At 43.9% G+C, this 218507-nt stretch overlaps 3 protein-coding genes across 3 annotated transcripts; 1 reads left to right on the forward strand and 2 right to left on the reverse strand.

Annotated features, from left to right (window-relative positions):
- Nucleotides 1-38505: 38505 nt before the first annotated feature.
- Nucleotides 38506-125850, forward strand: SLC22A3 (solute carrier family 22 member 3; the record flags this gene model as incomplete). The annotated part of the gene is made up of 11 exons (XM_082668813.1): nt 38506-38940; nt 78848-78951; nt 81327-81481; nt 83140-83308; nt 84153-84270; nt 109766-109863; nt 109983-110197; nt 117412-117520; nt 118267-118379; nt 121621-121720; nt 125715-125850. 11 exons carry the CDS (start codon nt 38506-38508, stop codon nt 125773-125775), a joined length of 1677 nt encoding a protein of 558 aa, XP_082524939.1. The 3' UTR covers nt 125776-125850.
- On the reverse strand, nt 48943-53476 carry LOC309831824 (cytochrome c oxidase subunit NDUFA4-like; the record flags this gene model as incomplete). The annotated part of the gene is made up of 2 exons (XM_082669159.1): nt 48943-49206; nt 53426-53476. 2 exons carry the CDS (start codon nt 53474-53476, stop codon nt 48943-48945), a joined length of 315 nt encoding a protein of 104 aa, XP_082525285.1.
- A 1258-nt stretch (nt 125851-127108) lies between the features above and the next one.
- PLG (plasminogen) lies at nt 127109-172788 on the reverse strand. The gene is made up of 19 exons (XM_082668810.1): nt 172669-172788; nt 168052-168187; nt 166670-166776; nt 162745-162859; nt 160830-160969; nt 159442-159562; nt 157548-157666; nt 155986-156148; nt 155158-155303; nt 151545-151704; nt 144530-144711; nt 142768-142916; nt 141664-141757; nt 137253-137373; nt 135133-135213; nt 134501-134641; nt 132521-132627; nt 128955-129100; nt 127109-128303 (listed from the first exon to the last, which is right to left on the reverse strand). Exons 1-19 carry the CDS (start codon nt 172715-172717, stop codon nt 128142-128144), a joined length of 2439 nt encoding a protein of 812 aa, XP_082524936.1. The 5' UTR covers nt 172718-172788; the 3' UTR covers nt 127109-128141.
- Between the last annotated feature and the right edge of the window lie 45719 nt (nt 172789-218507).

Consider the following 218507-nt stretch of genomic DNA (forward strand, 5'->3'; position numbering starts at 1 on the left):
GGCTCCGAAAGCTGGACTCCGAACCTCCCAGGCACGGTGGGCTCTGCTCCCGTCATCCCACCCCAGACAGCAGCAACCCTAGGCAGATGGCCTTATTACTCCCTGAAACAGGATAATAAAGTGTTCTGGGAAAATGCTGTCTGAATGCCCCTGGATGGTCCAACTGTGGAGCAGACAGCTGTGAGGTTGGCTCGTGAACCCTCATTTTCCCAGTGAGTAATCTGAGGTTCAGAGGGAGCTTCCGAGGGAGACATGTCACCCAGATCTCCCACCTCCCAGCCAACCCCTCATCTCTGCTACACACACGCTGCCTCTTGCCTTCCATGTACACGGGGCTCTGCCATTACGGAGCCCAGTCATATGTGACCTAGAACCTAACAGGCTGTCCAGTGAATACAGAAGAGGAGTGCCCTTGTCCATGACACAGGTGAGAAGGCAAACAGGTGAGGTCAGTAGCGAGTGAACAGCGGAGTGGCACTAGCCCAAGGTCAGCACGCTCTGCACCCTCCACAGGGGCTGAACTCCCAGAATCCAGCGGTGCCTGCTGTTCTATGTCCCTGCAACCCCAGTGTCTGATTTGAGGAAAGACACCACGTATGACTGGTACAGCTCGCTCCATCTAGCAGACCATGAAGGGGAGCTTATTTCTGTCCACTTCGTGGTTTGACAGCCCATCCAGATTGATTGGAAAAAAGAAAAAGAAGAGACCTGAAGGTTTATTTGAGGTATTTCTAGAGCAAGCAAAACACTTCCCACATCTCTGTAGGCCTGACAACACGGGAATTGAGAAGCCACAGCATCAAATGCGCAATGGATGTTCCAAAGAAAATGCAGGTTGTTCTTTTTCGAAACCAGGCTTTGGAGATGGTGTGTCTTTTCTTTCTTGAGGTGGTGTTGGACTGTTCATTCAATATGGGTATGTGGGACTTCGTTATGAGAGAAGACAATTCCAATTGCATAGACTGAATTAGCTGAAACCAAAAAGTGTAAGGGAAAGAAAAGGAAGTGGGGAACTTCCCCACTGCGGGTGGGGAGATGAAATGTCTTGATGAAGCCACAGAACAGCATATGAGACAAAGAAATGATAGGGACAAACGTATATACTCCATGAGAAGTGGAACTGTCGTGAAAAGACAGTTTGATCTCTAATCATTTGACCCCAAAGGGAAGAGGACTCTGTGTAGCATTTCATAAACATCCTGTTATCAGAGAGGATTACCCGAACCCATGGCATTTCCCAAGACTGGGTTAACCTAAAATGAAGCAACAGAATTGCTTTTGACTGGAATTAAGAAAACTCAGGAAACACACAACCCTATAAAAATATTTTTTTAAAGAGCAAGGGTCACCAAATGTCCTCAACAAGAAATTCAGAACAAGTCACAGTGGATGTTTGCTGCGACTGGGAACACACAGGATGATCAGTCTAGGCTTTTACATATACGTCCACAAACGTATACACACATACACATACATATACACATGTGTGCACACGTATATGTTCACACTGACATGGGCTGGATCGAGTCCCTCCCAAATTGCTAACCCTTAGTACCTCAGGATGTGACAGTACTTGGAGATGGAGCCTTTAAAAAAGCAATGAAGTTAAAATGAGGCTGTTAGCGTGGTCCCTAATCCAGTGTGACTGGTGTTCTCAGAAGAGGAAATTTGGACACTTAAAGAGAGTCCAGGGACGCGCATGCGTGCACATCTAGGGAAGACCATGCGAGGGAGGACCCAGCGAGAAGGCGGCCGTCTGCAAGTCCAGGAGAGGCCTCAGAGGGAAACCCACCCTGCCCACACCTTGACCTTGGACTTCTGACCCCCAGAATTGTGAGAAAATAAGTCTGTGGTTTAAGCCACACAGTCTGTGGAATTTTGCTTTGGCCGCCCAGCAGATCAATATACATGTTATTTTATATTAAGTGAATGACTGAAAGTTTTTTATAATTTTTAAGTTAGTCTTTTCCTTATTCTCCTTATGCTTGACTCCCTCTCTCTGCTCCTGGCTCCACCCAAGGTCACTGTGTACAACGTACTTCGTGGGAGTTCTTATTTCTCTCTGTACTCGTGTAGTCAAAGAGAGACACACGCACGTACAGAGGTGAGGGGCTGTCATGGCTCTACACAATTAGGATCATATTTCACGGGTTTTCAACGTCTTGCTTTGCATTGCTCCTTAAAACTTATGGAAAAGTTGCAAGTACGATACAAAATACCTGTTCATTTTTTTTTTTTTTCTGAAGCTTTGATCCATTTGAGACAAAGTTGCCAACATGATGGGCCATCGGCTCTGAACACTTCGGAGTGTGCTTCCTTGTCGTCTTTGGCAGGAATGGTACAGAAATGATGGGCTTTTCCCGCGGGAGCCTATCGGTGGTGCTCAGGCTCTACTCATCATTGCTGATGGCACACAGTTTGATGGCTGGTTAAGTGGTGCTGCCAGTATCTGTTTTAGCACAGTCACTCTTTTTCTCCTTGTAGTTAATAAATAGTTGACACTATGCAAGCATCTTGTTCTTCAACTTTCAGTTCACTCATTTATTTATATTAGACGGACTCATAGATTCCTTTTGTATGTAATGGGTTATCATTTTTTAACTCTCATGATTGACTCTGATGTCCACGTCTGTGTCCTTTGGACATGTCCCCCTCCTTATTTGAACACTTTCTTGCTTTCTGTTACCCGATGTTACAGGCTCACCTGTGCTTTCCCTGCCCCGGCACTGGAATGGGCCATTTCTCTAAGGAGCTTCTCTTCCTTTTGCAGAGAATGATATTTAAAAGCCAAGATTCGGGCATTAGATGCACTCATTGCTATGGGGGGATGGCAAGGGCAGGAGGTGGCTGCTTCCAGTCAACAGAGTTACAGATTATACAGACATATGCACACACTCATATCTATACCCACATACGCACACACATATATAACTACACCTATGTATATATATTCACACACATATGTATATATGTGTACACATGCATCTATACATACACACATCTGAATCTTTACTTATTATGTGTATTGACAACCATGAATTCACACTGGTACCTCCCCTTCCCATTTAACCCCAAAGAGTTTATCCAAGTTCCGAGTTGTCCTTATCTGTACCTCCCACCTCTGACAATGAGGCATCTGGGCTGTTCCCCCAGGCAGAATCCCCCTCAGCCCTCCTGGAATTCTTGCCTCACCCTGCCAGGGCTCTGAGCCCCAGCCCAGGCCCCCATAGGACCCTCCTCTCTGCTGGGCCTCTGATACCCCTCGCCGGGCATCCCCTCTAAGCAGATGCTCTCCTCGCTCACCCAGGCCCTGACCCTCCCCCTGGGCCAGCGTCCCTCTAGGCTTCCCCCTCCATGCCCTGCTCAGAATCTGACTTGTCCTGCAAGCTGCCCTCTCACCCTGACTGGCCCCAGCAGCCCGGGTGTGGCTGCCTGCCCTGCACACACGAAGTGGATGAGTTCTTCTGGAAAGGAAGAGAAGGGCAAGGGAAGGGAGGGCCATGCCTGCAACCCTCAGTGGGCAGGATCCCGGGCAATCACTTCATGTCACTTCGTGGAGGTGGGCGTTCCCCCTTGCATGGCACGGGTGCGTCATAACAGCCCACGTGCCCCTCGTTGGCGTCCCTTTGTTTCGGTGTTTTACCGCCACAAACAAAGCTGCAATAAGCGTCCTTGTGTGTGCCTGTGGACTGGGTTTTATGCTTATTGCTATGAGACAGGGTCCCAGGGGTGGGATTGCTGGGTCAAAGGTAAAGATTTTAACAATGTCCAGGAACCCTGTGACAATCTCTGAGAAACTGTTTCTTGACACGAGGAACCCGAGGTGCTGAGAGGCATCTGACATCCTTGGTAGCCCTGGAGCCCTGGCGGGTTTCAGATGAACACAGGGAATGCAGGCGTATTCTTCTCGAGTAACCATACCAGTCAAGAAACTCCCTTTCAATCCTTGTAGGTCCCCATAAGGGGGCGGAACGAACCCCGTCCCCTCAGCTTTCATAATTCAGCCCCTCCTCCCTCCTCATCGGGCTCCACGTTCAGCGGACTTGAATGCTGACTCTCTGCTGCCCCCGGGGTGCCGCCGGACAGCGCTCACGACCTAGTAGGGAGGTCGACCAGCAAGCCAGTCCTTGTCATTGCGTATGCCGAGAGCCCTGGGGACATAGGCAGGGGCAGCTCAGACGTGGGGGTGCGCAGGGAGGGAGGCAAGGGCTTCCCAGAGGGGTGACCTATGACCCTGGTCTCGCAGATCAGGTAGATCCCAGCCGGGCAAAGGAAAGGCAGGGCGTGTCCCACAAAGGAAACAGGTGACAGGGAGCGTGACTCGTATGGGCAGTCAGAGTGCACACTCTCCACCGGGGATGCAGGGACCCCACCTGCTCCAGTAGCTCCCTCCGCCGGCCCGGCTCCTTCCAGCCTCGTGCTTTCCCTCCGGCACCACCCTCGCCCTTCTCCTGAGCAAAAGCCACCTTTCAAACGCCTGGTGTGTGCAGCGGTCCCTGGCTGCTGCAGCCACACTTATCTCTTGCCCTGGGAACAGCCAGGTGCCTAGCGCCTGACGCCTCGTGTGTGTCAAATCCCTGCAGCACTGAGCGCTGGAAACTTACCGCGTGCCTCAGCAATTGATCTTAGCCTGGGAAGTGGGTTTGGGGTTCCCTGCTCCCCCTGCTAGAGAGCAGCTCCCTAGGGCTCAGGTGTGCTGTACACAGATGGGGCTTAGCCGGGTGGGCACAGAGAGAAGGAGTAGCTTTGTTCCATTGTCTTTACACATCACAGAGGCCTCATTCCCTGAAAATTCTTCCCACCATCCTGGGGCTCCGCTGGGAATCTAGATGCACAAGCAAAATCCTCCTATTTTCAGTTATTTGCAAAGTCATCCAGTGTCCAGCTTTCCCGTCAAGGGGGTGGGGTGAGCAATATGGCAGCCATGGGAAGAGGGGAGGAGATCTTCTTCATGCTTTCTCTTCCCATCAAGGCGGAGGGTGACTACATGTTGGCCAGCTGAGTAACCCCCATGTCTCATGGGCTCCTAAGGGTTTAGCTTAAGCAGTTGGCTCAGGGAGCTCTCAGGTGCAGCTGCAACATGTGATAAACGCCGCTGGTGGAATTGCACAGTGTGCGGACTAGTCACTGGAGGAAGGAGGGGTCATGAGCAACCTCACTGCCGGGGTCCTGTGGGTTCTAGCCCCTTCCCTGTGCTGTGAGGGCAGTGGCCGGGTATCCAGCATCTGACCAGCTGCTGACCACCACCCCCACCACCCCACCCCCAGCCAGCGATGGATGAGGACAGCTGAGACCCACTCACCCTGCAGAGACAGAGTCACACTGGCACTTTTGAGGTCTTTTCTTTGAAAGAGTTACTAAATTCATCATTAAAGCTAATCTCTATTGGATCAGCTCGGTGCTTTGTGACCACCTAGAGGGGTGGGATAGGGAGGGTGGGAGAGAAACGCAAGAGGGAGGAGGTATGGGGATATATGTATATGTATATGTATAGCTGATTCAGTTTGTTATAAAGCAGAAACTGACACACTACTGTAAAACAATTATACTCGAATAAAGATGTTTAAAAAAAGTTAATCTCTAAAGACCAATTTTGATGTATTTTACAGTCTAAACAGAGTTGCACTTTATCTCAAATTGAAGTAACTAAAATAAAATCCATGTTTGGTGGTGGAAGTCAGAGCATATAAAGGGATAAGATGTTTACGGTGAGAAGTGTGTGCACCTGAGGCACTGTGGTTCAAAATAAGCGTGCTGACATGGATTAATGTGCTTCTGAAATTACTAGACATCAAAGTCCTATCTATAAGGCAGACCATTAACAGCTATGGAGTCAGGAGGGTGGTGATTTCAAGGTCCTAGCCAAGACCATGCCTTGGAAATGGCTAGTTCAGAGAGATATGATTAATTCTGGGCACAGCGATTTCTAGGAAACTGCTGTAGCCAGTCTCTAAGAGAGCTCTTTATCTGAGTGCCAAGTGTCTCCTGGTTAGATTCTGAAATCAGCCGGTAAGCGTTAAGTTGATATTAAAGCCAGTGGAGGTTCTCCCAGGAATTCCTGATGGGATGGGGGTGTGGTCAATGTCACCGACCCTGACAGGAAGAGGCAGGAGGCTGTTCTTCCTGGAACCAGCTTTGTGACCTTGGGCAAGTCACTTAGCTGCCAAGACTTCTTCCAGTCCTAAATGCTCTGATTTATTAACTTTGGGGAGGTAGTTACAGGGTATTAGGTGGACAGAGGCTTTGCTGATGAGAAAAAGAGAAACACATGTTCAACAGTCTATGCTGTGTAATATGCATTGGAATCATTTCTCTGTGTTCATGCTATCAGGCTGTAATCACTTAGATTACAGTGACTGGAACAGGGTGGAACAATTCAGGAAATGTTTGTAAAGTAGGCAGGTCCTGAATTTAGAGGGAAAGGAGGAGCCTGACCCGGAACAGGAGGGAATGTTCCAGGCAGGGATTAGCTTATATGGTGCCTTGGAGGAGTGGTGGGTGGGATGAAGAGTGGGTGCTGGGGTTTGGGTGACAAGAGAAAGACTAAGAAGCGAAGGTCATGGTAAAAATGCTTTACTTGCTAAAATAGATACATGCAGACTTTTTGGAAACAAGAACTGTGGACTTAAACAAGAAATCTGCTTGTCTATCAGTTCCAGTTGGTTGTACTTCATGGACCAAGAAAATAAATTTCAGAACTATGATGATTGACATAGTGTAGCTAGCAAGATACTCAAAAGCAAAAAACAAACCAAACAAACAAGAACAAAATTATCTCCTATTAGTCTGATTTAAAAAAGGAAGATATGGCTACCAGAAATTGTTGGAATCATCTCAGAATTTAGACATAGAAAAAAGGTAGCTTTAAAAGAATTGAATAGGGCTTCCCTGGTGGTGCAGTGGTTGAGAGTCCGCCTGCCCATGCAGGGGACACGGGTTCATGCCCTGGTCCAGGAAGATCTCACATGCCGCGGAGCGGCTGGGCCCGTGAGCCATGGCCGCTGAGCCTGCGCGTCCAGAGCCTGTGCTCCGCAACGGGAGAGGCCACAACAGTGAGAGGCCCGCGTACTGCCAAAAAAAAAGAAAAAAGAAAAAAAAAAAGAATCGAATAGCATTGTTCTCATATCCCTTCCCCATTTTGACGCAAATCAGCAAAAGTTGTCATGTACCTGCACCGTGATTTAACTGACCCATTTTACAGACAGAGAGACTGAGCCCTGGGAGATAGAATCTAGAATCACAACATATGTTAACTTCCACGGGTTCTTCAGTAAACAGATCACTTTAGCAAGATCTATGAAAATAAAATGATTTGTGTGTAAGCAGATAGGGTACGGAGTCTCTGGAGAAAGAGAACCAAGCATGGCTTTCTTGACATAAGAGAAGACATTTTTGGTCTAAGCATGGCCACAATGCTTGTCCTTGAACAGGTCTCAGTTATCATTGATCTTGAGGGAACAAAAGAATGAAGAAATGTACGACTGTCATCGGGCAAGAGAAGTAACAATAGCAAAGATAACGTTATCAGTTGTAAAGGCTCCCAGTTCTGTTTCAATGATACAGATTAGCCGGAAGCACTCAACCACCAGATCCATTGGAACCCAGTGGATGACGATGTTGACCTTTTCTGACACTCATGACTTCAATCAACTGAAGCCTGGACTTGGTCAGCCACCCAAGCTCCTTCAGGGATATGCGTATACCCTTAGCTTAAAGCTCCCCCAGTTTTGCTGTTCAGAGAAGCACTGCTTTGGGAAAGATCCGGTGTTTCCCTTAGTTGTTGCAAGTAACAAACCCTTCCTTCTCCTGCTCTGTAGCTTGGTTGTGTCTTGGCTCTGATGCCGAAAGCTCAGCCTCTGTGCACCGGTGCCGAATCAAGTCTCAGAGACAGAGTTTTGGGTGAAGTAGAAAAGAATAGCTTTATTGCTTTGCCAGGCAAAGGGGGACACAGCTGGCTCCTGCCCTCGAAAAACTATGTGTCCCAACTGGGGAGGATTTGATGAGGAGTTTTACAGCAACGGTTCAAGGGTGGGATGGCTGATAGGATTAGGGTGTGTGCAGGGCTTGCACTCCTCTAATCTGGTCTCAGGTAATCTTTTTTATAGAGTTTTTAAAAATTGTATTTTATTTATTTACTTTTGGCTGTGTTGGGTCTTCATTGCTGTGCACGGGCTTTCTCTAGTTGCGGTGAGCAGGGACAGCTCTTCGGTGCGGTGCGTGGGCTTCTCATTGTGGGGGCTTCTCTTGTTGCGGAGCATGGGCTCTAGGTGCGTGGGCTTTAGTAGTTGTGGCGTGTGGGCTCAGTAGTTGTGGCTCACAAGCTCTAGAGCATGGGCTCAGTAGTTGTGGCACACGGGCTTAGTTGCTCCACGGCATGTGAGATCTTCCTGGAACAGGGCTCGAACCCGTGTCCTCTGCATTGGCAGGTAGATTCTTAACCACTGCACTGCACCACCAGGGAAGTCCCTCAGGTAATCTTTTTTTTTTTACGGTACGCGGGCCTCTCACTGTTGTGGCCTCTCCCATTGCAGAGCACAGGCTCCTGACGCGCAGGCTCAGTAGCTGTGGCCCACGGGCGCAGCCACTCCGCGGCATGTGGGATCTTCCCAGACGGGGGCACGAAGCCGTGTCCCCTGCATGGGCAGGCGGCCTCTCAACCGCTGCGCCACCAGGGAAGTCCCAGGTAATCTTCTTGATGAGCTTCTCTGGTTACTTTAATGTAGCCTCAGGTGGTCTTTCTCTGGTATGAAGAATGCTGACATTTTAAAGAGCTTAAAGACATTGTTATGTGTATCCCTTGAGGCGAAACCAGGACTCTGCCCCAAGGCTGCACTATTGTTTCTTAGCTGCCCCTCCCTTGTCTTTGCATCCTTTCCCTTCCCAGGTTAGGGACTGTTTGAATCTGCCCTTTGGAACACAGGGAAGGTCATGGAGGCTGGAGTCAAGAAACAGGGGACAGAAAGGCTTCTGGCTTCTGTGCCCAGGAGCCCCACAGGGTCCTGCTGGGTTTCAGCTCGACACCCACCAAGAGGCAAACCAGTTTTTCGGGTAACATGTCTTGCTCTTATTTGCAGGGGGAGCTTTGGGGTTGGGGGTGGTGGTAGCAGGAGACCTTTGTGTTATACTTTCTTGCTAGATTTAAATTCTGAAATATACTCTAAGGTCTAGAACATTTAGGATTAGAATTGTAGAATTACAGAAACATGAAGTCTTCATGGATTTAGTCTTGTTCCCCAAAAACTGGGCTCACCTCTTGGTGGGTGTCGAGCCAAAAGGTTGGGAGACGGAAGGGTTTATTATTGATACTTGCAGCAAGTAAGGAGAACCCCAGGGATCTTCCCCAAAGCAGGGTCTCCCCGAACAGCAAAATTGGGGAATTTTTAAGCTAAGGGTACAAGCATATTCATGAAGGGGCTTGAGCAGAGCAGAATTCAGCATAGAATTGGGGCCAAGGTCGATGGAGTCCTAGCTTTAGTTGATTGAAGTCACAAGGGTCAACACTGTCATTCTATCCTCCTGGGTGCAGAGCTCAAAAACTGTATCCGATTGTCATGTATTTCCCTTGAGAAGGAACTAGGACTCTTTTATCACTGAACAATTGTTTCTTGACTGCTTTCCTTTGTTTCTGCACTTCCTTAACTTCCCTTAAGATCACTGATTAGTGAGACCTGTTCAAGGGCAGGCACCGTGGCCAAGCTGAGATCCCCAAATGGCTTAGGCCAAAAATGGCTTCTCTTATGTCAAGAAAGCCACGACTGGTTCTCTTTTTTTTTTTTTTTTTTTTGACATCTTTATTGGAGTATAATTGCTTTACAATGGTGTGTTAGTTTCTGCTTTATAACAACGCCTGGTTCTCTTTCTCTGGGGACCCCCTACCCTACAGTCTGTCTCCTCAGTTAACAGGTGAGTCAACTGAAGCCACAGAGACCCACATATGACTGATTCAGCTTGGTGACTAATAGGCAGCTGGACAGGTATGCCCACAATGAAACTCTGAAGCCATGTGCTGACCACCAAGGTTGAAGGATGGCATTAACGTGGTCAGGCTGAATAATTGTGGGACTATCATTAATAACTGTGGGGAAGGGATACATATCTGATTGGAACTTTTCTATATAAATGTTTGTTGTAGAAATATAAGCAGATAAGGTAGGGGATCCCCAGAGGAAAAGAATCAGATAAAGCTTTTTGACATAAGAGAAGCCATTCTACATCTAGGCCACTTTGTGGTCTAAGGCAGGCCACAATCCTTGCCCTTGAACAGGTCTCAGTCATAATGATCTTAAGCGAACAAAGGAACAAATGACTCTTATCAGGCAAGAGAAGTAACAACAGCAAAGATAATAAATCAGTTGTAACTTCCAGTTCTGTATTAATGGTAAAGATTAGCCTGCAGCACTGTCTTGAGCTATTTTGCAGAATTCAACACACACACCCCCCCCACCCTGTCAAGCACTCACCTACCAGATCAACTGGAATCTAAAGGATGAGGGTGTGGACCTTCGTGACTTCAATCAACTAGAGCTTGGACTCTGTCGACCTAGGTCCCAATTCTATGCTGAATTCTCCTCCTCAAGTCCCCTCATGAATATGCATTTGCCCTTCCCTTAAAATTTCCCCCGTCTTGCTGTCTTTCCCACTACTTTGGGGAGGCTCCCCCGTGTTCTCCTTACTTGCTGCAAGTAATAAATCCTTCCTTCTCTTGATAGTTGGCTTGTTTGTGTCTTCTGGCTGAACACCCAGCAAGAGGCACACCCAGTGTTCGAGTTTTAGGGGAAAAGGAAGATGTTAAATTGGGGATAATTTAAAATTTTTTTTTCCCAAACAAACAACTCTTTATTGAAGTTTAGTTGATTTACAGTGTTGTGTTAGTTTCAGGCATACAGCAAAATGATTCATTTATGTACACACATACATATATATCTTCTTTTTCAGATTATTTTCCATTATAGGTTATTACAAGATATTGAGTATAGTTCCCTCTGCTATACAGCAGTCCTTGTTGTTTATCTAGTTTTTTAATTTAAATTTTTATTTTTTTATTAGGGTATAGTTGTTTTACAATGCTGTGTTAGTTTCTACAGTACAGCGAAGTGGAGTTCCCTGTGCTATACAGCAGGTTCTTATTAGTTATCTATTTTATACATGTTAGTGTATATATGTCAATCCCAATCTCCCAGTTCATCCCCCCTGACCTCCCCCCACCCCTGGAATTTAAAATTGTTGACAAAGCATATTGATATCTGTGGAAGAACTCTAAAACTTCCTGAAATAGCAACATGCTCTGTTCACTTTCTAACGGGGTTGGCCGAGGGTTAAGGAGAGAGGTGTGGGGAAGGCTGGACTCTCCTCGGCGGGGCTTGCCTGCTCTGTGTGTTCCTGTGGAGCGGAGAGGGGCAAAGGCAGGGGTGTCAGGCAGATCTCCACCAGGCCCCCAGGCTGGGTCTGTTCAGCTTCTACAAGACAGGACACAGGAGCATCTTTCCAGGGCTCCGCAGACAGGCGATCCTTCCGCACATCACATGCTGCTAAAGGAAGCGCTTAAAAAGAGCAGTCATTCCTCATGCCTGGAAAGTACCTCCGCTATACCAAACACCATCACATCTGCCTTCTTATTTGACCTTCACAGTGAGCCAAAACAGATTACGTAGGACAAAATAAAAGATCAGTGAACTTGCCGATTGACTAATAAAAATGATAAATTCTGAAAAACAAAGAGAAACAGAATGAAAAGATATCGACTGGTAAGACAAGATCAAGCAATCTAAAAAGGTGTAACTGGAGTCCCAGAAGAAATAAAAAGAGGAAAATATGGCCAAAAATATTACTTAAAAAAATAATGATATAAGACTTCCCAAATTTGATGAAAAACCATAACCTTATAGATCCAAATAGTTCAGAAAACATATGTAAGACAAATACAAAGAAACACACACCTTGGCATGTCATAATCCAACTGCTGAAAATCAAAGATAAAGAGAAAATTTGGGAACAGGAAAACAAAAACAAAAAAGCCACAATGACTATAGAGAAGCAACAAGAAGAATAATAACTGACTTCATATCAGAAAATAAATAAATAAATAGGTGAGAATGCAGTGGAGTAACATCTTTAACGTACAGAAAGAGAATGCCTGCCAGCCCAGGTCTTGTTTATTTATTTTAAAAAAATTTAAATTGAGGAAACCCAGAATTCTATGCCCAGCAAAAATATCCTTCAAAAATGAAGGGAAAGACCTTTTCAGATGTCTGAAAATTGGGAGAATCAATTACCAGCAGATCCACATTATAAGAAACAAAAATGTTCCTCAAGTGGAAGAGAATTGACTCCAAATGGAAAATTAGACCTACAAGGAAAAAAAAAAAAAAAAAGAGGACCAAGAGTAGTAAATATGTGGGCAAATATAAAAGATTACATATTTTTTATTCTCTTAATTTCTTTAAACGACACAGTTCTGTGTAACACCGTATTGGGGGTTTATAAAGTATGCAGATGTAATATGTATGGCAACAGCAAAACTAAGTATGGTGAGGAGTAGAACTCTATTGTTACAAGGTCCTTACATTTTCTGAGAAGTGATACCACATTAACTCTGCATAGATTGTGATAAATTAAGGATTCGTATTGTAATCCCTATAGGAACAATTAGAAGAATAGTGAAAAGAGATGAGCTGAAAAGCCAGTCTTTCAGACTGATGGACATTGAGTTGTGCCTCTTAGATCCCCCTTCAGAAAAAGACTGGTTGCCCCAGCTGCTGGAGTGCCCTTGGCAGACAGCCTTCCACTGGCAGACCCTTCATGGGTTATGCTAGGTGCAGAGAACCGTCTTGCCCACCCCTCCTTGGGCAACTCAGGACAACCCTGAAGGACCATTGTAGGGGGCCTGTGGGGTCTCTGTGGGGTTTTCTGGGGCTATTGTTGCACCTACAGCACAGGTCAACTTCTCCCCCTGCCCCATTCTCCTTTCTCCTCCCTTCCCAAAGCTTTGCTCTCAAGGCCACGTCCTGACCAAGCACTGTGCATGCTTGAGTCCACCTCAGAGACTTCTCTGGGGAACCCAATCCACAGCACTTGGTAGCAAGACTGGGCTGAGAAAGCAGGTGAAAATATGGAGTTTGGGAGCCATCACACACACGTGACTGACTGGTGACGAGGACCCCATCACTGGTGACAGGTGGAGGTAGCCCCTGGTGCAAGGCAGTAGCCTAATGGCTTAAACTTTCTCTGGTGGTGAACCGGGATGGCCTAACAGGGCCAAGAGATGCGATGTGATAAAGCTGATGTGATATATCAGGTGCTTAAGAGAAAAATAGAGCCTGAGATTGATGATCAAGCAAGTGAAGGCCTCCTTGGTAGCATACAAAGATGCTCTCCTTTCCGGCAGAAGGAAGGAAAATAAAGCTGAGGATGACCCCAACTTATCGGTCAGAGTAGTCAAGCTCCAAAGGTTAAATGCCAACCAAGGTAGGTTGTAATGCCAGAGTTGGGGCCCTTATGGGAAAGAATATGACCAGGACTCATGCAGTGGGGTCAACTGGGTCAGTGGTCCTCCAAATATATATATAGTTAATATGTTCAAGATAAATTTCACCATCACAATGATTTTAAAGTCTGAAATTCAGTGGGTTTTAGTATATTCAAAATATCGTGCAACCATTACCACTGTCTAATTCCAGAATTAGACAGTGGTACCATGTACCTCCCAATTTCCTCTTCCTCCAGGTCCTGGAAATCACTAATTTACTTTCTGCCTCTACCAATGTGCCTATTCCGGACATTTCATATAAATGGAATCTTACAAAGTGTGGTGTTTTGTATCTGGTTTCTGTCACGTAACATAAAGTTTTACAGGTTCATCCATGCCGGGTCATCCACGTGTCAGGTCACTAAGACTTACACCTTTGTTTCTTCTGAGAGTTTTATAGCCTAGCTCTCATGTTTAGGTCTTTGCTTCATCGTGAGTTAAATTTTGTATATGGTGTGAAATAAGGAGCCAAAGTTAGTTTTTGCACGTGGCTATTCAGTTGTTCCCACACCATTTGCTGAAAGACTTCTTTTCTTCACTGAATCATGTTGGCACTCTTGACAAAAATCAATTGAACATAGATGGTCACTCCATTGTCCCAGCTGCTGCCACCATGTCTGCACTCCAGACAGCAAGAAGAAGAAAAATAAGGAAGAAAGGCACATCAACATCAACTCTCTTTCAAGGAGACTTCCCAAGGTTCTACCCAATCTACTAGCATCTCCGTGGATGGAACTGGGTCCATGGCTGCACATCTCTGCAGAGGAGGCTGGGGGATGCAGTCATTACTCCAGTTGTTAGAACTCACTGTGAATTTTAATTTTTCATTCATTTACCTCATTTATTGGGAGCTATTGATAGATTAATATAAAAGTGTAATTCTTCAATAAACTTAAAAGATATTAATATTAATTAAATATAAAACATGCATATAATATAGAGATGATCAACCAAGCTAAAACAAATTCTTTGAAGAATCTAATACAAATGGACAAAACTTGGGTTAGATTAATGAAGAAGAATAAAAGAAAGCACAAATCACTGATGTAGTCGATGAAAAGAGGGACAGAAGGACGGATGCTGCAGTGGAATTTCCTCCTGCCTTAGAGATGCAGGCAGCTCTGCATTCTGCCGTATTAACCTCCTAACATCACTCAAACCTGAGCCCTCTCCCATGCCCGGAGCCCCCTTTGCTCGGCCCTTCGTTACTTTCATCTGTGCCCTTGCCCTGGCCCCTAACTGGACTCCCCACCCCTGCCCTCCTCCGTTCTACCTGAACCGTGCTCATCAGATGCTGGTGGCCTGCAGGAGAAATCTTCCACCAAGAACCTGGCATTCAAGCCCTTCTTGCTCTGGAGCTGATCTCTTTTCACCTCTGATTTCTCTACTTCAGTTAAAATACGCTCCGTTTTCTAAATTCACCCCTGTAACTTCCAACCTCCACAATCTCACTGATGCTTCTCCCTGCACTTTTCCTCTCCTCAGAGAGCCCAAATGTCACCCAGTAAAACTGCACTATTCCTATCAAGTCCCCAACTTGAAAACTGGACTTCTTCCACTCAACACTTTAATAATTTTGTGGATTTTTAAACTTTGATGTGGTTTCAGACATATAGAAAAGTTGCGAGAGTAATAAACAAGTCTGTGTACCATTTCTCACAGTTACTAACTACTAATATTTTGCACTATTTTCTCTCCCCCTCCATACACACACACACACACACACACACACACACACACACACACACAGAAAGGAAGTTGGTGACGTGGTGCTTCCTATCCCTTAAATACTTCTGCATGTATTTCCTAATAACAAGGATATTTTCTTACACAACCACAGTGCAATTATCAAAATCTGAAAGTTCAACATTGATGCAATACTATTATCTAACCCAAAGTCAGTATTCCAGTGTCTCATCAATTGTCCCGATAATGTCCTTCATAGCTATTTTTTCCAGTCCAGGATCGGTCCAGGACCATGCCCTTCCCTTAGTTGTCACGTCTCTGGTCTCCTTTACGGTGGATCAGTTCCTCAGCATTTGTTCGTCTTCCTTCTAGGGCTGTGACCGAATGTGTCATACAGGGCTTAACAAATCGGCAACCCAGGAGCCATCTTTATGCCTTCCTCTCTTTCCCCCACTTACCTACCATCACCAGCTACTGTTGATTGTAACCTCCTAAATATCTCTGGGGTCATCCATTTTTTCCGTATCCATCTCTCAGTCTATCCAGCTAGAACACCTGTCTCACCAGGACTCCTGGAATACCCTCCTAATTAATTGTTTTTCCTCCTCTCGTGATTGGCCCTCTCCAATCCATGCAGTACCTGGCAGCCGCTGTCATCTTTTCCAAATGAAAATTGGATCCTCTTACTCCCCCAGTTAAAAGCATTTGATGGTTTCCCACTGTCCTCGAGGCAAAGGCTACAAAGCCCTAGGTGGTCCCTGCACCCCACTGCCTCTTCAGTCTCGTGCTGAACCGAGAAATCTCCCCTCGTGCTCCAGAGTCCAGCCTCACCAGCTCCTTTCAGCTCCTTCAAGCCTGTGTGCCTCCCAGTGGGAGAGACATTGCTCAGATTCCCCCCGCAACCCCGGGGAGCACCCTCATCTCCTTGCCCACTGCTCATCTCTGTCTCTGAGCTCTCAGCTCACAGAGCATTTCCTTCCAAGTTCTTTCCTGCCCGTCTGCTTGGGTGGGGTTTCATCATTATACCCGTGAAAAGACGAGTTTACCTTCCTCTCTCTCTTCTTCCTGAAGCCTGGCACCTTGTAGATCTAAAATAAGAGAAGGGCCCTTTTGCAACTCCAAGCCAGAAAGGAGATGGACAATCTTTTCACCTGGTGAAAGTACAGGAGATGTGCTGGCGGCAGGCTGACCTCCACAGCACTGGGAATCTGACTGGTTTGTAGATGTCCCTCCTGGAGGTGGAGCCACTGTGGGGGAGGGCTTTCTCCTGTGTCTCAGCCTCGGGGGTCTGCACCTCAGACCCCTTTCCGGCAGCAGAGCGTGATGGAGAAGTAACAAGTGCCCACCCACGCTGGAGGCCATACAAAAGGAGGGGAGGCTTTGGGGACCAGGAAAGAATGAAGTGACTTAAAGATACAAGGGCTTTGACATATATACACTAATATGTATAAAATGGATAACTAATAAGAACCTGCTGTATAAAAAAATAAATTAAATAAAATTCAAAAATTCCAAAAAAAAAAAAAAAAGATCCGAGGGGCTGAGGGAAGATGGTATAAGAGGGAGGGTCCCCCCAAATCCAGAATTAAGGCATCTCTCTCTCCATGAGTGGTCTGTGCAGTCAGGGCAAGTGCAGAGGATGGTGCACGGTGTAGAGAATCCAATCCCGAATTTCTATAATTGTCTCTGGGCCAAAGTATGGAATGACTGAACACTCTTGGCAACCCACACGCGTGCTGGACTGGGCTTGTCCCGCCCCACTCCTGCGCTTTGGCTAGGCAGAAGCACACACCTTGACCTTCCTCCAGAGGATGACAGGGGTCAAAGAGCACATCCAGGCAGGAGAATGCTTTTGTTACTGACCTTGCCATCTTCCCTCTCCAATTGGAGGTTACATACATCCTCACGGTGCCCTGCCCGCTTGGCCACAGCTAACTGGACCAGGCGTGGATACCTGACTCATGACTCACAGATTCTCTTTTCTGCAAATCTGAAATTAGAGCCATCCAGCTTTCTTTGATTTCTGGGTTTAGTAGCCGTTAGAGTTTAGGCAGACACATTTGCTGTGCGGATAAGGAAGGAACAAGCCAGGTCTATAGAAAGTGAGAGAAGAATGGTCAGACACGCAAGAAACTCTGCATCTTCCAGGAAGGGAGACAGAATGAATAGATGCCTTGGTTGCTGCCACCTTTCCAGCTCCAGGCTTTACAGTGTTCAGTTCTAGTTTTGCATTTGGTCCCAGCGTTTCACCTGCCCTTGATCTCCATGAGCTACTCCTCTTTCTTCTGATAAAGTCTCCTTTCAACTCCAGCTAATTTAAGTGAACTTCTGTTTTTATAAATGAAATAATCTATTACTTAGAACCAATAATCTCTGAGTTGGTTTCCATTACTTATCACCAATAATAATCTGAGATTTGTAGCCGACAATTTTATGATGTGTACTTAATTTTAATTGCTTGTAACCCATCAAAAACAACAAATTAAACAAACCAACAGACCCGGCTGGTGTGGTTAAGACAGAGCTGGAAGGTCGCTGTGCCAGGAATCTAAAAAGTCTTCAGGTTCAGTGTTGCTTTGGTGAGCAGAATCCTAAAGATACCCCAGGCTTCCCATCCCCTGGCTGTTCAATCAGACAGTAATCTAGATAAGAACTTTGCCGGTGCAGTTACGGTTAGGCATCACTTGACTTGTAGATAAGATTATCCTGCATTACCAGGTGGGCCCAGTGTAATCACATGAGTCCTTTAGAAGAAGAAGAGGCAGAAGGGGAAGGAAAGAGATATTCCAAGCAGAAGAAGGACTCAATGCTCTATTTCTGGCTTCGAAGATGGAGGGGGCCACAAGCCCACGAATGTGGGCAGCCTCCAGCAGGTGAGAAGGACTCTCAGCTGACAGCCAGCAAGGAAAGGACCTTAGTCCTACAACCTCATTGGACTGAATTTGTCCAACAACACAAATGAGCCTAGAAGTGGATTCTTCAGATAAGAGGCCAAGCCAGCCGACTCCAGTGAGACCCTAAGCAGAGAACCCAGTTGAGCTGCACTGTGCCCAGATTTCTGACCCACGGACCCTGTGACCTAATAGATGGGTCTTGTTTTAAGTTACTCTGTTTGTGGTACATATTACTACAGAAATAGAAAACTAATATGACTGTCGTCTGGGGTACATCAGCACCACCTCGGGAATCCAACACACTCCAAGGCCAGAGGCCATCCTCTCTACCATCTGGTTCAGGTCTCTTGCTTGTAAATCAAACAAAGGGAAAAAGAAAAGGAAAAACAGAACTTTAGGTCAAGGCTTGCAGTCTATCCTTGGGACCTCTTCATGTAGGTGTGGGCTGTATGTGCACATTAAGGAGGTTTTTTAAATCACAATAAATGATAAAGTAACTGATATCCTTAACTGAAGGTCAAAGTCGTCCTAATTTACGGGGCTAGGAATCTCCAATCGTGGAATTTATAATTAACCCTCCTCCCATGCAGGTTGGCAATACTATAAAAACAACCTCTCTCAGGATATTTTGGGAGTTATATTCCCAGTGAGAAATGAGAAATGCAGACCCACATGGAACTGGAAAGGCTATCAAGAGAAAATAATTTGCTAATCTTCATGGGGCTGGAAAGGGAGAGAGAGGATATGATCTCAGGCTTAACATTTTTAAAAAGAGAGAGAAAGGCTCAGGGGAGTCATTTGGGTATTAGACCCAGGCTCCCAGCTGTGGCCAGGAATCAGGGTGCGGACGTTCCGATCCCCACTCCTGGAGCTGGATGGGTCAGCAGAGCCCGGACTGGATGTGTGTTGGTGGAGTTTATGGGGGTGCGAGAGGGGGAGTGTGAGAAAGTGAGTATTTTAGTGGCTTCAAAAGGAGGAGACCAATGCCGGGGTAGGGATGGTGCTTCTGCTATGAACGTGAGATTTGGAGCCCTGGGAAGGAAGGGGCAGCCCAAAGGCTGAAGGACCTCTGCTTGGAAGGCCTCTGAGTCTCTGAGCAGAAGCTTCACGGCCCAAGAAAACCCTCAGCGACACGGAGGCCGGCCTCACCCTCCCTCCAGCCCAGAGCCCCAGGGCCAGCTGCGCAGAGTGGGCAGCAAGAGGGTGAGCGTAGACACCTACTCACGGGGCTGCCGGCAGAAGGGTGATGGGGAAACGCCCGGTGAGCCAGAGCAGGGCCAGTCCGCAGGCTCATTTCCGAGGGGGGGGGAAGCCTCTGGGGTGGGGGGCAGGCAGCACCAGGGGCCTGACTTAGCAGATAAGGTGCATGGCCTCAAAGCCCTCACCATTGAGGCAGAAATGCCAAGTGATGTCATTTGCTCCCAAAGGCTGGTGAGGCCAAGAATATTCAGTCTGCACCCTCATGCCAAAAACACGAGTGTGGGCTCCTTTAAGAGTCTGTGCCAAGATGGAAGACAGCTTTTTTCATTGAACAACAAAAGCAAAAAACCCGAACGTCCCTCAGAAGAAACCTGTGTCAAGGTGGAGCGGAGGGGCTTCTTTTAAACAGCTCTCCCTCCGATCCCTGAACATCCCCAGGCATCTCCCCCAGGTCATACAAAGCACAGTTCCACGAGGGCTAATTCCCCATGCCCGCAGCCTCCCTCCAAACCCCAACCTCAAAAAATTCTAAACACAAAAAATCAAGAACAACAACTCAGTTGAGCCCTGGTTTGGGCAAGAGATCCTGAGTTTGCCAGGGGAAGGCTACCTTCCCTGGCCTACTTTTAGAGCACAAAGTGGGGGTGGCGGGAAGGACTCGTCCTTCATTTTTATATCAACATGTATTTTTCCAGGTACAGGGTAGTGGGTTGAACAGTGGCCCCCCACAAAAGACATGTCCTAAGCCCTGGACGTTGTGATTGTGACCTTATTTGCAAAAAAGGTCTTTGCAGATGTAATTAAGGAAAGTGTCTCAAGATGAGATCGTCCTGGGTTGTCATCCCTAAATCCGACGACAAGTGTCCTGATAAGGGACGCACAGAGGCGAACCACAGGGCGCAGAGGACACGGCCACGAGAAGACAGAGACAGAGATTGGAGAGATGCTGCCACCAGCCAAGGGCTGCCTGCAGCCCCCGAAGATGGAAGAGGTGAGGAACGGATCCTCCCCTGTAGCCTCAGGAGAGAGCCCAGCCCTGCCCACATCTTGGTTTTGGACTTCTGGTCTCCAGAACCACCAGAGAATAAATTTCTGCTGCTTTGAGCCCTTCAATTTGTGGTCATGTGTCACAGTAGCTATAGGAAATGGAGACACGCAGGAATTAAGTCTACGTTTAGCCTATACTACGTTTTAGCCTATAGTCTCCACTCCTTCCTTTTCTGTCACTCTCAGTTCTGGTCAGGAGGCAGCAAAAAGCTTTCTGATGTCTTTATTTGTGACTGCCTCAAAGCAGGCCAATGCAACAATGGAACATTGAAATAACAGTAACTGAAGGTACGGAGTATGATGTCAGAATTCTCACTATTTTGAATGCTGGCAGTCAATGCTAGGAAGACTTGATTGACAATGGACTTGCGAGGGGGACACCGAGGGTCCGCAAGATTTATCAGGTGACTTAGGAATGATCTGTTTCATCGTCTACATCGGAGGTCTTATCACCTGTGACGGGGGAGGTGAAAAGGGTGGAAGATGAGGGATGAGGGATGCCAGTATTCTGCTATGGTTGAGTCAGGAGACACTTTCCAAGGTTGCTAGAATAAGAAATAAAGATTAAGGGCTTCCCTGGTGGTGCAGTGGTTGAGAGTCCGCCTGCCGATGCAGGGGACACGGGTTCGTGCCCCGGTCCGGGAAGATCCCACATGCCATGGAGCAGCTGGGCCCGTGAGCCGTGGCCGCTGAGCCTGCGTGTCCGGAGCCTGTGCTCCGCAACGGGAGAGGCCACAACAGTGAGAGGCCCACATACCGCAAAAAAAAAAAAAAAAAGAAAGAAAGAAAGATTAATAACTTCATTTTTAAAAAGAAGAACTAAAAATTGTTCTGTAGTCATAAAATATGTAGAGGATTATGGGAAAGGAATGCTTACGTTTTGTAGAAGAGTCACTAGACCCTATCAGGAGCTGCTTAAAGATGGAGAACAGTCAGCTCTGGGAAGTCCTGAGAATGAAATCATTACTAAACGGTTAGCTCCGGGAAGTGGCCCCAGGGACGTGGGCAGTTCATAGGGAGATTGTTGATTTTCCACATTCCCGTCTGTATCTTTTTTTTTTTTCATGTGTATGTATTATTTTAAATTGATTTCTTAAATAAAATAATCCAATAATCCACCTTCTCTCTCCTTTGCAGTGTATTTCAAGGTAGAAGTTGGGGGCAGTGAAAAAGGAGGACAGAGGAGGCAGGGTAACCACGAAGCCGGGTCCCCTGTGGCCCTTTCTCCTACCCTGGGTATCAGGTGCCCCAGAAAGGACAACTTGTAATGAGCTCCAGAGTTCTTGGAAGGTCGCAGTGTCACGGAGGCCCTGGTTGGACTTAGGTCCCAGCGCCCACATTTCATGAAGTCAACTCTGAGCACCAGGGTGCCTCTGTGCCACGCCTGGGCTGGGGTCACAGATCTGTGAAGACAGGGAATAGCAGGGGAATTCAAAGATTGACAAAAGCAGCACTGAACACATCTGGGATGCTTCTTCTCCGGGAATAGCTATGCTGGTGTTGTACCGCTGCTCCTGATTCCACGTGGAAGGTACCGTGAGCACTAATATCTGTGGCAAGTAACAGAGCGTGTTATCAGCACTCATGGGCTTGCAGGTCACCCAGAAGATCCTGGATAATTTTGGACTTGGGAGGGCTTTAAAATTTATTTAGAAAAGAGTCAGGATAAAGGAGTCAATTCCATCCAGTTTTCTCTCCCTCTCTCCCACCTCCATTTAGAATTCATTTCAAAGGTGGATTTGGGAGGCAATTTTAATTCTTTGGGGGCTATGTAGCTCTGCTTATCACAGACAGAAATTAGCGAGCCTTTTCACTAGGTACTGGAGAAGCCTGTGCTCAGAAATGCAAGGGGCGATCCGTCATCCAACACTTTTTTGGGGGGGAATCCTATTTTCTATGATCTAGACCATGTCGATTTCAGGCAGTCACCATTTACCATCTAGAGCAATAAGGAAGGCCTTTTCCATGACAGACATGGGAGCCAAAAGGAGTGTGGATGGTGCCCACAGTGACCCACGGACATTCCTCGGGGTTCTGCCCAAGCCTCTTGGGCCACTGTTAACTGATTTGCAAATACAGAGTCAGGGACCTGGGAAAGTCATCACTAAGGCTGATAAAGACACGGAACAGGCAAATACAGAAAGGACTTAGAATCCTGGTATTAGGCTCAGAAACCGGAGTCTGAATCCCAGCTCGTTCTCTTGCTGATGGTCTATTTTTTCATGTCTGAACTTCATCTCCCTGAAAGAGAAAAAAGCAGCATGACCAAGTGAGAACCCCATCACCTTTAGAATCTGACAGATTTCGAGCTGGATTCCATCCTTGCTGTACTTTGTATGAGTCAACTCTCTCCCAGCCTTGGTTTTCTCTATTAAAAATGGGCATGAAGATTAAATGAGATGACGTGTGTTAAAGTGTCTGGGACATTCTAGTTTCTATTCCACTGAAAAAGGTAAGAGATGAGGAAGTTAAAAAGAAATTCTGCCTTCCACAATGAGGCAGGAAAAAGAGGCAGGGAAGTGGGGAGGACTGAGAATGGAGGCAATGGCAAGTTTGGGACCATGAGGTGAGAAGGCTCTGGTTGCTCCTTGAACGACAGAAGGAAGCCTCCATTAGCTTGGAGGCATATATAGACTTGGGATCTATTTGCTATTAACTTTGAGGCATATATTGTATATACTTGGGGTACATTTGCTATTAACTTTGAGGCATATATTGTATATTCTTGGGGTACATTTGCTATTAACTTTGAGGCATATATTGTATATATTTGGGGTACATTTGCTATTAACTTTGAGGCATATATTGTATATTCTTGGGGTACATTTGCTATTATATATTGTGTATACTGGGGGTACATTTGGCTATTAACTTTGAGGTCTGCATACACTTGGGGTACATTTGCTTCCACAGCCACAACTACTCTCGTAGTTGCCCAAGAAGAGTCTGTAGAATGAAAAGAAGAGAGTGATTTGGGCAGAACCTTGTTGAATGCCCACTTTGAGGCAGTGGTCAGAAGGAGAGAACCCACCAAGAGGTCTGAAGAGTGAGCTGGGGCCTCACAGAAGCCAAGGGAAGAAAGTGCTTCAATAAGGAGGGAAAGTCAAAGAAGAACTGCCTTACCAGTTGGATTTAGCCCAGAGGAGGTCTGTAGTGATCTTGTCCGGATAGTCTTAGAGGAGTGGTGGGTACCAGCTCCCCTGCAAAGGTTGAGGAGGGAGAGGGAGGGGGGCGGACACGGGCTCTCTGAGCAGGGTGGGTAGCGCCCGGAGGAGAAGTGCGGTTGCAGGAAGGTGTCTTTCTTTCTTCTTCCTCCTTTCCTTTCTTTCCTTTTATTCTATTCCTTTCATTCCTTCCTATCTCCCTCCCTTCTTTTCCTTCGATGAGTAGAAAGACATAAGCATGCTTAAATTCTAATGAAAGAGGAAATGGAAGCTACAGGCAAACAACTTCCAAAACTCTTATCTACTGCCCAGATGGCTTTCTCATAGAACCAGTAAATTGCCCATCAAACGCCTCCATCTGGATGTCCCTTGGGTGCCTGAAGTTCAATATTGTCTAAAACAGCTTCTTCTGTCCTTCCTCCCATTGTTTGCTTCTTTTATCCTCTTGACAGGCACCACCATCCAGCCTCCCAGTCGCCCCAGTCAGGGACCTGTGGGTCACCATGGATTCTACCTTCGCCTTGTCACCCACCCAGTACGGTCCTGCTGTATCCTCAACATCCCTCACGTCCGTCAGGCTCTTCCATCCCCACTGTCCCTTCTTAGTGGAGCTGCCCACCTTCTCTCCCCTGGACCACTGAGAGTCTCCCGAAAGGCTACTTTGCCTCTAGTCTCATATCTTTGAAGCATCTTTCCTCATTAAGCAACCTCATCTTCAAAGGAATACTTTTCCTTCTGTAGGAGAAGTCTTGCAGTCTTCCAACTGTGATATGTGGCTTCTTTGTCTTTACCTTTGCAGTTCATGCTCCTCCGTCTGGAATGCCACTTATTCCTTTGTCTCAGACCCAACTCAAGGGCTTGTCTGACTCTCAGACAGATCCGATGTCTCCAGTGTTCCAGCCTGGCACCTCTGATGTGTTCTCATAGTCTCTCCCTAGACAGTAAGCTCTTTAAAGGCAAGGATAGTATTTTATTAATCTCTGTACTTCTAGTCCCCGGCACCATTGCAGGAACTGATTGAATGAATGAATGGCAATGAAAAAGACAGGGCTAAATGCAATTTCATGGAACCGATTCCTCATTACCCTTTTTGGATTCAGTCCTCTAACGAGTCATAAGCCGTCAAATCATATTATCCTTGTTCAGGCCACCCCACTCCTCTCATTTACCCACAGGATATTGTCACAAACCTCATACAACAATTTGCCGTGTTCCCTGTTTCCCAGAGTACGGCACCAGGAAATGTCAGTCCTTCAAGATGTTCTGGGAGAGAAGGATTCCAAGGTCACAGTAAGTTTTGGACACAGTGCAAACCACATTCTCCTTTTGGGGGTGCACCATGTAGCTTAAGGGCTTTGAGAAGTTGAACAGAAAAAAAGTTCAATTTGGCTGTCAAGCCTTCCCAAACTTATCTGAACCTTTTCTTTCTTCAAGTCACACTTTGAAGCTTTAATATTTCTGAAAGTTGGCCTGTGGCAGTCCTTCGATTTATTCACAGTGGGGTTCTTCTAGTAACACGTGACGCTGGAATCCTACCTGATTCCTATGCGGTGACTTTTGATGCCATCTTTTGCCGACAAAATGGCATACGGCAGTTTTAATGATGTCTGTTTCCCAAATAAGCAATGTATCTTGAGTTTATGACATGTTTTAGAGGGTAATGATTTTTCCTCAGTTAAGAAATTCTATGCCTATCTGAAAGATTCCATGTATCTTATGAGGTTTACTTTTTTTGTTTTGTTTTTGCTTTTTTGTAGAAAACTTTCTGTTCCACCTAACTGGGGATTAAAAATAAGATATACCCAAGTTACCCTTTTGATTCCTTAATTGAAACGTAAGTGAGGTACAGTGAGGTCTTGCTTCCTTTTAGGCTTCACTCCAGGGTCCTTAAGGGAAAGCAACACTGTTTTCCAACATGACCTGGATGGTGAGGTTCAAACCTGAAGATTTCATTGTTTTAAATTTGAGATTTCAGAGACAGAAACTTAGGGTGTATCTCTACATAGATCCTAGACTACAATCCAAACTTCTTGTTTAAAAGTGAACAGATACTTCATGAAAAAAAATCCATCTGTCTAGTTGACTTCTATAGCTCAGCTTGTACAGAGTGAAATGATATTTCTTTCTATAGCAGCACTTTGGATAGTTTAAGGGATGGTAGTGTGAGCAGGGAACACCGCCCAGCAGTTCATTCATGCGGCATCTGCAACAATTTCTGCCACTCACGTCCATTAGAGTTGCTTTTCCCGAAAGGATAATGTATACTAATCTCAAATCCTGTTGCAGAGCTGGTATTTAAAAGCTCAACGTCACATTTTTTCCAAGCCAAATTTCCTAAATATTTGGATTAATTAACACTCTGGAGAAGGGACTTGCCATTGGAAAAATCGTGCTTAGAATTATGACTCTGGGGTATTTGCATCATTTCATGTCTGGACGAGGATGATGCTAATCGTTTCAGACATCACATCTGCAAAACATTGTTTGATGTCCTCTAATGGAGATTTCTCCGTCATAAGACAGCCGAGTGGAAAGACTTAAAAAAATCGGTTTGTCTCCCCTGTATCTGGTGCATAAAACAGAATAAATGTCTGCCAACATCACGACCTGAGGATTTTTAGATCGTGTCTATATAATACCCGCGAGGGCAGGAAGGCATAAGTCACCCATTGCCCTGCCAAGTTTCCTTTGTAAACTTGTTGTGTTGGCATCACCAGCTCATGACAAGCACATCAGAGCACATCAGAAAACGTCAGTGGAGCAATAATTAGCAACTGCATCAGGCGCCTGGGCCCATTTTGATAATGTGAGATCATAGCTTTCTTGCTCTTGGATGAACAGGAAAGAATGGGTTCTGGAAGCCACAGAGCATCTAAATCAGTTTTCCCACTTGTATTTGGGGTAAGGTATCAGACCAAAGCATTAAGAAAAAAGAGGTTCAGAATATATGAATATTTGAAACTGAGAACCAGGTGAGTCACTGAGTTTCCCTAAAAGGACTCCGAGAGTTGATAGATATTGTAGACGATCTAGAAAAATGCCCAGTGTTACGCTGGGAAGTACATAAAAGAGAAATACACAATGTAGTCCTGGTCGTCAATGACAAGGTTAAGAAGACAGAAATAACTTGTATGACACAAGTGGAAAGGAGTACCTCCTGCTACGTGCTGTGTTACCGATCACAGAGTGATTTGATATGGGCATAAGTACTCAGGAGTGAAGAGAAACAAGTCAAGTTTAGGAAAGAGGCATAGGGGAGGCATGATTGAGTGCAACTGGAAATGGAAAGAATTTTGCAAATAGTCAACGTTGATTGAGTCCTGTGAGTTTAATGCTCTTATTTATCCCCATTTTACCAATGAGGACACTGAGACTCAAAGGGGTAAGTGATGTGTCTAAGATGCACAGCAAATCAGTGGCAGAGGGGCAATTCCAGGGCAGCTTGCAGACCACTTAGCCACCTTGCTACAATAGCTAGCTCTGTTGTCATCAGAGACATGGGTATACATATGAATATGGATATAAATGCACACGTATGTATTAGATGTGGTGGAAGCAGAAGATGGTCACAGGGACCGCATTTCAGAGATGAGAGAAAGATTAAGTATAAAAGTAGGAACTGGCATGGATGTGAGGGGGTTGATGAAGATATATGACTATCTGGAAAGAAGGGCGTACCTCGGGAGGGTCATGGAAGACCTCCGTGGGCAGGCTGGGGTTAGCAGGTAACAGGGAGGCTGGCTGGTCTGGAGCTGAGATTCAGGTGTGGACTGAATGGCCAATACTGACCACCATACTTTGTCTCTGTGCTTTGGGGGCAGAGAAAAAATATTTAAGGACAAATGCCCAGGCACGTCTTCTGATGTGACTGTAGCCCAAGAAACCCATGGTAAAGAGCTTGAACCCTGACTACATTTGGGGGTCAGACACATGCAGACCCAAAGGTGTGGAGCAACGGAAACCTGAGGGCTGAGGATGAAGGGAAGCCACATCCAGCCCCTTTGACCCCCACGCAACAGACACAGGTTCCCAGTGAGGGTGACTCTACTCTTCCCCGGCATTAGCAAGCCCCCCACGTGTACACATCACCATTCTCATCATACAGTTTCAAACAAGACGATGCTCCAGTTCATGCCCATCACTTCATCCGGTCCCTGCCCAGAGAAACCGTGATCTGTAATAGCTCCGGACCACTGAGAAGACTTTCAAGTAAGATTTTGGACCAAATACTCTTTTCTTTGTGTGCTCTGACTTGAAAACTTAACCCTTGAATGAGATATGATTCCACAGTGCACATGAGAGCCCCACCCACTATCATCTTAGATGTTCCTGGAAGGTACAAGGAGGAGAGGTGCAGGAAACTGTCCAAATGGATGTGGGGCACCCATAAAAGACAGTCCTGGGCATTCCCAGAGAAGCTTGGGTGTGAGAAGCCTGCAAGGGTTACAAGGCTTCCTGCAGGAGCAGAGCTGGGGCAGAGCTGCGGAGATGAACAAAGGGATCTTGAAGTGGCTGCATCTGTGAGCTTAAACTGGTGGCGTCCAGGAGAGCCACTTATCACATACAAACTGTTCCAGCGTGTCCTTAGGTGTGTTATGGAGTGTGCACACAAAGGGGCCATGTGTATTTATTAAGCAAAGAAAGCACGTATTTTGCGGGAAGATCACGAACACCAATGATAAAAGCAGTAACAGAGCAGAAGAAACACAGATCCTTTCTTTTCGATCACAGCCTTCTGATCAGACTTTAGCGAAAAATGATTGATCACCGTTCAGCAAATCTTCTTTTTTGCCCATCTAAAGATAAACGTTTATTTCGAGGCAGAAGAATTCCATAGCTTATGGCTTCAGTTAACTTGTCCTCTGTGCTAAACCCAAGGTCACACTCAAGACGGCACGGACACAGACGATCTCCAATTTACAGGTGGATGGGGCTCTGAGAGGACACTTACAAATTGGTTCTCTGGAGCACAGGAGCACCTCCCCATCGACTCTCAGGCCAACCCGTAAAACTCTCTGAACCCCCTGAGTTGCGAAGCTGGTTCCAAGAGCCGCCTCAGAGCAACTGTGAGACTGAGGGTGGAGCAGGGCCAGGGGGATGGGGCTGGACTTGGAGGGCGGGAACTGTCATACCCTTGAAAGGAAGAGCTCAAAGTCACGGTGGTTTTGGGGACAAGTTTTCCAGGACTGGTTGTCATAGCAATATAGCATTACTTTTATTTCTTAAATAACTGTTTTGCGAAACAGTTTAAGGCTCACAAGAAGTTGCAAAAATAGTACAGATTCTGTGTATCCTTCACTCAGTTGCTTTAATAATCATCTCTTACCTAATCATGGTATATTGTCAAAACCAGAAAACCGACATTGGCAAGATACTCTTAACTCAGAGAGCTTAATCAGATTTGACCAGTTATCTTTTTTTCTCCCTAAACAAATATAGTGCTTTGGAATTATTAGATCATATTATTTTTCCAATGTTACAATGCTAAAAAAGTCTCAATTTTTGCAACAAAATCTTCCATTCTTTACTATAAAATATTTAACTGATGGTGTTATTTGAGTGAAAACTGAGTAGGTTTTATATTTATACAAATCACTTTAATTTTGATATTAAAAGGCAAAGATTTTATTTTAAATTTCTAGGCTATACAATATTTGTAGCCAAGAGAATAATTTATGAAATGAGAACTTTAAAAATTAATCTGAGTCACTGTTTGATAAGTGTTTGGGCCTGGCTCCTGGACCTACTGGTGCTATAAACTGAGTGACCTCATTTTAGATGAGTTACTTGATCTCTTTGGTTCTTAATTACTTGATTGCAAAATAAGGAAATTAGACTACATGACTTCTGAAATTTTTTTCAGCTAAAAAAACCCCTATGGGACCCCCATGTCAAAAGTATCATACAGAGATTGTTATAGAAAGCATAAGATAGTTTTATGAAGAACAGACAAAACAAAAACAAAAACCAAACCCTAGAGCTAAAGCGAAAAGGGGAAAATACCTTGTATTCACCTAAAAGTTATGGAAAGAGTACAAAAGAACATTTGAGGGCAGCATCACTGTGGAGGGTGAGGACCACTGGCCTGCAGGTGGTCCTGAGGAGCAGACATGGTCTGAATTCCCCATAAACAACTTAAACTTGTGTGACATTTGGACCATCCCAAGTCTCAGTTTCCCCATCTGTAAAAGGATGATGGACACTGTTAGTGGGGCTCTGAGGAGGAAAAGGGATATGACAGGTAAGGCGCATGACAGTCTTGTCCCATCAATGTTAACAGAGCCCCTGAGTGTCACGTGTGAGTGGGAATAGAGCACATGTTGCGTTAGATGGTATGAATGCAGTGCGGGTCCGCCTGCCTCTGACAGTGTGGTTAGCTTAAGCGGGGAGCCTCCACTTCCGGAGAACAAGTTATGGGGCTTAGATATGGTTGTCACCCTGGGCACTTGTGAACTGAGAAGGCGGACAGGGTTTCCCCTGTGATGCGGAAGAGAGACCCCCGGTCTCAGTGGGGGGATCTGAACCGGCAGAAACGAGGAACACTAATTAGAGAGCATTCTATTTTGTTTTTAGGAAAAATAGATATGTCCCACATACTTTTTATCTCACTGTAAATTTGGGATTAGAATTTAGACTCTGGATTTCAGTCTAAGACATCTTACTATGAAAATGAAAGAAAGATGTATTATTCTCTCCCCATCTTGCTACTCATACTAGTTTCTTATCTACAAATGCCTTCTCTTCCGCCTGGCCTTTTCTCCTACTTATAGCCATGTCTCAAACATAGCCTTCTAACTGCGATACTCAAGATAAATGGGAAAATCATCTAGACCACAATCAATTCAATAAAAAGATAGAAAAAAATTAATTCATTCAATAAAAAGACAGAAATATTTGTATGGACTCCTGTCCAGCAGCCATTTAACACTGCTATGTACATCAAAATTTCCTAGTGGGTATTCTTGTTCTCCTTATACTATTTCTTTGGGCCATATTTTTTAAAGTTTTCATTTTGAGTTTTTCAAAGAGCTTTCACCTTTTCATGTTTAAGACATAGCTTTAAAATCTTACAACGTCGAATATTCTGTCTGTCAGCATTCTACAACCTGCATTAGAAAACCAGTGTTAATATATACATATATATACAAACTGCACGAAAACTGACCCGGATTACTGTAATTTATACCTTTTATTTTTGTATTTAAAGGAAAAGAGAGCTTGAACTCATTGCATTTTACAGCCAGGAAATGGTCTAAATTATCTTAATTTCATTGTACTTTTAGAAATTATCGGCTCAACCAGAACTAGAAACTACTCTTTGACTCCAGTATAGACTGGGAAAGTAGACATTTGTAATTTGAAAACTACAAACAAAAATTAATTCCGAAAGGAAAGTAATCTACAAGCAGAACGCCTTGAAGCCATGAAATCAGCTAAGGACTCAAAGCCCCTTGGTGTTACCCTGCTAACCCGGGGCTCATCTCTCCAGACCACGTTTCATGCATAGACAGACTCTGGAAATCATTCATTGCCTACAGTGTCACAGCATCTGTTTGTGCCTGGGGTACAATAAAGAATTCTTACGGAGACATACGTTGTTTTACAAAAAACAGGATTGCACAGAATGCACTATTAGAGCTGGTCTGTGAATCCTTGTCCCCCGTCTGCAATTAGATAAGTGCAGAAATTGGCAGTAAGCACTTAGAAACTTTTATACCGATCTGGCATCGCCAAGACATCCAAGCGTGTGACTGGTGTACAGGTCTCCCTGAATAGGATGGAGGCCAGTTCCGATGCTGCTGAATTCACCTTGGGGTTGTACGTGTCGTGAGCTGCAGTCTATTCGTGCCCAGTAAGACCCTATATTGATCTGCAATAGATCAAAACAGACAAAGAAACATGCCTCCTTTACCACTAATGGGTTGAGAGGCATTGATATCACACATAGTGTTCGAAACCTGTTTCTTTTACACATGTTGTATCACTCATTTCAGTAACTATGTCCATAAACCTTATTTTTAGTGAATGTGTTATCCTTCAGTGTTTAAGTTGGATTCATTGAGAGGTCACTCAAGTTTTCATCGGTGCCTGCAAATCTCCTAAGTCTGCCTTTTCCCATTTGAAGATGGCATTACTATGATATATGTACAATGGTACTAAGAGTCAGAAACAGTGGATCGCTCTAGAATGCTTTGCCCAGGGGGACCACTATCACACTACAGAAGGTACCTCACTAAAAGACAGTGTCATCCAGAACGAGGTCCAGCCCCAGAAACTTCTGGGCAATATTTTAGCAATTAATAGCCTAGTGGCCTCTTCACCGAGACTTTCACAAATCCCCAAAGTAATAGATGTTTTAAGAGTTTTGGAGACCCACGGGGAATACTGTGTCTATTTGGGACTTCCCAGGCTACACTGACAGTAGCAGGATGACCACTGTTTTGCCCTCATACTCCTGTCCCCTTTCCTCTACCTGACATTCCTAATCAGCCGTGGCCTAATTTCCACTCCACCTCAGAGTTACCCTCAACATGCTCTAGATGGCTCCTGACAGGTGACAGGAGTGGGACGTAAGAAGAAACCCATTTACCATTCCTGCCCTAAACCATTTGTGATGAAAAGGTTTTCCAGGGAGGTAATGTGCTTCCCCTTGCACTTGTTGTAATGGCACAAGCATTGAAAGGAAAGTGGCAAAGGACTTGCTGTTGTATACGTTCACAGAGTAGAATACAAACTCTCAAACCTCTTAGGCTTGACTAGGTTTTTTCTACTTTGTCAGAATTCAACTCTGGAATATTTTAGTGCTGTTTAGCATCTTCCTTCATGGCTACCATCTTCTCCAAAGATGTCTTTAAGTCTCAGATCCTACACGCTTCAAGTATAGGGAGCATCTATTTCCAAAGGATAATAGTATCTGTAATATTTGTCCCCCAAACCAGACACTTTCCTCTAAGGAAGTCCAAATTGTAATCAAGTAACGAGAGAATGGATCAGAGAAACAAACGAACATTGGTCCGTCTAAATCAATGTTAGGGTCCAGCGTTCTGCCATATAATAATGGAAGTGCTCTGTGGTTTTTTTTACTACGTTCACATACTAAGGTAAAAAATAGCTACTCCGTGCCTAATAAGGTAAGAATGAGAGCGTTTCAAATACTCTTACCCATTTGTTAAAAAACAAAAAAGAAAATAAGATTCCTAGTTTTTCCCCTTAGACCTGAGCACAGGCCACGATTCACTTGCCAAATTTTCTCAGTGGATTGTTTTCAAAAGCTTTATCTCTAGACGCATTACAGTATTCCCAAGGGAACTAATCTTTTTTTGTGCTTTACAAACAGCACAAATGTCATTATGACGTATTTTGGTAACTCAGTGTGTGGTGAATAAACCCTGATACCTGGTATATCCGTTCCTAAATGCGAGAAAAAAAATACCAACTATAAAATTTTAGATGAATAAACCCAAGCAATTACCTTTTCAAAAAGAGTTAAAGTCAGCATGCTTTACAAAAGCTAAACGTTGTGGGCCAGTAGACTTTTATTGTTCTTATTCAACAATCATTTATTGGTCACTATGTCTGGACCAGCTCTGTCCAACAGAAATTCCTGTGGTGACGGAAATGTTCTGAATGGACATAGTCCAATATGGTAGCCACCAGCCACATGTGGTTATTGAGCACTTGAAACGTGGCTCAGGAGAAACACAATCTTTCATTTCACTTAATGTTAATTAAGTTAAGTTTAAATAGCCACATGTGGCTAATGGTACCTTACTGGATAGTGCAGATATAGAATGGATGTCAATGTTTTAAGATAGAAAGATGAGCATGATTTGGCTTTTCTCCCCAAAATCTACAGAGTAACGGGAAAAATAAAATGCATACATAATTTTACATAAAAATCCGGATCAAATTTACATGGAACTTAATAATAAGATAAAAGTTATATGGAAGAAAAAAGTCCCCAAATTGCCAGGGTAACTCTGAACAGGAGGAGGGTGAGGGGAGAGAAGAGGTGAGACTTGTCCTACCAGATACTAAGAATCATCATAGAACTATCATGATTAATGGTAAAGTATTGTCACAGAGAGAGACAAATGAACAGCAGTAGAACAGCCCAGAAGCCTGTTTGTGCAGGATTTTTTTTTTCTTTTTTGGCAAGATGCAGAAAGCAGAAACTATAAAGAAAAATGATACATTTTACTATCAGAATTCAAACTTCTTGTAGTCACCAAGACAACATAAATACAGTTAAAAGACAAGCCACAGACTAAGGAGATAGAACATACACAGCTGACAAAGGACAGAATAAACACATATACAAATAACTTCCCAAAACTTCAGTAAGAAAAAACAAGTAACAAAGAGAACACAGGCAGAGGATATGAGAGGGTGATTCGCAAGAGATGAATCTGAAAGATGAATACATGTCAAATGTGCTCGGTTACAGGAAATGAGCTAGATCCATATTTATCAAGGCTAATAGGTCTCAAAAATATAATGTGGGGACTTCCCTGGTGGCGCAGTGGTTAAGAATCCAACTGCCAATGCAGGGGACATGGGTTTGAGCCCTGGTCTGGGAAGATTCCACATGTTGCAGAGCAACTAAGCCTGTGAGCCACAACTACTGAGCCCACGCTCTAGAGCCTGCGAGCCACAACTACTGAGCCCACATGCTACAGCTACTGAAGCCCGCGTGCCTAGAGCCCGTGCTCTGCAACAAGAGAAGCCACCGCAATGAGAAGCCCACGCACTGCAACGAAGACCCAACGTAGCCAAAAATAAATAAATTCATTAAAAAAAATATATATATATATAAAATGTGGAGTAAAAAAGAAAAGTGACAGAAAAATAGAGTATCGTACCACTTGTGCAAACTTCAAAGCACCCCAAGTACTGCAGAGGTTTCCCTCGCTGTCTGAAAGTAGAGCTTTTCTTACGAAAACTTTCCTAAGCCAAAATGGCAAAGAGCGAAGAAGCAGTTACCTTAGGACACACCTTGCTAACAGATGCAGAAAAATAAATTGCAATGAAGCACAGATGCTCAGAGATAGTTCAAAGCTATGCCGGCTTGAAGCTGAGGTGCTGCATATAGTTTCTGGGGAAGGAGCTTGGCAGGGGCGAGCACTGCTTCTATAAGGACTTGCCGCAAAACAAGAGGTGAACGCTGTTTTCGATTTTCATCTTTTATCATAAAAGTGAAAATCCTCTTTGATTTCTTACGGTTAGGAAAAACAGGTGCTAATGTAGGTCTTTCATAAAAGTAAAGCGGCATAAGGCAAACTTTTGTTTTTTGTTTGTTTGTTTTGTTTTTGTTTTTTTGGTGTACGCGGGCCTCTCACTGCTGTGGCCTTTCCCATTACGGAGCACAGGCTCCGGATGCGCAGGCTCAGTGACCACGGCTCACGGGCCCAGCCGCTCCGCGGCATGTGGGATCTTCCCGGACCGGGGCACGAACCCGTGTCCCCCGCATCGGCAGGCGGACTCTCAACCACTGCGCCACCAGAGAAGCCCATAAGGCAAACTTTTGAAGAGCAAGGGACACTTGTCTAGTGTTTGTGTGTAGTACCTAGGTATAAAAAGGATTAAAACATGGAGGAGATGAATAACGGCTTCATGATAACTATACCTGGGCAAGAGACGGCCTGAATCTTCATCAGAGGGGGCCACACTTTCGCCTTCCTCTCCCCTAGAGCCAAGGGCTTGTACCCACCTGAAGCCCATCCCCCTTCCCATCCTCCTGTCTCACACCAACACGCTGGGATCTGAGATCCCAGGTTTCCCTGCTCAATGGTCCTGAGCCCTCTTCCTGAGCCTGTGTGGCCTTTTCCCCAGGCCCACCTCCTGAAGAAAGGGTCTGGTAGCTGCCCTGGGAGGAAGGGAGGGGACAGGGGACAGGACCTGAAGGCATACGAAGGAGACTTCAGCTGTGTCTAGGAGTGTTAGTTCTTTATAACAATGTACCTAAAGCACGATAAATGACACTTGCTAATTCTGGGGAAGGGTGGTATTTTTGTACAACTCTCTTTATTAATAGTCAACTTACATATAGCACTTATCATGTTTCAAGTACTGTTTTAAGCGATTTGCATAAAAAATGAAAAGGTGTCATTGCTACTCAGTTTTACAGAAAAGGCTAAATAACTTGCCCAAGTCACTCACCATAAAGAGTAGAAGGGGATTTGAACATAGCAGGTCTGGCTCCAAATTCCATGATCTTAGCAACTGCTCTAGGTCTACTTGTCCAAATGCTCAGATTACTTCATTTAAAAAAAAAAAAAAAAGGAATTAAAGTTAAAATAGCCTGACAACTGCAATACAAAGAAAAATGTAGTAAAATTCCTTAAGAAGGTTCTTAAATGTGTTAGGAGCACAGACAAGGACGGCAGACATGACTTGGGGAAGAAGGCCGTTTCGGCGGTCGGGGAGGGCTCGGCGGAGGGGATGCGGACTTTCGGCCCAGGCCTTGCTGGGCAGTGGCTGCGAGGGCAGGAGAGTGAAATGCCAGGAAGAGGAAACTTCTTTGTGTGGACAGGCACAGATTTAGGAAAGTTAAAGAAGGATTTGAGAATTAGCAAGTCGTGGTGTTTGGCTGTCACATGGGGGGACAACTTGGTGAGGGACATAGGTTGGGATCTTGAAAGGGAGCGTGAGAAATGAGTATTTTATTTGGAAACCAAGGCAAGCCCTTGAAGGCAGCACCTCCGAGCTGCTCCGTGGGAAGACAACAGTGCAGCCTGGCTGCAAGGACAGTGGCCGCAGGTGAGGAGCCCCTAGGGTCACTGCGAACAAAGTTGGTTAACAAAGTTGGTGGACGAGGAGAGGAGGCCGTGCCTGTGGGGGGCAGGGGAGGGGGGAGGTGTCAGGAAGCATCCAGTTGTCCCACCAATATTTATGGAGCACGTACTAGGTGGTGGCAATATAGAAATGAACAGAACAAAACTTTCTGTCCTCGTGAAACCTGCCTTCTTAGTGGAGGCGGGGGCAAAAGTAAGAAAAATAAGTAAATTTAGTAAACAAAGGGATAAAAATACGCATATGTTAGAGGGCGATAAGCACTTTGCAGACAGATAAAACAGGGAAGGGAGCTGGGGGCTTGCCTGTGTGTGTGTAGGTGTGTACTGGGGCAGGGGTGGTGGGGAGATGGCCAGGAGGGGTGAGCTGAGGGCACCTTTGAGTAAAGGCCTGAGGAGTGCTGGGTGTTGAGATGATATTGAGAATCTGAGTCTTGGGGTGGGACCATGGTTACCCCAAAAGAGAGGGCAGAGGAGGAGCTGGGTGGGAGGAGGACAGATTGAGTCTGGGGTCCCAGGGGGCAGTCAATAATATGGACTACACCCTGGAGCTTCTGTACACACAGAAGTCGCTGCTAACCAGGTGACAGATGAGCTTCAGTAGCTGGGGACAAGGACGATAGAACAGTGAGAACTCTCATTCAGTGAGCCCCTCATGTGTGCCCACCTGCCACCAGGTGTTTTATCCTTCCTAGTACCCAGGATCCTTACGACATCCCTGCACGGAAGGCAGTATTAACTCAGCAGCAAATAAGAACGACAGTAATAAGAGCTAACATGTGAAAGGGCAGACTGTGCGTCGGCAGGCACTTTATGTGTAATAATTCATTCAATCCTCACAGCGACCCCAGGAAGGTATCAGTCTCATTTGACAGATGAGAAGACTGGGCTGGCCCGGTAAGGTACCCAAGGTCACAGCTGGTGAACGGAGGCAGCCTGGCTCCGGTCCTTGCTCTGGAAGGAGGAAAAGTCAGCCTGCGCTCTACGGGCCTCTCTACTCTCTGAGAAAAGTGAGCTGAGGGTAGAACGCTTTTCAGACGGCTGGGGTGGGGTTCTGGGCAGAAGAGCTGGAGAAATTCTCAGAAGATACGTCTTGAGGGGGGAGGCTGGGCCAGGGCAGGGAGGGCGCTGTTAGGAGTGCAGGGTGAACAGCATAGCTGAAGGCTGCAGCCGCGAAGGGGCTTTTAACCCGGCCCGGGGAGGGCATCCGAGTGTGGACATGGACACAGCAGCCTGGACGCGGAGCAGAGGCCAGGACGCCAGATCGCACACAGCTCTGCGGATCTCTGGGAGCGAATAAGGGAGCTAAAAACAACGATTGAAACCAACCAACAAACATCCTTTCTGGGCGATTTCAGGGCCAAGAGCGAAAGCCTTGGCTAAAGAAACCTGTAAGGGGCTGAGGTCCGTTCTCACTCAGAACTCCAGGACTCTGAACAAGACGCCTCACACCCCTGTGGGTTGCCCAGCTGCTCTTTTGAAAAAGTTGGACGCTCTCTGAGATGTCGCCAAAATCTAATCCCGCGTGGTCCTAGCTCTGCAGTCGGTCCACTGCTCTGGGATCCGGCTGCCCGGCCCCAGGGGTGCGCCGGGCGGCTCTGCTCACCCAAGGGACGATAACTGGCGGGGTGTGGGGGGAAGGGGGCTCCCCCGGCACGGGCGCGGGACCCGGGGCGCGCGCGTCGTCGGTCCCCTAGGCGGCACCCCGGACCACCTAGAGACCGAGTCCCAGGAGCCTGGGAGTCGCTGGGTGGCCCTGGAACTTTCTTCTCTGGAGCCCGATCCGGGACCGCCCGCAGAACAGGCTGCTGGCAAGGACCAAATGGAGCTCCGCGCCAGGCCGGAGGCTATGCGCGTCACTCGCAGTCCCGGGCCGGGTCCGCGGCGCGCGGTGGCGCTCCGCCAGGCCGCGCCGCCCGCGCCCCGCCGCGCGCCCACCCCGACCCCGCGGCGGCGCCCCGGGGGAGCGCGGCCCGGGCTTCCGCGGGCGCCCCCGGACCGGAAGCGGGTGCGGCGGGCGGGGGCCCCGGGGCCGGAGGAGCGGCGGCCGCTGGCGCGGCGCCCAGGGGCGTGAGGCGGGTGCACGGGGGAGGCGGCGGGGCGGAGGAGGCGGCCGGCAGGCCCGCGGGTCACTCGGAGGCCCGGGCGGCGGGCGACAGGACGCGCTCGGGGAGTCGGGCGGGCGGGCGGCGCGCACCATGCCCTCTTTCGACGAGGCGCTGCAGCGGGCCGGCGAGTTCGGGCGCTTCCAGCGGCGCGTGTTCCTGCTGCTGTGCCTGACGGGCGTCACCTTCGCCTTCCTCTTCGTCGGCGTGGTCTTCCTGGGCAGCCGGCCCGACCACTACTGGTGCCGCGGGCCGAGCGCCGCCGCGCTGGCCGAGCGCTGCGGCTGGAGCCCCGAGGAGGAGTGGAACCGCACGGCGCCCCCCCACCTCGGCCCCGCGCCCTCCGAGCGCCGCGGCGACGGCCGCTGCCAGCGCTACCTCCTGGAGGCGGCCAACGCCAGCGCCGCCGCCCCGGGCGCGCTCAGCTGCGCCGACCCGCTCGCCGCCTTCCCCAACCGCTCGGCGCCGCTCGTGCCGTGCCGGGGAGGCTGGCGGTACGCCCAGGCCCACTCGACCATCGTCAGCGAGGTAAGGGCCCGGGTCCGCGCCGGGCGCTCCCGCCCCGCCGGCGAAAGCCGGCCGGGAGCGGACGGCGCGCGGAGCCCCCGCGGACGCCGGGAGTCGGTGAAGCCGGCCGCCGGGAAGGTCCGCGGAGGCAGGGAGCTGTCGGTTACCTCGGGGGACCGACCGGCTTCATCCCGCGCTTGGAAGCGTGGTGCTGCGTCGTAACTGCCCTGGCAGTGCTTTTGCTTTATCTCCCTCTGCTAGTGAGGCAACGGAGTGGTGCTTCGGTTTAGGTGTGAACGAAAACCGCCCTGGAAGCCAAGTGCTAAGATGCTTCGCACACATCTCCTCAGGGATCGAAGCATCCTGTACGATGCTCGTTGACTGTGAGATGTGTGTGCGCAATAGTTGGAAATGACGGATGGACGCGGGTAGAGAACCTCAGTGTCTGGGGCGAGCGACGCTGAGCACGTCCGCGCCAGCTCGTGGTCCCCAGGGGGCGAAGGAAAGGAGAAACCAGCGTTTGAAGGCAGCGCCAACTGTCTGTAGTTGCCCAAATGATTATCTGAAATGCAAAAGTACAAAGGTCGAGGCTTTCCCGGGAGCATGATTTTGGCAAAACTACTTTGGGGCAAAGAGCAACATTTGAGAGAAGTTGGGAAAGATGAGGTTTTGAATTAAAAAAAAAATTTTTTTTTTCCTGCTAATAAGTGACAGGAACGCAGCAGAAGAGGCTGTAAGGCATACATAGTGGACACTCCACTTATTGGGGGGGGGTAGCTGCAGGGGTCGGGTGGGGACAGTCCCTACGGTTTTTTGGCTACGTTTGAGCTCTCAGTGCCTTGGGGGTTAGGTGCCCTCACCTTTGGCGGCAGAAGTGTTTCTGCGCTGCGCTGGGCTGGCGGTTTACATCTTCATCTTGGTGAGTTCTGACTTTAGGGACTGCCTCCACTGAGCTTGCAGGGAAGGGATGAGCAGTTTTATTGAACTTTGCTGCAAGCATGGATCAATTTAATTTCTAACAAGTGATTGAATGTGCTCAGGCAAATTGGGAAAGAAAAATGTTTGTCTTTCATTTATTGTCATAAAGAATTTTTAAGCACCTACTTGAATAATGGGGGAAACACTGGCTTCTGAGTTCGCAGTGCCTCTTCTGCCTGTTGATGGTGTTCTTTGGTCTGGTGGTGACCTAGTCTCTCTGAAGCTGGGATTGTAGGTCTTTGAGGTTATGCATGTTCTGTGTGTTAGCACACTGGGTGTGGTCCTCTGCTAAGTGCTTTAGAGATCAAACCCCATGGCAGCCCAGAAAGGCCATGTGTATGTGTGTTTGGGGTACTTTAACTTCTACCTAATTTGTGGGTCATGATCGGGACTGCTTTATAAACTGTGGTGGTCTTGTTGTTAGGGGTGTCACTCTTGAAATGGATAAGGTGTGGGCTTGGGTGGGAGAGGGTGTTATCACTGGTACTTCCTTTGAGTTGGATCCATTAGGTGGCCGCTTAGTGCTACTTTCCAGGCAAACCAGAAGACGCTGCTCGGAGAGTAGACGCCTGATTTTTGAAGACATACAGATCTCAAATGAAGAATCCAATGAACACACACTCCAGTGGGGTTTCCATGAGCAAGCATGATCCATAGACATCAGAGAAGGGAGACATAAAAATCTCTAAGTTAGTGTCCAGACAGGTACTTTAAAAGCATTCTGGGGTTCCAGGGTTGTTTCAAGCATTCCAGGGTTATTTCAAAGGAGGGACAGTGGGTCTTATGAAGGTCTAACAGGCACTGTGGAAGGTGGGAGTCCCGGAGACCTGGTCCTGGCACGGTCTCCATCCAGCTGTGTGGCTTGGGTGGATAGCTTAACCCTTCTGGGCTTAGCTTTCTCATCTGTAGTATCAGGGCTTGGATTAAACCCTTTACAGTCCGACCAATGCCATCAGTGTCATCACTGGATGGCTGTTCTCAGTGTGCTCAGAACAATGATAAAAATCTTCAAGGAAAAGTAAAATGCTGTTCCGAATGCTCTCTTAAGGCCTCTGACAAGTTTTGGAAGTATATTGGAGAGAGATTTTTTTGTTGTTGTTCTAAATTGCTTGCTTCTTCTGGTTTGTTGTTTTAATGTTTTAATTCTTGAGAGGAAACCCTCCATCTGTTCAGGAAGCTCAGCATCTAGAACAACTCCTTCCCTCGCAGAGTTCTGCACAGCTAATATGTTACTGTCTTTGGTTTTGCATATGATCCAATTAGTGTTTGTTCTTTCATATGCTGTCAGCGTGACCCATCTCAGTGTGTTTTCAGAGACTTGAGACCTAACATATGAGTCACGGAAAGGGGGTGACTTGGGAGACTTCAGAACGCGGAAGGGGAGACCAGATTCCAGAATGGCAACATATGGCTGTTATATTTAATCCTTGCGCCATTGCTGGGGAGACAGCATTGTCCCGGCTTTTAGAATAGGAACCTGAGGCAGGAGATGCGAAGGGACCCACTAGCGCCCCAGACCTTTTATGTAGCCAAGGTGGGTTCAGATCCGGGGGTCTTGTTTGTGAATCCGTCTCCTTTCCTCCAGGCAGTGCTCTAAGTCCTTGAAACAGGTCCACACAGCATGATACCAGATCACTCACACTTTAGAACCTGCAAGAAATCTAGCTGAACCTTCCTGTTTACTTAGTTACTATCCTGGTCCTCTGGCCAGCGTGTCATTTTATTTCATTTCACGGTCCGGAACACGATCCGCTGCAGATGAGAGGCAGTCTGTACTCTTGGTGTGAGTGTTGCAGAATGGGCACTTAAACCTCATCCACCCTTTTTTCGTCTTACAAAGAGAAACAGCGCCAAGGAGTTAAGTCAGAAGTCAATGCGAAGTCAGGGCCCTTTCAGTCCAGCTCCCCCTCTGGTTTCTCCTGCTAAAGGTGATGCCGTGGATTTTTCACCTACATTTAATGACCTCAGCACAGACTTTTCTAACGTCTGAATCTCAGCCCTATGTGGTTGTCAGACATTGGGCAGAAGAAAGCATGATGTGCTGCAGAGAAGTCCAAGCCCTTACCACCCAGATATTTCAATTCATTGCCCAGGGAGTGAGACTCTGAAATTAATGTTAAGACTTTGAAATACTTGCTTGTGTACCATGGATGGGGAGATAAAAAAGCTCCTCTCTCACTAGGAACCAGGCCTCAGAGCACCATTAAAAATAGACCGAATTGCCCTTTCTAGGTAATTTTTCTCCCACACACAAAAAATGAAAGTCCATTTGAGGGAAGTGGCTGACCCATTGAAGAATGCGGAGGCTGCTTCGATCTCTGGGGCTGTCCCACTGCTTCTCATGTCTCTGCTTTGCTTCCTGCATGTCCAACCCACAACAGGAGGCCAACCCCAGACATTAGTGTCATCAGCATCTGGTCCCTACTATTTGCTAAGCATGGAAACACACTGCCATGAATACTGGAGAAAGGAGTTTAGCCAGGCCCAAGTTTTGTTCTGGGCTGAGTCTCTGATTTGCTCTGAGCACTTGAGAAAGATCTTACTTTTATATTATTTTTATTTTTAATATTATTTGTGCTTTCCCTGGTTTTTGCTGAGTCAACCTCACCAAGAGAACATCTGTTTTATTATTACTTCAAAGGACCAACTATGGTATTGTTCATTTTCTATTTCATTAGTTTGTCCTCTTTTTTTTTTTAGTTTGCATTAATTTTTTGAAGTATAGCTCAAAAAAAATTAGTTCATTTTATTGAAGTATAGTTGATTTACAATGTTGTGTTAATTTCTGTTGTACAGCAAAGTGATTCAGTTATACATATATACATTCTTTTTCATATTCTTTTCCATTATGGTTTATCACAGGTTATTGAATATAGTTCCCTGTGCTATACAGTAGGACCTTGTTGTTTATCTTCCTGTTTATTATTTGTTCTGTTTTTTTTTGATTTATTATGGGTGTGCTTTTTTTCCAATTTAAGTTAGCTGCTTAGCCTAATTCTTTCCTGCCTTTCTTCTTTTGTAGTATAAATGTTTAAAGCTATAGATTTCCTTCTGTGTACTTTTTTTTTGACTACACCCAGCAAGTTTTGAAATGCAGGTTTTAGTTATTATTCCATTCTCGGTATTTTTTTTTTTTTTTTTGCGGTATGCAGGCTTCTCACTGTTGTGGCCTCTGCCATTGCGGAGCACAGGCTCTGGACGCGCAGGCTCAGCGGCCATGGCTCACGGGCCCAGCCGCTCCGCGGCATGTGGGATCTTCCCGGACCGGGGCACGATCCCGTGTCCCCTGCATCGGCAGGCGGACTCTCAACCACTGCGCCACCAGGGAAGCCCCATTCTCAGTATTTTTAATCTCCATTATTTCCTCTTTGACCCGTGATTTATTTAGATATTTGTTTAAAATTTTTAAACATACATTGATTTTTTACCTTTTAATTGTTGACTTCTAATTTAACCTTGGAGTGGTAAGAGAATGTGGTCTGAATGATACTGATTCTTTTTTTTTTAATAATTATTTGTCTTTATTTTCTAAGTATTCTATTGACCTTTTTATTTTTACCATTTACTTTTTAAGTCTCTCTCTTTTTTTTAATTTTATTTTTGGCTGCTTTGGGTCTTCATTGCTGCTTGCAGGCTTTCTCTAGTTGAGGAGAGCAGGGGCTACTCTTCATTGTGGTGTGCAGGCCTCTCATTGCAGTGGCTTCTCGTTGCGGAGCATAGACTGTAGGTACGCGGGCTTCAGTAGTTGTGGTGTGCAGGCTTCAGTAGTTGCAGCACACGGGCTCAGTAGTTGTGGCACGCGGGCTCTAGAGCGCAGGCTCAATAGTTGTTGTGCATAGGCTTAGTTGATCTGCAGCACGTGGGATCTTCCCGGACCAGGGATCGAACACGTGTCGCCTACATTGGCAGGTGGATTCTTATCCACTGTACCACCAGGGAAGTCCCTGATACTGATTCTTTGAATTTTATTGGAACTTTCTTTTTGGCCTTCTAGGAGGTCCGTTTTTATAAACATTCCGTACATGCTTGAGAAGAGTGTGCAGTCTTTAGCTATTGGGTGTAGGGTTTTATAGATAGATGTCCAATATTTGAAGCTTGTCAGTTGTGTTGTTACAATATTCTATATTTTAATTAACTTTCCATCTGCTTGGTCTAGCAAGCATAGAGAGTATTGAAATTTACCCTTATGTTGGGGGGTTTGTCATCTTCTCCCTATATTTCTAGCAGATTTTAAAAGTTGTACACATGAGATTGGATGCATGTACATACAAATTTAGAATTTTTAAAAATCTACATAGTGAATTGAACCTTTTATTATAGTTTTGGTACTCTGTCTAAAATCCATGATGTATATTGTCCCGAGGTCTACTTTGTATAATATTATTTAGCTACTCCAACTTTCTTTTGGTTAATATTTGCCTGCTATACCTTTTGTTATCCTTTACTTTCAAACTTCCTATGTTCTAATAATTTAGATGGGTTTCTTATAAAGTGCATATAACTTGATTTTGCATTTAACTACTATGCTTAGCCTATTCACCATTTCTTGTGGTAATTGGTATATTGGGGCTTATTATACCATTTTTTTCTTTGTCTTGCTCTTTTTATGTTTTTTCCCTTCCTTTAAAAAATGATTTTAAATTTGTTTCTCTTATTCTATTTACTCCTTCCTTTATTTGTTTGGAATTTACATTTTTTTCCCCAGCTTTTCTACCTTTTTTTTTTGGAAGTATAGTTGATTTACAATGTTGTGCTAGTTTCAGGGGTACAGCAAAGTGATTCATTATATATATATTTTTTCAGATTCTTTTCCATTATACATTATTACAAGACATTGAATATAGTTCCCTGTCCTTGTTGTGGAATTTAGATTCTTTATTTCAATTCTTTTAGTGGTTACTCCTGAAATTTTGCTAAGTTTACTTAAAAAAACCTAAATTTAATACTCCAACCTCCTCCTAAACAATTTAAGATCTAAAACACTTTCATTCAGTTACTTCTCCTGTATTAGAGGCATTAATAGCCAATATTCTAGGTCTGTTCCTTTACTGTTAATTTATGGGTTTTGTGTAAATCGTGTATGCTTGGGTTTATACTTACACTTTATCTACTCATTATTCCATACCCTTTCTCTTTTCCCCCCTTCTTTTCATATAGATGTTTAACATTTTTTCTTTAGTGTGTATCTCTAGGTGGTAAATGTTCTCAGTTTTTGTTTATATGGGAATGCCTTTATTTCACCATTATTCTTTAAGATTTTCTTTTGATGTGGACCATTTTTTAAGTCTTTATTGAATTTGTTACAATAGTGCTTCTGTTCTATGTTTTGGTTTTTTGGCCGCGAGGCATGTGGGATCCTAGCTCCCTGACCAGGGATTGAACCTGCCTCCCCTTCATTGGAAGGTGAAGTCTTAACCACTGGACTGCCAGGGAAGTCCCCGCTATTATTCTTGAAAGATAGTTGTGCTAGGTAAATAGTTCTATGTTGCCAATTATTTTTCCTTAACCCTTTGAAGATGTTAGTTCTGCCTTGTAGCTCTCATTTTACTTTTGAAAAATCTGTTGTCAGTTTAACTGTCTTTTTCTCTTGGGTTGTGTCTAGATGGGTATTTCTTCTTTTTTTTTTTTTCGTGGGTATTTCTTTTATTTATCCAGCTTGGTTTGCATTGCCTCTAAAGGGTGTCTGACATATAGTAGGCACTCAATAAATAGCTGTTGAATGAACCAGTTGCATTTCCTTTCCACTGTGAATTTTAGTTCTTTGGTAGGTTCTGGAAAATTCTCAGCCATTATCTTTTCATTTTCTGCTCTCTCTTCTTTCCTTCTGAGATTCTACTTGGACATAAGTTGGACCTTCTTTTTCTGTTCTTCATGAGTCTTAACCTCTCTCTCGTATTTCTCATTTCAATATCTATATGATAGTTAAGATATTTTCTCAGACCTGTCTTCCAGATCACAATGTTTCTATTCAGCAGTATCAAGTCTGCTGTTTAATCCATTCATTGAAGTTTTAATTTCAGCAATTATCTTTTTCATTTATCAAAGTTATATTTGTTATCTTTCAGATATCTCTGGTCATTTATTGGTAGTCTCTTATTTTTTGCTCATTCTTGTGTTTCCATTTTTCAGTTTCTTTAAGGGTTTTACGTATGATTACTCTATATTTTATATCTGGTAATTACACTGCCTGAAGCCCTTGGTGTTTTGAATCTCTTATTTGTTGTTTGTTATGTGTTTGGCACTTGTTTGTTACATGTTGGTTGTGAGTTCCCAGCTGGTTGAGTGTCTCTGTGGGAAACCTGGCTGCCTGCAGAGAGGATTTGCACTTGCTTCTCTCTGAGCTTGGACACCCACGATCTGGAATCATTTTCTTCCTTCCAGACTTCCTGGTGCATCTACAACTGCTGAATCTGTCATTGTTGTTTGTTTTTATTAGAGGTGTATGATTTCCCCTTACTTTCTGAAACACCAACAATTCAACAAAAATTATGTTTTATGCTAAATCTCATTTTTTCAACAAGAGTCCCTTAAAATAACTAGTCCTTTCTGCTGATGACAAAAGTGTATTAATAGTTTAACAGATTTTTTTTAATGGAGTGAAAGCAAGACCTTAATGAGTGAGCAGTCACCCCACTAGGTGTCTGCTACTTGGTGTTGGCAGCAGGATGACCAGGCAGATCCATGCAGTGATGTGTGTATGAACCCCAGAGCCAAAAGGAAGAGACTATGAAAAAGCATCCCCTGCTTCTTTCTGGCAACTGATTTATTAGATTATCAGCTACAGATCAATTAAAATTTCTTTAGCATTTGTTATATGCTAGGCACTGGGCTAGGCTGGTAATACAAAGGTAGATAAAATTGTCTGATGAGTTCTGGCAGAGAGACTTGCCCCGAGACAGTAATGTACTGAGAGTGGTAACAGGTGTGGTGAAGGGATGCCTTCTTATGATTGACTGGGGGTGAATCAAAGCAGAGTGTGCACTGACCTTGACCTCAGCCCCAGAGGAGAAGGAGGATTCCAAGAGGAATATATGAGGAAAAGGATGTTCTATTCCCACATTCTCTCATCTTCAGCATCATTTATTCGTAGCCATTTATCGACTGCCCTCTGGAGCAGTGGTTGATGTGTATTCCTTTGACCCACCCACACAGACATGGAATCAAAAGATCAGGGTGAGGTTCAGGAATCTTTGTTGTTCACAAGCGTGTAAAGCCCCTGCAGGCGGTCCCTAGACTACACCTGAGGAGTGTGGCAAGATCATCTCAAGTGGAACAGCCCATGTGTGGGTGAAGCAAGTACCACCTCCCCCAAACACACCCTGCAGACCTTGGGACGGAAGCCTCGTCCCTTTACCCAAGACAGGAGTCCCACATTTTTCTTTAAGATGAAAAGACAGCCCTCAGAATGGGAGAAAATATTTGCAAACGAATCAACAGACAAAGGATTAATCTCCAAAATATATAAACAGTTCATGCAGCTCAATATTAAAAAAACAACCCAGTCCAAAAATGGGCAGAAGATCTAAACAGACATTTCTCCAAAGAAGACATACAGATGGCCAAGAGGCACATGAAAAGCTGCTCAACATCACTAATCATTAGAGAAATGCAAATCAAAACTACAATGAGGTACACCTCACACCAGTCAGAAGGGGCATCATCAGGAAATCTACAAACAACAAATGCTGGAGAGGGTGTGGAGAAAAGGGAACTTTCTTGCCCTGTTGGTGGGAATGTAAATTGATACAGCCACTATGGAGAACAGTATGGAGGTTCCTTAAAAAACTAAAAATAGAATTACCATATGATCCAGCAATCCCACTACTGGGCATATACCCAGAGAAAACCATAATTCAAAAAGACACGTGCACCTGTACTTGTCCTCTGGGACACACAGCTAGGTTGTATTTCCCAATGTCCCTTGCAGCTGGTGGGGGGCGGTCCTGTGATGTGTTCTGGTCAGTGATGTTGGGAGAAGCAACACACCTGGAGCCAGAATAACGTTTCTCCTCGCAATCTCCCTGCTTGCTTCCTTCCCTCATCTGCGGCAGAGAGTCCTGAAGACCCCAAAGACAGCAAAGCTCTTAGCTGGAAGATCGGGGCATCTTCCCGATCTTGCCCTGCAGGGAGGGCACCCCCATCTTCCTCCCCTCCACCTCCTCTGCATGGGAATGTGAAATTAATGAAGAATAAACTTTCTTGTGTTAAACCGTTGAGATTTGGGGGGGGGGTTGTTACAGCTCTTACTGTGAGCCTACCCTGACAAATACACATTTTGGTGTGTTTCCTGGAGGCTGCAGGCACCTGATGAAATGGTAGGGAAGCTGGTTCCTTCGAGATAGTCCTCCCCTTGGTCCATGCACAAGGTCACCATGACCTTGCCTGAGGCCCCTACGGGCCCCTCTCCTCTGCAGGCACCCCTGCTGCAGCCCTTCCAGGGCATGCCTGGCTGTCCTCCCTGGGCAGTGAGCGTGCTGTTTCCTCTTCTCCAAATACCTTTCCTCTTTCTTCTTGAGGATGTTCCATTTTTTTTTCCCTAAAGATGCAGCTAAGAGTTACCTATTCCAGAAATACCTTCCCTGTCCCGACTCTGGGGGTCTGCTTTCCTTCGTCTGCCCAGCCACCCTTTCTTTTCTTTTTTTTGTGGTACGTGGGCCTCTCACTGTTGTGGCCTCTCCCATTGCGGAGCCCAGGCTCTGGACGCGCAGGCTCAGCGGCCATGGCTCACGGGCCCAGCCGCTCCGCGGCATGTGGGATCTTCCCGGACCGGGGCACGAACCCGTGTCCCCTGCATTGGCAGGCGGACTCCCAACCACTGCGCCACCAGGGAAGCCCCCAGCCACCCTCTCTGTGTGCTGAGCCTATTACCTTCCTCATCAGACTGCAGCTTTCTTTCTCTTTTTTTTTCAGTGTAAACCCCAACACAAATACACCAACATGATTTCGTTCATTTAGAGGGGAAACGTTTCTTGGTTAAGTGGAAAATTGTGCAGATGCCTTCTGGAAGACCTTCATTCTAAGCAGCTTTATAGTGAAACATGGTATTTAGAAGTCTGGACCTTCTTTCTTCCATTTGCTGTAATCTACATTCACTGAGTAAAACTTGTACTGATCATTGGGACCCAGTGGGTTCCAGGGTTCTGGGTTATTCTTTCTGTCCCGGCTGACATCTGGATTGAACAAATGCCAGGTGCAGGTGTGCAGCGCTGCGCCAGTACCTCCTGCCCCAATAAATACAAAGAGGGGGATCAGACTAGAATGCTTCTTGGCCTGACCGATGATCAGGCAGAGCGTGGTTGCGACAGAGGCCTTGAGTCCAAATGGAGAGAAAAACAAACCTGCAAGGCCCGAGACTAAATAGCCTCCACGCCGCGGAGGAGTGGACGTCCAGGGTCACCCAGGACCTAGACTGCAGCTTTCTTGGGGGCAGAGACGGTTCAGTATATCTTTGTGATGAAATCACATGGCATTTAATAAATCCCATGATTAAATTAATGAGTGAACGGGAAAGGGATTGAGTGAAATATTTGACCCCTTTTATAACTGGCTCAGCCAACCCTGAAATTGACCTTCGGAGACTCTAACAAGCTCTTTCCCCCTCAACAGTGCTGCTTTATTTTTGCATTAATTCTGTATATTAATTTAGAGAAAATGGCCATTTTAACAATTCTGATTTTTTGAACATGGTGTATTTGATGTAATTTGAACGTGATGTGTTGCGGCATTTTCTTAGGCGTAATTCAGTCTCTCTCACAGGGTTTTGTAGTTTTCAGTATGAAGGTGTTACAGAAATTTCACAGGTTTTATTCTTAGGTGTCTGTTTTATTGATAACCTTGTACAGTGCTGCTTCTTCCTAACTTAGCCAGCAAGGGCTTTTCTTCCTCCCCTTCACACCAACGGGCTCTGACAGATCACCGGGGGGGGCGGGGGGCACGGCCCTGCAGAAAGTGGCTCCAGGCCTCTGGAGCAGGGGGACAGCCGCCACCGCCCGACCCCTGTCTACACGGGGACTCTGTCGTCCTCAGATCCTAATTGGGGGATGCGACCTGGAACGTGAAAGGGAAGGAGCCGGACGGCTGGCTCTTTGGGGCCATTATTTTTATGTGCTGACGTCCATTGTGCAGAAAAGGCCTTTCTCAGCTGTCCTGGCACTTTTGGCCGCGTCTGTGTCATCAGCCGAGCTGGGCTCCGGGAGCAGCAGGGCACAGGTGCAGGGCACAGGTCAGCGAGGGGCACATGGGCGCCTGGCTGGCAGCAGTTCAAGGGTGCAGTACTGAGCCCTCCAAGGCCATTGGGGGCGGGGTGGGGAGACACTGCCTACATTTCAAAACAAAATAAAACCTCTCCAATTTTTCCTCATTTTTTTTCTTAAACTATAACCAAGAAAGGAAGTTTATTTCTATTCTGTGAGGAAATAGCAAAGTTCCTTAAGGTTCTTGGTGTAGCTTTCTAGAATGGCAATGACACAAGCATGGCCAATGATAGTTAATGCCTTTTTATGTGGGTGAGAGATCAGTAACATGGCTTTTTAAGGATTGCTGTGCTCTGACTTTTCTGTGCTTGTAATAAAGCAAAGTAACTTCAGGGCTGGTGCTTGTGTAACACTAGAGGAAAACCAGGAGGGATGCAGTGTAGGGGCTCATACGAAGGTGAATAAATAAATGTGATTAAAAAGAAAAAAATCTTGCGTTTAAATTGTATGGCTAGTACGGGCCCAGCCAAGCACGTCCCTCAAAGTGTGTGACTGATTTAGAATTTAACTTTAAAAACTGTGTTCAGGGAAATTAAAAATGAAAGTCAGAAAATGAGTGTGGTGATTACCGTTGAATATTTTCCGAAAGCTTGGATCCTAGTCTCCGATTAGTCAGTGAAGCAGACGTTGTAGTGGAAAGGGTGCTGACCCGAGATGTGGGAACCCTGGCACGGGTCGCTGTGAGGGACTGGGGGTGACAGGTAACATCCCTGGACCACTGTTTCCTTATCTGAGTGGAGTAGTCAACTGTCAGTGGATTTCCAAGGTACCTCTACCTCTGTCATTCTGCAGCCAAGTTCATTTTCAGGTATTTAATTCCTGACCCTGAACTTGGGGTTACCATATCCATACAAGAGTGGGAAAGTGGCTTGGGATGAAGCTAACTTAAAAGCTGGAGGTGTCCAGTTCCGGAAATCAGGATGGATTCTTCCCCAGGACACCTTACTTCCTGGCGGGCGTGCTGTGAACCGTGTGGACAGAGGAGAGGGTGATGGCACGGGTGTGGCCACATTCTAGAGCAGGTGCCCGTCCCCGCCCTCTGTAACATCTGCTGTACACCCTAGAGTTTCATGGGGAATCTGAGGAGGGGACACGCCCTGGGCCACCTACACAGTGGAAACCACCCGAGGGAGGCAGGATGGGGACAAGCTTGGACTTCAGAAACGAAGGTGATTATTCTGCTGTGAAACCCGGTCTTCTGAGACAGGGGACCTCCCTGTTGGAGGGTTATAGGCCAGAGCAGGAGAGATGAGCAAGTGACAGGTGAGGCTCTGGATTTGCATTTTAATGGCCACCACTGGGACCAGAAAGTTGAGACACTCATGAGGAAATACAAACCGGGGCCTCACAAGCCTGTCCACACTCACCCGCTCTGGCCTCAGTTATCTGATTATTAACAATTTAACATTAAACTTAACACTTAACTTAAGTGTCAAGACATTTAAGTATTTGAAAGTAATTCTGACAAGACTGTGTCTGTTTAGGGAGTATATAACCTTTCTTTTATGGGTTTTCTTGTTAACTTGTGTTGTATTGATTGGTCATAAAATCTACAAATAAGTGTGGGAGACTGTGTTTTCTTGTTTCTTAGAAAACAGTTCAGGGAGGAAATTTGGAGGCTTCAAATAAGGTGAGAAGTGAGACACGTGCCTCCTGACCGGTGATTCTGGTTCCTGTGCAGGAAACCGCAAACCATCTGTCTTGCTCTCCTCCCCCAAATGATGGGAGACATTTTCCTCTTGGGTGGATGTCAGCTATTTTAGCAGTTGTTGGAATATAATTGTTTAATTTTTCTTGGCTTCATAATGCAGACATGAGAGTTTCACTTGTCAGACAAATTTGTATATCATTGCCTGGAATGCAATTTTATTTTTTATGCAGTGAAAAGTTAATTTTATTACTGCTTGTATAACACGGGGGCAGCTTTGGTAAAATGGTGATTTTCTATGAAATGCCTTCAGCACAGCGGTGTCCAGTGTGAGAGACCCAAGTGAGGCCATCCTAGTTGGACGGAGCTAGGGCCGCCGCAGGCCCTGCTGCCCAGAGGAAAGAACATTGTCTTGATTCTTAGGACAGGGGGACCTGTGAGACAGTTTGGTATTGGTGACTTCTGAGGGCTTTGAAAACTTTTGCCGTTGGTGTTGTGAAGTCTCTGGAGCCCACCTCCTCAGGGGGCTGGGGGTACTGCGCCCCTTCTGAGAGATGACAGAGCATCCGTTGTCTGGACGGCGCTCATGTGAAGCGGGTGAACCCACTCCCAGGTGTGTGATGAAGGCATCCCCCTGGAGAACAGCAAACACCCTCTCATCATCCTGTCTGCTCGATAGCGTCACGTCTCAGATGCCTTTCCCAGAGGTGGCTTATGCCCCTCGGACGCACAGGGTGGCTCTGATTTCACGGGCTTCTGCCAGCTGGAAGCGTCGTGCGGCCGCCGACAGCACAAGATGAAAGACGACATGTGTGTCTCTTGCCCCCAGGGAGGGATGCTGTAAGCTGATGCCTGTCAGACATAAACAGAGGGGCCTAGGCACCAGAACCTCTTATTCTGAAGATTGATGATAGCACATTTATGGGAATCCAAGGACCGTGGAGAAGACAGTGTGGGCTTTTAATATGGATAATTCTTTAAGAGCAATGCTTTGGAGACATTTATTGAGAGATGAGTGCCCTTTCATTGCCCTCAGATGAGGGTTTCAAAGCAAACCCTCATAGGGAAGTCACGTGGACAATTGACAGCCTTAAGTATCCAGGGCAGAGGAGAAAATTAAATGGAAAGTAATTAATATTAATTTGGCATCGACTTCAAAAAAATCAAATAAAGAGATCAATTTCAGAGTTTCTGTAGTGTAAAGGAAATCGTTCCAAGAACCTTTCCCACAGAGAATCTTGCTCTTTCTGTGTCTCAGCTACTTGGTAATAATGGTAATAACACCTTTACCTAAGGCCTCCATTTGTCCGCCAGCCAGCATCCCTGTCAGATGGCTACGCTCCCCTATCCAGTGTGTATGTCTATAGGGCACTTCCAGAAGAATTTTAAATCAAACCAAGTGCATTACAAAACAAAATAAAACTACCTATGTCTTTATCCACTATATAGATCATTAGATAATGACCTTGATTGTTGCAAAATACTGTGAAGAAATGATCAGCTTGTAGATACCTCGTTCATTGGGCCTGTCTGTGAGGCGAGTGAGTGGCTAAGAACACAGGCTTACTAGTCGTGTGAACACGGGCAGATTTCTTAGTTTGAGACTGTTCCGAGCTCAGGTTCTCACCAAAGGGGAATAATCGCTGCTGGGTGGAGCTGATGGGAAGCTTATGTACATAACGCCTGCAAAGTGCATATCCAGTTGTCTGCCCAACCTAAGTGCTACGTGACTGGTGATACTGCAGTTGTTGGTTACAGGTATTGTGGAAGTTCACTCAGAGAGGCAGCTTGGGTCTGGGAATTAGGGGCAAACCCCTAGAAGCTTTTGTTGGGCAGAACACTGAGATTCCAGCCCCAAGGGACATGGCAGGGATCACCTCCCTAGAGCTGGTACATCTGGAGACCAGTAATAAAGACTAAGAAAAGACCCAGAATAGATTCTCACAGCTACAAGCTTTGGCAAGAAGTCCCGAGCTTCCATTTCTTCACCCACCTCGGGCCCCTATGGATCTGGGCGGGGTTACGGTCCACGGTTGCTCAGAGGCAGACTGACAGTTCTGCCCACTGCCTCCTCTCCAGCCCCAGTTTGATTGAGAGATTGTGAAAAGAACTAAAACATCGTTCTAACGTGAAGCTCCCTCCATTGCATGTTTTATTCACAAGCACAAGAAATCCTTCAGTAAATCTGGACAGCAAAAGTTTCTCTAAAGATGCTGTGGTTAGAAAACCACCGATGTGGCTCACGTCTATGTTCTAGTTGGGTCAATTACACGAATTTGCTTCACATTTTGGGGCAGTTTGCAATGGCCATATCATGTCACAGTTTGCTTGGCCTGTCATGAGAATCTGGCCTTAGAGAAAAGACCGAAAGACTCCCCTCTGCCCCTGAAATCTATGAAATGACCACAGGGCAGTGATGGTGGGGCAGGAATTATGAATATTGAGATTCGGTTTGGGGTTGAGATAAATTTGGGCTTAGTTGTTCTATGCATTAAGCAACCCAGTTCTCTTGACACTGACTAGACACTACAGTGTAATCCATGAAAGTAGCTTAATACCCAGTAGGCACAGAAAGCCATACTATAATATACTACGTGTAACCTGATAGTTATTGACACACTTTCCTGCTTAGAAACCTGATTGTCTTTTTAATTACCGGATGACATTTAAACATAATGTTTTATGTTTTAACTATTTAAACTATTTAAAACATAATGAACTCATTTAATCGCCACACACGCTGTGAGGCGTGGGCTGTTATCCCCGTTTTGTAGAGAAGGAAAGGAAAGTGCAGAGAGATTAAGTGATTTGCCCCAAGTCAGGCGTTGCAGGATGGAAGAATTGGAAAAGATATTTTTGATGTCTGAACCAACAAGAGATTAATTGATAGCTCTAGAATATGAAAGGGACTTCCATAAATCACCAAGGGGAAGATAGCAAGCCTTGTAGCAAAATTGACAAAGGATGTAGACAGTTTTCATGAAAGGAGACCCAAAAGGCCATTCAGCATAGGAAGCCCATGCAGATTCACTCATCATCAGAGAAATGCAGATACAAACAAGATAGCACTTTACCCTTGTTAGGCTGGTTAGAAACCAAAAAGCCCCCGTGGTACCAACTGTTGGTAGATTTCAGATCTACTGCTGGAGGGCAGGTGGAGCTGTTCACAAGAACAATCTGAAACTACTGATACAAATTAGGTGTCTACAAACAGATACTGTGACACAGCAATTCCGCTCCCATGCATGAGTCCCAAAGTAACATCTCAAATCTATCAGGAGGCAGGTATGTGCACTGCAGCGTTATTTGGGCAGCAAGGAGTTGGAGACAAACCTACGCATACGTTGACTTTCAAAGGTGTTTTGTTGTATACTGAAATTGAACAAAAAGAGGCTGAACAAGCATCAGGAAAGTTGTGCCTTTTACATGAAATTAAAAATATGTAGATTCTGCAAGAATGCAAACAAAAGATATACCTTGACACATCAGGATGGTTCATTTGTGGGGATGGGATGGGAATAGGAATAGGGACAAAATAGAATAAATAAAATAAGATACGGGTCTTTTATAACCCATGATTATAATACATTATAATTAACCCAACCTTCTGCCCTTGAGGTTCAGAAGAGACAAAGGGGTAAAAAGAAGGAAATGGATTTTTCCACCCAAGACACTTAATGGGTCTTGTAAGATGCCTTAGAAATTACCCCAGGCCCTGGCCTATTGAATGAATTGACCTATAACCTAGAAATGTAGTTAGGATCTAGGTTAGTGGATTTCAGACTGTTTTGGTGACCCTAGACATTGCAACGCCTGCCCCCTTCAGGAAAGTAATCTTACTTTTATCAGTTTTATTTTGGTGTTAAGATTCTGTTTTTTTAAAAAATTCTTTTCTGTTTTGTTTTTAAGAGGGGAAATAGAGTTCTGCTTCTAAAATAATGTTTGAAAAGATACAGGATCAATATTCCCCAGGATCCCTTCCAGATCCAAAATTCTATATTTTAATCAAAACAACCAACTTAACAAAAATGTTTTCAAACTCAGAAGTTGGAGTGTCAGCATCCCTTATGATTGTATATAAGATATTTTCTTGGGAAGGTGTTGGGAGCGTCTTTTCCTGAGGCTTGTTCAGCTTCTTTGTGTTAAATTTCAGTACACAACCAAACATCTTTGAAAGTCAACGTATGCGTAGATTTGCGCTTTAGAGACTGAATGCATCTGATGTGTACTGAGCCTGCAGATTTCTTTATCCTCTTGTGACAGCTGACCTGAGACCTCCCCAGAGCTGTCCGCCTGTGGGAATCAGAGGCAGCACTGCTGAAGGTCGGTAGACATGACGATTTCACCTGGGGATGCTGTGTCCCCGGATGCAGACCACTGACTGAGGCGTGGATGGAGGCCTTTCCTGAGCATGTCACATGGAAGATGTCTCTCAGTTTCCATCTCAAAAGTCTCCTTTATAAAATGTCATCATTCAGTCATCAAGTCCAGTAGTGCATCCCCAATATTGCCTTCTAGTTAATCCATAGCTTTTATTATGCTTTTATGTGATCTCAGATAGAGAATTTCAGGCATCACTTTTGCCTTCAGTGATCATATAATCTTCCTAGTTAGGAAGACGAGGGGGCAGATACTGTTCAGAACCTTCTGGGGGACTAGGTTCTGGAAGTCATGACTAGATAACTCTGCAAGTCATCCTGAAACGAGATGCTTTGATCCGTCATCTCTTTCTTTTTTACTTTGCCCTTTTCCCACTGTCCTTTGGTTCTCCAGGGAGGAACTGTCTTCATCTGAGTTCCCCACACAGCAGAGCCTGAGACAGGGCGTATGTGCTAGTTTACGTCTCAGGGCAGCCAGGGCGCAGAAGCGGGGGCAGGGAGGTGAGGTCGGGGAGAAGGGAGTGGACCCCTCACCGCTGCATCCTCTAAGCCCCTGTGCAACTGACCCCCGAGAAGCTGAGTAGAGGGTGGAGGACAGAGCTGGGGAGGGAAAAGGGAGGAAGAACGTTCCCTGGGTTCTGCCTCCTCGGGGTCAGATGTTCCCTCCCAGGCATTAACTCCCTCACGCTTTCAGCTGGAGCCCAGAGGCGGAGCCCAGAGGCGCAGGAGGCCAGCAGCTGGGAGGGGCCTGCATCAGGTGATCAGAGCTCCCATGGGCCAGCTCAGGAGGCAGGTGGCGCCTAGAAGACCCGAGGGGGCAGGGAGAATGCGACATGGGATCAACAGATCATTAGCTCCTGCACAGACTCTGTCCCGAAACCTTAGCAGGGCCACGCCCAGTGGCTTTCTGCCTCCCTGTTTCCACACATCTGCATGCCCCCACTTTTGGTTCACCCTTATGTCAGACTCCCTATGCCCACCCCCTCCCTGTGCCCTTGCAAGGGGGCTGCCTTGCATCCCCCCTTATCTGCGGAGTTTCCACCTTATGGTACCGTGCTCTGCATGCCAGCCACCACTTTTCGTCTTCTGCTTGCTGGTCTCTTAGGGTGACCAGCTGTCCCAGCTTGCCTGGCATTGAGGGGGTTCCCTGTGACTGAGGACTTTCAACGCTAAACCTGGGAGAAACCCCGGCAGACCAGGACAGTGGGTCATCCCGAGCACTCCACAGGTAGAAGGAATGCTTCACAAGATGTATAATAATAAAGAGCTGTGAACAACGCAGATGTGTAATATGGTTAAATAAACAGAATGTACCCATTTGATACAATATGACAGGGATGATAAAACTGAATTGACAGATAATAATGTAGCAATGTTTATGATGCAATTATAAGCTAAAACAAGAGGCTGAGATAACAATGTGTGCATATTACATGATTTCAGTCATATACTTAAAAACCTCTGCATGGCAAATTGACGATTGAAAGTAGGGACTGCTACACAGAGATCTTGAAGGAGAGAGCTTGCCGTTACGGCCGCTTACACTTTTTTCTTAACTAATCGAGATATTCTTTTGCCAAAGACAGTGCTAAAGTAGCGATAAAGCTGAATTAACTTATGGTCGTGCTACATTAAAAACTGATGAGGAGAATGCATGCAGAGTGTTCAAAGGAGCTATAGTTATTTTGTTCAGCAAGTCAAACCTGGAAATGAAAGCATGCAAATGACAGTGGGTTTTCAGCAAAGGAAGAGGCACCAGATTCCTTCTCAGCAAGGCCCACAAGAGAGAAAGGCTGTGAAAGCTTCTAGTTAGTGAAAGAACTTTATTGATGATCTCTTACCCAAAGTTGCTTTACTAGTTGTTTACTAGTTGCTTATGTGAATGAAAAGACTCTCAGAAAAGAGGAGGCCTGTTCAGAGAAGATGGCTTGGGGGAGAATAAAAGCCTCTGGCATCAAACTCACTCAGCCTGGAAACTGTCATAAGATGACAGAAGGACTTTCCTTCGCTCGGCGCAGGATCAGAAAGCGAAGCGGGTGAAGTGGATTCGTGAAGCCTATAATTGCCTCCCTTGACCCGAATCGTCAAAAAGGCGATTGCTCCATGCAGAGGAACTAAGGTTTCATCGGACCTCCCTTTTAATAGCGAGCGTCTGTTTAAATGTCTTAGTGACCACGTTATATTTTGCCTTATCCAGTTCATATTGTTTTCTATTAGTGATTTTTTTTTTTTTACTAAGTGACAAGATACATGTACTTGATCCATGAACCATTAATTTATGTGTCTGTCTGAGATTATGTACTCTTGGGGGCCATTTGGATTACCGAATTTATTTTCGATCATAAAAACATAGTAGTTAGGTATGTTCCAGGCGCTTGGAATATATTATCATCAGCATCAAAAGAGCCTATGAGGGAAGTGTTATTTTCCCATTTTCCAAAGGACGGAATCTCTGAGGCTGGGAACACCTGTGTGATGTGCCCAAGACAGGACAGTGTGAGAGTTGGCTTTGTCCTGAGGCCAAGCTCACCCCACACCAGTGTCCCGTCCCTGCCATCTGCCTCCAGAGCAGTGGCTCTCAAAGTGTCGAGTCACCAGGAGGCCTTGTGAAAACAGCTTGCTGGACCCCACCCCAGTGCTTCTGAATCATCAGGTCTGGGGTCGGGCCTGAGAATGTGCATTTCCAGGTCCCCCCCCCGTTGCTGCTGATGCTGGGGGTGCCGGGGTCCCACTGCGAGGAGCCCCTGATCCAGAAGGAGGTTCGCTTTCGCTACTGACTTTTCCATTGTGATGATGATTGGCTTACCTCGCACAGGGCCGTCCTTAAGTCAAGTTCCCGTGAAGTCTGGTTCTTCGCAGAAACTCAGTTCCTTGCTCCTTGGCGACGTTTCTTTCACAGCCGTGTTTCCCCTTCCGGTCCAGCTTGCGCAGCTCTAAATGGGTCTTGGGAAAACATCATCTTGGTCACGTAACTTTCTATTCAGAGAGCAAGCAAGACTCTTGTCTATGAAACCGTTCAGGTGCCTCGATCCGGCGTCGATCTCACGTCCCTGCCTGATGTTCGGATGGCAGCGAACCTTCCACTGCCGCACGGAGGCTCCGGTGCCCCGGTCCTCCGCCCACCAGTCCCCCGGAAAGCCACGGCCATCACCGGGGATGCCCAGCCCTGCCTTCGAGAGGCGGTGGCTACGGAGTGGCTGGTGTGTGCCAGGTGGGTCATAGGCACTGGGTCGCCAGGTGAGCGAGGTGCACAGGCCCCGCCCCAAGCCTCCGCAGGCCCCTGCGTCCCCCCGCCCTGGACCCCAACTCCTCTCCAGCCCCGTCCCGCTTAGATTCCGGGTCCCGTTCTGCAGCCGGGGCTGCGGAGCGCCGTGCGGGACCCTCACCCCGCGGCTCGGGGCTCCGTCCTCCCGGCCGCGGGACCTCAGCGCCGCCTGGCCTTCCTGCCGGGTCCTCAGCCTCTCTTACTGTCGTTCTCCACGAACTGCCCCTTGCCCCTTGCCCCTCACTCTCAGCAAAGCCCCTCCCTTTACACTTCCCGACAACCGAAGACCCGGGATGAGAGGCTTCTTCCGTGCCCTGCTGCCAAAACAAGAAAGGCACCCGTACCCGTTCCCAGCCTTTCCTCCTGACGACACATCACGCTGGAAGTCACAGCATCCTTTCCCACAGACGGTGTGTCTCCCCCTGTGCTGGGTCCTGCCCGCTTCTCAGGCCAGTGCTACCTCCCCGCGCCCCGCCCTGTCCCCTCCACGAGCATCTTTGCCCGCCTTGCAACGCGCTCCAGTGTGTCTGGTCTACACAGCCCCTCCCCGATGTCTGTTGTCTGCCCACAGCTGAGGACCCGTATTTCGCCCTCAGAAGCACGTTTCTTCGAAGGGTTATCTTGTCTCACGGCCTCCCCGTTCTCACCTTTCACTCTCCCCTCGGCCGGTGCGGTCCTCTCCCACCCCGCCACGGTCTCTGGAGACCCCAGGCTGCTGCCCACTGGCCCTCGCTCCTGCTCCGGTGTGGAACCCCAGGGTGCCTGCCACCTGTGCTCCAGGGAGGAGCGTGATTCGTACTCCCTAGTGACCCTGCTGCCAGAGTCACCAGTTCACATTTCACTGTTCTGCTCATTTTGTGCGTCCCAATGCGTCTCCCGTTTCACTTGTGCAGCCCTGTCCAATGTGTGCTGAAGCCAAGCATATTTAAACAGATGGGCGCTGCTGGGCGTTCCCCCGTCTGCTGGTTCCTGCTCACTTCCAGGAACCCTGGATCCCAAATCTGGAGATGCTCTGCAGAAAATACTCTATTTAGTAAAATGTTGAAGTAACTTAGCTTAACTGTCACGTATTTCATTAGCTCCACTGTTGCCATGGTTACCCAGTGCCTACGTGGAAAGCGGGCGCTCTCAGGAGATTTTCATCGTGATGACTTCATTTTGCCTTTGTTCTTTACTTTTGCAGTGACACTCCATCTGTAAACAACACAATCTTCAAAGCATGACAGAGTGTATTGATAAACTACCCCTGAATGCCTGTGTTTACTTGTTAAACCTTCCCAGTCAGGTCAGAATCCATTAATGTTTCAAAAAATCATGTAAATAATGCTGCTGTAGCATGCTAACATTTTCCAGAGTATTATGAAAATTTTAAACTCATTTGTAAGTACACACCTACGACTACTGCGATAAAGCAAATATTGCAATAAAGCGAGTCACACAATTTCTTTGGTTCCCCAGTGCGTATAAAAGTTATGTTTACACTACACCGTAGTTTATTAAGTGTGTGATAGCATTATGTCTAAGAAAACCTAAAATGTACATACCTTACTTAAAAAATTATGCTGTTGGAAAAATGGCGCCAATAGATTTGCTTGATGCAGGGTGGCCACAAACCTTCAATCTGCAAAAAAACACAATATGATATTCTCATCTCCATCGTTGAATCCTTAAATGGACAAAGTAAAATACAATAGCTTTCCATGTAAGTCTCTTGGAATGCTTTCTATCTTTTTTCTTTTTTTTTTGGCCACGCCCGCATGACTTTCAGGATCTTAGTTCCCCGACCAGGTATTGAACCTGGGCCACGGCAGTGAAAGCCCGGAATCCTAACCACTAGGCCACCAGGGAACTCCCTCTGTCTCTTCTTTTTAACACAAGCACTTAGAGATTTACTGGAAATTTCAACAATGCTGTTTTATGTTAGAAACACAAATGTATCTCATGTAAATGTTTCAATTAAAAAATATAAAATTTTTCAAAGAAAAACATAACAGATATCCACACGCTCATCACCCAAGATGAACAAATGTTAGCATTTTGTCATAGTTACTTTTGATTTTTTTCTAAAAAGAAAGGAACCATTGCAGATGAAGTTGAAATTCCACTTCCTATTGCTGTAGAAGAAATTACACCAAAACTTAGTGACTTAAAACCACCACTCTTTTTTTTTTTTATTGAAGTACAGTTGATTTACAGTGTTGTTCCGATCTCTGCTGTACAGCAAAGTGACTCGGTTTTACACCGATTCCATGGGGCAGGGGTTCAGAGCACGCACAGCAGGAATGCTCGTCTCTGCTCCATGATGTGTGGCCTTGGGTAGGAAGGCTCAGGCTCTCTAGTCCTATATCTGGGCAACCATGTGAATGTCCCCTTGTAACCCTATCTTTCTAAAAACTAATCACAGAAAGCAGTGGAGATGCAGCGTCAGAACCAGGTGTTGTCAGTGCTCTTACATTATTATTATTTTATTTATTTTTTTATAATAGTGTTTTTATTTTATTTTTACTTGTTGACAGTTTGCTTTATTTATTTATGGCTGTGTTGGGTCTTCATTTCTGTGCGAGGGCTTTCTCTAGTTGTGGCAAGCAGGGGCCACTCTTCATCGCGGTGCGCGGGCCTCTCACTATTGCGGCCTCTCTTGTTGCGGAGCACAGGCTCCAGATGCGCAGACTCAGTAGTTGTGGCTCACGGGCCTAGTTGCTCCGCGGCATGGGGGATCCTCCCAGACCAGGGCTCGAACCCGTGTCCCCTGCATTGGCAGGCAGATACTCAACCACTGCGCCACCAGGGAAGCCCATCTTACATTATTATTTATCAAGCTAGGTTAGAAGGGAGCTGGTATTAATTAATCAAAGCATGTACATTTGACTTAGTTATACTATACTCTCTAATACGTTCTAATCATTAATAGTAAGTACTCACATCTTCATGTCACATTTTACAGTGTTTAAAATACATTCGCATTTATTCCCTCATTCGAAGCTTCATGAAAATAAAACCTGATAAGAATCTTAAGTTCATATTTTGTATGAATCAAATAGAATACTTAATAATAAAATGCTTTAGAAACCGTATAGAGCTATCAACATGCCCATTGCTATTAAGACTCATGGTCCAGGGCTTCCCTGGTGGCGCAGTGGTTGAGGGTCTGCCTGCCGATGCAGAGGACACGGGTTCGTGACCCGGTCCGGGAGGATCCCACATGCCGCGGAGCGGCTGGGTCCGTGAGCTATGGCCGCTGAGCCTGCGCATCCGGAGCCTGTGCTCCGCAACGGGAGAGGCCACAACAGTGAGAGGCCCGTGTACCGCAAAAAAAAAAAAAAAAAAGACTCATGGTCCAGTTTTTCTGTGATCTAGTTTCGTACTGCAATCCTGCCCCATGCGTAATCCTGTATCTCGTTGGTGACCCTGTTCCCTTGGCTTCCACCTCATCTCTGTGTGTCAAAACACAACCAGATCTTCACGGCCCGGCTCCAACACTGCCTCCTCCAAAAGCCTTTCCTGGCATGTACTTCCCAGCTGGACTGCATCTCTCTCTGCTTTGTGCTTGCGTAGCATTCTGTGTTTCTCTTGTGAGATTTCAACACATTCCACCTTGTATTCTGTTTCACATACTGCATCACCGGTGCTCAGCTGAGAGCTTCGAGCAAACCGGAGCCTAGCCCTGCTCCCTTCTCACGGCACGACAACATGCCTGGCACCGGGAGCCTCCTGGACAAGTGTTTTCACTGTGCTTAGCTGCTTTTGCTGCTCTCAGGCTGGGCAGAGTACAAGATCCAGACGTGCCTTCAGTGTGGCCATATCTGGCAGGACAGAGGACTCTCCCCTGGCTTACCCAAAGTCACCCAAAGCCCCCCAGTTTAGCGAGAGGACGCCGGCCTCTGACAGGGGCGTTTCCCGGGACTTACACCATCCCGGGACCGTGGGGCTCGTCGGTGAGGGCTGCAGTGTCCAGTTTGGAGCAGATGTGGATCGAGAAGAGACACAAGAAAGAGAAAAAGACTTGGCAGCGGCAAGGCCGTTCAGGCCTTTTCTAGGATGGGTGCCTACCTCTGGTTTAAGAATTAAGTAATTAAAATAAATGAATGTCTGTCTCGTGTCCAGCTTCACTTGTAAGCACTGCAGTGACAGTGGCTGGAGCATCTCTGCCTCCCAGGGACACCGGGAGGGACAGACCAAGTGGGTGCACGTTATTTTCTGAGTGGCTCGCTTTGGAAGTCCGGCACCTAACGCTTCTCCAGGTGGGTTGGTGGACAGCACTGTGAGAAAGACCACGTGGTCACCTTACACCTTGGTGGCAGCGTCTCTCTCCAGAAACTTATCAGACCAGACCTGGACCTTTGATGTGGCTTGAAGCGGGGTCTCACAAACAGCCAGGTCCACATGAGTGCAGCCAGTCGGCACCACCGCCCTTCGGAAATGCCCTGTCATTTCGACCTAAGCAGTGCAGTCTTAGCAATGATCTGTTTTCCTGCCGTTCAGCCTACTCTGGGCCAATAAAAAGACATAAACAGTCAAGGTGACACTCTACTCTAGAACCTTCCTTCCTTTGCAAAACAAACATAATTTTAGGACCAAGATGCATACATACCTCTTGTACCCAAGAGCTTGTACTCCCCCCACCCTGCCCCCCGCCAAGCAATTGGTTCTAAGAGCAATATAAAACTGCTAGAGCAATGCTTGAAGAGAAAGCAAAAGTATGGTGTGATACCAACATCTTTTTAACGTTAGACCGGTAGCAGAAAATTTTACTGCAAGCATGAGGCAATATTCAGTTGGCAAAAATATGATGGAAGTAGTAGCTCACCTACTGAAAAGAGAGCGCTTAATGAAGTCTAAGTAATTATTAAGCATTTGTTTAAAGAAAAATGCCAAGGGTTTAAAAAAAAACTCAGAACAAGAGAGTTTTGGATATTTGCTGCAGTATATACATCTATCCAAGTAAAAGTAGTTAAAGAATGATCTCTTGCACCTGCTTAAATGAAGAACGTATATTCCAGCAACTTTTTTTTTTTTTTTTTTTTTTTGCGGTACGCGGGCCTCTCACTGTTGTGGCCTCTCCCGTTGCGGAGCACAGGCTCCAGACACGCAGGCTCACGGGCCCAGCCGCTCCGTGGCACGTGGGATCTTCCCGGACTGGGGCACGAACCCGCATCCCCTGCATCGGCAGGCAGACTCTCAACCACTGTGCCACCAGGGAAGCCCCCAGCAACTTTTAAAAACTGCATTTCTTTGTATGAGGCTGCAAGGGTGGCAGGTCGGGGCATATGGGGTGTCACAGGGGGTGGACTCAGGAGTTAGACGTTTCAGGTCAGCCTCCTCCCCACCTGCTGATGAGCATGTAACCTCCAACTGCTTTCCTCATCTTCCTAATCTCAGTTTCCTCATCTGTAAAATGAGGGTAATAATCATGTCTACCTCACAGGGTTGCTGGGAGGATTAAATGAGATGGTGTATATGACTAATTGAAAGCTTGACTCTAGGGTACTCAATAAATATTAGGGGTCAGTAAAAATAAGTTTCAGCCACTAGATTCCAGATGTGAAGCCTGCCAGAGTACCTATGATGATACATCATCTCTATATTTATTCACCTGGACGCCTGGATGTGTGGACTCAAATGGCCAGGCTGCTGAGCTGCTGTATTGTTGTGTCTCTATATTTATTCACCTGAACACCTGGATGTGTGGACTCAAATGGTCAGGCTGCTGAGCTGCTGTATTGCTGTGTCCCTATATTTATTTACCTGAACACCTGGATGTGTGGACTCAAATGGCCAGGCTGCTGAGCTGCTGTATTGCTGTGTCCATCATCTCTATATTTATTCACCTGAACACCTGGATGTGTGGACTCAAATGGTCAGGCTGCTGAGCTGCTGTATTGCTGTGTCCCTATATTTATTTACCTGAACACCTGGATGTGTGGACTCAAATGGCCAGGCTGCTGAGCTGCTGTATTGCTGTGTCCGTCATCTCTATATTTATTCACCTGAACACCTGGATGTGTGGACTCAAATGGCCAGGCTGCTGAGCTGCTGTATTGCTGTGTCCTGCTTATTTGGTTAATGCGTGTTCAAGGCACTACCCGCCCTGACATCTGCTTTAAGGAGCCTTAAAACAGGGTCTTCATGAAGTCCATCTACATTTTTTTTGTTTGTTTCAATAGCTCCAAGTAATCATAGGGAAAAACAACTTGTTTTTAAAATGTAGTAAGAAGCAAAGATTTTCAGTGTGGGACCTTGAACAACTAATGGTAATGTGGTCTTGGGTCCCATGAGGAACTAGAGTGGCAATCCTGGATGATACGTTAATTGTGCCCTGGAACTAACAGAGTCAAAGTGCATCTCAGTCCTGGGAAAGGAGCTGAGATGCCTTTCAAGCCTTCCTTCTAACACCCCCAACACCTGGACAAGGGCAGTTCCGGGCATCTTAAGGACTTTGGGAAATACACTGCTGTGTGTGTGTGTGTGCTAGAAATAGTGTTCAGAGTAATATAGATTACAAAGTTTGTTCTGTGCTTTGGGTCAAATATTATAATTATAAACTCAGCAGTCACAATGGGGAAACACTTGCAAAGCAGTGTTCTCCAGGTGGGGTTTAGTCAATAATCCCATTGTCCCAGACTTCCTTGAAGTGCTCTAACCAAAAATCCTTGCCCAGACTCTGCTGAGATTGTTTTCTCAAGCCTCTTTTCCTGATTCTAAACAATTGGAAATGTTATGAATATAATTCTATTGTCAAATCCCACTTATTCCGGCTCTCAAATACAAACCACCGAGAGAACAAAAAATAAACGAAGTGAACACAAACGGAGGAAGAGGCCATCTGCAGAGGCTCCTGAGAAAGCTTAGTTTGGGCACAAAGACTTAAATTTTATTGAAGTATAATTGATTTACAAAGTGGTGTTAATTTCTACTGTACACAAAGTGATTCAGTTATACATATATATATTCTCCATCATGGTTTATCGCAGGATACTGAATATAGTTCCCTGTGCTCTACAGTAGGACCTTGTTGTTTATCTATCCTTTATATAATAGTTTACATCTGCTGACCCTGAACTCCCAGTCCTTCCCTCCACTACCCCCCACCCCCTTGGCAACCACAAGTCTGTTCTCTATATCTGTGAGCATGTTTTTGTTTCATAGATATGTTCGTTTGTGTCGTATTTTAGATTCCACATCTAAGAGATATCATGTGGTATTTGTCTTTCTCTGTCTGATTTACTTCACTTAGTATGATAATCTCTAGGTCCATCCATGTTGCTGCAAATGGTGTTATTTCATTCTTTTTTTATGGCTGAGTAATATCCCATTGTATATATACACCACATCCTCTTTACCCATTTGATGGACATTTAGGTTGTCTCCATGTCTTGGCTATGGTGAATAGTGCTGCTATGAACATTGGGGTGCATGTATCTTTTCAAATTATAGTTTTGTCTTGATATATGCCCAGGAGTGGAATTGCAGGATCATATGGAAACTGTATTTTTAGTTTTTTGAGGAAACTCCATACTGTTCTCCATAGTGGCTGCACCAATTTACATTCCCACCAACAGTGTAGGAGGGTTCCCTTTTCAGCACTCCCTCTCCAGCATTTGTTATTTGTAGACTCTTTAATGATGGCCATTCTGACCTGTGTGAGGTGGTACCTCATTGTAGTGTTGGTTTGCATTTCTCTAATAATTACTGATACTGAGCATCTTTTCATGTGCCTATTGGCCATCTGTATGTATTCTTTGGGGAAATGTCTATTTAGATCTTCTGCCCATTTTTCAATTGAGTTGTTTGCTTTTTTGTTATTGAATTGTAGGAACTGATTGCACATTTTGGAAATTAATCCCTTGTCAGTCACATCATTTGCAAATATTTTCTCCCAGTCCACAGGATGTCTTTCCATTTTGTTTATGGTTTCCTTTGCTGTGCAAAAGCTTTTAAGTTTGGTTAGGTCCCGTTTGTTTATTTTTGCTTTTATTTCTATTGCCTTGGGAGACTGACCTAAGAAAAACATTGGTGTGATTTATGTCAGAGAATGTTTTGCCTATGTTCTCTTCTAGGAGTTCTATGGTGTCTTGTCTTATATTCAAGTCTTTAAGCCATTTTGAGTTTATTTTTGTGTATGGTGTGAAGGGTGTGTTCTAGCTTCATTGATTTACATGCGGCTCTTCAACTTTCCCAACACCACTTGCTGAAGAGACTGTTTTTCTCCATTGAATATTCTCTGGCACAGAGATTTTTTTTTTCTTTTTTTTGCGGTACGTGGGCCTCTGACTGTTGTGGCCTCTCCCATTGCGGAGCACAGGCTCCGGACGCGCAGGCTCAGCGGCCATGGCTCACGGGCCCAGCTGCTCCGCGGCATGTGGGATCTTCCCGGACCGGGGCACGAACCCGTGTCCCCTGGATCGGCAGGCGGACTCTCAACCACTGCGCCACCAGGGAAGCCCCCTGATGGCTTTCAGAGAAGGGTCTTTAAAGGCAAGGTGAGGGAGAGGGTTGCAGGGTGCGTGATCAGCTCATGAACGTTCTTCCAATTGGTTGGTGGTGAGGTAACGGTGGTATTTCTGGAATCATCATCATCAACCTTCTGTTTCCAACTGGTCTGGGGTCTACGTGCTGGTTGTCAGTATATAGTTAACTTCTTCCACCTGGTGGAGGCTTTAGTATCTGCAAAACAACTCAAGGATATGGCTCAGGATATTATCTATAGCCCTTGAGGAGGAACTGTAGCCCTTGATTTTGTTTTATGGCCAAACTATTATTATTTTGTCTCGCTTGACTGCCTTCCTTTGTTTCCTCATTTTCTCACTTCCCTGATTAAATTTTTCTTTTTTTTTTTTTTTTGCGGTACGCGGGCCTCTCACTGTTGTGGTCTCTCCCGTTGCGGAGCACAGGCTCCGGACGCACAGGCTCAGCAGCCATGGCTCACGGGCGTAGCAGCTCCGTGGCATGTGGGATCTTCCTGGACCGGGGCATGAACCCGTGTCCCCTGCATCGGCAGGCGGACTCTCAACCACTGCGCCACCAGGGAAGCCCTGTAACCTGATTTTTAAATCTACTAAAGTGTAGGTCTCTTTCCATATCAATAAATATAGACCAATGCCTGACTTAACTACCCCAGAGAAAGCTGAATCCCAAGCTGGGGGCAGGAGGGTGTGCGATGGGACAAGGGCAGGGACAGAGGGAGGAAGCTCAGGTGCCTGTGGTGCTGAGTACAGAGGAAACACATCTTTCATCTCCAGGCCCCCTACACACACTCAGGGGTCTCTGAAGCGAGGGTGGGTATGGGGATTGAAGTGCAGGTATTTACAATGCAGTGGGACCTCTCCTGCCGGTCACTGGGCTCAAATCTTCCTTCCACTCACAGAATTTCTCTCTGCACCTTATCATAACTTCTCCTCCCCCCTTATGGGTTCCCATTTATGGAAAAACCAGCGTTAGCACCTTGGACTGCTCTGTGCTTCTCTTCTTTTCTCTCAGGTGTCTCCTCTGCCTTTTTTCTCAGGTTCCTGGAAAACTTCTTCAAACGGATGTTCGAAGTCACTAACTCGCTCGTCCCCAGCGTTGCTCAGTGCTACTCACTGCCTCCGTTTGTTTTTAATTTCAGCAGTTACGCTTTTAATCTCCAGCAATTCCTTTTTGCAGATTGCTCCTTTTCCCCCGACGAACCGCTCTTACTTTATCAATGTGATGGCCCCTGGCGTCTCACCGAAACTCTGAATTAGGGTTCTTAGTGATCCTGTTTCTTGCAGCCACTTATCACCGAGAACCATTTGCTCTGAACATTCAGATGGTTCTCGGTTGACTTTCAGAGCCTTGCCCCAGCCTGGGCGCTTTCCTCTGCTTGTGTCTGCAGATGGGCACGTGGCCAACTCGGAGCCTGGTAAGGGGTACGCGGTGTCTGTTCAGTTCTGCCGGTTCCCACTGACTGTGATTCTTCTCTGGTTTGCATGGGATCAAGAGGAGACCTCCATGGGCTCAGAGAGTTCTAGCAGCTTCTCCTCGTGGGGGGTTGACATGGCTGCACAAGACAGCTGGGCAAGGAAGGAACCGCCTCTGCTTCCAGCCATTCAGCAGCTGACCCTGGAGTATCTGTCCCGCAAACCCCCTCTGGACATGCGTGCAACTCAGGCCCAGCCCTCCCAGCCGGTTGCCGGCAGCCCACACCGCAGGCTCCTGCACCAGCTGGATGCCCAGAACCCTCCCACTTCCTCAAGGCTTGGCTCCAGCCCAGGAGCTGTGAGTGAGGGGCATAGAGAGGGGAGGGGACAAGGCTTGAGTGTCTTTGCTCAGCTCCCCGACAGGCTTGCTTCCCTTAGACAGGTTCTGTGGCAGCAGGTGGTGCCCACCTGGCTGGACTCAGACCCCCTTTGCTTTCTGATGAAACTCCCGAAGCTTTAGGTCTCTGGGCAGGACATGTCTCTAGTTTCTGTCTGTGGTTTGCAATTTTTAGGATTGTATTGGTTGGGCCCTTTTATCTGGAAATCGGGAGAGAGAGGAATTCATAAATATGTGGATCTCTGTGGCCCTTGGCAGTTGGAAGCCAATGTGGATTTCTTAAGTCTTATTGCCTGAGCAGGTCGTGGTTTCCTCAGCTTTGAACCCAACCCCTTTAGATAGACACGGCCCACCCATGACCAACTGTGCCGTTTGGTGGTACACACAGCCCCACCCGTGGCGTCGTGAGAGTCTCCAGCATACAAGGCAGCTGCTGCACCGTCTCGTGGGGAAGAGCAGCCCTGCAGGGCATCCGTCTCAGTTACCATGTTGGTTTCACCTCCCGGTGCCTTCCTCTTTGTCCAGCCCCTTTATCTCACTGTCTATTTTCTAATCCCTCTTTGCTTTGTTTCTGAAGCCTCTGCTTTCCCCTCCATCTGGGTGGGCTGGGCTGTGGAAAAAGGAAAAGAGAGAAGAGAATGCAGGCGGAAGAAGGCTCAGGCGCAATGGGGCGTTGTGGCTTTATTCTTAACTGCATTCTTCAAGTGAAATCCTTTATGTTTAGGGTATCTCTTTAAGTCGTTTTACTTATTCTAACAAAATCTTATGAAGTGGTCCTATATCTTTTTTTCCAGCTTATATTCCCTAGAAAACAGACCTAGAAACAAAACTTAGGTATTCAGTCTCTACCAGGAGGAGAACCTGCAGGTGGGGAGGGGGATAGGGGGAGTGAAGTGGGGTCCACAGCAGTGTCCAATTTGAAAAATTACTAATGTAAGTAACATGTTAGATTCTGTGGTTCTCAGACTCGAGCATGCAGCAGAATCCCCTGGAGGATTTGTTCAAACACGGGTTTCTGGGTCCCACCCCAGTTTCTGATTCAGTGGGTTGCAGGTGGATCCCAAGAACCTGCATTTCTCACAAGTTCCCGGATGATGCTGTGCTGCTGGCCCACGCGTTTGAGAACCACTGTGTTAAGTCATTTAATATTATGAACAGAATGATTTACCAAACTCCTATGTATTTCTAAATCTCTACTTTTTTCCTAGTAAAACATTTTCTGGTAAAATGCTCATAGAGATGCATTTCATTATGAGCTTAATCCCCCATTTAGTTGTTTCTCTACACTGTCCTTCTGAATTTAGCCATTTTTCCCTTTGAGGACTGGAAACCTCCTTATTCATTATTCTTATTTTCTTAGAAATCAGCTTTATCAGAAAATGTGGGTATGTTATTTTGAGATATAGCTTAAGAAACCAATAGCAATTATCTGCAACCAGAATAAATATCATTAAAATAAAGATGTTACCTGCTTGCAGTTATTTACAAAAGACCAAAGGTAAAAAGAGAGAATAACAGCAAAGCCCACTATGTCTTAATAGTAAAGATATGGGACCTGCATTAGAAAACACAAAAATCCAGCAAGGTGTCAGCAAGGCCTGCTCCCTCCGAAGGCTCTAGGGGAGAATCCGCTCCATACCTCTCTGGTAACTTCCAGGGTTGACTGCTGTTATGGGCTAAGATATAACCCCCCCAAATTCATATGCACCTCAGAACGTGATTGTCTTTGGAGATAGAGTCTTTTTTTTTTAATCCTTCAGTGGCTTCCCTAAGCCTTATTTTTTTTAATTTAATTTTTATTTTATTTATTTATTTATTTATTTTTGCGGTACGCGGGCCTCTCACTGTTGTGGCCTCTCCTGTTGTGGAGCACAGGCTCCAGACGCGCAGGCTCAGTGGCCATGGCTCGTGGGCCCAGCCGCTCTGCGGCATGTGGGATCTTCCCGGACCGGGGCATGAACCCATGTCCCCTGCATCGGCAGGCAGACTCTCAACCACTGCGCCACCAGGGAAGCCCCTAATTTTTATTTTATATTGGAGTATAGTTGACTTACAATGTTGTGTTATTTTCAGGTGTACAGCAAAGTGATTCAGTTATACATATACATATATCCACTCTTTTTCAGATTCTTTAAAGGGGAAATTAAGTTGGAATGAGGTTGTTCAGGTGGTCCCTAATCCAAGTGGCTAATGACCTTGTTAGAAGGAGATTAGGACATAGATACACACAGAGGAAGACCAGGTAAAGACAGAGGGAGAAAACAGTTGTCTTCAAGCTAAGGAGAGAGGCCTCAGAAGAAACCAACTCTGTTGACACCTTGATCTCAGACTTCGAGCCTCCAGAACTGTGAGGAAATAAATTTCTGTTGCTTAAGCCACACTGCATCATGGCAGCCCTAGCAAGCAAACACACAGGCCACCCTTGGTGGTCCTTAGCTTGTAGATGCATCATTCCAATCTCTGCCTATGTCTTCCCATGGTGTCCCCCCCAGGTGTGTGTCTGTGCCTCTGCTTCCTCTTCTTATAAGGACACCAGTCATTGGATTAGGGCCCACCCTGATCCAGTGTGACCTCATCTTAACTAATTATATCTGCAAAAACGCTATTTCCGAATAAGATCATCTTCTGAGGTTCCAGATAGACATAAATTGGGGGAGGGGTGGGGAGGACACTATTCAACCCAGTACAATGTGCAAAAATTAACTACCCGCCAGCAGGCATGTAAATCACTGATAAGCTCCATAGGAGTGGTTTTCAAACTCACCTTCTTGTTAGACTAGGTTCTGATTTAATTGGTCTGGAGCGGAGCTTAGGCTTGTTTTCACTTACTCCAAGTCATTTTAACGAGCAGTCAGTGTTGAAAACCACATTTTAAAACCACTCATTGGGACTTCCCTGGTGGTGCAGTGGTTGAGAATCCGCCTGCCAATGCAGGGGACATGGGTTGGATCCTTGGTCTGGGAAGATCCCACATGCGGTGGAGCAACTAAGCCTGTGTGCCACAACTGCTGAGCCTGCACCCTAGAGCCTGCGAGCCACAACTGCTGAGCCCGAGTGCCACAACTACTGAGCCCGCGTACCTAGAGCCCATGCTCCGCAACAAGAGAAGCCACCACAATGAGAAGCCCATGCACTGCAGCAAAGAGTAGTCCCCGCTTGCCACAACTAGAGAAAGCCCGTGCGCAGCAATGAAGACCCAATGCAGCCAAAAATAAATAAATAATACATTTATTAAAAAAATAATAAAACCATTCATTATGCTATTTATTATCATCAACATTAGATCAGTAATCATAATGCAATTGGGAACGTTTATTGGGTATTTAATATCTCGGGCATTGGGCTAAGTACTTTACATATATTACCTGAGTGACAGCATCAGTCCAGTTCTTACCCCCTTTTATAGATAGGGACACAGAGGGTTAAAGACACTAAGAAAATCACCAAGGGACACAAAGCTAGGAGTGTTAGATCGACACCTGGGCTGACTCCAGAGCCGCGGTTCCTCTCTGCCCTTAGATCTGTCCAGATTCAGAGCCTGTCATCTTCCTCTCATCTTCACATAGTCTCAGTTATTTAGAGAAATTGTAAACATTTTCAGATGAGTAATTGCTTGTCTTCACTACAAAGAAATAAAACAGCTTGAACGTTGATTTGAGGGTGAGTCACGAAGGTCTTTAGTTAATAAATGATGAGGCATTATTTTTATTATCCACCTTGGAGAGCAGCTGATATGACAGGTGATGCTCTATAAACCTTGCATCACACAGTGGTGCCTCTTTATGCCTGTGAAATCACCTGTTCTAGGTGATGGTTGCAGACTCTTGGGTTTCCTGTCTCGTCTCTGAGTCTTGCTATCATCTCCTTGGAATCTCGTTCTGTCCCGGCACCAGGGCTTCTGCTCTGGACCTCTCCATTTGCAACCTTCCAGACTCTTCCTCTAGCTTTTAGAACTTCCTCCTCCCTGTTGTGAGCTCTCTTGATGCCTCTGGTGTCCTGAATAAGAAACTCTGTCCCTGCGGGACCTGCGCCCCCTTCCCCGCTGGGGGCACAGACACAGGTGCTTCTTCAGCTTCAAACCTGAGCCTGGCACCTCCACTGCTGCAGGCAGATCTGAACCTCATTGGCCCGCACGCTTCTGTCCTTGAGCGTCGGCTGCCCATCGCCCTGCTCAGTACCCTTCTTTTCCCTTTTTTTCCCTTCTAAATGCAACTCATTGTTGAAGGATCTGTTTAGGTCCCACCTTCTTCACGAATCTGACGGCTCTGGGTCCCAGCAGTCCTTTCTTTCCCTGAGGCCCTCACGCATTTATAGTCAATCCCATTCCATTCAGATGTCAATTCCTCTGCATTTGCTGCCCATGAATTGATCCTGGCTTTCTAAGCCGTATAATAAGCTCCTCACAGAGGCAGAAGCAAAGCCTGCTCATCCCTGGTACTGCTCCCAGCCTCGTCTGCATGATGCCAGGCCCACCACTGGAAGCTGTAAATACCTGATGGTTAGTTTTCATACCTGCAGCTCATCATGATGCTTCATACAGATCAGAAAAGCATTAACTTTTTGGTATTAAGATACCCAGCTAATGCTATCGGATCATGTTAAAGAAATTTTCATTGAAACTAGAATTAATAATGACATCCTTCCCCCTCATGGAGACCCAACCCAAATGATTTTCTTTATGATTACACTATTTTTAACCATTATTAGGCTCTGTGGTGGCGGCTTGTTGATTAGAAATGGAATCCATCCATGGGGGTCAACGTGTGATTGTCTGGCCGGTGCTAAGTGTAGCCAGAGGCACCCTACACCCAGTGGTCAAACCAAAGGCACACTGGAGTCAAATACCGTGATGTTCCTCTAAACTTAGAATCTCTCACGTGAGAATTTGTTCAAGAAGGCTAAACGAGACATCTATGGAAAAGCCAGCTGCCGGTCATCAGGGGTCATTCCCTGTGGTTTCAGGAGCGGGCAAGCCCCCCTCCTGAGGTCCTAAGTCTCTTGCATCCCTGCATTATTTTTACCTTATTTCCTACCTTTGGCCTTTGTATTTGGAAGATATTCTGTTACTCTGGTTCTAAGGATAATTTAGAAATCAAAACTTGAGCATAGATCTGATGATGACCTGCTCCAGCATTTTATCACGACAACCCAAGTTAACATAGTGTCTGTTTGGATTTTAATGACTAGGAAAAGCTAAAAAAATCACTTGGTTGGAAGCTCTTCGAAAGTATCTAATGAGGCTAGAGTTGTGCTTTCTGCGAAATGAAGCAATGTGATCCCTTCCAGCATTCCATGAACAGTTGTTTGAATCTTTTATCAGATTGGCTTTCTGCTCATGCGAAGGGGAGTAACTCTCTTTGTGTAAAAATGACTTGAAATTTAAATAAAAGTGACTTTAAAAGAAAATTAACAGGATGGGTACACCTGGATTTATGAGCATTTAAAAATAACTTGTACACTTAGGGAAAAAAAAGGAGATGCTTCCCTTGTTCTTGGAAGATTGCCTTAGGACAGACGTAAATGCTTGTGTCTTTGATTCAAACTTAGTTAAATTTGACAAGAAATGGGTTTTAGGTCTCCCTGGTAACTACAAACAGCTTTTAGTACTTTATTTCAGGAAAAAGTCTTCAGCCTATGACGTTCATTGGCTTTGGTACATGCCAACCTCTCTCTAGACACAAAAACATATCTCAGACCCAGAGCTGTTTTGGCAGCAGGCAGCGAGCTCAGAGCCGATTAGGAAGCACCGGCCCCAGGAGGCAGGGGTCTGACTCCTGACTGTACGTGCAAGAGTCAGAACCAAGCCCTTCCATCCTTGTGACTGCAGTGTCTGTTCCCTACTGGGAACCTAAATGTGTGTGTGTGTGCATTTCTTTTAAAGTTATGTAATTTGTTTATATTAATTTCTTTTGTGCTTTTGAAAGATGGCAGCCTCCCAGTCATAAAAAGAGAAACTAGGCTAGGTATTTCAAGCGGGAAGGGATTGAATAAAAGGATTTGGGTTTGAGCTGTTTTGGAAAGGCTAGAAAAGCAAGGAAGGACAGCTCCTGCAGAACCCCTGCCCTGCTCCACAGCATTTGCCCCTGTGTAGCCGGGGAGTGGTTAAAAGCACTGACTGTTGTCACTGCTACAGTTGGAGCCAGTGCTGCTGCCACAGCCAGAAGCAGAATCCCCACAACCTGCCTTCTGATCTTGCACCAGCGCCCCCTACTGGCAGAACCTAAACAGAACCCCTGCTGGCAAGGATTCTGAGAATTGTAGTTTCCACTCCTCCAGCATCTGAGATGCAAAACAAAGTATAGCGGACTGACAATATGTGGTCTGGATGGTATCATAGTGCTTTAGAAACTAAGTTATGATAGCACTTTAACCACTTAAACATTTATTTTATTTTATTTTACTTTATTCTATTTATTTATTTATTTGCGGTACGCAGGCCTCTCACTGTTGTGGCCTCTCCCGTTGCGGAGCACAGGCTCTGGACGCACAGGCTCAGCGGCCATGGCTCACGGGCCCAGCTGCTCCGCAGCATGTGGGATCTTCCCGGACCAGGGCACGAACCCGTGTCCCCTGCATCGGCAGGTGGACTCTCAACCACTGCGCCACCAGGGAAGCCCTAAACATTTATTTTAAATTAATTTTGTTGTGATACAAAATACAAAAAAATCCTTTTTGACAATTTCTTTTATGGGAGAGTGAAAAAGATCACTTTTTTTAAAATAAATTTATTTCTTTTTTATTTATTTATTTTTGGCTGCATTGTGTCTTTGTTGCTGCGCACGGGCTTTCTCTAGTTGCGGAAAGCGGGGGCTACTCCTTGTTGCGGTGCGCGAGCTTCTCATTGCGGTGGCTTCTCTTGTGGCGGAGCACGGCCCCTAGGCGTGTGGGCTTCAGTAGTTGTGGCTCGCAGGCTCTAGAGCACAGGCTCAGTAGTTGTGGCGCACGGGCTTAGTTGCTCCACGGCATGTGGTATCTTCCCGGACCAGGGATCGAACCCGTGTTCCCTGCATTGGCAGGCGGATTCTTAACTGCTGTGCCACCAGGGAAATCCAAGATCACTGGTTTTATATTAGAGAATATCTTTGTGTTTAAAGAGTATTTCGGGGTATTTTAATTCACGCAATTCGAAAGCAGCTAAGTATGTTCATAAAAGGATAGCTCTTGCTGGGCCTTGCTGTGTCATCTATGAAAAGCATTCCTCTATCTTTAGTTAACCAAGTTATCTGAAGCTCAGCTGGAGGATTTGAGAGGTTATATTTGACACTGGCTGACATTTTTCTGTGTCAAAATACTTTCTCTGGCGGTTAAATCACCTGTTTGACCTCTGAGATTTTATATACTTTAATTGCATCCTTTATATGTTTAATTCTATTGGGAAATTATTTCAGATAAAATAATCATCTGCAAGCTTACTTAAAATGAAATTGTTCTGCTTTGGAAAACCAGTACCTACACTGACAATAAATCTCTTTTAAGTTACTCCTACTATGCATATATGTGTATATTCTTACTTCTTTAATCTCCATAAATCTTTTCGGTAAGTCTATGAAGTGAGCCAGCTACTACTGACCCCAGTTTTTTTTTCCAGCTGTGTTAGTCGACAGGTCATTAGCTGTAGAATCAAGACAAGTCAGGTTCTATAAATAAATATTATTACAGTTTGCTTCTGAATCGGTATCTATAAGACCACTCACAATTCCTATTCCAACAGCATTAATTTTCTCATCGTGCTACAGTCTAGAGCAGTGGTCTTCACACTGAGGCAAGCATACCATTTGGAGGTGTGCAGAGAAAATCACAAGGTAGAGGGCCTGGCTACACTGAAGGGAATCAGTTTTCAGAGCCTCAACGCACATATGTCCAAAATGGATCTGTCTGAGGATATGGACATGATGAGGATACAGGCCTTTTCCTAACATCCTTCTCCCCCTTTGCGGAAGGACTCCTACCTCTCTTCCATCTTCCTATGATGTATTGACCTGGGGTTTTAAAACCTGTGGGGCACCAAACAGTGGGACAGTTTGGAATATTGGTAAGAAAGTAAATGACCCTAATGATTTGATTAAACAACTTTTTGTAAGTCTGGTGGTTTCCATTTCTTTCCTGACAGCAAGACTGTAGGAGTCTTAGATGGCATGTTGGTTAATAGAAAAGTTAAAAATAATTTTGATGATAGATTACTCTGTAAATCTTGGCACTGAGAAGGAAGCAAAAGAATTGAGTAACAATACTGTAACAAAACTCTCTCCATTCCCATTAATTTATTTATACAGACAAGTTTTCTTGGCACATAAATTTATAAAAATGAAAAACAGGAATAGAATTGATGTTGAGCCCTAACTCATTCTAGTAATAAAAAAACTTCAACCACAGATTACATGAACTAAGTGGAAAACCCCGGGCTTTTTTAACATTCTTCTAGAAAAGGGGCAGTGCATTTCCAACAAAATTTTACTCCTGAGTAATAATTCTTTTTCAAGATTCATCATATGTTATGTTTTTGTCAATTGTGTTCTAAAAGTAACTGTTATAACCCAATCAGAAAGGATTCTAATAGTTAGAAACATGTTAATGTTTCAGAAAAACATGTTAATGTTTTTGTTTGTTAATGTTAATGTTTCAGAAAAACATGTTAATTAAATATCAATTTATGTACATAATTTATTACATGCAGAAGTATTTATTTACCTGTCCATTAACATAATACACATGAACACAAAACACATTTTCTACAAAAAATATTAGGATACATGTATGTGGGAATGAAAACAAGAATTCAAAGAGAAAACAGATTAGCGTCAAATTTTAGGCTGTTGAAGAACTTGTTTTCACCGGATGGTGGTAGGCGTCACGTGGCTATAGTACTCTATCAGGCACAGTTGAAAGAACGATTGAAAAATGTCAGCCTTTGTCGTGTACTGAAAATTACATCCATGGCAGATAGCGAAACTGATGAAGAAGACGTTTATATATCACTGTAAAAATATCTGCGATACACTTAAAATTTTTATTTAAGGAGCATATGAGCAAAAATGTTTAAGGATCACTGGTCTGGACAGATGATCGGGTGTCTTGAGGGTAAGCATTGCCACACGTCTCTGTCTCCCATGTGTTTTCTTTGTTTTCCCAGTTTGACCTCGTGTGTGGCAATGCATGGATGCTGGACCTCACACAAGCCATCCTAAACCTGGGCTTCCTGGCCGGGGCATTCACCTTGGGCTATGCAGCAGACAGGTAGGCATGGGTGTGGCAGCCAGTTTACATCTAGAAAATGATGTGTACCTATGGAGAGGAAGATGTTTCATGTTGACTATTAGAAAACTATTCTTGCTAATTTTGGAAAAAAATCTGAATTCCTCCACTTGGGACCTTCATACCTGTGGGGCTGCACTAATTCCTTCCTTTGTAAGCTTCGTCTCCTCACCCCTTGAACTGTACAAAAGGTTGGGGCTGCTCCCCTGGGGTATGAATGCATCTGAGAGGAAACACAGAGCCGCAAGGCCGTGACTTCATGGCGGGGCCCACGGCTGGCTGGCTGGATGCCGTGGAGGTGATTCCATGGGCTTCGGTAACTCGCTGATCGCAGCTTGACTCGCTGATCGCGGTTTGATGAATTTAGTCATAAGGTCGCCCCCTTACAAATCTGTTTCATTTAATTAAAACAAATTTTTGTATTTATTCTACAAATTAAAAACTCTGCAAAAAAAAAAGTTTTCCAAAAACCATGAAAAGAATTTGATCTATTCTTGAAGATCCATAAATACACAAATACACCAGTTAGTGGCAGACACAAAGTGAGTGTATATATTCAAGACAGTCGTGCTCGCTCTTCAGATATCCCCGTTTCAGACATTATTGATGTAGGTTGTTGTACTCCTGTTTAACTGTTCCTTTATGCCAGTTCTCGGTATGAACAGACTTGCAGTGATTTAACAGTTCTCCGTGTCCCCCATGTCTGGCTCACTGTTGCTCCCAGCACTCCAGCCCAGCATCAGTGGGTCAGCGTGACCCTGCTCGCAGTGGGCAGGGCTGGGAGTGTCTCTTGCAGAGCTGAGAACGGCAGTTAATTGGAGAATTCAAGACAAAATGCCCCCAATCCTGTAGGCAGTTGGTGGTCTGCACTTGACCAGACCAGGACTTCAAAATGGGTAGCACCTTTGGTTCCTGTCCCTTCCTCTGTCGTCTTTTTCGTGTGTTGTCCCCCAGCCCTCCTCGGCATGTGACGTCCTCCTTAATCCTCTGTGTCTGGTGCTCTCTCCCTGTCTTTTATCTGTGTCTTTCCTACTGTTTCTCCTTACAGCCTTTTCAATTCATTTTTCCTTCCTTAATCTTCCGCACACAACCCTCTCTTTCCTAACTGGCTGCCGTTTGGAATTGAGTTACAGATTTTCACTATGTATTTCTTTCATTTTGTTGTTACTCTTCCTAATTTAAGCATTAGGTTTTGCTTCTTCGGCATGTTTCTCTTTCACAGCCAATCAACGTATCTTCAAACTAAAGTAACTTGACTAAAGGAGGGGGCTTTTCCTACCTGTGTTCCAGGAGGGGCTGAGCATCTGTCCTCAGATGTGACCCGGTACTTTGGGGAGGAAGACAGAGCTGTGAATAATGCTGCCTCACCTCGGGGCTGACCATCTTTCAGCTCCTTCAATCTCTTATGTTCTTGAAGGAAAGGACAAGAAGCAATTTAGTAGGTCCTATATCTGTGAGAGGAGAGTGGGAAGGGCAGAGAGTGAATTTTAAAACCTAGGTAAACCGAGACGACTTGTGTCTCTGGAGACTCTGAAGCAAGATGCTGTGTGAATTTGATGGAAATTTCTATGGGAAAATGTCTTTGAATCAAATCTCTCAAAGGTCGTTGATGACAGGGCTTCACCAGCCAATAATCTGGCTCAGCTATACTGAACCACTTAGCATCAGACTCTCAGAATATTGCCCGCGGTGACCTGTGTCTTTTGCCTAAGCGCTTTAATAATGGCTACGTAAATGGTGAAAGTAAAACACAAAACTTAAGAACAAATCACATTTATTGTGAACTTGATAGTTTGTAAAGAGCTTTCACATTAGCATCTCAGTTTGGTCTCTACAACCTCACTGTAGAAAAGATAAAAGAAAAAAAAACCACAAGCAAACAAACAAAACCTGCATCTTGAATTGTTTAAGGAATTCACCCAAAGTTGCATGACTTGAGCCAGAAGGCCAGGCCTCCTGGCTGTCATGACCATTTTGACTTCTTTCTGTCCCTTTCTCCTCTGACCCCACCCACAGAAATGCTAGGAAGTGTCCAAGCTGTGCCACTGGAGTGACTGTATGGGAAAAAAAACGTTGTAATGGAGAGGGTCATCTCTTTGGAAACTGCAATCCCAAAGGAAGCATTCCATGCTTTAACTTTTGTAATGTCATTTCAGAGGCATATGTTTTCATTTGCCCTGGCTTTGCTTTAAAACAAAGAGTAACATTTTCAGCGATCCTTGACATGGTAATAATGAACCTATAAAGGACACAAATTCTGTACTTAAACCTACTTTAACAACACTTGCAGTGAGAGTCTTCTCATTGTGTTGAAGAAAACGTTTAAGGTAATCTCATCCTTTCTCTTCCTCCAAAAGGTACGGCCGAATAGTCATTTACTTAATATCCTGTTTCGGTGTTGGCATTGCTGGTGTTGTGGTGGCATTTGCACCCAATTTCCCTGTGTTTGTGGTCTTCCGCTTCCTACAAGGCGTGTTTGGAAAGGGAACGTGGATGACTTGCTACGTGATTGGTAAGAGTTGGCTACGCCTCCTTGTCTGTTTGAGAACCAGGGTTAGGTGGGTGAGAAGTCCCGCTGGTCAGCCTTCCTCCAGCAAGTATGGCGAGGCTTCACTGCTGCCACGTTATTTCTGCAAACGGGAGGATGCAGGGGCAAGATGCTGACTCTTTAGAAATTAAAGTTCCATCTTGTTTTGAGAACCAAGTATGGACTCTCACCAAATACTGGGGTGAACCACTTTCTGGCACGGCCATACGGTTATCACATGGTTTCTTGCTTTGTTTTCTTAGAGACTAATCTTTAGAAAAACTTCAGTAGTTCCTTGAAACTTTTTTTTGTTTTTGGCTATTGCCATGTGGATTGTGGGATCTTAGTTCCCTGACCAGGGATTGAATCCAGGCGTTCAGCAGTGAAAGCACAGAGTCCTAACCACTGGACCACCAGGGAATTCCCCCTTGAAACATTTTTAAAGCATTTTCCATGTATTTCTGTGATACAGTTTGAGATAACATTGCTGTGCTCTCAAATATTATTTCTTTAATTCTATTCCTTCCGCACAAGTGGAGAACTTTCTGCCGTGCAGGAGATATGGCCTGAAAAGGAGAAGTTCATTTGTAACCCTTTGCTATCTTCCATACCTAGAAAGTTGGACGTCTGAGTGTGAGGAAAGAAAAACTTCTCTTTGCTCCGGGAAGGTCCTGGCTGCTACCTTTCCAGTAGTGTCTTGGGTGGGCACCCACTCAAAGTCGTGGTGGATTTGTGACCAGGGAAATACAAAACCTCCTCTTTGATTATCACCCCAGATCTGTGGGCTTCCACTCACTTCTGTTACTGCTGGACAGCCCCTCTTTGGGGTGCCCGCTTTGGGGACCCTTTGAAGATCTTTTTGTGGGCGAGGAAGGAGAGAGAGAGCTGGGGGGACTGACGGTTGATGGGTGGGGCAGAAGGGATAACTTTGGACTATGAAGCGTTTTTAAGGAGACCCCAGTCTAGGTGAGTTTTCCTGGTTGTGATCTTAGGGCAGCAATAAGGTAACATACGCCAGGATGATCAGAATGGAATTAGGGACAGATAGAAACAGATCAGCAGGAGGGGAGGGGAGGAAAGGATGCCAACAGTAAAATTCCTCATGTGATTTTCAAAGAAATATCACACAAATGAAAGGTCCACCCCTGTGGAGAGAATTATCACTTGATAGAAACTCTCTTGTGATAGTGAAAAATTTATCTGTAGAATCTAATGTCCATGATGAATCACCTAAAGAGACTGTAATATGCAAATCTTTAAAGACTGATAAAATCTAGCCACTTTATTATATTTATGTTTTGATACTTATAATTACTTTTCAAAATAGTCATCATCTAAGCTTTCCTAAAACCAACACATATGTTCTTTGTATACCCGGAAGGGTGCTGGGCTGGGTGTGTAGGAGGATGGCATATGCTTGTTGATAACGCAGAGGAGAGGGGGAGAGGAAGGGACCTGAGCTGTCTGAGAAGCACATCCCCATCAGGGCAGTGCCTAAGGAAGCTTCGGGATCTTTGAGAGTCCTGTATAGTATTCTAGCGCCGCTGATGGATGGACGTCACAGGTGTAACGTCTGTTTGTTTGTTTGTTTGTTTTGGAGCTGGTCTTGTGCTTCCCTAACCTCTCTGTTTGTTTTCCTTCAGTGACAGAAATAGTAGGTTCAAAACAAAGGAGGATTGTGGGAATAGTGATTCAAATGTTCTTCACCCTTGGAATCATCATTCTCCCTGGAATTGCCTACTTTATCCCCAATTGGCAAGGAATCCAGCTGGCCATCACGCTGCCCAACTTTCTCTTCCTCCTTTATTACTGGTAATGTGGTTTTGGTCATTATCAAATTCATTCTTATTCCGCAGAAATGTAGAATCTGTGCTTCCAAACCAACATGAAAACGAAGGCGAGATTTTCTAACATCTCCAGAATGGCTGTGGGCTTTGCGAATTTCTAGAGATTATTTATTGGTTTTTGACTAATAGTTATTATTAAATTCATAAAATTGAAAAACACCTTTAAAATAGAGTATGAATTATGTTTTATTATTTTGTAATCTTTTTATGAAAACTACAAGGCAACAGACCGTATCTGCCAGTATTTCAACACGCAGTTTAAATGCAGTGAACAAGATTTGCTTGTCTGTGTGTTTTATTAAGCAAACTAATGTGACTCAGGAATTCTCAGGGGAATAAGAAAATGTTAAGAGCATCAGAAAATTAAGTTATCGGAAAGCTACCGGTGTATGCATTTGACTCCTGTTAGAATGAACATATTTTAATCATCCTCTAATCTAATTTTAATAGATGAGCAAACCAGTTTATGTAAATTAGGTTCTTAACCTTTTCCTAAATGTTCATTAAATCCCAGTGTTTTTCATCTTTGTAGTTGAGGACTGTATATTCTAAGACAGCCTTCTTGCAAGAGCAATGTAATATTGATTACTTTTATCATGAGCAATAATTCAATTATCAAGTGAGCATTTTTTCCCGTCCGTTATAAACTTACAAAGATAATCTATGTTTCAGAGAGCCAGTTCTAAGCTCTCAGAATCTCCGAAACATGTATCTGATCGCAAGATCCATTTCAATAGAGAAATTCAAGTCATAAACTTTTAAGTTTTGAGATACGCAGGCATAACTCAAAAAAGACTTCTTCTCACCAGGGTGGTTCCTGAATCTCCCCGTTGGCTGATTACTCGGAAGAAAGGAGATAAAGCATTAAAAATTCTGAGGAGCATTGCGAAATGCAACGGGAAGTATCTCTCGCCAAATTACTCGGAGGTAATCTTGCATATTACTAGTAACAAGTATTGTTCAAGTGGGTGAATTAATGTCACTTATGCACATATTATCAAATATATGACTAATCATTTTTAGTTTGACTTTAAAAAAACCTTGGGAAGAATCATATGGTGTATTAAAGAAGAAATAATTGCAAAGTTGTACTAGCATTATAATTGAGGTGAATTGGTCATTTAGTCCATATTTTAATAGTTGCACCAAGTTACTTGAATTACTATACTTGAATCACCTACTATAGGCCCCATAGTAATTAATCATTCATTCATCTTAATTGGACAAACTATAAATCTTTTCTTGACATTCAATTTAAGTCTAAAGATTTGTCTTTAAATTTAGTCTTGGAAGTATTATCTCTGCCGACCAGAGCTTGGGCAGTAATGTAATATTTCAACCTTTAGACTTAGACAGGCTGAATAATCTGCCCTCCCTCCCTCCCTTCCTCCCTTCTTTCCTTCCTTCCTCCAGCAAAGGCTTTTTGGGTGCCTCTGTGTCACTGCATTAAGAGAAAAGGGGGCTGTGTATTAAAAGCTCATTCTTGTCTTTTCAAAGATTTGATATGCAGCCGAAGACATATGCATGTATTTGAAGCAACGCCTGAATAATTAGAGAATAACATATAAAAAAGATATGATTTTTGCTTTAGCTGCAAAGACTAAGGGAATGCAGAATAACAGAGGATTATTATAAAAGGAATATTTAAGAATAATTTTTTTAAATTTATTAAATTTATTTATTTTTGGCTGAGTTGGGTCTTCGTTGCAGTGCCCGGGCTTCTCATTGCAGTGGCTTCTCTTGTTGTGGAGCACGGGCTCTAGGCACGCAGGCTTCAGTAGTTGTGGCATGTGGGCTCAGTAGTTGTGGCTCGCAGGCTCTAGAGCACAGGCTCAGTAGTTGTGGCGCATGGGCTTAGTTGCTCCGCAACATGTGGGATCTTCCCAGACCAGGGATCGAACCTGTGTCCCCTGCATTGGCAGGCCGATTCTTAACCACCGCAACACCAGGGAAGTCCATAAGAGGAATTTTTAAATGTTTAATATTAATATTGCTAACATTGTTTTCTTTTGTAGCATTCAGTTTGTCTTGCTAGAAACGTTCTGATAAAAATGGGTTTGTGGGTTGTATTGTCAACTCCCCAGCTTCCTAGCTCCCCAGAACCTGGTCGGTTATTTTCAGATTTCTACCTTCTTCTTTCACTCTTACATTAAGGGACAAGCAGTAGGCTCTGTGTATACAAAGGTTTCAACTGACCAATTGTCACTGTTGGAAGTAGATTAATGATTTACCTTGAGGTTTACAGGTCATAAAATATATGGTAAAGATAAAACGTGATCTGTTCCAACCATGAAGACTAGTTGATCCTTGTCATTCTTTGACTGAGAACATTTGAGCTGTGCTTCTAGGGAAAATAACATCCCACTGCCCTCTCAGCTTGCTCTGGTCACACGAGCCATTGGTCTGCACAGCTGGATCAAATGAATGATACTTTGTACTCAGTTTTAATGGCCAAATGAGTATTTTTGCTATTCGTTCATCAGTATCCTGAAGACGTTGCATGTAGTCCCAGAGCTAAGCATGTGTAAGATCTAAATCAGGGTTTTAAGAGTGTAGAAAACATAGTGTGTGCTGATGGCTTATGAAGGAAGATGTTGCATTAACCCTGCACATTGTGTGTTACCATGAGTGTTGCTGAGACGCCAGAGGATGATTCCCAAAATAGCTGCTATTCCACATCCTATGAGTGTCCAGTCCGACACCCACTGACCCGCTTCGAATTCACGAGCAGGATAGAGATCATTTCAGCAGGGAAGTACTTAAATGCTCTACATCGTTGTGACTGTAAATGATCGGGAACTATGGATCCGATGGCTTCCAAGACACTTGAACTCTAGTTTTTAGCAGTTAGATGATCTCCATTTGAAAGTCAGGTTTGATCAGACTTCAGTTTCTCCAGGACTTCAGTTACTCTAGGATCCTAGCTACCGCTGTGGGCGTACGATCCTAGTGATAGGTGTTGTGATAGGTTGATGAGCCTCTTCAGTCTTTTTTTAATCTATAGGTTTTCTTTTTCTAGCAACTTTTTCTAGCAACTTCGGTGGAGAATGCTACGGGGTTTTCTCTCTGTTGAGTTTTCTGAAGTCTAAATTTCACTGATTACATCTCTTCGGATCCTTTAACGTGACCCTCTGTCTTGTATTCCCTGTGATGGAATACAGCTAAATATAACTAAATTGGTAGTTAGATCTAGAGTTAAGCAAGTTCAGGTTTGTCATTTTGGGCAAGACTACTTCATAAGTGGCTTTGTACATTTCCATTAAGAGACACCTAGTATCTCTGTGCCTCTCTATTCTTTTGTGATGTTAGCTGCCACTGATAATCATTGCCTGGATTTATTCATTCATCAGAGATTGCAGATTGACAATATTTCCATTTTGTCATTATTTCTTCATGTGTTACTGGAATACTTACATAAAGACTAACTTATCCCATCAACTGAGATGACTCTCACATACAGTTCCTATAGGAAAGGCAGGATATAGGCATAATTCTTTCTTTTCAAATTAGCAAATTGGTTGCCTGAATTCTCGAAGTGATCAATGCATTGTGGGCTGTGGGTTTTTTAAGCCTCATTATGACCTCCTGGATTTATACATACTGTGTATGTTTCAGTCTTCTGCAGTTATTGTTATTATCCTATTGATGCTCAAATTGCCCCCGTCTTTGGACAGACGAGGCTCATCTTTGCTGGTTCCTGAGTCCCTCTGCCACACCTCTGGTAGTTTCTGAATGCTTCCTTGCTCATTAGCACGACAACATTTTCCAGGCTTGTCTTGTAAGTTGCAGTCTCATGCTTGTAATCACCTGCTTCTCAATGGGGGCTTCAAGTTTTGAAATAAATGTCTTCAAACTGACCCTGTCCATCTCCAGCCTTTAAAAATTGTACAACCTAAGTAGAAAGGCAAAGTATTGTCTTTAAAAAGAGAAAGAATTTTAAAACGTAACGACGTTTAAAACACCTTGCTAATAGCTGAATTCAGTCAAATTATAGGCCAAACCATAGTTTTCTATTTCAGAGATATTAATGTTTCCACGGAGCATGGTAATGTGTGAAATCCCTCTTTCAATGCTCAGAAATACTGGTGGGTAGTGCAGGCATTTGACTTGAACTCCAGCACCAGCACCAAGGCAGGATCCTATTATGGTTTTGGGGGTAATGCTATCAATTACTCCTCTTTTGGCAACTCAAGGAACTATTGCCCATGTCAACAGTGGGACCACCAGGAAACCTTACGGTTCCACAGTCACCTCACACCTTCAGAAACCCTCCATTGCCTTAGCTGGTATCCCTGCTCTCTGGATATAATAACAGCAAGGCACCCATGCCCAAGGCTGGTTGCCCAATGCTCTCCTTACACTTTTCACGGAACCTCTCTTTGGTAAATCCTGACTTTTGGAAGAAGTTATTACCATGTAAATGACCTCGTCCCCCAAGACCTCTCCAATTCCCACCTCATCCTAGGGGTGCACATCCTAGGCTGCAGTGAAGCTAGAATGAATTAGAAAGAATCTGCTTGGTAGCAAAGCGGCCCTAGGAGATCTGGCAGGTCTACCCTCCTCTCATCACAATAGCCTCAGCTACCTCCCCACACCAGCCTGTTCCATCGCTGACACCAGAGGTGCTGCTCTATTTTAGACCCAAGAAGCAGAAGTGGTGGTGGGGTACCAGTTCAGAGCAGAAGCTGTAGAGGCATCACGAGTTTCTGACAGCTCTTTTGCTCTTTCCTTCTGCTACAAGAACAGCACATCCCAAACTGGAGCTGTTCCTTCAGCGTGGGTCCAGAATGAGAAGAGCTACAACTCGGAACAGAGCTATAGCAGCTGACCTACAGCTGAGACGTGGAATGTGGCCAAGAAATCATTGTTTCCCCTGTAAACTACAGTCTGCTAAATGTGTCTCAGTAAGCTACAGAGATTTGAGGGTGTTTGTTTTTGCAGCCAAAGCTAACTAATGTAGCTGATAGTAATAGTACTGGTTCAGGTGCCAAAGTAGGGTTTGGTGATCCAACACATTTTTTGCTATCTAGATGACACTGGATTGTGGTAGATTAGATTATTGTTTGAAATAGTCACATCTTCCCCCTCGTTTCCAATGCATGAAGATACTTCCTGGCTCCGTTGATGTGGGGCAGAGCAGTGTAACCTGCTCTGGTCTCGTGATGACTGAAGTGTACGGCCTGCCCTTCGACTTCGGGCTTGGCCGTTCGGGTTGCTTTGGCCAATGGTAGGTGACCAGATGTGATGCAGTAGAGTCATGAAACGTGCTTGGGCTTGATCTCTGGGCTTCAGCCAGCACTGTGAGAAGAATACTTCCAGGTTCTCCTACTGGCCACATAGAAGGCTAAGAGACATTTGGAGGAAAGCTGCTCTAGCAAAGTCTCCCCAAACCTAGATCAGCAGTCTCCCAGCCAGCCCACAAGTGTGTGAGCTCAATGAATGCTTATTATTTTATGCCACTATGCTTGTTACAGAGCACTATTTATCAAAAGTCAACTGATATCCTGATTAAATAGCCATCGTCACTTACTGACCTGGATTCTACAACTACATAGGTAGTAACTCTGGCAGCCGTTTGGGTTTCATTCTTTTAAAAAAGGATTTTAAAGATGTCTCTCTCCCCCTCTTGTCTTCGTGTGGGATATGCTCGTGGAAAATAGTAGGCTACAACTCCAGTCAACAAAGAGGCTCTGATACTACCGAACTGAATATGTCCATATTTGTTGGCGATATTGTTATGCTCTGTTGACTCAAAAACCTATAAGGCTTGATTGTAATTTCCTTACTTGTATGATATGCTTATATAGTTCATTGTTCAGAGCTAATCACAGTTTATTGAAATGTCAGTAGTAGATGTTACACTGATAGTCATTCATGCATAAACACACTCATGGGCAGTTCCCATGGTGACGTGTTTGGGTGACATCAAGAACTGAGACTTGAGCTTTCTGATCGCAAAGGGAACATCATCACTATAAATGATCCCACTCTGATATAGTTCCAAGATTGAATATATTAAAACCTCATTAAAAAGTGTCAGGCTAATTTTTAGGTTACCTTAGTTACCAGCGAGACTTCCAACTCTTAATAGCTGCTGTGTTTCCTATATTTTAATGAACCGTCACAGAAGCATCAGTATTGCTCCAGAGAGGGACTTTCCAGCTTTGGGAATGTCTGTTTCTGACATTTGCTTTCCAAAGGGGATTTTTATAAACATAATTTTTGTTCTTCCGAAAGAGAAACCACACCATGATTCTGGCTGTCATGAAGCCCATGTGAGTTGTGTGGTATTTTCGTCCAGTTGTGCTGTCTTTGTTAATTTTCGTGTTTAATTATTATCTCAGACTTGAAACTTAAAAACTCTCCCATAGAATTCATTTCAAAAGATCCAGAGAAAGTAATTTAGGCCCAAGCAGTGACCGTGTCAAGAGTGGGAAAGGTGTGAGTCTAGAAAATAGTAAAAGACAGTGGGAAAAAAAGTCTCTGGAAACTTGTACATTACTTGCCCTTAACAGAAGGAAATCTTCATTCTTCGACTTCACACAGAATAAATGATTCCTGTTCTACCAGCAAAGCCGTCATCCTTCACATGACGTGTTAAAATGATTACTGTAATATGCCGCCACCTTAGCTTTAATTTAGAATATTCTTGAATGCATAAAAATGTCAGGGCGCTTCATATGCTAAACATAAAATGGACCTTTGGAGCTGAGAAATAATTTAATAGTACTCTAGTGAAATCCATTTTTGGAAATAGCCTGAGTTCTATAAATGGGCTATATTTCAATTCTAATTAGTTCCCATGTCTTTAACTTTGTGAAAATAAGACAATATTGCATGAATAGGGAAAAATGTTTATGCTACCATTTAAAAAGCCATAAAAACAGCAGTGAAGGACTGTTGAATCCAGAGCGAGTTCCTTTCCCAAGCTGGGTGATTAAATAGTAAGTTTCTTCCACTAAAGGAAATTTGGCCTAAAATCTTCCAGGTCAGTGGGCTCTCATTTCACCTGTACAGATCTTGAGGGAGAGTGGTCCAGAGCATCATATGGCTTTAACTGAGCTAGAAATCCAAGTGTCTTATCCCTTAAAGAAGGAGATTACAGCCGTGGAGAGGGCAAGGCAGATTTTCAGGGCAGCTCCTCAAAGAGCAGCATTTTGAGTGAGGAACCCTGGGAGACAGGCCTTCTCTCCCCTTTCCTGAAATTGACCTTCCAGAGTCCCTCCTGAAATAACTGGGCTATATGCTCTTGCCACGGTCTCAAGGCTTGGGAAGTATACATCAGAACTGTGAAAGAAAAGCACTCAGCATCATTGTTACGTAAATATAAATAAATATATATGTAGATACAGTGATACCAGTCAGTCCTGGTGTCTGATGACATCTTTCTAACAAGTAATTGGATCTACAGAACCCAGGACAACTAATGGACTCAGATGGTGACCAGTAGGGTGACCAGTTGTCCTTGTTTGCCCAGGACCGGGAGGATTTCTAGGATACTGAAGTCGCAAAGCTAAATCTAAAGAAAGTCTCAGGCACATGGGCGTGACTAGGTCAGTCCTCCCCTTCCCAGCTATGCTTAGAGAAGGATACCAAAGATGTACATTCTCTGGCTTCAAAAGCCCCTCCCAGCCCACTGGGACCCTGATCCCTATGAGGAGACAGTGGGCTGCCTGGCCTGACTAGAGGATGGGACCTGGGATTTCCCGATGTCAGATGCAAGCTGCCGGGGCCCCCAGGTGGCTGCCAGGCTTCCTCTTTCTTCCTCAATCCCTAATTCTTAAAAAAAAAACACAAAAAAAAAAAACACAAAAAACTTTACAGCCTTTATTTGAAGGTCTAACATGAAGTGATATTCCTTTGAAAAAACCACACACTTTATTGATGTATAATTGACATGCAGAAAGCGGTACATATTTCATGTATACAACTTGCTCAGTCCCCTGTTTCTACTATAGTTCTTAATCTGGACTTGAACCCTAGTTGTTGGACTGGGGCCCTGGCCCCCTGCTTACTTTCTGCCTGTTCTTTCTGTCAAAAGTGGGGTCCCACTGCTGATGTCTTTACTCATCCGTTGTCGTAGAGTTAGATGTTGCCCCTTCTGATAACTGCTGCCTGATCTTTCTGGAGACTGCGGCTACTGAGAACCCGTCCTCCAGGTGGGGCCCACACGGGACAGCAATGCTGGCCCACAGGAGGCCCAGGTGTCCCCTCCCCCCACTGGCCTCTCTTGGTGTACATTCTTGGTCCAGACACAGAGCCAAAGCACCTCCATTCACCTGGCCTGCTCTCCCTAAAGCTGAGATTCCAGCAAACACCTAGGCAAAATGATGTTGGATTATGACACAAGGGGAAGAGTTCCAAGCTCTATATAGTGACATTTAGAGCCATGTCAACTCCTCATTCATTAGTTACAGAATCTGGGAACAATGGACTCCTCCCTTTTTCCATCTCAAAGGCTGATCCTTGCCCTTCAGAACAACAGCCCTCCTGTTTGAGCCCCAGCACCCCTGTGGTGATGCAGAGAAGCATTTGCCTTTTTCTGGCCTAGCCCAGGCCCCGGTGGCATTACGAAGAAAACTAATTAAAATATAAAACAAAATGAATAAGCCACACAGGCTTATTTTATTCTGTTAATATTGATTGCTCTTTTTTGCGAGAATTGTGAAATTGCCTACTTCAGTTATTTTAATTCTGGGTCTCTCTAATAGAATAAAAAGTGAGTTTGCTTTTGCTCTTGCCTTTTGAACACTTGCCAAGAGAATGGCCCTCTAACACCATCTTTGAAATCTTCATATTCTATCGTGTGAGAGAGGAAGATAGCAGCCTTTTCCAGTGTTTTGTTCCTGTGCCACTTGGCCCACGCTTGTGTTTTTGGCAAAAGCAGTCTCTGCAAATCCAAATTGCTGTGCTTCCCTACTGTGAATAAATGAGAAAATACTAGCTCTTTGGGAAAGTGTTCCTTGCTGTGGAGGCCATGATGGGTGCAACTTCCAGAACCCTGCACATCCAACTCCCTGGCAGGATTTCCCGGGCATTATTCCTAATCCAGAGCTGCTGTTGCTATGACAGTGCTGCTTGCTAGATCTCCAGTCCATTAGGAAAACTGCCTTTTTTCAAGAAATAATCCTAAGAAAAGAGATGCAGCCTGGGTGAAATCATTTAAATTCTCCAGGGCTGGGCTTCCCTGGTGGCGCAGTGGCTGAGAGTCCGCCTGCCAATGCAGGGGACACGGTTTTGTGCCCCGGTCCGGGAAGATCCCACATGCCGCGGAGCGGCTGGGCCCGTGAGCCATGGCCGCTGAGCCTGCGCGTCCGGAGCCTGTGCTCTGCAACGGGAGAGGCCACAACAGTGAGAGGCCCGCGTACTGCAAAAAAAAAAAAAAAATTCTCCAGGGCTAGGTTGATTGTTGGAGTATGCAGACATGCTCCTTTGATGTAGATAAACATGAGAAAATTGTAAATAGTAACAGAGAAAACACACTGGGATCTATTCGCTTCCATCCCTAGAGATTCCCCCCAGGTAGATGGTATAAAGGTATCAGGTGCTAGATTTTCAAGGGCTAAATCTTCCCTTCCCTGGAAAAAATAAAAATTAAGATCCGTCTAACAGATGGCTGGATGAAGAACAGCCAGGTTGTGTTGCAATAGCAACACTTCTTCACGTGGGTGCAGATATGAACGGGACCAAGCCTATGCAATCCAAGGATGGCTAGATTTCTTGGTTTAGAACAAATAATGTGGGTCTGTGCTGTTTTCATTTTTCTTTGAATCTGGCACTATTGGAGGGAAGTATAATTTAATGTACAGAAAGGGGACCTGATGGAGAGGAAGCCTTCCTTCTTCAAATAGTGAATGTACCTTTCTTAAGGTGGCTGAATAAGGGAAGCTTTAGAGTGAAGAAGTCCTTATATCCTTCCCAGGAAAAGGACTTAGGGAACGCTGGGGGAAATGGCCTGAACCAAGGACACTGTTATGCTAGAAAAGTAGATCTTTGTTACCATCCCTAGGAATGGGCATGGAGGGGGACCAAAGAGGAACGTTCTGGCTAACACACTCCTGCCTCGCAGCACCTGTGACCTCAGCCCCAGAGTCGATGGAAGAATCATGTGGTAGTCTGTCCCGGGGGGGCCACTGATCCTTGGGGACCATCAGGTTACTGCCAAAGTCCACAAACCATTTGCAGCCAAGTCTTGTCTGTAGAATGAATGAATACATCTTGGATACATATACACTATTATTGCAGATGAAGGTAGATGCCGTTGTGATGAATAATGACTAAGGAACTGAAAGGCGTTAAGTTCATAGCAAATCTGTGTTATGTTGTCGTCTCAATGAACAGAATTAAAAGCACAATTCCTATCATGTGCCAGAAGTTCTCATACTCAATTAGGACAAGAGTCAATGATCAGTAAGCACAAACAGGGTTAGTTTCCATCAGCTGGACAGCTGTTCCCTGAGCTCTCAGAGTTCAAGTTAAATGACGTTCTCAGAAGAAGCTGAAGGACCCCACAGAGTCCTGATAAACAGAATTCTCGACAACTTCTGAGATTTGTTCAGTTTTTTTAAATTCAATAAAATAAACTCAAGTTCATTATATTCTGCTCTTTCACTGACCTTAAGGACAAGTTCTTCCTCTGAAGTAGCGAGAGTTGAGCAACTTGGTGTACAATTGTCTTACTGTGTCTCAAAGGTGGGTCCTTGTTTTCTTTCTTGTTTAGGTTTCAGAGCCAACACACCACTAACAGTTTAGATCTTGAGGAAGACTGAGGAAGGCTTACTGAATGAATACTCAGCACGATTATTTCTATGGCCCCAAGAACGATAGAGATTAAGTACTTGCCGCATGTGTTGATCACTAGTGGAGTCTCCAGGCTTAAATACTTCTCTTTGAAACCTGACACGGACAGATCTTACCGAAAACAATTCAAGTATTCACTCTGCAATTCATAACCGTTAACATGCTGTATTTATACAGGCTGATCTAAAATTAGCAGGGGACAGATTGGATGGCAAGTGAGTGAAACATGGGCTCCATGCCATGTAGTGTCCTTCCCACAGTTCTGTAAACTATGTGGTACACTTGGTTGTCTAAAAACAACCGGCCTGTAAAGTTCAAGTTGATTATTAGTTACTGCACTGAAAATATTTTTCACCTGGCACACTGAATCATGGAATATTTTATTTGGTCACCACATATTTAGAAAAACCATTTAAATGTAATTGACATGAGGTTGTCCCACAAACGGACACACACCGTAGCAGGAATTCATCTTCATTTGTTCACCCATTTATTCAGCAAATAGTTACAGAGCACTGGGTTCAAAACATCTAGTTTTAAACAACCTCTGTGCAATAGTCACTTTCAAAAATGCCTCCCAACAGGCATTCAAGGTGCCTTACATTTTCTCTAATTCTCTATGGTTGGTCTTCTTTCTTTTTTTTTGAGCTGTTTTCAGGTCCCCCCTCTGATAGTTCCTTACCTATTCAAATATACTCAGTTTCATCATATAGATAAGTTTAATACAACTAAATGTAAATTTTTCCTCTCATTTAAAGCTGAAGAACAGCTTAAATCTCAAGTGTAGAGTTTGGAAACCGTATCAGTGTGTTTTAATTTTGATGGCATTGTCTACAGAAGGATATTCTAATTGGGTCTCAGTTAGTACATCTGTTAAGGCTGGAAACTCACCTATGTGTTTCTTGGAATATAATAAAGCAAGTCACATTTCAAAGTTAGAGTAGAGAGTGAATGCAGTATAACATTAATACACGTCACTGTGGTCCAGAGTGAAGCCATGAGACTGAACAGGCTTCACTATCAAAAACCTCCAGAGTCAGAATTCCAGGCATGGTGTGTACCACCCACTCGTGGCTTGCACTTAAAAGCATCTCATCCCTCTCTGTAGTTCTACCTGAACAATAAAGTACATGCCAATGAACAATAAGTAACTGTATGCAGAAAAATATTTTGTAAATCAAGAAATAGAGAAGGGAGAAGCTTGCAAATTCTAGAACTCACCAAGGACTACGATATATATTGGGGTGCGTGTCAACTGCTCTTTTAGCTGTTCAGCTGGACTTGACTTTCTTTGGAAAATTTCTCAGCTTTCCCCAATGCACGTACATAAACATGAAACTAAGGGCTTTCTGAGGTGCAGAAGTAAGGCAAAATTTGAATAGTTGGCAAGCCTGGAAGCACTGAAAGCAGAGGAAGTTCCAAGCTGACCTCTAAGTAGCTCTGTAGCAGGTGGTTTGGGTGACCGTCATTTTTCTTTGAGCGCAGAGTTGAGTTAAGCCTGTCTCTCTGCGCGTGGTACAGCCATCGTTGGGCTGTGCAGGCCCCTCTCCTGTTTGGTCGATTTGATTTTCCTTTCCTCCACTCTCCCCACTCTGCCCTCAACAGGTCCCCAATTGAATGTGCTTGAGGTATGCCCTTTGATATTGATGTGCCCTTATAAACCAGAGCTTGTGGTATGTGTGGGTTTAGGTGACATAAATGGCGTTGTGCTGCTCTAGATCTTGTCTCATTTCTACCTTTTCATGGAGCAATGTTTTAAAGGTCTCCCTGTGTTGCCCACACGTGAGTGCTGCGTGGTTTTCGTCAGTACCTTCTGCTGTATTTGACATCTCCGTCCTCCAAACCTGGGCTGCCTCCAGTCATCCTGATAAATGTTTCCATACATGTCCCCTTTGTTTATCCATTCTCTATATAATAGTTTGCATCTGCTAGTTCCAAACTCCTAACCCATCCCTCCTAACCCCTGCCCCTTGGCAACCACAGTTCTGTTCTCTATGTCTGTGAGTCTGTTTCTGTTTCGTAGATAAGTTTGTTTGTGTCATATTTTAGATTCCACATATAATGATAGCATATGGTATTTGTCTTTCTCTGTCTGACTTACTTCACTTAGTATGATCATCTCTAGGTTCATCCATGTTGCTGCAAATGGCATTATTTCATTCTTTTTTTCAGCTGAGCAATATTCCATTGCATATATGTACCACATCTTCTTTATCCATTCGTCTGTCGATGGACATTTAGGTTGCTTCCGTGTCTTGGCTATTGTAAATAGTGCTGTTATGAACATTGGGGTGCATGTATCTTTTTGAATTAGAGTTTTCTTTGAACATATACCCAGGAGTGGGATTGCTGGATCTTATGGCAACTCTACTTTTAGTTTTTGAGGAACCTCCATACTGTTCTCCATGGTGGCTGTATCAATTTACATTCCCACCAACAGTGTAGGAGGGTTCCCTTTTCTCATACATGTCCCTTTGGACATTTGAGAGGTTTCCCGTGGAGTATAATGCCTAGAAGTGGAACAACCGGGTCCTGGGATGCATGCAAGTTTAGTGCCCTAAATAATGCCGCATTGCTTTCTGTGTACACCCATTGAGTGTCCTGTTTGCCCATGTACACGTTTGGTACTTTCCAATTTTCTAATTTGGCCAGCCTCCTGAGTGTTTTAGGTTGCACGTCTCTGGTTACCAGTGAGGCTCAGCACATCTTCGTGCGTATTGCTTTGTTATTTGTGTTTCTCCTCTGTGGATTGCCTTGCCATATCCTTGCCCACGTGTATGGAATTTTCTGGATTTGTTGGACTTATTGGATTGGATTTGTCCCCTTCTATTGATAGGATTGCCTTTTATATTCTAAACTTTACCCTGTTGTTGGTTTTAGACATTGCGAGTATGCTTCCCTCAATGTTTTAGCTACCCATTAACTTTGCCTATTTTTTGTTTCATTGACCAAAAATTCTAAATCCTTAATTGATTTGATACAGTCAGATCAGTGTGTTTTCACCTATTGATTGTTTTCTGGGTTTTGTTTAAGAAATCTTCTGTACCCAAAGGCCACAGACGTTCTCCTATTGGCTTATGGCTCCGTCACATTCAGGCCTGAATCCACCTGCCCTGCTCCCTCAATGCCTCTGTGAAGCAAGGATCCACCTTTATTGGTCTCAGTACTGAGCTGGTTTTCTGAGCACCAGCTAATAAGCGAAGCATCATTTATTAAGTTCCCATTTCTGAGTCTAAATTAGTTTACAGCCTAAAACCTGTCTACTATTTTTAAGGAACCCAACAACTCGTAACTTATCTATGTGCTCCTGGGCTTCAGATCGGGGCTAAGATGCAGGCGCCTTGCCAGCGTTATCAATGAATGTCCCACACCTGTGAAGCTCCATGTGGCTGGAGATACGTGAACCAGATAATGAACCAGATCACTTAGACCTCAGATTCATATACAACCAGCAGACAATCATGTTCACACTCTTGGCCTTAAAAGATAAACACACGTTTGTTAGCAAATGCCCAAATATCAATACTTATCCTCTAAAACACACTTTCTGATTCTGGACTTCGCTATCTAACTGCCCATCACTGAAATGAAGGAGAAATACTCTTCAAAGCCGGAACATCAGTCATGCAAAAGCAGAAGGGATATAATGTCCCCCCAAGATACTCAAGTATTTCTTTAAAAAGTGAGGATTGTCTCTGGGAGAATGATGCCTGCTCTGCATACCTCTCAAAAGGAGGTGACAGCGTATGAACATACTTCATCAGTGTAGAACGAGATCATGATTTTCAGACCCACCAACACCTTCATTAAGTGTACTTGGGGGCTCAAATGGGACTTGTTAACTGTTCCATTCCCTGGGCAGTGGCGTAAGCTCTTAGTCACAAGCTTTCAATGGGACAGCAGGTCTACCCAGGGCTCCCTCTGCTTCTGTGTTAGTTTTATGATTTATTTCAGTGATAAACTAATTAGTGCCTGTTGATTGAAAAAGCAGTAGAAATAATCCTCATTCCTTTTTAGGAGTTTTAAAGGTGGATTTTATCAAAAAGACTTATTATTTATAAGAAGCAAACAAAATTTCATGAAAATTGCAATTTCCCCCAATTTAAGTTGAAGTCTTAGTTTAATTACTTCAAAATAGAAATATAATACTTAGCATAATAAATTCCTATGAAGAAGAGGGTATAGACCAGAGGGCTTTTTTGTAAACTTGAGAAATCTATGGACTCTTTATCATTCAGGATAAGCCAGGTGTGCATGTAACAAACACTCCCCAGATCTCTGTAGATTAAAACCACAAAAGAGGGACTTCCCTGGAGGCGCAGTGGTTAAGAATCCGCCTGCCAATGCAGGGGACACAGGTTCAAGCCCTGGTCCGGGAAGATCCCACGTGCCACGGTGCAACTAACCCCGGGCACCACAACTACTGAGCCTGCGCTCTAGAGCCCATGAGCCAGGTCTACTGAGCCCATGTGCCACAACTACTGAGCCCACGTGCCTGGAGCCTGTGCCCTGCAACAAGAGAAGCCACCGCAATGAGAAGCTTGCGCACTGCAACGAAGAGTAGCCGCCCGCTGGCCACAACTAGAGAAAGCCGGGGTAGCAGTGAAGCCCGACGCAGCCAAAAAAATAAATAAGTAAATAAAATTTTAAAAATAAATAAAACCCACAGAAGATTAACTCCTGTCTGTGCCACGTGGATTCACTGGGGCCTCCTCTCCTTGTCACAGAGTCCTCACTCTTTAATCCAGGCTGTCCTAGCAGCCACTGCCTGGACCATCGCAGAAAAGGGGGAGTTCTAGAGGGTCTTGCTTCAGCAATTACATGCTCACAACTCTTCGGCAAATCTGGGGAGGGGGTCCCACTCAATCACGCAGGACCAAGCACTGCAATCCTATCACGTCCCTGTGATGGGCTGGGGAGGGAGGAGAGGAAACAAAAACATTTTTGGCAAACAGCGCTCGTGAGATGAGCACCACCATAGATCTCTTTTAAAAGAAAAACAAAATTAAGAATGCAGAATTCAGTTTGAGAAACACTGACTTAGGAAGATACATGCTTTTGAATGCAAATGATTACTACAAAGTAGCTTTCGCCTTCACAACTGGTTAAAAAAAATACTTTGGTCAAAGTGTAAACACAATTTCAAAAGTTCTTACTGAAAAACAGGAACTATGATGACCCATTTCTCAGAGAAACCACGACTTCGGGGCATTGTGAGAGCAGAAAGAAGATGGTACCCAAGGCACCACAACTCTAGGAGCACATGTTAAATAGAGGACAAGGAAGGGCAGCCAGGCCTCTCCTCGGTCACAGCCAGCAGGCAGGGCCAGCTCAGCACAGGGATTTAGAGAAAACACCCTGAAAAGATGCCCGTGAACCTAGCTGATGGCGAACACCAGAGAGGACGCCAGGACCACTGCCGGCTTGCTGAGAGGCTGGTAAGAGCTGGACGAAGGCAAACAGGAGAGGGAGCCAGTCCCGGAGAAGAAGACCCACAGGAACGCAGGAGGCAGCTGACCCAACCCGAGGGCGCTCTGAGAATACCATCCTGGACGCGCCCTGTCACCACGGCTGGGAGCGCTTGTGCGATGGAGCTGATGTCGCCCTGGGTTGGCCTGGCTGTCGTTGGCCTGCGTGGAAAGGGCTGGCAACCCAGAGACAGGGTGGTAGTGCCTCATGCTCCAGGCCCAGGCAGAAAGACACCTGCCAAGAATCGTACTGGGCGAAGTTGCACTTTGGCTGGAATCCTGCAAACACCTGAAGCCCTGCAAAAGCTAGGAAAAGAAATGATAAGAATGCGGATGGGTGGAGATGTGGTTTGGCTTTTATTTGTGACACAGCAGATGGTGTGTTTTATTTCACACTAGCTTTCTCCTCTCTAGAAAAATCCTTGGCTAACTAGTTACTTACAGATACTCAATTTACCTATTTAGAACTAAAAATTTGTGTATCTAGACATGTTCCTATGGTTTACGACACTGGACATTCTTCTTTTAAATTTATAATTCTTGGAGTTTTTTGTTGAGATAAAATGACATAATATTAGTTATAGGTGCACAACATAATAATTTGGTGTTTGGTGTATTGCAAAGTGATCACCGCAGTGAGTCTAGTTAAGACCATCACCATACATGCTTAATACATTTTTTTCTTGTGATGAGAACTTTGAAGATTTGGTCACGTAGCAACTTTCAAATATGCAGTACGGTATAATTAGCTATAGTCATCAGACTGTACATCATATCCCCTTGATTATTTTTTTGGACATCCTTTATCATTTGATATTTAGAACTTTTCTGTTTCAGCAGCAATCAGTGACATTTATTGGTGCCACTGGGGAGTTCAATGACATGTTTAATCCCATCCACTCACATCAAATTTTGGTGTCCGACCCCTGCCAAGTTCTGAGTCTTTAGGATTAGAGTCTTAGAACTGAGAATGCCATCTGTTTTTCCCTCTCTCTGTCATGTGCTTTAACACCTCTCCTCCCCCAAATCCTCGCAGATTTGTTTTTAAGAAATGAAGCAGTGTTCCACCATGTGACCCACAGCTGCAAGCCATCAACCTTTGCTGATGTTAAGGCTGCACTTTGGATCCCTGGGGAACTCTAGAAAGATGCACTTTTGCTGTTCCAGGGAGCGAGCCCAGTCGTGGGATGGGAGGGGGACTCCCTCCCGGGCCAGACGCAATCTCTCGGAATAAGTATCTCCTCAGCAGAGCATCCTCACGAAAGAGCTGGCTGAGCCCAAAGTCCAATACAGGGACCACCAGCCACATGTGGCAGTGGAGCCCTGAAACGTGGCTGGTCTACACGGAGGTGTGATGTGAGAGCTGCACCGTGGATTTCAAAGATTGAGTGTGATGTAAACACATCAACTATCTCATCAGTAATTGCACATTGATTACATGTTGAAATGATTGTACTGGGGATAGATCGGATCAAATGCAACATAGCCTTAAAATAAATTTTGCCTCTTTTTACCTTTTTAATGTTGCTACTAGAAAATTTTAACTGACGTAGGTGACCCTATAGTTTTATTGGACAGCGCTGGTCTAAGTGTCTGGAATTTGATTTTAACTATTTTAATAAGCGTCGAATACTGATGATCATTTTGATTATGAGCTTTGCTTTACCATATGAACTCTGTATGGTGAATACTTTATCTACTCTTGTTTTAAAGTATAATGAGTTTTTTAAGATTTTTCAAGCCACTGTGGGTAATTTCGCAGATTCTCTTTTATGGATGCCAGACAGCATTATTGCCACCTAGAAGCCGGCCAGTGTTCTATGACGTTAAACATTTACTCCTGGACCTTCTGGTTCTGGCCTTCATCTGACTGATGGGGGTGTCCGTGAGGCAGCGGCGGCGGCGGGGATTGGTGTACCACAGCAGTCACCGTGCACTTCCCCCTGGCCTCACCCAAGCTCTCCAGCTCCTGATGCTTCTAGAAACGACCTATATAGGTGGTTGAACTTTGAGCACAACTCCTGGTCCTCCAAATCAGTGAACGCCGAATCCTCAAGTAATATTTTGTTCACACAGACTTCTTAGAGGGTAAAAGGTTCCAGAGAACAAAGCATGTTGGGAATTTGTGACAACACTTACTAAGTCAGTGTTAGGTTCAAGAAGAGATGAATTCCCCTTCTCATCAGTGACTTCGCCTTTCCTTGTGAAATATGACAACTGTTGAAAAATCCACCCACTGAGATCAAGCAGGTGAAACTGCAAGCTGGAAATGCAGCCACCTGACGCTGTTCCCTCCCCTGCCGGCGCCAGACCCTACTGATCAGCTGGGTTCTTCCACCTAAACACGGGGGACTCGTGTTCTGTCTTGGCCAAGAAGAATAAATGCTAGGAGTCAGCAGGTGAGGCAGGACTTCGTGGACCATCTGGGCTTCTCACCCGAGTCTCCAGGAAGGTTGTTAATATGCAGATTCTGATCTGAGGTAGGGCATCTTTAACAAGCTCCCTGGTGACCACACTGTGGACTCACGGACCACACTTTGAGCAACAGGGTTCTCCAAGCATCATTTACTTGTGTTCACATTTGTGAGAAATTACCCTGTCTAAGGCCTGGGAGATCAACAGTGCCAGGTGAACATTAAATATACCTGGTAAACTTAAGAAAATCTAATAAAAAAGAAATCCATTCCTTTTTTTAAAAAAGGCACAATGACAGTTGTCTTTACAAGGGGATTCATGTAGGAGTACCTTGAAAAGAATCTCCCCACTTAGTGCATTGTAGTATAAGGTACAGTTTACTAACTGAAAAGATTCTTGAAAGTGCCAAGTGAATTATCGTCTGGAAGTAAAATATCTCTGAAATGTTGTAAAAATAATATTAGTGTCAACCGCCTCCATTTCTGAGCACTCACTGTGTGCCAGGCGTATGTATTGCTGACCTTAAACAAAATTAACGGTCATTGTTATTTAGCAAAAATGAATTTACTCAGGAATAGCAGAGGAATTACATTTTGGGACACGCAAACTATGGCAATCCTTAGCCCAGTCTGAGGAGACAAAGGGAAGGTTAGCTTTAATTAGGTTCTGGGAAGAAATTGGGGAGGGGCATTTTGAACAAAAGTTCATTGGAGGATGAGAGTTTGGGGTTGTGACAGTTTCACGTTGGTGGCATTGACAGGCAGTTTGCTGTTACTGAGGACTGTGGAACTCTTTCACCCTCTGCTATGTAAGTTGAGGTGAGGTGTATGTGCTATTCATATGCTACTGATGAGAGTTTAAATAATGCGTGGGTAAGAAAATGTTCCGACTAAAATACAACAGCTCTAGCTTGACCCTGGCTGGTCGTCTCTCTCTTTTTTAAAAAAATTATTTTGTATTGAAATATAGTTGCTGTACAATGTCGTGTTAGTTTCAGGTGTACAGCAAAGTGATTCAGTTTTACATACACATGTACCTTTTTTGTTTTCAGATTCTTTGCTCTTATAAGTTATTACAAAATAGTGAGTATAGTTCCCTGTGCTATACAGTAGGTCCTTGTTGGTTATCTATTTTATATACATAGTAGTGTATATATGTTAATCCCAATCTCCTAATTTATCCCTCCCTGCCTTTCCCCTTGGGTAACAAGAAGTTTGTTTGTTGACCAGAAACCAATCCCATGTCAGGAGAGCTCTGAACACCATATTTATAACATTGTTATTTACAATGTCTTTCTCTTTCTTGGCAATTTAAATTAAAATGTCAACTTCAAAAAGTGTTTCAGAAAGGCACCAGAAAGAATTGTAAATAGAGCTGAGCTAATCAAAAAAAGATGACTAAAGTATGCTTTTAACATCATTGTTGATGTAAAACAAAAGTCTTGGCAGAATTAAAAGACACTTAAGAGTCAAATAGAGCAAATAGCCATTAGTTCAGTAAATGAGTGTCGGGGCACCAGCATGTACAGTTTACCTGTGAGCCACCCCTTTTTCAACGAGTGTCATTACTAGGTAACAAGACTCCAAACAGACAGATGTTGCCAGGAGCATTTCCCATCTTCCTTTGCTCCTAATGAAAGCAGGCAGACACCACTTAGATGGATAAATGTGTGACAAAATACAATGCCAAGCTAGATACGAAAGATAACATTGTGCATGGTTCCATTTATATGAAATTCTAGAAAGGCAAACTGTAATGACAAAACGGAGATGAGGGTTTGCCAGGGGCCAAAGCTGGGGGCAGGGAATTGACTGCAAAGAGACAGGAGGAAACTTTTGGGGGCGATGGAGATATTCCACATCATGATGGCAGCGGTGGTTATATGACTCCACACATTTGCCAAAATTCATTGAAATGTAACTTAAAATTGCTGAATTCTACTGGACATAAATTATATTTCAGTAAAGCAAATTTAAAAATCTATCTATCTATAATAACCTGACATAGCATTTCTATTCTTTTGTATCTGACTCAGGCTATGCAAAATCTGGTAACGCTTTGGCAATAGAAAATAAGCATGATTTAATTTAAAAATATAGAGCTAGAAGTTGTTGTAAAAGAATAGAGCTGCAACAGTTACTACACAGGAGTTGCCAAGACTTTCCTGGATGAATTCCATCCAAGATACGGCTTGTAGTCTCTCAAGGTCTTTGGACACCCAGAAAGTGGGTCATCTTTCAGAATATCTGCGTCACTGTAGAGAGCGTGTTAGTAAATCAAAGACCAGCTGGATTTGTTCTTAAACTGGCAAAATACTTGCTTGGAAGCACTATTAATCCTTTCATTTACTGAATGGGGAAAATTGGTTTTATGGTCTCGATTACCTTCAGTTGCTATCAACACTTCATATTCTGTTGGTGTAGGATATATACTAGGCATTGAACTTGTGCTTAGGAAAAGCAGAGATCATGTGACTGCTTGATTCTAATAAATGTTAAAAGTTTGAAATGAAGACTAATACTAAATATTTTTATGGAGTAAATTTGAGTAGTGAAACAATGATTTTCATTCTTTAATGCAAAATTATTTTGCCTAAAGTATTCAGTTGTTATGCAAAAGCATTGTTCTGGACTGAATTCTCCAGATAATTCTGCTTTTGACAACAAGTAACAGAAAACCAACCTACATGGGCTTAGACAGTGAGCACAGCTCCAGGCTCCTGGATCTGGGATTCTTGAGATAGAACAGCGTCCAGGGTTGTTTAGACCTTGGTCTCCACACTGAGCCATGGTTTCCTCCCCTCCTCCACCCTCCACTCGGCTTCTCTCCTGGGGGTAGGATGGCTGCTAAGATCTATTTGAGCCCACTCTTTCCTCATTAATTCCCTGAGGGGAGAGAGAGAAGATTCCTCGGATGCCTCTGTCTTAAAGGCAATGAAGGACTTTCCCAGAAGCCCTTTTTCTCATTGGTTCAAATTCGATCACATGTCTATCCCTCATTGGTTCAGAATGGGTCATGTGCCCAGTCACTGACATAAAGGATAGAATTACCCTCAGATGATCAGACATCCGCCTACAATTGGACACAGAGTCAGCTTCCCTGACAACACGAATTGATGAAGTATGTGTGTGTGTGGGGGGGATGGTGTAGTGGGGGGGTTCTACTAAGAAAAAGAAAGGGAGAGTGATACTGAGTCAACGACAAAAAAAGGTGCATAATGTCTAATTTAAATCCATTGCTTTAAAAGTGAGTTATCTTTTCTTGCTGCAAAAGTAATGTAGGTTTAAATTTTAATTTTTTTTAATAATGAAATATTTTCTATACCCCTATTACCCAGATTCAATGGTTAACTTTTGCTGAGTGTACTTAGGATATCCTTTCTTTCTTTTTTTTTTTAAGATGTTGGGGGTAGGAGTTTATTAATTACTTAATTAATTTTTGCTGTGTTGGGTCTTCGTTTCTGTGCGAGGGCTTTCTCTAGTTGTGGCAAGCGGGGGCCACTCTTCATTGTGGTGCGCGGGCCTCTCACTATCGCGGCCTCTCTTGTTGCGGAGCACAGGCTCCAGACGCGCAGGCTCAGTAGTCATGGCTCAGGGGGCTAGTTGCTCCGCGGCATGTGGGATCCTCCCAGACCAAGGCTCGAATCCGTCTCCCCTGCATTAGCAGGCAGATTCTCAACCACTGCGCCACCAGGGAAGCCCCAAATCTTAATTTTAAGAGAATATTTATAGCCCAAAAGAAGAAAGTAAAAACCACCTTAATCCCACTATCTCTGAGAACCATTAATGATATGATACAAGCATACTTTTAAGGAATAAAATAAATATTATACTCTGCAGACACAGTACAGCATAATGGTGAGCAATACAGACTCAGGTAGCAACTTCCTGGTTCAACTACTCCTTGTCTGTCTTTGTTGGGTTAACTACTTAGCTTTCCTGTGCCTAAACTTCTTCTTCCCTGTAATGGAAATAACAGTACCTGTATAAGTTCGCCCAGCACTAACCCTCCAGTTCAGAGGTTGGCAGTCTGCCGCCTGCAGGCCAGACCTGGCTTGCTGCCTGTTCTGTAAATAAAATTTTATTGGAATCCAGCCACAGCCATCCATTTATATATCCACTTATGGCTGTTTTCACAGAGCAGTGGCACGGTTAAGTAGTTGCAGCAGAGACCTGATAGCTCACACAACCAAAAGTACTTACTATCTGGCCCTTTGCAGAAAAAGTTTGCTGGGTTAGACCATCAGAGCTCTATGGTCTTGTCAAAATTTAACATGTCATAATTCTGTGGTCATGTAGTAACTTAACTAGCCTGGAGACCTGCTCAGGAAAAAGTGACATCTACAGAGCAAGAGATATTTATTTTATGAGTTAGAAAGAGTTAAGAACCATGAAGAGCTGAAAAATCTACAAAGGTGTTTAAGTGTCAAATTATCTATCTGAATTGACTAGAGATCTTGAAATATGTGAAGTTTGAGTTCCCTTAAACTCTGGGATGTTGACGTTGGATGGACCAGAATGAAAGTAATTTGTTCAGTCTTATCTAAGACATACGAGTCATGGCTATAGGCAGAAAATAAGAAGATTGAAGAGGAAATAAAAGAGAGTCCATAATAAATTGTTTTGAATATTGCTTTTGAAAAGAAAGGATCGTCCCTATCTGTGTGCTCTGAGTGAACAGTGATGTACATGTGTGTACGTGAGCAGAGCTGTCGGCTCTCCCTGGAGAGAAGAGAACAGTCTGAGATGAACATGACCCAGGTCTAAGTTGTGGAAAAACCCTAAGTGAAAAGATGAGAATCACTGGAATAAGTGATACATTCATGGAGGAAAATGGCTCTCATATGATGAGTGGTTTTAATCTTGAATTTAAAGGTCCTCAAAATCTAAATTATTTTAATCAAGGCCAACTTTTCCATAAAACAGTGTTTTAACTAAAGATTAAATACTTGGTCAAGTGCATAATATCCTTCTTTAAAATTATACAGAAGTCACCGTCAACTACAAAGAGATTTTCTGGAATAAAAAGCTTTTTATACAGTCAGCAATGCAGTGAGAGGATTAAGAACAGAGGCTCTCCATCAACTTCCTCGATTTCAAATCCTAGCTTAGCTACCTTCCTTCTAATGAATCCTTAGTGTCTTAAGCCTTGTTTTTCTTGTCTATAAAATAAGATCAATAAAAGTACTAACTTTAGAGAGTCTTGATGAGAATTAAATGAAATAATTCATGTCAAGTACTTAGCCCAGAATCTAAGAAATATTGCACACTCCATAGAAGTTAGCCATTTTAATGTGGGCAATATATAGAAACTAATTGTGAAAAACATTTTGATGACCTACCATGTAATAATATACAGTCATCCCTTGGTATCTGTGGAATATTGGTTCCACAACCCTCTGCAGATACCAAAATCCTCGGATGCTCAAGGCCCTTGCATAGAATGGGTCTCAGTTGATGCTCTGTGTCCACATGTTCTGCATCCAGTCATTCAACCAGTCACAGGTCCCACGGTTGGTTGAATCCACAGATGCAAAACCTGTGGGTGTGAAGAGCCAACTGTATTGTGATAGACTAAGTTCTTTCACTTACGGTATTTCTGCTTTATTTTTGGAGCAGCAAAGGTGAAGGTAGGGGTCTTAGAATTTCGAGGATTAGCTCAGGGAACATTTTAATAAGGATTGTATTAGTGACAGTACAGGTCGACTTGCTGCTGAAACACCGCAAAAATACAGTGACAAAAGAGAGAAAAGTTTCTTTTTCTTTAACATGCCCACCCAGCGTTGAGTAGCTCGGCGCTTAAGGCAGCTCTGTTCCATGAGGTCCTCTAGGACCCAGGTTCCATTTATCTTGTTTCTCCATCTTCGCCTGCAATAGGTTGTATAATCAAAGCCATTTCACCAGCATTGTCTTCTTCCATCCTTCAGGAAGGGAAGACAGTGAATGAAGAGCAAGCCATTTCCTTTTTAAAGGATGGGGCACAGAGCTTGTACACGTGGCTTCTGCTCCCACCTCATTGCTGAGATCTTAGTCACTGGGCCACCCGTGGTTGAAAGAGAGGCTAGAAGATATGACTTTAGCTAGGCTGCCATGCCCCCAACTAAAATTCCATGGGTTCTGTTATCAAAAGGGAGATGAAAAGAATGGATGGTGGAATCAGTTAGCAGTTTTCTACTGGCGTTGCTATGGTAACTACTAATATTGCTTCATTGATCCCTAGATACTATTAATTTTGAGACACATCATCATTTTATGCAACACTCAGTAAGAAAAACCATGCTATTGAAACTGGGCACATTGCTTTCTTATCAGCCGAGTTGTAGGACACGTCCTAATTTTGAGATTTTTCAGCTGTGAAGAGTGTGTGTCTTGGTATAGAAGAAATACAGTACTGGAAAGACTTAGGAAAAGAAAGTGATCTAAAGACATCCATTTTTCAGTCTTTTTCTGTGTGTGTGCCTTTCCTTGGGGCAAGCATAGGCAGCAGATATGCAGCTTTGGTTGACCTGTTGAGCGTAATGTTTAGAACAGGTGATTGACAAGGTATTGTACTCTCCGCGTGAATTTAAGTCAAATTCCTATGACTGCTGGTAGAGGGACTTTTGACTCAAAGTCTTGGGGAAAAGTTGCCTAGATTTTCAGTCATTCTGGACCGGATCTGGAGTTGAGTAAACAGACAGTGAGGGTCCTGTTTTTGCTAGCCAGGGTTCTCACTTAACAGAAGGACAAAGACCGAGGGCTATAGTCTGAGGGAACAGACGTGGCCATGGCATTTGACTTCCTGTCGCAACATTCAGTCATCACCCAAACACTGGCTGAACACCAAGCACTTTGCTTGGTGCCCTCCAAGACCTCCAGAGCTCATGCAGGGAGAAAAATAAGTAGACCCGTAAAGGCATGCAGTTGCGTATGGGCTATGATAGAAGTCTGGTAAGTAGAGGCACACACTGGGGATCGTCAGTTCCCAAGACCTCCCAGTGGCAGGGACATCAGGACTGGGGAGGTATAAGGACTCTTCAAGCAGAAGTAACAGAATATGCAAGTGCATGGAAACGTGAAACAGTGGTCACTTCAAGGGGACTGAGTTATGATCCCTTTGGCACACAGGACTAGAAGCAGTGGGTATGTCCAGCTTTGTTTCCCTTACAGTGCCTTATACATAGGAGGCAAACAGCAATATTGGTTTAATCGAATTAAAGAAAAGACCAACTTCTTGGATGGCCAAATAGAGCCGAGCTGAATTTTCCTGGATCAAAAAGATGCCGGATTCCAGTAAATGGACAGAAGCAAAAAGATACCTTTGGTGCCACGCTTGTTCGGGAACTTACCGTTATTCTAGCTTATTTGGCAACTTAAGGTTTGAGGATTTAATGGATAAAGGAACTTGTTTGGAACTTCTCTCACCAGTCTTATGCTTATTTTCTCCAATTTAATAAATGCACAAGTGTATTGTACTTTAGAACACACCTTTCATCCTTGTTTACTCAGAGCACATAGTACTGCTGGTATTACCGTAAGAATAGATTCTCAATGCAGCAAGTACATCTTGGTGAATTTGACCTCTTACAAAGGCTACAGAATCAAACTTCTTATTCTCAGGTTTTAAGATGTAATAACGAAAGACCCTGGTCTGTTCAGTAAGATCATCTGGTAGCTTTGAATCTGGTCAATGACAAATCTATAATATGCAGATGTCTCTTGCTGTATATTGCTACTGAAATCTGCTTCTATCTTATATAGATCACTGTTACAGATGAGGAAGTTAGTAATCCATCCTTTTTAGATCTGGTGAGAACTCCCCAAATGAGGAAGTGCACACTTATACTTATGTTTGCTTGGTAAGTTTGACTTGTGATGGATTCAAAACCTTGTGTCAAATTTACAATGCATCCCGTCCTTCAGATCAGGTTGAAGTTATCTCTTACTTGTTCTCCCTTGTCTTTCAATGTTGCTCCAGGTTCACAAGTGCTGTGGTTTATCAAGGACTTGTCATGCGCCTGGGAATTACAGGAGGCAACCTCTATATCGACTTTTTCATCTCGGGAGTTGTGGAACTGCCAGGAGCCCTCTTGATCTTACTAACCATTGAGCGTTTTGGTCGGCGCCTACCCTTTGCGGCAAGCAATATAGTGGCAGGAGTGGCATGTCTTGTCACCGCATTCTTACCAGAAGGTAATTGTCCCCTAAGTCTGTTTGGCAGCCAGGAACTTGAAAAAAATCTTAAAATAATCAAGAATGGAGAACTTGTCTTTAGAAAATGGACCATAGCATCAAAATCGTAGTGCCAGTCGTGCTCTAGTGATGTCACTCTGTTTTCTGCCTAACCAGCCTAGCTACTTTGAGTATAAAAGATTGGTTCTATAGATTTTTCTGTTTTCTCCATTTCTCAGTTCATTTATGGATGAAATAGATGTGAGAAATCTAGCTTGGAGTGATGTAGTTTACTCTTTAAAAAATTTTAATTGAAGTATAGTTGATGTACAATACTATAAGTTTCAGGTGTACAATATAGTGATTCATAATTTTTAAAGGTTATACTCCATCTATAGTTATTATAAAATACTGGCTTATTCCCCATGTTGTACAATATATCCTTGTAGATTACTTTATACCTAATAGTTTGTACCTCTTAATCCCCTACCCCATGTTGCCCCTCCCCGCTTCCTCTCCCCAGTGGTAACCCACTAGTTTGTTCTCTATATCTGTGAGTCTGCCTCTTTTTTGTTACGTTCACTAGTTTTTTGTATTTTTTAGATTCCACAGATAAGTGATATCGTATTTCATTTAGTATAATGCCCTCCAAGTCCATGCATGTTGCTGCAAATGGCAAAATTTCATTCTTTTTTATGGCTAAGTAGTATTCCATGGTGTGTATATGTATATATATATATATATACCACATCTTTATCCATTTATCTGTTGATGCACAGTTAGGTTGCTTCTTGGCTATTGTAAAAACACTGCTGTGAACATAGGGGTACATGTATCCTTTCAAATTAGTGTTTTTGGTTTTTTCTTGGATATAGACCCAGGAGTGGAATTAATGTCGTTTATTTTTGATCACCTTTATCCAACTTAATTTTGTGATATCATTGACCCTGTTTCACATTTCTTCCACGTGGCCAATCCCATGTGAAACACTGAGGTTGCAAAGGGAAGGAAAACACATCTTGACTTCAAAAGGTTGACAACCTAGTGAGGAATATAGACACTTCAATGCTCTCACAGCAAACTGTGATAAATGAACTAATAGAATGATTTACAAGATTTAGAAATAGGAGAAAAAAGGTGCAAGAAGTGATGAATCCATGGGGCTAGTCAGGAGAAGCTTCCCAGAGGTGAAAACTAGGCACGTATGAAGAAGGAAGAGAAATGTGCCCGACAGAGGGGAAGGCTAGGAGTGATTTTGCAAAGGAAAGCATGGTTCTCAGAAGTACGCACCACCTTTGATGGTTCGGGAACCAAACGTTCTTTGTTATCACAGGAATATCCTGGCAAGGAGGCTGAGGGATCATCTGTCACCAGTGGAGACGGCCTCACAGCCAAGGCCGAGCCAAGAGCTTGGGCGTGGTCTTGTGAGCTTCAGGTGGAGGACAGGTGGCCTCCAAGTGGCTGTTGCAGTTTGGACAATGGCAATGAGGAGGAGAGAGGCTGAGAGCAGGAATCAAGGTCGTGGCAGTCGGGCCTGAATGGGAGACAGTGATTTCAGAGATGTTTCAGAGTTAAATGGGGAGGGGGGCGTTTGATGACCGGTGTATGGTACAGAGGTTGTCAGTGACTCCAAATACACTGTTAATGGAAAGCCGGTTATCTCTGCCTCAGAACACAGCGGGCACTGGACAGAGGAAGCCTTTCAAACTCCCAGGGAACGCGTGTTTTAGAGCAGATCTATTATTTCAGCATTTCAGGAGGTGTGGGGTGGGAGGTGGCTGGCAGAGCTGGAGTCCCTGTTAGTTCTTTGTGTCAGCACAAGAGAAGCTGCCTTTTCCTTTGCGGATCCTCTGCGGATCAGGGAAGAACTGATAATACTGTGGAAGTCGAAACAGACATTTACAGATGAGTTTATTAATTAAATAAGGATTTATGAAATCCCAAAACATCAGATAGACCCTACCTATTTAAATAAAATTACAGAAATGCCCATCTTCAGAAGAGAAGGGTGGAAAAAAGATGTGAAGTCCTGTCATACTGGAATGGTTGATGATAAACAACTGACTGTTTACATTTATCTCATTTTTCTTGAGCGTATTAGTTTCCTAGCGCCGCTGTAACAAAGTGCCACAAACTGGGTGGCTCGCAACACAGAAGTTTATTCTCTCACACACCTGGAGCCTGGGAGTCTGAAATCCAGGTGTGGGCCAGGCCATGCTCTCTCTGAAGGCTCTAGGTGAGGATCCTTCCCTGCCTCTTCCTAGCTTCTGGTGGTTGCCAGCCATCCTTGGCATTCCTTGACATCATTCCAATCTCCGCCTCCATCTTCACATGACCTTCTCTGCATCTCTGTGCCTTAACTTAACCATTATATCTGCAAAGACCCTATTTTGAAATAAGGTCACATTCTGAGGTTCTGGTTTTGGGGAACACTATTTAACCTACCACATTGAGTTAACACATTATAAGAGCTGGGGAAGCTATTGGCCAATGCGCATCTATTTAGTGTCTATTAATTTCTGCCAGTAAACTAAGAATAGAGGTAGTGCAGTGAACAAGACAGACATAATTTCTGTCCTCGGGAATTATGCACAATTTAGTAGAAGGTGACAGATCAGGAACATTGGAGACTTCACTGTTCTTTCTGTTTTACTTTGGCACTTTTTCGTTTTAGGTTTAATTTTTAAATGTAGTTCCCTAAGACAACGTCATCTGTTCTCATTGCATCTGGAACAGGAATCAAATATTAATTACGTATTCACTGCATATGAAGTTAGGAAAGTGGAGAGAAAGATTAATGACTGAAGTGTGGCCCATCTTTCCATTACGTAACTTTCCCCAGAAGATCTTCTCTGGCCTTAGACTGACTGGGATGACTTTAATGTGTGTTGCATTCAGCATGATCCCAGAAATCATTGAAGATCATATGTCCAAACCAATATTGAAGTAACTAAGGGGGTGAGAATCAAGCTATTTTATAGAGAACACTCTCATATATTAGAAAATATAAGGCAAAGAATAGATTTTTCTGTTTGGTCCGATCAGTTTTATTTTGTAGACAGAATTTCCCAATTTAAGCCTTAGAATTGTTCTTAGCAACATTGAAAATGAATTGCTCTTATTCTGGATACATTTTTATTTGTATATTCTGCAGATTCGGCCGCTTTTATAGTCACACGCTGGTCATAATTGACTGCTAAGAATAAGTTCAAATCCCTAATGCTGGGAGACGCAAGAGGGAAGAGATATGGGAACATATGTATATGTATAACTGATTCACTTTGTTATAAAGCAGAAACTAACACACCATTGTAAAGCAATTATACCCCAATAAAGATGTTAAAAAAAAAAAAAAGAACACTGAAAAAAAAAATCCCTAATGCTGTGTGTGAATACCAAATATTAGCAGAGGTTTCTTGCTTGAGTTGACATCCTTACTTCCACTTAAGGGAACTTTGGGACTTGGTTACTTGGGCTGTTGAATTAACATTAGAAAGACTTTTCCTCTCAGCCTTTCTTGACATCATCACCAGGATGACTGCCCCTGAAGAGAATACTGAGTAGCCTTCTAGGGGAATCAGCTCTAAACTTATCTCAGAGAAAACGGTTTAACCAACTTTCCATCCACTAAGCATGACTTTTCATGGTCTGAAGAATGAACTTCTGGAAAAGAAAGGCTTTCAGGCTGTATCCTCATCTAAGACTCACTGTTTCTGACCCCAGTTTTTTAACTCTAATTAAAGCCTGAAAAATAAAGAGCTTTCGAAATCCATACTCACCTGCCATCTTTAATTTGACTTTATTCAAGATGGCTGCACACTCGGCAGTTTGGGTCTTTTTGAAATGAAAAAGTTGTCTTGGACTTTTCTCTTTAAGTAAAAAGTAAGTCTGTTTATCTTACTTACTAGGAATTTTCACTACATTTTATTTCAGAACTCAGAGCAGATGGTGCATTCAGAGAGATGTAAAATTGTGTTGGTTTAAAATCCTGCATCCTTTCTTCAAAAATTGAGGTATTATTCTCAGTAATCTCTACCAGCTTGACCAAATCCCCATCAGAGGGACTTTCTTTCTCTGTGTTCTCAGGAGTTCATGGGAGGTAGTTTCAGTTTCAATCCTCATTCTTAACTTGTTGTTTTCTGCCATTGCTACCGGAAAGATGTCTGTTGCCGCTCCAGGGTGAACTTAGCATATTCCAGGGATAATCAGAAGTTTTTATGTGCATACGTAATAGTCATACATAACTTACACCTCCTATGAACTGTTTTCATTTTACCCTTTCGTTAAAATGAGCAGTGCAGTGCCTTTGGGACTTCTCTTTTGTTACACATTTCAACAAAATCTCTGTCCCCGTGCAGTTAGATACTGGCCTTTACTTCTTAGAAAGAGTTGAGGGCCTTGAGAAAACCTGACAGCATTTTCTTAACGTTTTACTGAATTCACTAGCTATTTATCTGTACTCATGGAGCTAACCACATACATTTCTCATGGGGGGGGGGAGGGTGTGTGTGTGTGTGTGTGTTTTAATTTGGTTTCTTGGTTTTTGTTTGTGTTTGTTTTTCCGCAGTCAGTTATAAACTTAAATTGTCACGGAAGTTGTCAGTGGGACTCACTTGTAGAGCTGTCGTGATTCAGTAGAAAAAACTATAGCTTAAGAACCTAACCTGGGTAATCAAATTCTTTCCACGGGAGCCAACAGCGTTCTTCTCAGCAGCCTGAGAGCAGCGAGAGGTTGCCTGGTCAGGCCGGGACCCAGGGAATCTGAGCGCCAGTTGCCACTTACGTTCCCCAGCATCTGGCACCGCACCACCTGCTCGCTGAAGGAGGGGGTGGAATGCATTTCCTAGTCCCCCTCCCTGGCCTTAATGAAAAAGTAAAGGCTAAATAAAACACTTGTTTACAACTGGGCCAGAGCAGATGGCGGGCCCAGTGCATCAGCACGACTCTGCTGTTGTTCAGTCCCTGGTGTGACGTTAATGGGAGTACTGCAGGTGTCCTCAGCTGGGAAAAACATCAAGGACACCAGGACGTCCCCGGCCAGTTTGCAATCAACATATAGCAAACTGGAGCCTCCCAGCAACGATCTGGATTCTGGAACCCTCTTTTTCTTTGCTTGCCCTCCTAGGCAACTGTTTTATTTAATGAGTTTTAGCTTTTTTATTGGTTGAATATTCTCTAAAGAGAACACACAGAAGGGGAATTCCCTGGCGGTCCAGTGGTTAGGGCTCCTCGTTTCCACTGCAAGGGGCACGGGTTCGATCCCTGGTTAGGGAACTAAGATCTTGCATGCTGTGTGGTGCAGCAAAAAAAAAAAAAAAAAACACGTAAATCTACTGAGCTTCATCCTTTCTCCCGTCCTCCTCATTCATGCCTACTTTTCTACTAAAAAATTATATATTCAGGAAAGCGTGATAATTCTAAAAGACAAGAGGACCATTTAGTGCTGAGCAAGCATAAATAAATATGAGTATAAAGGGAGAAGGTTTCCTTTTCAAAGATGGAAGTCAGGCATATGCTGAACGCCCTTGGCTTTGCTTTGGAGAGTAGATAAGCTGCTGTTCACGCGGTCATATGTCCTCACCCAAGTCTACTAAGAAAGGATGACATAAAATCAAAACTATTGATGCAATGAGATAACGCCTCACACCCGTCAGAAAGGCCATCATTAAAACGTCTACAAATAACAAATGCTGGAGGAGGTGTGGAGAAAAGGGAAGCCTCCTACACTATTGGTGGGAATGTAAGTTGATGCAGCCACTATGGAAAACAGTATGAGGTTCCTGTTACCGTATGATCCTGCAGTCCCACTCCTAGGTATATATTCAGACAAAACTTTTGTTCAAAAAGATACATGCACCCCTATGTTCATAGCAGCACTATTCACAGTAGTCAAGATGTGGAAACAATCTCCATGTCCATCAACAGATGAATAGATAAAGAAGATGTGGTATATGCATACAATGGAATATTACTCAGCCATAAAAAAGAATGAAGTAAGGCCATTTTCAGCAACATGGATGGACCTAGAGATTATCCTACTAAGTGAAGTAAGTTAGACAGAGAAAGACAAATACCATATGATATCACTTATATGTATAATCTAAAATACAACACAAACAAACTTATTTACGAGACAGAAACACACTCACAGACATAGAGAACAGACTTATGTTGGAGGGGGAGGGATGGAGTGGGATTTGGGGGTTAGCAGATGCAAACTATTATATAGACGATGGATAAACAACAAGGTCCTACTGTATAGCACAGGGAACTACATTCAACATCCTGTGATAAACCATAATGGAAAAGAATATGAAAAAGAATGTATATATATGTATAACTGAAGAAACTAACACAACATTGTAAACCAACTATACTTCAATTTAAAAAAAAAGGATGGCATCAACTGTACAACTTTTCAGAAATTTAGAGCCCTGACTTTTTAGAGCAAAAATGGTTTATGCCTTCTTCCCTTAAAGCACAAAAGAAAGAAAATATTTAGTAGAGAACATTTGGCATTTCCCACTAGTTACTATGGAGGAAAGGAGTGTTTCCTCATGTAACCAAAGCAGCCCTAAAACAGTTCATTTTTAAATGAATGAACAAATCAGTATTAAAGAATCTGGCTCCTTCTGGATGATTTCATAGGCAAAGTAGAAAGACCTGGGATGAGGGAAATGAGGAAAGACATACGCCCTGGTGATGACGCACAGCAGAGATGTCTCCTCCCGGAGATCTCAGTTCTCGAAGCCGTGCTGCGCTTTAGAAACCAAAGTCAGTTTCAGGTCCAGATTTTTCCTGGTCTGTTGGGAACAGTGATTCTGTGTGTCATCACTAAGGGGTATGAACAGAAAGAGGACAAATGGGCGTCAGACTGCTGTGATGGTTTTCAAGGGCACAGGCAGAGACTACCTTCCAGACAGAAGGCCAGTGTGCTCAGGCCCTCTAGGAAAGCACTGCTTGGAACGTTGTTCTCAAGGTAGTGGCTTCTCAACAAACGCCTTGACTTGTATTTCTGTAACCCAACCCTGCTCAGGAAGGCAGCTGGTGCACTAAATACTAGCTGTCCTCCCAGTTGCTGTTGTTGTTGAATTTGGGCTACAATATTAGGAGATATCTATCATTTGCACTTAAAATTAGCAGATTTACGGCCGGGAGAACACTAAGCAAATGCCCTTTGTTGTTTTGTAAAATTGTATTGAAAGCAGACCCTTCCAAATTTTCTGTTTTTGCAGGAATACCCTGGTTGAGGACCATTGTTGCTACCCTGGGAAGATTAGGCATAACCATGGCCTTTGAAATTGTTTATTTGGTAAATTCAGAATTGTACCCAACAACATTACGGTAATTCCAACATCTGTATCGTGGTTTCTCCTAAGTAATTCTGCAGCCGCATGTTTGAAGTTGACTTAAAAACTATGAAATAGTTTTCTTAGCTTGGCGACCTATTAGCCTGGGCTGGATTCAGCCCATGGAAAAGCTAAGCTTTGAGTTGTAGCTTCTTTTTGCATTATTATCATCAATATCTTCATACACAGTTGGGGGTTTGTGGAAAGGCACTAGACCTGAAATCAGAAAATCTGGGTAGCGTGCTTGCGTCATGGGTTACATCTTCCTTCATCAGCAGCGCTCTGTGTAAAGGCTACAGCCTCTGTTCTGACCACACTCCACAGCCGGTTGTTGAAGGACAAGATGAAACAATGTGCATAGCTAGTGCAGATGGGCCTCCTTTCTTGGGGGAATATTCCTGAGCACACCTTACTGCCAGTCTGGGGTGCCAGGGAGACACATAAGCGCCACAGAGCAGGCTGGGGAGTGAGCCGCTGATGGAAGATTGATTTCCACCAATACTGTAGACCCGCCCCCGCCCCCAGCTAGCCTCACTGTGACTCAGCTTTTAGCCAGATGTGAACTGGTGCAGGTTGGAAGTGATGCGCTTAGGGTATGAGAGAGGAGAAAGTTTCAAAGTTAAAAGCCAGAGAAGTGGGAAATATTGTTACAATTTCTCTGTTACTTAGATACCAGAAAATGTTACGTATCTTGAACTTATTTAAATACTTTTTGTTTAAAACAATTTTTTTGTTCTGCAGAAACTTTGGAGTTTCACTCTGTTCGGGTTTATGTGACTTTGGGGGGATCATAGCCCCGTTTCTGCTCTTCCGCTTAGCGGCCGTTTGGCTAGAACTACCTCTTATCATCTTTGGTAAGTTCTCCCTTTATATCCTATTCTTAAATGCTCTCATCCACATTTTCACGTTAATAGAACCTAAAATGATCATCAGGCTGGATATCAATTTTAACCATTTGTTCTTTTTATAACAGCTGTTTCCGTTTTGAGGAGCCACCATGAAATGTGGACCCTAAACCATTTAAATTTACTTTACATTAAGGGTTGCTATAAAAAAGTGTTCAGTTTAGCTTTCTTCGTTGAGGTTCTGAGTTAAAATCAAATATTATGAAACTTTTTTATAATATTGTGGAACATAACCGATAATTTTCCAAATAGGACCAAATAATAGGACCTTCTGTATGTTTAAAAACAAGCCTAAACGAATTGTATTGTTAAGTGCTCCACGCCTCTCAGTGTTGTATCTGCATGTGCTTTATGCTAAGCACGCCATGCCGAAAGATCAGAGACACAGAAGCCCTTGTAGACACGTACCATAACCTCTTCGATGCCCCTCAAGTTCATACCCTCCTTCCGACCTTCAATCTTCATGAAACTCATGAAGGGATAGAACCATAGCATAGGGGGGCCCTTAGGGTAATTCAGTCCAGTGCATCTCCAGTGCTGTTTCTGCCCAGATCTCATACCCTCCTCAGCAAGAGAGGATGCCGGCTGCCCCTTGCTCACCTACCTTTCCTCCACCTCCACTTCCTTACTCCCGGTAGAGGTTTTTTACCCATTGCTCTGCAGTTTAAGCTCCAATGAAAATATTGCATCCGTGAGGGCATACATCCGGAGGAATGCAGGAGTCCTTCAGCTGTGCTAGGGACCATAAAGTCGGCTTCTAATCGACTGACACCAGTGATTCCGTAAAAGATCATTTCAGACTCTTTCACGGGATCTGATAAACAAGCTCAGCATTGATTCTGGGCCAGCATGAAAAAGCAAAGAGAGGCCACTGTGCAACCAGGACAGAGCTGCCTGACAGCCCAGGCCGTCGAGGTTCGGGGCTTGCCTGTGAGCCCGGCTGGCGGAGCTGGGCGCTGGTGCCGCAGGGCAGGCCCTTGCTTCGCAGAGTCTGGCTGGGGAGGGAGCCGCCTTTCCAAACAGTCACAGGGGAGTGTGATAAATAAGGGCGCCATGAGAGCACATCACAGGGAGCACCAGCCCCGTGGAGTCAGGGAGCAAGGGGGCCTCGTGGAGGTTGAATAGGAATTATGCACGTGAGGGGTGTGGGCTGGTGCTCTAGGCAGCGGGAAGGCCTAGAGTAAGAGGAAGTTAAAGGACAGAGTGCAGTGTGTAAGTTGGGGCCTGAAGAGAGATGAAGCTGGGGAGGTGAGCTGGGCCGGACCATGGAGGGTCTTCTCTGACGTGCAAAGGGTCTGCTCTTTATCCAAAGAGCAGAGTTTCAAGCCGGGGTTAACAGTGTCAGGTTTGCATTTTAGAGACATGACTCTGATGGCAGGTATGCCTGTGAGTTAGAGGGGGACAATGCTATTGGTGAGATGATTCAAAGAACGTTGGTGTAATCAGGTAAGAGATTTCCTAAGGACTGGGTCTAGGGTGATGGCACTGAGAATGTTGAGGAGTGGAAGGATCCACAAAAACATATTGGAGGTTGAATTGGCAAAAGGGGGTGATTGAAGGGACGAGGGCCAGAGGGACCAGGGAGCTGGCAGCCGGCCTCCGGGCTGGCAGCACCGTAGGTGGCGGGGCCAGCCCTAGTTTAGTGAATGTCAGAGGTGCCCATCTGCAGGAGGACGCGGAGGGATACTGTTTGGGCTGTTTGTAGCATGAGGTGCGTCTGAGAAATCCAAGTTGAAATGGTGAGAGGCCAGTAGGTTTGATGAGCTGAGTCGGGAGCAAAGTGTGGCCCTGTGATGAAGGTTTGGAAGCCATCTGGATGTAGATAACCACTGAAACCATGGGAGTGACCGAAACCCCGTCTACAGGGAACAGGACAGAGTGAGAGGAAAGAAGGGGGCTCAGGACGGAGCCCTGAGGAACGACAGAGCATCCAGCATAAGCAGAGGGAGAGGAACCAGCCAGGGGATGAGAAGGGATGCAAGAGGGGCAGGAGGGAAACCGGGAGCGTGGGGCAGGGAAGCCAGGGGACAGCGGGTGAGGTCACCAGCCGCCAGAGCTGCCACGAGGCCAGGCAGCAAAGACGAGAAGCAGGGCCACTGCACCTGGTGGTGGCAGCAACTGGCGACCTGGCTGGAGCAAAGCCAGAGGGGACATGGAGCAGAGCCGGATTAGGGCAGGTGGAGGTGGGAGGTGACTCTGGTCTGCCAAGGTCAACTGTCAAGTTTTCAAGAATTTTTGAGCCAGTTTAAACACATCCATCATTAAAAATGGAATATATAAAATAGATTAAAAACAGAGGTAATAAATACGCACACCTCATCGGTTCCTGATTCATTGAGTTCTACTGCATCTGTCCCCGAGGCTGGTGCGCCCACCGTAGTCCATGGTGGAGATGCTGCCGCCCATCTCCCCAGAGCCTCACTCGCGACGTCACACTGCTGGTTCGAATCGCTCGCATCCACGATGGGCGTATTTACACCACGGAAACAGGGAAATGCTGCTGCACATCAGGACTCTATTTTCTGGAGAGCTGGCTGTTAGACATTTACCAGCACAGCGCTGGGATATGAAGATGTGTAGAAAATAGGAGAGGATGGTGTTTCAAGAACTGTGGTTCTAAAGAACGGAAGAAGGGAGGATGGTGAGGTTGATAGAAGGCTCTTTAAAGAGGAGAGATTTGAATATGTTTCAAGGCGACCACTGATGGGTTAAAGGTGCTGGAGGGAGATGAATCACTACAGCGCGGAGCCCACAAAGACGCCAGGAGATGCTCTCGGGCAGATGTGGGCACAAGTCTTGGGTGTCACATGATGGAAGCAGGAAGGGGAGGGGCAGGGTGCCGTGAAAGGAGGCTGAGGGACTCCTCACTGGTGGCTTCTATGTTCCCTGTGAAGTAGGAGGTGAGGGCTTCTCGGAGTGTTTGGCACTTGGTAGGTCCTCAGTAAATTGTGAAACGAGTGAATGAATGGATGGATGCCAAGAGCACAGGAGCGATGGAACTGTCTAGAGTTTGAGGAAGGCTGAGAACCTGTGAAATCATGACAGAGGAACGCTGGGCAGGGTGACCAGAGGGCTGCTGCGGGGCAGGGTGAGTCCAGGTAGCGAGCACAGCGGCTTCCAGACTGAGCAGGGGGCCATGAGGGGGCGCTGTGCGTTCCCGGTACCGTAACGCCTTTCTCCTGTTCCACAGGTATCCTGGCATCTGTCTGCGGTGCTCTTGTGATGCTTCTGCCTGAAACCAAGGGCATTGCCCTGCCAGAAACAGTGGATGATGTAGAAAAACTTGGCAGGTACGGTACAAAATGCAGCACATCCTAATTAAAAGCAGCATTTCAAACCCACTGGGAAAGGACGGTGCTAAGAAAATCGAACATCCAGGGGGGAAAATATAATATTAAATCCCTATCTTACATCTTAAGCAAAAAGTTCAAAGTAGATTTAAAAGGTTAATGTAAAGCAAATCTGTAAAAGAATATGTTTTATTTTTTAAATGTGGTTATGAAGAGGGAAACATTTCCAAATAAGGTGTTAAAACTCAGAAGGAATCTAAAGGAAAGAGACTGATGATTGGACAAAGTAGAAATAATTTAAATGTGCATCGATAGGCAACCGATGGTGAAAATGATAATATATCTATAAAATAATTGAGATATAGCTATATGGAAAGACATGGAGGATTTTCAAGATGGATTACAAAGTGAAAAGTCACAGAACAATGTGTTATAGTATTTATTAAAAAATAAAACCAAGAGTAATCCCTCTCTATAACTAGATGGGAAAATAAATGCTAGTCAGATGATGATAGAAGAATGATAGCTCAATCGATAGATAGATAGATGAATGATAAGTGATACATAGATAGAAAGAAGTTAGGAGAAGGACAGTGAGAAAGAGACTGAATTTGGGAAAAGGGTGTCTAAATGGTGTACAGGGAAAGTTAATATCCAACCAACATATGAATATGAAATATGTTTTTGTTATATCAAGAAAAATCCACAGTACACATATTCTAATCTCCTCTGAAATCTTCCATAATAAAAAGATAGGAAGAGAGAATATGAATATGAGAATGCATAGGAAAAGATCTAAAATGATAAAATATACCCTCTGGGGATAGAAATCGTTCGGGAAGTGGGGATGTGGAAGGGAGGACATTACTTTTATACCCCATAGAATTCTGAATTGTTCGATTTTTTATTTTTTTAATTACAACTCATGGTCTTGTATCATTTGTGAATTTTATTTTTTTAAATTTTTAAAATTTTCTGGCTGCACCACGTGGCATGTGGGATCTTAGCTCCCTGACCAGGGATCGAACCTGTGTCCCCTGCATTGGAAGTGTGGAGTCTTAACCACTGAACTGCCAGGGAAGTCCTCATTTGTGAATTAAAAAGAAATAATTTAACAGCTAATTTTATTTATTTATTTTAAATTTATTTTTGGTTGCATTGGGTCTTCATTGCTGGGCACGGGCTTTCTCTAGTTGTAGTGAGCGGGGCTGCTCTTCGTTGTGGTGCGCAGGGTTCTCATTGTGGTGGCTTCTCTTTTTGCGGAGCACAGGCTGTGGGCACGCAGGCTCAGTAGTTGTGGCTCGCGGGCTCTAGAGCGCAGGCTCGGTAGTTGTGGTGCACAGGTTTAGTTGCTCCACGGCATGTGGGATCTTAGTTCCTGGACCAGGGATCGAACCTGTGTCCCCTGCATTGGCAGGCGAATTCTTAACCACTGCACCACCAGAGAAGCTCCTAACAGCTAATTTTAAAAATAAAAATCCATCTTCTTCTAAACAGTGACCTAGAAATTAAGAGTATGGATCTCTAAATTTTTAAAAAGTGTATCAAAAGTATTTATGACAAGACTGAAATGTTAGTAACCTCATGGCAGTTTTATTCTTCACTTGACAGACTGGGAAGAGAATAGAAACCGACATTTTTTAGGTCCTTATATACGTGGTCAATGGTTTCATATATGTCATTTCCTTTAATACTCAAAGTGATTGTGTGCAATACAAGTTCTTATCGTTACTTTTTTGTATACTAGGAAATCTATGCTCAGAGAGACTTCACAACTTCTACATGCTAGTACTGGGATTGATATTGTCCAGTGTACAGGTGTGACTGTTGTTTTGGGTAGTTTTATTATCTTATGCTGTATCCTACTTGATTATGAGTATTTTAATAGCAAGAATCCCCTGGTAGTATTGGAAATTTCTCTCTTCATATCCTCTTTTAATGAGGTCCCATCCCCCTCCCCAGAGATAGGCAACCATCGCTCAGAAGTATTTCAACCAGACCTTTAAAACCTATACAGTGATTTCATAGTCCTATTTCTTGATGCTATTTTGAAAAATAAGATTGACGAATCATCTCAGAACTTTCCTAAGAAAGGCTTATCAGTGTACTCAAAACCAAACCACCAGCTGACTTCTAACAGGACTGGCCAATCAGAGCACAGGTGGACATTCGTCCCATGAAGTAACCCAATCAGATTCTGTGCTTGTTTGTAAGTAAACTGATAGGTAATGGCTTATTCCTCAACCAAAGCTCTACCTATGTTTTAGCGTAAAACAATGCTACGTGAAGTCTGAGGTGTGGTGGGAGATTCTCTTTAAGACATTGCCATTTTATAAACCAAAATTAAGTTAAGAAATTTATAAAAGGGGGGACTTCCCTGGTGGGTGGTCCAGTAGTTATGAATCTGCCTTCCAATGCAGGGGACTCGTGCTCGATCCCTGGTTGGGGAACTAAGATCTCACGTGCCGCGAGGAAACTAAGCCCACACGCCATAACTACTGAGCCCCCATGCCACAACTAGAGAGAAGCCCGCGTGCCACAATGAAAGATCCCGAGTGCTGCAACTAAGACCCAACGCAGCCATAAATAAATAAATAAATATTTTTTAAAAAAAGAAATTTATAAAAGGTATCAAAACTGTCCTCTTGAGTGTTACATCATGGAAAGACCTGCATCATCCAGAAAGGATAAACATGCTGCTAGCTGTGTCATCACAGACAATTATTTGGTTTGTATGAGCGTATGGGGGCCAGATCAGGGTGGGCGGTGTCCAACCCTGTCACTCCAATTGCAGTCATGCTAACAGACCAAAGGAAAGAAGACTATTTAAGGTTAGATAAAGCAGGGGAAATGGTGAGAAAGGAAATAGGATTATCTTCAAATAAGATATCCAAACTTTAAGGGCAACTTCTCATGGGCTGATGTGCCCTGCAGGATCTGTTCAGGGCTGGAGTACGCAGGAGAGCATCCCGGCCGGGATTATAGGGTCAAAAGTAAGAAGTTCAGTGCTGACTGTTGGTGGCACAAGCCTGGGAATGTGTCATTGGAGTTTTAAGACGTCTAACTCAGTGGTGCAGAGTTCTTTTCCTGCACATCTGCTGCCCTCTCTTGTGAATGCCCTCTGTGCCAACCCTCCAGCGACAGGCACTGCATTCTTCTTTTTGACTCGACTCCATTTGCTGCTGCTCATTTATAGTGAGCGTGATAGACTCATTCTTGATCCCCAAACCAGTCAGAAGTCAGATTTTCAAACTCATCAGGAAAAAGTGGAGGAAGAGGGAGTGATTTGAGATCAAGACTCTTTTGCCAATTCAATCATATTAAAAATAGAATTAAACAATTGGAAGAGATGGAGTTTTGGAGGTGAGAAGGCCATCTCAATGGTGTGCAGGGAAAATTAATATACAAGCAGTACATACACAGGAAGAATTCGACCAACAAAAATTCAACTTACATGAATTTTTTTCTGTTTGTAAATTTTCATAATTAAAAAATTGGGTAAATTAATTCATTATGCCTGGTCCCTACCCTTGAAAAAACGTCTAATAAAAGTCTGATCTATGGTTTTACAAGTTAAGCACATTGATTGCATTCTATAATCACTTACTCAGGAACAAAAACTACTTAGCCCCAAGTTACGGAAACCCGTTAGCATTTTCGCTTCTACAACAGCACTTAGTCATTTTCTCATTTCTGCTTTCTTTTGTTCACGTCAGCAGCTCATTTCCAAACCATCTGTTACAGAGTAGAAATTCATAAAGAATTTATATGTGCTGTAATGCTAATTAACCCCTGCCTAGGGATTGAGGGCAGGCCAAAAATGACTTGGAGACAGTTAATTTTGTTCCCTTTGAGTTGGGTTTTTATGAGCAGTTACGCATGAGTGTATTCGATCAAAACCAACTATGAAATTGAGTAATAACAAAAAGACTTCCTTCTCACTAGTTGTGTAATCTTTTATAAGGACTTTCTCTTTTCTCCTTTGTTTTGTTAGTCCACATTCCTATAAATGTGGCAGAAAAAAGAAAACTCAAGTTTTGAGCTCTCACCTTTGAGCCCCCTGCCAGAGATGCAAGGAAAGAGCTATTCAGGCTGGTCCCCCCAAGGAACCGACGTGCCTTGCAGAGACGTGTGTGTGTCCACTTCAGCTGTGCAGCTCCAAGTGTTTTTAATACTTTACATAGACATTCAGACTATCCAGAGTATTTTTATACAATGTCGGATGAATCAAGACTCATCGTGCTGTCAAAGTTTCTGGGAACATGTAATATGTGACCGGTTTAGCCAAGAGCCCGTTGTGTGCACAGCTCCTCCTGAGGTTTTTTCTCACGCTGGGGCAGTGTCTCTGACCCACTGGGTTACAGAGAGACAAGAGAAGCCCCACCCAGTTCTCAATGACGGTTCCATCAGGAATGCAAGATGTGCAAACCAAGGATCTGGGGCAAGTGTACAGAAATGGGCTCATCAAATCTGATCAAGACATGGAGGCTCTGAACTGAGGGTTCTGATGATTCCAGGGAAGATGAAGATGTGGGAATCTTGTTAATGCGGAGACTGAATCTAAGGACCTCGGGCCACCTGGCTCTGAGCCTTTGCTTTCTCTTCTCACCTTAAGCCCCTTAAGCTCCTGGAGCATCTAGGGTTGCAGGCACTTTTAGGCCTTGTTCCAGAAATAAGAACAAATCTGCTGGACAATTCAAGGATTTGGCTCTATTGTTTGTAAAATCAGATTGGTCCTGAGATGATTCAGGGTAACTGCGGTCCTCCTTTAGTGGACACCTAGAGCCACATATTCAGTGTTTTACTGGTGAAACCCATGGACTATGACTTCATGGGTCTTCAGATTTTAATCATACAGGGATATTTATCTTATATGTGTGAGTTCAGCTCTATGATGATGCCCGTGGTCAAGAGTGAAAACTATGGACAAATCTCATTCAATCTTGACACTTTTGCCTTGTCTTGGGAAGAAGCTTACATTTTAGTTTGAAAGAAAGGTCAGTTATATCCATGCTTAAAAGAATGAGCAGAAGTTTATATTGTACATGACTTTACAGGTACTAATAAGGGATTGGATCGTTCTTTTTTGTTACTGAGACTTTTTGAAATGTGGAGTTTAAATACAAATATGCTGTCTTTATGATGTCCTGCTTTCTATGTCACATTTGTTATATTTTCAGGTTCAGTATGTATCTTATGCAGAATTGTTTAATGAATTATTTTGGGTGGACAGGTAAAATGGGAGCCAAAGGGAAACCTTGCCAGTGAGGAAGAAAGTTTCTATGTGAACGTGTGACGATATGTACGGTGTACGTGCTAATTGTAAAATAAGTTTTTAATCCTTAAAGCACATCAGAATTGAATATGAATACTTTATTTTTCAATGAAATAAACACAGTTCTTTAAGGGTGTAATGCTGCACTTACCCTTTATTCATACACCCTTGCATTTTTGTTTCTTTTGCATTTTTCTCTTTGCTGTGAGATGACTGTTGCTTCTTGATACTATCACCTTGGAATTGTATTTTGAGTTGACATTTGGGTTCTGATAACAATAAAAAAAATGTAAATTGTCAAGAAAAATCAATTGGCATCCTTTCTCTTCTTTCTGAACGTGAGTCACTGTAAAACACTCTTCCCATGTGACAAAGTATACTACATATCCAGGCAGCCAATTACTGATGGAAATTAAATAGTCCACCTTCAGTATATGTTCGTTGCTCCTTTCCAGGCTCTTGGCATCATTCCTAGACTCATATGTGACCCAGAATACCATTCAGACTCTTAGCTGGTCTTGTGTTACGACACTTCCATTGCCCGGTTTACTTCTCAGAATACAGCTGTCTGCCCAGGGTCTCCTGTGCTGGGCTAGAGTCAAGTTGTCAGTAACAGATTTCATTCCCAAGAACAGAATTTGCGCTCATGATTCCCCATATATGCTGCAGCTTTGAAAACATTCATCCCAGTGCCAAAAATAAAGACGTTAAAGATGTGTGACAAGGTAAATATATAGGTGACTTACTAGGGCTTCTCTATTCATCTTACAGGCTTCTCGTTCCTCTCTTCCTTATGAGAGGGAACGAAATCACTCAGGTCTGTAAGAGTTACACCATTTACAATTGGTAGGATGAACGAAGAGCATGAAAACAGTGAAAATCAAAAAATTAAGTCAAAGGAAGTACAGAGTTTATTTTCAACAAATGTCATAGCTGTATTGCCTCATTATTACAGAATCCAGCAGTCCATGGACAGGAACAAGTTATCCACAGCAATACAAACAAATGTTGCGGTTGGCAGTAGCTGGCAGCTAAGTACAGTGTCAAACTTAGTTTGATTACCGTCAATTAGTTTTGAGGACGCTGAATTCCCTACCCAGGTTCCAGCTTCAGATCTGCTGATGCTTCACTCTGCCTCCCATCTAATTAATTCTTTCTCATTGTTTCTTCAATCCAAGTGACAAACTTTGAAACACGAACATACACACCAGGCTTATTGGGGCGTGCACAGCCAAGACCCCACGAAGTGACTCCTTGTAAAATGTATTTGTCCTTCTCAAAGCAAACCAGAGGCCCTCCACTGTCACCCTACACAGAGGAAGGGAAAAAACCATGAGAGGATTAAGCTTCCATCCTTTTAGTATGGGATGTCATCCTTCTATTACCCAAATGTAAGTTGTTCCCAGTATTTGAACATCCCTTTCCAACCAGAAAGGAACTTAGTAACATATTATTGGAACATCTGCTGTGCTTCAGTACTAGGCAATGTACGTTTAACGAAACCGTACCATTTAGTGTTTCCCGGGGGGAAAAGAAATCCCTTGTGAAAACTGTATTCATCCCTTCAAGCCTTGGGGTTTCTCTTAGGGAGGGTAACCCCAGGAACAATCTTAAAGGAGGTGTGGGAGGGTCTTTGTCTTATACCAACCTCCCTTTCCTACTAGAAAGGCCACGTCCCGAGTCCCACCCAAGATCCCCCTCCCAGAGGCGTAGGGGCTGTTGCCGTGATGGTGCCTAACTATTCCCTTACAACCAGTGTGGAACTCAAGGCCGAAGAAATCACCCTAGATGACCTGAATCAGCCTTCAGAGACACACTTAAAAGGTTTCTGGGCAACATTTAGACTGTGGCCTTTGACTGACAAATCCTTCTCGAATTTGCTGCTTTGGGACTGAAATGTCTAAGGGGCCAAAACAGGCCAACACAAGATGAACTTTGATGTCTTTAGTCTTTTGTTACCTGGCAGCTGTCAGCACCTCCAGTCAGATGCCCCGCGCACAGCTCGGTGGGTTTGACTCTCCCATTCAGATACTCATAGCGATTGCACACCTTGTTCTCAATCACAGGCAGCCGGGCTTCCTTGAGCAAGCCAGCGCCGTAAGTGCCTGTGTTTAAAAAGATGAAACGCGTGGTGACTGGATCGAAAACGTGTCCGCAAGGAAGCTTCCAGAACAACAGAGCAGCAATGATAGATCTCATGTTCATCGTGAGGTTGGATAAAACAAGAAGTCAGTTCCCGGTACTAGAACTCTTTCTTTTTTCTTTTTGACCCTTGAAAGTATAAACATTATATAAGATTTCATGTTCCCAAGACCTAGACTTAATTAACCTGGGCTTCTTTATGGGATTTTGAGGTTGGTTTGTGTTGTTATGTTTTGGTTTCTTTTTTTTTTAAACTATAAAGAAATTTACTTTTAATGTATAAAGGGAGATTGAGAAATAGTAGTGCTGCTATTTTCATATATTCCCTTCTAGGATTTTTATATGCTTCTTTTACTACTTATATCATAGTGCACATTTTTCCCACACAAAGTTATATCATAAAGACTTTCATAAACCTACAATCTGTATAATTCATATTTTAGTTGGGAGTGACTGATGAATGGGTTCGGGATTTCCTTTTGGGGTGAGGCAAGTGTTCCGTAAACAGTGGGGACGGTTGCACAACGTTGTGCAGGTGCTAAATGCCACAGACTTGTACTCTTCCAAATAGTTCAAAAAGTAAATTTTACGTTACGTATATTTTACCACAATATTTAAAAAAAAGAACAACTGTCATTTACTGACAATTAACTTTTTCAGGCACAAGCTCATTATGTGGTGTAGCTCACTTAATCCTTAAAGCAGTCCGATCACCGAGGCACTTTTGTCGTTCCTATTGTACAGTTAAGGAAACTGAGGCTTAGGAAGGGTGTGTAGTTGGCCCAGGATCACCCAGCAAGTACGGTGGAGCTGGGATTTGAACTTGGGTCTGCAACATCATGGCCCAAACTCTTCACCACCACGTTCATTGGCTACAACAGCTGCTCCCAACGTGTCACTTCTTTGTTCCTACAGGTTATTCATATTCCTTAGTATTTTCTTAAGTCTAAGTTCTGAGGGATTATATAGACATATTTATGGTTCCCAATATCTTTGCCAAATATTTTCTAAACAGGTGTGACAGTGTAAACTGTCACTAGAAAAAAAGCAGCGCACAACAACCTTCTGAGCGTGTGGGGTCTAATAATTTTCAAATGCTTGCTAATGTGATGGGTGGACATTGTCTTAATTTATTTCCTAATTTACATTTCTTTTCCGATTAGGGCCAGTAAAGATTCTTTGATGTGCTTGTTTTCCTCACTGTACTTCTTTCTTCGTGAGAAAAACTGCTTTTTCTTACTTTGGCAAATGGAAATAGAACCCGTGCACAATCACAAGAAGTGATGATGTTTTCCAGATGGACACACCCAGGTACGTCTCAGCATTTTCACAAATAATCCAGTTTTCCAATTTTGCAAGCCCAGCTTTCATGAGTTTTGCAAAATCTTTGCGTTGCCAGCGTGAAACAGCCAAGAAATAAGGTACTGCTTCTTCTCCAAAGACTTTTAATAAAATCGGAAAATTGTCTTGAGTTCAGAAAACTTACGCTGGAGTTGACGGGAGCACCTAAGAGAACCACCATCTGGAAAGAAGAGGCGAGTCCCAGCCCTGGGCAGGCAGAGCCACTGAGGACGAAAGTCCTGACCACAGAAGCATTGGGTAGCGGATGCATTTTCTGAATTGGGTGGATATGCAGAGGGTGCGGCCTTCTCAAAAATTTTTGCTGAAAATTAATTTAACTGAGTGTCCTGCTCTTACATCTGCTTTCTGAGCAAGACAGGCATCCCGAGGCTAGGGACAAATCCACTGCTAGTTGACCAGACGCCTTCGTGGTCTGTGCAGAGGTGCTGCCATCGTGTGGCCACAGGAGAGATGGCGTTTCTGAGGGCCTGAGGCTGAGGGTGACCTAGGGACCTGATGGGGTGGTGGGGACGTCGAAGCAGGTCCCCGAAAATACCCAGCGATTGCTGATGAGGGGCTGACATGAATGACCCCCTCGACATCAACCCTTACCTTGCTTTGGAATACGGAAGTCAGGGCAAGTCTGGAGACTAAAGGGGAGAATTCTGACCTCACACGGAGAGGCTGATTGATCTGATGTCATTACTGACACATAGAAAATCGGTAAACAGACCTGACTCATGTTTTGTGACTCCTGATCCAATGAATACATTGAGAATCATTTTCTCCAGTTAGACATTCAGACGAGGCCTGGAGAGACAGGGGAACCCAGTGCAGGGTGATAGTTAGAAAAGTGTGGGTGCTGGGTGAGACAGAAGAAACAGTGAATGGGCTTGCGGGGGTCTGGCAGGCCTGGGTTCCATCAGGGCTCAGCTACACACAGGTTATGTGGTACTTATTGACGACAGTGACAGTGGTGATGACGGGGAGGGTTGAGGGCCTACCATGACGGCGATGGTGATGATGATGATCCTGAGATGGTGAGGGTGATGGTGAGGACGGTGGTGGTGATGATGGTGGTGATGGCAGTGGTGGTCGTTTAATAGGCACAGGAGCTGCTGAAATACCATCTCCAAAGCACTGAGCTCTCCCTATGCACTATCTCAATCCTCACAGTGACCTCATAGGGTGGCACAGATGAGGAAACCAAGGCTAACATGTAGAACGTAATTTGAAAACACGGATTTTATGGATGAGGGCTTAGATGCCAAATGGTACAAAGAGGTAAGGTGACTTGTCCCGTTCGCCCAGCTGGTGGCAGAACCAGAACTACTTTCCAGGGTTCCTGACTCCCACGCTGGTGCTCCGACCAATGCTTCTGAGAAAGTGAGGCAGAGATCTAGGACATTCTTATAATGTTCCTAGGCCCGAGTCTGAAGAGTATAATAATAATTTTTATTATAATATAATGCAGGGCATACTGCAAAGAGAAAACGGGATTCCCAAAATATAGTACCAGCTGCTGAGCCAGGATCCTGCAGAAACGTTTCCTCTCTCATCCTCACCCCGTCAACCAATACCAAATACCATCCTAGAATTGGGACCTTTCTTTCTTTTCCCTGCTGTCAGTCTGCCCTACCCCCAACAACGTCTCCACACAGAGCCAGGCAAGTGGGTATTTGGGGAGACTAGTTTAACTATAATTTTTGTTGTTGATTTGCACCATGTTTGGGAACTCTGTGCGCTTAATTCACATGAACGACAATCTAACACCCTTAATTTGTAGCTTGTGTCAAAACCCTACTTACCTGGGGACACAATATTAACCTTGGATTTTTGGGGTCAGAGTCTCAAGGAAACACTACCCTTCCCCTCATCCATGTCCCTTGATGACTGATTATAGAGACGGAGGCAGATGTCCAGACAAAGTCAGGAAGGGAGTGGACCTCACTCACTGATAGAAATTGGTACACATGCTCATTTTCCAATGTAGGTTGCAGGTCAGAACAAGTTCATCATGTGAGTCACAGAATTTATCTTACCTTGGGTTTCTCCCCAGCCAGTGATGTAACATACTGTCCGGTCCGCGACCACATAATTCGGGGATGGCAGACAAGCTGGGATTACCTTTTCGGTGATGATGGCAGGGCTGAAAGGAAAACATCAAAAGTTACATTTGACTGCCCTGCTGGGAGACTTCTGCCATTCATCTGTTGGTCACAAGACCCCACCTGCCCCAGAGCCCCAGAACGCTCTGAGCTGGTATTTCTTCCTTGCTTCACTGACACAGCGCAATGTAGAAAACAACTTTTCATCCCCACATTTGCCTGTAGTATCTTATGAGTCAAAAAAAAAAAAAATAGAACATTTTGTTTTAAAGGCACCAGTTGTGGACAAGAAACTAGAGGTGGGAACAGAGATGACAATGACTTTTAAGGTCTATTCTCGCACTATGGGAATTTTATACCAGGTGCACACTTCTAGATGAAGTTAAGAGGGCTTCAGTCAGCAGGTGGACCATTCGGCTGAAATACAATCACAGGGCTTTAATAATAGCAAGGGCCTTGTGCCACTAGGAGCAGAAGCTGCTCTATCTTCGGGGTCCTCAGTTTCCTCACCCATGAATGTTACAACACCATGGCTGGAAGAATCCAATATAATGCAAGATACCAAGTCAAAGAGGATTAGAAGTAAGTACCTTGCATAAGCAAAGTAGTGTTGTTTTCCAAAAACTTTCACGTTAGAGTTCCAGAGAATCAAATATTAGAACTTTGATTTTTAGACTTGATTCTATTTTAGTAAGTTCAGGAGGAAAACCCACTGAAGATGAGAAATGCCTGATTCTGATTAAGAACCATCATGGCCTTCAACTTTGAAGCAGACACACGCTGTCAGAGCTACCAGAACAGATTGGCGTCTCACGTGGAGCGGGGGCCACAGTCATCACGGTATAGGTTCCCCTCGCGGAACGCCAATGCCTGAGACTCTTGGGGTTTGGGGGGCCTGAGGATGGGTACCCGAAAAAGCCCAAGCGTATCAGTCTATCGGAGAACACATCCAGAACCCACGTTCACTAAATGACTTGCTCAAGGATCAGAGCGTTCCTGATGGCCCCAGGGGACCATGGAGAAAAGCGAATCAGCTCCTTTTTTAGGCTAAGCGAAGAAGGCCCTTTCTTTCCTTTCCAGAGCGTCCAAATACCCCAGGGAGTCACTCAGTTTACTGACCCAGAAAACTTGTGAAGTGTTTTCTGTCCAGACCCAGCGAGCCCCACTCAGACTCTTGACCCCTGGGCTGGCCACATCCTCGTCACCGTCACCGTCGTCCCGCTGTCATCTGGAGCCCATCATGCATGGCCGATGGGCTCTGCGTGCCTCGCTGGCTGTCCCAAATGTGCCTATTCTCAAAATAGCAGTCTGTTTATTTAGCTGCCTCCCTTGTGACCTGTTTCCAAATGCTGCTCACTTTAAATGACGTTAACAAATTTATCATTTTGTCAGACTTAATAAAACCCCATTTCAACAGGAAACATAAATCCAGAGATAGGAAGAAGGAGAATCTGCACTTGTGAATTGTGAGTGTGTGTGTGTGTTTACATCGCCTTTTATGAAGTGCATCGGAATATACATAATCCCATGGGATTCCCCAATATATTATTACACTGAAAAGAGAGTGTCAGCCTGGAATGATTGAATAATTCTCTGATTATGAATGTATATTAGCTGACTGGGGAACATTAAGTGAGAGAGTTTGAGGGGTAACCTGTACCTCATGTTTCAACTCGCTCTTTTTCCGCAAGAGGAAACTGTGTCCTGCTGCCTTTGTCATGACCACGGCTAGTAAGAGGCAGGTGGGGCTGAGCCCAGGTTTTCTCACTTGAAGGTCAATGCCTGTCCCAAAGCCCCGTGCCTTTGGGGTCCTAGACGGGGCTGCCCACACACAACTCTGTTACGGCTCATAAACCCAGCGATGAGCAGATGTTCTCACTGCTCACAGGGTGAGAGTCACGGGCGAGCCAGTACCTGCTCAGCTTGAGCAAGGCCATGTCGGCCCGAGTGGGCTCCGGGAACAGCTTGGCCACTTGTATTTCCTGGACACTGTCTTCAACGGCGGTCTCTTGGTGTGCGCCCAGGATGACCTTGTATGATGCCGGCGCTGAGTAGCTAGAGAAGACAGCAACGTTAGGAACAAAATCTGGGCCAGCCCTTCATCGGGTGCCCTTCTGAGCCACAGCACTGCGTCTTCTCCCCACTGGGCTACCTACCATCAGAGACCTCCGAGTGGCAAGAAACAAGTTCACGGTTTACCTGAACCTGGCTGTTAAGGAATGTTCTCGGGGCTGCTTTCGGCCTGACCACAGAGGAAGAATGACACCAACACTGAAGTTGGCGCAGGGCAGATAGGGGTCTGTCTGCTTCGTTTCTCTCTAGAAACACCTCCTCCTCTCTCGTCCAATGGCCCTGGCAATTCTGCCTCAGGCCCTTCTCATCCACTCCCTGGTCCCCAGTGTCACTGCCATGAAAGGAAGGAGGGAAGGAAGGGGAGGGGACAGGGAAGGGGAGAGGGGAGGAGAAAAGGTGAAGGAAAGGAGAGAGGGGGAGGCGGAAGTCTTTAAGACGAGTGAGTCTTTGTGTCAGGGGTCCCCTAAACATACCTGTCCAGGCAGTGGGCAGCAGTCAACACCCACTCTGGGGATATTAAAGTGCCTCCACAGAAGTGGCTTCTAGAAGGAAATCTAGAAGGAAAACGTGCCAGGATTTTAGTTCAAACCTGATGATTTATTCCTCAGAAAGCCCGGAAGTGGTGCTCACTCTGTTGTGATATCGCTGACGTTCCCAAAGGACAAGGTGACCAGCCCGTCATCGGGATGGTGGGAGCTTTGAGCTGTGCTCCTGTGGTGGGTTCTCAGGAGGTCACTACACCACTCTGGAAGGTGGCTGGCGCGCAGGCGAGGCCCAGCAAAGCCACGCGACTCCAACAGGGCGTCCACGCCCATGGCTTTGACCCTTTGACCCTGGACTCCAGCTCCCTGTCCCTTCTTTTATTTATTTATTTATTTATTTATTTATGTCTGTGTTGGGTCTTCGTTTCTGTGCAAGGGCTTTCTCTAGTTGCGGCAAGTGGGGGCCACTCCTCATCACGCTGCGCGGGCCTCTCACTATCGTGGCCTCTCCCGCCGCGGAGCACAGGCTCCAGATGCACAGGCTCATTAATTGTGGCTCACGGACCTAGTTGCTCCGCGGCATGCGGGATCCTCCCAGAACAGGGCTCGAACCCTTGTCCCCTGCGTTGGCAGGCAGACTCTCAACCACTGCGCCACCAGGGAAGCCCTGTCCCTTCTTTTTGACAAGATCTATGCAAGACCCGATGAGTCATTCTTCAGGGAACTAAATGGGATCCTGAGTAGCCGTGATTCACGGGCATCTGCTAATCTTACCTGAGAAAGTTCGCTCTGGGGGGAACGTCCCCTAAATCATTTACTTTATAGGACTGCTTAGGCACGGGGTTGCTCATAAAATTTGTGTGAGCCGCTCCAAAGCCCATCATAATGAAAGGGACACAAATAGTAAGTGAATGACCAGCAAGGCGATTATCAATCTGGAAATAGACCACAGCACATCTTGGGAAAGAGGGAATATGAGATACGTGAAAGGTGAAGGCTCTGTATCTCAAGCAGTTACTAAATGATAAGACAAATAAAAGAAAAGCCAACTCAACCAGGGAATGAAATAGACTGTTTTCATTCATCGATAGCATCTCACAAGCGGAAGGAAGGAAGACCACTGAGCACAGCGATTGGGCACATGCGCTCTGGTGCAACATCAAAAGCAGATCAGCCTGTTTCCCGTGTGTGCTTCGAATGAGACCAAATGGGCTTATTAAAGGCGAGCGCCACTGAAAGATAACCTGAACCTTCTGGGTCATGTAGGATGGGGACTGATCACTCTTAAATTACGGCGATCCTGAGCTACCCTTCACTGAACAAGGTGCGTTTTGCAAATAGGTGAGCACCCTTTGATTAAATTCAGTAGTTCACAAAACTGTGGAAGGAAGGAAAGAAAGAAAGAAAAAAAAAGAGAGACTCTGTATCTGTGATATATTATAGATAATTTAATCTTTACCCTCCCCCTCCAGGTGTCCCATTTCTAAAAATATCCCTTTCTCTTCATTTGACAAAGTAACAGTGGGTATCTATCTAAACCCTCAAGGCATCTTCCATACTTTTTCAGCAATATTGGAACTTAGTGTAAATTGCTACATTTATCAATTTTGATGATAGCTGCCCAGATCAAAAAAAAAAAAAGTTCTAATTCTGACTGTTTTCAAACTGAAGAACATAGAAAAGAATATAACAAAAAAAGAAGCAGACTCACAGATATAGAGAACAAACTAGTGGTTACCAGTGGGGAGAGGGAAGGGAGGAGGGGCTATATAGGGAGGGGGAGTGAGAGGTTCAAACTGTTAGGTATAAAATAAGCTACAAGAATATATCATACTACACGGGGAATATAACCAATATTTTATAATAACTATAAATGGAGTATAACCTTTAAAAATGGTGAATCACTATATTGTACAACTGTAACATATTGTACAGCATCTATACCTCAACTAAAAAACATAGAAAATATTTTTTATAGTTTTCCTTACCCCTTTGCAGAACTTAGAGGCAGGTGCTGATACTGAGGGTATGTGGATTTAGTGTGAATGTAGAAAGGTTTTGCAAGGAGTACACAGGAGGATGGAATACACTGTTTTTGGAAATGGTGTTACCTTTTTCGAAGGCTGACTTGCCAGGGCCAGGAGTGTGGGGTGGACACGCACCCACCTACAACCCTTCCGGGACACTTCTTCGGCTCTATCTGGGGCTTTCCACAATCAAATGAAGAGGAAGCTGTGGCACAAAGTGGGAAAAATTTGCATTTGAAGACGTGAGAGAGCAACTCATGATAAATTCATGGCTCATGGCTGAAGCACTGAATTTTTGACATCCCAAAGCCCAAACTAAATAGTAAAATCATAAACAACTTTTGGAATATTTTTTCTAAGTTTCAAGAGTGGTAGGGGACAACAGCATTTCCTTCTCCTTTCAAGAAAATACAAGTACTTTTTTTTTTTTTTTACTGCTTTCTTAAGGAAGTGATTAAATAAATTTGGAAGAGTTAGGCATTAGAATGAGAGCTTTTTGGAGAGGAGCTTGACTGACACAAATTGTTATTCTGACTTGATGTGAATATCTAGAGAGTGAACCATCGTCACCATCATCATCTGAACCATGTAAAGTTTACTGAAAACCATAACTGTCATCCCCATTGAAAGGCACTAAGAGTATTTTTAAAATGTGAATCTCTGTGTGTGCACGTATGTGTGCGTGTGTTTGTGTGTGCACGCATGTGTGCGTGTCTGTGTGTGTAGCAAGGATAACAGTCCTAAACTGAAATAATGGCTTCTCTCAGCCAGTTTCAGGATGACTCTTCCAGGGAGCCTCCCAAGACTAACCCAATGCCATGGGGATGACTTCCGTTCGCTTGCCTTCCTCTCTATTCACTCTCCCACCTGCTTTCTCTCTCCACCTGGCTTGCAGGGTTCCTGGAGATTAGGGTTAATGCTCCATCTCTGGTTGGTGTCACTTACTAATGTCTAGAACAGTTCAGGGGCTACACAAGGTATTCATAAAGGGCTTCTCCACTGTCTGGAGTCCTTTAAGATCTTCAAAAACAGAAGCATAAATCATCTTGATAATGACATTACAAGGAGAAATTTTTTGCTCTTAATCAACCAAGAGATTCTATCCTCTAGTGAATCTGGGATCTGAATTTTCCAAATACCTTTCCAATTGTCTTGGCCTATTCTGAGAATCTATATACAGAAGTTGTTTTTTTTTTTTTAAAAGAAGCATGCAATATAATGAAATCCTACTCTCTAACACTGACCTTAATTTCTCTTACTGTGTCTTACACAGAATAGACTTACAGAAATGGACTAAGAAAAGAATAACTACAGATATTGTGGTACCCTGGTCTTAGTATTTGAAACAAAACTGAAGTTCTATTTATTTTTAATTACTTACTATTTGTACTGTTAGTGTTGGTGGAATTGAAATGAGTTGTTAAAACCAATTAACAAAAATTTACAATTTAAAATAAACGAATATAAATAAATAAAATTATGTTTAAAATGGGCATCTTTCAAATTTATTTTCATTTTATTTATTTATTTGCAGTACGCGGGCCTCTCACTACTGTGGCCTCTCCCGTTGCGGAGCACAGGCTCCAGACGCGCAGGCTCAGCGGCCATGGCTCACGGGCCCAGCCGCTCCGCGGCACGTGGGTTCTTCCCGGACCGGGGCACGAACCCGCGTCCCCTGCATCGGCAGGCGGACTCTCAACCACTGCGCCACCAGGGAAGCCCACATCTTTCAATTTTTGAGGTTAATATTAAAGAGAAAAACAATACAATCCCTTGATAAAATTGAGAAGCAGAATACTGGGCTGAATAGAATATATTTCTGATTTCAAATTGTTTTACTTATGCTATTATGTGCAATTTGCATGGTGCCATTGTTTTCATAACACAGAATATTTACACACATTTTTCAGGTGAGTTGCTTAAAGAAGCTTACGTGTAGCCTAAAAAGTTAATCAGTGTTACTTTTTCATTTTAAAGATGTTTTCCATGTGAATTACAGACAATGTAAAGTTTGGAAATTTTAAGGAAAATTGCTGTTAGGAAATTTCTCACTTACATAAAGGAAATCCAAAATCTCCCAGGAATAAGCAATAAAAATCTTTTTTAAAAAACAGAGAAAAAAGGGGCTTCCCTGGTGGCGCAGTGGTTGAGAGTCCGCCTGCCGATGCAGGGGACACGGGTTCGTGCCCCGGTCCGGGAAGATCCCACATGCCGCGGAGCGGCTGGGCCCGTGAGCCATGGCCGCTGAGCCTGCGCGTCCGGAGCCTGTGCTCCGCAACGGGAGAGGCCACAGCAGTGAGAGGCCCGCGTACAGAAAAAAAAAAAAAAAAGACAAAAAACAGAGAAAATGAAAATAACCTAAAAAAACAAAGTCATGCTTCAAAGAGATTTCATATTCTGTAAAAGCTGAATAAACTTATCGAAAGCCATCCGAGCACACACAGAAAGTACCCTTAACCTGGGATAGTGACCCTTTTAAGCACCGACCTGACATGTTGGAGGAACTGTGATTTGAGATTTCGTTCATTTATTTGAATACATATTTGCTGAATTTACTCATTCAGCAAATATGTATTCAAATATGTATACGTAGTGCCTGGCATGTACTAGGCATTGCTCTAAGCACTAGAAAGAAGGAAACAGCTGAGGTGTGTAATCTTTACCTTCTGATGGTGGGTACGTAAAAAGATGTTGCACTGGAAGATTCAACAGAGGCCCCAAGGATGCCCGGGGATGTGTAAGGTAAACCTCCATCTGCAGACTTCAAGGCAAATAACCTCTTCTACAATGCTGGTACTCTTACCCAAGTCAAGGATGGAAAAGAATCAGGTTCTTAAGATGGAAGAAAGAAGAAAGGATGGAGAGAGGGCTGTTCCAGCGGACTGTGAGGTCCCCGCTTCCTCATGATGTGGGCACGTTATCAGACCACGTGGTCTGATCTTGAGACATATTTCCTGAGAAAGGATACCCAGGCCTGCCTCACACCTGAGAAGCTGATAGCGTCTGGTGGTGACTGAGGGCTGCACCTGGGACGTTACTGTACTTCCCTTCAGGGGGAATCAGAGGTGCATGAATCCCAGGCACAGCTGTAGAGGCCGGGGTGGGACTGTCAAGCTATACAAGTTAAAGGCAATCGTGCCACATAGGCAGCCTGTCCAGGATAACGAGGCCACGCGGTAAGAGGCAGTGGGGTACCAGAAAGCTTCAGGGTGGCAGGGAGGAGTGGAAAGGGAGGCGCTAACCCCACCAGGGGCTCTCAGATGGAGGGCCACCAAGAGAGCTTGTGCACAGCAAACACACACTGGAGAACGAGTCAGCTATAAATTCCCCAAGTCCAGAGAGCACAAGGACAGCAACCAAGTAGAATCTTTCCTGTCACCCTGACCTCTCCCTCCTCCCCCTGCTCTACCCAGCAGTGGCCCCAAATCAAAGCCCGACAGTGTGGCTCCGGAGCTCTCAACCCCTTCCCCAAACTGCCTCCCAAACCATCTCCGGACGTGGACTTAAGTGGCTGCAGCAGCAACTTCTCTGCTCCAGCCTGTCCCCGCACGTGGCAGACACAAGCAGATGCAATCAAACGGTGCAAAGGAGAAGTCCAGACTGATTAGCGGGAACCAGGACAGATGATGTTTGCAAAGATGGGTCAGCGGAAAGTAAGGTAGGGTCCAAATCAAAGTGGTTTACATTGTTCTCCAGACCTATCTATGGATTTGTTACCCCTATCTATCTATCTATCTATGGATTTGTTACCCCAGACTTTTCAGAACTAACGTCAACTCCCCTTTCCCTGATCCAAGCTTCTCACTCCCTAGAAAAGTCCTATCTATGGATTTGTTACCTATGTATGGATTTGTTACCCCAAACTTTTCAGAACTAACTTCAACTCCCCTTTCGCTGAACGAAGCTTCTCACTCCCTAGAAAAGTCTCAGAGAAATGAGGAAAGAACCCAGCAAGCTTCCTCTAAGTTGTCTGACTAATGCGTGGCTAGTGCATAATCATCTTAGGATAAAGAAAGCTGGGGCTTTGTAAAGAGCTGTGTTACTGTTCATTGAATTCTTAGGATGACAGTTTATAGGTTTACAATGTATGTTGTATGTTTAGCAGTTTCCTGCTGTTTGTACTTTCTTCTCAGCTGCTGAAAGAGAGAGTTTCCTATCTGGGCGACTCTAAATTCGTGTTTCATGCCTCCCACCCCAGACACTGGAGAGTTCAGTGGAACTGTCTGGAGGCTGATTAGATCACCTCTGAAGTTGCTCTTTTGGAGAATTTTGCATTTATTTTGTTTACGGAGTCAGAGGAGGGGGCGGTGCCTAACAAAGGGGGCCACGAGTAGGACAGATTCAAGAGGCCCAGGATGAAAAGAGGGCTCCCAAGGAGAGGGGACCCTCTCTTGCCCAGAAGCGCTCAGCCCAAACTCTTGTCTTGCAGATCTAAGACCAGGTGATGCTGCATTTATTTAGAAGTCATTTCCTTCCAAAAAAGAAAGAAGCTTACCACAATGAGGGACATCACAGTAGTCAAAAAGTTTTCTTGGATTTGTCGTGTAGCACCAGGGACCATTGACATCACCATCAGGATTGCGGCAGTACTGGAAAAAGAGGCTGGCATATAGGGGGTGGCGCACACCAGGGTGGGAGAGGGCAGAGAGTGTCACATGAGGCTGGCATATAGAGGGTGGCGCACACCGGGGCAGGAGAGGGCAGAGAATGTCACGTGAGGCTGGCATATAGGGGGTGGCGCACACCCGGGCGGGAGAGGGCAGAGAATGTCACATGAGGCGCAGACACTGGTTTCACTGCTGTCCTGAGAAGTTGAAGGGTTAGTGCTCCTTTGGGGGGGAGACAGGCAAAGCTACCACTTCAGGATGCGTGTCAAGCCTCTGACTCACAGAATGCCATCCGTCACTTCTCCTCGTTCAAAAGGAGCTCCAGGCTTGAGGCCACTCCCCTGGGGAAGGGGTGAAGACCCTGAGGCGTCTTGAGGTAGAGACTGTATAAAGGGGCCTCCCCGCTCAGCAGCCTGTGTCCGTGGGGACCGTAGGGACCCGACAGTAGGGGACTGTAGACGTGGATGACTCGTCCTGTACCTTGTTCATGTCAATCTTCTGCTTGATGGTGCCTGTTTGCTGTGGCTTCAGAATTGCTTATTCCCCTGGCCTGGGCACCCTCTGTGGGTCAGCTGTGGAAAGACTGTGTCTTCCTTTTCCTTCCCTCTACACACCTATACCCCAGAGGAAACCACCCCAGAGAATGTGTGGGACTAGGGGAAATCCTAGTGGAGTCCTAATTATGCATCCAGTTTTTTTCTAGAAAAATCCAACTACAATGTCATGAAGGTCATCTTTGATCATTGGAAACCATAAACCAGTAACAAAAGCAGACAGGAAATGTCACACATGGAAGTGATAAAAGCAGGGAGGTTGGCTTGCCCGTGCTAACCCTCCCTCCCACGCGGAGGCTGGTTAGATCCTACGCTTGGTCCCCTGAAATCTCTCGCACTGAACCTGCGTCAGGCTGACTTTCTGTAACAGAGGGTCAATTCAGTCTGCAAAGACTCGTCAACAAAAGGCAAACTCGAGTCCAAATTGAAGCGGCTTACATTTTTTTCCAAACCTGCCCGTGGGTTTGTCTCTGGAGTGAAAATGTTGTGTTTGTGGGGCTCCTGGGCAGCCCACTCCTGGCAGGGGACACCGGCCACCGTGGTCGCCTTCTTGCCCCGGTATCCTTTACCAGTGCCGAACATGCAGTCTGTAGGGGAGAGAGAATGGTGGTCTCCTGTCATTACACAGAGCCGGGTGACGAGGAACAAACGCAGCAGTGCTAGGTTTCTCTCAGGACAGACTGTGGTCACATCCTTCAGAACACAGGAGTGCCGAAGACTTCAGTGAGCTCTGCGGAATTTGACAAGTTACCAGAAACGCTATTGGCTCAGAAATAATTACAAGCCGAGATGTTAGAATGGGAAGGTCGGCCAGGACACTAAGACAATCAATTTTATAACAAGCTGAGTGGTAACACAGATGCCACCGTGAACTGTTAGATGATTCCTGAACACCTCAACAAGGATGGAGAGAAACAGTGCGGATTGAAAAGGATTTTATAAAAAATATTATTTTGGCCAGAGCTGTGCTGTGAGTTCCCACCTTCTGGGATGAAAGAGGTAATAAGGAGATGACTAGAGGCCCCTTCCCCAAACTCATCCCTCACCTCAAGCCTTGCGGTTGGGGGATTCAGCAGAACCCCTCAGAGAAATTGATGTGTGTTACATATGGGGACCCAGTGCCCAGTGCTCTGATGGCCACTTGGAAAATCCACAAAGCAAAAGCTGGGCCAGCTGGCTTCCCAGTCAAGGAGCAGGGCTGGGCTAGGCAGCCTCCAGTGTTTTCCAGGGCCAGGGTGTGTGAGTTACTTATGTACCAAGTGTGGGGCATCACGTGAGGCCATGCGAGGTCTTATCAGGAGGGATCCCCAGCTGGAGCACGGCACTCAGAGTCTCACCAAGAAAGAGTGGGGAGAGATGAGCTGGCCCTGTGTGTACAGCAGCTGTACAGGTGTACAGTAGGGAGCAGTAGGTGAGGTTTCTCCAGCATCCTGGAGGAGGCAAGTCCACCTCCGGAAGGAGAGGGGGTCTCAACTTGAAACCAAGTTCTCATTTAATCATTTCTGTCTGATTTTGGATTATCTGAAAGTGGTCAGACAAGCCATGGGACCCCTGAGTTTTCATTCCGGGGCAGGGGGAGAATCAGCCCCCTCTGTTTCCTTACCCTGCAGCAGTACAGAGCACTTCCTGCCACCTGACAACCACAGGACCAGGAGCTAAGCACTTAGAGCGACACGCGGGCGAAGGGCCAGGGAAACAGAGAGGACTGTGTTATTTTCATGTCTCCCACCTCAGATGACAACGACATTCTTATGCTCAGGCCCCGAAACCCTTGGAGCTACATGTCCGCTTCGCCAGGTGTTTGTTGGAGATGACCTTTGACGGTCCTCCTAGCCCTCCTAACTGTACATTCAAAACCAAATCAGCCATTTCTATCCCTCCATGCAAAAGGCAGAGACTTGCTTTTCTAGAATGTCCCATCTCGGCCACCATCATCAACCTGTCAGTCCACCCAGGCTCAAAATTGTATCCATCCCTCACAACCAACTAGTTTTCAAATCCTAAAGAAACGCCCTACCCCATCATGCCAGCAACAGCAGCTCTGGCTCCCCCAGGTGATACACTGAGGCTTCCTTCCATATCGCAGACTCAGCCAGCGCTGCAGCTCCCTGTAACAATGACGCCTCTGCATCCCAAAGATTTTCCATCTCTTATCATCCCGATACCCAACTATATAGATGTCTGGCCACAGACTTCTTACCTGCTTCAGAAGGGTCCTGTATACTTGGAGCCTGGGCAGCAGTTGGAGATTCTGTGACCTGCTCTTGTGTTCCTGAGCATTTCTTCAGGTTACAGAACTCCCATCTGACGCTCGGATCAGTGGTATAACACCAAGGGCTTTTATCAGCATCTGGATTTCTGCAGTAGTTCATGGTCAAGCCACTGTAAATTCCACAACAGTATAGGTCATGAGAGGTGAGCGAATCTTCAGGGGCACCCCAGCACCCTCTGAATTTTGTTACAGCAAAGTGACTGAGATATTTCCATTAAGATACCAAAGGTACCAATTATTATTATGATGTCACAAGCACAGATGGTCCTCAACTTCTTACAAAGTGGGTAAGTTTTTAAAAATAGGTTATAGTTTTTATTTTAAAAAAATCAAGGGACTTCCCTGGTGGTGCAGCGGTTAAGAATCCGCCTGCCAATGCAGGGGACACGGGTTCGAGCCCTGGTCCGGGAAGATCCCACATGCCGTGGAGCAACTAAGCCCATGCGCCACAACTACTGAGCCTGTGCTCTAGAGCCTGTGAGCCACAACTACTGAGCCCACGAGCCACAACTTCTGAGCCCACACACCACAACTACTGAAGCCCACACGCCTAGAGCCCGTGCTCTGCAACAAGAGAAGCCACCGCAGTGAGAAGTCCGTGCACCGCAAGGAACAGTAGCCCCTGCTCGATGCACTAGAGAAAGCCCGCCCGCAGCAGTGAAGAACCAATGCAGCCAAAAATAAATAAATTTGTTTAAAAAGAAATCAAAAGTAATATATGCTCCATATAAAAACAGATCATATATAAATTTATAAGAGAAAGTATCAGAATATCTTCCTTTCCCTGGGAATGTCAAATACATTCCCCAGGGATAACCAGTATGGATTTTGAAGCATGTATTTTAGAGGTTTTTAAAGGCACATACAAATATATCTATATCTCTGGCTTTCTCTCTCTATGTGAGTACATAGGGCTACGTAAGTTGGAACCAAAACATATTTATCCAAGGCAGAAAAGACATACAAGATGATACTGATATTCCCAGGCCTGCTCTCTTATTCTATTTACTCATACTGTATTTTACGATGTAACAAAAACTCATGACAGTCATATTACTGTAAATATCATAGGTAGATCAAGTGGGTTTGGGGATTGGAAGGCTTGTGGAAGCCTTCCTGGAAAACTAGCTCCCAGGCAGGATGAGGTTTCCAGAGGATGCATTCTGGGGCATACGGGGAGGAACCCCAGACCCCTCTAGCTGGAGCCACTCGGGGACTGAGGGGAGGGGGCGTGACTAAAGGACAGTGGGATCAAAGGGATGAAGGGAGACCTCTGTATAGACCACAGGGTCTGTGGGAGCTGAATCAGAAACAATTGGATAAGGACAGAGCAGACGAGCAGCCTGGGGCTCACTGGGCAACTTGGATCCCCAGGGCCAGAACTTCGCCCCAGCCTCTCAGAAGCCTCAGCCTTGGACACCCCTTTGCAGCTTCGACCCATGGCCTGAGGCTTGTGAGATAGTTTGAAACGTATTATGGGAATCCAGCGACTCTGTGTCTGTGGGTACTATAGACAAGTGACAGTCTCAAGCCCAGGCCCACAAATTGAGGAAGCCCGTTAGCAGGTTTCTGAGCCCTGGATGTGTTAAAATCTTGTCATGTGAAACAGACTCCTGCTCTTTTTTTTTTACATCTTTATTGGGGTATAATTGCTTTACAATGGTGTGTTAGTTTCTGCTTTATAACAAAGTGAATCAGTTATACATATACATATGTTCCCATATCTCTTCCCTCTTGCGTCTCCCTCCTTCCCACCCTCCCTATCCCACCCCTCCAGGCGGTCACAAAGCACCGAGTCTGTCATACAGAGTGAAGTAAGTCAGAAAGAGAAAGACAAATACTGTATGCTAACACATATATATGGAATTTAAGAAAAAAAAATGTCATGAAGAACCTAGGGGTAAGACAGCAATAAAGACACAGACCTACTAGAGAATGGACTTGAGGATATGGGGAGGGGGAAGGGTAAGCTGGGACAAAGTGAGAGAGAGGCATGGACATATATACACTACCAAACGTAAGGTAGATAGCTAGTGGGAAGCAGCCGCATAGCACAGGGAGATCAGCTCGGTGCTTTGTGACTGCCCTTTTTTTTTTTAAGGTAGTTTGACGAGTTTTGATGAACACACATACCTGTATAACCCACACTCCTAGTGCGATAGAGAACATTTCCATCAGCCCCAGAAACCTCCCTTGGATCACTGCTCAATCAATCTCAGCTGCCCCCCAGACGCAAATACTATTGATTTCTTTCACCATAAAGTAGTTTTGCCTTCTCTGGAACTTCCTATGAATGGGCTCATACAAGTATGTACCTTTTACGTGGCTTCTCTCCTTAGGATAGTGTTTATAAGCTTTATCTGTGCTCTTTGAGAGTATCAGTAGCTTGTTCCTTTTTATTTCTGAATAGTATTCCATGGCATGAATATCCCACCAATTGTTCATGTTCTTATTGATGGCCACTGAAGTGCTTTCCAGTTTGGGGCAATTTTATGACTGAAGCTGCTAAGAACTTCCTGGTAGATCTTTTTGGGGGCTTATGTTTCGTTTCGCTTGGGTGAGTATTCACAAATAGAATCGCAGGTTTGTAGGAAGATGCACGTTTAACTTTATAAGAAAATGTTGGACTGGTGTCCAGAGTGGTCGGTCCATTTTACATCCCTACCAACATGTGTGAGGGCAGCAGCTGCTCCGCAGCCTGGGCACACTTCTTATTTTGTGGTTATAATTCTTATTTCTGTAATGGCTAAAATGTTGAACATTTTTTCAGGTGCTTATTGACCATTTGTATATCTTTCCCTGTGGAATGTCTATTAAAGTCTTTTGCCCCTTTTTATTAGGTTGTTTGTCTTCTTACTAGTGGGTGGAAGGGATCTTTACACATTCTAGATACAAGCCGTTTGTTAGATATATGGATTGAGATTATTTTTCTCCCAGTCCCTGACTTGTCTGTTTTCTTTCTTTTTTTTTTTTTTTTTTTTGCGGTACGTGGGCTTCTCACTGTCGTGGCCTCTCCCAATGCGGAGCACAGGCTCCGGATGCACAGGCTCAGCAGCCATGGCTCACGGGCCCAGCCGCTCCGTGGCATGTGGGATCTTCCCGGACCCGGGCACGAACCTGTGTCCCCCGCATCGGCAGGCGGACTCTCAACCACTGCGCCACCAGGGAAGCCCTTGTCTATTTTCTTAACAATGACTTTTGATGAGCAAAGTTTTCATTTTATTAAAGTCCAAATTATAATATTTTATAATGCTTTCTGGATCCTATCCAAAAATGGTCTGCCTTCCCCAAGGCTTGAAAATAATCTCATGTTTTTTTCCAGAAGCTTTAAATTTCAGCTTTAGTTTTAACCTTTACTTTCAGGTCTAAGAGTTTCCTCAAGTGAATTTGACATGGCAGGTGGGAGTCAAGGTTTGGGGTTTTTTTCCTTTATGGACACTCAGTTGTTCCAGAACAATTTGGGGGAAATTTTCCTTTTCCTATTGAATTGCTTCGCCAGGTATATTGAAAATCAACTGACCATACATGTTGCGGGTCTGTTTCCAGACTTTCCCTTTTTCCATTTGTATATCTTTTTGCCAGTATCACTTCCTGGCATTGCCAGTACCACTTCCTGAATTCCTCTGTGATTTCTTTTTTGACTCATGGGTTATTTAGAAATGTGTTTGTTAATTTCCAAATATTTGAGAATTTCCTAAACTTTTCATTATTTATATCTCATTTAATTCTGTTGGCTCAGAAGACACCTGTATATTATTTTAATCCTTTTAAATTTATTGGGACTTATTTCAAGGCCGAGCATATGATATACCTTGGTGAATGTTCCATGTGCACTTGCATGTGTATTCTAAAGTTGGGCATATGTTGTATTGGTTCATATTTTCCTCCAAAACTTCTGTATCTTCTCTGAATCTTTCATCTACTTGTCCTACTGTATTGTTTTGGGAGAAGTTTTAACTATACAAGAGAGAAGTGAGAAAATCTCCAACTGTAATTGTGGACGCATCTACTTCTCTCTTTAGTTCTGTCAGTTTTTGCTTCATACATCTGAACCTCTGTTATTAGGGTTAACACATTTAGCATGGTTAACGCTTTTTACTTCAAAAATGGCCTTTTTATCTCTGGTATATTTCTTATCCTAAATTAATCTTGTCTGTCTGATGTTAAAAACCATTCTAGCTTTCTTTTGATTAGTGTTTTTTTTTACATCTTTATTGGAGTATAATTGCTTTACAATGATATGTTAGTTTCTGCTTTATAACAAAGTGAATCAGTTATACATATACGTATGTTCCCATATCTCTTCCCTCTTGCGTCTCCCTCCCTCCCACCCTCCCTATCCCCCGCCTCTAGGTGGTCACAAAGCACCGAGCTGATCTCCCTGTGCTATGCGGCTGCTTCCCACTAGCTATCTATTTTACATTTGGTAGTGTATATATGTCCATGCCACTCTCTCACTTTGTCATGTGTTAGCATACGGTATTTGTTTTTCTCTTTCTGACTTAACTTCACTCTGTATGACAGACTCTAGCTCCATCCACCTCACTACAAATAACTCAATTTCATTTCTTTTTACGGCTGAGTAATATTCCATTGTATATATGTGACACATCTTCTTTATCCATTCATCCGATGATGGACACTTAGGTTGCTTCTATCTCCTGGCTATTGTAAATAGAGCTGCAATGAACATTTTGGTACATGACTCTTTTTGAATTATGGTTTTCTCAGGGTATATGCCCAGTAGTGGGATTGCTGGGTTGTATGGTAGTGTTTTTATGGTATTAATTTTCCATATTTTGATTTTTAACTTATTTATGTCTTTATATTTAAAGACCATGTATTGTAAAGAGACCATAACTGGGCTTTGGTTTTATTCAACTTGACAATCTCTGCCTTCTAATTGCATTGTTTTATCCTTTTTATATTTAATATACTTATTGATAGGGCTGGGTTTAAGTCTAACATCATTCTATTTATGTTCTGTTTCTACCATGCCTTCTTCACTCTTTTTCTCTCCTTTTCTTCTTCCTTTTGGATTAATTGAATATCCTTATTATTATCTATTCCTCTGAGTTTTCATTTTCAGTGGTTACTCTAGGATTTACAATATCCCTCTCTAACTTACCACATTCAAACATGTATTAGTATGATACAGCATCATGCATACTGTAAGAAAATTAGAACAGTAATGTCTACTGTAATGTCATGTCATGTCATGTCATGTCATGTCATTGTAACAGTAATGTCTTCTGTATTGTCTACCTGATGGTAAAGACATCCAGTGAATTTTTCATTTAAGATATATATTTAAATATATATATTTAGTTCTTAAATATATATATATATTTAGTTCTGTCTTTTCCATTTGCCTCTTTTACAGTTTCCTTTCTCTTTAGCTTATCCATTTGATTCTTTCATGTTCTTATTTTTCTTTAAATCCTTAAACACAATTATAATATCTTTCAGAATTTTTTGTCTGCCAATTCCATCATTTCTATCATTTCTGAGTCTGTATTGACTGATTTTTCTACTCATTATGGATCACATTTAAAGATCTTTGCATGTCTAGTAATTTTTAAATTTCTGCCAGACGTTGTAGATACCACATTACTGAGTGGCTTGATTTTGTTATTTTCCTCTCAAGAGTGTTAACTTTTCTTCTGGCGGACAGTTAATTTACTTGGAGATCATTTTGTTCATTTTAGGATTGCTTTAAAGCTTTGCTAGGATGTTTTTCTAGAGTAACCTTTATTCCAGGAATACACTAATCCTACCCCTAAAGTGTGACTTTTCTGGATTCCTTACTGAATGCCCAAGGTGTCCCATGAAGTCTCTCCTCTCTGGCTAGTAAGAATCTCAACTCTGCAAACACAGAATCTCCTAGTGCTGTGTGAGTTCTGTAATCTCCGTTTATCTCCCTGTTCCCTGGTAGTTGTTCTTCGTCCCACTAACATTGTGGAATCTCTCCCTGTGCGTTTGCAGTTTTATATTCAGCCAGAGACTTCAGGAGAACTCTATACATATTTCTGGAGCTCTTTCTCTGCACGGATCCTTCCTCATGATTACCCAGCCTACTAAATCCAAGCTGCCTCACTAATTCCCAACTCCAATCTCTGTGTCCTCAGTTTAGCAAGACTGTTGTGGTCTGCTTTGGTTCCACCTCCTTTAACTGCAGTCCGGGAAGTATCTCCAGGAAGAAAACCAGGGTACTTGTAAATTTATTCTAATTTATTTTCTTTTCTGAAAAGTCTGTCCTGTGCTGCCTGTTGTCCATCATGTGAAAACAGTTTTTCCGTATGTTTTACAGCCATTTATCACAGAAAATCTGGTCTGACCAGACCTAGCTTTCGTCCATCTGTATGTCCATTTTGCCTCTCAGTATCTGTATACTTTCTGACTCTAATCTGCCTTCTTGCTTTTGCTCCTAATGTTCTGGTAACTCGTATCCCTTTAGACCACGAGTGCTCAGGACCCAATGTATCTATACAGGTCAGGTGAAAAATACTTATATTTATCACCCGGTGGTGATAAGTATTTATATTTATTACTCAATGACAAACACAAAACCCCTTCAGGAGTTGGAGGATGAAATGATAAAATTCCATAGTTGAAAGACGACACTGATCTTTAGCAGGTGCTGTGGAATGATGCTATTTCTAAGCTCTTGATCATTTGTTCTTCTCAGCTTTTTACTACTATGACCTCAGCCCCTCTATATCTCCCACCCTGCTTCTGCAAAACTACTCAGGAAAGATAGCCAGCCTCTAGCTTCTCTTCTTTCAGAAATTTTGCTCAAAAGCAAAAGCTGCCTGAGATATTTTGTCTCATAGTCTGGAGCCAAAGGAAATTTGGTCCTAAGACGTTTGTTTAAAGCATGGCCCTTTTAACAGGAATTTAAGTTGGCTGTTGCTCCTCTAATGGTTAAAAATCAAAGACGTACGCATTTGGGTAGTTTCCTGGGGTCTTCTGGTGCCGGTGTGGAAACATTGATGACCAAGATTGACATTTCCTTCCTGTGATAGTAGTGGATGATGTCCCTCGATAACTCTGCCCATTACCCTGGTAGCAGTCTTGGGCTACAGGAGTTTGTTCAGGTGGTGCTGAAATTGAAATAGAAGAAATCAGTAAATAATGACTAGAACAGAGAAATATGTGAAATAATTTATTAAACAAACAGAATAGTCGTCTCTGGGAATTAACACTCTTCTCTTTTTACATATTGGCAGGCAGATGGACATGCAAAGAAAACAATAGATCCATAACATTCTAAAACTTTAAGGACCTAACTTTTCGGTAAATATTTAATTTAAAACTCAGAAAAAAATAAGCAGGGCAGAGTGCTTATAACTGGACATTGCACTTGTGTGCAGGCTCTCTTCTATGGATCTCCATTGGGAGATCATGAGAACAGCTGGGCAGGTCTCCAGAAAGAGACACATTCATTGGTGTAGGCTGCCGGTGACGACAGGGTGACAGTGAGGAAGACATGAAAACCTTGTGCATTCCCCAAGACTCTTTGCTTATACAAAGCCAAAACCTCAAGCTGCTGGGGAGTGGGGCAGGAAATGGTCCTGCACCCAGGACCAAGGCAAAGATCCACTGCCTCTCGGGGAGGTGTAGGACGAAAATCTTATTACCCTGGAGGAGGGGCAGAAAATTCTCTTGTGCCAGGATACTTCACCAACACAAAACAGAAGTCTGCCACTCTTCCACCCAAGACTCACCCCACATACAAGTTAGAGTTTAGCTCCATGGGAAGAAGGGGCAAGAATACTGAAAAACGTTACCTTCAAAGCCCAGGTGCACAGAGTCTATCTAAGGCTGAGGGTAAACCAGGAAGATAGAGAACGCCTACCTCCACCAAAATCTTAGCAGTGAGTAACAAGAAACAGTAGTCTATCACAAGGGTCAGGTTAGAAGTGTGGCATGACCCACGTCTGTGGTGCAGGCATGCAGTGATTGCTAACAATTGAGAAGGGATTAGGAATACTGAGAAGACTCTTCAGCACCCCAGACCCTACTCCAAGCACAAAGTGATTGCACCCCATCACTGCAGGGATTTGAAACCTGTGGTTCACCTAAGGTAAAAGCAGCAACAAGGAAACTCAAATTCCTTTTATCTGTTAATTGTATCAATTCAATTATCCACATAACATACTGATAAAAGAAGGGTGCCCATTTCAAAGTGTAAATAATATTTGCTTCAAGAGTTATTGTTCCTCTACATATATATCCAGAATTTGATTAAAAATTACAAGACACACCAAAAAAAAAGGAAAAATTAAGCCACTGTTGAGTGATAAACAATCAACAGTGCCAGACTCAGTGATGACTCAGAGCCAGACAGAGGTGTGGAGACTATCTGATTGAGATTATAAGGTAACTGTGATTAATATATTGAAGGATCTTGTAGTACCATACTACAATATGCATGGATAGGTGAAGAATTTCAGCAGAGGTGGAAACTCTTTTTTTTAAAAAAAAAAAGAAGAAGAAAATGCAAACACTAGAAATAAAAACCATGTTATCAGAGATGAAAAATTCCTTCAATGGACTGATCAAGAGATTAAACACAACTGAGGAAAGTATCAGTGAACTTGAAAATAGATTGATAAATATTAAACTGACATACAAAGAGAAAGAGAAAAAAACAGTGGGGGAAAAAAGTAGAACAAGCATATAAGAGGTATGAGGCAATATGAAATGGTCTAATATTTGGGTGATTGAAGTCCCAAACAGGAAAACAGAGAGAGAGAGAGAGAGAGAGCAGGGAAAAGAAATATTTGAGCAGTAATGGCTGAGAATTTTACAAAACTAATGAAAACCAACAATCAGCAAACACCAGAAGCTCAGAGAACTTCAAGCAGGATAAATACCATAAATAAATAAGTAAAAAAACAAACAGACTGACTTAGATACACCGTAATCAACTGCTGAAAACTGAAGATGAGAGAAAGTCTTAAAGGCAACCAGAGAAAAAAGAAATATTAGATACAGAGGAACACAGATAAGATTTCCATCAGAAACTACTCAGAACAGAAGATAATAGAGTAACATCTTTAAAGTGGTAAAAGGGGAAAACAATTGTCCACCCAGAATTCTATACCCAACAAAAATTATTTTTTTAAGTTGAAGGCAATATAAAGACTCTTTCTGACGTACAAATGCTGAAAGACTTCATCATCAACAGACTTGTATTACAAGAAATGGTAAAGGTTAAGTTTTTTACAGGAAGAACACGACATCAGATGGAAACAAAAAGAAACGAAGCACAGCAGAAATGGTAGAAATAAATAAATGAAAGTAAATATAAAAGATTTTTTAAATTTATAATTGCTTTAAAACATGACTGTTCAGGGCAAAAATAGTATCAATTTATTGTGAGATTTCTAACATAATAGAAGTAAACTCTTTGAGAACAATAGCACAATATTTCGGGAGGGAGGAAATAGTACAATGTTGTAAGGTTCTTACATTATACATCAAGTAAAATAATATTATTCGTAGGTGGAATATGATAAGTTAATGATGTATATTGTAAACATTAAAAAATACTAAAATCAGTGGTAATGAGGCAATACAAAATACTCAATTAATGCAAAGGCAGAGAAAGATGAAAAAAGGAGCAAAATTCACATAGGACAAGTAGAAATAACTAATTTGATGGTAGATTTAAATCCAACCAGGTTAACAATTACATTAAATGCAAACAGTCTAAACATCTCAATTAAAAGACTGAGGAAAAAAAAAGTTATATCGGGCTTCCCTGGTGGCGCAGTGGTTGAGAGTCCACCTGCCGATTCAGGGGACGCGGGTTCGTGCCCCGGTCCAGGAAGATCCCACATGCCACGGAGCAGCTGGGCCCATGAGCCATGGCTGCTGAGCCTGCGTGTCTGGAGCCTGTGCTCTGCAACGGGAGAGGCCACAACAGTGAGAGGCCCGCGTACCGCAAAAAAAAAAAAAAAAAAAAAAAAAGATATATCATCCAAATGCTAGTAAAAATAGAGCTCTTATGGCTGTATTCATTTCAGCAAAAGTAGACTTTAGAACAAGGACTATTTCTAGAGATAAGGAGAGATATTACATAATGATAAAGGGGTCATTTCTTCAAAAAACCAACAATCCTAAGTGTGTCTGTGCCTGACAAAGAGCTCCAGAATATATAAAGCAAACACAAAACTGAAACGAACAGCTGAAGCTGGAAACGTCACCATTCATTTCTCAGTAAGCAATAGAACAGGAGACAGAAAATTAGTAAGGATTCAGAAGAGCTACACAATACTAACCAACTTGACCTAATTGGCTTTTGTAGAACACTCTACCCAACAATAGCAGAAGCCAGATTCTGCATGTGAAACAGTCACCAAGAGGACCTCATTCTGAACCACAAAACAAGCCTCAACACATTGAAAATAAATGAAATCATAAGGCGTGTTCTCTGACCACAACACAATGAAACCGTAAACAGAGCTACTGCATATTGTGCTACTACTGGAGTAGAAAAATACAGAGTGCATTGGAGCTCTCAGTAAGCTCTCATGGCCCTTGCTTACCTGGGGCATCCAAACGTTCCGTGGATAATGGAGAGGGCTCACAGGATGGTATCGTGCAGTATTCCCACCTCACTTCACTGTTGGTTGTATAGCACCATGGACCTGTTTCTCCATCAGGGTTACGACAATAGTTTTCTTCCAAATTTCTGAAAAAGAAGCGACTGTGAGTTTGTTTTCCAAAAAGGCTAAAGATATAACAAAGTGCACACATGCTTGTTAATAGTGATGCTGGCTATGTATCCAGCTAATTCTCTAGAATTATACAAACTGGATAATGGGTGGGAACTTAAGCAGAGCAGGATTCCAGAGAATTATGGCACAGATGCTTCTCTTGGGTGAATGATTGAGATATATTCCTGGGCTATGTCTAATGGAGCAAAATAGGTCTTTTCCCACAGCTTTGGGCACTGTGCTCTATGCTGGAAACACAATGGGTATTTTCTACACTGCTTTGCCTCCAAAAGCGTATAGCATAGGCCTGGAATTTAAATGTTCTCAAGCCTTACTGTACGTTTAGTACAAACGTCAAAATGTTGCTGAAACCCACTCCGAGGTTACTGATTTAGTAGATCTACGATAGGGTCGGAGAATTTGCGTTTCTAACAAATATCCTGATAATGCTGGTGCCGCTGGCCTGGGAAACCACATTTTGAGAACCAGTGTTCTAGGAGAATCAGCGCTAAATTTCACTTCCCTTGCATGTGACTTGGACAGTTTTCATTCCCAAATGCTGTAGGCCTAGGTTTCTATTGTCACTGACTCCAAGGCAAAGTCAATGGGATTTCACTTTCCATCCAGCTGCCCGGGAAGAGACTGGAGCAGACTTACCTGCAGGGAAAGTTTTCTGGGGTCCTGTTGTGCTTGTGGGGTGTCTGCTCACCCCAGCGTTGACAGGTGTGCCCAGATACGGTGACAGCCACTGTCCCTCTATAGTTTTCGCCTCTTCCCTTCAGACACTGATATGTTGGCCCAGAAGATGGTGGCGGTGTTGCTTAAATGGGAAAAATACATGACAAATGAATGTTTTTTAAGCAAAGGATTCACAGATGGATATTATGGGGGAATGGATGGATGCAGGGAGCGTCAGCCTGTCTTCTTTTCCACTCATCCTCCCAGATATTGGCATGTGAAAATTTTTTATCATTTTTCAGAAGAAGTTGATGTGGTAGAATCGATGTTTCCAAGACCATCTCATGAGGAACTCCTCCAGGGACAAGACCCTTGGAATAGATGCTGCTTTCTATATTCTGTTTTCTCTATATTCTCAGCTCATCACACAAGGTAAGGATCAACATGTGTCACATCCCACCCCAAATCTGCATGTGTACCAACAATCCAACTTCCTTTATGAAAAATAAAGTACTCATTAAGTAAACATAACTGGATGACCCCCAATATTCCACAAAGCCAAACAGCAGACAGAGTCCGTGGGAAGAAAGAACGTAGTGTCTCCAAGGAAAAGGGTATGCGGTGAGAAGTCGAGAAATTCTTAAGACACACTGCCATAGATAAAACAGGTAAATAAAAACTTACTGTATAGCACATGGAACTATATTCAATATCTTGTAATAAACTATAATGGAAAAGAATCGGGTGAAAAAGAATATATATATATATGTATATATATATATATATATATATCTATAACCAAATCACTTTGCTGTACACCCAAAACTAACACAATATTGTAAATCAACTATACTTCAATTAAAAAAAAAAAGTCTCAAGAAAAAAAAGAAGATGACAGAAAGAGAAACTGCTGCTCGTCAGGAAGGAGGGTACCGAGGCACCTCAGCGTCCCGAAGGGTGACCTTCAGAGCGAAGAACAGGAAGCCGGCCCTCACGGCCTGCTAAGTCCTTCTTAACGGTCTCAGGTGCCCTTGTTCAGTGCCTTGCTTCAAATTCTCATAGAAGGAAAATATTATAAAATTGTTTTCTCCAACTCATTCCTGCGAGGTCTACCATTTCATCTTCTCTCCCGACCTCTCTTCTCCTGTTGCTCCCTCCCAAGCTGAACATACTGAAAAGCTGGACATCCAGAGACACCTCTGTGCTTACAATTAAAAAGAACTCTGGTTGATAATGAAATCCATGTACCAGAAGGCATGGGTCTGATTTGCCTTTAGCGCTAGAGAACCATAAGGGTCAGAGATGGCTCCCAAAAGTCTACATTCATCTGTACTCAAAAAAGGCAGAAGTCTATGTTACGGGACCAAAAAACCCCCATAGTAACTAGATACTCTGATCAATTACCTATAGTAACCAATAAATTGTTCTAAAAGAGTAATCACATCCCACGGAATTTATAGGGCAATTTTCAGGCATGGCACTCTTGTTACCAAGAGAGGGACAGGTGAAGATCCCTGAGGACTGGGTATGAGCATACTTACTACATCTCGGGATGTCACAGAATTCCCAGCGTTTGCTGGGATCGGTGGTGAAACACCATGGACGGGGCTCCCCATCAGGGTTACGACAGTAATTCATCTTCAGATTCTTGTTTGGAAATCTGAACGTGCAAGAAAGATTTTAACAGCACTGAACATTTACATCCACGGATGAGAATCATTTCAAATGAGCAAATATTGAGCACCTGCTGTGTGCTAGGCACAGCGAGGCAGCCAAGGAGGTGACTGGGTGAAGGTTATCCTCAATGTGATGACAATCTCATAAGAAAGATTAGCCGAGTATTCTAAGGATTGTTTTTCTAACAGTTTACACGTGCAAAAGTCATAGAATGGGATCAACTTTATCATTTTGGCCATCTGTAAAACCGACGTAAGCCAACTCCAATTATTCAGCTGCAAATAATAGCAATTTTTAAAACACAAAGTACTTACTGGCTAGAGATAGTCATCTAGTAAACAGTACAGCTGAGAAGTTGGTGTCTTCATAGTTTAAGGGAATTGTCCTCCTGATCTACCCAGTTCTGGTCCTGCTAGCCTTTAAGCTTATAGAAACTGAGGCGGATAAGCTATGCTCCCGTGTGCAGGCCAGAGAGTCCCCTCAACCACAGGGACCCAGTGACTGAGGCTGCGAGTTGCACGCCACGCCTCGTGCCCCTCTGGGCTCATTTCACGTCCCTTCCTGAGACCGCAAATGCTTAGTCAGGATGGACAGAGCAACCAGCAGTGGCTTAAGCAATCCTCTTGCAAGATTGCTTTCCTGAAAGTAAATTTACCCAATTCTGAGCCTTGAGCCTTTACTGTATTTCTTCTTTGGAATACAGTAGGGAAAGGAAAATGCAAACAGCTGTGTTTTAAGATAGCTATTTGGAATAGAAGGTACAGAAATTCAGTGGAGCTGTTTTCTACACTGAAATATGTGACTTAGTCTCTTTGCCTATAAGTTTTTATAAGCCCCGTTATAATCCTCTAGTAGTCCTGGAAAGAAGAGAAAGACCGAAGCAGCTACAGAGAGGGAGGTGTTTTAAGTACAATTAATGCGTACAATTAAGTACAATTAATTAGAAGATGTAGAACATTGTACTGTAGAACTAATCATTATTTTCTAGATCAGAGACTCTTATTTCTATTATAGATTCATGATCCCCTTTGAGAAGCTAGTGAAAGTTAGGAATCCTCAACCCCAGAAAAATGTACTGATATAAATACACATAAAATGTTGAGGGGTTCACAAAGCCCTAAAGCCCATCCACAGATCATAGGCTAGGAAGCCTTGAATCTCATCACTATGAAGGAAAAGGAAAGGAAGAAAGAGAAGAGGGAAATATTTGGAAAATACACAAGTGAGATGTATCTGTTTTTCTTAAATTTTTTTTTTTTTTGCGGTACGCGGGCCTCTCACTGTTGTGGCCTCTCCCATTGCAGAGCACAGGCTCCGGACGCGCAGGCTCAGCGACCATGGCTCACGGGCCCAGCCGCTCCGCGGCATGTGGGATGTTCCCGGACCGGGGCACGTACCCACGTCCCCTGCATTGGCAGGCGGACTCTCAACCACTGCGCTACCAGGGAAGCCCCTCTTAAATTTTAATGCGCCTACGAAGTAGCCGGGAATCTGGTTATAAGGCAAATTCAGATTCAGTGGGTCTGAGATTCTGCATTTCTAACAAACTCTCAGATGATATCACTCTACCATGGACCACATTTTGAGTAGTAAGAATGTATCCTTCATTTGCAGTCATGTGGGAAGATTCAAACTTTGAAATTCAAAAACATCAGGTATGTTCACTTTTTGAGGAATGCTAAAATACCTAAATAACATTAAATTACCCATAACGCTGCAGAGTCATAAACATCTAATTCCACCCCCGGTGAGACTTACTTGGCAGGAATGTATCCATGAGCATGGGGGCTCTGAGAGTCCCACGCCTGGCAATCAAGTCCAGACACGGTCTTGGAAATTTTGCCCTCGTAATGTTCTCCACTGCAATGCATACATTCATCTGGGCAGAACGGACAAGAAGGAAAGGAAGAAAGAAACTGAAATGGACGAAGCGAAACGGAGTAAAAACTAGAATTCCACTAGACATGTCTAATACCTTTGCCGCTTGTTCGAGGTACTTTTCCCACAATCACTTGGCAACAAAACTGGCAATAAAGGCTTAACTTTCTAATACAATCTATAACGTCATTCTCTTTTTCAAATGGGAAAATTAGTATATTTTGGTTAATACCTTCTCAACTATTACAGTCTTGACCAAATCCAGAAACTCCATGATGCCATGTCTTCAAAGTGGGATGTGTGGTCCTTGGTGGGTGGGAAGGGGGTGGGGGAGAGGTTGAACATAATCTCAGGAGTCTGTAAGTTCTCTACTAGAATTTTTTGATATTTGGGGTCCCCATTCCAATAGCGGTCTTTAAAAATTTCTATGAAATTATTCTGGTCGTGTGGATAACTGCCAAATAAGCCAGCACCCTCTCAGGATTTTAGTGCTAGGGTTCCTGCTCGTGTTCATGACCTCACGTGGGAACAATGGGGTAATAAGGAAAACAGAAGCAGACTTGATGCAAAAATGATGCTCTCATGTCAGTGAAGGGCCAAATGACCGCATAACAGAGTGTACAGGTAAAGGATCCCCATGGTTGGAATAGAAAAAGTGATGGGGAAGTGAGGCTTCACGTGGTACATACACTATCCATGTGGTTACACATATCTCACCCTTGTTCATTCTCCCATTGCACCAATAAATAGAGCAGGAAATGTGAAACGAAGATTTTTCAATAGGATGTTTTAAATCTTTAGCATTGACTTTTGAGGTGCACTATTAAATTGATTGGTCCATTAAAACGATAGAATCCTGACTTAAAAACTGGTTCGTTGCTTGGTTTCAATGAAACAACAAAGTCTACCGTGTTAAATTAATATTGTGTATTTGAATTGTATTGATTTTGTGATTTTATTTTAATGATTTAATTGCAAATATGTTTTTGGCTTTATACTGTGTCAGAGCTTTAAGCATAAGAAGTTTGCATCTAGAGTTTATATCTAGTTTTATATTAGTCCCTGTTGAAGTACATTTTAATAAAAATAATTTAGATCAATCACGGAAAATGTGCAAAATTGGGCCTTTCCAAGAGGTCATGTGTTACTTGATTCGGTCAAACACAGCACTGATTGATTATTAATATCCCTGTAGAAAATTGATTTACAGCAAATTACTCCACAGACGAAGGGCAGATAGGAAAGCATTTTCTAGAGCCATCCCTGACCTTCACATTGAGGAATGTCGCAGTAGTCAAATCTCGTGCCTGGATCTGTGGTGTAACACCAAGGTCCCTTCTTATCATTGTCTGGGTTCCTGCAGTAGTTCTCATCCAATCCCGCTAAAGGATACTTTTCAGGTGAAAAGCTGTGCAGGATGAAAAAGAACCACTTTGACTATATTTTTAAGATCAGCATGTCATCAGCAAGGCAGGATAAGACACCCTCTCTTTCCCGTCTGTGATTCGAGGTGGTGTCATCCAAATGCATTTCGGCTATGTGCTAGAGCGTTCGTGTCACCCAGTTCTCAGTATCTCTGCTGATAGCCTGCTTCAGTAGAGTAGCTAATATTACTATTATTACTATGTGGACAGCCAAGTCCTGGAAGTAGAGCCAGAGTGTCTTTATGCACAGCAGAAATACAAAGCCCTCAAAAGCCTGCCAAATTCACGATGCATTCCCAACACCTGCTTTTGTCAGTTGCCCTTCTCTCTGTAAAAGTAATAGAAGTTAACACCCTTTTATCTGTGTGAACTCTGCACGAGGTATTACACTAAAATTTCTCTATGCATTCTCTAATGTAGTCTTAATAAAAATCCCTCTCAGGAAGGTGTTATTATCCCCATTTTACAGATGAGAAAACTGAGGCAGAGCCATGTGAAACAAATCAAATCTTGCCTAAGCTTGAGCAGTTCATAAGTAGTATCTCAAGGGTTTAAAGTCAGATCTGTCTGATGCCAAATTCTACATCCTCTCTGAGATGCATCCAGAATTAATGGGAGACTGGGAGGATGGAGTGAAGCTCATTTTCAGAGATGAGTTGCTATATAGCGATAAGAAATTAGATTAAAAACCTAAGAAATTAGATTAAAAACCTATGACTTGGGACTCCCCTGGTGATCCAGTGGTAAAGAATCTGCCTTGCAATGCAGTGGATGCAGGTTCGATCCCTGGTTAGGGAACTAAGATCCCACATGCTGTGGGGCAAATAAGCCTGTGCGCCACAACTACAGAGCCCTGGAGCCTGCCCGCCACAACTAGAGAAGAGAAAAAACCCACATGCCACAACCAGAGAGAAGCCCGTGCACCTCAACGAAAGATCCCGCATGCCTCAACAAGGATCCCGCGTGCCTTGACTAAGACCCGATGCAGCCAAAAATTAAAAAAAAACAAACAAAAAAACCCAAAAACCTAAGACTTGAAATCTGAAATGGTAGCTCTTGTTTCTGGTTCTTCTATGTACCTGTGTTTGGTAGATTTGGTCCTCCCAGGATCTCAGTTTCCTCATCTGCTGGGGTAAAGACGGCCTATATTATCTCTAAGGCCCTTGACATTCCATGATTTGGCCATTTGGTTTAATCATTTTAACCTCAATAAGCCTTAATGTGCTGGAAATATGAGACCTGCCCACCTCATAGGGATGCATAAAGGCAATTTGTTTGGGTAGGTGAGGGGGAAGGGTCATAGACACTAAATTCCCACTTGATAAGCATTGTTAATGAGAACTTAATCCACCTAATACCATATTGGGCAAAGCCCCAAAAGGATGACACTAAAATAAATAATAGGCAAGTTGCAAGATAATCTGTTTTTCACAATGTTGAGGTGAACACATGGTATATTTGATTTAGACTAATTCACTTCTAAGCATAGTCATCTTTGGTCTTTTCTCAGATTCAGCCTAGAATTCATGGTTTTATAGTTCTTTTGTATTGTTCTCAGTCTTCCAGAAAAGCATATATGCAAGAATGAATGGAAAGCAGCCATTGTCTGCTTTTATTCCATAAATAATCGAACGGTTCTGCCCCAGCATCAAGAAGTTTCTCCCCATACCTGCTAGTCACATGATCTGGTTTGAGTCAGAAATAATGGAATCACTCTGAGTATAAGAGGTGAACACGGAGACGAAAGAGAAAGTCTTACTTGGGTACGTGTGGAGAATTGTCACTCCATTTTTGACAGGCGACACCACTCTTTGTTTTGGCCATGGTCCCCCTGTAATTCTTCCCAGTTCCAGTCTTGCACTCTGAAAGGTACACTGGAAGGAAGTCCAAACAGTGGTCAAACCCTTTCACAACAAGAAGAATCATGAAGAAGCCCTGCACTACTTGAACACATTGAGAGAAAGGACGCCATTGCCCGCTATCTAAAAAGACAGTCTTTTACATCTAAGAGTTACAGTTAACTAAGCCACGTGGGGCATTGCTTCCTTTACTCAAAACTACCGCCCCTCCCTGTGCCGGGCAGATGCTGGGTGCTGGGGATGCTGGAAACACCAAGAGTAGGAACCGCACAGGCCCTGCCCTCGTGGAGCTTACATTCCAGTGGAGTCATGGGGGCCGGTTACAGAAAGTCATCAAGAACACAGATTGTGAAATAGACAACCTTGTGGTGACACATGTAACAGAGAAAATAAATAGCATCATGAGAAAGTGGATGGGAAAGGGGATGGGGGCTTCTTCACAAGGTGGGCAGCAGGTTTTCAGAGGTTGAAAGAGATCCAAGCCACTTCTACTTTTGGAAGGTCCCAGTAGTATTTTAAATATGAAAAAAGTGTCAAACAGGTGATATGACTGTGGTCTACTTTCAATGTTTACAGAAGATGCTCGCAACCAGCCTCCACTTAACCAATGCACCGGTTGCCCAGTGGGCCCCATCCTGCCTTTAAACACGCTGCCAGGTGCCCACCTGTGGCCCACTTGTGGCAGGGTGGGCATCTGCGGCTGGCAGGCCACTTTCGGGTGTGCCCACCCACTGTGTTCCTACCAGTTTGGTTATATGCTTACCAAGAATCAGTTGCTTTTATTTCCAAAACTTTTTATACAGCTCTATTTGATTACAGATGATCTAAACTGAGAAATGAATGGGGGGAAAAATGGAGCTTTTTAAAAAAATTAAGTTGAATGGTTTCAAGGATTTGAAAGAGTTGAATAGTATTTTTTTTGAATTTTATTTTATTTATCTTTTTATACAGCAGGTTCTTATTAGTTATCTATTTTATACATGTGAGTGTACATATGTCAATCCCAAACAATAGCTATTGTTGATTGAGTACGTGCCAAGTGCAGGGCTCAGTGCCAGCTTCCTTACATTTATTCATCATAATCCCTGCAACAAATCTGTAAGGCTGGAATAAGGTCAACACGCATCTCTGCACAATGCTTTGTTGCCTCTTGTTCCATTACAAACTCTCAGCAGGAAAGAGTAGTGCGGATGGAACTGGCAAAAAAAAGAGAAATGGAACCCGTGGTGTAGTAGGGAAGAACAAATCTGATTCCGTATTGGATCTGTGTCTTTCACTTTTGTATTCTGTTGCTTTTGCTACAAGTTAAGAATGTTGCCTATAACCTGAAATACGTAGGATAGCCCATTCTCAAGGCTCTGACCTCTAAAGGTAGAACACTTTCCCATTCATATAGAGACCAAAGGTTGCAGAACAGAGAATAACACTTATCTCGTTGGAGGTTTATAGGAACATTGTGACAGGACTTATGTGGCCAGCTGCAAGAGCAAAGGATTCCTACACCAAGAAGTCTGCAGCAACCAACCTCAGCCCAACCTCCCCTTTTAGTATAAAAGAAGCCTGAATTCTAATCAGGGAAGATGGTTCTTTGGGACACTAGTCCACCATCTTCTTGGTTGGCTGCCTTTCTGAATAAAGTCTCTATTCCTTGTCCCAGCAAATCATCTCTTGATTTATTGGCCTGTCCTGCAGGTAGCAGGACTCGAGTTGAATAGTTTTAAAAATTGTCATCATATCCACTGAGAGCAATCCATTCATATAGTTGATATGAGTTTGAAGAGAAGGACACTACTTATCGCAGACAAGTCACTAGAGTGTGGTTTATGCAAGAAATGTACCAGATAACTCCTGTTGGTGGCCCCAGGTTCAAAGAAAAAAAGCCTCTGCTTTACATCAAAAGGTGCCAATGTAAGCTTCTGTTTTCGGTGAAAATATAAAATATTTAAGGTATATTTGTGTCCTCTTTTACGATTCCCCACTTTAGCCAAGTTTTTAAATTAATCAATCAATTATCTGGGGAAAGGACTTCTAACACACCTACAGCAGCTACTGCTTTAAACCCAACGCTCTATATAAAGATGACAGCTATATCTTCATTGAGATATATTATTATAGTAGATATATTACACTTATCAAAAAGGTAAACTCAAGGTACTTTGGAGGCCAAGGGTCAGGGGAGACTTTTCAAAGGAGGTGATGCTTGAGCTGAAATCTGGGAGATGAGAAGGAGCTGGAAGAACAGAGGAGGGTCCAGGGTGAAGAGGTTTGTGCTTGCCCTGCTGGAGCGGGGGCAGATGTAAGCCCCGCACATGAGGTAGGCTTAAATAATACAGGGCCCTGCAGCAATTGGTGGGTATTTCGACTGTCTTCTAGGGCACTAAAGGTTTGAAGCAGGGAAGTTACAGACCAGCCGCTGCGGTGGTACAGCCAGTGATGATGGCGGCTCAGACCCAAGGGGCAGCAGTGGCCATGGTGGCAAAAGTAGAGATGTAACTAATTTGACACTGACCATTCCCAGAAAAACCCTGGCAGGTAATTTAACAGTGGGTCAATATTCCACAGTAAAGAAACAAGCACCAAAAAATGACTGACTTTTGACCTCTCTTTTATTTGTATGTACCCGCCAGAGTTTATATAACCTTTTGCTCCTTTCCATCACCTGGAAAACAGGCAACTCTTCAACTATCCAAACTAAGCCTAGAGGTCACCCCCATGATCCTCTGGTTAACAATTTACAAAGGGCATGTTTAAATGTTAGCATTTTGCAGAGAGTATCCCACCAGCCTTTTTAAAAATCTGACGAACAGTGGGATTGTAAGAACTAGTAACGTCAGCGGATAAAATTCAGATTGAATCTGCACTTTAGACTCAAGGATTAGAGCTAAACAGTGGGCTGGAAGTGTGTATAGCAGACGCACAGGTAATTAAACCTAAGAAGATGAACCAATGTGTAGATAGAATCCTAACCTAAAAAAACACTTCTCAAAATCTTATTTAGAGTTTTGTGGGGAAACTAGAATGTTGTAAGCCATTGTCAAGAATCAGTGAGATAGGATGTTTCTGGTTGAGTTCAACACCTCTGATACAGAATATTTGGAGAGCAAAATTGTTATCAAAATAGTCTTACTACCTCGCCAGCAACAGAGAATAGGAAATAGTTTTGAAAGCATCATTATTCACTTAAATCTTCGTACAGACTTAATGAACTTTTACACATCTCAGAAGACATGCAACTTCCGTAGGAATCTAGGCCACCCGTGATCCTAGACAACGAAAGATCTAGAGTTTTCAAGGAAACTATGGAAAAGGAACTGCAACTTCTGCACATTTTCAAAGTCTAAGGGAAATACAGACCATGCCTGAAAAAAAGTGGAACATGTAAGAGTGAAAATAAGGATATTTTCTCTATTTAAATGTTACTGCAGATTGAAAACACCTCAGTTTTGCTATTTCTCCAGGTTTCAGACCAAGGACTGTGGTCCCTGCAGAACAAAACACCAAGATCATAAGAAACTTGTAGACTCTCCCTCTTCTCCTTAAAAATAAAATAAAATCTTCAGTATCTTATTTTCAGGGTCATAGAGGTGGAAGTGATTTTGTAAATCCAATCCCTTCGTTTTCAAACCAAGAGAAATGAAACTTAAAAGGTAAAGTCATATATACAGGTTGACGTAGTGGGTTAGTGGCCAAATCTTCTGACTCCAAATTCAATTTCACTACACCATAGCGCCTCCATTCGCTGGTCTGATAAATTACAGACATTAAACGGGCTGGGGGAGGGAAGGGGGAGGGGAATGGGGAGAAGGAAGAAAACGTTGTACGTACTTCTCTTCTCAAATAAAACGACATCCCTCATCCTAAGGACTGGGGAAAACTTGCTGTTTTCAGCCATTATCACACATTGTTGTTCTTTACTGTGATACTGGAATGCCCTGCAGAAGAGAACCAGAAAACACAACTCTTTTCCTTTATTTAAGGAAAGCAAAGCTTTATTCATAAGGAAGAGACTAACGATAACTCTCTTGGTGAATCAAGGAGCTCAGAATTTGTTACTTCCAATTCAACCTGGCACTGTACCGAGGAAGTATCGTCAAAGGATGCAGCAACATGGTAGCTACTCTTGTTTTCTTCTAGCTTTACCTTCTCCCCCTGCAAATTTTCGTGCTTTTTCCCCCCTCTGTTTCAACTGCTTTATTCTTTCTTCACTAGTTTTCTGAATGAAGTACCAGAATATTTGCTTTGTGCTGGAAAGAAGCAACAGAGTGCTTTAAACCCACTCCTGAGAGGGCCCACGTGGACTCCTGTAACTTCCCCTTGACCCTGTCTCTGCATTCTACTCCCTTCCCCTCACACCTCCCTGCACTGTACCTCAGTCCTGCATGGATGCTGAGTCTGGCATCAAAGCCGTCCATGGCTTCCTTTCCTGCCCCATCTCCTGTGTGAACCTTTGCTTCAGCTGACTTGGTCCTTTCATCGTCCCTCTCACAGGTGCCCAGCCGCGCTGCCCTCTGCCTAGAATCCCTCCCGCATGGTCAGTATTTACCAAGATCTCACCCTTCAAAGCCCAGCTCAGTTCCCACCTCCTCCCCAGGCCTTCCCTGGTCATCTCAACTCTTAGGATTGTTGTTTCCTCTGAATCTTCATAGAGCACGTATTGATTACGTCACTTATCAATGTCTCGCATTGGCTGTTTTTTTTTAAAATTTTTATATTTTATCCAGTTTCTGTGACTACACCATAAATTCAAAAGGGCAAGCACTGGCTTTTGTATCTACACAAAAATCTATCATATATACTGATATATATATATATATATATATATATATATCTCCCCATGTACCGATCACTGTATCAATGCTTTGCGGCTCCTTAGGGTCTAGGACACTTCTAGTCACATGATCCTCAATAAATATTTATCGACGATAATGTTAGAAACTAGAGCTCAGAACAATAGCTGCAGATGTCATGTGTAAAAATAAATAACTTCCTTTGGGGGCATTTTTCTAAAGGGGTCACTAATTAACAAGAAACCGTATGGTTTCAGATACAGAGAGCAAATACAGATTCCAAACTCCAATCCCATGAAATTCCTCTTTCCTCTTAAATCCTATTTTCGCTGATAAATCCCTGAGCAAATTTCTCGTGATCAACATAATAGCGTCTCAAGCAGCAGGATTTCTGCGTAGGCGCAGTGACCAAGAAAATACCTGCAAATGAAATCTCTTTCCTCCTCACAGTTTGTTGCACATTCGTCTATGCTTCCTGTCACCAGCTGCTTCCGCGTCAGACTAAACAGGGAAGCTCCCTGGGTATTTACATAGTCATCCAGGGGGTCTCCGAGACCTACAGTTGGAAGATAAAAGTGGCACAACTGGTAAATGCATCAACACCATTGTTTAATTCTCATGAATTTGTAAACTATTCGCTTTCCATCAACGAAGTAAAACTGGCTGCTCCATTGGAAGCAGAATGGGCGGCTGTGAATAAAAATGCTTAATTAGGAAAACAGTTCCATGAATAGAAGGCACTATGTTAAAAGATCAACTGGATTGTTAGGTTAATAGATTGGAACTATTTATCAACTTCCGTGTTACTACGTTAATGGGTATGAAACGTTAAATAAGAAAAAATTTGATCTGTTTGCTAGTAATTGCATATCATGATGGAACAGTAAGAGACAACCAAGGGCAACTTTTGATGTTGATTTGTCCATCCTTGGGTAGAACTAGAAACTGGAGGCCACTATTCGATTTCCTACAGTGCAAACTTTAGTTGTGGCACTGTCGCTTAAACTGATGGGACAAGCACACTCTGAATGGCTCCGCCACAAGATACAAAAACTTTGGTGAGTTGATGATGTCGAGAATAAATAAGAGCTGGACTAAATCTTGACCACCATACATGGTCATTTTTATACTGGACTTACTAGAGTGACACCTCACTATTTATTAAAGAGAAATCATTTTTGCCAAGATGATGACAGCTTTCTGGCATTTCTGAGGAAACAACAGCAGAGCCTGGGACAAACAATGGCCTTGATTTTCCTCGGACATAAAATCTGAGGCAAAGAGTCTGTTTGAAGGTCGCTCTGCCCCCTTGCTACTGCAGAGGGTGGCCAGGGGTGCCTCAGCCATGTTCCCACCGCGAGGCTACAAAGAGTACCCCTGAGACACGTGGCGCCTGAGACAGCTGTGGCAGCTCTACTCCAAGCCTGGAGACTCAGCCTCTACCCTTTTGGGATGGAACACCAGCCGTTTTCATAGGGTGAGGGGCTAAAAGAGGTTAATTTCATGGAGACAGCCAAGTTTCCTAAAGTTTGCCTAAATGGGATTAGGCAACCTGGCAACTTTGACCACTTTGAGGGGAGGGGTGGAGATCGAAGCCAGGGTGAGCGTGTTGAAGAGTGATCAAGAGAGGCGGTGGGAACAGCAGGGAAGACAAGTCTTTGCAGAAATCTGGCTGTGAAAGGAGCATTTCCTAGAGGCCATATGAAATCTCAGAAATTTTAAAAAAATTTTTATTGAAATATAGTTGATGTACAATGTTGTGTTACTTTCAGGTGTAGAGCAAAGTGATTCAATTATACATATATATTCTTTTTTAGATTCTCTTCCATTATAGGTTATTACAAGATATTGAGTAGAGTTCCCTGTGCTATACAGTAGGTCCTTGTTGGTTATCTATTTTATATATAGTAGTGTGTATTTGTTACTCCCAACCTCCTAATTTATCCCTCCCCACTCTTTCCCCTTTGGTAACCAGAAGTTTGTTTTCTGTGTCTTTAAGTCTATTTCTGTTTTGTAAATAAGTTCATTTGTATCATTTTTTTAGATTCCACATATAAGGTATATCATAGGATATTTGTCTCTGATTTACTTAGTGTGATCAGCTCTAGGTCCTCTCAGGAATTTTTGAAGATGAGACATTCTAGAGCATGTTTGGGTACTGATGAAAATTATCTAGTAGGAAGGGTCATAAAGGGTCACATCTTCATTCTCAGAAGGGCCATCCCTTAACACCTGAAAACACACACGCCACAAGGGTGTGATGCACTTTCCTAGATTAAGACAAAGCTGTTTGCAGAGCCCACCCTCTCCCTGCCTCTGCTCTTCCTTCCTCGACCTGAGATTCTCCAAACTGGAAGGATGGATGGTTCCATCCTTAAAAAGGAAGTTGACTGATGTTGTTTAATACACCAAAAAAGCACTTGATACATGTGTCAAGAGATTATAGAGAAATAGATATTTTAGACCCATACCCATGTCGTCATCCTGTATTTTTCTCTCAATTGGTGCTCTCATTTCCAGGAAGAGTTGTGCTTTGGTAAATTCTATAGATCAGGATGTGACTTTAAAAACAAACACAAGAACTCTATAAAGTATATCCTATAAAGACTGAAATTAGATCTTTTGAAGAGTTCTTAGAAAGTAGAGCAGGCCGGGGTGTAAATGATATCAAAACAAGAAAATTTCCATTTTTATCACCCTTTAATTATGTTATGCTAGTATGTTTCATAGCATATAGCTGCTGAGACCCACCTTAGGAGCTGATACACCAAAGAAATATCCCAAAAGAGAATAAATTTTATTCTTTTTACTTTGAAAAGTTTTCCCCCAATAATTTCTTTCTTTAATTCCAGGGAACATGTGACAATGTGGTGTAATACACTTTATTTATTGACCAAGAAATATTAGACAAATTGTTTTAGTAACAAAAGTATTTTTATATTCTATGCTGAATGTAGATGTATATTGGTACCAAAACAAGTATATTTTATTAATAATGTGGGTTTGTATTTTTTTAAAATCATGGTAGTGTGTATATGTACACCCGTGCTTGTGTGTTTGAAAGAAAAGGCTTTGTGGTTTGTGAAATGCAAACTGCGTTTCCACCTGTCACTGAGAACAGCTGTAAAAGGAGATTTTTGTTCCTCTCCCTGGTCATTTCAGTGCACTGGAAAGATGAAACACTTCCACGGAAAGACAGAGTAAAGGCCTTCCTTTCAAAAAGAGCTTATGCAAGTCTTTTTTTCCCTAGGTTGGTGAAGACGTATGTTAATCCTGCCGCAGAGAAGTCTGTTCTAACATTTGGGTGTGTCCCACTGTATCCAGAGTTCCAGGTCCCGCTTCCCATAGACTAAAATAGAGTGTGCCCAAAAAAATAAAAAATAAAAAAATAATAAAATAGAGTGTGCACCCCTGCGCCACTCCCCACAAACATTTCCCATGAAGACCTCTTTATGCAACTTTCTGCTGTTTCTTCTTTGATATTTCTTTAGATGGCGCCACTAAATTCAAATGCATTCGACTCTGATTTAAAGTACAGCTCGTAAAATTTTATCTGGCTGCTTATAAATTGAATATCAAGTATCTATACATTGTTTATATGAAGAACAACTAACATAATGTATGATTCCGCTTATAAGAAATGTCCAGTGGACATATATACACTACCAAGCGTAAGATAGATAGCTAGTGGGAGGCAGCCGCATAGCACAGGGAGATGAGCTCGGTGCTTTGTGACCACCTGGAGGGGTGAGATAGGGAGGGTGGGAGGGAGGGAGATGCAGGAGGGAGGAGATATGGGAACATATGTATATGTATAACTGATTCACTTTGTTATAAAGCAGAAACGAACACACCACTGTAAAGCAATTATACTCCAATAAAGATGTTAAAAAAAAAAAAAAAAGAAAACGAAATGTCCAAAACAGGCAAATCAGAGGCAGAAAGTAGATTAGTGATCGCCAGGGGCTGGGCGGGGATGGAGGTTAGGGAGGGGGGAGAAGAGGGGTTGGAGGTGACAGCTAAGCGGTGTGGAGTTTATTTGCGGGGGTAATAAAAATGTTCTAAAAGGTACTGTGATAGGTGCATAACTCTGAATACTGAAAACCTTTGGACTGCATGCTTTAAATGGATGAATTGTATAGTATGTGAATTATATCTCAATAAAGCTGTCAAAAAAAAAAAGAACTACAAAGACATGCTTAGAATATTTTAACAAAAGTTTAAGCAAAGTTGAAAAAGTGGGAAGACGCATCAGATTCCTTCTCAGAAAGGCCTGGCTAAAGTCCTGGTGTCTGGGAGTTTGGTCAATAGGCAAATAACGTGATTTTCCTAAGGACAGATTTCCTCATCTATAAAATGGGTATAAATCTACTACAATACCTATGGTATCAGCTAAATAAGCTGGACTTAGTAAAGGACACACACATATGCATGTATGAATAAAAATGTGCCCGGCCTACCTCAGGTATTCAGTGAGATCTGTTGAATTATTGTACGGACATCATCCTGCAGATCGATGCCTGTGATTTCTCCAGGCATAAGAAGCAAACTTATATGTATGGAAAGCCTTCCTTAAGTCATAACAAACAGAGAACAGGTCAACACAACCACAGACTGGTCAAAGAATATGGTCAGAGATATTTCATTGTTTACATTTGAAAGTCAGAAAAATACGACACCTTAACAAAAATGGTCTACGTTAACCAAACTAAGAACCAGGCAAAGAGACTAACAACTTTTGGGGTTGTTAGCTATCTGGGCTATTTTTTTTTCTAACTAAAATAACCATCACGTGGGCTCCATCTTTTAGACTGAGAACGTCATGCATTATTTTCTCTGCCCACTTGTCTCCAGTATTCCCATGAGGGAAACAAAACATTTCTTGAAGATTTCCTCATTCTTAGATCGTGACCTGGGAATCTCACGAGTCAAAAGCTAAATTCAACAAGTTGCACATGAAACCATCATGGATCTATTTTTAATACATTGCTAGGAAAAAATATATTGATTAAAGTGGAAAAAATCTCCATGTCTTACCTGATTTCAGAAATAAAAGAAGTAGAAGGACCACCTCCATATGTACCATTTTGGAACTGACCAGCAGTGTCCGGAAAACAGTGTGTCCCAATCCCAAGATGTTATTGACTTACATGAGAGGAAATGCACCACAAACAAGATAATCACACGAGTTAATTATTCTCTTGGAGGCCCATTGCCACTGTGCTCTGAAGTGTTCAAACATTACCTTGACAGGAGGATCTTACAAAATGTTTGAGAGCGGAGTCTGCAATAGATGCTGGGAAGCGGTGGAGGCTGCCCGCCCCCTCGGCTGCCCCACACTGCCTCCTGCTTCCCTCCTTGCCCCCAGCCCATCATCGTTCCCACTTACTCTTCTTTCCTTCCCTCTTATTTCACTCTCTTTCTTTTGGGTGAAAAAAAAATTACAACAATAGCTAACATTTGCTGAGGACTTTCCTATGCCAGACCTTCTGCATAGTTTCATCCAACCTTCCAAACAGGCAATATTATTATCATCCCCACTTCAGATGAGGTGACTCAGGCTGAGAAGGTTTAACTTTCCCAAGGTCACTTAGCTCACAAGGGATGAAGCCAATGGACAAAATCTATTTGGCCTCAGATTACAGACTTAAGCTAGAGCATCACTATTAACATCTCCACATTGTACCAGTGTAGAAATCACTACGTAAGTTACAATATTTCATTATTATCAAACTTTATGTCCAATGGACTCATATGGTTTCCATGATTCTAGATGATGTTATAAAATGTCGATCTTTTCCCCCAATGAATTCAGAGTGCATTATAGTCTCATCCTCATGAAATAAAGCAAGAGTGGGAAAACTAAGTTTAAAGAATGTCTTGATTTTCATTGTTGATTCTGTACTTTGCCCTGGCTTAAGGCTAGAATGACCAGGTAGTACATACTTTAAAACTCTTACATGAGTGTTCAATAATATTCAGGAATTGGCTCTATTTTAATTGTGAAAGAAGAACTCAAAACACTCCTCTCTCCATGCTATGAAATTCCTTTCTATAAATTAACCAGCTAAACATAGAGGTGGGCACCAATCGTCTTGGATGGACCCTCCTGCAGAATTGCCTGGGGTTGAAGTACTGTGTGCAGAATTCACAAGAACAGAATGTGCTGGAGAACAAGATGGTAGCACCATCATGAGGGGCTGGGAGGACCTGGCACATTTCCTGTTTTTCCACGATGTCCCAGCTTTCTCTCCTCCCTCTCACCTAGTGGCCCAGTTTATTCAATGGGACACAAGGTGGAAGCAAGTTGAGAAATCAGTCTCGGGAAGACTTTTTGTCTTAACGTATCTGAAATGTCTCTTAGGGGAATTATGTTGGTGTGTTTCAGAAAATACTTTGGGGGAGAAAACAGGTAATACATGATGTTGCCACTACACGTTTACTTCTACTTAAAATACTTCAGTACCGCCGCATGGATAAGGCACCTCAGGAACAATGCTATCAGAAATGCTAGGTCTGCATAAACGTCCTTTTCCTGTTTTGTTTTGTTTTTTTGATATGGATGGTAGTGGTATGCATTTTGCCCCCTTTCCTCTTGGAAGCTTCTAGAATATATTTGGTTCTACAAATGTTATTTTGTTTATTTTTGGCCGCATTGGGTCTTTGTCGCTGCGTGCAGGCTTTCTCTAGCTGCAGCCAGGCGGGGCTACTCTTCCTTGTGGTGCGTGGGCTTCTCATTGCAGTGGCTTCTCTTGTTGCGGAGTACAGGCTCTAGGAACGCGGGCTTCAGTAGTTGCAGCATGCGGGCTCAGGAGTTGTGGCTCGCGGCTCTAGAGCGCAGGTTCACTAGTTGTGGCGCACGGGCTTAGCTGTTCCACGGCATGTGGGATCTTCCCAGACCAGGGGAAGATCGAATCCGTGTCCCCTGCATTGGCAGGCGGATTCTTAACCACCGCGCCACCAGGGAAGCCCCTACAAATGTTATTTTGTGAATGAGGTTGCCCTCCAATGGCCTTCTGACTGTGTATTCCTCACCACCTTCTCAATACATCAGCATCACGAGAACACAGGTAAACACAAAGCAGCGTTCGGCTATTGTGCCCCCTATTCTGCCGTGTGTAAAGAGAAGAGGAAAGAGCAATGTGTTGCTTAGGTGTGGACAGTGTGGGTGGATACAGACTCCCATTACGGCACTGCCCTACAGGGTTCAGCTTCATAGGTGCAGGGTAGGCACAAAGTGACGGACTATTCTAGGTCGTACGTAGGAATATCCCACACTGGCACTCTCGGGGGGGGGGGGGGGGCGGTTTGGGCAGTGGTTTTGCCCAAGGCTGTAAAGACAATTAATTCAATATAAGTCATTTTCTATTTGAAAGAATGGCAGAAGCTGAGGAAAGAGATAAAGAAAAAGATCATCTCGGTATAGTGTTAGCAGGTTGAATAAATTCTGAGATGTGTATTCTCCTTGAGTTCAATTCATTAAATATTTATTGACCAAATAGTAGGTGTTAGATTCTTCTGGGATTAGAGAAAAGGTACAACTCACAATCTCTATCTTCCCCCAGCCTCCTCCTAAAGGAACTGCAGGAAACTTTTGCACCTGAGATACGTGGAGTCTGCTGCTGCACTTGTAGTGGGCGTTTGTGGGGGCGGGGGGGGGGGATAAGGACACCAAAATAAGCGAGAGGCTCTTCCCAGCATGGGGCCTGCAACCAAGATCCACTCAGGACTCAGGTTCCCACAGGAAGGGAAGAATTAGCTACTTCCTCCTCTCCTGGCATTGAAGTGGTGAATTCCTTGCAAGCACCTTGAACACAAGGTAAGGCCAAGCTCACCAGGGGAGTGGGGTAGAAGCCCCTTTGGTCTCACTTGCACCCACCCTGCAGGTGAGGTGGAAACTGTGGCCATGTGACATCTTCCCAGGTGAGATTGCGTGGACCTCGCGTTGCTGGCCTGATGTCGGCACCTGTCACCTTTCCCCCACTGACTTTCCACCTTCCTGCAGCCCTAGCTCTTCTCAGCCCAGGCTCTGCCATCTGGGAACTGTCATTCTAAGGCAGCTCGTTTCTTTTTAAAAATTTAAAAAAAATTTACTTTATTGAAATATAGTTAATTTACAATGTTGTTAATTTCTACTCTACAGCAAGTCATTTCTTTATCATGAACGTCTCTGAATCTTCCCCGCAAAGACCATGTCATTTCAAAAAAAAACAGCACAAAATTAATTCATCTATTAAGGGCTCAAAGTAAGCCTTCATCATTGCAAAGGTTCATAGCAAGTTTATCTTTGCCCTCAATGCCAATTTGCAGATTGCTTTCACTGTGTGAGTTTATTAGGGCGTATCATCTAGGAACCGTGTTCTCATTCATCTGAAGGTGGTGTACCTTTCTTCTTTCCGCTCAGAAACTTGCCCCGGGAGAGTCCAAAGTTACAGAATTTCTAGATCGGGGAGCCTAAGCCAACCTCTGGCTGATTTCTGGGAGCTCACGAGTAGTGTGAGTGGGACGGGAGAGGCCCTCTCCCCCGCCTCCACGCCCCCCTCCCCAGCCCGGGCAGTTCTTCAGGCCTGATTGACGCCACCGGCTTACCAGCCGCTCCTACACGTCGACCTGAAATCCAGAGGCTGGAGGAGCCCAGGCCTGCCCGTGCCTCCCGGGTGCTCGGGGAGACCCACCACCTCTGCACGCAGGTAAGACACCGGCCAACAGAGGCCGCCGCATCACACCTGGACCCCAAGAAACGACCCCTTCCTCGTCGCCTGTTTATCCGCTGCCAGACCCGCCTCCGGCGGCGGAGGCGGCCGAAGGTCCCCGAGGGAAGCATGGGGTTGGCGGGGTGAGGGACGGGCAGAGTTTCAAGGAAGGTGCGCACTAGCCTGGGCACCATCCTTCAGTAGACGCCTCTTCCGTGCCTTCAGCGCGTCTAGCGCTGCGCTGAGCGCCGAGCGGACGAGAGGAGACTCCCCGCCCTCCGCGAGTTTCCCACGTGACCGGGTGGGGGCGGTGCGCGTCCGCCAGTCGGCCTGTGAGGCAGCGCGGCCAGGCCGTCCCGGAGCGGAGGGACACGCCCTCGGCTGGAGGAGTGAGGCCACGCTTCCCGGGGAAGTGAGGCCACGCTTCCCGGGGAAGTGACATCGACCCTAGGTGACAGGCAGGAGGGGTGAGAAGCAGGACAAGTGTGTTCTGAGCAGAAAGAATGAATGTGCGAAATCGCAGAGGCGAGGGTTCCATCCAGGCGACTGAAAGTCGTTCAGGCTGAAATCGGAAATGATGGAGAAGAGACCGAATCCCATCGACACTGCGGCGAGAACGGCAGGGACCCTTGAAGGGTTTTAAAATGGAAGAGTGGCCTCATCCTTCTGCCTGAAGTGTGGTGAGGGGATCATAAGAAGCCTGGAGGAAGGAGGTGAGAGATGAGAGGTGTCTGAAAGGAGGCAATGGGGACAGAAAACAGGACTGGTTTAGGGAGATGGTTAGAAAGGAGAGTTGACAGGATTTTGTGACTAAATCTGGTGAGTGAAGTCAAGGCTGGGGCCGGCATTTATGTCTTGGGTATATGATAGAGAGCGGTATCTTCATTGAGGAGGAAAGAGTAAGATGAGTTTGCTTGGAGACATGTTATGTTTGGGAACTTGTGAAAGTCCCCAGGTGCCCAGAAGGCAATTGGATATTTGGGTCTAGAGCAGGCGTTGGCAAACTGTAGCCCATCAGGCAGCCTCCTGGTTTTGTAAATAAACTTATATTGGCACACAGCCTGGCCTGTTCATTTACTGCTGGCTACGGCTGCATGTGCATGAAAATGAGCAGTTGAGTAGATGTGACTGAGGTTGTATGTTGGCCAGCAAGCCCATAAAATATTTACTACCTGGCTTTTTGCAGGAAATGCTTGCCGATTCCTGGTCTAGGGCCCAGGGAAGAGGTTTGGGCTGGAGATGTAGAATCAGGTACATAACGCTGAAACAAGGGACGTGGATGAGGTCACCCTGAGAGGAGAAAAGAAGACCTGAGATGGAACAAGGGAAGTCTTTTTTTCTTCTTCTTTTCTCTCAGTGTTGTGTTAGTTTCTGGTGTACAGCAAAGTGATTCAATTATATATATAATATATATATATTCTTCATATTCTTTTCCATTATAATTTATTACAAGACTTTTTTTTAAGGTTTTTTAAAATTTATTTTATTTTTTTGGCCTTGCCGCACAGCATGTGAGATCTTAGCTCCCCGACCAGGGATTGAACTCACGGCCCCTGCATTGGAAGCGCAGTCTTAACCACTGGACCGCCAGGGAAGTCCCACAAAATATTGAATATAGTTCCCTGTGCTATACAGTATGACCTTGTTGTTTATCTGTTTTATATATAGTAGTGTTTATCTGTTAGTCCTAAACTCCTAATTTATTCCTCTCCCCCTTTCCCCTTTGGTAACCATAAGTTTGTTTTCTGTGTGTGAGTCTGTTTCTATTTTGTAAATAAGTTCATTTGTATCATATTTTAGATTCCACATGCAAGTGGTATCATATGATATTTGTCTTTCTTATTCTGACTTACTTCACTTAGTATGATAAATCTCTAGGCCCATCCATGTTGCTGCAGATGGCATTATTTCATCATTTTTTATGCCTTTTATATATAGATATAAAATATTATATATATATATATATATATATACACACACACACACACACATATATTACATCTTCTTTATCCATTCCTTAGTCAATGGACGTTTAGGTTGCTTCCACATCTTGGCTATTGTAAATACTGCTGCAGTGAACACTGGGATGCATGTATCTTTTCGAAGTATAGTTTTCTCTGGATATATGCCCAAGACTGGGATTGGTGGATCTATCTTTAGTTTTTTAAGGAAACTCCATACTGTTCTCCATAGTGGCTTTACCAATTTACATTCTCGCCAACAGTGTACGAGGGTTCCCTTTTCTCCACACCCTCTCCAGGATTTATTGTTTGTAGACTTTTTGATGATGGCCATTCTGACCGGTGTGAGGTGACACCTCATTGTAGTTTTTTTTTAACATCTTCATTGGAGTATAATTGCTTTACAAGGGTGTGTTAGTTTCTGCTTTATAACAAAGTGAATCAGCTATACATATACATATATCCCCATATCTCCTCCCTCTTGCGTCTCCCTCCCACCCCTCTGGGTCATCACAAAGCACCGAGCTGATCTCCCTGTGCTATGCGGCTGCTTCCCACTAGCTATCTGTTTTACATTTGGTAGTGTATATATGTCCATGCCACTCTCTCACTTCCTCCCAGCTTACCCTTCCCCTTCCCCGTGTCCTCAAGTCCATTCTCCACATCTGTGTCTTTATTCCTGTCCTGCCCCTAGGTTCTTCAATTTTTTTTATTTTTAGATTCCATATATATGTATTAGCATAGGGTATTTGTTTTTCTCTTTCTGACTTACTTCACTCTGTATGACAGACTCTAGGTCCATCCACCTCACTACAAGTAACTCAATGTGCTTTTCTAAGAATTTGTCCATTTCTTCCAGGTTGTCCGTTTTATTGGCATATAGTTGCTGTAGTAATCTCTCATGATCCTGTGTATTTCTGCAGTGTCAGTTGTTACTTCTCCTTTTTCATTTCTAATTCTATTGATTTGAGTCTTCTCCCTTTTTTTCTTGATGAGTCTGGCTAATGGTTTATCAATTTTGTTTATCTTCTCAAAGAACCAGCTTTCAGTCTTATTGATCTTTGCTATCCTTTCCTTCATTTCTTTTTCATTTATTTCTGATCTGATCTTTATAATTTCTTTCCTTCTGCTAACTTTGGGGGTTTTTTGTTCTTCTTTCTCTAATTGCTTTAGGTGTAAGGTTAGGTTGTTTATTTGAGATGTTTCTTGTTTCTTGAGGTAGGATTGTATTGCTATAAACTTCCCTGTTAGAACTGCTTTTGCTGCATCCCATAGGTTTTGGGTCATTGTGTTTTCATTGTCATTTGTTTCTAGGTATTTTTTGATTTCCTCTTTGATTTCTTCAGTGATCTCTTGGTTATTTAGTAGTGTATTGTTTACCTCCATGTGTTTGTATTTTTTACAGATTTTTTTCCTGTAATTGATATCTAGTCTCATAGCCTGTGGTCCAAAAAGATACTTGATATGATTTCAACTTTCTTAAATTCACCAAGGCTTGATTTGTGACCCAAGATATGATCTCTCCTGGAGAATGTTCCATGAACACTTGAGAAGAAAGTGTATTCTGTTGTTTTTGCATGGAATGTCCTATAAACATCAATTAAGTCCATCTTGTTTAATGTATCATTTAAAGCTTGCGTTTCCTTATTTTTTTTCATTTTGAATGATCTGTCTGTTGGTGAAAGTGGGATGTTAAAGTTCCCTACTATTATTCTGTTACTGTCGATTCCCTTTTATGGCTGTTAGCATTCGCCTTATGTATTGAGGTGCTCTTGTGTTGGGTGTATAAATATTTACAATTGTTATATCTTCTCCTTGGATTGATCCCTTGATCATTATGTAGCGTCCTTCTTTGTCTCTTGTAACAGTCTTTATTTTAAAGTCTATTTTGTCTGATATGAGAATTGCTACTCCAGCTTTCTTTTGACTTCCATTTGCATGGAATATCTTTTTCCATCCCCTCACTTTCTGTCTGTATGTGTCCCTAGATCTGAAGTGGGTCTCTTGTAGACAGCATATATACGGGTCGTGTTTTTGTATCCATTCAGCCAGTCTGTGTCTTTTGGTTGGAGCATTTAATCCATTTACACTTAAGATAGTTATCGATATGTATGTTCCTATTACCATTTTCTTAATTGTTCTGGGTTTGTTATTGTAGGTCTTTTCCTTCTCTTGTGTTTCCTGCCTAGAGAAGTTCCTTTAGCATTTGTTGTAAAACTGGTTTGGTGGTGCTGAATTCTCTTAGCTTTTGCTTGTCTATAAAGGTTTTCATTTCTCTGTCGAATTTGAATCAGATCCTTGCTGGGTAGAGTACTCTTGGTTGTACGTTTTTCCCTTTCATCACTTTAAATATGTCCTGTTATTCTCTTCTGGCTTGCAGAGTTTCTGCTGAAAGATCAGCTGTTAACATTATGGGGATTCCTTTGTATGTTATTTGTTGTTTTTCCCTTGCTGCTTTTAATATTTTTTCTTTGTACTTAATTTTTGATAGTTTGATTAATATGTGTCTTGTCATGTTTCTCCTTGGATTTATCCTGTATGGAACTCTCTGTGCTTCCTGGACTTGATTGACTATTTCCTTTCCCATATTAGGGACATTTTCAACTATAATCTCTTCTAATATTTTCTCAGTCCTTTTCTTTTTCTCTTCTTCTTCTGGGACCCCTATAATTCAAATGTTGGTGAGTTTAATGTTGTCCCAGAGGTCTCTGAGACTGTCCTCAATTCTTTTCATTCTTTTTCCTTTATTCTGCTCTGCAGTAGTTATTTCCAGTACTTTATCTTCCAGGTCACTTATGTGTCCTTCTTCTCAGTTATTCTGCTACTGATTCCTTCTAGAGATTTAAAATTTCATTTATTGTGTTGTTCATCATTGTTTGTTTGCTCTTTAGTTCTTCTAGGTCCTTGTTAAACGTTTCTTGTATTTTCTCCATTCTATTTCCAAGATTTTGGATCATCTTTACTATCATTACTCTGAATTCTTTTTCAGGTAGGCTGCCTATTTCCTCTGCATTTGTTTGGTCTGGTGGGTTTTTACCTTGCTCCTTCATCTGCTGTGTGTTTCTCTGTCATCTTATTTTGCTTATCTTACTGTGTTTGAGGTCTCCTTTTTGCAGGCTGCAGGTTCGTAGTTCCCGTTGTTTTTGGTGTCTGCCCCCAGTGGCTAAGGTTGGTTCAGTGGGTTGTGTAGGCTTCCTGGTGGAGGGGACTGGTGCCTGTGTTCTGGTGGATGAGGCTGGATCTTGTCTTTCTGGTGGGCTGGACCATGTCCAGTGGTGGATTTTGGGGTGTCTGTGACCTTATTATGATTTTAGGCAGCCCCTCTGCTAATGGGTGGGGTTGTGTTCCTGTCTTGCTAGTTGTTTGGCATAGGGTGTCCAGCACTGTAGCTTGCTGGTCGTTGAGTGGAGCTGGGTCTTAGCGTTGAGATGGAGATCTCTGGGAGAGCTTTTGCCATTTGATATTATGTGGAGCCGGGAGGTCTCTGGTGGACCGATGTCCTAACTTGGCTCTCCCACCTCAGAGGCACAGGCCTGACACCTGGCTGGAGCACCAAGACCCTGTCAGCCCCACGGCTTTCGGGAAGTCTAAGGTTTTCTGCCAGCGTTCAGTAGGTGTTCTGTAGGAGTTGTTCCACATGTAGATGTATTTCTGATGTATTTGGGGAGAGGAAGGTGATCTCCACGTCTTACTCCTCTGCCATCTTGAAGGTCTCGCCCTCTCATTGTAGTTTTGATTTGCATTCCCCTAATAATTATCTATGTTGAGCATCTTTTCATGTGCCTATTGGCCATCTGTGTGTCTTATTTGGTCTATTTAGGTCTTTGTCTATTTAGGTCTTCTGCCCATTTTTGATTGGGTTGGTTGTTTTTTTGTTATTGAGTTTTATAAGCTGCTTGTATATTTTGGAAATTAAGCCCTTGTCAGTCGCATCGTTTGCAAATATTTTCTCCCAGTCTGTAGGTTGTCTTTTCATTTTGCTTATGGTTTCCTTTGCTATGCAAACGCTTTTACATTTAATTAGGTTTAGGTTTAATTAGGTCCCATTTGTTTATTTTGAGTTTATTTCTTTTGCCTTGGAAGACTGACCTAAGAAAACATTGCTACGACTTATGTCGGAGAAAGTTTTGCCAATTTCCTCCTCTAGGAGTTTTATGGTGTCATGTCTTCTATTTAAGTCTTTAAGCCATTTTGAGTTTATTTTTGCATAGCATGTGAGAGAGTGTTCAAGGGAAGTCTTTTGAGGTGACGAACAGTTAGCTGGAGGGGACTGCCAGTAGGGGTTCAAAGAAGCCAAGGAAAGTGAGACTTTTTTTGAAGGTGGGAGTGGTCAGCAGTGCCCAAATGCTTCTGAGAATTCAAGTGAGATGTACCTGTGTGTCCCAGCAGGTGAGAACAAATGAGGTCACAACACCTTGCTCAGCCAAATCTCAATGGCCCAGGCTCCTCACAAAGTCTACTCTGCCCACCACTCCCACCAAATATATATGAAACCCAGGAAAATAGCATATTTTATTCAACAAATTCCTGACCCACCTCTGTAATACTTTTGCCCCAACATATCTGGCCGTGTGTTTTTTGATTGAATCTCCACATAACAATGATTTTGTAACGTCATGTTCTATGTGAGAAGAGAAAAATAATTCATTCTTTCTCTACCATTTTCTCATTGGTAGATTTAAAAACTTTCAGCTTCATATCTTATTATTGATCATGAAAGACAGCTTGTAAGGACTGTTGTCAAACTTAGGGAAGCTTCCATCAAACTACTATTATGTATGAGCTGTAAGATTTGGAATACTTCCCAAGACTCTCTTCTAGCTTGGTACATTTCACATCCACATATCGCATCACATTATCCTGATTCAGTCCATGGTCCTGCCCATTCCTGTCAGGTCAGTCAGCACGGTGGATATTAGGAATGTTCTGGAAGCCATTTTGCACTGGGACGGCCAGCAGTAACTCACACGGGAATGAATCCATGCCCCATAAATGCATCCCACCGAACCCAAACTCAATTCACCTTTAGCTGAATCCCCAAAATGCCCACGCCCACTCCAGTGCCGTTTAACCTAAAGAGATGGAGGGAAGGTCAGTGTGGAAAGAAACAGAGGTTTTAGCCAATTTTGTCTAAAATATTTTATTTTGCAAATTTTACAAAAGCATACGACCACATGAATACATTGCTAGTGTACCCGAAAGTGGCGTCTGGCTGCTGGCCGCTCCAGAGCCGGTAAGGAGGCCAGGTTAGTGGAAAGGAAAGTCTGCTTTGTTTTGGATGCTTGCAACCAGGGGGAAGGGCAGGTGCCTGTCCAAAGGCCAACTCTGCCGCCCTCACCCCAGCCCCCCACCGACAATTGGTGGGCAAGAGCTTTTATAGGCAGAAGGAGGGGGCCACCTGCAGAAACAGCACAGTCAGCTCTGACGTCATCTTGAAATGAATCATCAGGTGGTCTGATCAGCGTCATCTTGATTGTTTTAAGTACAGTTAATCTTCAGTTCCAGGGTCGGTTTGTTCCCATTTCCTTGAGGCCAGTTTTCGGAACTGTGGCAGCTTATGTCACAGCTACAGTCTGGTCATCATGTAGTTAACTTCTTCCACCTGGTGGGTTTCAGTATCTACAAGACAGCTCACAGGATGTGGCTCAGAATATTATCTGTAGCCCTTGAGGAGGAACTGAGGTCCTTGACTCTGCTCAATGACTAAACTATTATTATTTGGTCTCCTTTGACTGTTTTCCTTTGTTTCTGCATTTTCTCATTCCTCTGATTAAACTTATTCTTTGGCTAAAGTTTTCCCACAGACAAAAGGCAGGCGGAGCACATGGGGGGCATAGACCATAGGGTCCTGCTCTGTTTCACTAAGACCCTTCCAGAGCCTCAGAAGGGCTGTTGAAGTGTCTCTTGCTGTGGAATGAATCCGCAGAACACGGTGACTTAAAATAAGAATAATCATTTCATCATCTCACAAGATTCTGGAGGTTGACTGGGCTCAGCCAGGCGGCTCTCTCACTCGGGGTCCCTGGGAGGTCGAGTTCAGATGGTGACTGGGTCTGGGATCATCTCGAAGGGTTCCTCACTCACGTGTCTCAGGGTGGATACTGCCTGTCGCTGGGACCTCAGGTCGCATGTGGGCTAGAGCACCTGTGGCCTCTTCGTGGATCCTGGGCTTTCTGGAAGTGTAGCAGCTGGGTTCCTATCTCCTTTATGACCAAGCCTGGAAAGTCACAAGCATCACCCCCACCATAATCACAGGCTTGCTCAGACCTCCAGGGAGGACACATAGACCCCACCTTTCAGTGGGAGGAGTGTGACCTCACACTGTGGGAAGATCATGTGTGATGGGCGGTCCTGTTGCTGCCATCGTGGAAAACACCGTCTGCCACGGGGCCCGTGGAAGGGTGGAGCCCTGCCACTTAAGCTTTAGTCATTTCTCTGTGTCTCGATCTATTCACATGTGTTCCCTAATTCAGCCTTTTCTATAGCTTCTCAACAGTGCTTCCCTAAAAACCTCTTCCTTCTCCTACCTTAGCACAGATCAAATCCTTGGAGTTTGCCCAAGCAGCTTCAAGCACGTCAGCTTCTGCTGAAGGTCAAGCCAGAGATCCGTCTTCCTCCACCACCTCTGCTAGTGGTGTCAGAACTCTCCGACATCACTGGGTCTTTGCTAGGTAAAGGGACTTGTTTACTCTGGGTGGCCCCCTCACCCAATAAGCTCCAATCTGTCCTTGTACTCAGAAAGGGCAGCTTTTGTTAAGTGGGAGGATATCCTCCCCATTATGTTCAATCAGGGCTATAACAACACAAAGTTGCTTGGGGGTCCAAACTGTTGCAATCTTGAATTGTCATAGTCACGCAATCCTTCTTCCACAAAGCATACAGAAGTGTGCTTTTTGCACAGTGGCGTCAGGGTCGGAATGGATTTCTCGAATTAGCCCCATATTCTGTCTCAAACCAGTAGTCCGTCCCACCTGACGTCATGGTGTTGGGTAGACCTCTGTGTGTAAGGGCCTTTTCCCCTTAACTGTACGTTTTGTCTCAGGAAGTCTGGGTGGTTTCCCACAAGTCGTTCACCCCTTTATATCCCCGTGCTTCGACAGGCATTAGAGTGTCAGCATCCTCTGTACCCAGGTCAGTGAGGGGAGGTGGAGGGTTCTCCCAACTTCGTAGCGGTGTCCAACCCAGACAGAGCATCCGTTGGGGGACACCTGAACTCTGTTCATCAGCCTGTCTGAGCTCCCTTTCTACTCAACCAAAACGTCACTGTACAAAGATAAAGACTGAAAATGTTCCTTGACCGTAGCAGCAAGGGGGTCAGCAGCATGGAGGGAGAAGAGAGGCCACAGCTGCAAAGCACCTGCTGATAGATGGCAGGGGCGGCGGGGGAGGGGCCCGGAGGCAAGCGCCAGAGGGAGGAGAGCCCTGATCCAGCAGCGGGAAGCTTGCTGTCCCCCAGGCAGGAAGCCGAGGGAGTTTCCTTCAGGGTCTGTTTCCTCTCCAGAGCAGAAGGTGTGTTCATCTTCAGAGCATGGCCGGGGGCGGGTTGGGATACTGGAGACGGAGGAAGTAGGGCAGTCTAGAACCAGCACCCGAGGAGATTCACAGAGGGATGGGACGGAACACCAGGGGCTGGCTGCCCAGAGGTGCGGTCTGGACCCTGGAGCCTGGCGGCCCCTCCAGCCTCTCAGGAGGATGAGCTGGGACCTGGTTTGATCAAGTTCTCGTGGGCGCCCAATCCCAGTGCACAGGCCAATTATTTGGCTTCCAGCACCTTCACCCCTGCTGGAAACATCGCCTGTCTCTGATGGTTGGAGGGACACTGGCCCCACCTGGCTATGTATTGAATGCCTGGGCTGCTCTGGCTAAATCCGAGTGGAGAGAGTGGCGGGAGCTCAGAGGAGAGAGGGACAGTGAACTTGGCTTTGTATGCTTGGCAGGAGTCACAGTGCTGAGTGACAGTGATTCCGTTTGCTAATGACTGTGTTTTAAGAATATCATATTTGGCTTTGTCACCAAGAATTCAGTTCACCTGCCTGGCACTTGGAGACATCTGAGTTTGCAACCCCTGACTGGACCAAAAGAAGCAGGTGAGGAGGGGCTTCCCTGGTGGCTCAGTGGTTAAGAATCCGCCTGCCAATGCAGGGGACACGGGTTCGAGCCCTGGTCCGGGAAGATCCCACATGCCGCGGAGCAGCTAAGCCCATGGGCCACAACTACTGAGCCTGCACTCTAGAGCCCGCAAGCCACAACTACTGAAGCCCACGCGCCTAGAGCCCATGCTCCACAACAAGAGAAGCCACCGCAATGAGAAGCCTACGCACCTCAACAAAGAGTAGCCCCCACTCACCACAACTAGAGAAAGCCCGCGTGCAGCAACAAAGACCCAGTGCAGCCAAAAATAAATAAATAAAATAAATAAATGAAAAAAAAAAAAGAAGCAAAGTGAGGAGCTTTGGGGGAGGAGAGAGAAAAGTGGAAAATTAGGGGCTTCCCTGGTGGCGCAGTGGTTAAGAATCCACCTACCAATGCAGAGGACAAGGGTTCAAGCCCTGGTCTGGGAAGATCCCACATGCCACAGAGCAGCTAAGCTTGTGCACCACAACTACTGAGCCTGCGCTCTAGAGCCCGTGAGCCACAACTACTGAGCCCGTGTGCCACAACTAGTGAAGCCCGTGAGCCACAACTACTGAAGCCCGCACACCTAGAGCCCGTGCTCCGCAACAAGAGAAGACACCGCAAGGAAGAGTAGCCCCTGCTCGCCACAACTAGAGAAAGCCCTCACGCAGCAACGAAGACCCAATGCAGCCCAAAATAAATTTATTTTTAAAAAGTGGAAAATCAGATTGGGGCCAGATGACTGGGGGCTGCGGGGAGAGGGTTGATTGCTTATTAAATATGCAATTAATTTTGTGGATTTTAACTTAAAGAGCATGACGTGCCACTGAAGGCAGAGTGTACCACAGACTCAGGGAGCTCCAGGCTCCTTGAGAAAGAAAAGGCTGCCATTTGTGGAGAAGAGGAGGTTTTCCTTTTCTAGGGTCATTTGACTTCCATGGCAGCAGAAAGTAATCCCCTGGATTTTACAAAACCCTCTTCTGAATCATTCCCACCTGGTTTCCTGAGTCCCCTGAGAGTGGCCAAAGGGAAAAAGATATCTGCTAAGTTGAGATTCCAGTTCAGTGAGTTGGATGGATAGAGTTCTAAAAGGCTACATAGGCAAGGGTTAGCCAAGCTATACCTCACTGCAAGCCTCCTGCCGGGTTCTCTACCTCAGTTCCTTTCAGAATCCTCCCCCGTCGCCCAAGGAGTGATGGATTATTATAAACATTGTTCAGTCTTATTTGACCTACTTTACAAAACCAAGTTCCACCATCTGAATAACTATGGAAGCTAAAGGGTTACTGCATTTAGTTCCTCAAGATGCCTTTCCACCTACCCAGGCCAAAATGAGCAGGAATCCCATGGAAAGTCCTGGGGGACCCTTCTTTGGAAATTACTGCTTGTCAGACACTGCAGGAGAGACACTCTGCCTGAAACAAAGAGCTGCCGACTGCACACCTTCGTCGGAAGGAATCACAGGGTTCAGACGTGGGCGGGAGGTTCACTAAGAACCTGCTGATAAGCAAATGAGCGGAAAAGTGAAATAAGGTAAAGACATTATTAGCTCAGGGGCAGTTTTTGACTTCCTACTACCATATTTTGCAGGCTTGTCCACTCTGTGCCGGGCACAAACAGCATGATGAGTGAAGTACAGTAAAACTCCGTATCATGCTATATAACCAGCAGCTTTGTCTCCATTATGATTACCATCTTATATATCAGGAAATTGGGACTCGCCTGCCCAAAGTTATGCCAATGGAAAAGATCCCAAGTATCTGAGTCCCAAGTGACGGCTTTTAACTACTGCCTTGCAGATTTCTTCTGGGGAGAAGGAATAGCGACAACAACAAAAATATCAGCCACACTTGATTGGAAATGGCTGCGTACGAGGCCCTGTCCTTAGGACTCTACGTACTCCTCCTCATGACCCTAAGGGGGCGCTACTGTTATCATCATTCACATTTTACTGATGTGAGAAAGGAGGAGAGGGTCCACAACTGGCCAAGCGTCACACAATTATGAGGCCGGATGGGGCAGGGATTGACGGGGCATCCAATGCCAGGGTCAGGCCCTTCAGCTTCCTATCATTGCCATAGTCATCAACTGCAGCGCTCAGAATGAGCATTTATTGAGCACCTACTGCAATTGCAGAACTGTTATCACCCTGGAAGCCCCAACAATGAGGCAAGGGCAAGCACTGGTAGAAAGAGCAAAATTCAAACCAGAGTCCAGAGCCTGAAGTGTGCTGCCTGGACGGGCACGAGCGGGATGCTCATCCTTGGACCGCTGTCCAGGGGCTCTCTGCCTGGGTTTGCACATTTCAGTGTCTTGCATCGAGCTTGCCGCTGAATTGTGCAGAGTTCTGCTCGCCTTCTGTTTTTAGGATGAACGTCACCAAGCAGAGGTTAAACACCAGGACATTGTATTGCCCATTGTATGTCCCCAAACATGCAGAGGGTGTGTTGGTGCTCAAGGAGATGAAATTGAGTGAAACCTCCCCTTTTTGGTCTCTCTCTTTATTGATTGTTCATCCATAAACGCCTTTAAGGGCATCAGCTTTCGATGCAGTCAACAACAGGCAAAGAATCAGGACATCCACCGCTTTCTTCTCCTAAGAAAACTTTTCACAAAGAAGCCTGATTCTGCAGAGGCTTGCTCCTTTGTAGAGATGGGCAAACTGTAGGAGATAAAGTAGATTATGTTACATGCTTAATGTGGAAAGTGGGCTTCATGCAAGAGCTTGGAGTTTCCAGCAACGCTGAAACTGCCTCCCCTTGGGCGATCCCAGCGCCTCAAAGCAATAGCTCTGACGCAGTTAAGACTTCACTAACCCGCAGAAGCGCAAACAACCTTTATTTTCAGCCATGCCTTTGAAGCGCTAGGCTTGGCGGAGAACTTAGGAGCCAGTTAAATAGAAGCGGATACCGATAGCGGCCGGCAGGGGGCAGCAGACCCCAGCCTTTTCTGCCGCGGAGGTTGAGCGCCCGCGACCCCAGGAGGGAATCCCCAGGTCACCAAACCTGTCGCAGGTTTTTATCCTCAGTGACTCCACCAGCAGATGGGTTCATTCTCTTCCGAGGCTGCAGGCTCGGGCTGCAAGGGAGAGAAGAATTCCAAGGCAGGGGCGGGAGCTGGTGAGGGCACGTGGCCAATTCCCGTGGATGATTTCTGCCTCGGATAGGAAAACTGGAGATGCTGGCCAAGGCGGCAGCTGCCTGCATTCCGGCAAAGTCACCGGGCGGCGGCGGCCTCGCGGCCAGGGCCCGGGCGGCGGGAGCCAGGACCCGTCCGGGGGAAGGATGCGCAGCCGGGGAGCAAAGGTAGGGAACCCCTCCGCCTCGATGCTGGGCTGCGGTTTTCTGGCGCGTGGCCCGCCCGGTCCTGGAGTTTGGGGGTGGCGCGGTTGACAATCTGTGTGGAAGAGGAGGGGTGGAATTTTCACTTTCCACGAGTGGTGATGCATAACCCTGGTGCTCCAGACACTGAACCTGGAATTTCGAAACTGGCCGGGGTAGGAGATGTTTCGGAGGAGGGCAGGCCCCTGCGTTTCCCTGTTTTAACATCTTTTTGCTGAGGGCATGTGAAGAGACTGGGACAGGCTAGGTTAAGAAGAGATGGTCGAAGAGCGTCTAATACCTGTATTTCTGAGCAGAGAAGTTCGGAGCCCCCTTAACATGCCCAGTGTGGCTTTGTCATCTTCCTTCTACAGATTTACCTTGTTTTATGCCGTAGCTGTGTTCCTAGAAAGCCATGCAAAACAATTTATTTTTTTTATTGACTCATAGAAGTAGCTTATTGTAGGGTATATTGATCCTAGGTAAAAAGGGGATTTATATGTTCTTAACTAGGAGTATTCATGTGCTCTGTGTATGCTTCATGTTATGTAGAACTACAGGTGAGATGACCTTTTCAGAAGGTGATTTTCAGAGATGATTTTCAGAACTGTGGGTTGCTTCATAGTCATGGGTGGGTGGGTGGGAATGACTTCCTATTTTTCTCTTCAGTTCTCTCTTTCCTTATTTGCAGAATAAGGAATAAAGCAGAAACCTTTTTGTTTAGATCAGTTTGGCATTTATCCTCCACTCTTCTGAAGTTTAGGCTTCGATAAATTAATATGAGTACAGTAAAATTAGTACTCTAAAACTAGCTAACGTGCTTAATAATCAAAAAAATTCCAGTTTCTAAAAATTCTATTCCATTTAGTAGTTTGACCCATATGACATATATGTGTATGTGTGTGTAAGTAGATAGCTACCTTTGTAAGAAAAAGGTGTATTATACATTGTACTGAGTTTATATTTTTACTGCCCATCACTAAGACCTCCTTTAACTTAAAATAGTGGATTATATCGATCTGTGAAATAAGCAACAAGAACAAAAACAGTGTATGCTTTTGTACTTACATAAACAAAAAACTGAAAGTAACAATTTATGCTGCTGGACCAGCATTAAGTTGTTGTCAGCGATTGTCATAGTCAGTTAAAGTGCTGATAAGTGGAGAAGACCAGAACTGAATTCCCTGGAGGTCGGACCTTGGAAATTGCTCTTTTGAATTGATTACTGGTAGTTCGTCTTTCCTACAAAAGTAGAAAACAAGTATACAAAACCGGATTTAGGAAAGTGGATACTTAATCAGTCACAGCATCCTACTCCTAAAGGTGATCAACAAATGATTTCAGTGACTCTTGTGCTGGGCTGGTCATCACTCACTCCCTCTTCTAGGTGACGGTCCTCCACATTTCTGCAGCCAGCACCCATGTTCCCAGACCCAGCATCGCTGGTGCTGTAGGACTTCCCGTGTCCCCCAGCAGCATCCCAAGAAAATGTGACACTTTAGAAAGGACCCTACTGTACCCTCTAGGTGTGGTCCAGAGAACTAAGACAGAGCCACTTAGAAAGGACCCTACTGTACCCTCTAGGTGTGGTCCAGAGAACTAAGACAGAGCCACTTAGAAAGGACCCTACTGTACCCTCTAGGTGTGGTCCAGAGAACTAAGACAGAGCCCTGTGGGTCCATCATTATGCCTCCCTTGATCGGAATGCCTTATTCCTATTAATTCTGCAAACAGTCATTTGTTAAAAGACCCTTCATTTTAAACTAGCAGCTCATCTATCCTGCGTGTAAACTGCCCTGAAGCTGGCTCTCCCCGCCTCACCCGTGTAACTGATCATACAGTTCATCATACTGTGTTCATTTAAGAAATGGAACTATATGGGAAAAGGCAGATTGAACAAATACTGAAGCAATTTACCAACTTTCCCACAACTTGGAATTAACAACTGGACATTTCATCATTTTAACATTATTCTTAAAAAAAAAAAAAAAGATGAAATCCTCTCTATTCTTCCCAGCCCATAACCCAAGCCCGCACAGCACTATCATAACTTAGTAAGTACCCCTCCCGTCGATTTTGGCATTCTAAAATTCTTTTGACTTAATTTAGCTTTTTAAATCAACCTGCGTGTAGTTCAGAGAGTCAAAAAGTTCTGTGAAGTGCCTGCACTTCCCTCCCCAGAGGCCGCCACTCTGAACTCCTTAAACTGATTCTACGGTTCGCGGGCCTCTCACTGTTGTGGCCTCTCCCGTTGCGGAGCACAGGCTTCGGACGCGCAGGCTCAGCGGCCATGGCTCGCGGGCCCAGCCGCTCCGCGACATGTGGGATCTTCCCGGACCGGGGCACGAACCCGTGTCCCCTGCATCGGCAGGCGGACTCTCAACCACTGCGCCACCAGGGAAGCCCGATTCTATTTTTATTTACCTTCTAATCTCTAAATAACATTCTGGTCCTGGTACTTCTTGATTTTATTCAGTTTTAATCGTTATCTATTGCCTTCCCACTCTGGAATATTAGGATTTAATTCTCTTTAGTGCACCTGTCAACGTCACATCACATCACACACACACACACACACACACACACGCACACATCCTTTTCCTTTAGTTATGTAAATATTCAATGCTCATATTTTTAATGACTGTGAAATGCTATTTATAACTGAGTCATGTAGCATACTTTTACATTTTCCCCTAGAATTAATAATTGCCAATTTTGAAAGCATTTTATCTACTTCCACAAACTCCACTCCAAATTCTCTACCAGTTTTGCAGATCTTTTATGTATGTCCAAATCCATTAGGCAGTCTAGCAATTTTCTTAGCAATCTCTCCTCTGGAACCTTCTACCCTGCTCCAACCTGGGCTGGGTGGATGGGCAACAGGCCTGCTGCACAGTTGTCATGTGATCTCCATCTACTGTCATCCAGCAGGTCCCTCTGCCTCTTTGATATTTGATCCCCTGTTTCTTGAGTCCCACATCTTCCTCTTTTTAAAAAATGTATTACTTCCTCATTTTGCTGGAGCAAATCTTCTGGTATCATCCTTAGAAAAGATACATGGAACTTTTTAAAAATTGAGGTTAAATTCACATAACAAAATTAATCTTCTTAAAGTGAACAGTTCGTAATCATTTAGTACATTCCTAATGTTGTATAACCATGCCCTCTATCTAGTTGCAAGACATTTTCATTGCTCCCAAATTAAATACCATACCTATTTAGCAGTTACTTCCCATTTTCCCCTCCTCCAGCCTGGGGCAACCACTCAGCACAAAGTTTGCCAGGTTCAACCATGTAGTAGCCTATATCAATACTTCATTCCTTTTTATGACTGAATAATATTCCATTGTGTGTATAGGCCACAATGTTTATTCATTTATCCACTGATGAACACTTGGGTTGCTTCCATATTTTGACTGTTGTTAACAGTGCTGCTATGAACATTTGTGTACAAGTATTTGAGTACCTGTTGTCAGTTCTTTAGGGAACATATCTAAGAGTGGAATTGCTGAGGCATGCGGTAATTCTTTTTTTTTTAAATTAATTTTTTTATTTTCTGGCTGCATTGGGTCTTCGTTGCTACGTGCGGGCTTTCTCTAGTTGCAGCGAGCGGGGGCTACTCTTCATTGCGGTGCATGGGCTTCTCATTGCGGTGGCTTCTCTTGTTGCAGAACACAGGCTCTAGGCACACAGGCTTCAGTAGTTGTGGCACTTGGGCTCAGTAGTTGTGGCTCACGGGCTCTAGAGCACAGGCTCAGTAGTTGTGGCGCACGGGCTTAGTTGCTCCGCGGCATGTGGGATCTTCCTGGAGCAGGGCTCGAACCCGTGTCCTCTGCATTGGCAGGTGGATTCTTAACCACTGCGCCACCAGGGAAGCCCAAGACATATGGTAATTCTATATTTAACATTTTGAGGAACTGACAACTGTTTTCTGTGGCCGTTGAGCCATTTTATATTCCTACCGGCAATGAACAATAGTTCCAGTTTCTCCATATCCTTACTCACACTTATTATTTTCCATTTTATTAAAGTATAGATATCTTAATGGGTGTGAAGTAGTATTTCATTGCAGTTTTGGTTTGCATTTCTTTCATGACTAATGATGTAGAGCATCATTTCATGTGCTTGTGAGTCATTTGTGTATCTTCTTCGGAGAAATGTCTATTCAGATTCTGTGCCCATTTTAAAAATTAGGCTGTTTGTCTTTCTGTTGTTGAGATGTAAGAGCTCTTCATATATTCTGGATACTAGACCTCTATCAGAGATATGATTTGCAAACATTTTCTCTCATTCTGTGGGTTGCTTTCTACTGTTGATTATGTCCTTTGATGCACAACAGTTTTTAATGTTGAATAAGTCCAATTTATCTATTTTTCTTATGTTGCTTGTGCTTTTAGTGTCATATCTAAGAATTCTTTGTCAAATTCAAGGGCATGAAGATTTACCCTTATGTTGTCTTCTAAAAGGTTTATGGCTTTAGGTCTTCTATTTAGCTTGTTCGTACATTTCGAGTTAATTTTCATGTATTGGGTGAGGTAGGAGTCCAACTTCATCTTTCTGCGTGTGGATATCCACCTGCCCCAGCACCATTTGTTGAAGAGACTGTTCTTCCTAATTGAATGGACTTGGCTCCCTCATTGAAAATCAGTTGACGCAAAAAAATCTTTTAATATCTTCCCCGTCTGAAAATGTCTTAACTCTACTTTTGCACCTAATTGACAATTTGTCTGGGTAAAACGTTCATCTTTCCCCAGAATTGTTTTCTAGTTCCCAGTGTTGCTGTTGAGATATTTGATATCATTCTCATTCTTTATGCTTCCCATGTAGCCTGTGTTTTCTCTCTGGTAATTTGTAGAATATTTTCTTTATCCCCAGTATTTGAATACTTTGTTAAAATGTCCATTCACATGGGTTTGTGTTTCGAGTGGGCCGTTTCAACATACAAAGCCATGTCCTTCAGTTCTGAGAATTTTTCGTTGTCTTCGTTATACACACACATATGTGAATATTATTTTACTTTAAAATTGTTAGTAATATATAACACTGAAATGTTGTAATGTATGTGTGTGTGTATATATATATGAACAATTTATATATGTGTACGTATTTTATGTACATATATATACATACACACACATATTTTGACATTTTACCCCAGAAAATAAGGATATTCTTTTATATAACCATAATACCCTTTCAACATACTTTTGAAAACTAAAAGTAATTCCCTATTACTTAATACCCTGTCTATATTCTGATGTCCATAATTGTCCTCAAAATGATTTCTACAGTTGTTCCTAATTTTTAGAGCCAATCAATGATCACATGTTATATTTGATTGTTGTGTTTCTTAATTTACACACACGTAATTTTTCTTATTATTATTTAAATTTGATTTTCCTGATTAGCAGAGACTTGACATTCTTTCTTTTTTTTTTTATATTTTTGGCGGCGTTGGGTCTTTGTCGCCACGCGGTGGCTTTCTGTAGTTGCGGCAGGTGGGCTTCTCATTGCAGTGGCTTCTCTTGTTGTGGAGCACGGGCTAGACACACGGGCTTCAGTAGTTGCAGCCTGCAGGCTCAGTAGTTGTGGCACATGGGCTTAGTTGCTCTGTGGCATGTGGGATCTTCCCGGACCAGGGCTCGAACCCGTGTTCCCTGCATTGGCAGGTGGATTCTTAACCACTGCACCACCAGGGAAGCCCTTGACATTATATCTGCTAGATTTCTTCTTAATAGTCTGTTGCAAACTTTTATATTCTGACTGGTTTGTAAAACTATTACCTATACCTCCCAATGTTGTTCCACTTCCGAGTCACTGATAAAAGCACTGAGTAGAGCTGAGCCAATGCCGGGGCCTTGTGACATGCCCCTAGAAACCAGTCTTAGAGTGGAAAGTGATCTGTCCATCCAGAATTTTCAGATACAGAAACTTAACGTGCTATAATTTCACTTCATGTTTCTGTTTTTGCATAAGGCCAGCATGAGCACCTTTGTGAAATGACTTATTGGGAAACAGGTATGTATTGTACCTGTAGCAGGCTTCTGGTCTACCTGCTAAATCCTCAGACTGAAATTGGAAATAATGGCTACCATTTATTGTGTGGCTGCCAAGCACGCTGTATGTTCATGTAATATCTCTAGAGCTCACAACGCCCGCTAAAATATTACCACAATTTTAGAGATGAGTAGAAAGAGGCTCAGAGAGACGAAGGAGCTAGTCTAGGTTACAGTTTTATCTGATCCCAAAATCTGTTCTCCCTCTGCTACTGCCCATTGCTCATCATGAATAGCTTGCCCTGACTTCTTCTGAGCAATCACCTGTTGCCTTCTAAATCCTCAGTAAGGCGTTTAGCAGCCTAATTCTTAATGCCATCATCATGAATAAACTGAATAATCAGAATTAGTGAATGGTTTCTACCTATCACCCCTTTGGGAAACTTTCTCCTGAAATCTACCTAGGCACCAGCTTCAGCCCTGGATTTGAAATAATCGTCAATAAGAAAGAACGCAGAATCCACCGTGTTATTAAAGGGAAGGTTTTGGTCATAAATAAAAGAGACTTTAGAATACAATTGACAATGATTTGGCTTCCCCCCATTTTAGTAAGAGAATTGAGGGCAGCAAATTCTCTGAAGATACATAGAAAATACCACTGGAGAACTGCTTCTATACTCCTGATTAAAGAGATTGGAGGCATTACTGCCATAAACTATTTGCTATTGACCACTTTGCCTGTTTGGGTCAATATAGCTATCAATATGTTGGGAATGTCAGAATTTTCTGTGACCTTAAGTATGCATTTGAGCAACTATTAAAACTATATGTAATCTATCAGATGTCTCACAAATGAATTTCCCAAAGCAAAGGAAGAATTTTGACTGGTGTATGTTCAAACCATGTCTTACTCTGTAAAACCAACAGATCAAAGATTTCTTATACCTGGGTCAACATACCAATATCCAGGGGGAAGGTGACAATATTTATCAGTATTTCTAATATATGAATGTTATAGATCAAATAACAGGATATTTTAATTTTTGTTCATGTCTTTAACAAAACCACTTTCCCTTTCATCACCCATTTTTTTTTCTAGTCAATAAGAGAGAGGAATCTATGTCACACGTTAAAACTACCTCAAAGCTTCATTTACATTCTTCTTAGGAATCTAGACATCTTAAAATTTCATATTATTCCCACTTTTTTACCTTAATGTGTAGGATAGTTATTGCCTAATAGTTATGGGATAAATAAGTACAGATTTAATTTTGTTTGCCGGATTGTGAAAATGATGAGTTAAATCTAAGAGATACACTTTTTTTGTGTGTGTGTGGTACGCGGGCCTCTCACTGTTGCGGCCTCTCCCGTTGCGGAGCACAGGCTCCGGACGCGCAGGCTCAGCGGCCATGGCTCACGGGCCCATCCGCTCCGCGGCATGTGGGATCTTCCCGGACGGGGGCTCAAACCCGTGTCCCCTGCATCGGCAGGTGGACCCTCAACCACTGCGCCACCAGGGAAGCCCTTAAGAGATACTTTTACAGTTGCTTCTAATGATGGTCTTCTGGCCAATTACATTATTATTAAGTTAATTTAATTTCCTTAATTTCAGGAAGGATGGTGATTCCCAGATATAGGACTAAGTAAACTGGAAAGGCACACTTATGGGTCAATCACGGTCTATTCTATTCGTTAGGAATATAAGTAAAGTTTCTAATTATGCTGTCATTATACCTACAGTGGCATGTCCATAAGCCCTCCATCTTTGCCCCTTAGTTATTTGTGTATTTTGTTTGAAAGAAATATACTAACAAAATAACATAAAATATTTATTTTTGTAATTTAATGATCTTGGCCAAGTAACTAACAGATAAGCTCATTGTAGCTAAAATTATACTGAAAATATCTCTTCACTCACTCATCTCACGTACTGTTACTACAACACATATATTTACCTGGGTTTTTACCCCCTTTCCTTAAAACAAAAGGACCATCTCACCACACAGCAAAATCCTAGGTAGGTGGAAACAAAACAGCAAGGGAAGATCTAGAAATCAGTTAGATTCAAAAGAGCACAAGATAAGCAGTAATTGAAAAAGAACACATATTAAGGTTTCACAAAACATCTTTAACTGCTTTTATTCTAGACATGAAAGGTCAGATTCATTTTGCTTGATTATATTTTGTATACTTTTTGAAGTTTTGCATTTATGGAAAAACTGATTATTTACTATGTGTACAATTTCTTAAAAGCATTCCAACCAACATTTATGTTTTAGGGTTTGTTGAAGAACTTTACCAAAGGCCTCTTTTTAAATTTTTAAAAAAATTTTTGAGCCCAAGTTACCATTTTCTGACCATGAAGTACCACACACAGGCAAGTGCACACAAACACATAAACACACAGCCTTAGTGTGATGGGCAGAAAGATTTTTCACCAAAGACCTAATTTTAGATGAGTTCTGCACCAAACTATACCGTTTCATTTTTTTTAAGTTAAGAGCAAAATTTCATTTTAAAATGTTTTTTGAGGGGCTTCCCTGGTGGCGCGGTGGTTGGGAGTCCGCCTGCCGATGCAGGGGACACGGGTTCGTGCCCCGGTCCGGGAGGATCCCACATGCCGCGGAGCGGCTGGGCCCGTGAGCCATGGCCGCTGAGCCTGCGCGTCCGGAGCCTGTGCTCCGCAACGGGAGAGGCCATGGCAGTGAGAGACCCGCGTACCGCAAAAAAAAAAAAAAAAAGGTGTTCAAGCCTTCTTGGGGATAATCCAGCTGTTTAGCCGAGCCCCCCCTCACCCTTTTTTTTTCCAAGGTTACAGAAGTACAAAGTGTAGATTCAATTTGTTACTTAAAGGATGTACTTTGAGAAGACTGAAGTTACTTCTAGTTAGCAAGTTCTTTGCCATGCAGGTAACAATTTATCACAATTTGACAGGATACACTTTTTAAATTTGAGGTTGAGGAGGACTGTAGAAATAGCTCTGGGCAGAAAAGAACGGCTTGCGTGGAAGTATATAAGGTGTTGTGATGTGATATTTTACTCCACACCCATATTATAAATAAACACAACTGGAAAAAAAAATCCTCCAAACACTCGCTGTGCTAAAACTAAAGCGTGTGTGCTATATTAAGAAAAGGGGGGTATATGTTTGCATTGGTAGGGATGGGCTGGTGGTTTTCATGACAAAATGCTTTCCTTGTCCCCCCCCCCACCAAAAAAAAGGCTACAAACTCTGTCATAGTGATTGTGTAGTTTGTAATTTGAAGTTCAGAGTTCAGATTCTATGTAGTTAGAGAAGTACAATTTTCATTTATAAACATTCTAGATTATGCATAGGTAGTTTGCTGTCTTTGGTAATCATTTATAAAATCTGGCTAACCTCTCTTTTCCCTCCCAACACCTACTGAGGCTTCTCTTCTTCCAAAGACCTCCTTAAATTTCCCATCAGTGTTTACAGAATAGTAACTAATTTTGAAGATAGGTCTGTCTTTTAGGAGAAAGCATAGGTATTTGAAGGTAAATGCATGCCATTTTGGTAATCTGCTATTTTGAATGGTGACATCACCAGGCCGTGCCACCCATGGAACCCTGCCCAGGTGCTGGTCTCCTCCTCCTCAGACTATTCTAGAAACAAGTTAGGGTATGACTCAGGACTAGTGTTGTGGTATTTTGTAACACTTAAAATAATTCACCAGAGTATATAATGATTTTATATTTCTTTGGCAACAAAACAGTGTGGACCGTTGTATTTTGAAAATACAGACAAGTTTAGATATTATTATTACCTGTCTTGCCAAAATCAGTAATCTTCAGGAAGCTTGAATCAGTTATTCCTTTTCAGGGAAAAGCAAAGCCCCGTCATTTCACTTCCGCATATAATAACTTTTGATTGCTGGGTTGAGAATTAGCCACATGTAAGATCTGCAATCACCATTCTTTCATTAAACAAACATGCATTGACGTCTTGCCGTGGATCAGGCCTGTGCAAGGTGCTAAGCTTGCACAGCTGAGCGAGGCCATCCTTGTCAGATGCTGGGGAGGGAAACAGCCATAGACACATGATTATAATTTAACGTGGGACATGTGACTTTTAGGATGTGCCCAGGGTACCAGGTGAACACGGAGAAGCAGCAGGTAGCTCGCGGGGTGACGGGAGGGGCACCAGGGAAGCTTCCCTGAGGTAGGATACCTGAATGGAGTCAGAGAGGAGGACCCTCAGCAAGGGGGGAGGGCGTGTGGCAGTCGCAGCAGAGACACATGAGTGACAACACAGATGCCTTAAAGAGCCTGCTGCCCTCATGGGAAGTATGAACGGTTGGCGTATGCAGTGAGGGACAGCAGGAGGCAAGGGAGGACGTTGGAGAAGTAGAGGCTGGGCCGACTCAGGGAGGCTTCGGGGCTGTGTTAATAAACTCGGACTTTATGCTTAGCCAGTGGGGAGCCATGACGGGTTTTTAAGCAGAGGGCTCACGTGGGCAGAGTTCACTTCAGGCAGATCCATCTGCAGAGGAAGAGAATTGAAGAAAGCAAGACTGAATCCCGGGAGGAGAGTTGCGAGACTCGGCCAGTAGTCGGGCCGAGATGAACGGGCCGGTGTTAAGAATGGAGAGGGGAGACAGCCTCGGGAATTACAAGCATCAGACGGCCAGAAAGTGATGGCGGACGGGTGAGAGGGGTCAGGAGCAAGAGGGGTCAAGGGTGGCGGCAGCATCCTCGCTCGGGCCGGTGGGCAGATGCGGCGCAGGACAGCAAGACGGACGGGAGAGCGGGGCCCGCTCGCGGCGAGGCTCCCCTCCCCCTGCCACGCCAACACGCACGCACACACACACACGCATGTGCACACACGCACACGCGCACACTCACACACTGCCCCTCTCACACACACACACTGCACCTCTCACACACGCACACACACACAATGCACCTCTCCCTCTCTTTCACACACACACAATATACCTCTCTCTCTTTTTCACACACACACATGCAATGCACCTCTCTCTCTCTCACACACACACACACACTGCACCTCTCTCTCTCACACACACACACTGCACCTCTCTCTCTCACACACACACGCACACTGCACCTCTCTCTCTCACACACACACACACATACTGCACCTCTCACACACACACACCATGCACCTCTCTCTCTTTCACACACAATACACCTCTCTCTCTCTTTCACACACACACACAATGCACCTCTCTCTCTCTCACACGCACACACACACATTTTTATTATGTAAGTTTCAGGTGTACAACATTATAATTTGACATCTGTGTACACTACACAGTGATCACCACCAAAGTCTAGTTACCATCCATCACCTTACAGTTCACCCCACACAGACTATTTAGATTTAACTTTTTAAAAAGTTTTATTAAAGTATAGATGATTTACAGTGTTGCGTTAGTTCACACACGCTATTGAAATTTCTCTGTCTTGGGCTTCCCTGGTGGCGCAGTGGTTAAGAATCTGCCTGCCAATGCAGGGGACACGGGTTCGAACCCTGGTCTGGGAAGATCCCACCTACTGCGGAGCAACTAAGCCCGTGCGCCACAGCTACTGAGCCTGCTCTCTAGAGCCCATGAGCCACAACTACTGAAGCCCACGCGCCTAGAGCCCATGCTCTGCAACAAGAGAAGCCACTGCAATGAGAAGCCCGCGCACTGCAACGAAGAGTAGCCCCCGCTCGCCGCAACTAGGGAAAGCCCACGTGCAGCAACAAAGACCCAACGCAGCCAAAATAAATAAAATAAATAAATAAATTTAGTTTTAAAAAGTCTCTGTCTTGCTCTTGTAGTGCACCGTGCTTCCCCTACAGGGTCACCGCTGCTCTTCATTTTAATTGCATGTTTCATCGTCTGTCTTCCTCACTCAACTGCAAAGCTCCTGGGAACAGGGATTGTGGTTGCCTTCTTCATGATTCACTCCCACGTTAGCAGCCTGCCTGCCACGTTGTAGGCATCAATACATATGTATTAAAGGGGTGAATGCAGTTTTCAGATCATAATTAAGAGTCAGCCATACATTTTCAGTTAGTTTTCTGTGTGGATTTTTCTCTTTTTTTGGTTCTGTTTTGTTTTGAACAACAGCCCTGCTGAAGTTATCGGCTGAAGAGCTGGAGCCGTCACACCAGTGAACCTGGCTCCCAGTCCCTGCCCCACCCTTTGCCAGATCTGTGATATTGGGCAAGGGGCTTACGCCCTCCTGGGTATCGCTTCTCCACGAGTATAGTTAGGAATAGGGACAGGTCTGATCGCTGAGGTCCTGCCAATCCTGATGTTTTACGAGAAAGGAGGACATTTTATACGACTGACCAGAAAGAGAAAAATAGTAGTAATACCTCAAATACTTTATTGAGCAGAAAAAAGCCTCAGGAGAACAGAAAGCCCAGACTCTTGCCATTAACACGTCCACTGTGTTCCAACTTGGTTGATGATACGGACTTACTAAATTAAAGAGAAATCAGCTCGCGTAATATATGCTGCGTATTTCCACGTGGCATCGCCACTGTCCTAAGGTCTGATGGTCCCAAGGGTTGTTCAGGATGAGTAATAGGTTAAACGAGACGTGCCCGTCTGCGGTGCGCTCCGCGCGTGCCCGCCTCTCCCCAGAGCAGCTCCCTGTGTGCTGCAAACTCTCTTTTGTCGCCAATGTCTCTCTGTCCCCAAGAAGCCCTGCATTTATGCTGCTTCTAAATGGGCTCCCCTTCTTGTAAAGCATCATTATACCCCGTAGAAAAGAATGTGAGCTCAGAGGCGTCTTTGTCCGAAAGAACTTTGAAGGCAAATTCCTTGAACTTCTGAGACATTCAACAGACAGTAGCTCCTTTCCTCGGGGGTGCATGTGTTTAACTCTGGCAGGAACCTTTGACATGTTTTCCCACAGTTCTGTTTATTGTGACTTCCTAGGGACATTTCCCTGTTGAAAATTTAACTAGAAAAGAAAGTTTGCATTACTCTTGCTGGGTTTTAGGCAAGGATGAGAAACCCGTTTGTTTTACACTGATTGATAATAACCTTTTTTCAGAAATTTATTTTCTTGAAGTGTAGTTGATTTACGATGTTGCATTAGCTTCAGGTGGACAGCAAAGTTATTCACTTATACGTATATATACATTATTTTCCATTATAATTTATCAGGATATTGAATCTAGTTCCCTGTGCTATACAGTAGGACCTTGTTTATCCATTCCCTATCCAATAGTTTACATCTGCTAACCCCAAACTCTCAGTCCATCCGTCCTCCACCCACTCCCACCCACCCCTTAGCAATAACCTTCTTAAGACAACGATGGGTCTCCCTTGCTTACATAAAAATGTGCGCTGAATGACGTGCACAGGTTAAGTTTCTGTGAATTGAAACCTACATGGTAAGTTAAAGGAACTTACCATGCTTTTGTTTGCATTGAAAAGTCTGCTTTATAGAGAGCAGTTTCCTAACTTACCTGTTTGCTAATTCTATTTGTTATTACATCGGAATAACTGCTTCTACCCCGATCCTAGCCAAGCTCTTTCTCCATCTGGGCTATTGTCATGATCTAACTGGCCCCTCAGTTCCACCCTAGTTCCCAAAACAGAAGTCAGGGCGATCCTTTTAAAATGTAAATATGTTTTAAAACTTAACGTCTGCGTTCAGAACAATCCAACACCTCCGTTGCTCTCCGAGTAGAACCCCAAGTCCCTACCGTCCCACTCACCTTTCTAAATACGCCAAGCACGCTCCTCCCCCGGGACTCCGTGCTGCCTGGTCCCCACACCTGGAATCTCCTGCCAGACACACCATGTGGCCGCCGCCCTCTCTCCTTCAAGATCTTCCTCCACTCAGACCTCAGTGAGGCCGAGGGACACCACTAAATTGAAGACTGTGGTCTTGACTCCCACCCTGCACATCTCATCCCCCTTCCCGGTTCTGGTTCCGCCCTTACCACCTTCTGACGTTCCCTATATGTGCTTGTTTATTATGCTGTTGTCTTCATCATAGAAGGTAGCTGTGTGAAGGCAGAATTGTTTTCTGTTTTGTTAGCTGCTGTATCCCCAGTGCCTGGTGTGGTGCTCGCACACAGTAGGGGCTCTGAAAACGTGTTGAATCAATGAGTGAATGAATAATTGGGTGTTTCTCAGGTGTAATCTAAACAAAGTCAAATTTTTCTTTTCTATAGAGTTTAAGCCTATAGAGTAAGGGTAAAGTCTATCAAAGTCTATATTTTTAAACTTGTTTGTAACTAGCTGACAAGGACATTATAACGTAAGGAATCGTGATGACAAGGACTAAGCGTAGGGAGGCACAGAAGGTGGTCAGAAGGGAGCAGGACTGAAGATGCGGTCCATATACACAATGGAATATTACTCAGCCTCTAAAAAGAATGCAATAATGCCATTTGCAGCAACATGGATGGACCTCAGATTATCACACTTAGTGAAGTAAGTCAGACAAAGACAAATATCATATGATATTGCTCATACATGGAATCTAAAAATAAATGATACAAATGAACTTATTTACAAAACAGAAACAGGCTCACAGACTTAGAGAATGAAATTATGGTTACTGGGAGGAAGGATGGGGGGAGGGATAGATTGGGAGTTTGGGATTGACATGCACCCACTGCTCTATTTAAAATACATAACCGACAAGGACCTACTGTGTCGCACAGGGAACTCTGCTCACTATTCTGTAATAACCTAAATGGGAGAAGAATTTGAAAAAGAATAGGTACATGTATAACTGAATCACTTTGCTGTACACCTGAGATTAACACAGCACTGTTAATTAACTATACTCCGAAATAACTGAATCACTTTGCTGTACACCTGAGAGTAACACAGCATTGCTAATTAACTATACTCCGATATAAAATAAAAAATTTAAAAAGGCGGGGTGGGAGCAGGGCTTAAGGCTTAGCCTGAGCTTTTGTGCTCAGATCTGGCCTCAGGAGCACGTGCATTGTTGTAAGGATTTGACATAATGCATGTAAACTGCCTGACCCACAGGGATGTTTACTACACAAAGGGAATAATCGTGAGCTTTCTGTCATTATTTGGAACCATTCTGGAGATTGCCTCCGCTGTATTGCCTCCGCTGTCCCAATGACTTAAGACTTCTAAGGAAGCCACCAAACAAGGGGATTTCCTGCTGGAAACCCGTGGCCCACTGCATCCCGTCAGGGCCCCTTTGGAGACTGGAGCGACGCACAGCAGGAGAGCTGTGCAACCGTACTGCTCTTAAGAATGAAAAATGAGGAAAGGAATCCATTTGTCCCTTTCCCAGGACAAAGCACACGCCTCCTGCTGTTGACTTTATACTTCCAGCCTCGCGCCTTTGATGTCTTAGTGTCTTGCATGTTTATTGGTGCTTCGCAGTGGGCCCATGGAATAGGCAGGGCAGCTACCCTCATTCTCAGTACCAAATTCCACATGACTTGTTTGTGGCTACAAGGTGGCCTGAACTCCAGGTAAGGGTTCTTTATACCATTTGTTGCCTTTTTAAAATGTATGCAACAATTATTGGACTGCTCCTTATATGCCAGGCACTGTTCTAGGCACTGGGAATACAGCAATGTCTCTAATCTCATGGAGCATACATTCCAGTGGAGGAAAAAAGACAGTAAACAAAGGGCAGGTAAATGTGCAATGTGCCAGGTAGAGATTTTTGCTGCACAGGAACATGAAGCTAGGTGAGAGGCATCGGATGTTGCTATGCAATATCAGGAAATCAGGTAAAACCTCACCGAGAAGGTTACATTTGGACAGAGACCGGAGCAGGCCTTGCAGATACCTGGAGAGTGTTGCAATGAGGGAGCAGCAAGGGCAAAGGCCCTGAGGCAGGACCATGTTTGGCTACTCGAAGCATGACAAGGAGGCCAGAGTGGCTGGAGCTCGGTGAGCAGGTGGGAGAGTGTGGGCGAGATGGTCAGAGAGAGTGGGCAGAGGTCAGGCCATTGTAGGACTCTGATTTGTGCTCCAAGTGAGATGGGAAGGCTTGAGGGTTTTGAGGAGAAGAGTGATCCTTGTGCTGCTGGGTTGCGTTGAAAGGACACAAGGGGAGCCAGGGAGAGCAGATGTTGCAACAGATCCAGCTGGGAGGTGCTGGCAGCTGAGACCAGAGTTGTACCAGTGGAGGTGCTGAGAAGGAGTTCGATGATGGATATTATCTTGCAGGTAGACCTGGAAGATTTTGTGAAAAGATTGGAAGTGGGGTTTGAGGGAAATAGAGGCGTTAACAATGAACTCCAATCTTTTGGCTCAAACCTCTGGAAGAATGGGTCTGCCATGTCCCCAAAAGGGAGAGATTACAGGTAGAGCAAGCTTGTGTTGGCTTAGCTGTGTCTGATTTTTTTTTAAGGATGCAGTTGAAATTAGGGGTTCAATTTTGGGTATGTGAAGTTTATTAAACATCCAAGAGAAGATGTCCTGTAGGCACGTTGACAGGCATGAGTCTGATAGGAGACCAGGACCTGTCTGAGCTGGAGATGTGAATGCAGATACATCAACGCAGAGACGCTGTTTAAACCTGTGCAAGTAGATGGAATCATCTGGAAAGTGGGTGTAAACCAGGAAGCATCCAAGGTCAGAGACCTGTAGCACTGCAACATTTGCCATTTAGGGGATGCCAAGGAACCAGCAAAGGAGGCTGGGAAGATGTGACCCACAGGGAGGGGAGTGGAGAGAGATTCGGTCCAGGAAGCCGGGGAAAAAAGTGGAGGGTGAGATCCCCTCTGTCAGGTGGTGCCGCTAGGTCAAATGTGTAGATAGACAGACAGACAGATACGTACAAAATACGTACAAAATATATCTATGTAGTACAGTATATGCCTTCTTCACTTGACATTACTTCATGAACCATTTTCCATGTCATTAAATATAATTTCCACGTGTGGCTTTTAATGACCCCATAGTATTTCATGTCATGGATGTGCTATAATTTATTTACTATCCTCTGACTGTTGGATGTTTGTATCAATTTTTCAGTATCATAAATAATGCTTATATATACATCATGCTGTACAGCTTTTGATTCTTCTATATAAACTCCTAGAACTGGAATTATTGGGGTGGCCATACAGTTCGTTCCGTAACATCTTACGGAAAAACCCAAACGAACTTTTAGGCCGACCCAATACAACCCAGTCAGAAGTGAATATTTATTATAAATGTCCATCCAGAAAGACTGTAGCAACGTTTGCTTCTACCAGCTTTGTGAAAGAGGAGTGCTTATTTTACTGTGGGCTTCACCAATACTGTGTATCAGTTGTTTTCAGTTTTTTTGACAATAGAGTAAAAATGGCTTGTCGGTGATGTTTGCGTTTTTTTTCATGAGATTACTATGGCTTCATGTAGCTTTTGCACCTGTCTCTTGTCAATGTATCTGTTGGAATCATGTACTTTTCTTAGTTACTTGGTAAAGCCACGCATGCAGTAAGGATATTGATATTTTGCCATAACTGGGGTAAATATTTTTCCCAGCTGTTTGCACTTTGGTTTTATAATGACATTATATGAGTTATAAATTTTAACATTACATTTAGAAAATTCTTTGCAATTTTGAAAGTAATATATATGTATATAGTTTCAAGATTTCTAAATTTTAAAGTTATTTATTTTTATGTATAGTTAAAGGTAAGGCCCTAACCTGCCTTTTTTTTTTTCCCCAGAAGTAATCAAATCTACTCACCCAGGTCAAGAATTTCTACTCTATGTTCCAAATTCAGCCTCTCATTGAACACTTGTAGAACAAGGCAACATAATTAGTAAAGAACCCGTTAAACAGTTCTAATAGTTTAAGCTTCATTTGGTCTCAAAACCTGCTGCCATGTAATTCCTATATCTGTGAGGACATGATAGGCTGTGCTGCTGTGATAAACAGCCCACATTTCTTCTCTGCCTTGTCCAGAAGGGATACCTGTCACTTCCCTCCAAACCCCATTGGCCAGAGCTAGTCACATGGTCCTACCTAACTGCAGGGGTTGGAGAAGATGGGAAGCAAATGGAATGTTTCAGGAGTACCCCTCCATCTGCCATAGATTCTATCTAGCGTTGGCCTCAGGAACGCAGAGTAAGACTTTTCCACATACGCCTTCAAATAGTTGAAAACAGCAGTCACATCCCACTCCCCCCAATATGCACACTCCCTGTGCACTCAGAGTCTTCTGGTTTTCAGAAGAAGCCTCACTCTTTTGATCATTTTTTCTCTTAGTTTCTTTCTTTTCTTTTTCTTCTTTTTTTTTTTTTTTTTTGGCCGTGCCACAAGGCATGAGGGATCTTAGTTCCCTGACCAGGCATCCAACCCGTGCGCCCTGCATTGGAAGCGCAGAGTCTTAACCACTGAACCACCAGGGAAGTCCCATCTAACTTAGTTTCTTATCCCGTTGCCATCCTGGAAACCCTTTCCTGGATGCATTACCACTTATTCATATCAGTTATTAATACCCCAAATGTCTTGTGATTTAAACATTTATCTTCCATTTCATTAACTTCCGGTCTTATATTCTCGAAACAGAGTCTTCATCCTCCTCTGCTTGGTGTTCCCTGCTTACGACACCTTCCTATCCTACCAGCATGAGGCTTGGCTCGTAGCTACCCAGTTTGCCAAATGGATTGTACAGCTGTAGTTTCCCTCGACCTAGGATCGTGATGCTAACCAGTTCAGGAAGACATATCCTAAAGCCATGACCTGTCGTCAGTTCATTGAGATGTACAGCTGTTTTACGATACAATTTGCTCAGGCCGTAAATCACATCCAGTTTCTGTGCTTCAGCTTTTCAGTGCTTCCAGCTGCTACATTTTCCCATTGGGTGTGGATGAACCACTGGAGTCTGAGACAGTAGACAGCCTAGGAAAACAATGTCACTGAACTGATAATGCGTGTGAAAGTCTTCAAGTCTCTGCTGACTTAGAATGAGGAAGAGGGAGGGACTTTTGATAGCCCTATTCTCCAAGTGCTCATATTACTTTAGATCAGAAAATATACCTTGATCCATGTTGTACTTCTTGAACCAAAAGGCTTTGCCACCCTCCCCCTTCCCCTGAGGGTGCTTCATTGTCCCATGGAGTCAGGTGGTGACAGTGGGCCTGAAGGGTCTATAAGGGCTAGACCTCTTACAATGCTTCTGCCAAGAAAACTAGCCGAGGTGACATTTGAGGTTTACTGGGCAATATAAAGTTGACTTCCGCATTACCCATCATCTAGGCCTTGTTTGTGTTCAAAACCTATTTCAAATTCTAATAGCCAGTTGTGCATATGATAGCGTCACGTGTGTGAGAGCCAGTCATACATGTCTGTTAAATCCTTGTGTGGACCCAGAGATGCTGTTACTTCTAACAGTCCAGATTCAGACGTTTACTGGGACACTCAGGTATATGAAAGCTTACGCTTAAACATGCCCTTTAACCTACCTAATAGTTTCCAAATACCCATTCAGCTACCACCATCTCCCGACTTCCTTCACTATTGTAATTGAGTACTAGGAGTCTGTTTTTCCAGAGTGAGGATACCACGAAGCCTCTTTTGAAACCAGTGGAGTCAGACTCATGTCAAACTGCCACTCATTAAATGCACAATAAGCACATCTTAATAGCCTGACAATTCCATGTGCTACCCTAAAGGTATCTGCAAACATTATTTCCAAAACACGTTCTTGTTCCAAGTAACGTGAGTAGGCCTCACAATTCACTAATTTCCAGCCAAGTCCGAAATATCAAAGGTTAGTGTCCAGAGATCGTAGTGTGTGAAAGAATGGGAGCTCTTGTTTTCAAATTCAGCTGTGTTGGTTTTACAATTTCGGGACTGGAAAACGGCCAGAAGACTGTATTAACCTTCTTTTCAATCTTTCTTAAGCATTCTCTCATGTCTAGGATGCCAACTAGACTCCGAGAATTCATGCTTATTCTGTTGTGTCCAGGGGATGCCTTCTGTTATCCGTAGTTGCCTGCAATGGCGAGGGGTTAGAGATTGAAAGAGTAAAAGTCAAGTTTTTAACCCAAGAATAGGGTATTTGTTTCACCGGGCATCACAGTCAAGTTCAGGGCCACCGGGAGCTCACGTGAAGCCTAGAAAAGAAAGAAGCTTCCGTGCACATCCACTGTCTGAGGCTTGGGCCCTGGTGGCTTGATCCGTACTGAAGCTTGGTTTTTAGTCCATTCCCTTGACTGCAATTTTAGTTCCTATTTCCTTGGCCCTCAGATTTATAGGTTAAAATCTTCATAACTGTAGCTTTGCTTCCCTGTTTCCCACCTCTGAACCTCCTATCCTCAGACCCTAGGCCCCTGTCCCTCAGTCGGGGTCTGCAGAGCTATGCTCCCCAGGTTTAAAATGCTTGTTCTCATTACTCAGGAACATTGCAGAGAAAAATCCAGATACGATATGTTTATGATATGATTGAATCTGGTTTGAATATATTTCAAGAAGAGCATAGTTTCAAGTAAAAAAAAAACTGAAATTTATTCAGAAATAGATAAGTTAGTAAACTTTTGCATGCAATTTCACAATATGTAAAAATAATAACAGAATTTTGTAATGACAGTGGCCCCTGCATAGCATTTTTGTTTGTTTGTTTATTTTTTGTAGCACAGCAAAAAGCCCAGGTATCAAATAGACTGGAGGCTGGGAAGATACGTACACTACAAGCCTATACATTTAAAAAAAGTAGCCTAATCCCCACCCCCACCCCACCCCGCAGAGTTGTCTCTTACATTCATTTCTCCCTAGCAGTGTTAAATCTGGTAAGGATTGTGTTCATCTTGCCACAATTAAAAGTCTACAAACTAAAAACTTTCCATAAAAGCCAACCATCAAAATGTGTGAAACATCTAAGATGTTGATATAATTGAAACCTGTCTTCAGTATTTGCTAAATACATGTTTTCCCTCCCTTGACATCTAATGAACAGTTGTAGAGCTATGTCTGAGTTTAGCATTGTAAGATCCGGATTCAAAGTACCACAGGAGAACAGTCAACTCTGGTCTTCTCTGGATTCATGGGCTATTTTTAAAATAAATACCAGCTACATAACTAATTTTTAAAAAATCAAAACTTTGTTATTGGTTGGTTATTTGTGATACAAAACTTTCTACCTGCTAGAAGATGATAAAAAAAATGATGATCAATTTTCCTTGCTCAAGAATTCCAAATAACTTAGCTAGATACACACACCCCCAACTCAAGTGGGGGAGCGTAACACCCCTCACCTTAGATGTGGGCTTCCATCCCACATCTATGGATGGAAGGCGGGAAGAGAAACTTCCCAGTGGAGAAACCTGACAAGCCCCAGTCAGCCAGTGATCAAGGCCAACGTCGACAGTGATAAGGACCCTTGCTGTCCTGTTCACCTCTGTGGTTGTCTTCCGCAAAACCCATAACCTTCGTCTAACCATGAGAAAACCATCAGACAAAACCCAGTTTTGGACTTTCTGCAAAATACCTGATCACTACTCCTCAAAACTGTCATCAAGAACAAGGAAAATCTTATAACCTTTAAAAACTGTGACTCACTATGTTGTACACCTGAAATACAAAATACTGTGTACCAACTATACGTCAGTACCAATATTTTTTAAAACGAAACAAAAACAATTAAGTCTGAGGAGTTATTCCAGCCAAGAGGTACCTAAGAAGATGTGATGACTAAATGTAATATGGTGTCCAGGATGGGACTCTGGAACAGAAAAAGGGCATTCAGAAATCCAAATAAAGTGTGGGCTTTAGTTAATGAAATGCATCGATGTTGATTCATTACTTGGGACAAATGTCACATACAAGGGAAGATGTTCATTAGAGGGGAACCTGGGTGTGGCGGTTATGGGAACTCACTGTACTATCTTCGCAACCGTTCTGTAAGCTTAAAGCTATTCTAAAAGAAATAAAAGTTTATTTTTAAAAAAGGCTATTAACAGACCCTCCAACTGGGCCAATAGGGTTCTCTCTACAACCTGATTCCAGGACACCCCTGCTTCTGTGCTCAGAGACCCCCTACCTGGTGACCTGTCTGTGGACCTTCTCTAGCACCAAAACATCTCCTAAAACATCTTTTATAAGTCGTTCCACACATCTGGCACCAGGGCTGAAGTTTCCCGGAGTCATCTGAATCAGTGTCTGCACCAGAATGAAATCCTGCGCACATGTGGTAGAAGACACTTGTCTTCTCGTTACCCATCCAGTGTCTGACTCTTTCCTGCTCTTTGAGTCTCTGTGTGGTTTCTCACTACAGGAGTTGAAAATTCCAGACAATGGCCCCAAGACTGTGTCCTCTGCTACATTCATCAGATGCACCCATGGCAACCTTAGGATCAGGAGGCGAGGTGGCGGGGAGTCTTCCCAGGGGACAGCGGTGTGTTGGGGGGTGATGGGGGGAGGCGCAGGGACTAGTGGAAGGGTCCTGCAAGCTTCGGGGGGTCTACTGTCAAGCAGTAGAGTCCTACCAGCCATGCTGGGCCAACCAGTTCTGCAGCAGACTTTGTTCCCAGCCTGGTTCTCCAGCCCGCCTAGCAGTACTGAAGCTACACAGTGTTCTTTATGTAAAATTGTTTGTTGAAAAAAAACATGCATACATAACACCGCACAGATCATAAGAGCACAGTTCGATTCATTTTCACAGAGTGAACCGATCTACTAGGACTCATATCAAGAAACAAAACCTGGAAACCCCTCCCACACCTTCACATCCCGGCTCAGAGGAAGCTGGCCAGGCAAGACCAGCCACGGGAGTGCAGGAGGCAGCGAAGCCTGTGAGAAGACTTGCGTCAGCCCACAGGCCTGCCTGCCATCTCAGCTTCCATTTCCATGTCTCTTGCGTCCTTATGATAAGTCCCATTTTCCTGAGTTAATTAGAGCTGGCTTCTGTTCCTTGCAGCCCAAATGGCCTGAATAGCAACTGTTTCTACTTAGGCGAACAGAAAACATATAACGGTCCGATGAAAACCATGACTCACTCATGCCAATATCTCATGGGAAGGAATGCCTTCAAAATTAGTGGCTTTGGAGGGATACTTGACACAATAGCATGAAAAATAAGATGTCATTTAAAGGGTAGGCTTAAAACAGTGATATTTATAGAATTAGATATAATCTCAGAATGGGGACTAGGGCATTGGAGTACCAACAGCACCCCACTGGTTCCTGAGCAATGATCTTTAGTAAATCATTGCTCTGCGTTCCTGCTTGTGTGGTCATGGAAGAGAGCATTAAGAACCTGGGCTAAAAGATACTGCCCGGGGGAAAGTATAATGATTTTAAATGGCAACGAGTCTCATACGTTAATTTCCTAGCAAAGTCTGTGTCAAGCCCAGATGCTGGGGAGAAAGTGAAAATGACAGCACCAAACAAGACAAGAGTACCTTTTGCTGGTGTGTTTGCTGACGGCCTGTATGTGTCAGACTTGATGAACTGCACTTACAAGCCCCTGCCAGATGTTAAAGAAAGCAACTGTGAGTTCTCGTCCCTTGAACCCTACCAGCCACCAAAGCAATTTAGCTGGTGGCGCTGGGTATCAGTTTATGCTGAGACAGGGTGTGGGCTATCTCCTCTCGTGGGCATTTTGCCTTTTGGACAGCTTGTGGGAACACGCATAAAGACTCTGGAGGACATCCAGGGCATTTTAGGAGAACTGGGTGGGTGGCAGTCAGCGGTGACACAGTCATGCGTCCACTCTAAGTGCTTTGAACTATTTTTACTAATTTATTATTTTACTCATTTAGCCTTAGCTAGATGTGTTTATTTGCAAATATTTGCTTAGCACTTGCCATGCAGAATCCACCAGAGAATTTTCAATTGTGACAGTTTTCTTCACTTTGCATCTCTTCCATGACAAACTCTGTAAGGTTAGAGATCTTCCATTTGTGAATCCCCAGCATTGGGGTCAGGGAGGGAGACAGTGACTGGCTCATGAAATGAGCTCAAAATATAGCTATTGCATGAATAACTTTGTGATGTGTTGAGCTCCGAAAGGGACTTGATCCCTTAAACATTGTGGCTTTACATAATTGAAGCAGAGAACATTTAGAAAGTAAATGGACTTAGAACCTGAGTTTATATGCTGGCTCTGGTATTTATTAGCTGTACCTCAACTAGTGAGCCGGACTGCTGAGCCTCGATTCTCACCTGTACAATGGGAACAACATAACTGCCCCACAAGTTTCTTCTGAGGATTAGAAGATGGAGTATATGCACGGTTCGTGGCGCAAAGTGCCGTGGTCATTACTGTGAGCATCATAAGAGTTAAATGGTGGAGAATGAGGGCTTTAGAATCAGACCTCAGCTCTGGTCTCAGCTGTAGCATTGCCTTGCTGTGTGACACATGTAAATCATATGGCCCCCTGCCTGGTCCACGGTGAGTGATTGATAAATTATTATTATTATTAACAATAGAAGGCAATTATCCTTATGGTTGTATTAATATTAAATTATTCCCCTAAAAGGACACACAAAACAAAGAGTTTCAAATCCGTTTAGAAGGAAGAGAAATAAATGTTAGAGGCACTCTGGATGAGAAAATCTCTGTAATTGAGCACCAAATTTAGCCTTGGGTTTCCTGGTAACCAGGGTAATAAAAAGAATCACAACAGTTTATATAATTATTATTATCAGTTGTAATTAGTCAACTAGAGCTGCTCTGTCCAATATGCTTACCAGTAGCCACGTGTGGCTCTTACTGAGTCTTTGAAATGTAGCTCATCTGACCTGAGATGTGCTGTAGGACTAAAATGCACTGGATTTTGAAGAGTTAGTGTGAAAAAGTAAAATATCTCATTAAAAAAGTTTTGTATTTGCTACATGTCGATTACGGTGTTTTGGTTATTTGGATTGAATAAGATATACTATTAAAGTTAATTCCACCTATTTCTTCTTACTTTTTTGGTGTGGCAACTAGAAAGTTAGAAATTCCATACATGCCTCACATTTTTGACTTCCGTTTTGTCCCTATTGGACAATACAACTCTTTAAACCTCTCATTATTCTAAATGGAACTTATATTTTATTTATATAAAATATCAATATAATTCTATAGCATAATTATAATAATTATGACATCGCTAATTATGATATATTATAATTATAATTATGATATAACACCATATGATATATAATTATGATATATTATATAATTATATATAATTATAAAAATACAAAGATATAAATATATAACACAACATATTATAAACATACAATATAATAAAATATGTAATATTAATATAGTATAAATATATAATTACGACAATATAATTATTAATAAAAATAATAGAAATATAAAACAATATGTTATATATTAATATATTATTATATACTTTATATTATTTATAAAAGAGGCTTTTGATATCCATATAGGTAACATCTTCACCTACAATTTTAAAGAAAATTTGATAGATCCTAAAGGAGCCATGTTATGATAATTACATGAAGAAGAGACATAATGATAATTGTAGTGGCTACCGTTTCCTGAATGCTTGCGTACATGCTAGGCACAGTCCTAATTTCTTTTCAGATGTCAATCATTTAAAAATTCATACGTGGTATGATCATTTTTGCATTATGCCAGGAAATTATACCTTAGTAACTGGTATAAGATTTAAAGACGTCCGTCTTCTCTTCTTTCCTTCCTCTTTGGTACCATTCACAGCTGCAGACAGGTGCTTGGCAGCAAATGGTGCTCAATAAATCGGTGTATAGAAATAAATACCTAAATGGTGTCTCTTCTCTCCCTGTGTCATTCAGCTTCTCTGTGAGATCTAGTTCTTTAAATCTCAGTAACAGCAGGACATTTAAAAGTCTATAAAATTTGGGAATAATCTGTCACCCGAAATCGTCTTGTGGCTTGAAGTCTACAGGAAAAACTTGGCAAAGAAGTGATATGAGTCCACTGATAGACCCCCGGGCTCTGCTGTGCTCTGGTCGGAGCCTGGACGTAAACCGAATTACAATAACTAAAGAATTAGCTGTTTCCTGTGGGTACAAATCATCTCTAAACTTTCCAAACTTCTTGTATATTTTGAAGAAATTTATTTAGCTTTTTTGGAATCTGAGTCTATTAAAAAACCAAATATTTCAAAGAATATATGGTTTTTACAAGAGGCAAAAGTGTAAAAGAGAGTAAATGAATCTTATCTCTTAAATGCAACCCTGTATACCCCACTGAGACCAGGAGAAAGAAACTGGAATTTAGGATTTTAAAATGTAACTGCAAGTAATAGAAAGATGTGCTCAGCTCTGCGAAGGGCCAAGGGCCAAGAAAAAGCTGTCTTTACTGTTTCACAATATACAGAGAAGAGAAACTTGGAAATCGTTAGAAAAAGAGTGTCAGGGGTCATGACAGGTTTGGAAAATAGGTCTAATGAGCAAAGAATATAATAGTTGGTGTTATTTTTCCCAAGGAAAAGAGAAGAGGTTAGTCGTGATTGAGAATCCAGGGACAGCGTTGTACAGGCACTAGTACACAGTAGAATCCCAGCTGCATTGATGGGCACAAGTGTAGATTTCAGTTTAAAGCTAAAAGAATTTCTTCACAGTCGGAGCTGTAAACCAATGGTCTAGCCAGCAGGGAGAGGTAAAGAATCTTTCTGGAAGTCCTTCAATAGGCTGATCTCTTGGCTACCTGTGATAGTTTGGGGTGTCCTGGATTTGCCGATTGTGGAGCAGAATAATCAACACAGTTGCTACGTTCACCTTAGAAAAAGTGATCTGCCCCAGATATTTAGACAACAGCTTTCTCAAATCAGACACTTCATTCATAGCTTCGTCATTCTCAGAAGACCCCATACATTGAGAAAATGAAATACAGAAGTTCAGAGACTGGTTCTTAGTTGCATAAGTGGATCCAGGCTTACAAAGAAAACCCCTCACATTAAATCCAAAGCTTTTCCTCGAGACCATGAGGCTATTTGCAGGACTACACTTGAATGTCAAGCTTTCTGAATTGAGGTGTTTATATTCTAATTCAAAACCCCTTTCACTTAACTAGTATAAAAGCACCTGTAGCGATGAGGCGGTGTTTCAGATGTCCACGTGGACACTTTTCAGCAGCTGATGGAGGCGCAAGAATGCACTGTGTTGGGTCATGAGGTCTACAGCCCAGAGGACACCCACACCCTAATGCAAATCAGAACCTGAATTCTTCTGATCATAGTGGCCAGGTTCTGCAGCTTAAGAGCCACCACGGTTGATTCCTTTCAACAAACTACGATATCTTATTCCACTACAAAGATCTCAGTAAAGCCACTACTGCTCAAAATTTTAAAACTATGAGGAATTGAAGCATTTACCGCTCAGACATTGGTGGGTTTTAATAACTGCTTATGTGGAAGATTGGTGGAATTTAGAAACCCATTTCCAGCAGACATAATGACCTGCTACTAACACCTCATACCCATGACTCAACTTCGATTCATGAAAGTAGAAATGGCTCTTAGGTACTTTCAATTGAGGTAAAAGTTGATTTTTAAGACACACATGTTGAATTAAGGAAAGAACATTGTCAACATCAGAGCATAGAACAAGTAACAGTTAAAGATAAGCATTAGAGACCTGGCCTTGTCATGATTATATTCACTGAAATGTTTCCTGGAGAATAACAAAGATTTCAAAGATCCCTCCTGGCCCCTTCCTGCAATGTTCCACTGGATAGTCTGGGCGCCCTGGGACTAGTAATTGGGGTGCTTTCTGTTTATTTGTCAGAAATTAGTTCAGAACACACAAAGCTGGTTACGATTGGTTTTGATGTGAAAATAGATAATCTACTGACCTTGGCCTTTGGAGCCTCCAGCTCATAACTGATCACAATTATTGACATTGATTATTTCCTGTTCATTCTCATCTCTGAGATGCCGGGGAGTGGGGCCTCGTGAAGCCTGAACCCTGCTCTTTATCACTTGACTGTTTATTGAGTCTTGTCCATGTGCTAGTTGCTGAGAAGAATGCAGAAAAAATGTAGATCCTTGTCTCCCAAAAGATTGCCGTCCAGCTCAGGGACAAATGCGGCACACACAAGACAAGCAATTCACAAGTGAAGGCTGTGCTCCCGGAAGTGGCCAGGTGGGCTGAGAATGCTGGGCCCTGGTAGGGAGAGACCTGGCGAGGCTGAAGACTTTGTCACAGAGGAGGTAACAGTCTAGATCCAGAAGGATGGGCAGAGAGCAGGGCAGACACTTAACTGCCTGACATTGTTACTTAAATGTTACCTTATCTCCCAACCAGATCCCACACTCCCAGGTGAGCTTGACCTCTTCCTCCGTGACTAGCACAGAGCCTGTATACAGTAGGTGAATAATAATCTCGCCTGAAATGAGGGTGTCCTGAAAGTGCTCAGAAATAAAGGGGGGGCATTAATTTGCAGTTATTGAAATTGTTAATGTTGATAATGAAGCATCTTTTAAGATCTCTTGTTTTTCTCCTCTAAACATTTTAATGCTTAGGATCACGATAAAGCCAGAGGTCTCTAACGCTTATCTTTTGTTTTATGCTCTGATGTTGACAGTGTTCTTTCTTAAACTCAACACGAGTATTTTTTAAAAACCAACTTTCATCTCAATCTAAAGTGTCTAATAGACACTTCTAGGAAAGGGAGGCTGATTTGCAAGCCACATCCTAGACGAACTGGCTGAGGAAGTTTTTTTTTTTTTGGCTGCGTTGGGTCTTCGTTGCTGTGCGCGGGCTTTCTCTAGTTGCGGCGAGCAGGGGCTACTCTTCGTTGCAGTGCGAGGGCTTCTCATTGTGGTGGCTTCTCTTGTTGTGGAGCATGGGCTCTAGGCATGCGGGCTTCAGTAGTTGTGGCACACGGGCTCAGTAGTTGTGGCTCACGGG

This window comes from Grampus griseus (genome assembly GCF_964374135.1).
Source record: "Grampus griseus genome assembly, chromosome: 13".
Taxonomy (NCBI): domain Eukaryota; kingdom Metazoa; phylum Chordata; class Mammalia; order Artiodactyla; family Delphinidae; genus Grampus; species Grampus griseus.

What these genes read in the sequence shown, in the direction of transcription:
- PLG (XM_082668810.1), bottom strand. Translation starts at nt 172,717, where the DNA reads ATGGTACATATGGAGGTGGTCCTTCTACTTCTTTTATTTCTGAAATCA. An exon ending in CGTTTTATTTGAGAAGAGAA is followed by an intron (nt 162,860 to 166,669) that starts GTACGTACAACG and finishes ACTTCCTTCCAG; the next exon opens with TGTACCTTTCAGAGTGCAAG. An exon ending in GAGGTGCTGACAGCTGCCAG is followed by an intron (nt 128,304 to 128,954) that starts GTAACAAAAGAC and finishes TCCTCTGTGTAG; the next exon opens with GGTGACAGTGGAGGGCCTCT.